This window comes from Diplotaxodon limnothrissa, linkage group LG3, assembly GCF_057381915.1.
Source record: "Diplotaxodon limnothrissa isolate DT_005_m linkage group LG3, D_limnothrissa_male_GT1.1, whole genome shotgun sequence".
NCBI lineage: Eukaryota > Metazoa > Chordata > Actinopteri > Cichliformes > Cichlidae > Diplotaxodon > Diplotaxodon limnothrissa.
The window spans coordinates 60,794,471-61,038,263 of record NC_140598.1 but is presented as its reverse complement, the minus strand read 5'-3'; the positions used below and the strand labels follow the sequence as shown (position 1 = coordinate 61,038,263).

The 243,793-nt window shown below is 38.9% G+C and overlaps 8 protein-coding genes and 2 pseudogenes across 11 annotated transcripts; 2 read left to right on the top strand and 8 right to left on the bottom strand.

Annotated features, from left to right (window-relative positions):
• Window positions 1-638: 638 nt before the first annotated feature.
• Window positions 639-15,198, top strand: LOC146636777 (dynactin subunit 1-like). Of its 3 annotated transcripts, XM_085349679.1 has the most exons (32): window positions 692-760; window positions 2,471-2,536; window positions 2,625-2,819; window positions 3,055-3,136; window positions 3,235-3,266; window positions 3,600-3,620; window positions 4,643-4,666; window positions 5,025-5,108; window positions 5,460-5,615; window positions 5,798-5,821; window positions 6,284-6,481; window positions 6,628-6,832; window positions 6,982-7,060; window positions 7,235-7,394; window positions 7,591-7,695; window positions 10,064-10,255; window positions 10,335-10,451; window positions 10,541-10,693; window positions 10,832-10,992; window positions 11,103-11,271; window positions 11,406-11,474; window positions 11,663-11,875; window positions 11,971-12,132; window positions 12,356-12,487; window positions 12,580-12,705; window positions 12,828-12,970; window positions 13,062-13,228; window positions 13,536-13,654; window positions 14,042-14,237; window positions 14,344-14,417; window positions 14,519-14,608; window positions 14,699-15,198. In XM_085349679.1, exons 2-32 carry the CDS (start codon window positions 2,495-2,497, stop codon window positions 14,834-14,836), a joined length of 3,828 nt encoding a protein of 1,275 aa, XP_085205805.1. In that variant the 5' UTR covers window positions 692-760; window positions 2,471-2,494; the 3' UTR covers window positions 14,837-15,198. The 3 variants fall into 3 exon arrangements, with proteins under 3 accessions (XP_085205803.1, XP_085205804.1, XP_085205805.1); XM_085349677.1 differs by lacking the exons at window positions 4,643-4,666; window positions 5,025-5,108 and having other exon boundaries at window positions 639-760; XM_085349678.1 differs by lacking the exons at window positions 4,643-4,666; window positions 5,025-5,108; window positions 5,798-5,821 and having other exon boundaries at window positions 639-760.
• Window positions 15,199-15,760: 562 nt separating this feature from the next.
• LOC146636776 (PC-esterase domain-containing protein 1A-like) lies at window positions 15,761-19,793 on the bottom strand. The gene is made up of 8 exons (XM_085351044.1): window positions 19,718-19,793; window positions 18,841-18,920; window positions 18,371-18,603; window positions 18,008-18,158; window positions 17,198-17,444; window positions 17,007-17,063; window positions 16,127-16,315; window positions 15,761-15,909 (listed from the first exon to the last, which is right to left on the bottom strand). Exons 1-8 carry the CDS (start codon window positions 19,788-19,790, stop codon window positions 15,761-15,763), a joined length of 1,179 nt encoding a protein of 392 aa, XP_085207170.1. The 5' UTR covers window positions 19,791-19,793.
• Window positions 19,794-22,087: 2,294 nt separating this feature from the next.
• On the bottom strand, window positions 22,088-31,206 carry rpgrip1 (RPGR interacting protein 1). Of its 2 annotated transcripts, none has more exons than XM_085351042.1 (30): window positions 31,119-31,206; window positions 30,840-30,893; window positions 30,614-30,734; window positions 30,196-30,401; window positions 30,001-30,103; window positions 29,671-29,811; window positions 28,769-28,874; window positions 28,657-28,680; window positions 28,409-28,555; window positions 28,218-28,291; window positions 27,898-28,103; window positions 27,703-27,809; window positions 27,565-27,615; window positions 27,292-27,471; window positions 27,082-27,199; window positions 26,766-26,929; window positions 26,340-26,685; window positions 26,083-26,243; window positions 25,522-25,754; window positions 25,312-25,427; window positions 24,817-25,037; window positions 24,687-24,728; window positions 24,422-24,606; window positions 23,860-23,938; window positions 23,670-23,733; window positions 23,442-23,536; window positions 23,093-23,282; window positions 22,918-23,002; window positions 22,676-22,803; window positions 22,088-22,311 (listed from the first exon to the last, which is right to left on the bottom strand). In XM_085351042.1, exons 1-30 carry the CDS (start codon window positions 31,204-31,206, stop codon window positions 22,088-22,090), a joined length of 4,059 nt encoding a protein of 1,352 aa, XP_085207168.1. The 2 variants fall into 2 exon arrangements, with proteins under 2 accessions (XP_085207168.1, XP_085207169.1); XM_085351043.1 differs by having other exon boundaries at window positions 30,614-30,731.
• Window positions 31,207-32,720: 1,514 nt separating this feature from the next.
• On the bottom strand, window positions 32,721-36,313 carry LOC146636774 (E3 ubiquitin-protein ligase TRIM39-like). The gene is made up of 8 exons (XM_085351041.1): window positions 36,132-36,313; window positions 35,003-35,582; window positions 34,805-34,900; window positions 34,079-34,312; window positions 33,724-33,871; window positions 33,549-33,575; window positions 33,262-33,407; window positions 32,721-33,152 (listed from the first exon to the last, which is right to left on the bottom strand). The coding sequence occupies exons 1-8, from the start codon at window positions 36,311-36,313 to the stop codon at window positions 32,721-32,723; spliced, it is 1,845 nt and encodes a 614-aa protein (XP_085207167.1).
• A 2,511-nt stretch (window positions 36,314-38,824) lies between these two features.
• Window positions 38,825-72,985, bottom strand: LOC146636773 (uncharacterized; annotated as a pseudogene).
• Window positions 72,986-73,343: 358 nt separating this feature from the next.
• On the bottom strand, window positions 73,344-75,376 carry LOC146636772 (ladderlectin-like). The gene is made up of 4 exons (XM_085350369.1): window positions 75,343-75,376; window positions 74,411-74,578; window positions 73,870-74,103; window positions 73,344-73,459 (listed from the first exon to the last, which is right to left on the bottom strand). Exons 1-4 carry the CDS (start codon window positions 75,374-75,376, stop codon window positions 73,344-73,346), a joined length of 552 nt encoding a protein of 183 aa, XP_085206495.1.
• Window positions 75,377-81,426: 6,050 nt separating this feature from the next.
• LOC146636771 (uncharacterized) lies at window positions 81,427-106,894 on the bottom strand (annotated as a pseudogene).
• Window positions 106,895-108,670: 1,776 nt separating this feature from the next.
• On the top strand, window positions 108,671-130,799 carry LOC146636770 (protein O-GlcNAcase). Its single transcript, XM_085351040.1, has 17 exons — window positions 108,671-108,710; window positions 114,740-114,791; window positions 120,247-120,344; window positions 120,819-120,949; window positions 121,030-121,201; window positions 121,322-121,420; window positions 122,638-122,907; window positions 123,793-123,879; window positions 124,085-124,560; window positions 124,668-124,842; window positions 127,102-127,158; window positions 127,482-127,567; window positions 127,707-127,811; window positions 128,055-128,146; window positions 128,248-128,437; window positions 130,099-130,258; window positions 130,663-130,799. The coding sequence occupies exons 1-17, from the start codon at window positions 108,671-108,673 to the stop codon at window positions 130,797-130,799; spliced, it is 2,427 nt and encodes an 808-aa protein (XP_085207166.1).
• Window positions 130,800-134,589: 3,790 nt separating this feature from the next.
• Window positions 134,590-156,297, bottom strand: LOC146636769 (urea transporter 2). The gene is made up of 8 exons (XM_085351039.1): window positions 156,171-156,297; window positions 154,663-154,852; window positions 153,979-154,107; window positions 151,180-151,369; window positions 143,801-143,948; window positions 136,877-137,008; window positions 135,151-135,200; window positions 134,590-134,772 (listed from the first exon to the last, which is right to left on the bottom strand). The coding sequence occupies exons 1-8, from the start codon at window positions 156,295-156,297 to the stop codon at window positions 134,590-134,592; spliced, it is 1,149 nt and encodes a 382-aa protein (XP_085207165.1).
• Window positions 156,298-181,948: 25,651 nt separating this feature from the next.
• Window positions 181,949-188,429, bottom strand: syt4 (synaptotagmin IV). The gene is made up of 5 exons (XM_085351038.1): window positions 188,396-188,429; window positions 185,866-186,482; window positions 185,445-185,768; window positions 182,690-182,810; window positions 181,949-182,268 (listed from the first exon to the last, which is right to left on the bottom strand). The coding sequence occupies exons 1-5, from the start codon at window positions 188,427-188,429 to the stop codon at window positions 181,949-181,951; spliced, it is 1,416 nt and encodes a 471-aa protein (XP_085207164.1).
• Window positions 188,430-243,793: the final 55,364 nt, after the last annotated feature.

Genomic DNA, 243,793 nt, shown 5'->3' with positions numbered 1-243,793 from the left:
CGGGACCTGGTCCAGTCGCTGTGGCGCTGTCACCGCCACGGCGGTTGGCTTCGTTCCCGGTGTGTGCCGGCCGGCAGGCACAGCCTCTCCTCCGCCACCTGATTGGTCGGCTGCGCATAGGCCTCTGGATAATTACACGTCAATACGCATCCAGGGACCCGATACATCCACACCAAAACGGTTGTGTGTGTGCGTGCGTAATACCGCATGAAGGGCCTTCGTGTTACTGTAACACAGATATGTGTAATAAGTGATCAACCCAAAATAAAAAAATAATAATAATAACAAGAACAGAAGAGAGTTCTCTCCCCCGGCCAATTTAATGTATCCTTTCTTTTAATTTTAACTTATTACTAATATAGCACAATTAGACTAGTGTATTAATTGTCAAACCAAACTGTAAAACAATCTGACTACTTATTTGCCTCCCCTGTAAAATGTGATGATGTGGTTTTTAACCGCCACATTTTTTAATTGAAATCTCAGTAAACCAACAGCAAATCCCATTCTTGTATTGTACCGTGTTTTTTCGTAACCGCATAAACTGGGTGTTTTCATTGCAAACAGAATTTACCAGCCATAGGGGCGCTATTTCTCCCATTTCTTCTTCTTTTAGTCTGTCAGGTTGCCGGAAGTGACCTGTCAAAAACGGAAAAGCTCGCCGGATCCGTAAGCTATTTATCCAAAAACACCAGAGGATTATTATTTGCATGAATACATCAAAAGGCTTAATTTAAAGACAGGAATCTGCATATATCAGGTGAGTTGCATTACAAAATACACCTGTGTCATGTTAGCTGTTTAACAGCGCCTTTCTCTCGGACTTTAGCCTGTTGCTAATGTTTCAAACCGTTTTGGCTAGTCAGAGTATAGGGCTTTGTAAAGCTGTTCTAAATAATTTGTTACGACGTGGTACATAGATAGCATTTAAAAGTGGTTTGGTGTAAAGAGTCAACATTAAAGTAGAATTAGCATAATTGTGTGTCGGGACATTTGTCCCCATTGAGTCATTGAGTACTTTGTCATTATTGTTTTGGCTCAAGCCTTTGACTTTCTTTGGATGCATTTACTTTTTGCAAGTGCGTATCTGACTTGTTGCTTCTTAGTTTAAATAAACCTGTAAAGTAGCTTATTTAGTATTCGACCCTCTGAGCAACAGTTCGACCGGAAGTAATCGTTAGCCTGTGTGTGTCACCTGTGACCCACCCCAATCTTTAACTTGTTTATTGTTAGTATGTACTAGTCTTGCAAATACCATGGGTTGATATTATGTGAAATGAATGGGAATAATGGCTAAAAGTAATAAAACCGACCTTTTTGTGTGTTTTCATACGTCTCACTTGAATATCATGTACATTTAGCTGCAGTAAATCAGATTAATGAAGAGTTGATCTCATAGCTGTTTGAATGGGTCCTTAAAGTAACCAACATCCAAGTCTCAGCTGGTTAAATATTACCCTCCATCTCTCAGTTCAAATCAGCTGTGACGTTTTGTGATCCCTCCCTGTAATCGCACTCTTGTGTTATCCTCCCCTCTCTGAAAAAGAGGAGAGCATGGGGAAGTAGAGAAAAAGTTGAGTCTTCTTTCGGCTGCAGTGAAACCGTATTAACCTTTAATTATGGCTTTGAACAGACGTCACTCTTACACTCCCAGGGTGAGTAACAGGAGTACTTAACAGCAAATAATGCTGAAATTAATACGACAGTGATAATTTTTGATTAACCAATTTGAAAAGTAACAGTGAATTATTGCACTATAATGCTAAGAAGTAAGGATTTGAGAGACTCACCATAATGTCGATGTGCGATCCATCCACATCTATTGGCTTCATCAGAGTTGATATGTATTTTTAGTAATTTATAAAAAAGTATAGACAGACCTGTCGATGAGAATAACATTATTGTCTTAATATTTACCACATAAGTAGATTTTTAAAAGGTCTGTCTGTCTAAAACCAATGAATCGGTAGGTGAATTATTTTCATTCGCCGTCTTGTTTTAGTGAGTATAATCCTCTGTCCCAGAAATATTAAACCTCTTCTGATTTATCCTGCCCTGTGGTTCAAACTAAGATAGCATGGATTCACATGCTTGTACATCTCTATAAAAGGATTAGACTCTTACCACAGTCCCAGTTTGTCTTCAATGTGTGCCTTTGTCTGAGCAAGGCAGAGATACTTGCTTGTTTATTGTAGTCCGCACCATATGACTGGCTGCAAGTATGCTTCTTTGCTGTGCAGCCTCAGGGCTGTTTTGTCATTGAATATTTTCGATTCCTAAGACTTGATGTTAAAGGCTAAAGCAAGGAGAATGATGGTACTTTGGAATTCTTAAATATAAACAATAAATTCTCTAGTGTTTCATAACTTTGGCTTCCTTATTTATTGTCTCTTTCCTTCCCCCCATTGTACTCCTTATTTATTATTGTTTATCCACCCTTTCACCTCTTTCTCTTTACCTGTATCTTCAGCTGACCAGCCCACTGATCAGCAGAATGAGCAGCACAGGAACAGTGGAGAGTAGTAAACCTCCAAAGGTGGGTACTTTTTCTATGCAGACATAACAAAGGAAGGAATAACATGGCTTATAACTCAAAGAATTTTTATCCACTTTTTGTCTCCCAGATTGGCTCTATAGTCGAGGTGACAGGAAAGGGTCAGCGCGGCACTGTTGCCTACATTGGCGCTACCCTCTTTGCTTCTGGTAAATGGGTGGGTGTCATACTGGATGAGCCGAAAGGCAAGAACGATGGCACCGTGCAGGGCAAACGCTACTTCACCTGTGAGGAAAATCACGGCATATTCGTCAGGCAGTCCCAGGTTAGTGGGCACAAGAGGAACTGATGATGGTGTTATGGCATCAGCACTGAACTGTAAAGATCCAAACAGGCAGATGACATAATAAATGTACAAATGTGGCAGACTGACATCTTTTATTCTCAACTTTTCTTCTGTTTTCTGTCCGTATTTGTTCATTATTCAAAATCAAGCTTTGTAATTTGTTTGTGTTTTTTCGAATGTTGTCCTGATTACACACTTTTGTTCCATTGTACAGATCCAGGTGGTAGAAGATGGCTCCAGTGCCACCTCACCAGATACCCCTGAGTCTGGAACAGCAAAGACACTTAAGCAAAAAGGTGAGCAAGGACCACAACTGATACTCACGTTTCTAAAATATAATGCAAAGTATTGATAACAAGAGTGTGCAATAAATTATTTAATTATTTTTTTCTAGACATCCCTGAAACTCCCAAAACAAGCAAACAGGTAGGCAAACACATTTTTGATCTCACTTTTTTTAAATTTGTCAATTAAGTAAAAATGCGACAAGTCGGTTACTTGGTTTTTAATATTGGTGCATGTACTTTGGATTAAACAAACATCCAAATAACCCCTAAATTTAAAATTTTAATTGTGAGAGTTGTTATTAAAATGTGATCAGTTTGACCCCACTAGTTGTGACATTCGTTGCAGACCAGCCGTTTGTTGTTGTTTTTTAGTTTTGGTTTTTTTCCTCCTTTATGATGCCATGTTGTTTGTTTCGGCTCTCAGCTGCTGGGCTGAATTCTCATGTTTTGTTTTTCTGGATACCTCTTTCAGCAACCAGCGAGCATTAAAAAGGTAGAGCTATATTTAAATTCAGCACGTTTGCTTGGTCTGCGTTATACTCGTGCTAATGCAGCAGTTCATCTTTTTGCACTTAAGCTCTTTATCTGTTGACATTTGCATGGGTCATACTTGTGATAGGTGCCATTTTCAGTGCATTCTCTTTTGGTTTCCCCACTTTACTTTCATTAAGCTTTTTTTTTTTTTTTTTTATTCTGGTGAAGGCATTTCGTGTACATGCGTAGACGACAACACGGTGACAGTTTCAGGTTCTCCTGATGCTGTTCATGTCAGTTCTCTTTGTGTCATAATTCAATGAATTCTTTTTTTTCAGTTTTACATTGTTGCATGATCTCAGTTTTTTCGTGTCCCTGTGATCTCTCAAGATTAACTTTGCTCTTGATGATTTTAAATGGTGCATGCAGCTACACTATGTGGACAAAAGTACTGGGCCACCTACACATTACACCGACAGCAGCTGCTCGACCATGGAAACTGTGGAAACCCAGTTTGATGTTGATGCCAGAGAAAGTTTGGAACCTTGCAGTTTTAGAGTCGGTAGATAGTTTGTGGCTTTTATGCACTGTGTGTCTCAGCACTTGGCTCGCCTGCTCCTTAACTTTGGTGGTGTGCCAAGCTATGACTGAGTTGCTGAAGTTAATTTCAGAACATTTCCAGTTTTTGCAGATTTTCGAGGGAAGAAATTTCACAGACTGACTTGTTGCAGTGGTGGCACCCTGTTACAGTATACGCTAAAATTCAGCAAGTGCTTTAGAACGACCCATTCCTTCATAAATGCTTGTAAAGGCAGGCTGCATGGCTGGGGACTTGAGTTAATACACCTGAATTCAAAGATTCATGGCCCAGTGCTTTTGACCATATGCTGTATTAAAGTAATGATCTGTGAATACAAAACTAACAGCAAATGCTTCTTACGTGCTTCTAATCTCTTATCTTGCCTTACCACTGGATGTGTGTATATCTGTGTGTGTGTGTGCGTGTGTGTGCGTGTGTGTGCGTGCACGCATCTCCTCCAGTCCTCTGCCCGCCGCTCGGCAAAGGTGAGCTCGCCTACAGCAGAGTGGAGAGGACAAATGGAATGCAAATACATGAGTTAATTCTGAAAAGTTTGATTATTTTAATGTTTGAACAGTAGACTCTGGGACCATAAGAAGCAGATTTCTCCTTATGAAATACTTAACATTGAAAGAATTGTATGAGTAATAGTTACTTGAGGTGTGTGATCTTTCGTTGACTCAGGAGGGGCAGACTAAAAACAGGATGTTAATATCACTAACCTGGTTGTGTATGATAACATTAAGGGGTAGTACTAAAAGCTTTCGTTATTCATCTTCAGTCTAACCTGCATTTAGTTTAAGTAACTGCTCTGACACAGTTTCTATGATCACACCGTGGCAGTGGAAAACACCACGTCTCACATCAGCTACCTCCCTCCCCTCCCTACTGGTCCGTCCCTCCAGCCGCTCCAGCCTGTCGCTCAGGGTACGCTCCGTCGTGTCATAGAGCTTCAGCTGACACCTCACAGGGAGCGGGGTGAAGCACATTACTGACATTATGGCACAGGTGTATACTTGCAGGGTGGTGTCTCATGTAAGGGACACTGGGAGGTGATTATATTTGGTAATCATTGTATCACATTCATTTCACAGATGAATCTTCCAACGTCCACTGGGTTTATTGAAGGTTCTTGTTCACTGTGGTCCAAACTCCTGTTTTGATAGTTGGATTGTTTGCCGATGCTTTACAGCACACCTCTTCTTCTGTTTTTGCCTGTTTTATTTTTAAACTTCTCCCGCTCGTCACAGTCCGTTCATAATCTGCTTTCGTCAACAGGCGTCTCGTGAGAGTCTCGCATCTTCTCTGTCTGGTGATGTCAGTGAGGCGGGCCTGTCCTCCCAGCAGGGTGCTCTGGGCGCCCCTGTGATACCTCAGCCCAGCGGGTCACCTGCAGCAGCAGCAGCTGCTTCTGTTCCAGCTACTCCGAGCAAGGTAGGCCATTAACCTAAAGAAGAGGCTCTTCTTAGAGAAAGGAAAGAACTTTACTGAGGTTCATGTTCAATCCTCTCAGTTCTGTCAGCTCATCTCATCTCCATTTTTAATTTTTTAAATTTTATTTCTTATTTATGATTAAATTGATTTTTGTTATATTTCATCCATCTTATTATAACCAGGTGGAACCTGCCATATCCAAGCAGGTAGAGTTTCTTAATGGCTACATGCATGCTGATGATGCCTGGCATGTGTTTACTAACAACATCGGGGGGAAAACTTATCCTCAGCAGACCTTCTCGATACTTATCCATGGTTTTCAAATGTCCTCACGGGGAATTTTCTGGGGATGACGCATGGTTTACTTTGAGGCACTTAAAGAAACATCCTTACATCACTGTCTCTACGGGAAATGGTTGAACTGTAGGAATCTCTCTCTTTCTCCCTCCCTTTCCCTTCAATAAAATAAAATGAAAAATTCTTTGCAAAGGAATTTGGAGTAACATCGTATATGTTATACATCATGCGTCTGGGATTTTAGTGGTGGGACTTGATTAATGTTTTGCTTTTTTCGGTCCCCTTTTCAAAAGTAGAGTCTAGGGAAGTAGATGAGGTTCAGTTAATGGATTAATTTTGTTGGTCCCGTCTTGCCTCTAATCACGTCATAGGAGGAGGAATCACTGCGAGCTCAAGTCAAGGACCTGGAGGAGAAACTGGAGACTTTGAAGATGAAGCGAACAGAAGACAAAGCCAAGCTTAAGGAACTGGAGAAACACAAGATCCAGTTGGAGCAGCTTCAGGAGTGGAAGAACAAGATGCAGGAGCAGCAGGCCGAGCTGCAGAAACAACTCAAAGAGGCCAAGAAGGTAGACTGGAATGGATGAACTTAAATAGTCATCGGTGCTACAGTGTGATGTCTTTTTTTTCTCAAGGTTTTGGGAATGAAAGAACAACCTCTCAACTCATCAGGCTTGCCAGTTTAATGCTTTATTTATACCTTCTTACTTCACAGGAAGCCAGGGAGGCACAGGAGGCCAAGGAGCGCTACATGGAGGAGATGTCTGACACGGCAGATGCCATAGAGATGGCCACGCTGGACAAAGAGATGGCAGAAGAGAGAGCAGAATCGCTCCAGGTTGAGGTGGATAGCCTGAAAGAGAAAGTGGAGGAGCTGTCAATGGACCTGGAGATCCTTAGGCATGAGATTTCAGAGAAAGGTGCGTTTGGGGAAAAAAAAGCAGCATGTTTATAATAACCACTGCTATTCAAGTCATCCACAAGGTCTTCTTATGTATTCTGTATCCATCTCATTTCTGCTCACTTCTCATCAAGTGCTGTCCTTTCTGTGCACTGTTTCCTGCTGCAGGCTCAGATGGAGCTGCCTCCAGTTACCAGGTCAAGCAGCTGGAGGAGCAGAACAGCAGACTCAAGGAGGCGCTGGTCAGGTCAGTAGCAAATACCTTTTTAAATGAAGGTATTTGCCTGCTCTTTGTTACACTGCGTACAGATAAATTAAAAAAAAAGAAATCACATTAACCTGTCTTAACTCGTAAAAAAGCAGTAAGAGAAGACAAGTCCTAAAAAAACAAATAAAATCCTTCTTTCTGGTTCCTCCTCAGGATGAGAGATCTGTCTGCTTCGGAGAAACAGGAACACGTGAAGCTTCAGAAGCAGACGGAGAAGAAGAACGTGGAGCTGGAGACTCTGAGGACTCAGAAAGAAAAACTGCAGGAAGAGGTCAAGCAGGCAGAGGCCACAATCGATGAACTGAAGGAACAGGTAAAGGATGTATACATAAATACAGAAAGGCAATGGTTTATTTAGGTTCACAGTAGCTCATAATACATGGTAAAAAATATTTATTGAGACTAGTCATTGACAGCAAAGATGCATGTCCTTAGAGAAATTGTGAGACTTATTTGTGGAAACTAAAGGTGTGTGTGTGTGTGCGTGTGCGTGCGTACGTACGTACCAGGTGGATGCTGCTCTGGGCTCAGAGGAGATGGTGGAGACCCTGACGGAGAGGAACCTCGACCTTGAGGAGAAAGTCAGAGAGCTGAGAGAAACCGTGACTGATCTGGTCAGTGCTGATGTATTTATAATAGATCTAATAGAATACAACTGACACTTACCACTTACATCTGTTTCTGTGTGGACAATGTAACAACTTGGAAACGATTCCGTGTGTTCCCTAATAATCCACCCTGGATGACACACGGAGTTCAACAACTTATTCGAACAAGGAACAACGCTTTCAAATCCGGGGACCAGGAGGCATACAGTGCTGCCAGGGCCAACCTGAGAAGAGGCATCAAGACTGCCAAGCAGCAGCACAGGAGGCGTATCGAGGCCAGGTTTGAGAACAACACAAACCCAAGGCAGGTCTGGGAGGGCATCAGGGCTATCACGGACTACAAAAGAAGAACACCATCACCCTCAGCCGACAGTTCTACTCTGGCTGAGGATCTAAATCTCTTTTATGCCCGTTTTGACAGGGAGAACACCGACCCTGTCCTGTCCCCTCTCCCCTCAACCGACCCTGCTCCGGTCCTGAGCACTCATGAGCTGAGGCGTGTGTTCCGGAGCATTAACACCAGGAAGGCGGCCGGGCCGGATGGAGTGCTGGGCCGGGTGCTAAAAGACTGTGCTGCGGACCTGGCGGACGTCTTCACCTCTATATATAACACCTCGTTGTCCTGTTCACTGGTACCATCCTGTTTCAAAGCAGCAACCATCGTTCCCATCCCAAAACAGTCAAATGTCACATGTCTGAACGATTTCAGACCTGTGGCACTCACCCCCATTCCCGCCAAATGCCTGGAGAGACTGGTCATTAAACACATCAGAGCTGCTTTTCCACCATCCCTGGACTCGCACCAGTTTGCATACAGGGAGAACCGGTCAACCGAGGATGCGATCGCCACAGTGCTGCACACATTACTGAAGCACTTGGAACACAGGAACACCTATGCACGGCTCCTCTTTGTAGACTACAGCTCGGCTTTTAATACCATCCGGCCATACAAACTCCGTCCCAAACTCCACCAACTGGGACTTAACTCCTCTCTGTGCAACTGGATTGTGGACTTCCTCACTAACCGTAGACAGAGTGTCAGAGTGGGTAAGAACACCTCTTCCACCCTTGTGGTCAACACCGGTGCCCCTCAGGGGTGTGTTCTGAGCCCTCTGCTATACACTCTCTTCACCCATGACTGTATTTCCTCCTGCGCGTCCAATCTCATTGTTAAGTTTGCAGATGACACTACAGTGCTCGGACTTATATCCAACAATGATGAGACAAACTATAGGACAGAGGTGCAACAACTAGAGTCATGGTGCCACGACAATAACTTGGTCTTAAACACCAAAAAGACCAAGGAGATCATTGTAGATTTCCGGAAGAGGGGCCATAACAACCATCTGCCTCTCTTCATTGGCAGTGAGGCGGTGGAGAGGGTGAGCAGTTTTAAATTCTTGGGGGTAACTGTGACCGAGGACCTGTCCTGGGGCAACCATATCACCTCAGTTGTACGGAAGGCCCAACAGCGCCTCTACTACCTGAGGAGACTGCGGAGCGCACACATTCCCAGATCTCTGATGTTGAACTTCTACAACTGTGCCATCAGCAGCGTTCTGACGTATGGATTTCTAGTGTGGTTCCCCAGCTGCACCAAGGCCGATCAGCAAGCACTCCAGCGGGTGGTGAAAGAAGCTGGCAGAATTATTGGAACAAGTCTGCCAGAGATCAGTAATATCTTCCCCACTCGCTGTCTGAGGAGGGTGCACAGTATCCTGCGGGACCAACATCACCCTGCGCGCCACCTTTTCCATCTGCTGCCCTCAGGGAGAAGGTACAGGTCTATACAGGCCAGAACATCCAGACTGGCCAACAGCCTGTATCCACAGGCTGTGAGGCTCCTGAACTCTCTGCCCCCCTCTCACGGACAATAACCATATCCAACTTCTTAATAGCAATGAACTGGTCTGCATTGGTGCATCATATCTTTATTCTCTTCCCCCTCCTGCCCCCCCCTCTTTCTTAAATAGATAACTATCATATCTGATATCATATCTCACAGTACAATAATATTGAATGGGTTGCATTGTTGTATTTTGTCATGTTTCTCAGGTCTTTGTCTGAATTTCTACGAACATTATTGCTAAGGATTGTCTTATTGCATTGGAGTCACACTGGGTTAAATATGTACACTTGGGTTTTAAGGGGTATTTATTATTTTCTTCTTTTTTTTTGGGTTGTATGGAAGCCCCAAACGCAATTTCATTGTTCTTGACAATGACAATAAATAAATAAATACTAAATACTAAATACACTCCTTAAATCTCCAACATGACACATCCAGGACAAAGGTGTGAGGAAAAGGTTTGAATGAGATATTTATAGCAGACCTACCACTTTTTTTTTTTCTTTTTTTTTTTTGCATTAACAGGAAGCCATCAATGAGATGAATGATGAGCTCCAGGAGAATGCCAGAGAAACAGAGATGGAGCTGAGGGAACAGCTCGATCTGAGTGGGGCAAAGGTCAGAGAGGCAGACAAAAGGGTGGAAGCTGCCCAGGAGACTGTAGCTGATTACCAGCAGACCATCAACAAATACAGAGAACTCACTGGCTCACTTCAGGTAGGTGGATGGAGGGGTAATTCTGCAGGCCTGCAGTTCTATTGTCCTGATGCTGTAAAAGGTTTGTTTTGTGCATTAGGAGGCCAACAGGGAGCTGATCAGTCAGCAGAATGCAAATGCAGAACAAGTTCAGCAGCCACCTGCTGAGCTGTTTGACTTTAAGATCAAGTTTGCAGAGACCAAGGCTTACGCCAAGGTAAGAGAGCTCCATGGTGACATACAACCTCGGTGCCAGTGCTGTTGGTTTTCTTTATTTAAACAACTAACCTCACTCTTTGTCTCCAGGCCATTGAGATGGAGCTGAGGAAAATGGAAGTAGCTCAGTCGAACAGACAGGTGTCCCTCCTCACCTCCTTCATGCCTGACTCCTTCCTTCGCCATGGTGGGGACCATGACTGCATTCTGGTTCTCCTGCTTATTCCCAGGCTCATCTGCAAGGTATGAGGCAGACACATGACAGGTTTGAATTCTTGTGCTCGATTTTAGAATTACCTGGTTGTAGTACGTTTTTCAAAGAGCTTTCCCAAATCCTTACTTGGCTGTGTCTGTATGTGGTCGATATCTCCTCGTCCGAAGGCTGAACTCATCAGTAAACAGGCACAGGAGAAGTTTGACTTGAACGGGAACCCGGTGCAGGGAACAGGGCTGAGAGGTCCTCCGGGAGAACAGCGCAGTTTCGCTTCAGGACTGGTTTACTCCCTCAGCCTGCTGCAGGCCACCCTGCATAAATATGAACAGTAAATATCGCAGCTTTACCAATAAAGATGCAGGAATAAAATAGGTGAACATACCTTCATCACTGGGTCGATGTGTTTTACTCTTTTCCTTTTTCCCTGCACTCGTTTAGGGCTCTGAACACCTGCAGCGTGGACGTTTTTAAGCGCATGGGAACCCTTTACTCTGAAATGAGTTTCCATGAACGCTCTCTGGATTATTTCATAGACCTGCTTCATAAAGATCAGCTGGATGAGACCGTTCAGGTGGAACCTCTCACTAAGGCCATCAAGTACTATCAGGTAACGCAGGGATGTGTTTTACATTAAAACGTCACAACTGGAAATTTCAGTTGTCGTATAAACTGTGTAACTGTAGATGTCAGTGAGTTTATAACATGTTCATTATATCAAGTATCTGTTATATTGTCTTCCAGCAACTGTATAGTGTCCATCTGGCAGATCACACTGAAGACTGCACAGTGCAGCTGGCTGATCACATTAAGGTACATCAAGCATGTTTAGCAAAGTTAAAAAGATTTATACGGTTTCACTTGTAATGCAGGGCTATAAACCAGAAATAACACTATTATAAAAAATGTTTTTTTAATATGTCCAAAATGTATAAATCTGTAAGGAAAAAGAAGTGTCGGGTTTTCCTTTTAAATGACACATGCCGCCTTTTCACCTCCAGTTTACTCAGAGTGCCTTGGACTGTATGGTAGTGGAGGTAGCTCGTCTGCGCGCCTTCCTGTCATCAGGACAGGAGAGCTCTGGTTTAGCAGTTCTTCTGAAGGACCTGGACACCTCGTGTTCTGATATCAGACAGTTTTGTAAGAAGATCCGCCGTCGCATGCCCGGAACAGATGTAGCTGGAGTCCCCGCTGCTCTCAGTTTTGGACCAGAGGTATGGAAACATGGCATACAAACTAACGCACCATTGCTGATTGGGATCTGTATAATTACAGCTGTACGCCTGACATGTCTCTCCTCATATGGCAGGTTTCAGAGACGCTGACCGAGTGCAGGCGTCAGTTGACTCGTGTGGTTGCGGTACTTCAAGAGGTAGCTGCAGCTGGAGCGCAGATGGTTCCTTCGCTGGGAGAACAGGAAGGTCTCAATGCTCTTAAACTGGAGGATATTGCCTGCAAGGTTGTGGAGCAGGTACTTTCACATTTAACAGCTGCTCAGTCCTCTTTAAAAGGCAAAACCTCCTCTTTTTTTGGGGGGGGGAAATGTAAGGACTTATAGTTCTAGTTAATTGGCACGCTTAGCACATCAGATGTTTGATCTTGTGTTCTGAGCATTTTGCACAACATAGGTTGTGTATTAAGCACTGTTGATTTAATCTCTTGCTATTATCACCATCTGCTTTCTGTTCTCTAAGGTATATGGCTCCCATGGTGTAAATGGCCCAGAGTTACTGCGGCAGTCTTGCAGCTCTGTCATCACCACCATGAACAAGATGGCTACAGCCATGCAGGAAGGAGAGTATGATGCTGAAAAACCACAGGGAAAGGTATTTGTGTGGTTGAACAGTTTCACAGTACTCATTTCACATGAAGTCCCCAGTTTGGAACTTTTCAGACTAATTCTCACTTCACCAATTAGACTCTTCCAGTGGAAATGAGAGCAGCCACAGTCAGGGCAGAAATGACTGACGCCGAAGGTCTGGGAGTCAAACTAGAAGACAGAGAAACGGTCATCAAGGAGCTCAAGAAGTCTCTCAAGATTAAGGTAACATGCTGAAGAAAGGTTGTGCAAAAGGACCTGCCACTTCGAAGTGAAAGGGACTGGAAAGATGAAAACTGGACCGACAGGTATAACAAGCATGGCACTGTATCTCCTTTTTATCTCAGGGTGAGGAGCTGAGTGAGGCCCATGTCCGCCTCAGCCTCTTGGAGAAGAAGCTGGACACCTCCACCAAAGATGCTGATGAACGTGTGGAGAAGATTCAGACCAAACTAGATGAGAACCTTGCCCTGTTGAAGAAGAAAGAAAAGTAGGATTAATAAACAATGAAATTTTCCTCTCCATTTTCTTTATTATGGCGGTGTTTTCCTCATTTGACCCTCCCCGTTACTCTTCTCCAGGGAGTTTGAGGAGACAATGGATGCTCTGCAGGCTGATATTGACCAGCTGGAGGCTGAGAAGGCAGAGCTGAAACAACGACTCAGTAACCAGTCAAAGATGACCATTGAAGGCCTGAGAGGTCCACCTGCCTCAGGAATTGCCTCCATCGTTCAGGGATCAGCAGGAGGTGAAGTTCCCACTTCTTATTTATGCTCATTTCTTCTCAGCAGCTGAATTGATGGTGTTTTATATTTGATGGTGGTTTATATTAATGTCACATGTAATTGTTCTATCCAGAGAAAAGCAATTGCAATTAACTGGATTTTATAAGAAGTCTTGCAAAAATTGAGTATGTTCTATTACAGTGAAACTTTTCCTACCAGACTTTAGTCAGATTTTAACTAAATGAACTAACTACTGTTCAAACATTAACTAATCTAAGGAGAACCACAAGGTGTCGTTGTTTCCACAATCATTTTATTTTTCCCCATCAGGTCTGCCTCCCTCTATGGGAGGGCCAATGCAGGTGGTGGACTCTCCTCTCCTCAGGCAGCAGATTGAGGCCCAGAGGCTGGGTATTAAACACCTTCAGAATGAAAACAACAGACTCAAGGTATGCTAGATTCAAGCGTGTGTATGTGTGTGAATTTACAGAAGCCGTCTCGATTTCATCATTTTTTTTGTATATTTGTCACGCTTAAATGTTTCAGATCATCAAGTAAATGGTAATAAAAGACAAAAATAACCAGAGTATAAACAAAATGTTTTTAAATTACATTTTTTATGTTTAAAAAAAACAAAAAAAAAAAACAACCCAATTTCTTTGTCTAATATTACCTTGTTTGATAATCTGAAACATTTTTAACAAATATGCAAAAAAAGGAATTTAAAAAAATAGGGCAGATACTGTGTGTGTGTGTGTGTGTGTGTGTGTGTGTGTGTGTGTGTGTGTGTGTGTATTTATATCAAAACTATAATAATAAACTACATAAACTTACAGGCAGAGAAAATGAGAGCCCAGCTAGCCTCCCTGCCGCCGCTCCGCCCTCCTAAACTCCCACAAGTGTCTAAAGAAAGCTCCATGCCTCCAGAGGGACTAAACACAGGGATATACAGAAGGACTGACCAGCTGCTGGCAACCTTGCTCAAGCTGAGTGCCGAGGTTAAAGTGGTGGACATCACTGGAAAGACGGCAGGTATGTGGACACAGAGGTTTTAAGTATTTTCATATTCTGAAGAAGGCTTTTGTGAGTTTGCTAAATGCATTGAGCAATTATTTTATAACTCCTCCATTTCTTACAGTTAGTGCAAGCGCTCAGCTCCTGGAGCAGACAGCTCGTCTGCAGAACCTCAGTGATGCTCTGGATAAACTCAAGGTGCCGCTTCAAAAAATAGTTTCTATTACACAATCCTTATGTTGTCTTGTTATCTGACAGCAGTGCAAAAACAAGCAGTCTGACAAAGTCTCCTGTTTCAGGGTGAGGTAGCCGAACATGTGGTCTCATATCAGCCTGGAGCAAAGGCTTCTTCTGACTTTGCCACATTCCCAGTCACCTCTTTTACTAAGGTATTACTATAGTAGTATAAAAGAATATAAATGATTCATGTTATACAGCAGTGGAAAATATATATCATGTGCATATTTTTTGTTTCCTAGGCCAAGGAAGAGAAGCAGGGAGACACTGTATTCATTGGCCGTGTTGCGATTCCATGCACCCGTGGACAGGAACAAGTCCACCGTCTCGTCCTATCAAAGCAGCAGTTGCAGCAAGTGCACAGTCTCCTCATGGTTTAGAGCAGTAGGATTACACAGCAGAGTACCTTCTTATTCCAGCTAACACTTCAGCATTCCTCCTATTTGTTGTTTTCACTTTTCTCAGGAAACTGTTTCCACTTATAGCACTAATATTATCGACCCAGAGAAGTGTCTTTATAAAAGTGATTGTTTTTCTGGATTTCAAGAGTCCCGAATGTAACTAAGGTGTCATGATTTCATTATTGAAGAAGTTTCTGTACCAATGTTCACTCTGTGCAAATGGGAAGGACTACAACACAATTTTTACTGCATTTGCAATGACTGATAGTTTGTTCCTTTGTATGTTTTGTATTTGTGCAAGTCAGACAAAAGATAGCAGCCCAATTCTGAGCAAGAAATACTCAAATGTATGTTTACGTTTATACTTGTAAGCTGATATTACAGTGTAAACTTTCACTAATATGATAAAGTGCCAGCTGACAGTTTGTCTGCTCATTTTGGTTTCAACCTCATTAACTTAAAGTATCTCAGCGCAAAAAAAAAAAAGTGTGTGAAACATTATTCAAAGGAGTTTTGCAGACACAACCACATTAACTATAGCTGTTAATATAAGTGTTCAGGGTTTAACCCCCGCACCAAATCTATACTATATCCAACCTGTGAGAAATGTGAAGAGACAAAAAGAATAATGATACACATTTTAGCAATAACACTTTAATTTTAACTTTAGAGCACAAAATACAAACTTTGAAATCTGAAATTTAAAATGTCTTGTTGGTGACAGAAAGATTGAATTTAGAAAACTAAGAAAATGTGTAATAAGGGTAAACTATTGTATATGTACAAAAAAAATGCTTCTTATTAGTAGATGTAAAACACAGGACTGAAAAATGTCCTGATGATACAGAAAAGATAACTCGACGAATAGAATTTGGATGCGTCTGCCGCTTGTAAAACACCTATTCAGTAGTAGCCGCCATTGTAGCCATAGTAAAAGGGTCTGTGTTGGGTGTATGGGGCATAGTGGTGTCTGGCGTGCCTGCTTCTCATCACATGCTGATGATTGTACTCCTGGTAGGGCTCAAAGCGGTGCAGAGGCCTGTAGTCAAAACCTGCAGGACACAGGACATGTTATATCTGGAGCCGACATGGCAGCTTCAAGTTATCACATCTTTGCACAGTGAAAAAGCTAATCAGCAACTAATCAAAATACATCGATACCTGAGTTTTAAAGCAAATATTTTGACAGCAGAGTGAATTCCAGCATGCGTGTCCCCATCTTTTCATTCCATTACAAGTATGTCCACATTCCAGTGTATGCACACTTACCATTTCTAGTCTCTCTGTACTGATTTCTGTGGTGAGGTTTTGGTGGGAGTGCAGCTCTCTGAGTTCCAGCAGATTCTAGGTGACACGTCTGTGGCCCTGGGTTTTCAAAGTTAAAGTAGTTAGTGGGGAGTGAATCGCTGAAGAACTCTGCCCGGCAGCCATTGTAAGGTATCTCTGACAAGCGCCAGTCTGTGAAACAGAGACAGCAGAAAAAGGGTCACTTTTAAAAGGAGCATTCTGTGTATTGATGCATTCAGTCTGCAGTCATTCCTTTGATTGTTTTTTTAGATATTCGTTTTGTATCAACCTACACTGATAAAATCTACTGCAACAGTTTCTCCCTGGCAGAAACACCTTAAAGACCAGGAATGAGTAGCAGTCTTTCCCATTTCTAATAACTGGTAGGACATTACTAGTACTTTGACACACTAATAAAACAGCATGAGAAGCTCCTGCAAAAATTAAAACTGTCAAGCTACATCTGCACATAACATGGGTATTTTTTGAGACAGGTTTTTCTGCATTCATCTTGAAAAATATCTACGCCCACATAAAAACACACAAGACGCCCTGAAGTGATGTCAAGAACTTGCCAAAACAATGTGCGATGATACAACCCTAACCATAGAGAAATCTGCTTAACTTGCCCACGCATAAATACAGAAGTTGTTCTTCTGGTGATGACAGTGCCTCTTAAGCCTTTTATGGCTGAGGGGTAAAAAGCCACGTCCACTAAAGTACCCACATACATGTTGTCAGGGCTTTAAGTTGCTGTTGCTTCTTACTATGCGATTCTCAGTAATAATATGGTCATTATCCAAACTTTGTAAACAATAAGTCTGTGTTCAAGGTCTCTGCAAAGTTTGCATAAACGTCTTACTTGTGTGTTTTGGAGCACTGTTATAGGTTGGCTGTTCCTCAGCAACCTCCGTGTGATCTACACCCAAAAAAAGCGAGAAAAAAGGTGAAGTTCAAACCCTGCAGAAAGCTTAGACACCAACAAACCACATTTTATCCTAGAAGTGGAAAATATTTTTCTGCATGTATGTGTGACTCCTGACTTCCTCTCACCATAGACAGTCACAGGACAGGGCAATATCACACCCCAGGCCTCTGCAGCGTGCTGTAACAGAAGAGAAGTTATCTTGCGATGAGCAACTGCGTTCCAGTGGACTCCGTCCTTCATTCGATGGTGCAGTGAGAATCTGAACTGGAAATGGAGGTCCAACACATCCATCCCATAGGCATCGGCCAGAGTTCCACTGTAGAAGTTGGCTTCAATCACATCGTAGCGCAACTGGGGTGCCTTGTGCTCAATCTGAGGCAAATAAGGGGGAAGGCAAAGCTTTAAGGCTCAAAACAGAAGATGGTAAAATAAAATAAAAAATAAAATAATGCAGAGCAATAAACCTATAAAGTATTTAAAAAAACTACAGATCGCACCATAATATATTTATTAAAATTTATAAAAGAAATGTAGGCATCCCCACTTCCTTTGACACAGTAGCATCTGCTGTAATAGTTACACCTCTGATGAAGTCTCAAAAGCTTTATTTTGATACCAAGATTGCAATTACAACTCTGAATAAACAAAGAAATACTGACATACCCAATATACTATTAATTTTGGGCATGTCATTTCAAATAGAAATGACCCTTGGGGTTTCAGATGTTAATGCTATTCGATTTCTGCTGTTACTCAGCCTCTAAAAGCACTTGGCTGAGAGGACAGTGGTATCACATTATCCACTACAGGCACAAGGCTTATGCAAATTTTTTAGATCAGCTTTCCCCAGATGACAAGAGACTTTTGATATGCAATGTGTTTAACACAATCAGATTAGTGTTAAATCAGAATATAAATGGGACTTGCTAACAGACCTCAGGCACCAGGAAACCGCCTTTGATCCTCTCTCCTAAGGGCATGGTGAGGTTCCACACAACCAGCGTTTCCTCTGGCAGAGCCTCACGCAGCTCGTCGAAGAACCTATGAAGGTTCTCCTTGTAGTCATCAACCCAGCTGCAACTGTATCTAGAACACCCAGTGCAGACATAAACAGGAAGAACAAAAATCACTACAGTGGGAGGAATTCAATTGGGAAAACAAAAAGTTGTGCTATGATTCTTCTGAACTGATAGATGCACACAAAAAAACTCCATCACTCTCACTTCTGACTCATCTCACATTATCTCTTTAATGAAATCAAATCAACAGCCTTATTAATAGTTACGCAATATACTCACCTTGAAATATCCCAAACACAGGAGTTAACAAAAACCAGATCTGGTTTCAAACCATGGCGGAAGTCCTCCAGGATGCTCTTCATGTAGCGAGAATAGATACGCGTCACGAAGTAAAAACGGACCAGATGGTGGGCGGACTGAAACTGTCGAACTTCCTTGTACTCTGTGCCATTGTGCATTTGACCCAGACAGCCCCCTTCCACCAGGCAGTCCTGTTCGAAGCTCATCTCACCCTAAAGAAGTAGGTTACAAGTGTGAGGACAACACAAACGAAGAGGTGAACAGATATAAAGCACGTCATTCAAATACACCCATTTTTTTACATTACAATTTAAATGACACCAGTGGCATGATTACAAACTTTATATTGCATAAGTTAGCTGAGGTTTTAACTGGTAGCATGCACATGATTATACACCCTGCACGCTTTTTTGTATCAGTGTATAAAACTGGTAAATGTTAACCCTTGCCTTGCTCCGCAGTTGTCTCAAGGAAAGATATTTCTCTTTTTGTACCAGCAGAACAAGATCCTTGTACACTGCCCGCTGAACTGAGGAAGAAATAAAATGATAGATTAGAAGTAGTCCCCATAGATTAGTACATTACATTATACAGATTCGATAGCTGTGCTTTCATTGGGCACACCTTTCCAAGTGCACTTAATATTTAATTCATCACTTAGCAGAAAATGGGCTGGTTTTAGCATTTTAGAAATTGCTGATAAACTGAACTTGATTACTACCATCAATTTGAGCCAGAGAATGGTTTAGAAAGGGAAAAATATATACAAGACTTCTGGATAAAAATGTCTTGATGACAACAGTTGACACTGGGGCACAGGATACATTGAATAGGGTCAGAATTTAGGGCTTAGAACATTGAGTTTTCATAGGGTTAACAACATGAAAACATGGATCCATCCTGGATTGGGTGAACAATTTAACCTGGTTGTGGTAAAGCACTCATCTGCCCCATTAAATTACACATATTTGCAAATACACTGCAACGTACCTGAGTGTAGTTACTGACCATGTTCATCCCTATGATCACAGTGAACAGATATGGTTACCACACTCTTGTATAATAAAGATGCCACACACAAATCTGCGTGTCTGATGCCATTATTTGAACTTGAACAAATGTCATGAAGAACTAGCTTATGTTATTTATGAAGGTAAACGGGTATTAATTCCAGCACTACCAAACTGAACCTAATGAAGTGGATGTGAACGGTACATACAGTTTATTCACAAAACAGTCAACGTTGGGCAAACAAGAACACCTTAAGTATAAATGCACAAGATAATGTAAATACCGATTCATTAATTTTGTCAGCCAGCTACTCACTGGAGTCTCCCAACACCACGATGAACTTGTTATGGAGCAGCTGGCTGGCCTGCAGGTGGCTCACACTCTTCATGATCTCCCGCTGTTAAATGACAAAGTCAAACACTGTTGCGTCTTTCTATGGGCTCAAATTGCGGTCATAAATACTTTCCACTAAAAATGCCTAAATGTGTAAACTCAAAGGTGAGGTAGTTTTTCCAGATGAGATATTGACCGGACAGAGTTTCTCTACCATACTTCCAAGCTTCTCGCAATAACATTAGCTTACTAATGACCAACAGTGGTTTAAAAAATAAATAAAATAGCTGGCTATTTTTCTGTTGGCTTAAAATCACTTATGTAATAAATACTTACCATTTTTGAGTTTAGATGCAAACTGTACCACTAATTCCAGCCTCTTGTAAATGCTATGTGTTGGTGTTCAGTGTTATTTTTCAACCAGCTTAGCTAGCGTTTAGCTAGCGTTAGCCAAATTTCCTCTGAAGTGGCTCTTGCGCCACTAAGTTTTTAGTTTTAAGGCCCGAAGTTGCGACAGCCTCCTCAACCACTTAGTGTTTTAAAAGTTTAAAGTTGATGTGAATTAAAAAAAAAAGAAAAAAAGAAAAATTACAAATATTTCACTCCGGAGTTTCAAGCACACCCCCAAACTGCAGGTGTCGCCAATTAAATGGTGCTTTTAACGACTGTGCGCTACCTTAATGGGTCGACACTAATTTTAAAATGAAAAATAAATTACTTAATAAAGAAAAAAAATTAATTTAATTAATATTAGAGAGATATTAGATGCTTTTAAAAATTAAAAAAAAAATTAACAATATGAATAGTTATTTTTTTTTAAATATACGTGCACATATGGAATTACAACCACGCCTCTTCTTGTGCCTGTTAAGCCATTTCCTACTTCAAAAACAATCTCTTTACTGTGATAACACTTAGTGATGGGATTTCAGGCTCTTTTTAGAGACCCGGCTCTTTCGGTTCGGCTCACTAAAAAGAGTCGGCTCTTTCGGCTCCGACCGGCTCATCGGGTTGTTTTGTTGCTTTAATTAATTTATTATTAACAATAATATAAAATTATGCACAAAAGGAATTACTAACGTAAAAAAAAAGTGGTTTTATTTATATATGTTTATATATAAATATATGCGGTGGCCCCTAGAGACAAACCACGTACAAACTCCAAAACACATTTCTAGCATGAACTGAACTTCCAAAGCAGAGCTACTAGATCACTTAAATTACACAATTGAAAGCATGTGTGTATTGTTTGTGTATTTATACACAGGCACTCGTATATAGTCAAATAATTTAAAAAAAAGTTCATTTACCTGTTACTACCACACACCAAATCCGGTCGTTGGTACTTGCTGGCTTGTGTAGCCACTAGGTAACAAAAGCTCAACACTGCGCCCAGCATCCTGGAGCACTTCTGTTGTTCTTTTGTACGTGTTTTGAGTTTTTATGTGCTTCGGAGTTTTTACGTGTTTTGGAGTTTGTACGTGTTTTGTCACTAGGGGCCACCGTAAATATACTTTTATTTATTCACTCCACATAAAATGTAATAAATAAATCATATAATACAAAAATCAACTATTCACATTTCAACTTTTAACTATTTAAATTTTCAGCTTTTTCTTTTTAAACAAATTTAAAATGAAACAACACAAAACACTACAAACCACAACACAATTAAATATAAATTAAAATATGAAAACAAAAAGAAGATGCACATTCTCTGTCATATGGGCCTGCATGAATAAACTTTCTGAGTCCTTTATCATCTGCAACTGAAAATAGTTGTGGATGATTACTATACCTTACTAATGTGACGTTGTTGTTCCTGGCTCTTTCTCTCTCTCTCCCTCCCGCTCTGTTCCTGTGCTACTCAGTGTAACTACCGCCCCTCCCCCCTCTGCCCAGCGTAAAGCACAAGGCTCCCGTGCTGAGTGAAGCAGAAAAAAAGTGCGAGAGAGAGGGTGAGAGAAAGAAAGAAAAAAAAAACCCACGTGACGGCTTGCGATAAGGAGCCGGCTCGCGTCGTTCACTTCAAGGAGTCAGCTCTAAGAGCCATTTCGTTCGCGAACGACCCATCAGTAATAACACTAGCTGGCCCAAGGTTTTCTATAAATCAGTTAGTTTTTGGTCATATAATCGAACACTGTTTGTGTAAAGAACAAATAAAATCGGCCACTTAAAATTCTGAGTTTGGCAGAGAAAAGCAAAGGGGAAAAAAAATCAAAATTACATAAACTTCAAACAGATTTTTGTCTTTCAAAAATGAATCTTTATTTCTTTCCATCGGGAATGTTGGTGAGGCTTTAAAATGGGAAGTGAAAAAGCAAGGCTCATCCTCATGCTTCACTTTTACTTTCAGTAGAAATCACTGTTATCATCATAATCTATCACTTGTAACTGATCCTTTTTCTTTTCTTTGCCTTCTTCTTCCTCCTCCTCTACTTCTTCTTCATCTGTCTCCTCATCTTTCTCAGTCTTGTCCTCCTCGTGAAATTCCTGGTATATCCCAGTCAGAACTTTAGCTGCTTCTAGAGACACTTTGAGACTTCCTATCACCTCGTCTTCATCCACGCTCACAACTGGCAGGAAGAGAAACCATTTGAAAAAATATTATGATTTCTACAAATTAGATGTAGTCAACAGTCATTTTAACTACTATGAATTAATGTGAAGGGTCTTGATGGTTTCCTTCACATAATAAATATCCATTTATCTTCATGCATGCTCAATCATCCAGGTAGGGAAATCCCAAAAAGTTGATTCTGTTAATCTCGATGTGTGTTTCAGTGGGAGAAACGTTTCGTCAACCATCCAGACTGAGTGAGTGAAGAAGTCACTTGGATGAGTGACGAAATGTTTCTCCCACTGAAAACTCTGCATCGAGATGAACAGACTTTTCGGCATATCCAATTAATAAACACTGCTCAAAAAAACCTCACGCACTGTCAAGCTGCTGTTCAATGACATCATTTCCTGTGAGCAGCAGTTCCTGTAGGTTCAGAAAAGCGTGTCCAACGTCCACACACTCCTCGTTATCGTCCATTGGCTCACTGACTACTGTGAACCTTAACCTGCCGTGACACATACAGACACACGAACTTACATTTAGAAGCAAGACTTTTCAATAGCAGAGATATTATTAAACTTCTTAAGTCAGATTTTAACGTCAGATTTGCAAACACTACCTGCCCTGGTTGGGGTCAGTGCCCTCCAACATCGTGTAAAGATACTGTCTAAGTGGAGTTGACTGTGAACCATCCACATAAATCACTGAGAAAGAAACAGAGATTTTGAGTCTATTTAGGATCTTTAAAGTTCAAAGCTTATTGGCACAAACATGGACAGCTCACTAACTCTTACCTCGTGTAAAGTTGTAGTGAATCTCCTCTCCTTTGGTAGGTTTGCGGAGGGACATGGGTGTTTCTGTTGTCTCCATCGGGATGCCCAGCAGCCGATATTCCACGTACACTCGCTGCACTGACTTATCCATTGCCACATTTGAGGAAGGTTCAAAAGTCAGGGACAGAATCTCCACTCGAAGCTTTTCTCCCTGAAATACAATGACAAAATGTTGGCCTCCACATTATTTCCAAAATAAAAGCTCATATTGTGTCCCCCTGTAGCACTATGTAGAAGAGCACAGTAAAGGCGGTATGATTATAATGTTTCCTTTGTTGTCTGTTGTTGCTCCATTCTTTCAGACAGTTACCTTCCTCATTTTTCGTTTTGGTGGTATGACAACGATGTCACTTTGTGAGGAACTTGACTCTGAAGATTCGGGGGCTTCAGTGTCCTCTGCAGCAGCTGTTTAGTCAAAATCAAAGCACTGTCAGCACTGAGCAGTCCTTTTTCTGCATGTTTAATGAATGGCAGAATAAAGCTATAAATTGCCGTAAGCAACCTAAATCAAGTGTGTTGTTTGTATATGAATAGTTACCGCTCTCACTCCTGTCCTCGTCTTCACCCTCAACAACTGACACCTGATCCACAATGGAAATATCCTGAAAAAAGAAAAGACAACACATGAGCCCATTCATCAAGTTCTCATTTGTGTCTTTTCATTCTAAATTTACATAAATTAGCTTTTCACAGCATTGTTTTGAATACAAGAAGGTGATTGAGCTGACCTGAGTTCTGGCATCGCTGACAGAGCTGACCCTCGACGCAGTGGCGGGTGATTGTCTGGAAGATGTTCTCTCTGAATACCTTAAATAAGATTTAATATATTTTTAAAAAATGAATCATGTTCTTCTTACAAAATTTCTTATAAGTGACAGATGGATGAAACTGTTTTAAATAAATGTGATGCTGAAAGATTATTTTTTGTACCAATAAATAGTTGGTTTTGCAAAACATGAAGGTCTCTGTGTGGTGTTTGAAATGTCAAAAGTGTTGTTTCCAGCGAAAGAACCGCTGCCCTTAGTGATTGATATATTTGTTTACCATATTATTTACACATTTGGTCCATATCAGGTCTTGAAGTTAACTCTATTCTGGGAGAGTCAATCTTAAGCTGTTTCTGCTCAGCTCTGCTGATGATCATAAAAGCGATGTTTGAAACTTCCAGTCAATTATTAAAACAATTAAAACTGATTATTATGGATTTAAAAATCTTATTTGGTTTTCATATGTAACTATTTTCAGTGATATCAACTTTAAGAAGCGCCCCTTGTATTAAAAAGAAATTACTTAGTAGCTGGTAAATGAGAAGGTGTGGTCAGTCTTGGCTCAGGTGTCAGATGAGGTGTTCTCTGGTAAAGCTCAGGCGACCTCTTAGTAGACCTCTTTCTGTCTGTAGACGTTGGCCTCACAGAGGTGGTTTGCTCTGCTCTTACATCTTGTGAGCTCCTCTGCTTGGTGGGTGGTGGCCGAGGCTGTAAGCCGACAAATATTGTATATCAGTGCACAAACAAACATGGCTGTCACCCACACATTCTTCAGATTAAAACCCTACCCAGGATTTTATCTCTTTCTGCAAAGGCTCAGGTTTCCAAGTCTGTGAAAAAAGCCATAGAAAAACAGATTTTAAGCTATAGGGGATAGGAAGTGTCTTTGAACACACAGATATCATGCACTTTCCTTACCTTCACTCTGGGCTTAGCTATGGGTCTCTGTGATGCATCATCCTTCTCTTGTCTCCTCTCCTCCCTTTCACTGCTCTCCCGTGCTCTGCCCTGCATGTCCGCTCTGCTTCCCTGTCGGCCTAGCAAGGCATCCACAGGTGGCTGAAATGGGTACTTCCATTTCATCATTACTCTGACCATGCCTCGAGGTCCACCGGCTGGATCTCTCAGCACATAATCCCCTGACAAAATATGAACTTGTGAGATATTCAGCCTTTCTGGTTTTTGAGCAATGCTACAAAACTGATTCAGAAACAGATGGTACTTTACAACCTGTATATGATCAGTTTCCCTAAACAAGCATGTAAATAGGTTAAATAAAAGTATTATAAACCAATTTGTGTTACTTTGTAGATACTTTGTAGCACTTTTTTCCACCTTCATCTACATTAATGTTTCCTGGAGTTATGGATGCAGAAAAATCATGCAGTTCTTTTACTTTTCTCCATCCCTCACCTCTGATCTCTCTCCCTGTAGCCAGGGTTCGCAGTGGTATTGGGGTTTTGGCCAGATAAGGTGGAGGTATCTGGTCATCACTGTCATCAAACACGTACACCCACAGACTGCTTGACCTGAGAAAAAAGTGCAATTGAGTGAAGTTAGCAGGCTGCTAAAGGTGAGATTAAATAGAAACAAAAACAGAAGAAAACTTTTGAACTAGCGTACCTGAGGTACTGCAGCACATCAGTTGTTATTGCAAGTGGGTAACTAGTAGCGTCATTGAACACTGGATCAGCTGTGCACTTAGTTGTTTGAGAGACATGTGGTGGCAGGTCGTAGAGCCTGTATGTCAGGTAGGCATCAGGAAGTAGTCCTGGCCATCGAGCGCTGAGGCCCACACAGCGTTCCAGCATTACCACCAGTTCATTGGGGATTCCTCCACCATAGTCATGTAACTCCTGCCATAAATATAAATCGAGTCATAAATAGATTCTGTACATGTTTGGAAGCAGAGCATCCAACTTTAAAAGGCTACTTCACCCAAACTGGACTCAAATTGGAAATAAATAAATATAATGAATGCATTTTGTAACAAATACATACACTTAACTGTAAAGCTAATACTGAACAAGGTGACAAGGGGCACAGATTTGCCTTAACACATGTGAACATACATGTAGCTCATACAGTAGGTGCAGTATGAGCTGGAAGGCCAAATTGTGTGTATTCCCAGTGTGGACACACTATTCACTGTGCTTTCATCAGCTTATCTTCTCTCTGATTTACCTCATGAATGCTGTCTTGCCACCCAAGCGTGATCTGCACAGGACTTCTGTGTCTCACTGTTTTCCAGTCAGCTCCACTCTCTGCCACAGTGGCCACAGGCTCTGCAGGAGGGAACAGACGTGCCCAGAAATCCACAACACCGACAACTTCACCCTCGTGTCCTGAGAGGGAGACGGTAAATAAAACGAAAACATTTCTAAGAGATCTTTTTGTTCATCTATGCAGTGGAATTAACAAAACAGCTTCTCTTTACACACCTGTAATATTCACGTGTCCACCAATACGCTCTCCTCTCCTCTCTATGGCACCCATTAGAGACATTTGTCCACTTCCGTGGGTCACAAACCGGACTCCTCCTAATGCCTGGTGGAGCTCTACTCTGACTCTTGACCCCTGACCTCCCAGCCGACCCACATCCCGGACTGTCAGGCAGTAGCGGGATGTGAAGCCATAATTGGGCTGGCTTCCCGACACCAGAGGAGTAGAGTGCATCTCAAAGTCCAGCAGGCTGTACGTGCAGAAGCTCACAATATCTTCACCTTTATCTGCCCCTGGATGGTTGCCCCCCATAATACGCAGTCCTGCTGGGGTGAAGGTTGCAGCCTGGTGGTGGGAATGAGCAGTTATCATAACCTTTGGGAAAACAGCTTGAAATGATTCAGGCTCGGGATGTGAGTCTTTACCTTCAGGTGGATCTCTAGCAGCGATTCCCCAGCCTTGAGCTGAGAGAATGACATGTCATCCTCAATGGGCTGCACCACCTCCTGATCTCCAACTGGCCAGGTGTACTGTACTGGTATGGTACGTTTGTAGTTCCTGGGGCTGTATGCCAACTCTTTCAACTGGGCTTTAGGTACAGAGGAGAAAATAAAATGTTTGGAGATTCTGTCTAATGTACATCATTTCTTGCATGTCAAATAGTAAGTCTGAGTAACTAATTAGCAATTGTTTGTCGTTACTATAATGTAGAAAGGGTTGCTGTCATTTTCATCGTCACACCTTGTAAACTGTTGATCTGCAGAGCTCTTTTTGATAGCAGTTTGTCTTTCTCTGCAATCCTCCTCCTGCTCTCCTCTCTCTCTCTCTGCACCTTCTGGCTGACTGTACTTAACTCTTGCTTTGAGAAGAAAATGGGAGAAATTGCAAAAAAAATGGCGATAACGGCTATGTTCCACATAATTCACATATGCATTTAAAAGCTGTGCAAACCTGCAGGTCTTTAGTGATTTGGTGCTCCAGCAGTAAAAGGTTTCTGGTTTTCTGTAATTCGAGCACAGACTCAGCATGAGATGCCTGGATATTCACCAGCTCGCAGGGTGAATCTTCCAACTTCCCATCAGCCAGGAGGAAGCGCAAACCCTCCTTGCTCTCCTGCTGCGTTCTAAATGCCTGCAGTGAAAACGACACGAGGCTAAAAAAAAGGCAATTTATCTACTAATTTATGTGGTTTGTTTGTCTGACAGGGTGCAACGGAGTGCAAACCTTGATCTGCAGAAGGGTTTCGCTCAGCTCCTCAACGCTCATGTCAAACTCCTGGAAGAGAGGGAACCGTGTCACAAAGTGTGCTTAAAGCACCAATAACACACAGAAAGTGTAAATTAGCTGCTGAAAACTTCGGACCTTGCTCACAGAGTCCAGCCTGTCCTGCAGAGCAGAGACCTGCTCCTTGTACCGGAGCACCTCCTGTTCCAGCTGCTCTTGTTTGTCTCTCATAGACAAGGAAAGCTCTAAATGTAACAACAGAAATGAACAAACGGGGTTGTTATTACACAACCTGTTTGCTTTGGACGAGCACATGCCGAGAAATGAAGAGACCTCTTTCTTGCTCCATCTGCTCCTCCAGTATCTCCTTCTCTCGTCTCAGTTTCTCCTTCTCTACTTCCAGCCTGCGCCTGTCTTCCTGCTCTGCGAGCAGCATTTCCTCCATCCTGCTGATATTTCCCCCGAGCTTCTCGCTTGTCTGGAGCACTTCTTTCTGTTTTTCCACCTGGTGATCATGGGTGCTTTGAGAAGATAAAGTACTGAAAAAAGGGTGGAAAAAAAGGTTTAAATAACCACTGAAACAACAGGTGATGTTTTGTGGTTTATATTGGAATTAATAACTTTCTTTGGTCTTGAAGCACATACTCTTTTACCTTTCTAGCAGCGTGTCATAATTTCTTTTAATCAGGTCCCTCTCTCCTTCCAGGTCTGATATCCTCTCCTGCAGCTGATAGAGAAATTATATATTATATGATCTCCAGATTTTTGGTAATGACCCATAGACATCCTTCTGTCATCTTTGAGGTTCTCTCTTAGATTTGTTCCTGCAGATGAGGTAGCGTACCTTGTCGAGGGTCTGCAGAGACAGGGTCGTGTTGGTAAGCTGTCCCTCTAGTTCCAGAGCTTTTTGTCTTTCCTGTTTCAGTTGTTCGGTCAGTTCCTCAGCTTTCCCCAGCAGAGCTCCTTGACTTTCCCTCATTGATCTCTGAGTCTGATATAAAAACATGGCAGTCAAAATTACGATTAGCGCTTTTTCAAATTTTACTTACCTGAAACATCAGCTGAACTTTATCAGTGTGCTGAGACCTTTACCTCTTCTAGCTGATTCTCATACGCCTAGAAGAAAAGCAAAATGTCTAGTAAGCTGAAAAAAGAAGTTCCTGTGACATAAGAAAAGAAATGTTTGACAGACAGTGTTTCTGACCTCTTGCAGGTTGGTGAATTTCTCCTGTGTAACTCTCAGGGCAGCACTCTTTTCTGAAAGCTGCTTTTGCAGACGGATTAAATCCACATTCTCCCTGATAGTTATTCTGGTAGAGACAAATCATTTTGGACATATTTCATGGATGAATTTACTTATGTTCTTTTTAAAAAAAAAAAAGCAAAAATGCAAGTGTTTGCTTATGTTTGTGTTTAAAGTTTAAGATCACAGGTTTATTTTCTGTCCTCACCGTTACATCAGTGGATGCTCAAACATGATGAACGCTTTAAACAAGGCTTCATCTCAGACAGCTCTGTTTTTGCTTTTTCAGTTTTTGTTGATGACAAAGAGAGGGAACAATCCTGGTGTTTGCTCACACCTTCTGTTTGCAATTTGCAGCCAATAAGAAGAAAGTTCAAAAAGGGAGACTGAGGAGCTACGACACACAGTGAGCTTTCAGACAGTGAGTGGGTTGAACGGACAGGCTGTGCCGAAGCCCAGTAAAACATAAACAAGACTTATTTTAAATCAGCTGATTCACTCACTGGTGAACTGCGCAAAGCTTGTCTGGTAGAGTGTGAAAGTGAGCACAAAGGGCTCAACTCAATTCGAGTGCACAGCCGTGATACAACGTGTGAGATTATTGTATGATATGCTGAGAGGATACATGCTGTATCATGCACAAAGGCACTTAGCTCTACAATGCTGCCATTTGATGTTCTTGCTACAAACGGCTCAAGCAAATTAAGTCAAACTAGGATGCTGTCATGCTGAGCATTCACAGTTATTCTCACAGTGAACATAAATATCCCCTAAAAAGCCTTTCAAAAAATGCAGTAACATCAATTATCCTGTTTTATTTAATTGTTTCATTATTGTCTCTGTGATGTCTCTGCTGTAGCTACCGGTGTCTGTCGGCCTGTTGCTTCCTCATCTCTCGAAAGGTCCCCTCAATCTCTTTCTCTTTCTCTCTCAGCGAGTCTCTGAGCGCCTGGGCAGTTAGTTCCAGCTCTGCCACCCTCACCTGTTCTGTCATAGTGGACCTGCTGGGTGGGAAAGACACAGTGAGATTCAGAGGCTTTTAGCGCAGATGTTTTCCTTGTCGCTTATTAATGTGCGTCATGTGATTTACTTCAGCTACGCAAGAGTGTGGTCAGTCATGTCACGCTAAAGGATGATCTGCTGTAGCTAATGGATCATTTGGTCATTTAGCACATCACACATGGGACACTTACAACCTCTCCATCTCTGCCCTGGTGTCTTCCAGTGTAGGGCCATATCGAGGTGGTGCAGTCTGGGCTGCCCTCCTCATTCCACCGTCTCCGTCCAGATTTTTACCTAACAACACGAAGACCAGGGAAGGAAAATAAAGAGATTTAAGAGGGAATCACTGCGGCCTCTATTCTTGTTGTTGTTGCTGTTGCACACACCTTTACTGAATTTGTAGGGTGTGCGAGCTCCCAGGTCCATAATGTGCTGCTTGGCCAGGCTGAGTTTGTTCTGCAGCACTCCTTTCTGGCTCTCCAGCATTGCCACTCGGGCTTCCAGCTCCTGTATTGTGTCCTCCATGTCCCTCTCCTTAACACCACTGGAGCCAGGACTGGTCTGACGAAGACGCATTAGCCTAGCAGACATACTGAGGCAAAGCAGAGAGGTTTAATTGGCCACAGTTTGGCTGACAGGTGTTCAGTAAGTGCCTTTAAAAAGTGCAAAAGGCACTCCTTAATCTCTCTTTGGAGTTTCAATATTACTTTCATCTTATTGCCAGTAAATAAATTTTCATTAATATGCTCCACGTTGTTCAAATGTATGGAATCAGGTACAAAAAGTGTATTTTGCGTGTGTTACCTGCGTAGTCTCTGGTCCTGGGTGCGTGTGTGTTGTTTTAGCACACTGTTCTCCTCCTGCAGTCGGAGGCACAGGTCCTCCAGGTGCTCTCTGGGAAATCGAAAAAGGCGCTGAGGGTCTGCTGGACAGGGAGATGGAGACACAGAGAAAGCACACACAGACATGAAAACTGAAGATTCTGTTGTGCGACTTCCATACAGACTATAAAAACCTGAAGTGCTTTTACCTTTTGTCCTCATGACATGATGCTTCTTCCAGGACTTGACATCCCGTAGAGTATCTGAGAAGATGGCAATGAGGCGATATTTGCAGTTATTCCTAATGATTTACAGTTTATTTATTGCCTAAACCCTGCTCATAATTAATAAACTGAGACTTAATGCAAAGCTAAATTGTAACATTCATTGGCATTATCTCTTTGATGCTTGTACTTCAAGGTTTTGGTTTATTTTCTTCAAGTTGTGTTTTTAATGACAGACAAAAACACATATCAGTACAAACCAACCTGGGACAGTTGGCATCAGTCCCCCTCTCATCAGGCCCACATCCCTCACTGGGAGGTCCCCAGCTGTCTCGTCCACCACCGGCGACATTACACCGCTCATCACAGACTCATCTTCTCAGAAACCTTCAGCCTTACAAAACCTGAATTTGGTTCAAATGAGGTTGAATTGCTGAAGACGAAAGACCTTAATACTGCAAATATGACACGTTTTAAAGTTTCACTATGGTAACTACACTAAACGGCAATAAACAATTAAAAACAGAGAATAATTGTAGGGTCTCTACAGTCTAACTGTTTTTAAAGATATTCCAAAGTGACTACTTTAAACTGTAATGTGCTCAATGCCCAGAAAAGCTAACAGTTTATGTTAAAGAATTCAGACTTCAACACTGAAAGATTTCCTAATAAGAACTATTTAACTCACCGTGTGAGAATTGTGTGGTGTTTCCTGCTTGAGCCCGGTGTCCAGCACAACCAGGCAGGATTTATGTCTGTCCGTCCTGTCCAGGTTTAATCCCTCTTAAGACTTTCTTCTTTCGTTCCTTCCCAACCTCTGTTAGCTTAGTCTTCACAGAGAGATGCTTTCTACTTTAGATCTATGTTAATATATTTCCGTGCATAGATGTAATTCAGTGAGAAACATTAGTATATAGTAGTCGTGGTCCAATCTTGAAGCAGTGTTCCACATGCGTGGATGCTAATCCTATTTCCATGATAATCTGATTAGCGAGCATCAGATTGTAGATTAAGATGTGCTCTGAAATCAGTTTGTAGTTAGGTTATAATGACTGAGGAGAGCTGTTATTAGAGTGAAGCAGGTCTCAGATCTGTTTACTGAAGCACAAGGGAAGCAGATAATAAATACGTGGGTGGAGGCTGTAAGCATATACAACAGATAACAGCAGCTGATTGAAAAACACGAGTATGGTTCTCATGTAGTGCTTTTCTACTCAAGGTCACTTTTATTACAGTATTTTCAGAGGCTAAGAATAAATTGACTGACAAGCAGTTTCATGGCCTGATGGTTTATTATACAAATGAAAAGGACATACGAAGATGATTCAGTCAATTCATTGTGTTGCATTTGTATGCTATAGATTTTCAGTGTTGTTTTAAATACAAGGATTTACAAGAACATTAGAGCTGTAACACTCAAGAACGGGAAGGCCAGAAAACAGATGAAACCAAGACGAACTTGTATCAGGATGATGGGAGGAGAAACGTGTGGAGAAGGAAAGAAACAGTTGATGATCAGAAGCATGTGGTGGGACCAGTGTTATGGCATGGACATGTACAGTCACTAGTGTTTATTGATGATGTGACAGCTGATAGAAGTAAAAGGATGAATTCTCTAGTATACAAGCCAGAATACAATATATCCTATATGTAGAAATCATTATTTTACAGTTGCTAAGCAAAGCAAGTAGAGTTTGAGATATTTATTGAGAAAGGAGTATTTTTTATGAACAGTTTCATTCAAAAATTTAATACTAACTTTAGAATTTGCATGCAGTTTTTAAATGTTTAAAAATATCTTCATGCATTACAAAACAGGGAACAGTTTAATGCAAAAAAACACAAACAATCCCAGACCGACGTACATCATATAGTGATGTCATCTAAGTCCTTGCCTTCATCAATTCCACTGACTTGGCGGATGATAAGTGGCGATTTGTTGCTGCCGTTGTCACTCATGTCAGGGTTAAAAAAGGGAAGCATGGCGTCGGTGAATTGGACGCATTTGAAAGAATAGATGTGTGACTGGGTCTCTGCGTCGTAAAATGACACCCTGCCTTCCTCATAATCCAAAAACACCCCAACGACATGTGGTCTCTGAGCGAGGCACAACAGCTCTGCCTGTCCAGCACATGCCCGGTACTCACTGCCCTTCCTCAAACAGATAGTCCAATAACCATCTTCTGGACACAGTGTGATCAAACCTTTCCTGTTGACTGATTCTTTAGCTACACCTAGATCCCACGCTGTCTTGTCTCCGACATCCACCTCCCAGTAGTGCCTTCCTGTGGTGAATCCCTGTTTAAGGAGAGAGCTACACATCACTGACTGCCCATTTTTCCGTGTATCACAGAGAGCAACAAAAAGACAAAATGTTTAAAGGGGAACCTGCTACATCTTTAATTACCTTGAGGGCGAGGACACATGGCGCCGTGTCAAAACGCTCTGGTATGTCGGCCACGTTTTGTTCAGCCTCTCCATCCCAGACCTGCCTCCCATCCTGTGATAAAACCAGCCAAGGGTTGGCTGTCCTGGGGTCCAGCTGAACATCAGCTGGTAGGAAGACACAGTTCATGCGGGACTTTATTAGCCTCTTATTTCTAATAAGAAAAGATTTTTGTGTGGTTTTCTGTTTTGTCAAAGCAGGAAATATAAATGTTCCCTTTCATGACAGTTAACAGTGAACACTCTTACCTGCATACTGCTGAATCTTCTCATGCTCTGCAAAAAGATCAGAACATACGGTCAAAAATACTCCACCCATGTGTGATCTTTGATTGCGATGTTGTTTGAAAGCAGCTGTTCAGTCATTTAATGTAATGATGTTGACAACAAACAAATACATAAAAAAAGCTGAATAGATATGAACCTTGAATGGAAAGTTTTTTCAGCTCCGATTGCAGCTGCTGCACAATGTTGACCACTGCTCTGCGTAATATCCCCAAACTGGTGTCTGCATGGACGATGATTTCAGAGCAGGATTTGGCCGATGGAGGAGAACTCAGAGCTGGAAACCTCTGACACAAAGAAGAGAAAACTTACTTTAAAAGAAATGATTTAAAATACAAAGTAGGATGACTTAAAAAAAATCCTGCTTTTTGTAACTGGATACAATAACAGCAAAACAATGACAAATGATCCATCTCCCACTGAATTGGAGCCACTTCCCATGTGTTTTTTCTGTCTACCTCCCCACCTTCTGGAAAATAAACTAAATTCCTAACCTGTATGAGATGGAGGTGGTCATCTGTGTGAAAAAGCTGCTCCATTTCACTTCTTCTCCTCTGCAGTTCAGTGATTTCCAGCTCAAGTTCTGCAACGAGCCTGTCTGCCCTCTGCTCCGCTGCCGCCTGCCTCCTCTGGATCATCTCCACCAGCTCGGCTTGATTTCTCTCCATGGTACGAATGAGAGCGGAGAAAACCTGCACGCTTCTCTCTATGTCTCTCTTTGAATTTACCTATAGAGGGCATTAAGCAAATACAAACAAAAACACATTTTTCCTCAGGGCAGCAAAAGGTTCAGCAGTAGATCCATTTGAACACATGTGGCTTCCAAGCAGAACAATACAGAACCCAGACAGTTGATTGTGTCCATCTGAACATTGTGTTTTCAGTGTTGTCACTCATTTAAGTGAGTTCATCAGTCTCAGGGAACTTACATAATGACCGAAACCAGCACCATTGCCTGACAATGTCCAGGAGATTTCACACCCTGGACAGGGAGGAATGCCAACTGGGAGACAGGGGGACGATCTGAGAACTGAACTGAGAAAGGGCCTAACTGTCTTACAATGTGCTGATTGATCAGTGGTCACGACAATTTGCATATTAATGATGATGAAACTGAGCTCACGGTCCATTGTTATGGAATGGTGCCAGTTTCTAGGTGCTTTAATCACAGCCTGAGAGGCTTAAACCTCCAGATATTCTATGCTCTTATGTTAACTCACTTTGCTGAGCTCCACACATCGTTTAATCTCCTCCACTTTCTGCAGTCTGTCCTGGATCATTTGCTGAACATCACCCTCGATTCTCTTCATCTGCACCTAAACGTTAAAACGAGGACATAACCTTTAAATAGTTACAGTCTTATGCCAGAGTTTAGCATTTAATTTAACAAGAGTTCAGTGCTGCGGAGGAGTTCACACCTTCCTCTCTTGGCTTTCTCGTTCCACTGGGACCGTTTTGTGAGAGCGGTGGTCGGTTTCGGTGCACAGCACACAAACACACCTCTGGTCACTTCTGCAGAACAGCTCCAAAAGCCTTTGGTGCTTTTTACACATCCTGTTCTGCAGCATTGCCACGGGTTCAATCAGCTTGTGAATCCTCAAGGTGGCAACTCTCAGGTGAGGCTCCAGGTGCATCTCGCAGTACGAAGTCAGACACGTGAGGCATGATTTCTGTGCCTCAGTTTTCGTTCCTGTGCACACATCGCAATAGATGACTTTTTCTGTCGCTGCAATCACGCCGTTCTGCCTTCTCGCTCGGATCTGCTCTGAAATTTCCTTCGCAAAAGAGTTTTCACAAAGCTCAGGGCGGCCTTCAAAGACTGTGTGACATTTGGGGCAGCTAATTGCACGGCTAACGTCCCAGTGTGTTGTGATGCAGGTGAAGCAGAAGCTGTGACCGCAGGGGATGGAGACGGGCTCTGAGAAAACATCTTGGCAGATGGAACACTGAAACTGCACCTCTGACAGACGAAAACTATTGGAAGCCATCGCCTCAGAGCTAAAGAAAGAACATTAGAGAGGAGAGAGCTTAGAAAACATTAATCATTTACTTTCTGAGTCACTGAGAAAGTCACTATTGGTAACACTGGGACATTTACAAGGCTAACAAATGACCTCAAACGTAGATCAAGGTCATTTTTCAAGGCATTTCCCATATTGTCAGCTCTGTAAGTACTTGGAATAGAGCCAGACGCACAAACCTCCTTATCAATGGTTTGAAACAATTCAAAGCAGTTCACTGGACAAAGTCCAGCTGCATGGTGACATAGTTCAGCCTTTCACTTCCTCTTTAAGCTTAACTTTAAAAAAGGGCCTGAGACACTGAACAGACATACTAACAGGCTCCTTCTTTTCCAACCATTGTAATTTGGATGTGGAAACTTTTCAGTATAACATATTCCATTAGGGGGTAAAAACTGACAGCTTCAGATATTAGTATAAAGTATGTTATTTGTCTGGTACAAAGGAAAGCAGATCAAGAGCAGAAATATCTAAAAAATAATGTTGAGTCATATCTAGTTCATCTCTCATCGTGTTTTGCTCTTACCTTTCCTGAATGCGAAAGCTGATCTCTGAGGCAGCGAAACATAATACTAGCACTGTGGTTGTGAAGCCAAAGTCCTCCCTATTCAGCTGTTGGCACACCCACACGACTCTCCCTCTCATTCTCTTTTTTCTCCTTTGCATTTTGTTCCTGGGCGGGAGGAGTAAGGTCTGTATCAGGTGCATTGCTGGTTTTGTATTGTGTGGCAGTTCTTTGTATGGATGTATTGCTGCTGTGTTTGTATTGCGCACACCTTAAATGTTGATTTAAAAAAAAAATATATATATATTATATTTTTGAACACGGATGATTTATCTGTTACCCATTTCTCATACTCCTGCAATAGATTCACAGCTCAACACGCTGAAAAGATCTTCAGAAAACCGCAGCACTGATCCATACTGTCTGAAGGCCTACTTTTTAAAAATGTCACATATAAGCCCAGTGAAAAAATCTTGGTGCTGCAGAAAGTCAATTGTCAGTTAAAGTGAATATTAAGAGGTGTTGACACTGAAAAAAAGAACAAAAGCAGAGGTTAGTCTCACCTCCTCAGAAGTATCCTCAGCATCCTTTAGATACATTGCATGCTTTAGATGCGATGGCAATGGCTGAGTTGATTCATATAGTACATTTGCTTACATGATTACATGACTGAATTTGCTGAACACAAAAGAGAAAAAAAAGACTGAAAAAAATCTATGTTGGCTTATTATATTTTAAAGCAATAAAAAGTACAAAACAAAATTTGAAATAAAAGACAAGTTAATACATACATACACACACACTAAAGAGATTCAGGAAAACAAACAAACAAAACAAACAAAAAAACATTGTTGTTCTTTATGTTGCAAGTTCATGGGAGAAACAGAAGAGTGTTCTTCAAGCGTAGCATGCTGGTACTCTGTGACCCGGAAACACCCTCGGACAAAAACTATTTCATCCTAATGACAAAACACATAAAAACAAACTGAACTGTGTGTGCTGTGCAATTGAGTGAGGAGTGCTCAGACCTTTACATAGGAGAGCCCACTCTGCAGATGCATAGTACAACATAGGAGGCCCAGCTCATCAGCACAGATGTACATATTCACATCATTGTTTTGAAGGTAAAAAGGCTCACATTTTGGTTAGAAGACACAAATGCTTTTTGAGATAATGGTAAATGACGCCATATGTGTCCATCTGAAACTCACCATCACTTTTTAGAACTGAAAAAGCTTTTTGGATGAAAAATGAAATGTCTTCAAGAACTTAATAAGAAGTCCAGTTGCCTTCAACTCAGACGCTGCAGTTTCATTTTATAAAGCATCTTTCTCATTGGTCAGATTTTTGTACTCTACTAACTTCTATTTAAGAGTAGTTTGACAAGAACAAAACATTGATTTCATTTATAAAAATCCAAGATGTTCATGTCCTAAGACTGAGAGAATATTTCATTCCCTACCATCTTTGCCATGTCATGAATTTCCTAGTTCGTGTTCCTTAGTTTGTAGTAGTGATGGCTAAACTAAGCTTTCTGAAGCATTGAAGCTTGTGTTAAAAAACGGTTCATTACTTGAGTCATCTCTGGTGACATCTGGTGGCCAAAAATATGAAGAACAGCTTTAATCTACAAATTAAAGTGTACTGCTTCATTATGACTGCCCACTCTACAGAGTGGAGTTCACAATTCTGTCTGGTATTGGGTCCCCTTTCTGCTGCTTTGAACATGTATTTTTTGGGGAGAAAAAATTAAACCTATTTGTTTAATAAATACATTTGATCAATAAACTTTCCTTATTTAAACATGTGCCATGGTGTGGTCCAGGGGTGCTCACACTTTTTCCGCATGTGAGCTACTTATAAAATGACCAAGTCAAAATGATCTACCCACTACAAAAATCCAAAACATATACTTATTTATAAATATATTGAGGATTCTTTATATCTACAATGTATATACATGCATAACCGCAATATCCAATATTTCACAACACAATTAACTATGTAAATTTTTTGTCATTACCTGAATTTATTCTGATGACTTGCACTGAATTGAATCAGCCAGGGATGCATAGTCCGGACAGTAGCTGCTGACGGCCAGGTTTAAGAGAAAAAACCGAGAGCTAAAAATTGGAGTTAACTCGCTGACTAGCTTGTCAGTTTTACTACACTTCGCGCCGCTGTTTGCGCATGCGCAGCGACCTAAGCGTCAGAAAAATTCTGATGTCATCTGACTGGCTTCCCTGTATCAATCAAGTGACGGGATGGATGATAGGCTGGCATCTATTTTTTTAATGCCATGCGATCTACCAATACTACCTTTGCGATCGACTGGTCGATCGCGATCGACGTATTGAGCACCCCTGCTGTGGTCTGTCTTTGCTTGTGACATCTTGATGTTAGTAAACACAATAGATGAAAAATACATATATACATATAATAATAATGAACATTATTATTATGGAGTATGCTTTTGCTGTGAGGTCCTGCCTCCATGTACTTATGCAATTACTGTTAAAGAACACAGAATGAAGAGCAAAAAAAATCTCTACTTTTATTTATGTCTTTTTTTTTAAATTAAATAATTAATTTGTTTTGGTTCCTTTTTGAGGAAAGTAAGTAATAAATGTGAAAGGCACTTAAGAAACATTCTTTTCTTCTTTGCTGCATAGATCTGTTCACTTCCATTCAATCACTTCTTTTCTCTTCTCATGTTATGGTTTAACCTTCAGGACCTTCAGGGAAAAAAACTGTGGCAATATTCCATTTTTTCTGAAGAACTAGATGGGGGAAAAAAACAACACATGCACACACAACAGGAAATCAGTGGATGAAGTGAAAGTAAAATAAGAATGTCTTGATGCTGAAAATCAAACAGAGGTTAGTCTGACCTCCTCCAGTATATCCTGAATTTCTGAGTCTGACAGCTGAGGAAATGACTTCAGTCTCATGTTCAGTCCGATGATAAAGTCTGTTGATACAAAATCACAATTTTTACATAAAATAATAAAAAGATCATTTTAAACGATAATGTACTCTTTTAAAATAACTATGTATTACTTTTCATTTCAGTACATAAAACAATACTATGATGTTCGTTATTATGATTTCATGAAATCTTTATTTATGAATTAAATTCAGCAATTATTATTTTATTTAACTATCTGAAGTAGAGTTAACCAAGAACATATGACCTCATTACAATATTGTTCTTATTTCATAATTTCTCAATTATATTTACATTCTATACATTTTTAAGTGAGTATTTTGTCTTGCTTTATCCTGACATCAGGATTATTTTCCGAGCTTCTGTTTTTAAAATTAATTAAAATGTTGGGGCCCTATTTAAAATGCAAATAAAAACAGATTGCACTATTTTCCAAATCTCATAAACCCATATTTTTTCCACAAAACAATATTAAAAATAACTTCTTCTACCTGGAAAAAAGAAAAACGTACGATTTAAAAAATATATATTAAATTGAATTTTTTTGAATGTGATGGTTAACAATGTGTAACATCACCTCTACCTTTCACAAGAGTCTGTCAATATGTCCTAGGCACTAGTGTACCAAAGCACCCATACCATCAAGGATACAGGCTTTTGAACTGAGCACTGATCACAGAACAGTTTTCACATTGCCTCAGTCCATTTTAAATAAGCTTTGGCCAATAGAAGGCAGTGGCATTTTGTGTTTACCTATGTCTTTGCATGATAGAGCTTTAACCTGCATTTGTGGATGGCAGAGTAGAATATCTTCACAACAATTTCTGAAAGTTAGACATGAAATATGGACATCTATTGCTGATATTGGAGAGATTTCTCCAAATTGCGCAAAGTTTTCAAAGACATTATGTACTGTATGACAATGATGAGATATTCAAAGTCTTAGCAGTTTTATGTTCAGGAACGTTATATTACTTATTTATTTATTATTATTATTCACTTTGTTTTTGCATTTCAGACAAAATTACCAATCTTTACTCTTGAGAAACCGGGCCTCTCTAAAGTGCTCTTCCTATAACCGATCATGTAATCTGCTTAGCTGAAAAGGTTCCTCCAGCAGCTCCTTTTGAGTACCACTTCTTTTTCCAGTCTTTTGCTATCCCCATCCTTACTTTTTTGAGACATGTTGGTGGATGTCTCAAAAAACACTAATGCAAAATAAGTTTATATGATATAGTTTCTATGTTCGATAGTTAATAAAGTATAAAATATTTTACATAGCTTTCCAACTGGATTTCCAGACCCAAACCCATCAGACAAATATAAGTAAAAAACAAAAACTAAAATCACCAAATGACACAAAGAGATAATTGCAGACACAAAGAAATAATTCAGAAGTGCAGCAAATTAAAGAAATGCAAATACTTACTAGGCCCTTAAGATATGGGAAGCAGAATCAGTGATGTTTTTACATGAAAAAAAAGATATTTCAAATTAAATTCAAATTATGCAACTGTTTTCCTGAAAATTGAATTCTGAAAAGTAAAAAAAAAAAAAAAACACTGTTGAATTATTATCAGTAGTTTTTGAAAATACTGTATTGCAGTTTAAATCAATTGATTAACTCACCAGTGACTGCAGTAATGCTGACTCCACTGCTTCTGACGTTCTCAAACACAGAGTAGAGAGTGAATGTGTATTGAGTTCCAGCAGTGAGAGATGAGACTGTTTGAATTACTGGTCCATTTCCAGCTGGTGCACTGATGCTTGTCTCTGTACCATTAAACTGGAGAACAAAGCTGACATTGTTGTTGATTTTATTCCACTGCAGAGTGATGCTGCTCTCAGTTTGTCCTGTTGATTTGAATCCTTCAGCATCTGGAGGAGCTGAGAGAGAAAATGAGGAGTGAAGTGACTTGTTTAAGAAAGTATTAAAATGTGTTTGCTTTCTCTTGTGCAAGTAGTACACATACCAGCTTTTAGTTTCAGTAGCAGGTCTTGCTAGACCAATCCTTACTGCTAGTACAACAATAAAGTACTGATGTACCATGACTGTCAGTAACTGCTCTTCATTATAAGTTATTGTTTCTAATTTGCATATGAAAATTATTCATTTATGTTTTCCATCATATGTTGCTGAGTTTAATCTTCTAATGTCCCAAATGCTCTTGATCGATTATTAAGTGGAACCAAATTTACTGCACCTTCAGACATCATTAAATATTGTCTAGAGATTGATTTAAAATGTTACATTGGTCAGTAAAAGATGCACTGCATTTAACATTTTCTATGTTTGCATTTCCTTCTGTAAACAAACATTGCTGAAGTTGGTTTGTAACATATCACTAACATTCATTAACTCACCAGTGACTGCAGTAATGCTGACTCCACTGCTTCTGACGTTCTCAAACACAGAGTAGAGAGTGAATGTGTATTGAGTTCCAGCAGTGAGAGATGAGACTGTTTGATTCACTGGTCCATTTCCAGCTGGTGCACTGATGCTTGTCTCTGTACCATTAAACTGGAGAACAAAGCTGACATTGTTGTTGACTTTATTCCACTGCAGAGTGATGCTGGTTTCATTATGTCCTGATGATATGAGGTTTTGTGCATTTGAAGGAGCTAAATGGAAAAATGAGAAAATAAAGTAAGTTTCAAAAATTCTTCAAAATGGATTTCTCACTAGTTAAAAACAGTCAAAAATTATAATGTTGAATTATTATCAGTAGTTTGTGAAAACATTGTATTGCAGTTTAAATCAATTGATTAACTCACCAGTGACTGCAGTAATGCTGACTCCACTGCTTCTGACGTTCTCAAACACAGAGTAGAGAGTGAATGTGTATTGAGTTCCAGCAGTGAGAGATGAGACTGTGTGATTCAATGGTCCATTTCCAGCTGGTGCACTGATGCTTGTCTCTGTACCATTAAACTGGAGAACAAAGCTGACATTGTTGTTGACTTTATTCCACTGCAGAGTGATGCTGGTTTCATTTTGTCCTGATGATATGAGGTTTTGTGCATTTGAAGGAGCTAAATGGAAAAATGAGAAAATAAAGTAAGTTTCAAAAATTCTTCAAAATGGATTTCTAACTAGTTAAAAACAGTAAAAAATTATACTGTTGAATTATTATCAGTAGTTTGTGAAAATATTGTATTGCAGTTTAAATCAATTGATTAACTTACCAGTGACTGCAGTAATGCTGACTCCACTGCTTCTGACGTTCTCAAACACAGAGTAGAGAGTGAATGTGTATTGAGTTCCAGCAGTGAGAGATGAGACTGTTTGATTCACTGGTCCATTTCCAGCTGGTGCACTGATGCTTGTCTCTGTACCATTAAACTGGAGAACAAAGCTGACATTGTTGTTGACTTTATTCCACTGCAGAGTGATGCTGGTTTCATTTTGTCCTGATGATATGAGGTTTTGTGCATTTGAAGGAGCTAAATGGAAAAATGAGAAAATAAAGTAAGTTTCAAAAATTCTTCAAAATTGATTTCTCACTAGTTAAAAACAGTCAAAAATTATACTGTTGAATTATTATCAGTAGTTTGTGAAAACATTGAATTGCATTTTAAATCAATTGATTAACTCACCAGTGACTGCAGTAATGCTGACTCCACTGCTTCTGACGTTCTCAAACACAGAGTAGAGAGTGAATGTGTATTGAGTTCCAGCAGTGAGAGATGAGACTGTTTGATTCACTGGTCGATTTCCAGCTGGTGCACTGATGCTTGTCTCTGTACCATTAAACTGGAGAACAAAGCTGACATTGTTGTTGACTTTATTCCACTGCAGAGTGATGCTGGTTTCATTTTGTCCTGATGATATGAGGTTTTGTGCATTTGAAGGAGCTAAATGGAAAAATGAGAAAATAAAGTAAGTTTCAAAAATTCTTCAAAATGGATTTCTCACTAGTTAAAAACAGTCAAAAATTATACTGTTGAATTATTATCAGTAGTTTGTGACAACATTGTATTGCAGTTTAAATCAATTGATTATCTTACCAGTGACTGCAGTAATGCTGACTCCACTGCTTCTGACGTTCTCAAACACAGAGTAGAGAGTGAATGTGTATTGAGTTGCAGCAGTGAGAGATGAGACTGTTTGATTCACTGGTCCATTTCCAGCTGGTGCACTGATGCTTGTCTCTGTACCATTAAACTGGAGAACAAAGCTGACATTGTTGTTGACTTTATTCCACTGCAGAGTGATGCTGGTTTCATTTTGTCCTGATGATATGAGGTTTTGTGCATTTGAAGGAGCTAAATGGAAAAATGAGAAAATAAAGTAAGTTTCAAAAATTCTTCAAAATTGATTTCTCACTAGTTAAAAACAGTCAAAAATTATACTGTTGAATTATTATCAGTAGTTTGTGAAAACATTGAATTGCATTTTAAATCAATTGATTAACTCACCAGTGACTGCAGTAATGCTGACTCCACTGCTTCTGACGTTCTCAAACACAGAGTAGAGAGTGAATGTGTATTGAGTTCCAGCAGTGAGAGATGAGACTGTTTGATTCACTGGTCCATTTCCAGCTGGTGCACTGATGCTTGTCTCTGTACCATTAAACTGGAGAACAAAGCTGACATTGTTGTTGACTTTATTCCACTGCAGAGTGATGCTGGTTTCATTTTGTCCTGATGATATGAGGTTTTGTGCATTTGAAGGAGCTAAATGGAAAAATGAGAAAATAAAGTAAGTTTCAAAAATTCTTCAAAATGGATTTCTCACTAGTTAAAAACAGTAAAAAATTATAATGTTGAATTATTATCAATATTTTTTGAAAATACTGTATTGCATTTTAAATCAATTGATTAACTCACCAGTGACTGCAGTAATGCTGACTCCACTGCTTCTGACGTTCTCAAACACAGAGTAGAGAGTGAATGTGTATTGAGTTCCAGCAGTGAGAGATGAGACTGTTTGATTCACTGGTCCATTTCCAGCTGGTGCACTGATGCTTGTCTCTGTACCATTAAACTGGAGAACAAAGCTGACATTGTTGTTGACTTTATTCCACTGCAGAGTGATGCTGGTTTCATTTTGTCCTGATGATATGAGGTTTTGTGCATTTGAAGGAGCTAAATGGAAAAATGAGAAAATAAAGTAAGTTTCAAAAATTCTTCAAAATTGATTTCTCACTACTTAAAAACAGTAAAAAATTATACTGTTGAATTATTATCAGTAGTTTGTGAAAACATTGAATTGCATTTTAAATCAATTGATTAACTCACCAGTGACTGCAGTAATGCTGACTCCACTGCTTCTGACGTTCTCAAACACAGAGTAGAGAGTGAATGTGTATTGAGTTCCAGCAGTGAGAGATGAGACTGTTTGATTCACTGGTCCATTTCCAGCTGGTGCACTGATGCTTGTCTCTGTACCATTAAACTGGAGAACAAAGCTGACATTGTTGTTGACTTTATTCCACTGCAGAGTGATGCTGGTTTCATTTTGTCCTGATGATATGAGGTTTTGTGCATTTGAAGGAGCTAAATGGAAAAATGAGAAAATAAAGTAAGTTTCAAAAATTCTTCAAAATTGATTTCTCACTAGTTAAAAACAGTCAAAAATTATACTGTTGAATTATTATCAGTAGTTTGTGAAAACATTGTATTGCAGTTTAAATCAATTGATTAACTTACCAGTGACTGCAGTAATGCTGACTCCACTGCTTCTGACGTTCTCAAACACAGAGTAGAGAGTGAATGTGTATTGAGTTCCAGCAGTGAGAGATGAGACTGTTTGATTCACTGGTCCATTTCCAGCTGGTGCACTGATGCTTGTCTCTGTACCATTAAACTGGAGAACAAAGCTGACATTGTTGTTGACTTTATTCCACTGCAGAGTGATGCTGGTTTCATTTTGTCCTGATGATATGAGGTTTTGTGCATTTGAAGGAGCTAAATGGAAAAATGAGAAAATAAAGTAAGTTTCAAAAATTCTTCAAAATTGATTTCTCACTAGTTAAAAACAGTCAAAAATTATACTGTTGAATTATTATCAGTAGTTTGTGAAAACATTGTATTGCAGTTTAAATCAATTGATTATCTTACCAGTGACTGCAGTAATGCTGACTCCACTGCTTCTGACGTTCTCAAACACAGAGTAGAGAGTGAATGTGTATTGAGTTCCAGCAGTGAGAGATGAGACTGTTTGATTCACTGGTCGATTTCCAGCTGGTGCACTGATGCTTGTCTCTGTACCATTAAACTGGAGAACAAAGCTGACATTGTTGTTGACTTTATTCCACTGCAGAGTGATGCTGGTTTCATTTTGTCCTGATGATATGAGGTTTTGTGCATTTGAAGGAGCTAAATGGAAAAATGAGAAAATAAAGTAAGTTTCAAAAATTCTTCAAAATTGATTTCTCACTAGTTAAAAACAGTCAAAAATTATACTGTTGAATTATTATCAGTAGTTTGTGAAAACATTGTATTGCAGTTTAAATCAATTGATTAACTTACCAGTGAGTGCAGTAATGCTGACTCCACTGCTTCTGACGTTCTCAAACACAGAGTAGAGAGTGAATGTGTATTGAGTTCCAGCAGTGAGAGATGAGACTGTTTGATTCACTGGTCCATTTCCAGCTGGTGCACTGATGCTTGTCTCTGTACCATTAAACTGGAGAACAAAGCTGACATTGTTGTTGACTTTATTCCACTGCAGAGTGATGCTGGTTTCATTTTGTCCTGATGATATGAGGTTTTGTGCATTTGAAGGAGCTAAATGGAAAAATGAGAAAATAAAGTAAGTTTCAAAAATTCTTCAAAATGGATTTCTCACTAGTTAAAAACAGTCAAAAATTATACTGTTGAATTATTATCAGTAGTTTGTGACAACATTGTATTGCAGTTTAAATCAATTGATTATCTTACCAGTGACTGCAGTAATGCTGACTCCACTGCTTCTGACGTTCTCAAACACAGAGTAGAGAGTGAATGTGTATTGAGTTGCAGCAGTGAGAGATGAGACTGTTTGATTCACTGGTCCATTTCCAGCTGGTGCACTGATGCTTGTCTCTGTACCATTAAACTGGAGAACAAAGCTGACATTGTTGTTGACTTTATTCCACTGCAGAGTGATGCTGGTTTCATTTTGTCCTGATGATATGAGGTTTTGTGCATTTGAAGGAGCTAAATGGAAAAATGAGAAAATAAAGTAAGTTTCAAAAATTCTTCAAAATTGATTTCTCACTAGTTAAAAACAGTCAAAAATTATACTGTTGAATTATTATCAGTAGTTTGTGAAAACATTGAATTGCATTTTAAATCAATTGATTAACTCACCAGTGACTGCAGTAATGCTGACTCCACTGCTTCTGACGTTCTCAAACACAGAGTAGAGAGTGAATGTGTATTGAGTTCCAGCAGTGAGAGATGAGACTGTTTGATTCACTGGTCCATTTCCAGCTGGTGCACTGATGCTTGTCTCTGTACCATTAAACTGGAGAACAAAGCTGACATTGTTGTTGACTTTATTCCACTGCAGAGTGATGCTGGTTTCATTTTGTCCTGATGATATGAGGTTTTGTGCATTTGAAGGAGCTAAATGGAAAAATGAGAAAATAAAGTAAGTTTCAAAAATTCTTCAAAATTGATTTCTCACTAGTTAAAAACAGTCAAAAATTATACTGTTGAATTATTATCAGTAGTTTGTGAAAACATTGTATTGCAGTTTAAATCAATTGATTATCTTACCAGTGACTGCAGTAATGCTGACTCCACTGCTTCTGACGTTCTCAAACACAGAGTAGAGAGTGAATGTGTATTGAGTTCCAGCAGTGAGAGATGAGACTGTTTGATTCACTGGTCGATTTCCAGCTGGTGCACTGATGCTTGTCTCTGTACCATTAAACTGGAGAACAAAGCTGACATTGTTGTTGACTTTATTCCACTGCAGAGTGATGCTGGTTTCATTTTGTCCTGATGATATGAGGTTTTGTGCATTTGAAGGAGCTAAATGGAAAAATGAGAAAATAAAGTAAGTTTCAAAAATTCTTCAAAATGGATTTCTCACTAGTTAAAAACAGTCAAAAATTATACTGTTGAATTATTATCAGTAGTTTGTGAAAACATTGAATTGCATTTTAAATCAATTGATTAACTCACCAGTGACTGCAGTAATGCTGACTCCACTGCTTCTGACGTTCTCAAACACAGAGTAGAGAGTGAATGTGTATTGAGTTCCAGCAGTGAGAGATGAGACTGTTTGATTCACTGGTCGATTTCCAGCTGGTGCACTGATGCTTGTCTCTGTACCATTAAACTGGAGAACAAAGCTGACATTGTTGTTGACTTTATTCCACTGCAGAGTGATGCTGGTTTCATTTTGTCCTGATGATATGAGGTTTTGTGCATTTGAAGGAGCTAAATGGAAAAATGAGAAAATAAAGTAAGTTTCAAAAATTCTTCAAAATGGATTTCTCACTAGTTAAAAACAGTAAAAAATTATAATGTTGAATTATTATCAATATTTTTTGAAAATACTGTATTGCAGTTTAAATCAATTGATTAACTCACCAGTGACTGCAGTAATGCTGACTCCACTGCTTCTGACGTTCTCAAACACAGAGTAGAGAGTGAATGTGTATTGAGTTGCAGCAGTGAGAGATGAGACTGTTTGATTCACTGGTCCATTTCCAGCTGGTGCACTGATGCTTGTCTCTGTACCATTAAACTGGAGAACAAAGCTGACATTGTTGTTGACTTTATTCCACTGCAGAGTGATGCTGGTTTCATTTTGTCCTGATGATATGAGGTTTTGTGCATTTGAAGGAGCTAAATGGAAAAATGAGAAAATAAAGTAAGTTTCAAAAATTCTTCAAAATGGATTTCTCACTAGTTAAAAACAGTAAAAAATTATAATGTTGAATTATTATCAATATTTTTTGAAAATACTGTATTGCAGTTTAAATCAATTGATTAACTCACCAGTGACTGCAGTAATGCTGACTCCACTGCTTCTGACGTTCTCAAACACAGAGTAGAGAGTGAATGTGTATTGAGTTGCAGCAGTGAGAGATGAGACTGTTTGATTCACTGGTCCATTTCCAGCTGGTGCACTGATGCTTGTCTCTGTACCATTAAACTGGAGAACAAAGCTGACATTGTTGTTGACTTTATTCCACTGCAGAGTGATGCTGGTTTCATTTTGTCCTGATGATATGAGGTTTTGTGCATTTGAAGGAGCTAAATGGAAAAATGAGAAAATAAAGTAAGTTTCAAAAATTCTTCAAAATTGATTTCTCACTAGTTAAAAACAGTCAAAAATTATACTGTTGAATTATTATCAGTAGTTTGTGAAAACATTGAATTGCATTTTAAATCAATTGATTAACTCACCAGTGACTGCAGTAATGCTGACTCCACTGCTTCTGACGTTCTCAAACACAGAGTAGAGAGTGAATGTGTATTGAGTTCCAGCAGTGAGAGATGAGACTGTTTGATTCACTGGTCCATTTCCAGCTGGTGCACTGATGCTTGTCTCTGTACCATTAAACTGGAGAACAAAGCTGACATTGTTGTTGACTTTATTCCACTGCAGAGTGATGCTGGTTTCATTTTGTCCTGATGATATGAGGTTTTGTGCATTTGAAGGAGCTAAATGGAAAAATGAGAAAATAAAGTAAGTTTCAAAAATTCTTCAAAATTGATTTCTAACTAGTTAAAAACAGTAAAAAATTATACTGTTGAATTATTATCAGTAGTTTGTGAAAATATTGTATTGCAGTTTAAATCAATTGATTAACTCACCAGTGACTGCAGTAATGCTGACTCCACTGCTTCTGACGTTCTCAAACACAGAGTAGAGAGTGAATGTGTATTGAGTTCCAGCAGTGAGAGATGAGACTGTTTGATTCACTGGTCCATTTCCAGCTGGTGCACTGATGCTTGTCTCTGTACCATTAAACTGGAGAACAAAGCTGACATTGTTGTTGACTTTATTCCACTGCAGAGTGATGCTGGTTTCATTTTGTCCTGATGATATGAGGTTTTGTGCATTTGAAGGAGCTAAATGGAAAAATGAGAAAATAAAGTAAGTTTAAAAAATTCTTCAAAATTGATTTCTCACTACTTAAAAACAGTAAAAAATTATAATGTTGAATTATTATCAGTATTTTGTGAAAACATTGTATTGCAGTTTAAATCAATTGATTATCTTACCAGTGACTGCAGTAATGCTGACTCCACTGCTTCTGACGTTCTCAAACACAGAGTAGAGAGTGAATGTGTATTGAGTTCCAGCAGTGAGAGATGAGACTGTTTGATTCACTGGTCGATTTCCAGCTGGTGCACTGATGCTTGTCTCTGTACCATTAAACTGGAGAACAAAGCTGACATTGTTGTTGACTTTATTCCACTGCAGAGTGATGCTGGTTTCATTTTGTCCTGATGATATGAGGTTTTGTGCATTTGAAGGAGCTAAATGGAAAAATGAGAAAATAAAGTAAGTTTCAAAAATTCTTCAAAATGGATTTCTCACTAGTTAAAAACAGTCAAAAATTATACTGTTGAATTATTATCAGTAGTTTGTGAAAACATTGAATTGCATTTTAAATCAATTGATTAACTCACCAGTGACTGCAGTAATGCTGACTCCACTGCTTCTGACGTTCTCAAACACAGAGTAGAGAGTGAATGTGTATTGAGTTCCAGCAGTGAGAGATGAGACTGTTTGATTCACTGGTCCATTTCCAGCTGGTGCACTGATGCTTGTCTCTGTACCATTAAACTGGAGAACAAAGCTGACATTGTTGTTGACTTTATTCCACTGCAGAGTGATGCTGGTTTCATTTTGTCCTGATGATATGAGGTTTTGTGCATTTGAAGGAGCTAAATGGAAAAATGAGAAAATAAAGTAAGTTTCAAAAATTCTTCAAAATTGATTTCTCACTAGTTAAAAACAGTCAAAAATTATACTGTTGAATTATTATCAGTAGTTTGTGAAAACATTGTATTGCAGTTTAAATCAATTGATTATCTTACCAGTGACTGCAGTAATGCTGACTCCACTGCTTCTGACGTTCTCAAACACAGAGTAGAGAGTGAATGTGTATTGAGTTCCAGCAGTGAGAGATGAGACTGTTTGATTCACTGGTCGATTTCCAGCTGGTGCACTGATGCTTGTCTCTGTACCATTAAACTGGAGAACAAAGCTGACATTGTTGTTGACTTTATTCCACTGCAGAGTGATGCTGGTTTCATTTTGTCCTGATGATATGAGGTTTTGTGCATTTGAAGGAGCTAAATGGAAAAATGAGAAAATAAAGTAAGTTTCAAAAATTCTTCAAAATGGATTTCTCACTAGTTAAAAACAGTAAAAAATTATAATGTTGAATTATTATCAATATTTTTTGAAAATACTGTATTGCAGTTTAAATCAATTGATTAACTCACCAGTGACTGCAGTAATGCTGACTCCACTGCTTCTGACGTTCTCAAACACAGAGTAGAGAGTGAATGTGTATTGAGTTCCAGCAGTGAGAGATGAGACTGTTTGATTCACTGGTCCATTTCCAGCTGGTGCACTGATGCTTGTCTCTGTACCATTAAACTGGAGAACAAAGCTGACATTGTTGTCGACTTTATTCCACTGCAGAGTGATGCTGGTTTCATTTTGTCCTGATGATATGAGGTTTTGTGCATTTGAAGGAGCTAAATGGAAAAATGAGAAAATAAAGTAAGTTTCAAAAATTCTTCAAAATTGATTTCTCACTAGTTAAAAACAGTCAAAAATTATACTGTTGAATTATTATCAGTAGTTTGTGACAACATTGTATTGCAGTTTAAATCAATTGATTATCTTACCAGTGACTGCAGTAATGCTGACTCCACTGCTTCTGACGTTCTCAAACACAGAGTAGAGAGTGAATGTGTATTGAGTTCCAGCAGTGAGAGATGAGACTGTTTGATTCACTGGTCCATTTCCAGCTGGTGCACTGATGCTTGTCTCTGTACCATTAAACTGGAGAACAAAGCTGACATTGTTGTTGACTTTATTCCACTGCAGAGTGATGCTGGTTTCATTTTGTCCTGATGATATGAGGTTTTGTGCATTTGAAGGAGCTAAATGGAAAAATGAGAAAATAAAGTAAGTTTCAAAAATTCTTCAAAATTGATTTCTAACTAGTTAAAAACAGTAAAAAATTATACTGTTGAATTATTATCAGTAGTTTGTGAAAATATTGTATTGCAGTTTAAATCAATTGATTAACTCACCAGTGACTGCAGTAATGCTGACTCCACTGCTTCTGACGTTCTCAAACACAGAGTAGAGAGTGAATGTGTATTGAGTTCCAGCAGTGAGAGATGAGACTGTTTGATTCACTGGTCCATTTCCAGCTGGTGCACTGATGCTTGTCTCTGTACCATTAAACTGGAGAACAAAGCTGACATTGTTGTTGACTTTATTCCACTGCAGAGTGATGCTGGTTTCATTTTGTCCTGATGATATGAGGTTTTGTGCATTTGAAGGAGCTAAATGGAAAAATGAGAAAATAAAGTAAGTTTAAAAAATTCTTCAAAATTGATTTCTCACTACTTAAAAACAGTAAAAAATTATAATGTTGAATTATTATCAGTATTTTGTGAAAACATTGTATTGCAGTTTAAATCAATTGATTATCTTACCAGTGACTGCAGTAATGCTGACTCCACTGCTTCTGACGTTCTCAAACACAGAGTAGAGAGTGAATGTGTATTGAGTTCCAGCAGTGAGAGATGAGACTGTTTGATTCACTGGTCCATTTCCAGCTGGTGCACTGATGCTTGTCTCTGTACCATTAAACTGGAGAACAAAGCTGACATTGTTGTTGACTTTATTCCACTGCAGAGTGATGCTGGTTTCATTTTGTCCTGATGATATGAGGTTTTGTGCATTTGAAGGAGCTAAATGGAAAAATGAGAAAATAAAGTAAGTTTCAAAAATTCTTCAAAATGGATTTCTCACTGGTTAAAAACAGTAAAAAATTATAATGTTGAATTATTATCAGTATTTTTTGAAGATACTGTATTGCAGTTTAAATCAATTGATTAACTCACCAGTGACTGCAGTAATGCTGACTCCACTGCTTCTGACGTTCTCAAACACAGAGTAGAGAGTGAATGTGTATTGAGTTCCAGCAGTGAGAGATGAGACTGTTTGATTCACTGGTCCATTTCCAGCTGGTGCACTGATGCTTGTCTCTGTACCATTAAACTGGAGAACAAAGCTGACATTGTTGTTGACTTTATTCCACTGCAGAGTGATGCTGGTTTCATTTTGTCCTGATGATATGAGGTTTTGTGCATTTGAAGGAGCTAAATGGAAAAATGAGAAAATAAAGTAAGTTTCAAAAATTCTTCAAAATTGATTTCTCACTAGTAAAAAACAGTCAAAAATTATACTGTTGAATTATTATCAGTAGTTTGTGAAAACATTGTATTGCAGTTTAAATCAATTGATTATCTTACCAGTGACTGCAGTAATGCTGACTCCACTGCTTCTGATGTTCTCAAACACAGAGTAGAGAGTGAATGTGTATTGAGTTCCAGCAGTGAGAGATGAGACTGTTTGATTCACTGGTCGATTTCCAGCTGGTGCACTGATGCTTGTCTCTGTACCATTAAACTGGAGAACAAAGCTGACATTGTTGTTGACTTTATTCCACTGCAGAGTGATGCTGGTTTCATTTTGTCCTGATGATATGAGGTTTTGTGCATTTGAAGGAGCTAAATGGAAAAATGAGAAAATAAAGTAAGTTTCAAAAATTCTTCAAAATTGATTCCCCACTAGTTAAAAACAGTCAAAAATTATACTGTTGAATTATTATCAGTAGTTTGTGAAAACATTGTATTGCAGTTTAAATCAATTGATTATCTTACCAGTGACTGCAGTAATGCTGACTCCACTGCTTCTGACGTTCTCAAACACAGAGTAGAGAGTGAATGTGTATTGAGTTCCAGCAGTGAGAGATGAGACTGTTTGATTCACTGGTCCATTTCCAGCTGGTGAACTGATACTTGTCTCTGTACCATTAAACTGGAGAACAAAGCTGACATTGTTGTTGACTTTATTCCACTGCAGAGTGATGCTGGTTTCATTTTGTCCTGATGATATGAGGTTTTGTGCATTTGAAGGAGCTAAATGGAAAAATGAGAAAATAAAGTAAGTTTCAAAAATTCTTCAAAATGGATTTCTCACTAGTTAAAAACAGTAAAAAATTATAATGTTGAATTATTATCAGTATTTTTTGAAGATACTGTATTGCAGTTTAAATCAATTGATTAACTCACCAGTGACTGCAGTAATGCTGACTCCACTGCTTCTGACGTTCTCAAACACAGAGTAGAGAGTGAATGTGTATTGAGTTCCAGCAGTGAGAGATGAGACTGTTTGATTCACTGGTCCATTTCCAGCTGGTGCACTGATGCTTGTCTCTGTACCATTAAACTGGAGAACAAAGCTGACATTGTTGTTGACTTTATTCCACTGCAGAGTGATGCTGGTTTCATTTTGTCCTGATGATATGAGGTTTTGTGCATTTGAAGGAGCTAAACGGAAAAATGAGAAAATAAAGTAAGTTTCAAAAATTCTTCAAAATGGATTTCTCACTAGTTAAAAACAGTAAAAAATTATAATGTTGAATTATTATCAGTATTTTGTGAAAATATTGTATTGCAGTTTAAATCAATTGATTAACTTACCAGTGACTGCAGTAATGCTGACTCCACTGCTTCTGACGTTCTCAAACACAGAGTAGAGAGTGAATGTGTATTGAGTTCCAGCAGTGAGAGATGAGACTGTTTGATTCACTGGTCCATTTCCAGCTGATGCACTGATGCTTGTCTCTGTACCATTAAACTGGAGAACAAAGCTGACATTGTTGTTGACTTTATTCCACTGCAGAGTGATGCTGGTTTCATTTTGTCCTGATGATATGAGGTTTTGTGCATTTGAAGGAGCTAAATGGAAAAATGAGAAAATAAAGTAAGTTTCAAAAATTCTTCAAAATGGATTTCTCACTAGTTAAAAACAGTCAAAAATTATACTGTTGAATTATTATCAGTAGTTTGTGAAAACATTGTATTGCAGTTTATATCAATTGATTAACTCACCAGTGACTGCAGTAATGCTGACTCCACTGCTTCTGACGTTCTCAAACACAGAGTAGAGAGTGAATGTGTATTGAGTTCCAGCAGTGAGAGATGAGACTGTGTGAGTTACTGATCCATTTCCAGCTGTTGCACTAATGTTTGTCTCTGTACCATTAAACTGGAGAACAAAGTTGACATTGTTGATGATTATATTCCACTGCAGAGTGATGCTGGTTTCCGTTTGTCCTGACGATAAGAGATTTACTGCATTTGTGGGAGCTAGGAGAAAAAGAAAATAACATAAAAAAAAACATTTATTTAATGCCCAAGGCCTGTTTTTCCCTGTATAAGTTGATGCAGTGTCTTTTTATTACTAATATGTTGGACCACCAGATGGCTCCACTCACAAGCATTGTGAGGGGAAGTGAAAGGGTTAGGTTTTTTTGCTCCTTGAGTGTTCAGTTGTGTGAAGCCGAAATTAAAGTTGGAGTAAATTATTGGGATCTCTCATGTCGCCCTTACATGCGTCCCCAATATTATTTGTATTTGTTAATATTTAACTAATAGTCATGTTCAATGTGAAGTCAAACCTTCTGTGTTTAGAGGATCTAGAAATTTTTTTTAATTTCAAGCAAATGTGTCAGTAACTGCTCAACAGAAAAACAACACGATGTAAAATATTCTGAAGTAGCCATATCACATGGTTTAGCCACACTCAGAATTAAGTTTTGTCCACGGTAATATCAGAACACAACTGCTTGTATTGTAAAATCAGTCATTGTTTGTGTGTGTTTAAATCAGTGCTATACAAGATTTTACCAATCTACTGTGGTCTGGGTTTTCTTTGGCAAACATGAGGTCCTCACTTCCTGTTTCTAAAGAAGACATGTTTAATCTTTCGCCACTGTCTCTATTTAACTACACTCAACAAAAATATAAACGCAACACCTTTGTTACTGCTCCCATTCCCCATGGGATGGACGTAGAGACCTAAAATTCATTCCAGATACACAATATAACCATCCCTCCCAAACAGTGGTCACAAATCAGTCCAAACGTGTGGTAGTGGGCACATCTGCCATATTGAGATAATCCATCCCACCTCACAGGTGTGCCACATCAGGATGCTGATCTGACATCATGAGTAGTGCACAGGTGTACCTCAGACTGCCCACAACAAAAGGCCACCCTGGAATGTGCAGTTTTGTCTCACAGCAAAATGCCACAGATGCCACAAGCAATGAGGGAGCGTGCAACTGGCATGCTGACAGCAGGAATGTCAACCAGATCTGTCGCCCGTGCATTGAATGTTCATTTCTCAACCATAAGCCGTCTCCACAGGCGTTTCAGAGAATATGGCAGCACATCCAACCGGCCTCACAACCGCAGACCTCGTGTAACCACACCAGCCCAGGACCTCCACATCCAGCAGGTTCACCTCCAAGATCGTCTGAGACCAGCCACCCAGACAGCTGCTGGAAGAATTGGTTTGCACAACCAAACAATTTCTGCACAAACTGTCAGAAACCGTCTCAGGGACGCTCAACTGCATGCCCGTCGTCCTCATCGGGGTCTTGACCTGACTCCAGCTCGTCGCCGTAACAGACTTGTGTGGGCAAATGCTCACATTCGATGGCGTCTGGCACGTTGGAGAGGTGTGCGCTTCACGGATGAATCATGGTTCACATTGTTCAGGGCAGATGGCAGCTGAGAATGTCCCAGTTCTTGCATGGCCAGCATACTCACCGGACATGTCACCCATTGAGCATGTTCGGGATGTGCTTGACCGGCGTATACGACAGCGTGTACCAGTTCCCACGAATATCCAACAACCTCGCACAGCCATTGAAGTGGAGTGGACCAACATTCCACAGGCCACAATTGACAATCTGATAGACTCCATGCGACGATGTGTTGCACTGCATGAGGCAAATGGTGGTCACACCAGATACTGACCGGTTCTGGGTCCCCAGACCCCCAATAGCGCAAAAAACTGCACATTCCAGGGTGGCCTTTTGTTGTGGGCAGTCTGAGGTACACCTGTGCACTACTCATGATGTCAGATCAGCATCCTGATGTGGCACACCTGTGAGGTGGGATGGATTATCTCAATATGGCAGATGTGCCCACTATCACACATTTGGACTGATTTGTGACCACTGTTTGGGAGGGATGGTTATATTGTGTATCTGGAATGAATTTTAGGTCTCTACGTCCATCCCATGGGGAATGGGAGCAGTAACAAAGGTGTTGCGTTTATATTTTTGTTGAGTGTATTTACTCATTTAATATCTTACCAGTGACTGCAGTAATGCTGACTCCACTGCTTCTGACGTTCTCAAACACAGAGTAGAGAGTGAATGTGTATTGAGTTCCAGCAGTGAGAGATGAGACAGTGTGAATTACTGGTCCATTTCCAGCTGGTGCACTGATGCTTGTCTCTGTACCATTAAACTGGAGAACAAAGCTGACATTGTTGTTGACTTTATTCCACTGCAGAGTGATGCTGGTTTCATTTTGTCCTGATGATATGAGGTTTTGTGCATTTGAAGGAGCTAAATGGAAAAATGAGAAAATAAAGTAAGTTTCAAAAATTCTTCAAAGTTGATTTCTAACTAGTTAAAAACAGTAAAACATTATATTCTTGAATTATTTGTGAAAACATTGTATTGCAGTTTAAATCAACCGATTAACTCACCAGTGACTGCAGTAATGCTGACTCCACTGCTTCTGACGTTCTCAAACACAGAGTAGAGAGTGAATGTGTATTGAGTTCCAGCAGTGAGAGATGAGACTGTTTGATTCACTGGTCCATTTCCAGCTGGTGCACTGATGCTTGTCTCTGTACCATTAAACTGGAGAACAAAGCTGACATTGTTGTTGACTTTATTCCACTGCAGAGTGATGCTGGTTTCCGTTTGTCCTGTTAGACTGAACATTACTGTCATGGCAGAAATCATAGAAAGTCACAACATTTATTTTGCCCATTAATGATTTCAAAGACAATGCAGTAAAAAGTAAGCAATTCTTTGAAGTATTGACTGACATAACCATTTAAGTTAAAATACACTTTTGAATCAGTTTTTAATTTATACTTGTACCTAAGTTCTTGCCACTTGCATACTCACAGCAGATGATATTCCTCATTAATAATAATTTAAGACATGTGGTTAGTGCCTTTATTTTTATATAATCTTATATAATAAAATCTGTATACTGTATTTTCACTATATTTAGCTGGGATCTTGGCTTCGCATAAACAAAAAGTAACAACAATAAGTACATTTTTAAATTTTTTTATGCAGAACTTAACATCTATGTAGGATGTGAGAGTAGAAATTAGATCTATTACTTGTCGTAAAACAGATTGATGAAAAGCTGTTGGAGCACAATTCATCCGACCATCGTCCTGAGTCACTGAAATCTGCAGCAACACACTGCTCATTTCCAGAGTCTGGTTGCCCAGTGGCCCAGAATTGAAACAGAGAGTCACTCCCATCAGACCACACCTTTTGCCGATACAGACCAATCCACACAAAGCTTCCATTTGCTGTGACTTTGATCTTGTCATTTTCTGTCTGATTTCGTATACTGTAAGAAGGCATGCAGAACTTTGAATACAGAGTTTAAACAATAGACATCTAAGCATCTAACATATAGTTTCACACACTTATTTTTCATCACTTATGTATCTTATTATGTTCTTTTGGAAACATAGTACCTTATGTGACAATTCAAGGATTTAGTGACACACTGAAAGTTAAACACTTTATGATAAATTAATTTTAATAATTCAACATTTACATCTTGTAGGTAAAGAGACATCATTGAATGTGTAGTGCAACCTCAATTGAAATGAATGAAAAGGCCATCGTGTCTGCATCTCATTTTCATGACTTCATAATCTTAGAAACTAATATTATTTCTTGTAGTCGTCAATAGCGATGGATGAATCCTGTACCTGGGTAGATCAACATAATTGTTCCTGCAGAAACTCTGAGCATCAGTCCAGTTCATAGGCAAATTAACCTTAACAAAAGATTCTTGACCATTTATTGTACCTGGAAATATATGGAAGAAGAGAAGAAATACAACATGTCAGAATGGATATCTGTAAAATCTCTAATAAGTGTTGTGTTCATTGAGAAAAAAAAAGTGATCTAATTATAGATGTTTTCACAATTGTGGCGAAAAAACATTTCTTGTGCAAACCATCAAAAATATTATGTATAATTCTTATAAACTTACCATTATAGCACACAAAGTTTAGGATGTTGTCACACTCACGGTCATCCCATGTACCATTGTATGGACTCCCACTTAAAAGTGCCACACAGTATTGCTGTCCATAAAGATTGTCAGGCTCATTAGCGTACCAGTTTCTAAATGTTGTCTCTCCTTGACCGTAGAAGCTGCTGTCATTTAGGGACCATCTCCAACTGTTTTCCAGGTCATCATGGAGACCTATCCATGCCTTACCTGTTCAAAAAGATGTTCATTAAATAAAAACAAGACTTTTCAATTCAGAAATAACCACAAACTGTTGTTCTTCTTTAACAAGCCAAAGTATATAATTTTTTAGTTTTATGTAATCCATTTAGATTTCTCAAGATGTTGGGAGTTTGTTTTATATGTATAGTCATATATGTTACATTTATAACACTAGTTTTAAGAGCTTACTTGTGTTTGTTGCAATGCTTCTGACAGCATTAACGTCAGCTGTGCTTTCTATGGTGGCCAGGTCAGTGTAGACATCTCTGCAGTGGCTCTGTGCCTCCGTCCAGTTCAGTGAGGTGCTCACATAGTAGTACTGATGAGTTTGACCAAATGTACCATTAACCAGCGCTCCTGAAATAAAGCATTGTCTTTTATTTTGGTAGTGTTCAATTTAACATTACTGTAAGGTTTCACAGAACTTTGTTCGCCTTTGTGACATTTTTGTTTGGCAGCAACTTTTAAGCAAAAAACAAACAAACAATCAAATAAAATAAATCAAAAATCTCTTTGCAAAGTGCTATTATTGATTCATATTGTTAATATATAGATATTATCATGAATTTATAGCTTTCATCTTTTCTTTTGTATTCATGCTTACCCTTTTGTTCAGTGACAAAATCTTAACTTAAATAAAATACACTCTACAGGAGAACAACATTCACAACTGTTTTTTTCTTCCCCCCCCATATTTAGGGTTTATACAAAAATCCCTGTGTATATAGGTTTCTGGAGCTGTAATTGTTCAGAACAAACAAAAGTACAAACAGGATTAATCAAAAAGATGCACCAACCTATCAACACAAAGATGATCACCGTATAATCCATGAGTTACAACTAAGAAAAGATGAAAAACAGTGTAATTAGTTACATTATTAGCTCATTCAGCCATATTTTGGAATGGATAAATAAAGTGGATATAGATTGTTCTTACCACTATTTTAACTCCCCGTACTTCAGATGTTTCTAAGTGTGCATGCTGCTTAGCACTAACCTGTCGAAAAACTTGTTTAAAGTCTTACCATTGCTCAGTGAGTATTTAAAGATCATGTGAACAGCATAGATAAGATTTAAGGAAGTAAAAGAGAATTCTTTGTGCTGAATCGCTCCATGCCAGTAACAGAAAGTAAAATCTAAAAACATCTAGCCTTATTCTTTACTGCACTGGTCACAGGAAATACAATTTCTTTCCAAAGCAAAGTGTACACATTTTTTGCATATCCAGTGTATCTTTAGAAATATATTTAATTTGAAAATTGGTGGCCTGTTTGATACTTATTTTACCTGCTGTATCACTGGTTGACTTTTATGAATGCTTTGAGTAGCTTTTATCATGAATGTTTAAATGGATTAACATTGCTTCACTACATTTTCACTGAAAAGCATCAAAAATTGCATAAGCAGAGTCATTTTGCAGTTATTTTGCTCATTCTTTTGCCACAAATTCCTAAAGATTTTGTTTTGTGCTTTCAGTCTAATTTTGTGGGAATTAAATTCTTTAATTTTTAGTGTATTCTACTGTAAAATGAGTTTTAAGAGGAAGAACTTGTTAACAGGAGCAATGGCACTGCCTAACTGAACACATGGGAACTTTTGTTTTTAGTATGATAAAATCTAACGTCCTGCATTTTTGCTCCACTCCACTTCACAGTAATTGTCAAATGGTGTCATTCATCATCCTTTTGTCCTTTTAAAGATTAGCCGATTCCTCCATACCTTGCCTGATTGCTCAGCTATAGTTGTGGGAAACACCAGGCATATCTATACTGTCAGAAATTGCTCTGAGTCTGGAGGACTTTGCTTGCCACTGTCACTTGCCTGCCAACTCTTGGATGTGCTTCTCTCTATTCAGCCTGGAGCTTGCCTTACCCTTCCTCTGCACCGGTTGAGTTTCTAATAAACCTCTTAAACCTGTTTGCAAAGGAATCTGGTTGTTCATGAACATCCAGATTTATTGGCAGTCTTCAACTTCGTTTCACCATAGATAGAATCTGCTTATATCTATACTGGGGGGCGACCGTGGCGCTGGGGGTTGGGAAGCGCATATGTAACCGGAAGGTTGCCGGTCGTTGTGTCCTTGGGCGCGATATGGCAGCCTCGCTTCTGTCAGTCTGCCCCAGGGCAGCTGTGGCTACAACTGTAGCTTGCCTCCACCAGTGTGTGAATGTGAGAGTGAATGAATGATGTAATTGTAAAGCGCTTTGGGTGCCTTGAAAAGCGCTATATAAATCCAATCCGTTAATATACTGTCATGGATCACTGGCACAAAAACACTACTCATGTGAATTTGACTGATAAAGTGGTACCATGTAAAATGATCGTTACATTTCACTTGTACCCTGTCTCCCAAATGTTTGCAGACCTTCTGATAGCTGTGCAGATTTTACTTTCAAGTTTGTATTTTTTAAAAATCCAACTTTTGTGTAGGAAGTCTTGCTGTTTTTGTACACTACATTTAGAAATGCAAACCAATCACTATGGGAGCTAAACACAAGACAGAGACTCTGAAGTGCAAAACATCAGTCTCTGCCATGGTTTGAACATTACTCTTTTGCAGTGTGCAACAGTCAGGAACTAGTTTGCCTTTCCCATCTCTATTAGCAACACCGTTCTGTAGTATTTTAAATGGTTAAAGTACATTTTAAAATGTATTACCTCAATATCATAAAAGCACAGTCAGAAAAAAGACAAACAAAACTATTATTGCAAACAAGAATGATCTGACTGACAGAAAGATCTTTCATGTTCTTCTACATCCAAAATCTATATTAGAATTGTGGAAAAATAAAAAATTGAAGTGGTTCCAGTGACTCATTCCAAGTCCAAACCTCAACCCAGCTGGGTCCTCAGTAAAGGTTGAAGTAAAATATGTTATATCATTACTATGTCTAAGAAAAAGAAACACTCCAAATGCCTCTGTTGGTATGCTGTCAAGGTTTATCAGTGCACAGCTACTGCTGGACTCTTTAAAGAGCATTCTTGCGTGTATAGCAATGCAAAAGTATAACAAAATGTTCTGTAACTTGGCACCGGTATCAGGACAGAAAAATCTAAAACATTTTTTCTGCCTTATCTTTTCTTGCTTCACTGCTTTCATACAATGACAGTTTGTTCAAGGTCAACCTCTATTGTCCCTGTGTGTCATGATACGTTGTGTGGCAGGCAGGAGAAGGACCCAATAGCAATATTCACAAACACGGGGATGAACTTAAGAAACACAGCTTTAATGCTGGCAGGACAAAATACAGGACATGCAAAACTAAACCGGAAAAACGTAAACTAATACTCGAAGGTAGACACAGGGAGATCCACACAACATGAGGGAGAACACGACGCCGAACAGAGGGAGACTCAGACAGAAATACACAGAGGGTAAACGAGGAAAGTGGGCACACACGGGGAACACAGGTGACACTGATAATCATAACGAGACAGGGCGGGGTGAACTGAACATGACATGTAGAGGCACAGAGGTTCCGACAGGAGGAGAGAGAGCACGGGGAAAACACAGACATAACGGGCTGGGGAAACATGAAACAACCACAAAGGGAGACGAGGGCTCATCAATACATAGAGGGCACACAGGGGGGAGAGAGCCATGAAGGGAAAACACTTAGGGAACAACACAACAGGGCAACTCAGAAGACATGGCCTAAATAAGGAACGAAATACAAAAATACAAAGAACTAAGAATACTGGGCCCACATGGCCCAGGACCATGACACTGTGTCTAGCCTTTTTTAGGTCACATGACATAGGGCTGTGTTATTTCTTTATGCAGTAACAGGTTCCTTCTGGGTAAAATATGTAGTCACAAGCAGTTCTCAGTCCTACAAGAATAAAGCAGGTTATTTAGTCTTTGTGTGACATGGCATCTTACAAGGCATCTGTTTAGGATAACTAACAGGCTTCTCCAGCTCACCTGTGGCAAAAAGATAGACTAAACTCTTGTACATGTCTATAATTCTGCCACACCAGCTGTACAACATCATAGACTATGGTCGTGGGACATTAAACACTTCTAACACTTCATGATAGGAAGTGGCACTGGCCAACCAGTACAAATACACTGGAAACTTCAGGTTATTTGCCCACCCATGGTCCTTGGAAGAACCTTTTCTTTGTTTCCCTCTTCAACATAGAAGTGGGCTTTAGGGCGGGACAGGTGATTGGTTGGTTGATCACATTGGTGTCATTATGAACATAAACCAATGTTAAGTCTATTAGCCGCAACCGACCAACCACATGACGTCACGTTTAAAACTTTACGCACTTATTTCTAAATTCAGCTTTACAGACAGAGTTACATCTATGTCAGTTTTTGAGAGCAGGGATGAGTGGTGTAAATGAGCTTTTATGTGTATAGCTTTTCATGTCCCCTTTAAACAGGAATTATTCTTACAAATATATGTATATCTGTCTTTAATCTTATATTTTTACATATAATATTTAAACTAAAAAAAGATTCCAGGAGATTAATATTTTTGTTTATAACCTTTCAAAATCCAACATGTTTCTCCATAATGTACTCTAAACTTTGAGTATTAATGAAGCAAAACATCTGACCAGTGATGAATAGACTTTATGACACAAGAAGAAGCAAAACTCAGCACATTGTAGACGGGATGAGAGACGGTCAAAATCAAACAGGAAACACACAGAGTGAGACACATGGACTTTACACTGGGACCCTGGGAGAAACAGACATGGCTACACGCTACTATATGCAATAATATAGAGATTTCGGACCTACCATTCATTAGCTTAAATATCAGACAACATGTATGCATCAACATCAACTCCTCTTAGCACGGTGGGCGTTTCTAAAAGTCTTCTTTAATCCCATGCAAACGTACACCCACCTGACATACTACAGAACAATAATAAGATTACCTTTCCAGATTGGAGTTGTAAAAGAATTAAATACTTGGAACATATATTTGATGGAACAGACTTTATTCTGTTTGACAGATTAGTTATGCAGTATGGGATTAACAAGATATGATTTTTAGAATATCAACAAATAAAATCTTTAGTAAAAAAGAAATGTAAGCCTAATCACAGTCAAATTGCAAATCCCAGCAAGTGTGGAGTAATTCTTTAATTTCCCAAATTACTGTTCAAAATATACAGGACACTCTCCAAAACAGATGAATCAATATCCCTTCCTATTGCAAAATGAGTCAGTTTTCATTCAAAAGATCAATGGTGTATGATAAATTACCCACAGTGGTTATTTGTAGTCAGTGGTTAAAAGTAACTGTGTCAACATTTCATAGCTCTGAGTTCATAAACAGAAAACTAAAAGCCCTGGGGTAGTCTGTTTGTTGTGCCTCTAAATCTTCAATAGTGGAATCTGTACCTGGCTAGATGACCATTATTCTCACTGCAGAAACTCTGAGCAGTACTCATATAAGAATTTGTATTTTTTGCAATGCTTCTGACAGCATCAAGGTCAGCTGTGTTCTATGGTCACCAGGGCCCTGTTTCAGGAAGCCGGTTTAGTGGAAAAACTGAGTAAGTATACCCTGAGTTAACGAAAACTCTGGGTTTTCGGTTTCACAAAGCGAGTTCAGCTGCAGCCTGAGTGAGTCACTATGACGACACACTCCGTGAAGCTAACCTGCCCCCTAGCAGGTTTACTACAACTAACCCTGACTGTCTCCGCCCCTTTGTCGGAAACCTGACAGTAGGAAGTGTCGGACATGGCGTGCCACTTCCTTGAAGAGCCAGTAGATCGTGAAGCCCAAATTCTCCGCAGAGCTCTCCGCCGGGAGAGAGTGATCAGAGCGCGTTTGGACATTTTATCATTTCCTGATGATTTTCTGTGCGAACGTTACCGTTTCTCAGCACAATCTATAATTTATTTGGATAACATCCTCAGGCCATATATTACGCATGTGACACATCGCGGACATGCTCTCAGTTCATTGCATATTATTTGTATTGCACTTCGGTTTCTTGCAAACGGGAGCTTTCTGTATAATATTGGTGACGCTGAGCACGTTTCCAAGGCTACCGTCTGTCGGGCAGTCAGGAATGTTACAGTTGCACTGAAACGTCTCCTGTACTCGTCTGTGGTGTTCCCCGGTCATAGACCCACAAGATTTATCAAAGAGGGATGCCACAAAATTGCAGGTATCAGGATGACCAAAACTTAATGTATGATGTGGTGATACTTGGACTACTACTTAAATTGCACATTTATTTTCAGGGTTCCCAGGCGTGATTGGCTGTATAGATGGCACTCACATTCCAATCATTGCTCCTTCAGTAAATGAAGGAGACTATGTGAACAGGAAGTCTTTCCACAGCATTAATGTACAGGTACATAGTTCCCTGTAGCATTTCAAACTAACAAATTATTTCATTATAGTAATGGATGCTAATTTGTGTTCTCTGCACTGTGAAGATCATATGTGATGCTGCCAACATTATCACAAATGTGGAAGCCAAGTGGCCAGGCTCTGTCCATGACTCACAAATATTCCGTGAATGTACACTGAGCACAAAATTTGGACATGGTGAGTTGAGAATACTTTAAAATATATAAAGACCAATTGCTTCAGGGACATTTGAACTGAAGTGTATCCTTCTGTCTTAGGAGAGTTCACTGGCTACTTGCTTGGTGATAGGGGGTATCCATGTTTACCCTATTTGCTTACCCCTTACCCTGACCCTGAACCGGGCCCACAGCAGCGATATAATCTGGCTAATTGCAGGACAAGAGCCAGAATTGAAATGACTATCGGAATGCTTAAGGCCCGGTTCCAGTGCCTGCAAAGACTCAGGGTCACCCCAGAAAGGGCATGTGACATTATTGTGGCATGTGTGATTCTTCACAACATTGCCACAATTAGAGGAGAACACTGTCCTTCTGAACCAAACATCAGCAGTGATCCAAACCATGAACATCCTGACCCTCCCACGGACATACAAGATGGAAGAGCAGTCAGAGACACCATATGTCACAATCATTTCTTTTGACCCATCACCTCAACATGTTGAAAGAAGAATAAACAGATTTTTTGTTCAACTGGCTTTATTGGTCGCCTGTGTTTCCTGTACACAAAGTATTAAAAGATGTAAACCTCATAAAGTGTCTCTGTTGCTTCCTCCTCTGTAACAGCTGTCAATGTTTCTTCATTATTTTCCTGTAGTAAAGAAATAGACAACATTGCTGTTCTACTGTAAACTCATATAATCTGTGGAGTATTACTCACAACTGCATGTTGGTCTGGCTCAACAGGAGGCTGCACCAGATGCAGTACACCATCACCATCAACTGATAGAATATGAGGTTTATACAGGTCACTTATAACTTACAAGGGACCAAATGGCAATTAACAAACATACCAAGCACCTTACACTTCATTGTCATTATGCTCTCAAAGACAACCAAGGCTGAGGGAAGGCAAAATCAGTCGGAAAATAACTTCACTACAAAATAATCCATTATGGTAAAGAGTTTATCAAATGAATGAGTAGCACTGCAAAGGTGACTGTGAAGAAAGGATGTATGCACATCATGTATTATTTTGAATTTACCCCTTATGTAGGCACTTATGTCTTGCGGGGTTATTGACTCAGAGGATGTCCCCGCAGAGATGCCTTCGGCCACAGGGCGCCCACTGTTTTGGCTGAGGGCCAACTGCTCAGCCTCTGTGAGTGGTGGTGGTGGAGGACCCCCACCTGTTTTTCGGGCCTCCGCTTTTTTCTGTTGGCTATAACGGGCCACATTTGAGCATACAGAGTAAGCAAATATGTACTTGTAATGTGCTCAGATAATTTCAATAAGTGCTTACAGAAAGAAAATTAATGTAGCCTCTAACTGCAATTGATTTACATGGGACAAACAGACCAAGCACTATGGCTCATAATACAATTACACCTTACCTGTTTGGACTATATTTTTATATTTCATTTTTACTTGCTGCCAGGCACGTTTGGGGCCTGTTGGGTTGCACCTGCGCTCACATCACATCACAAAATAAAATGTATAAAATAACAAATAAAATAACATATGATAAAATAACGTGTTAAATGGGTGGAAATCCCTCGATCAATGTTTAAATTAACACTCACGCATTGACTCTGTCGGCTATGTTTTGCCATGCATGCTTTTGCAGCTGTGGCTGTGTTACTTTTTTCCGCGGAATTTGCATGTTATCGGCATATGCTGCCATCAGAATTTCGGCCTCAAGCGCTGTGAAATACATTGACCGCGCCTTCTTTCCCTCCGTCTCCATGGTGACTCGCTTAATCTGTGCTCCGCTTATCAGGGCTTTATGTATCCTCGTCCGCGCGCTTCACTTGGGGTTAAAGCAACTCCGCGTTGATTGAACTAATTGTTATCAGCCTTTCTGAAACGGAATATTCCGAGTTGGACAGTTCGGGGTTACTCAACCGTGAGTGTCGTTTTTCACTCTGAGTTTTCCAAACCGGCTTCCTGAAACAGGGCCCAGGTCAGCGTATCTCTGTCCATCTGTCCAATTCAGTGAGGTGCTCACAAAGTGGTACTGATGAGTTTGGCTCGAGACATCACTAACCAATGCTCCTAAAATAATCAGTTCAGTTTCAGAAGTTTTGTGGTAGGATTTCACAAAACTTTTCTGCATGAACACCCCTATAACGGAAGCCCTCCTGGTGTCTACCCTGTTCCTGCTGATAAAAACAAAGCGGGAATAGCCTCGCAAGCCTGTTGTCCTACCAGCTACACCTGTTCAGGTCCTCTCTAGATTAGTGGACTTGGTAAACAGCTGGGTTAAATTTATTGGCTTGGAAGCCAGGGGTGTAACCTGTAAGAGCAATTCACACTAATGTAGATTTATACTCAATCACTTGAATTATATTTATCTAATTAACCTACCTTGAGCTGATCTTTGTGAGGAGAATGGTTGGAAAGGGAATGGGAGCAACCATGCTTGAATATGCGCTTTCTCTGTATTCTGTGTTAAGTGGAAATCAAAAACTTTGCAAAACTTTGCAGAGAAAAAGCTATAGAGAGGAAAAAATACAAGACCAATTTGTATTGTCACAATTTGGGCAGTGGCTGATCTCTCTGGTGCCTCTGCTGGAATTTCCAACAGTTAAGTTTTTAGACCCAATCTTCTGGATCTGATTACACCAACTGTATACTGCAGTTTTGTAAGGAGATATTTACTGATTATTGTGATTATTTACACTTGTCAAAGTTTTCTTACATATTTACACATGTACTTACACCAAAAAGGACAAGTCTGTCTCCTAAACAATTCTGTGTTGACTGATAATTGACTATATTATACTTTCACAGAATTGTGCAACATGAATGCGCACCCTTAAACAGGACTGAATTAAATGTCTGAAACATAAACCATTTTCCCAGATGTAGCCAGGTAGAAATGAAAGACAACTGACCTTTGAGCACGAGGATGATCAGTGCACAATCCATGAGTGAAAAGTTTAGAAAGGCACAGTGTATTAATTTATCCATTGCAAAGTTTTTTAAACTTTATCCTTTATTGTACATTTATTGTACATATTCACTTACTGTATATAATGTTCTCTTTTTGCACAGTCTAGGAGTGTTTCAGGGCACATTCACTGTGTGTTGTACTCGTATAACTATGCATGTGACAAATAAAGAATCTTGAATCTTGTAGTCCAAGGAATGACTACATTTCAGATGGCTCATCTTTCAGTCTTTTGCTGTTGTTTAACAGTGCTTACTGATAATTTTAAAAGAGGTTTCCCATAGATCAGAATAAAATTTAAGGTAAAAGTAAGTAAAACAGACCCATCTTTGGCAAATATTTTGGTGTGGATGGATTGCAGGTTCTTTCATAACTAGCCTGGATCTATTTGTATATTTCCCTTTGGCTCAGGTTAAATAAGATAGAGCTCTGCTTGTACTCTCTCAGACCATAGAGAACAGTGAAGCTTATAACCAAATTCCCAACCAATTTAATAGACAATGGCAAAGTGGTGACACATCTAAATCATGACCTCTTCTACTGTTAAGGTACAAAGGATAAAGATGTACAATGCTCTTTCCCAGTTATACCCCCCAAAAAAGAATTTATTTATTTATTTTTGATTCTGTTTAGGGAAAGTAATTAAAAATATAATTTTTCTATAACAGTACAGATCCAGTCACTTAATCTCACGTCTTCTCCTCTGGTGTCATGGCTGAACAGGCTTAACCTTGAGGAATGAAAACTGTGGCAATAATCCATATCGTCTGAAAAACTAGATTGGGACAACAACAACAAAAAACGTCACCCACGCACGTAATAGAGAAAATGTTAATGTTACCACTAGACAAAAAATTCTAAAGACTACTTAAAAGTAAATTTTAGAAAGCTGATAAAAAAGAAAATCAAACACAGGGAAATCTCACCTCCTTCATCTTATCCTGTATATCCAAGTCTGACAGCTGAACAAATGACCTTAATTTGATCTTCATTCCAACAACATAATCTGTTCACATAAATAAAAACAAGTTACTTGAAATAATAACATGAAATAGTCAGTGTGACTTCATTACAGTACACGAAAGCTATACTATACCTACATAACCCATTCCAATTTGATATTACAGATATTATTATTTATGAAAAATTTATTTAGAAGAAATTTGGAGAAAAATTTCTAGTATTCAAATGCCTCTTTGTTTACCGAGAACATTTTTATCTGACATTTTACTATGACATTTTCTACATAACAGTGTCTTCTTTCATTTTAATATTAGGATTAATATTAGGATTAAATTTAAACTAGTTCCTAGGGTTTAAAATCTGACCAAATTAATCCAAACACATGACACATAATGAAGTAAATTAAGCACTGGATAAAAATATGAAATTCATCTCATCAGACACAAATATTTTTTAATAAAAACTAAATATAATACAAAATAATAACAAAAAATATAAACACTTACTAGGTCCTTTGTAGAAAGCAGAGTTTATTGTGTGTTCACACAGAAAAATAAAGAAAAAAATAAACATTTAAAATTAAATAAATATTTCTTTGACATGGCTTCATAGTGTAAATCCAACATTGCATTGCATTAATGAATCAAATGAAAAATCAAAAGAACAATACTAAAGGATAAGGATGCTTAAAGATACGGATGAGCGGCTGAAGGAAGAAGTGATACAGAAAGGAAATTAAAACCCACAAAAATAGTAGTTTTCCTTTTATTTATCCTACATTTAATTCAGTTTGAGTGATTGCTGATTGTACCTGTTACCAAGTACATCAAGAAATACTGAATTACAAAAACTTAATCATACAAAAGCATATATTATGATCTGCAAAATCACAGCAATTGTGCTCAGAGGTAGACGAGAGCTTTTTGCTTCACTACTGTAGTGTCCCTAACACTATTTTTGAAACATATTAACTCACCAGTGACTGCAGTAAGTTCACAAATACTTTAGAATCGATTTTTTACTAGTTAACAAGCCTAATGTTTGACCTATTTTTCATTTTAATCATTAACTTGTTAAAAAATTGCAATGCAGTTTGAAAATATTGATTAACTCACCAGTGACTGCAGTAATGCTGACTCCACTGCTTCTGACGTTCTCAAACACAGAGTAGAGAGTGAATGTGTATTGAGTTCCAGCAGTGAGAGATGAGACTGTGTGATTCACTGGTCCATTTCCAGTTGGTGCACTGATGCTTGTCTCTGTACCATTAAACTGGAGAACAAAGCTGACATTGTTGTTGACTTTATTCCACTGCAGAGTGATGCTGGTTTCATTTTGTCCTGATGATATGAGGTTTTGTGCATTTGAAGGAGCTAAATGGAAAAATGAGAAAATAAAGTAAGTTTCAAAAATTCTTCAAAATTGATTTCTCACTAGTTAAAAACAGTCAAAAATTATACTGTTGAATTATTATCAGTAGTTTGTGAAAACATTGTATTGCAGTTTAAACCAATCGATTAACTCACCAGTGACTGCAGTAATGCTGACTCCACTGCTTCTGACGTTCTCAAACACAGAGTAGAGAGTGAATGTGTATTGAGTTCCAGCAGTGAGAGATGAGACTGTGTGATTCACTGGTCCATTTCCAGCTGGTGCACTGATGCTTGTCTCTGTCCCATTAAATTCGAGAACAAAGCTGACATTGTTGTTGACTTTATTCCACTGCAGAGTGATGCTGGTTTCATTTTGTCCTGATGACCTGAAGGTTTCTGCCTTTGGAGGAACTGAGACCGAAAAAAAAAACAACTAAGCATTTATTTTAAATCAATTAACTTCTCATTAGATGTTGGAATACTAGAATATTAGATTACAAAAATAAAAAGATATCCATGATGTTTATTCTAAATTATTTTTTGCCTGTTCTCTGTGTTTGCCCTTTCCCATATGTGCATAACATTAACTTTAAATGCCCTTTGAGAGATAAGCGGAAATTTGGATGAATGTTGCATCACTGTAGATGAAACGGATCAAATAGTCCTTGATATGAGCTTAGCAACAGAGTTATCTTTAGATTGTAGTATCGCTTCTTCCTATTAACGAAATATTTCAAAAAATAAAAAAATCTGGCACCACTCAATATTATTAGATGTTTATCTTTCTTTCACCATCCTTCAGCTTTACTATTTTTAAATTTAAAAGTAAAAGAGAATGCAGTTGCGAGAGAAAATTCAAGAAAAATAAAGAACTGACCAATGAGCAGAAAACAATAGCAGTTTTGTAATTTAAATATAAGTTACTGGTCTGAGTGGCTTCTGTTATGAAGACAATACTGCAAGCCTCTTTCTTAAATAAAGAGAGGCTTTAGAGCAGTTTACAAAACAGTGTAGTACAATATTTAAACAGATTTGGAGGAGCTAAATGTATCCTTAGTTGCGTTGGGTCTATTATCTATTTCAGATAAATGAATCAAAACATCTGGACACAAAAATTGCCAAAGAAGAATTAGGAGGACCAATTGCGAAACTATCTTTTAAGTAGTTGAGAAGAAATGCGTCCACAGCAGATGACTCTGCATGTTTTACAGCAGATGCCTATTGTGACAGGGACTTAACATTACTGCCATCTTGTGGCCATAGTCAGCTATTGTCCCTGGAAGCTGAATTAATTCCACTTGATAAAGGAACCACTAAAACAAGGCAGGTAGGCATTCTCATGTCTGTGTTTGTATTAGCAATAGCTTGAGCTTCTCAAGTTGCTTGTAGCTGATTTTTTGCAGATTATGACAAAATTTTATGCAATATACATTCTGAAAGACATAGATTTGGAATCCCCCCAGAAATTCCTTATCAGCTGTCTCAGACAGATCCTCCACATTCGCTGGCACACACACTCAGAAACATCATCTTATGGGAAAGAACTTGTCAACTTCCAGTAGAGGAAGAAATCAGGAAGAAAAGATGGTGCTGGGTAGGACATACTTTACATAAACCACCAACCAACATCCCAGGCAGGCTCTCAGGTGGATCCCTGAAGGCAAGGAAAAGAGAGGCTGCCCAAGAAACACCTGGCGACGAGACCTCGAGGCAGAAGTAAATAAGATGGGCTACACCCGGAGTCAACTAGAAAGAATGGTTCAGGAGAGAAATCTCTGGAGATGGACCTTACCCTGGGAGGGGTGACGGGCAGTAGTTATACAGTGAGGAAAATATTTGTTATCTTACTGGTAAATGCAGTAATGCTGACTCCACTGCTTTTGATACTCTCCAACACAGAGTAGAGAGTGAATATGTATTTAGTTCCAGCAGTGAGAGACGAGACTGTGTGATTTACTGGTCCATTTCCAGCTGGTGCACTGATGTTTGCCTCTGTACTATTAAACTGGAAAATAAAGTTGACATTGTTGTTGACTTTATTCCACTGCAGAGTGATGCTGCTCTCATTATGGGCCGTTGATCTGAAGTTTACTGTAAATGACAGAAATGACATAAAAAACCCTGAAATGTATTTTATATAGTTTTGTGATCGGTAGATTTGAATTGCATTTAGCTGGGCTGAAAACAACACGTACTCTCACTTTGATCTTAAAGGACTACTCATACACTACTAATTCCTAAACCAAAGTGCTGGTTTTAGTATTAATATTCAGTAACAAATAAATTGCCTTAATAGAAATATGTTTATTCGATGCAGGCTTTTCCATCTGTTAAGTATGTGAGAGTAGAAATTAGATCTATTACTTGTAGTAAAACAGATGGATGGAAAGTTCTTGGAACACAATTCATCCGACCATCGTCCTGAGTCACTGAAATCTGCAGCAACACACTGCTCATTTCCAGAGTCTGGTTGCCCAGTGGCCCAGTATCGAAATAGATAGTCAGTCCCATCAGACCACACCTTTTGCCGATAGAGACCGATCCACACAAAAACTCCATTTGCTAGGACCGCGATCTTTTGACTTTCTGTCTGATTTCTTACACTGCAAGAAGAAGAGTTGGATTTTGAATACAGAGGAAAAATCTCTCTCTCTTTTTTTTTCTTCAAATTTTCAAAGACAGTGTATTGAGTGGCTATTTAAAGATTTGACAATAACTTTTAATTAACAGAGGAATTGATATTTTATATAAAGCAAATACTTTTAAAATTTTCTATGACTTTAAACCAATTTTCATTTAAAACATAAAAGCAAAGGCTGTTGTAAAATCAGGGAATGTATCTTGTAATTTCAAATTTCGTTGGGAAAAAATTGCCAGAACAGAAAAAGGTAACTTGTGTTGTGCCTTAAAGTCTTCTTTAGTGGATACTATACCTGGCTAGATCAACGTAATTATTCCTGCAGAAACTCTGAGCATCAGTCCAATTTACAGTACTGTTAACCTTAACAAAGGATGCTTCACCATTTATTGTACCTGCAAATATACAGAAATAATGAACCAGTAGACTGATAGGTTGGACTAGCTGATGAAATAGTTTTTATAAAATGTGTGCGAAGTTCAGGAAATGAAAAGTGAGACCTAATAGTAGATTTATGATCTAGACCAGGGGTGGGGAACTCCAGGCCTCAAGGGTCGGTGTCCTGTAGGTTTTAGATGTGTCCTTTATCCAAAACAGCTGATTCAAATAGCTAAATGACCTCCTTAACATGTCTTGAAGTTCTCCAGAGGGCAAACTAATCATTTGATCCAGGGTAATATCTAAAACCTGCAGGACACCGGCCCTTGAGGCTGGAGCTCCCCACCCCTGATCTAGACTGAGTAGGTCGAAATGATTTAGGAGAAATATTTGACACATTGTTAATTCTTACTCCATGTAAACTCACCATTATAGCACACAAAGAAGTATTTATCACCACAATCACGGTCATCCCATCTATCACTGTATAGACTCCCACTTAAAAGTGCCACACAGTACTGTTGCTGTCCATTAAGATTGTTGGGTGAACCAGGATACCAGTTTCTAAATGCTGCCTCTCCCACACCATAGAAGCTGCTGTCATTTAGGGACCATCTCCAACTGTTCTGCAGGTCATCATGGAGACCTATCCATGCCTTACCTGTTTAAAAAGATGCAAATTGTTGTTTTCTGTATTCCTTTAAGGTTTCTCAAGAATTTGTTTTTTGTCAACTTAGAATAGAATAGAATAATCCTTTAATTGTCCCACAAGGGGAAATTTGGTTGTAACAGCAGCCAGAAAGACACATATACAAACAAACAGTACACAGGACACAGAACAGAAACATAGACAATTTTTTTTCTTACATATTTACATTAAGGACAATGGTTACTATAAACAGAGTGTAATTGTATATATTTCTACAGTTTGTTATGTATGATTTATATTTCCAATATCAAGAACTCACCTGTGTTTGATGCAGTACTTGTGACAGCATAAAGATCAGCTGTGTTTTCTATGGTTGCCAGGTCAGTGAAGACATTTCTGCAGTGACTCTGTGCATCTGTCCATGTCTTTGAGGTGCTCACAAAGTAGTACTGACGAGTCTGACAAAAGGCAACACTAACCAGTGCTCCTGAAATAAGGCACTATTTAAATTTTGCAACACTCAATAAAACACAATATATTATCGTTTATACTGTAAAGAGGGAATATGGATAAAATAGGTTTAGAAATATTACTGTAGGTTTCCCAAAGTGTCTTATATAAGAATCTACTAACTTATAGGTCAACAGCGAAATAGATTTTTTTAAGGTCCTGTTATTGTTTTATTATTTCTTCATATACTTAAAGACATTGTTTTTCTCACATTCATTCTTACACATTTCTCTACAGCAAGAAGAAAATTCCTATTCTATCTCTTTATGTCATTGACTGGATTATACTTCCATATAGCTGTGCTGAAATGTTGAAATTCAGTGTGTTGATACGCTGATGAATGCTACACTGAACCTACCCTAAACAGCACTGAATTTAAACTCTAATACCAAGAAAATTTGTCCTCTGCAGGCTTAGCTAGCTTTTGTTTTAGTTTCAGTCTTAAAAAAACAATTGAATAGGTTTACATAAATATGGTGAAGTACGCGTCAAACAGTATTCATAACAGATTAAGAATAGTTTTTTTTCAATCATTTAGTTTCTTTTGCCATATTACAAAAATCTAAAATCATGACTACAGCGACAAATTTAGTGCCCTATAGAAAACATTTATAGCTGATAGATACAACTTTTTTTAAGCTGACCTCTCTGTTGCATGTTATGTAGAAACACCTGTATGTAGGTAGGATTGAAAGAAGATTGCTTAAGCTGAAATTCTTTTTAAGAAAAAGTGTCACCAACCTGTTAAGGCAAAGATGATCAATCTATAGTCCATTAGTCAAAACTGTAAAAAGAGCCACAATGTTAAACAGCCTATTTTAAATGAATATACCTTCAGTAAAATACATGTAGATATGTGCAGAGAAACTCATCCTTATATATATATAACCTTTTAACAAAATACAGTAAATATAGATTGTTCTTACCAAGTCCAAGAATAGAAATACTTAAAACACCTCTCAGTATTCATTGAGTAAGATGTCAATGTAGAAATATTAGTTCTCACCTTCTGCTGTGACTGTTTAAAGATCGTTCTCATGGGTGTAGCTAAGACAAAAGGAAGTAAAACTTTTTCTGTAACAATGACTTATCAGATATCAGGAAGAACAGTCTAAACCTTACAGACATTTCTTGTATTCACTACTTTGATGTAATACAAATTCTTTCAAAAACCAACCTGTCTCAGTGCTTATCTCTTTTTGTCTCATATTACAGCATAACATAGTGCTGATTTATCTGTTATTTCCTTTTTCCTTCTTGGTAAAAAAAATACTTTACAACACCAGTTACAACTCCAGTGAACAAAAATATTGGATGATGTGTAAAATCATTTGTGGCGGAGGGACAGCCTTCTGCTGCATATGACTGGGAGTGAGGGGAGGAAAACAGGATAAAAGACACAGTGTGGAAGAGAGCCAGAGATTAATAATAACTGATCATTAAGCTAGGACAGCCACTGATGTTTCTTCATTAGTGACGGTTTTCTTGCGTCCACATTTTTGCATATCCAACACTGAACCAGTTTCACGAAACTTGGCAAGCAGTTTGCTAACTGTAGCGTGGGAGATGGGTGGTCTCGTAGGGTGTCTTGCATTGAAATCTGCTGCAATGACCCGGTTACTGCGTTCACCAGATATCAACACAATTTCGATCCGCTCCTCACGTGTTAACCTCTTCTACATGTCAATGGCTGTGAACAAAGAGAAACTTGTAAATAACTCATGAAAGAATAAAGTTACATTGAAACCAAGCACACCATTGTTTTTCTTGTGACATTACCAATAAGCTTGATGTGTCACATGGCCCTCTTCCTATTGAAAAAACAAAAGTTGTATCCAAGATGGCCGACTTCTAAATGGCCACCATGGTCACCACCCATCTTGAGGAGTTTGCCCCCTCACATATACTAATGTGCCACAAACAGGACTTTAATATCACCAACCATTCCCGTGTTATTACGGTGTATCCATATAAATGGCCCACCCTGTACTTTAAAATAATCTGGGAAGTGCAGCCTGAGATCGAAGTGTTCTATTGGAGTGATACGGTACTATGTCTTTAATATAAGATGTGACCTGAGTATTGAAGACCTTGCATATGAGGAGAAGAGTTTTAAATTTGATTCTGGATTTAACAGAGAGCCAATGAAAAGAAATCAGTATTGAAGAAATATGCTCCCTCGTTCGAGCCAGTACTGCCTCTGCAACATTTTGGATTAGCTGAAGGCTTTTTGGTGAGTTTTTAGGACTGAAAACAATTTACAGTAGTCCAGACTAGAAATAATAAATGCATCCACTAGTTTTTCAGTATCACACTGTAATGGGATGTTTCTAATTTTAGAGATATTGCAAATGTATGCAAAGGTTTAAGTCAGACATGTCAAACTCAAGGGCTGTGATGCAATTATATCTGGCTTGTGAGATGATTTCACATGTCACTTATTATTTGCCCATTAGTATGTGGGCTGCATTATAGCATGTGACAATAATTAAAAGCTACACCATTCATAATGTAAATCTCATAGAGGAGATTTGTGACAGTAAATAGACTGTGTAAATTATTTGTTGTAAAACAGATCATGTGAAGATGTGAAAATCCACTGCCATGATCTTTAATATTTAACATGCTAAGTGAGGCCTGTGAGTGCTTTTTTAAAAAAAAAAATTCTTGTTTGTTTGTTTTGTATATTCTCACCTCAGGGGAATTTCCTTGGAAGATTGCACCTGATTGCATCAGACCAGCAAACTGCCAGAATGTGTGTGTGTTTGTACAAATGAACAGATTCTCAGTGCATTTCCCTGTAAAAACATGAAACATAGGTGGGTATCAATATTTTAATCCTAAGTAATGCCTGTAGGTCAATATACAGTGCATGGTTTAATGTTTAACTGTGTTCATTATTAATGTTTAAGGTCTTAGTCATGGGCTTAGATAGGATTTGGGGTAGTAAATCAGACCCTCTGTGACAAATACCTTGGTGTAGGGTATCAGGAAATAAAGTAAAAAATGTATCAGCTTTTTACTTCCTCATTGCTCTGATAGACTACAAACCCCATGAAACCGAACCCAACGTATCAGTGTACGTATTTTTGTCGGGCTGCATGGCGTAACAGCAGTCTGGCGAGGAAGGAGCGGCTAGCAGGTCCAGCGGGCATATGGTGTGGAGGTTAGCCGGATAACTCGAAGCCAGTCAGTTAAATCAAACAACATACCTTTATTTGTTGTCAGCAACAAAAGACCATACAAGCCAGGTCTCCACAGCTCTACTAGGTCGTACATACATCTGCAGAGATCGGTAGTCGCCGGCGCCAGCCCGTTACAACGGTAAGGTTTCTCCTAAGAACAGAACATGAACAGCATGGAATGGCTGCCACCACCCTAGTGGTGCTATAATACAATACGGGCTGTTACAATGCGTAAATGCTTGAGTTGCTTTCATGTGATTGGATATATGTGAAAACCTGCATTTGAACATATACCTAATAAAGTGGCTTATGAGTGTATGATGGGCAGCCAGATATTCTCCTTAGGAGTATTTTTAGATCACAGTTCTGTACTTTTGGAATTATAGAACTGAATAAGTTTGATTATAAGTTTGATAATAATGACTCATTAACATGTGAGAAGGATATGTATCTCACTTAGAACCTCAACTGCTCTGTTTTCTTTTGGGTTCCATGATTTTTTTTGTCTTCTTTATTTCATTGTTGGTTTGTAGTCACAGAGTCTATGTTTGATCAGCAGAGTAAGACATGTTATGCTAATCCATAATTTCTGTTTATGGACTGAGAATATTTGATTCTACTTTGGCTTTTAGGTTCTTCTCTCCCGTGTTTTAGATTTGCACTTTATTACAGTTTGGTTCAGTCTGATTGGTCTTTAGTCTCAGCATCAGTTGACATAGGGGCCTCTTTTCTGGCTTCATCCCTTATGTTTTGGAGAGCTTAGAGATTTGGTCTTGGCTGCTGGATTTAAGTTGATTAGAAAGTTCATAACTCTCTTTTGAATGTTAATCATCAGTGGGCATCTGCCTAATTATGTTCAACAGACATTTGTTTTTCTGTGTAAATGAGAAATATAAGTTTTGAATGCATACATTCTGCTGGGTGATTAGTCTAAAGGGTTTGGCTCTGATGACTGAGTGGTTTAGTTAGACTCACCCCTGTTCGCTTCCATGTGAAATAGGACGGCTGCCGTCAGATTCCTTAAGCTGGATAATTTTGTCACATTATCAAACTTAGGTAACAGTTCATCTGCATATTTTAATACAACATCTGGAGACTTCCTGTTGCTTTTTCGCTCTGTAAAACAAACGGTGGATGCAGCAGCACCAAAGTTTGCTTTTCTTTCACTCTACAAGAGCTCACTGTCTCGGTAATCGCTCCACCTCTTTGTTCTTGGCGGTGTGGGAACAGATTCTGGCACCACGTGAAACTATGCCAGAATCATGCTTCTGTTTTGTCATTAGCGTGTGTGGGCTTAATGTTGTCAAACATTTTGTTCACACACTGCTCATAAATACGTTTGTATTGCAGGTTTGTTTTTCGGGTTAAAACATTCGCATTTGCGCTTCCATGTTGACAATGGCGTGCTACAGAGCCGTGCCTTAAACAAAGTATCAAAGCAAGGAATCTGTGTTGAGAATTTTTTAATTTAATTATTAAATGTACTCGATGACTAGTCGCAGCCCTGTTTGGTACACATGGTAAATATAGTTATTAGCAATTCTGTGTATGGTTCTCCAGCTGCACCATCGCACACAAAAAGGCCCTTCACAGGGTCATTAATATGGCCCCAAAAATCATTGGACATCCTCTTACCCCCCTGTTCAGCACTGTCTCAAGAGGGCATGCAGAATCCTACGGGACTGCACACACCAGAACACCAGGTGTTTAAGCTGCTGCCATCTGGCAGGAGATTCAGGCTGCTGAGGTCGTGGACAAACAGACTCATGGACAGCTTTTACAATAGGGCAATAGCCCTAATCATTGCTAACAGCTGACCTGATTGGCTACTTCCCTGGACTTTTTGTTAGGCAAATATAATAATAATAATAATGATAATAATAATATTGTGAAATAAACATACACTCATTCTTTCTATTTATTAAGTCATTCCTTTGCTCATACCTTAAAAAAAATTAAGCTACTATGTTGTGTTGTGCTGTACTGTCTTGTGTTGTGATGTGCGTATTGCTGACGCGGGACAGTTTCCAATTTCATTGTACTAATATAATAGTTATGACTGTGCAATGACTATAAAGAGCTATCTTATTAAACTTTCTCTCTCTCTCCTATAGTTTGCCTTTTGTCCTGTTTCTCTCTGCTCTCTTTTTATTTTTACCAGTTGTGGCAGATGACTGTTCTTCCCTAAGCTTGGTTATGGCAAAGGTTTCTTTCTATTAACAGGCAGTTTTTCCTTCCCACTATCACCAAGTGCATTCTTATAGGAGGTTGTGTGATTGTTAGGGTTTCTTTCTAATATTGTAGGGTCTTTATCTTACACTTTAAAGAACCATGAGGTGCAGGTTGGTGCTATATGAACAGAATCTTGCCCAAATATATTTGGCATGGAGACTGGAGTAGGCAGAGACTGAACCATCACCTTCCAACAGATTCCAGTAGATGACCTGCTCTATCTCTGGACCTAGAGCCTCCCCTTATGTTTGGTTCTGTATGTCCAGCTGCTCAATATGTGGCTCTTGGCTCACTGTAAGTCAGTCTAGCCTTCTGAAGAAAAATTGTAGGGAATGATAAGTATGTATCACTTGGTTGATATATACTTACACACTGATGAATGAATGACAGGCATTTTGGGGTTTAGTATCTTGTCCAAGGACACTTTGACATGTGGTCTGCGGGTCTGTGGTCTCTCTTCTGATAAATAGACTACCAGTGTGACCTCCTGAAAGTAAGCTGCCCTGGACAGTCAGGGCAGTGAATTAATGCTGTATGGCAACTCTTCCTGTTGCTACGTCACATTAGCTTACAGTTGTTGATTCTGATCCCAAAAGATTCAAAGTGGAACGCAAATAGATACTAATAAATAAATATCAATATTTTAATTTAGTTTATTGCATACCCAGCTGCTCACTCTTCTACACTCTGGACAGGTCACCAGTTTATTGCAGAGCTAACAAAGACAGACTGCCCTTCAGACAATGACAGGAGTACGGAGCACTCAGAAAAAAATGCGGCAGACACCAGGAAAAAAATGATAAGAGAACTAAACACTATGTAGAAAGAAACAGCAAAAAAAAAAAAAAAAGTCCACCTCTGCTGTGATCTTGACAATATTTATTTACAATGTGTGGCCATCAGAAATATGGCAACACTGACAAAAAAGAAGTGATAAGGAATTTGACTTTAGACATGATCTCAGCTAGATTGATTCTCCTTTTCCAGACCTACAACAAAAGCAATACCACTGTAATTCCTTTTATTTCCAGCAAGGGGTGCAAGGGAGTTACATTAACACAGTATTCTGTTTCTTCAAATAGATACCATAAAAATATAACTCATCGGTTTAGAAAGATAATGATATAGCATAAATGCCCACAGTATTTAATTTAATTGCATTATCACATTTAAAACACTGATAAACAAAACCTTGCACACCTGTTACTAACTTCTGAGCAACAAAGATTACAAAAAGGTCAAGATAACATTTAACTTGTTAATGACCTCTGCTGCTGCTCAGTACACAGAATACAAACAATTATGTATATGGAGATCTTCAAAAATGGTCAATCAAATAAATTCTTGTTCCAGTTTGAGGAAATTAATTGGAAATTTGTAAAGTATAAAGCACTTTTCTCCACTGGTGTCATGGTTTAACCTTCAGGTTCCTCAGGGATAAAACCTGTGGCTGTAATCCATGTTGTCTGAAGAACTAGAGGCGGAGGAAAACAGAAAAAAGGCTTCATGTTATCGCTGGACAAAGTGAATATAAGTATGAAAAAAGAAAATAAAACAGAGGTTAGTCTGACCTCTTCCAGTCTCTCCTGAATGTCCGACTCTGACAGCTGAACAAATGCCCGCAGTTTCGCTTTCAGTCCAATAACATAATCTGTTTACACAAAAAAACAAACAAATGTTACACTAATTAATAATGACATAATGATCATGAAATCTTTATTTATAAAAGAAATTAAAGGAGTATTTATTCTTGGATACTGTATTTAAATGTATGTTGTTATTCACAGCATCCAAGTTTTTGTTAATTAGGATTGTAGAGATATACGTGTAATGCATTATGAAGTAAATTACAGAAATGTTGTAAATGATCAAATGATACAAACACAGGTATACAAACAATATACCTGAACAAAAATGCTTTGGGAGGATACAGTAAATGAAAGAAATGCAAATACTTACTAGGCCCTTTGAATGTAGAAAGTAGAATCAGTTATGCATTTACAGGGAGAGAAAACAAAATGGAATTAACTATAAACACAATATCTACATGTAAATTGATTCTTCAACACTAATAAACAAGGAAAAGGAAAAAATCACATGCACTGATGAGCAGCAAAAGGAAGATGCAACAACAACAACAAGAAAAACTAAACCAAAGAAAAAAGTCAAAAACAAAACAAAACCTGTTATTCTTCCAGCTTGTACTCATCATTAATTTACTCACCAGTGACTGCAGTAATGCTGACTCCACTGCTTCTGACGTTCTCAAACACAGAGTAGAGAGTGAATGTGTATTGAGTTCCAGCAGTGAGAGATGAGACTGTGTGATTTACTGGTCCATTTCCAGCTGGTGCACTGATGTCTGTCTCTGTACCATTAAACTGGAGAACAAAGCTGACATCGTTGTTGACTTTATTCCACTGCAGGGTGATGCTGGTTTCATTTTGTCCTGATGATCGGAAGCTGTCTGCATTTGGAGGAGCTGAGAGAGAGCAGTTAGGTGGGGGGACAGTTGTGAAAGTGGAACATCAAGTTAAAGACACACATATGTGCTTTTAGTTTCATCAGCAGAGCTTAGCATGTCTGAGAGCCAAACGTAGCATTGCTGTAAATGCTTTTCATTGTAAAGTTATTGTTTCCAACTTGCATCTGAAAATTATTTATTTACGCTTCCCTTTCTATATTGCTGAGTTTAAGCCTCTAATGGATTTTGCTGTACAAACAAATGTTTCCTCATAGACATCAACTAATTGTTGGTCTTTTCTCTCTATTATTGTAGTGCTAAATTACAACAACAAGTGCCTTGACACTGCCTCGACTGGTGAATTAATATCTTCAAATGCTCATGGCTGATTTTTAAATACCAAAATTTCACCTTCATAAATCAGTATTATGTAATGTACACTGATTCATTTCGACGACTAGGAACTAACTGTAAACAACCAATTTACTGTTTATAATCACAACTTGATGCATTCTTTCTGTGAAATAGCACAGTATGAAATGTAATATCTGACCAGTGACTGCAGTAATGCTGACTCCAGAGCTTCTGACGTTCTCAAACACAGAGTAGAGAGTGAATGTGTATTGAGTTCCAGCAGTGAGAGATGAGACTGTGTGATTCAATGGTCCATTTCCAGCTGGTGCACTGATGTCTGTCTCTGTACCATAAAACTGGAGAACAAAGCTGACATTGTTGTTGACTTTATTCCACTGCAGAGTGATGCTGGTTTCATTTTGCCCTGATGATTTGAGGTTTTGTGCATTTGAAGGAGCTAAATGGAAAAATGAGAACATAAAGTAAGTTTCAAAAATTTGTAGAAATTGATCTCTCGCTACTTAGCAACACTGAAATTTGTTTTTTTTTTATCTTAATCAATGATATGTGAACCATTGTAATGGAGTTTTAATAAATTGACTAAATTACCAGTGACTGCAGTAATGTTGACTCCAGAGCTTCTGACGTTCTCAAACACAGAGTAGAGAGTGAATGTGTATTGAGTTCCAGCAGTGAGAGATGAGACTGTTTGATTCACTGGTCCATTTCCAGCTGGTGCACTGATGCTTGTGTCTGTACCATTAAACTGGAGAACAAAGCTGACATTGTTGTTGACTTTATTCCACTGCAGAGTGATGCTGGTTTCATTTTGTCCTGATGATATGAGGTTTTGTGCATTTGAAGGAGCTAAATGGAAAAATGAGAAAATAAAGTAAGTTTCAAAAATTCTTCAACATTGATTTCTCACTAGTTAAAAACAGTGAAAAAAACTAAACTGTTGAATTATTATCAGTAGTTTGTGAAAACATTGTATTGCAGTTTAAATTAATTGATTAACTCACCAGTGACTGCAGTAATGCTGACTCCAGAGCTTCTGACGTTCTCAAACACAGAGTAGAGAGTGAATGTGTATTGAGTTCCAGCAGTGAGAGATGAGACTGTGTGATTCAATGGTCCATTTCGAGCTGGTGCACTGATTCCTGTCTCTGTACCATTAAACTGGAGAACAAAGCTGACATTGTTGTTGACTTTATTCCACTGCAGAGTGATGCTGGTTTCGTTTTGTCCTGATGATATGAGGTTTTGTGCATTTGAAGGAGCTAAACAAAAGAATGAGAAAAACAAGGTAAGTTCTAAATGTTTTTACAATTGATTTCTCGCTACTTAATAACACTTAATAATTTCATTGTTGATTTTAATTAAAAATATGTGATACCATTGTATTGCAGTTTAAATAATTTCATCAACTTACCGGTGACGGCAGTAATGCTGACTCCACTGCTTCTGACGTTCTCAAACACAGAGTAGAGAGTGAATGTGTATTGAGTTCCAGCAGTGAGAGATGAGACTGTGTGATTCACTGGTCCATTTCCAGCTGGTGCACTGATGTTTGTCTCTGTACCATTAAACTGGAGAACAAAGTTGACATTGTTGTTGACTTTATTCCACTGCAGAGTGATGCTGGTTTCATTTTGTCCTGATGATATGAGGTTTTGTGCATTTGAAGGAGCTAAATGGAAAAATGAGAAAATAAAGTAAGTTTCAAAAAATCTTCAAAATTGATTTCTCACTAGTTAAAAACAGTAAAAAATTATACTCTTGAATTATTATCAGTAGTTTGTGAAAAAATTGTATTGCAGTTTAAATCAATTGATTAACTCACAAGTGACTGCAGTAATGCTGACTCCACTGCTTCTGACGTTCTCAAACACAGAGTAGAGAGTGAATGTGTATTGAGTTCCAGCAGTGAGAGATGAGACTGTTTGATTCAATGGTCCATTTCCAGCTGGTGCACTGATGCTTGTCTCTGTACCATTAAACTGGAGAACAAAGCTGACATTGTTGTTGACTTTATTCCACTGCAGAGTGATGCTGGTTTCATTTTGTCCTGATGATATGAGGTTTTGTGCATTTGAAGGAGCTAAACAAAAGAATGAGAAAAATAAAGTAAGTTCAAAATGTGTTTACAATTGATTTCTCGCTACTTAATAACACTTAATAATTTCATTGTTGATTTTAATTAAAAATGTGTGATAACTTTGTATTGCAGTTTAAATAATTTCATTAACTTACCAGTGACTGCAGTAATGCTGACTCCAGAGCTTCTGACGTTCTCAAACACAGAGTAGAGAGTGAATGTGTATTGAGTTCCAGCAGTGAGAGACGAGACTGTTTGATTCACTGGTCCATTTCCAGCTGGTGCACTGATGCTTGTGTCTGTACCATTAAACTGGAGAACAAAGCTGACATTGTTGTTGACTTTATTCCACTGCAGAGTGATGCTGGTTTCATTTTGTCCTGATGATATGAGGTTTTGTGCATTTGAAGGAGCTAAATGGAAAAATGAGAAAATAAAGTAAGTTTCAAAAATTCTTCAACATTGATTTCTCACTAGTTAAAAACAGTGAAAAAAACTAAACTGTTGAATTATTATCAGTAGTTTGTGAAAACATTGTATTGCAGTTTAAATCAATTGATTAACTCACCAGTGACTGCAGTAATGCTGACTCCACTGCTTCTGACGTTCTCAAACACAGAGTAGAGAGTGAATGTGTATTGAGTTCCAGCAGTGAGAGATGAGACTGTGTGATTCAATGGTCCATTTCGAGCTGGTGCACTGATTCCTGTCTCTGTACCATTAAACTGGAGAACAAAGCTGACATTGTTGTTGACTTTATCCCACTGCAGAGTGATGCTGGTTTCGTATTGTCCTGATGATATGAGGTTTTGTGCATTTGAAGGAGCTAAACAAAAGAATGAGAAAAACAAGGTAAGTTCTAAATGTGTTAACAATTGATTTCTCGCTACTTAATAACACTTAATAATTTCATTGTTGATTTTAATTAAAAATATGTGATACCATTGTATTGCAGTTTAAATAATTTCATCAACTTACCGGTGACGGCAGTAATGCTGACTCCACTGCTTCTGACGTTCTCAAACACAGAGTAGAGAGTGAATGTGTATTGAGTTCCAGCAGTGAGAGATGAGACTGTGTGATTCACTGGTCCATTTCCAGCTGGTGCACTGATGTTTGTCTCTGTACCATTAAACTGGAGAACAAAGTTGACATTGTTGTTGACTTTATTCCACTGCAGAGTGATGCTGGTTTCATTTTGTCCTGATGATATGAGGTTTTGTGCATTTGAAGGAGCTAAATGGAAAAATGAGAAAATAAAGTAAGTTTCAAAAAATCTTCAAAATTGATTTCTCACTAGTTAAAAACAATAGAAAATTATACTCTTGAATTATTATCAGTAGTTTGTGAAAAAATTGTATTGCAGTTTAAATCAATTGATTAACTCACAAGTGACTGCAGTAATGCTGACTCCACTGCTTCTGACGTTCTCAAACACAGAGTAGAGCGTGAATGTGTATTGAGTTCCAGCAGTGAGAGATGAGACTGTGTGATTCAATGGTCCATTTCCAGCTGGTGCACTGATGCTTGTCTCTGTACCATTAAACTGGAGAACAAAGCTGACATTGTTGTTGACTTTATTCCACTGCAGAGTGATGCTGGTTTCATTTTGTCCTGATGATATGAGGTTTTGTGCATTTGAAGGAGCTAAATGGAAAAATGAGAAAATAAAGTAAGTTTCAAAAATTCTTCAAAATATATTTCTCACTAGTTAAAAACAATAGAAAATTATACTCTTGAATTATTATCAGTAGTTTGTGAAAAAATTGTATTGCAGTTTAAATCAATTGATTAACTCACAAGTGACTGCAGTAATGCTGACTCCACTGCTTCTGATGTTCTCAAACACAGAGTAGAGCGTGAATGTGTATTGAGTTCCAGCAGTGAGAGATGAGACTGTGTGATTCAATGGTCCATTTCCAGCTGGTGCACTGATGCTTGTCTCTGTACCATTAAACTGGAGAACAAAGCTGACATTGTTGTTGACTTTATTCCACTGCAGAGTGATGCTGGTTTCATTTTGTCCTGATGATATGAGGTTTTGTGCATTTGAAGGAGCTAAATGGAAAAATGAGAAAATAAAGTAAGTTTCAAAAAATCTTCAAAATTGATTTCTCACTAGTTAAAAACAATAGCAAATTATACTCTTGAATTATTATCAGTAGTTTGTGAAAAAATTGTATTGCAGTTTAAATCAATTGATTAACTCACAAGTGACTGCAGTAATGCTGACTCCACTGCTTCTGACGTTCTCAAACACAGAGTAGAGCGTGAATGTGTATTGAGTTCCAGCAGTGAGAGATGAGACTGTTTGATTCAATGGTCCATTTCCAGCTGGTGCACTGATGCTTGTCTCTGTACCATTAAACTGGAGAACAAAGCTGACATTGTTGTTGACTTTATTCCACTGCAGAGTGATGCTGGTTTCATTTTGTCCTGATGATATGAGGTTTTGTGCATTTGAAGGAGCTAAATGGAAAAATGAGAAAATAAAGTAAGTTTCAAAAATTCTTCAACATTGATTTCTCACTAGTTAAAAACAGTGAAAAAAACTAAACTGTTGAATTATTATCAGTAGTTTGTGAAAACATTGTATTGCAGTTTAAATCAATTGATTAACTCACCAGTGACTGCAGTAATGCTGACTCCACTGCTTCTGACGTTCTCAAACACAGAGTAGAGAGTGAATGTGTATTGAGTTGCAGCAGTGAGAGATGAGACTGTGTGATTCAATGGTCCATTTCGAGCTGGTGCACTGATTCCTGTCTCTGTACCATTAAACTGGAGAACAAAGCTGACATTGTTGTTGACTTTATCCCACTGCAGAGTGATGCTGGTTTCGTTTTGTCCTGATGATATGAGGTTTTGTGCATTTGAAGGAGCTAAACAAAAGAATGAGAAAAACAAGGTAAGTTCTAAATGTGTTAACAATTGATTTCTCGCTACTTAATAACACTTAATAATTTCATTGTTGATTTTAATTAAAAATATGTGATACCATTGTATTGCAGTTTAAATAATTTCATCAACTTACCGGTGACGGCAGTAATGCTGACTCCACTGCTTCTGACGTTCTCAAACACAGAGTAGAGAGTGAATGTGTATTGAGTTCCAGCAGTGAGAGATGAGACTGTGTGATTCACTGGTCCATTTCCAGCTGGTGCACTGATTCCTGTCTCTGTACCATTAAACTGGAGAACAAAGTTGACATTGTTGTTGACTTTATTCCACTGCAGAGTGATGCTGGTTTCATTTTGTCCTGATGATATGAGGTTTTGTGCATTTGAAGGAGCTAAATGGAAAAATGAGAAAATAAAGTAAGTTTCAAAAAATCTTCAAAATTGATTTCTCACTAGTTAAAAACAATAGAAAATTATACTCTTGAATTATTATCAGTAGTTTGTGAAAAAATTGTATTGCAGTTTAAATCAATTGATTAACTCACAAGTGACTGCAGTAATGCTGACTCCACTGCTTCTGACGTTCTCAAACACAGAGTAGAGCGTGAATGTGTATTGAGTTCCAGCAGTGAGAGATGAGACTGTGTGATTCAATGGTCCATTTCCAGCTGGTGCACTGATGCTTGTCTCTGTACCATTAAACTGGAGAACAAAGCTGACATTGTTGTTGACTTTATTCCACTGCAGAGTGATGCTGGTTTCATTTTGTCCTGATGATATGAGGTTTTGTGCATTTGAAGGAGCTAAATGGAAAAATGAGAAAATAAAGTAAGTTTCAAAAATTCTTCAAAATTGATTTCTCACTAGTTAAAAACAATAGAAAATTATACTCTTGAATTATTATCAGTAGTTTGTGAAAACATTGTATTGCAGTTTAAATCAATTGATTAACTTACCAGTGACTGCAGTAATGCTGACTCCACTGCTTCTGACGTTCTCAAACACAGAGTAGAGAGTGAATGTGTATTGAGTTCCAGCAGTGAGAGATGAGACTGTGTGATTTTCTGGTCCATTTCCAGCTGGTGCACTGATGCTTGTCTGTGTACCATTAAACTGGAGAACAAAGCTGACATTGTTGTTGACTTTATTCCACTGCAGAGTGATGCTGGTTTCATTTTGTCCTGATGATATGAGGTTTTGTGCATTTGAAGGAGCTAAATGGAAAAATGAGAAAATAAAGTAAGTTTCAAAAATTTGTAGAAATTGATCTCTCGCTACTTAGCAACACTGAAATTTGTTTTTTTTAATCTTAATCAATGATATGTGAACCATTGTAATGGAGTTTTAATAAATTGACTAAATTACCAGTGACTGCAGTAATGTTGACTCCAGAGCTTCTGACGTTCTCAAACACAGAGTAGAGAGTGAATGTGTATTGAGTTCCAGCAGTGAGAGATGAGACTGTTTGATTCACTGGTCCATTTCCAGCTGGTGCACTGATGCTTGTGTCTGTACCATTAAACTGGAGAACAAAGCTGACATTGTTGTTGACTTTATTCCACTGCAGAGTGATGCTGGTTTCATTTTGTCCTGATGATATGAGGTTTTGTGCATTTGAAGGAGCTAAATGGAAAAATGAGAAAATAAAGTAAGTTTCAAAAATTCTTCAACATTGATTTCTCACTAGTTAAAAACAGTGAAAAAAACTAAACTGTTGAATTATTATCAGTAGTTTGTGAAAACATTGTATTGCAGTTTAAATTAATTGATTAACTCACCAGTGACTGCAGTAATGCTGACTCCACTGCTTCTGACGTTCTCAAACACAGAGTAGAGAGTGAATGTGTATTGAGTTCCAGCAGTGAGAGATGAGACTGTGTGATTCAATGGTCCATTTCCAGCTGGTGCACTGATGCTTGTCTCTGTACCATTAAACTGGAGAACAAAGCTGACATTGTTGTTGACTTTATTCCACTGCAGAGTGATGCTGGTTTCATTTTGTCCTGATGATATGAGGTTTTGTGCATTTGAAGGAGCTAAACAAAAGAATGAGAAAAATAAAGTAAGTTCAAAATGTGTTTACAATTGATTTCTCGCTACTTAATAACACTTAATAATTTCATTGTTGATTTTAATTAAAAATGTGTGATAACTTTGTATTGCAGTTTAAATAATTTCATTAACTTACCAGTGACTGCAGTAATGCTGACTCCAGAGCTTCTGACGTTCTCAAACACAGAGTAGAGAGTGAATGTGTATTGAGTTCCAGCAGTGAGAGATGAGACTGTGTGATTCAATGGTCCATTTCGAGCTGGTGCACTGATTCCTGTCTCTGTACCATTAAACTGGAGAACAAAGCTGACATTGTTGTTGACTTTATTCCACTGCAGAGTGATGCTGGTTTCGTTTTGTCCTGATGATATGAGGTTTTGTGCATTTGAAGGAGCTAAACAAAAGAATGAGAAAAACAAGGTAAGTTCTAAATGTGTTTACAATTGATTTCTCGCTACTTAATAACACTTAATAATTTCATTGTTGATTTTAATTAAAAATATGTGATACTATTGTATTGCAGTTTAAATAATTTCATCAACTTACCGGTGACGGCAGTAATGCTGACTCCACTGCTTCTGACGTTCTCAAACACAGAGTAGAGAGTGAATGTGTATTGAGTTCCAGCAGTGAGAGATGAGACTGTGTGATTCACTGGTCCATTTCCAGCTGGTGCACTGATGTTTGTCTCTGTACCATTAAACTGGAGAACAAAGTTGACATTGTTGTTGACTTTATTCCACTGCAGAGTGATGCTGGTTTCATTTTGTCCTGATGATATGAGGTTTTGTGCATTTGAAGGAGCTAAATGGAAAAATGAGAAAATAAAGTAAGTTTCAAAAATTTGTAGAAATTGATCTCTCGCTACTTAGCAACACTGAAATTTGTTTTTTTTAATCTTAATCAATGATATGTGAACCATTGTAATGGAGTTTTAATAAATTGACTAAATTACCAGTGACTGCAGTAATGTTGACTCCAGAGCTTCTGACGTTCTCAAACACAGAGTAGAGAGTGAATGTGTATTGAGTTCCAGCAGTGAGAGATGAGACTGTTTGATTCACTGGTCCATTTCCAGCTGGTGCACTGATGCTTGTGTCTGTACCATTAAACTGGAGAACAAAGCTGACATTGTTGTTGACTTTATTCCACTGCAGAGTGATGCTGGTTTCATTTTGTCCTGATGATATGAGGTTTTGTGCATTTGAAGGAGCTAAATGGAAAAATGAGAAAATAAAGTAAGTTTCAAAAATTCTTCAACATTGATTTCTCACTAGTTAAAAACAGTGAAAAAAACTAAACTGTTGAATTATTATCAGTAGTTTGTGAAAACATTGTATTGCAGTTTAAATTAATTGATTAACTCACCAGTGACTGCAGTAATGCTGACTCCAGAGCTTCTGACGTTCTCAAACACAGAGTAGAGAGTGAATGTGTATTGAGTTCCAGCAGTGAGAGATGAGACTGTGTGATTCAATGGTCCATTTCCAGCTGGTGCACTGATGCTTGTCTCTGTACCATTAAACTGGAGAACAAAGCTGACATTGTTGTTGACTTTATTCCACTGCAGAGTGATGCTGGTTTCATTTTGTCCTGATGATATGAGGTTTTGTGCATTTGAAGGAGCTAAACAAAAGAATGAGAAAAATAAAGTAAGTTCAAAATGTGTTTACAATTGATTTCTCGCTACTTAATAACACTTAATAATTTCATTGTTGATTTTAATTAAAAATGTGTGATAACTTTGTATTGCAGTTTAAATAATTTCATTAACTTACCAGTGACTGCAGTAATGCTGACTCCAGAGCTTCTGACGTTCTCAAACACAGAGTAGAGAGTGAATGTGTATTGAGTTCCAGCAGTGAGAGATGAGACTGTGTGATTCAATGGTCCATTTCGAGCTGGTGCACTGATTCCTGTCTCTGTACCATTAAACTGGAGAACAAAGCTGACATTGTTGTTGACTTTATTCCACTGCAGAGTGATGCTGGTTTCATTTTGTCCTGATGATATGAGGTTTTGTGCATTTGAAGGAGCTAAATGGAAAAATGAGAAAATAAAGTAAGTTTCAAAAATTCTTCAACATTGATTTCTCACTAGTTAAAAACAGTGAAAAAAACTAAACTGTTGAATTATTATCAGTAGTTTGTGAAAACATTGTATTGCAGTTTAAATTAATTGATTAACTCACCAGTGACTGCAGTAATGCTGACTCCACTGCTTCTGGCGTTCTCAAACACAGAGTAGAGAGTGAATGTGTATTGAGTTCCAGCAGTGAGAGATGAGACTGTGTGATTCAATGGTCCATTTCGAGCTGGTGCACTGATTCCTGTCTCTGTACCATTAAACTGGAGAACAAAGCTGACATTGTTGTTGACTTTATTCCACTGCAGAGTGATGCTGGTTTCGTTTTGTCCTGATGATATGAGGTTTTGTGCATTTGAAGGAGCTAAACAAAAGAATGAGAAAAACAAGGTAAGTTCTAAATGTTTTTACAATTGATTTCTCGCTACTTAATAACACTTAATAATTTCATTGTTGATTTTAATTAAAAATATGTGATACCATTGTATTGCAGTTTAAATAATTTCATCAACTTACCGGTGACGGCAGTAATGCTGACTCCACTGCTTCTGACGTTCTCAAACACAGAGTAGAGAGTGAATGTGTATTGAGTTCCAGCAGTGAGAGATGAGACTGTGTGATTCACTGGTCCATTTCCAGCTGGTGCACTGATGTTTGTCTCTGTACCATTAAACTGGAGAACAAAGTTGACATTGTTGTTGACTTTATTCCACTGCAGAGTGATGCTGGTTTCATTTTGTCCTGATGATATGAGGTTTTGTGCATTTGAAGGAGCTAAATGGAAAAATGAGAAAATAAAGTAAGTTTCAAAAAATCTTCAAAATTGATTTCTCACTAGTTAAAAACAATAGCAAATTATACTCTTGAATTATTATCAGTAGTTTGTGAAAAAATTGTATTGCAGTTTAAATCAATTGATTAACTCACAAGTGACTGCAGTAATGCTGACTCCACTGCTTCTGACGTTCTCAAACACAGAGTAGAGCGTGAATGTGTATTGAGTTCCAGCAGTGAGAGATGAGACTGTTTGATTCAATGGTCCATTTCCAGCTGGTGCACTGATGCTTGTCTCTGTACCATTAAACTGGAGAACAAAGCTGACATTGTTGTTGACTTTATTCCACTGCAGAGTGATGCTGGTTTCATTTTGTCCTGATGATATGAGGTTTTGTGCATTTGAAGGAGCTAAACAAAAGAATGAGAAAAATAAAGTAAGTTCAAAATGTGTTTACAATTGATTTCTCGCTACTCAATAACACTTAATAATTTCATTGTTGATTTTAATTAAAAATGTGTGATAACTTTGTATTGCAGTTTAAATAATTTCATTAACTTACCAGTGACTGCAGTAATGCTGACTCCACTGCTTCTGACGTTCTCAAACACAGAGTAGAGAGTGAATGTGTATTGAGTTCCAGCAGTGAGAGATGAGACTGTGTGATTCACTGGTCCATTTCCAGCTGGTGCACTGATGCTTGTGTCTGTACCATTAAACTGGAGAACAAAGCTGACATTGTTGTTGACTTTATTCCACTGCAGAGTGATGCTGGTTTCATTTTGTCCTGATGATATGAGGTTTTGTGCATTTGAAGGAGCTAAATGGAAAAATGAGAAAATAAAGTAAGTTTCAAAAATTCTTCAACATTGATTTCTCACTAGTTAAAAACAGTGAAAAAAACTAAACTGTTGAATTATTATCAGTAGTTTGTGAAAACATTGTATTGCAGTTTAAATTAATTGATTAACTCACCAGTGACTGCAGTGATGCTGACTCCACTGCTTCTGACGTTCTCAAACACAGAGTAGAGAGTGAATGTGTATTGAGTTCCAGCAGTGAGAGATGAGACTGTTTGATTCAATGGTCCATTTCCAGCTGGTGCACTGATGCTTGTGTCTGTACCATTAAACTGGAGAACAAAGCTGACATTGTTGTTGACTTTATTCCACTGCAGAGTGATGCTGGTTTCGTTTTGTCCTGATGATATGAGGTTTTGTGCATTTGAAGGGGCTAAATGAAAAAATGAGAAAAACAAGGTAAATTCAAAAATTTGTAGAAATTGATCTCTCGCTACTTAACAACACTGAAATTTGTTTTTTTTTAATCTTAATCAATGATATGTGAACCATTGTAATGGAGTTTTAATAAATTGACTAAATTACCAGTGACTGCAGTAATGTTGACTCCAGAGCTTCTGACGTTCTCAAACACAGAGTAGAGAGTGAATGTGTATTGAGTTCCAGCAGTGAGAGATGAGACTGTTTGATTCACTGGTCCATTTCCAGCTGGTGCACTGATGCTTGTGTCTGTACCATTAAACTGGAGAACAAAGCTGACATTGTTGTTGACTTTATTCCACTGCAGAGTGATGCTGGTTTCATTTTGTCCTGATGATATGAGGTTTTGTGCATTTGAAGGAGCTAAATGGAAAAATGAGAAAATAAAGTAAGTTTCAAAAATTCTTCAACATTGATTTCTCACTAGTTAAAAACAGTGAAAAAAACTAAACTGTTGAATTATTATCAGTAGTTTGTGAAAACATTGTATTGCAGTTTAAATTAATTGATTAACTCACCAGTGACTGCAGTAATGCTGACTCCAGAGCTTCTGACGTTCTCAAACACAGAGTAGAGAGTGAATGTGTATTGAGTTCCAGCAGTGAGAGATGAGACTGTGTGATTCAATGGTCCATTTCCAGCTGGTGCACTGATGCTTGTCTCTGTACCATTAAACTGGAGAACAAAGCTGACATTGTTGTTGACTTTATTCCACTGCAGAGTGATGCTGGTTTCATTTTGTCCTGATGATATGAGGTTTTGTGCATTTGAAGGAGCTAAACGAAAAAATGAGAAAAATAAAGCAATCATGTCAAATAAGGTAGAATGTGCTGTTTTTGAAGTCTTACTATTTTTATCAAGAGTCAATCAGGTGAATACCTGGAGACATTGTGGTTGAAGGAACTTCAGGGTCTGTTCCATTCGCCTCTATTTAAAGTCAAAAATAAATACAATTACTGCATTCATGGTGGAGCCATTCTTTTGAACATGTGAATTTAAGGAAACCTCAATAAATATGAATTTGATATATTTTAGTAATACTTAAAGTATAACAATACCTGCACAGTATGCAAGATAGCACGTGACTGGCTTTTCAAGTTTGTAGACATAGTAGTTTCCATAGCAGAGTTTGACTTTGATCGTGTGTGAGTTAAAATAGCAGCAACTGCCACGCCAAGTATTGCACACAGTGCGATTCACAATTTCACCAGCCTGTGTGGGATGAGGTTGTGTTATCCACAAAGGTGCATGGGTCCCACACCTGTTTGAGTCTATGCACCTCTCTGGAATACGAGCACTGGATTGCCCGAGAAACAGGCGATACCAGCCTTGCCAGTCAATATTACGATCACAGTGTAGGTCCTGAATGTTTGTATTATTTGTTGACCGCCAATCATTATTCAGAGCAGTATAGTTCTGACAGGGGTCAAAGCACTGGGAATTTATGCAGTCAACACCTGCAGGACAAACAAGCACTTTGTATTACAAGCCAAATCATCTTTATTGATACAGCACTGTATTCTATGCTTGAGTTACTTTGCTAACTATCACATAAACAATCACACCCTGGTGGATGCATTGGACACATGCTGAAGTGTTCTTGCCCAAGAACCCTTTAGCTTGCGTCCCTTTAGCAGGACTTGAACAATGAACCTTCGGATTGGTTTGGGTGGACGACCAATTTTCATACATGTGGATGAAACGTATCACTTGGGTTGCTTCATTTAAATACTGCAGTTGGGACTAAAGAGGAATTTTGCCACATGCATGAACAAAAACTATGAAGTATTTTAATTAGTAAAGATCAATTTGAAGAACTAAACTTGATTTATTGAGATAGAGAAATCAATGTATTTGCCTATTATGCTCTGATGACCAATCATGGTAGAACAGAATCCCGGTGATGACAGGATTTAGGACAAGATCCCCCTCCAGGCACTGGTGGTGGTGAAGATGAAGACTGAGATTTGAATAGAGCTCTGGCTGAGGTGTCTGAGGTGAAGATGGGGAGGAGGTGGGTTGCATGAAAGAGAGTCTAAAGGGGTGCATGGTGGTGAGCACAGATTTAAACCACACAAAGCAGACGCTGATTGGATCAGAGAAGGTGGGCTAGAAGATGATTGGACTTGATGTCAGTATTGAGACTGACAGCACGGGAAAGTGGTTATCATGTAATGAACAGAAAACCAACCACACACCCAGGAAAGCAGGAAGATGAGTGATTACAAATTGTCTTGATAAATTTCCACATGAGCTTCATAAGTTTTCATCATGACTGAGGTGAGTGTAATTTTCAAGATTTTTTAAGCTTTCCAAGCCCCTCAGCAATTTCCTGATCATGGAAAATGTCCTCACTATCCTGACTCACTGTGAAATGAAGCCTCACAGTTTTCACACGACAGAATCATTATGGTCTAAAGTTTATTCAGACCACTTTTCACGTGGATTTGCTCAGCCTGTGAGGAAGAGTATGTCAAAGTACAAAACATGACATTTCCTGTTCCCACTATTTGGTGCTCTAAGTATCCCTTACTATTGGCTTAAAGATGTGGTCATGTTGGGACTGTTTTCAGACAGTTTGTAGCCTATAATACCCATACTTTACAGGAATTTCCTTCTTTATGGGGGCACTCAAAACTTCACCATGTTGACAGAGTCATGCCTTTTCATAAAAACTCACAATACAGTTACACCATCTTCTTAAGGCTTTCCTGATCAAATTTTAGATGGCTCTGGTCAACCTGATTGGATCTGTGTAGGGAAGCGTTAAATGTTTAATTTTGTGTTCCCACTAGATGGCACTATGATCAGTGTTACGTTCAGCACCAGCACCCTCTCAGTAATGCAATGTTTAATTCAGATAACAAACTACATTTAAAGAAAAAAAGGCATATTCAGTTCAGGTTCCTGGCATCTTAAATTGAAACACTGCTTAAATTTAAGTTTAAAAAGAAAAACCCAAAACAAAATTATTTGCCATTATAGATAAAATTATTAGTTATTGCTGCTAAAGGTGCTTCTAAAAGCCTTTTTTGTATTTTATCTTAGTTTTTTGTGAAATAAATAATTAAATTGTGTGAATATAATAACTCACCAGTGACTGCAGTAATGCTGACTCCACTGCTTCTGACGTTCTCAAACACAGAGTAAAGGGTGAATGTGTATTGAGTTCCAGCAGTGAGAGATGAGACTGTGTGATTCACTGGCCCATTTCCAGCTGGTGCATTGATGTTTGTCTCTGTACCATTAAACTGGAGAACAAAGCTGACATTGCTGTTGACTTTATTCCACTGCAGAGTGATGCTGCTCTCAGTTTGTGCAATTGACATGAAGCTGTCTGTGTTTAGAGGAGCTGAGAAAGAAAATTATTCATAGCAAGTTCAGTCAGTGAAAAATAAGTATATTTAAGACCAAAATTGTTGCTGACCCCATGACTAAGAAAAATGTCCTATTATCAGTCTTTTAAATTAAATCAACTATTTAAAGATAAAGTTGTTACATTACTTTATCGTTTTCAAAAATTTCCAAGCTGCAGCTTAACTCAGCAGATGGTACATTTTAAGATTTGGCTTCTTAAAGGTTTTAAAAGATTCAAAAATCCACACTCTTATCATCATGTCCTTTGAAAAAATGAGAACTGAAAACAAACTATTTATTTAAATATCCCCACCTCAGAAGACAACTAAGATAACACAATTCACTACTTCAATTCAATAATTTAAGCTCCCACAAACACCTATAGAATTTTTTTATCATCTTTATATAGCCTTATAAAATAAATACATGTAACAATGAGTTGGGAAAATAAAATTACAGATGAGGATTAGAAAGCAGTCTGAGCTGCACGTCTTACTCTGAAGAAACACTTCATATTAACACTCTATAACTGGTTGATCTGAACATATATAACTCCTGGCAAGTTATAAAGCTATACCACACACAATTTCATTGGGTATGGCAATGTACAAAGACAGAACACCTCTAGAAAAACATAGTATATTGTTGGATTTGTTCTTGTCAGGAAAAAATAAAAAAATTCAGAAGTTGTTTGGATATGGACATAAACATAATAATGTAAAATAACTTTTTTCATCTTAATTTCTATTTTCTTTCTGTTGTTTTTATTGTTTTATTGATAAGACGTTTGGTAGATGCATTTCATCTGCACTGTCTATTAAACCAGAGCCACTAGTATTATAACACAAACCCTTTTGCCATTAAGTGTGATCATCACTGCTGGTAAAAAAGAGTACACTTCTTGACATTGATCGATGTAATCTCAGGTAAATATTTGCACATACTGTCTACTGTTTCATATATATATATATATATATATATATATATATATATATATATATATATATATATATATATATATATATATATATATATATATATAAACACACACATATATAAGCAGATATTATAATGGGGGGATACAGTGAGCAAGAAATGTAGTATCATACCAGTGACTGCAGTAATGCTGACTCCACTGCTTCTGATGTTCTCAAACACAGAGTAGAGAGTGAATGTGTATTGAGTTCCAGCAGTGAGAGATGAGACTGTTTGAATTACTGGTCCATTTCCAGCTGGTGCACTGATGTTTGTCTCTGTACCATTAAACTGGAGAATAAAGCCGACATTGTTGCTGATCTTATTCCACTGCAGAGCGATGCTGCTCTCAGTTTGTCCTGTTAGTCTGAACATCACTGTAAATGACAGAAACAACAAAAACTGTTTTGCCAGTGTTTGTGAAATCCTTAGCTATTTGTTTGGTGCCATTTTAACAAAGCCCAATAATCACTTTACAGATACTGTTTTTAAATTTACATCAGTAGATTTGCACTGTATTTAGCTGGCATGCAAACTGTGAAGAACTGTATATTCTAATATAGTATATAATATTAAAATGATTGTGTCTGCCTTTGTTTCATGCACAAAATATAAATATAAACATCTTTTTCACTGGCACTTTTATCTTACAGGACTACTTGTTCCCAAACCAAAAGTACTGGTTTGACTATGAGAATTCAGTAGCAAAGAGGTGCATGATAAACTATGAGGTGCCGTAAGGGACATTATTACTGAAACGCTCTCACACACACTACTGAAACGCTCTCAAACACACTACTGAAACGCTCTCACACACTACTGAAATGCTCTCACACACACTACTGAAACGCTCTCACACACTACTGAAACGCTCTCACACACTACTGAAACGCTCTCACACACACTACTGAAACGCTCTCACATACTACTGAAACGCTCTCACACACACTACTGAAACGCTCTCACACACTACTGAAACGCTCTCACACACACTACTGAAACGCTCTCACACACACTACTGAAACGCTCTCACACACACTACTGAAACGCTCTCACACACACTACTGAAACGCTCTCACACACACTACTGAAACGCTCTCACACACTACTGAAACGCTCTCTCACACACTACTGAAACGCTCTCTCACACACTACTGAAACGCTCTCACATACTACTGAAACGCTCTCTCACACACTACTGAAACGCTCTCACACACACTACTGAAACGCTCTCACACACACTACTGAAACGCTCTCACACACTACTGAAACGCTCTCTCACACACTACTGAAACGCTCTCACACACTACTGAAACGCTCTCACACACACTACTGAAACGCTCTCACACACTACTGAAACGCTCTCTCACACACTACTGAAACGCTCTCACACACTACTGAAACGCTCTCTCACACACTACTGAAACGCTCTCTCACACACTACTGAAACGCTCTCACACACTACTGAAACGCTCTCACACACACTACTGAAACGCTCTCACACACACTACTGAAATTTTAGCTCTCACACACACTACTGAAAAACCAACGCATTTCAGTGTAACAGGAAGGCGTTTCAGTTAAACAGGAAGGTGTTTCAGTTGAACAGGAATTTGTTTCCTGACAAGGAAACTGAAGGAAAAAGTGGTAGATTTCAAACAAACCACCACGCAGATGTCTACTCAGCAACCTGCTAGTAGCCTAAGTGAAGCAGCTGCATTACTTAACAATATATTAGCCTCAGCACAAGTCAAAATTTAGAATAGCAGAAGACGGGCATTATCCTGGTTAATTTTTTTGGGCATATGTGCTTTTTGTCTTTTTTAACAAAGAAAAAAATATCTTAAAATTATTAATAAAACCAGGGAGAGAAGGCTTAGTGTTCCTCCATTTAGCACAATGGACATGATATTTACTCAAGAGTATAAAGATGTTAATAATGTCTGAGACACCCAATGCTAGATGATCCATATAAAAAAAATTGTGATGTAATTCAAATAGTTGCACATCATTAATATTTAGGGAAATCCAATTTTTTAAGTCACACCAAATGCACTGTGTGATAGGGCATAGAAAAAAAAAAGATGTTCTAGGGTTTCATTTTCATCAGTACAAAAAGAACACTGATCCACCTTAAAGCCAAATCTCTTTTTTAGAAATTCTGCCACAGGATTAATTTTGTTTATTACTTTAAAGTGTTTTTTTTTTTTTTTTTTTTTTTTTTTTTTAACTTTAGGTAGAATAGGCTATTTCATAAATTTTTAGTATGCTTTATCCAGTGTATATGAAATAACTAAATTAGAACTATGCAATGTAACCATTCTGTTGTAACTATGAAATATTTTGTCTTTGAAGAAACTACTAATAAATGTATTATTGCATTTTTATCAAACAGCTGACATTGCCCTAGCAATAAATTTGGGAGCACTGATGAGAAATTATTGTATATCATAAAAATTTTAATCAAATGAAGCAGAGGCAGTGGGACCAGTTCACAAAATTTGTTATATTCTCTTTGAGAACAGTTTAGACAATATTTTTCTGAAAGGTCTGTGTAACTTAGAATGACACAGTTATAATCCAACAAATCTGTTATGAATATAATCTTTTTGTTTAAACCAGTCGCTCTTGAAAATTGATTTTTGATTAAGTGTTATTACCCTATTATTCCATAAGGTTGAATTATGGGGAGAAGTTGTGGGTAAATCTCATTTTGCAAAATGCAAAGTCTGTTTTGGAAAGTCTGATCGGGATTTTATTTACCTCAAAATCACATTTCAAAATAAACTCTAATCCTCCTATTTTGTTAAACAAGGATCATGGGATGTGGAACTACGTAGAGTCTGGCTGTGGCAGACAAGATTTTAACCATTTAATTCTAAGGGTACCAACCATAAATTCAAATTCTGGAGTTTTGATACCACCTTTATTGTATTCCTTCACAAGCTGAGATCTTTCAATGTAATGGGTTTTATTCCTCCACAAAAATTTGAAAATAACTGTGTCAGCCTTATTAATGCTTTTAGAGGAGATATATAGAGAGTGACAAGGATAAATCAATTTGGAGATGCCTTCAGCTTTAGATAGGATGCCAAAAATAGCGAGGTCTCTGGTTAACCAGTGGCTAAGTGATTTCTTCGTCTCCATGATACAGTTAGAAATATTAGTGTCTTCTCTGCTAATTAGGTTTTTTAGATATTATCAGCCCTATATATTTAACTTTAGATTCAACTCTAACCAAAGCTATTGAGGAGTCAGAGCTTGTATGAATCGGGAGTGGTTCACAGTTTTTGATACTGAGAGATAAACCAGAAGCTTTAGAGAAAATTTAGTTTTCTCTACCACGTATTTATCTATCAAAAAAATAGATGTATCATCTGCGAATTGACTTATTTTGAAGTCTTTATTAAAAATTTATATTCCTTCTATGTCGTTAGAATTTTTGATTAATAGTGTTAACAACTGAGTTGCCGATATAAAAAGCTTAGGGGAAACAGGACATACTTGCCAAATTCCGTGTTGCACCTTGAATCCATTCCTGGATTCAAGCCGCATTACTTAACAATATTTTAGCTCCCTTGAATCCAGGAATGGATGCTTCACTTAGGCTACAAGCACAGCCGTCCCCAACCCCCAGGTCCTGGACCAGTACCTGTCTGTGAGTTGTTTGGTACCGGGTCGCAAGAGTTGAGGCTTGAGTTTGGAATTTATGGTTTTCAGGGTATTTATCGTTTTTGTATTTTTATATAGTTTATATTGTTAACTTGGTTTCCCTGGGCCTTTTCCTGTGTGTTATGAATAAATCTTCTTTTTTTGGGTAGCGTTACTGGTTTTATTTTATTGTATTTATCCAAGACACCTTAAAGTAGGGTGTGTGAGAGATAAAATTTCAGTAGTGTGTGTGAGAGCGTTTCAGTAGTGTGTGTGTGAGAGCGTTTCAGTAATAATGTCCCTTACAGCACCTCATAGTAAACTGCCTTAACTCAAAAATGAATATCTATTCAGTATGTGAGAGTAGAAATTGGATCTATTACTTGTAGTAAAACAGATGGATGGAAAGTTGTTAGAGCACAATTCATCCGACCATCGTCCTGAGTCACTGAAATCTGCAGCAACACACCGCTCATTTCCAGAGTCTGGTTGCCCACTGGCCCAGTATTGAAATAGATAGTCAGTCCCATCAGACCACACTTTTTGCCGATACAGACCGATCCACACAAAAACTCCATTTGCTAGGACCGCGATCTTTTGACTTTCTGTCTGATTTCGTATACTGCAAGAAGAAGAGTTGGATTTTTAAAGCAGAAGTAAAACAACCGATACTTCAACATGCAATGCATTTTCCAATATATTATTAGAACTTATTTAAATTATTTTAAAATAAAGTGCGTTTAATGGCTCCTTCGAGATTTGGTGTCAACCAGCAACAAACAGGGGAACAGCAGTCTTACATATAACAAACACCTTTTTGTGTAGTATATTTTCATTATTTTCTATTACCTTAAAAAAAAAGAAAAAAAAGACTAAAACAAAAGTAGGCAACCAACTAATCAGCTAATGGCCCTGACATAATAAACAGAAAAGTCTTCTTTAGTGGATACTATACCTGGCTAGATCAACGTAATTATTCCTGCAGAAACTCTGAGCATCAGTCCAATTTACAGCACTGTTAACCTTAACAAAGGATGCTTCACCATTTATTGTACCTGCAAATATACAGAAATAATGAACCAGTAGACTGATAGGTTGGACTTGCCTATTATATATTTTCAATAAAATGTGTGTGGAGTTCAGGAAATGAAAAGGGAGACCTAATAGTAGATTTATGATCTAGACTGAATAGGTCAAAATGTTTGAGGAGAAATATTTGACACATTGTTAATTCTTACTCCATGTAAACTCACCATTATAGCACACAAAGAAGTATTTATCGCCACAATCACGGTCATCCCATCTATCACTGTATGAACTCCCACTTAAAAGTGCCACACAGTACTGTTGCTGTCCATTAAGATTGTTGGGCGAATTAGGGTACCAGTTTCTAAATGCTGCCTCTCCCACGCCATAGAAGCTGCTGTCATTTAGGGACCATCTCCAACTGTTCTGCAGGTCATCATGGAGACCTATCCATGCCTTACCTGTTTAAAAAGATGCAGTTTTCTGTATTCCTTTAAGGTTTCTCAAAAGTTTTATTATTGTGAATGTATATATTTTTACAGTTTGTTATGTATTATTTTTACTTCAAATATTAAACACTCACCTGTGTTTGGTGCAATGCTTGTGACAGCATAAAGATCAGCTGTGTTTTCTATGGTTGCCAGGTCAGTGAAGACATTTCTGCAGTGACTCTGTGCATCTGTCCATGTCTTTGAGGTGCTCACAAAGTAGTACTGACGAGTCTGACAAAAGGCAACACTAACCAGTGCTCCTGAAATAAGGCATTATTAAATTATGTAGCATTATGAATTATGTAGAATTTATATGTTATTTAACAAAATGATATAAAAGGGAATATGAATCAGATATATTATTAGAAATATTGCTTCATGGTTTCACAAAGTGTCTTAATCAATGATATGATTTTTGTGTTTCACCATAAATCTATATCATGAAAATACCTCCTTCAATACCGTGTCATTGACTTTACTTTTACATACCTGTGTTATATAACATTAATGAATGCTGCACCTAACCTAGACTAAACAGCACTGAATTTAAAATCTAAAACTGAGACAATTTGTCCTCTGCAGGCTTAGCTAGAGCTAGCTTCAGTTTCATGCTCATAAAAACCATTGAACAGGTTTACATAACTGTGGGGAAGTATGCGTCAGACAGTATTCGGAACTGATTGAAATCTGTATTGTATTTGAATTAATTTAGTTAGTTTAGTTAGTTAGTTTTTGTCATAGTTTTAAGAAAAATCTAAAATTATGACTACAGCAACAAATCCAGATGTCCTCTAGAGCAGCGGTGCCCAACCTTTTTTACAACATGGACCGATTTATGTCTGACAGTGCTTTCATGGACCGACCTTTAAGGTGTCGTGTCTATAAAACATTAATAAATAAAACCAGTACCGGTACAAAAAAAAAGAACATAACATATGGGAAAGACCCAGGGAAACCAATTTTACGATAGAAACGATAAAAAAAAAAAAAGATTAAAAACCCTGAAAACCATAAATTTCACACCTGAGCCTCAACGCACAACCCAAGCCACAGCCTGGTACCAAACGACTCACGGACCAGTATCAGTCCATGGCCCAGTGGTTGGGGACTGCTGCTCAAGAATACATTTACGACTGATGGATACAGCTTTTTTTTTTCAAGCTGACCACTCTGTTGCAGTTACATGTTATCTAGAAACACATGTATGTAGGTAGGATTAAAGGAAGACTTTTGACCTGTAATGATTTTTTAAATAGAAAAAGAGGCACCAACCTGTGAACACCAGGATGATCAGTCTATAATCCATAAATCCAAACTATGAAAAAAGTCATAATGTTAAACTGTTTAATGTAAAATAAATATATCTTTGCTACTATAAATATAACATATGTGTGGATGTGCAGATGTGGAAACAGATCCTTAGAAAACATTCCAGTTAAATATGTTAGATATATAAATTGTTCTTACCGATTCTTAGAAAAAAAATACTCCAAGTGCCCCTTAGGATTCATTGAGCATGACAATGTCAGAGTTTATTAGTGCTTAACTTCTGCTGTGACTGTTTAAAGATCATCCTTGTGGGTGTAAGCTAAGACTAAAGGAAGTAAAACAGATTATTCTGTGACAAATCATTTGACAAAACTATCAGGAAGTAAAATCTAAACTTAACTTGGATCTGATAGCAGCAACATGTCTCAACAAAGTTTGCGTGTGAGCAACTAAAAGCTGAAAAATTAGGTGATACCAAAAAAAAGCAGGAAGAACATTTTGCAACGAAGCAGGATAATTGGCAACAGGTCAGAAACATGACTGGGTATAAAAAAGAGCATATTAGAAATGTAGCGAAGGAAAGATGGACAGTCACTAATAGTTCACCATGCCATCCACAAATGCAGGTTAAAGCTTTAACATTCTGAAAAAAAAAGACAAAATTGAGGCAAAGTGGAAAACTGCTCTGTGGTCAGACAAATAAAAATTTAAAAACATAGACTCCACATTCTCTGGACTAAAGAGGAGAGAGTCCATTCAGCTGTTTCAGCTTTTTATCTGTGCTCAGTTCAAAAGCCTGCACGTCTGATTATATGGCAGATTCAGGGCAGATTAGCTGCTTGTTGACATTCTCAGTAAACCTTGTTAACTGAGCTACTGTGGCTGTATGTCAAAGACTATAATATAAGACGGCTCTATAAGAAAAAATATTCAGGACAAGTACAACAACCTGGTTGTACAGCAGAAACTACAGAATATAGAAGAGATTAGGAAAAGTCTGATGCCACAGCAGGCTATATTCACAAAAGCAACATAAAAAAGCTGGAGTGAAAGAAAGTTTTTTTTGCTTGGCCCTAAAAAACTTAGGAACATGGTGTTTAACCAGATGCTTACTCTAAATTGCATTACCTTGGCCTCCAGTAACACTGTGAGGAATGCTGGGGTCATTTTTGACCAAGATACGTAGGACTGCTTCTTTGTATTTGCACAATATCTCAAAAATTAGAAACGTGTTGTATCATTCTGGTACTGAAAAATGAATTCATTAGTTATTTATTAGTTCTAGACTGGACTAACCCATTATTATCCAGTTGTTCTCAAAACTCCCTGAAATATCTTTGGGTGACCGCAAAATGCTGCAGTGAGTACTGTCAAGTCATGTCTCTGTGATTTTTCATGGGCATTCTGGCAATATTTTTCTTCAGGATAAATATTTTTTTTAATATACAACGTGCAGAATGGTGACGTGCAGTAACTTCAGTGGAAGGAACTGCAAGGAACTGCTTAAAAAAGGATCACAGCTTATGTGGGAAAAAAGCTTATTCTCTTAGTATTGCATTGACCATTTTTTAAACCGAGGGCAGTTTTATAGTCAATCCTGATTACCTAAACTCAAGATCTTGGCTCAAAAATAATCTGTAATCTATAATTGATTGGTAATAATTAAATGTCAACCTGCCAACATTTCACCTCGTCACCTGCTCCTTTTAATGTTTTGAGTGCTGTTCTTTAAGGTAATAAAGCATTTGCTGGGGTTTTCCCCAGTTGCATAACTCCTCACTCCTCATAACATTTCTTTTACTTTGCCAGCTAGACATATTTACTAATTAAAACAACACAATTTGCTCAGTCACAATATTCATATCGGTTTGACGTACGTATTTTTGTATTTATAGTTTATAAACTGATGCGACGCGATAAACGTGTCTAACGTTGTGTGTTACTAGGAACAAACCCTCATGTTATATATTTTCTCTTTTGGACACCATATTGATCAAAGCAACTGCATAAATAAAAGAAATTATGTATTTTATATGGAAAATTACAAACACATAATATATACTGAAATATCTTAAATAAACCGACTTACCGACTGGCATGTTTGTACTTGTTTTGTTAACACAGCTGCAGCTTAAGTGAACATACCTGGCAACTATCTGGGCAAACAACATTCTTTAGCATAAAAAGTAGCTGTCCTGACAAATTATGGTTATCTTAGTGTATTCATACCTTGACAGTTTTTTTTTTTAATCAGATGTTAACATTATGCTTACTGGTACAGTGCAGGGTTTGAAGATGAGCCAGGAGGCATTCAGGCCAAACAGGGAATTCATTTCCTTATGATGCATGCAAAATTAACCTGGTAAAGGGGCATATGCTTCATCTATTTAGCAGCAAAGAATGCAATGAAGATGTTCAAACTGCCAAGTAGTAAGTACACGTGCACCTGCCATAAAAATAAGGAATAATAATAATAACACTGAGAAAAAGTCATTAACTTTGCATATACAGTAACTCCATAGTACTTCTCTATTCTTACTCCTACTATGGGAGCAGCACTGGTGTAATTAAATGTATTTCCAGCAAGAGGTGCTCTAAGTCAAATGTATATATTAGCCCATTTATTCACAGTATAAGCATCATACAAAACAATTTAGAAACATACTGCAGTACCAATATCACGATAGTTTTCACAGCAATTTCCACACTTTTCAAGTATCTGTAGAGCAGTTAAACATCGAATATGCCACCACACCCACAAGCTTAGTAAGTCAGTAATCCAGGAAGTATTGTGCATGAGAAAAATACCACATGCGACGATGACTGTGGATGACTATTAGGTTGGTCATTAAGTTATCCACAAACACACACACACACACACACACACACACCTCATTCCCCTTTCTTATCAAGGGGCCATTGCGCCTGTGCGCCCGGAGACTGGAAGAGACGGCTGGGAGATGCTGCCTTCAGTGTTTCGGGAAATTTGTACACCTATTTATCCAGAGGGAGCAGAAGTACAGAAATTCTGAACTTAAGTAGAAGTACAGGTACTTGTGTTAAAAAAATACTCAGGTTCCGAAATGAACTCAAAGTAAGAAAGTAAAGGTAGCTCCTTTAAGAAAATTCCTGCCATCTTTTTTATGCAAAGTTAACTGAACCTTCTGATACATTAATGTAATAATAAAATAATAGATTGAAAATACTAACTTTATCTTAGTCTGAATTTTAATTCCAATGAATGCACTCAGCTTGAACTGGGTAGTAGAACAGAAAAGGAAGAATGATTAAAAATATATCTCTATTTTACGTTGCCTACATTGTAAATGGTGACCTTTGCCTCTAAACATAATCACGTCTCACAATTATTTCTATTGAGTGCTCCAGTAGATTTTCTTAGTGTACAGGCTGTGAGCAGATGACCTGTGATACTACTGCTGCTGAGGTTCACAGTTCTTTGTGGATTTACACACCTACATTTAACAGATATTTAATGACTTGTCCTGGCTGATTTCCATCATCTTCATTCTCTTGTATTGTCAGTAAAATATCGTGGTTTTTTTTGTTTTTTGTTTTTTAACCTATACCCACCTCTTTAACGGGATCATTTAAATTGTTAGTGGGTTGTATGTTGTGTTAACATTTTTCTGAAATTACTCGGCACTTTGCTGGTAAAAAAAAGTACGAGGTTCGCTTGAGCACCTGAACGCAGCACGGGAGCATCAGCGCTGTGTAGAAAAGGAAAAGAGGAGGAGGTGGAAGCAGATCGAGAAGAGGCATGAAGACTATCCCCGGGATCTAAGCTGACAGGATAGGCAGAGCATCTTGTCTGCCCTCGCTCCTTAGGGGCCGACTGGAAGCGGAGGGAGGCCAGAATGGAGGAGAAGAAGCAGTTCCTTTGTGGGGTGGTGGAAGGTAAGAGCGCTCGACTTCCAGATCGACCTGTCAGATCATGTGATTTTTTTTTCCTCGGGGGGCTGCTTTTAAACAGACCACCATTTGACCTATATCCACAACCGAACATTTTTCTTTACCTACTCGAGACGTGTGTGAGGGGCGTGTGTTTAAGAAAACGGGCCTTGGTGGGATGAAAAGGGTTTTTAAAAAGATCTAGTGGTGATCAGTCAGGCTTGAAGTGGGGATGAAAAAGCAAGCAATGAAAAACGTTCAATACAGTCTTCATTGTGTTTCCTTAGGCTCCAACCTAAGGAAACACAATGAAAAAGAAGAAGAAGAAGAAGAAGAAGAAGAAGAAGAAGAAGATGATGATATATACACTCAACAAAAATATAAACGCAACACCTTTGTTACTGCTCCCATTCCCCATGGGATGGACGTAGAGACCTAAAATTCATTCCAGATACACAATATAACCATCCCTCCCAAACAATGGTCACAAATCAGTCCAAATGTGTGGTAGTGGGCACATCTGCCATATTGAGATAATCCATCCCACCTCACAGGTGTGCAGTGTTGGGACTAACGCGTTATTAAGTAACGCGTTACAGTAACTACGTTATTATTGTGGTAACGAGCACGGTAACTAGTTATTATGCCAAAATCAGGAACGCGTTACTCGTTACTGGGATTTAGATAGGGTCGTTACTCGTTACTTCGTGTGGTGGCATCGCGGAGTTTCCACAGATTCAGTAACATTAGCAAGTGGTGGAGGCAGCAGGTGGATGAAGGAAAAGGGACGCAGAAGGAAAAGAGACCCGAGGTGGCCGCCGGTCCAAGTGTGAACTGAACTTCAGGTAAGAAGTTATGACCTGCAGTCTCTCTGGGTCAGATATAAACCAAGTTTAGGTGGAGTTTATTTTCGTTATTCTGACTTTTTCCGTACTGCGTGCTAGCTAGCATGACGGAGTTTCTACACAGCTGGGTGGGTGCTATGAAGTTAATGATGTTGAACCTTATTTTGTTCATAAGTTATTAGAGTTGCCAACCGTCCCGTCTGGTATTCAGAGAAAATATTACGCGTTTCTTATTGAGGTGAAAAGGAACAGTTTGTCCCGTAATTCAGCTACAATGAAAAAGGCACAAAGCTGGAGTTATTCTGTGTGTTTACGCTGCACAGCTGCCTCTTCTTCTTTCATTCTCCCCCCTCCCTCTCCCGTTTCTACTTCAATCATGAAACTGATCAGTGATCAGCTGATCGGCTTTTCTCTCTTGTTTGTTTATCGCCCACTTTGCGCCGAAAGAGGAAACCAGCGGATGTCGCGCTAAACAACAGCAGCACGTTTAAGCTTGATCAGCTGTTGTTAGAATTTATTTAATATTAATTTCTAGTATCAGCTGATGTTTGCTGGAGCCACAGCTGTAAAAAAAGCTGCTGGTCATGATATGGTTTGGTTATCTGGTGAGAGGGAAACATGAAGATGAAACCAGGAGATGTCCTTACTGGATCATCAGAGCTGAACAGGTGATGGAGAAACAGGTTTACCTTTTAGGTGACATGAATGAGTTGAAGTTATGAACTGTTTCTGAGAGACAAATAACCCCAGGATCCTTTTTTAGGTAGCTGACAGCTGGTAACTGTGCAGGTGCGGATCTAGCAAAGTGTGGCCAAGGGGGCATGTAGGGCATTAACAGGGAATGGGGGGCACAAAGAAATACTTTTCTTTCTTATTCTCATTTAAAATGTCTAGCTTTTAAAAAATAATTATCTGAATCTTACAACAAACGATTGATAGATTGATGCATATATACCATCAAAACAGTGTACATCACTGTCACAACAGTGTTTGTTTTCATTCAAAGGCTTTATGATTTTTCCTATAATGGCGGCCGGTCTCTAGTCAAAATGCCCGGGCCAATTTTCTTTCCCAGTCCAGCCCTGTATGCAGCTCATCTGCAGTCTGGTGTTACCTACATCTTCCTATTCAGAAGGCAGAATTTCTGAGTTCTGAGTACAATCGAAAGCACCACGACTGCAGTTTTTGTGTTGGATGTAAAAGGCGCACATGACTCTGTGACGTAGGCTAGAATCATGGCAGCAGTCAATGACGGTCCAGGCGTGGGATTTCTCTCGTGGAAATATGCACGTTATCATATCCTTTCTATTGGTAGGTGGCACAGTGCACTTGTGGCAAGTAAGCAAGCTAGAAGACTGGCAAAGTTATGGAAGAAACACATTAACAAGAGAATTCTGAGTAAAACCAAAGTTACTTTCCCTAGTAACTAGTTACTTTGAAAGTAACGAGTAACTTGAAGTAACTGAGTTACTTTTGAGAGAAGTAACTAGTAATGTAACTAAGTTACTATTTTAAAGTAACTTACCCAACACTGCAGGTGTGCCACATCAGGATGCTGATCTGACATCATGAGTAGTGCACAGGTGTACCTCAGACTGCCCACAACAAAAGGCCACCCTGGAATGTGCAGTTTTGTCTCACAGCAAAATGCCACAGATGCCACAAGCAATGAGGGAGCGTGCAACTGGCATGCTGACAGCAGGAATGTCAACCAGATCTGTCGCCCGTGCATTGAATGTTCATTTCTCAACCATAAGCCGTCTCCACAGGCGTTTCAGAGAATATGGCAGCACATCCAACCGGCCTCACAACCGCAGACCTCGTGTAACCACACCAGCCCAGGACCTCCACATCCAGCAGGTTCACCTCCAAGATCGTCTGAGACCAGCCACCCAGACAGCTGCTGGAACAATTGGTTTGCACAACCAAACAATTTCTGCACAAACTGTCAGAAACCGTCTCAGGGACGCTCAACTGCATGCCCGTCGTCCTCATCGGGGTCTTGACCTGACTCCAGCTCGTCGCCGTAACAGACTTGTGTGGGCAAATGCTCACATTCGATGGCGTCTGGCACGTTGGAGAGGTGTGCGCTTCACGGATGAATCATGGTTCACATTGTTCAGGGCAGATGGCAGCTGAGAATGTCCCAGTTCTTGCATGGCCAGCATACTCACCGGACATGTCACCCATTGAGCATGTTCGGGATGTGCTTGACCGGCGTATACGACAGCGTGTACCAGTTCCCACGAATATCCAACAACCTCGCACAGCCATTGAAGTGGAGTGGACCAACATTCCACAGGCCACAATTGACAATCTGATAGACTCCATGCGACGATGTGTTGCACTGCATGAGGCAAATGGTGGTCACACCAGATACTGACCGGTTCTGGGTCCCCAGACCCCCAATAGCGCAAAAAACTGCACATTCCAGGGTGGCCTTTTGTTGTGGGCAGTCTGAGGTACACCTGTGCACTACTCATGATGTCAGATCAGCATCCTGATGTGGCACACCTGTGAGGTGGGATGGATTATCTCAATATAGCAGATGTGCCCACTACCACGCATTTGGACTGATTTGTGACCACTGTTTGGGAGGGATGGTTATATTGTGTATCTGGAATGAATTTTAGGTCTCTACGTCCATCCCGTGGGGAATGGGAGCAGTAACAAAGGTGTTGCGTTTATATTTTTGTTCAGTGTGTATATATATATATATATATATATATATAATGATGGTAGTGTTGACAGGACAATGAAAGAAATCACCAAAGAAGAGAAGAACTGGAATGACACAAGCTACGAGGATACTGCAAAAGGACATATTGGGAATGGTGACACACCTGTCCCATCATTATATTCCATAACCACCACACTCACACAGAGCCAGCAAATTATGACATGGTATGAAATGAGTAGAACCAGAGCCAGAAAGAAGAACAGCTGTGAAAGGTGAAGTCCACAGTGGTTCCAGTCACATTAAGAATAAGAGTGCAGTCCTCACAAACGGCAAAGTGACTGCCCAGAAGAAACTCCCAGTCTGTTGGAAGACAAGCAGACGTTCAACATTATAGGGTCATTGGTACATGACATCAAATATTTCAAAAACCTAGTTAGCAGCTTGCTTTGAAGATACTACTTGACTACATGCATTATCTGCACGGTAATGCTCCTCTAGTACATGTGCAGACAACGCAGATACCATTTCTAAATGATACCAAGTATCATTTCTACAGCATTGTGTGAAGAGGAAACGTTCGTGTTCAACATAGAAGCCAATGACAAACAATGTGTACTGACAGACATTTATGTGATTATTTTTAATCATCAGGGTGTAATTACTGAAAAGAAATGGACAACCTATAATAAAAAGTTGTCTCAAGTGTTTCTTTTTAATTATTCCCTGCAAAACGGCATTAATTTATTTTGTTTTTTCTGTGTCACTTTTCATGCAGTAGCTTTGATATCACGCTTCAACAGTTTATTTTGTCTTTTATAGTATCACCACTCACCAGTCACTTTATTAGCTACGTCTTGCTAGTACTGGGTTGAACTGAATTAATTGTTCATGGCATGGATTCAACAAAGTGCTGGAAACAATCCCCAGAGATTTTGGTCCATATTGACATGACAGAATCGTACGGTGGCTGTGGATTTGTTGGCAGATTGAGATCTGATGGCTGTGGAGGCTGTTTGAGTACAATGAACTCATTGTTGTTTCCAAGAAGCCAGTTAGAGATGATTTGAGATTTTTGACATGGCGTGTTATCCTGCTGGAAGCAGTCATCAGCAGATGGGTACACTGTGGTCATAAAGGGATGGACATGGTCATCAACAACTCTCAGACAATCTGTGATATTTAAATGATGCTCAATTGGTAAGAGGTGGCCCAAAATGTGCCAGAAAAATATCCTCCACTCCATTACACCCCACAAGTAGCTTGAACTGTGGATCCATGTGCTCATGTTTTCTATACCAAATTGTGACTCTACCAGATGAATATAACAGACTCATCAGACCAGGAAACATTTTTCCAATTTTCTTTGGAATTTGGTGACCCTGTGGAAACTGTAGACTCAGTTTCCTGTTTCAGTTGTCAGGTGTAGCACCTGGTGTGGTCTTCTGCTGCTGTAGCATATCTGCTTGAATGTTTGCTGTGTGTTCAGAGATGCGCTTCTGCACACCTTGGCTGTAATGAGTGATTTGAGTTAACTCCAAAAATATACAGTTCACAGGAATATAAAACAGGGAGCTGAACTGCTTTCATGTTTTTGCTTAGGGAATTTTTTTAAATGGTCACTGATTAAAATTTAAAATTGTTGCAGATTCATTTTATGTGAGTTGATTCATTGTTTGTGTACTTTTTGGTCTGTCCACCGTCTCAGCTTTATAACTCTATGAATTTCTACCAAAGTGGTGCTGCACACACATTACTTATTCCTGTACATGCTCATCCCTGTGGTGGCATCCAGCAGAGGTAGTAATTGGGTTTGGCTTGGTGGGCAGCTTTACACAGGACACATATGCAGACATGCCATACCCATGCACACCAATATAAAACCAATTCCCCAAAGGTATTTAGCAGGAGAAAGCAGTCAAAATTGTAAGTGTATCTGATTTAATTTTTACTCTGACCCATTTACTGTACACAGACACTCGCACATACACACACATTGCAGACTTATTCAAAACACAAAGGAGGAAGAGGGACACTGGAGATGCTCTAAGAATAGAAGCTGTGATGGAGAGTGTAGTTGGAAATGAATTATGGCTGTGCCAAACGCAGCAGGCATGTGACCACATAAGCATGGGAAGAAACATTTTGTGTAGCTGTACTTTACAGAAATGCAGCTGCTAACAGTGTCCAGTAATTCTCTGATTTGTGAATAAACGCTGCATTAATTAGGAGTTAAATGCCATACATATATGTGTATCAAACAATATTGTTAACCAACAAGCACATTGTTTTAAATTGCAATTGCATGCGCTGAAAGGTTATAGTCAAAGACCTTTTCCTTTTGTGTATAAATGTGAGACTGCAGTGTAAATTTCATGTTTACTGTTGAATCATGTGATAGCAAGTGAGGAAGTCATTGACGATCTCATTTGAGTGTGCATTAACACAATCATCTTTTCATCCAAGTGATTCAGTTATCTGCGTGCACTCAGTTCTGTATTTTTCCTCATCAGGTTTTTATGGGAGGCCTTGGTCTATGGATCAGAGGAAAGTACTCTTCCAGTGGTAAGTCTCCCAACACTTCATCAAGATATTCGTGCTTTTTCTGCATCCCTGCTTTCCCTCTTTTGTATGCACAGTCTGTGAGCACAGGTGAGCATGCATATGTCTTCTAACCCTGGTCAGACGGGATGTTTCTGTGTCGCTGATCTTCTTTTCCCCAAAACAGTGTGGGCTCAGGAGCTGCTGACTTGATGCCTTTAGGCTGAAACCAGATCCAAACCTCTATTTCAGTGCCAAGCACAGCTTCAGAGAGAAATTACTGAGGCAGAATGATTCCATAGCAAAGGACAGCTTCATCCTCAGTGCTCAGCTATGGGTGACAGGAGGGGAAAGGAGAGGCAGACACTACATCTTGTTATAGTGAAAGGATTAAGAAAGAGGTTCAAAACATCTTCTTTTACCATCTTTGATGTTAAAACTTATTTTGCGAAGTTTTTACTCTGGTGCAATGCATTTCCAACGCTGCAGTGGGAAATTTATCAAAGGTCAAGTTATTAAAATGATAATATCATATAATTAAAGTGCCCCATTATTCAAGGGATACCTTTTATGCTCCTCTTTATTTCCTGTCATACACATCAGTGTATGTCTAGTAATCCACAGAAGCACAGAAGCCCCACCTACCTTTTATTCAAACCTTTTCTTTGAAAGAGGCAGCCAATCAGAAGAAGGTTTGCTGAGAGAGGGGACGGATATTATTACAAGATGAGCTAAATGGAAAATGGATGAGCTGATGGGTTGCACCAAGGCCCAGCATAAGTTAAATAAAGGTTAAATTTAGTCTAAGAATTAGAAATTCAAGCTTGAAATGAGCAGGTTAGCTCCCCTTTAAGTGTCTGCACATAAACTATTATCTGCTGAGCATGAAGCTCTGCAATGAAGAAGCTTTCAAGGACCATCACACTCTTCAGGTGGTTGGAGTGATACAGTGCAGTCCCAGCATGACAACAACTTAAAAACGGAAGACAAATGCTGTTTAAGCCAGATAAAATCAACGTTCTGGGTAATCAAATGTTCTTAAGAGTAAGGCTGCTATCAGAGGCAGGAATCTAATTTAAAGGCAACACTGTTGGGGTTCAAATCTTGACTAAACGAAGGCAAAAATAGCTCCTTATTGAGTGGGCCACAGCACTTTTCATTAACAGTTTGCTCAGCTCACAAAGAGAGACAAGCTCTTTCAGCATGAATCACCTCCCAGTGATTTTCATGACAGCAGAGGCAGAATACTAATAGACTATTTTTCAGCACACATTCAAAGCGGCATTTTCTTGTCCATTCAGGAAGTAGCCATCAGGAACACAACAATAAAGCAACAACAGCGAGTTAAATACAAACGACTGCACTAATTAACAATGAGGCAATCCCTTTTTATGTATGTTCACATTTGCCCACCTCATAAGACTGATTAAATCTTGATGTTAAGTACAAGCGGAGCAGCATAAATCCCTGTTGGGAGCTGTGACACAGTTGTGTTGCTCAGCAGCCAATAGTCACAGCCGTCTGCATCCCCAGAGAGGGTAGGTCCCCCTGCTTCTCTTCTTTCCACTGCCATTGAATGATATATGCGCATGATATATTTCCAGTTTTTTTAAGGCTCGTTGTTTGTGCTTGTTATTGTGATTTAGAAGGTTTTGGATTGTGAAAAAGAAAGAAAAGACATGATCAGCAGTTTTGTAAGTTGCTCAAATCTATCTATAAACTTGCACTGCATTGGGAGGATGCAGAAAACTGGGTAACGAGGCAGTGGATAAAGAGAATTAATTTATTTTCCAAAACTTCTGCGTAGCTGCAGCTGAGTGTGTGGGCTCCAGGTTTATTTATAGACAAGCTTTTTTAGACTCCAGTGTGGGGTGCAGGCAAAAATCATACGCTGAATGTTGCGTAAGATTGGCCGTGGATGCGTGTACAGTATGTAATTGTGTGTGTGTGACTGTGTGTTTGAGGGAGGTAGGATGCAGCTTTGTGGAGGCGACTTACCATCTGTGCAGGAAGTGAAGCAGAGAGAGAGAGAGATCGAGAGCACAGCAAACCTACAAAATGACAAGAAAGACAAGAGCCGGTCCATGTACAGAGACAAAGCAGTGTTCATGTTTGTATATTTGTGCGTGTATGAATGATGTTGGTATTGTTTCCCTCTTAGTACTATGCTCTATTTATAATTCAGGAGGTCATTTCCTGTAACTGAGACAGCCTTGGAGACTCTCGATCGATATTGTGGATCTATTTTCTTGCAGCCAGATCCACTTTTTTTGTTTGTTTTTTTCCCCTCCTGTCTTCGCTCTTAGCGCCAATTCTGTCTCTATCACTCTGTCTCGCTCCATGGGTTGGATGTTGAATGATATGTACGCTTACACAGAGCAAGTCCAGCACGATATGTTGAAGTGAAGAAATAATGCAGAAATACACCAAAGCAGCTGATTTTGCAGAGTGTGATTTCCTAATGACGTCATCCATTCTTTTCTGCTGGCAGACACACCTGCCTACGGTAATCTGCACAATTTGTGAAGATAGCTACAAATTCCACATTGGTCTGTTCTTGCCTCATTGTTTTGTCATTGTCCCCCTGCTTCCTTTTCTTTTTTCTACACGATACCGTCACTTCTTTCTTTGTCCTCTAGCATGTCTTTGCTGGGGCCTTGATTCAGATTATTTCACTATTATTAGTTTGGGCCATTGATATATTCTGAACCATTTATCCGGTAACTTGTCATAAACTTTACTAGGATGTTTTTGTTTGAGGTTGTCTTTTCTGTGCCCAGTGCAAACATTCAAGTCACAAATTACTAGATTGCTGCTACTTTTCTTGAATTGTTTAAATTGTATGCAATACCTAAAATCATGCACAGAAACCCAAGTCCTGCCTCACCCCTGAAACTTCTGCCTGAGCTCAACCTCTAGCTTCAAAATATATAAGATGAGTCAAGTGACTAACAGTTAAATATACAAAATATTTATGGTGGTTTAATCCATATTCAGCCATTTAGAAGTATGGATTCATGAACTGCACCAGAAAGCAGTGACTCTAATTCATACCTAAGTGTGAGCTACTCCCAAATACAAATGTGGTATATGGGAGAGTAACTGTAACTTAACTCTAAGGAGTATTATTATTAAAAAAACAACCAAAAAAAACAACCAAAAATTCAACTACTGCAGCCCACCAGGCTGCATGATGCTGCACTGGTTAGAATTGGCAACTCACAGCAAGAAGGTTCCTGATATGAGTCCCAATTCTGGCCTTTTTGGAATTTACTCTACTTGTCACTCGAGCCATCTTTTAATTTGTTAAGCTTTTTTTCACTCCATGGCTTCCTGAAACTAAAAGCTATTCAACCAATTGAATAACTATGCAGGTTTCCTTTGAGTATTCCAGTTTCCTCCTGTAGTCCAGACACATGCATGTTAGATTAACTGATTATTCTACACTGACCATAAAGTGCTTTGAGTCTATATAAGTGTGTGGTTAAAAATGTGACTTGAGTGGGAAAACACTACATAAATGCAAGTACATTACATTACCATCCTGTGGTGAGTCACAGCAGCTGTGATTTGATGTTGGTATTGTTTCCCTCTTAGTACTATGCTCTATTTATAATTCAGGAGGTCATTTCCTGTAACTGAGACAGCCTTGGAGACTCTCGATCGATATTGTGGATCTATTTTCTTGCAGCCAGATCCACTTTTTTTGTTTGTTTTTTTCCCCTCCTGTCTTCGCTCTTAGCGCCAATTCTGTCTCTATCACTCTGTCTCACTCCATGGGTTGGATGTTGAATGATATGTACGCTTACACAGAGCAAGTCCAGCACGATATGTTGAAGTGAAGAAATAATGCAGAAATACACCAAAGCAGCTGATTTTGCAGAGTGTGATTTCCTAATGACGTCATCCATTCTTTTCTGCTGGCAGACACACCTGCCTACGGTAATCTGCACAATTTGTGAAGATAGCTACAAATTCCACATTGGTCTGTTCTTGCCTCATTGTTTTGTCATTGTCCCCCTGCTTCCTTTTCTTTTTTCTACACGATACCGTCACTTCTTTCTTTGTCCTCTAGCATGTCTTTGCTGGGGCCTTGATTCAGATTATTTCACTATTATTAGTTTGGGCCATTGATATATTCTGAACCATTTATCCGGTAACTTGTCATAAACTTTACTAGGATGTTTTTGTTTGAGGTTGTCTTTTCTGTGCCCAGTGCAAACATTCAAGTCACAAATTACTAGATTGCTGCTACTTTTCTTGAATTGTTTAAATTGTATGCAATACCTAAAATCATGCACAGAAACCCAAGTCCTGCCTCACCCCTGAAACTTCTGCCTGAGCTCAACCTCTAGCTTCAAAATATATAAGATGAGTCAAGTGACTAACAGTTAAATATACAAAATATTTATGGTGGTTTAATCCATATTCAGCCATTTAGAAGTATGGATTCATGAACTGCACCAGAAAGCAGTGACTCTAATTCATACCTAAGTGTGAGCTACTCCCAAATACAAATGTGGTATATGGGAGAGTAACTGTAACTTAACTCTAAGGAGTATTATTATTAAAAAAACAACCAAAAAAAACAACCAAAAATTCAACTACTGCAGCCCACCAGGCTGCATGATGCTGCACTGGTTAGAATTGGCAACTCACAGCAAGAAGGTTCCTGATATGAGTCCCAATTCTGGCCTTTTTGGAATTTACTCTACTTGTCACTCGAGCCATCTTTTAATTTGTTAAGCTTTTTTTCATTCCATGGCTTCCTGAAACTAAAAGCTATTCAACCAATTGAATAACTATGCAGGTTTCCTTTGAGTATTCCAGTTTCCTCCTGTAGTCCAGACACATGCATGTTAGATTAACTGATTATTCTACACTGACCATAAAGTGCTTTGAGTCTATATAAGTGTGTGGTTAAAAATGTGACTTGAGTGGGAAAACACTACATAAATGCAAGTACATTACATTACCATCCTGTGGTGAGTCACAGCAGCTGTGATTTTTCAGCAGCTTTTTTGTTTCCTGGCTCTGAACTTGGTAAAAGAGCTTTTGTCCATTTAGCACCCTTGGCCTGGAACAAACTGCAGAAGGAATGGAAAATGACTGAATTCATTTCATTAAGTGCTTTTAAATCTAAACTACGAATCCTTGAGGCCAAGTCCATAACATGTAACTGTTTCAATTAGATTGATTGTCATTTTAACTGACTTTTTTATTTTTATTTGAATTTTATTTTTTATTTTATTTGTATTCTTTCACTTATTGTTGCATGTGTGTTGTTGCTGCCTGTGTTTGAGTAATTTCTGTAACTGTGAGACATCTGCTGCTGCCTATCTTGGCCAGGTCTCCCTTGAAAAAGAGGTTTTTAATCTCAATGGGATCTTCCTGGTTAAATAAAGGGTAATAAATAAAAACTCTGAGTGTGAGCATTGTGACAACATGTGACCCATCTGGTCATGTCTTTCTCCATCAGGATGCAGCACTGGGGGTTGAACACCTACCTGTACGGTCCGAAAGATGACCTGAAACATAGACTGTTGTGGAGAGAAGTCTATTCTCCTGAAGAGGAGGGTAAGGACCTCTAACCATAGCAAATTTTCACTCATGTGGGCATCCATGGTTTCCTGAAAGCTGTAAAACCAATTTAATCTATTTAAAGGGGAACCACAAGCGCACAATCAGACTATTGATTCATTGTACACTAGTATAGCAGAACGTCTCTGACACATTCTGAAATTTCCCTTTTGGCATTAAATGTATGTTTCATTGTGATCATAAAGCGTCTACAGTTTTTATGATGTCCATTATATTTTTTATTGCACCTTTTACTGCGAGAGTCAAGCTGATTTCCACAAAGATACATAAAAAGAGGGGAAGGGAAATGTCAGTACACATTATAACGCAGCTCAGGATTTAGTATGTAATCTTGTCATATAAAAAAAGTGAAAACAAAATATTCAGACATCTTTAATCAGTGTTTAAAAACATTTTTGGCCTGTTTTAAAATTCATGTTTAGTATTTTTCCACTTTTCTCATCCTCTCAGGTCAGCTGCGTACTCTCATTGTAGAGGCCCAGTCAAGAGGCCTCAGGTTTGTTTATGCGCTGTCTCCTGGTCAGGACATAGTCTTCTCTTCTTCCTGTGACTTGACTCTACTTAAACGCAAGCTAAGACAGGTAGGCTACACAAGGTCATCTACTACAGAAGTTTCATTGATTTCTGTATTCTTTAAACTCAACCTCATCACTCTGTCCAGGTATCAGACCTGGGTTGCCAGGCATTTGCCATTCTGTTCGATGACATTGATCACTCCATGTGTCAAGCCGACAGCGAGGCCTTCACTTCATTTGCCCACGCTCAGGTCACAGTAACTAATGAGATTTATCGGTTCCTGGGGGAACCGCCTGTCTTCCTGTTCTGCCCTACAGGTAGGCTTGTAGATTGAGGACTTGTTACAGGACTGAAAATTATACAAAAAAATGTAACATGAGCACTTTTTATATTTGCCTCTTCATTAAATATCACTGCTTTTCTCCCTCTCTGTGTAGAGTACTGTGGTTCTCTCTGTTCTCCCAGTGTATCCAAGTCTCCCTACCTGCAAACTGTGGGAGAGGACCTGCTGCCTAACATAACAGTAATATGGACAGGTAAGATGTATATTTGTTATATATTTTTTTATTGTGACCCTGTGAACTACAATTTTAGTGCTGATTTCATATTATTTTATATTTATAGTACTTGAAGCACTGTCTGTGTTCAGCCATGACAAGTTTTACTCAATCTGTGCCACTTGCATATTGCAGATATAATCTTCATTGCTCAGAACAGTGACTTTTGTTTCACTAGTGAGACCTGCAGCAGGTCTATAGGCCTTAGGTCATGTTGGCAATGGCACTTGTCCAATTTAAAAGAATAGAATTCGCTGGTTAGCTAACTTATATGGTGCTCTGACATTGTTTTATATGGACAGTATATGCATGTGGTGTACCTGTTTTTTTTCTGTGCGTTTCCTTAATTGCTTATCTGTTATTGGACTTGATTCTGCTGAAAACTGTCACAATTTACTACTACAAAATCCTTCTAAACAGGCGGTGCTGGAAATATGGGGCAGGAAGTCCGTACTGTAGTTCAAAAATGAAAATCAAAAGACCAAATAGGGCACAAAGAAACCAAACTCAGATGAAAGGCTCAAAACACAAGTGATTAGAAACACAAGGGAGTTGCAGCAAGAGCCTGATAGATTGACACTAGAGAGGGAAGGCCTGTAACCTGCAGGTGAAGTCATGCATTTAGGAAGGTGGGAGAAGAAAAACGGGAAAGAAAAAAATGCAAAAGCTCACATGAGAAACTAACCTTCAAAGTGAAGGAGGGAGTAAATCGAAAGAGAGACAGAATGAACTCAGACCTCACCAAAAAAGAGGGGCTGAAGCAGAAGGAACAGAAGGAACACAGAGAAAAACCTTCAAAAACACAAAAGCACCGAAAAGTTTAAGATTCATAATAGAATCTGTAGCTCATTACAAAGCCCATAACGTTAACTGGAACAGACACAAGTTTGTATTCCAATGATTTAATGTGATTTGGAGCAGAGCCAGCAGCCCTTCTAGTTTGAATGAGAAACAACCAGTCCCTCCAGGAGGACCAGAACAGGGACATTGCTCTGCATGCCAAATATGCATCAAAGCTTGTAGAAATATTTTAGGTGCGTGTCATTAAAACGTACTGTAAGCACCTTGTAACTCCAGTATTTCACAGTAACATTGTTATCTGACTGTAGGTTTATTTATTTAGCTGTCCTAATGTAAACCTCTTAAATGGAAAATGGTTAACAGATTTTTGAGCACTGGGCTTTCTCTTTCCACAGGCAGTAAGGTCATTTCCAGGAAACTCTCACTGGAATCCCTGGCTGAAGTGGAGTCAGTCCTCCAACGCCCCCCACTTATCTGGGACAATCTGCACGCAAATGACTATGACTCCAGGCGCCTGTTTTTGGGGCCCTTTAAGGGTCGAGAGCCTCAGCTTAAGAACCATCTCAGGGGCCTGCTGCTTAACCCCAACTGTGAGTTTGAAGCCAACTACATCCCGCTCCACACGCTGGGAAGCTGGCACAGAGCTGGGAAAGAGGATACGAAAGGTGAGGGATCCAACTGAGGGAAGGCAGATGGAGTGAGGGAGTATGATGAGACAGGAGATGTCCTGAGTTAATAAACTAATATTGTCTCTGCCAGACCACATCCATGTACAGTTAGTCCCATCGCTTCAGGAGAAATGTTTAATAAGCCCGTGTTGCTTGGCAACTAGCATCATTTTGACCACCAGACAGCCATTGTGTCTGATATTACCTACCAAATAAGCAAAGTTAAAGCTCCATCTGTTGTTCTAAAGTCACTTGTTAAGCTTTCAGCCTACACAGTTTCACCAGCCTCAATCTGCCTTTATTGTAAAAGCTGTTAAAACATTGTGACTTTAAGTCATTTCATTAGTCTTTCTCACACGGTGTTATACATAAGTTATGTTCGAAGTGTAATGTAAGAATTCCTGTCACGCATCTGCAAAAGTGGGGCTCAGCATCACATGAATTTGATATGTTGTTCATATTCATTGCATCTCATTTACCATGACAGTAAAATGCATTAGAGCACAGGCACACAGTTTTTTTTTGTTTGTCGCGGGGGGAGGGGCAGGGAATTGGATGGATAATTGTCGAAACAGAGAAGCAGTGTAGCGTGTGATGTTCTGAAGACTGGGTGGGGGAGAGGTGATGATTGAGGAATAATTGCACGGTGTGATGGAGGAGGAAATGAGGAGAGAGCCCAGTCCCTCTGCGGAGGAAGAACTGAGCGGTAGGCTGGAGGACAAAAGAGGCTTTCAGAAGAGGAGATGAGAAAAATTTTAATTGTTACGGCAGGTTTTGTTGTGCAGACCTGTAATAATTTCCTTATAGCTAATAACCATTACAGAACGAGTATGCAAGGTGTGGCTGTTTTTGGTTGTCAATGCATTGCTGTGTGTCCCCCAGATGAGGAGTGTGAGTACTGTCCTGATAGAGCTCTGTCTGCTGCACTGAAAGACTGGATGGAAGAACTCAACCAACCTTTACAAGCTGGTAAAATCTATCTTATCTATCTATCTATCTATCTATCTATCTATCTATCTATCTATCTATCTATCTATCTATCTATCTATCTATCTATCTATCTATCTATCTATCTATCTATCTATCTATCTAAACACTGATGAATTATTGCAGTGTAGTGTTGTTACTCAAACACACAACCTGTGCGTGTTTTTTATTTCCATGATAATTGTAGGCCGGCAGAACACAAGGACAGACCAGCGTACCTCTGTCCCAACATCTCACTGTAAAACTCCTGACAGATCTGACTGTCCTTCCACCTTCAGAGGAACCTCTACTGTGGCCAAACTCCCAGTCTTCCCCCTGAATTCCAGCTCCCCTCCGTCCTCACCCACTAAAGTCAGTGGGGAGAGGGAAGGACGAGAGTGGGAAAAAAGGAAGTCATACCAGTCTTGCCAACCGATCCAGCAACCTCCAGGAACTAAGCCTGGAGCACCTGCGGCTGGAGGTCGGGGACAGAAAGCCCAGGTTCGTGGGCTCTGCGGTGGGAAAGGTCTGCTAAGTGAGTCACAGGTGCGGCTGCTGGTTGGTCTTCATTATCTCCCTCACGAGCACGGCCCATCAGCCCAGAAGCTACTGCAGGATCTGACCTGGCTGAAAACAAACTGCCAGCTGGTCAGTACTAACAGCAAGAAGGCAGCACCTCAAAAGGTCGGTGAGGATTATGAGGGGAGTTTTTGTTGAGGTACTTGGATTGGTTGTGTACGTTACACGTGAGAAAAAACAACATAATGTTTTTTTTTTTATTATGTCCTCAGGTTGATGAATGGCGTGGGCGGGCCTCCAGGTTTCTTTCTCTGTGTGAAGACATAGCGCAGCTCCACTGCAGTGTCGTGGGTGGGAACAACAGGGCTGTGCTCTATGACCTTTACCCTTATGTGTGGGACTTGAGGAACACAGCTCTGGTGGCAAAGGCATTTATATGCTGGCTTGGTAAGGACAGAAGCAATATACTGCTATACTATCAGTGTGACGCACTGGACTCTGCACTGGTTTGATCTTCCCTGCTGTACGAGAATGTGCCATGAGAATGAGGCCATTTAACTACATTGAACTCATATTATCACATTCAAGAAACACCAAAATGGTGCGTTGTCCTGCTGGAAGCAGCTGTCAGAAGACGTATCACTGTGGCCATAAATGGATGGACATGGTTAATAACAATACTCAGGCAGGCTGTGCCATTTAAATAGGAAAAACTTCCCCACACTCTTACACTAAGGCTACCAGATAATGCAGGATCCTTCCTTTCATTTTGTTTACACCAAATTCTGACTGTAACATTGGAATATTGTAGGAGAAATCAACTCATCAGACCAGGCAATAGCTTAACAATCTTTTATTTGTCCAAGTTTGAACTGTAGCTGTACTTTCCTGTTCTAAGCAGACAGGAGTGCTTCAAGGTATGGCACGTAAATCACTTAAAATCACTTAAACTTAAATTTGTGAGCTGATCAGATATTTGTGTTAATGAACTGAGACAAGCTTAGCTGAAGGAAGTGGACAGGGAGTTATCTATATATAGACAGATAAATAGATCGCTATCCGGTCTTTAAGTGATGACGTGACGAATCCTACTTCCGGGCCTAAAGTAGTCTGCGTTTAATATGGCTTTTGTGTTGTTAACACGTTTAATGTTTTGTATTTTCTTCTATTTAATCTCAAAAAGCTCCTAAAACAGTCAGTGATCACTGTTGACCTCCCTCAGCTTTTATTACCGCTAATCATTTATTTAAGCTCAGTTTTTAAAACCTTAGGATGTAACTACAGCCCAGCCCATGCAGCAGTATATGAATGACTAACCTCGTATTGTGGATGGATTATCTCAGTTGTTCTCCTGGCTGAAGTTTGGTCCTTTTACAGCATCCTGCCATCCGATTACATTTGTTCCTGACCACCGAGAACACTCACGTTAACTTTTATCGAGTGGAAAAAAAAGTTAGCTTGTTTATATTATGCTAACATAGCTGTGTCGCTAGCGGTCACGTAGCACATCATTATATACCAGCTAGCCAAACTTCAGTAGCCCTACAAACGTCACTGCAGTTTAGTTTTCTGTCTTCATTTATGTTGGAAGTGATAACAGAGCTGTACGTTTTAATTTGTTTCCAAAACCCTGCAGTCAGGACATGCTATATTGTATTTAGATAGAAGCTAGCGAGCTAACTTCCTGCTAACTTCTAACTCCGTTAAATGTCATAAATTCCGTTTTCATGGATGCCTGGATGTTAAACTCAATTGTTACACCTGGTAGAGCTTAACGCTTATCATTTTATTAAAGATGAAAGACTTTAGACAGTTTTTCAACTCTCAGTAATGCCATAGTGATCGTTTGATATATGGACCTGCAGCGGAGTTTAGGCCCAGACATGGCTAGTGACGTCAGACTTAACGACCGGATAGATAGCTATAGATAGATATAGATGTAGAACGGCAGAATGTTCACTCCTGTTTCTTGCTTTAAGGTATTAAAGGAGGAAGTTATTTGTCGCTCACATTCAAACAAGTTTCCACTGAAATTCTGTGCTGTTACAGCTATCCCACAGCAATTGTGCCACATGTGAGGTACAGTTGTTACACAATGTATTTCACTTGAACTTGAGAAAGTACAGATGTGCCCACTTAACTGCTTGCAAAGCGCTTTGTCTGGATGTGATAATTAGGTTAAGTTAATTAAAGAATACTAGATAAATAAATATTACAGTGCTACCCTACAGTAGCAGAACAGAGCATAACAGCATAGTAGAAGTATACCACTTGGTCCTAGTATACTAGAAGCACGCTGCAGTATATAGTTTACCATGCTATTGAACTGATGTTATATTGAGAAACTGTGTAGTATTATAGTGCTATAGTGTAAGAGCTCAACATAATATTCTGCTGTAGAATACAATAATAGTATACTATAGTATTGTATAATATTGCATGTAACAGATTACTATTGTTTTGTGTATCCAATAATAATTTATCTACTGTCCGGTTGTATGATTACTATTTTAGTAGTATGCCCTATAGTCTCTGCTCTATTATTTATAGCATTATATAATGTAGCACATACTATATACTGTACTCTATTCAGTACTTATGTTAAGAGAGGACACTGGTGGAATCAGCGGTTTTGTAGATTATTGCCAGTCATTGTCTGTGGCTCATTTTTCTCTTATGCTCTAACGTGCCCATTTACTCACTCAGATGGACGAGTGTTGAGTGACAGCTCTGCCCTCGGCTCCTGGAGGAACTGCTTCCAATGTGAGTAAGCCTGATCTCTGATGGTCTTTAAACTTTTTGTATCTGCGCCTGAAATAAATTACTACAAAACTCAGTCATTACTTCTCAGCTCGAGCTCAGTGGAGCCCAGCTGATAGGGAGGACTGAATTTTTTATGACAAGTTTATTTCAGCGAGCGTCTCTTGTGGTGCTGTAATGCTGTAAAGCTCTACAGTTTTTTGCTCGACATAAAATTTTCAAGCTGCGCGATCATTCTCCATGTGCACTGGTAACTTTTCTGGTATTTCACTGGCCCTGAACATGTGATGTAGCCTGTCACATATGATTGTTTTTTTCTGTGTTAGGGTGTGGGAAGACCACGGGAGCGGACCAATTGGGAGTAGAGTCTGAGCCATGGGCGTTCAAAGGGGGCGTGTCAGGGGAGGTGCAGGTAGTGTGTTATATTTCAGATGCCATTCGTGATGTATCTCTTCTTAAATTCTTGACAATATTTTACTCTGCTCTATCAAGTCAAGCCCCCTAAAACTGCCTAATGTGTGTGCATGTTTTTTTCCCCATGTTGTGTGCAGATGCTTCTCCCAGTAGGGAGCAGCAGTGAACTTTTTACTCATCCTCCTCCTCTCTTCCCTACCACTCGCCTCTACAACATCAGGCCCTACCACAGCAAAGACAAGGTAGTCTCACCCACACACAGAAACTCTTGACATAGCACAACTGGCAAAGAGGTTAAACAAAAGGGGAATTGGAAAGTCATGTGTTAGCTTTTACAGTTGCATTAAACAATCAGGGAGCAAACCAGTAGATCATGTAGGTGGAACTTTCAGGTGGAAATTTAAATTGTTAAAAGTCGTAGATTTTTAGTTCAACATTTAAACATTGGTGTGGGAAGACACATGGTTTAATGGTTGTGTACTTAGGTGGAGCTGTATCGAATGGTCCGCCAACTTCACCTGAGGACACAGGGTGGGCCAGAGTCTAGTGCTGCTCATCCAGATGTCATAGGAGACAGGTGTGTCTGCGTGTGAGAGAGAAAAGAAACTCAATCAGGAAATGTGCAACGATTTGTCAAATACTGTATCAAATCAATAACACTTGATTTCACTCTCTTAGATGTCTTGGACCATGCCTAGCTTTGTGCCCCGAGTACAGCTTCATCTTGGAGGATGAGCTGGGCGTTTGCGGCTGTGTGTTAGGCATCTTGGATGTTCGCTCCTTTGCCAAGCGGTGCCAGGCCAGCTGGATACCCGCCATGAGGGACAAATACCCACCAAAAATGAACGGCACACATCCAAACACCCAGGTGAATACGTGGGTTTTACCCTCTCACAAGAAGTCAGTTAAACCTCTCTTTTTGGTTGACACCCTATGCTGAAACATAAATGCTCACAGAGTACACAAAGCTATAAACATACCCGACAGACCAGTTTTACATTACGCACATTAACTTAAGACTTATGAGTACCTGCTGTCACACCGTCTGGATTCCTCTGTGCAGGGCAATAAGTCGCTGGGAGTTAGGTGGAACACATAGGTAGACAAAGACAATAACACACACACACACACACACACACACACACACACACACACACACACACACACACACACACACACACACACACACACAGACCGGATTTAATGATTTAATTTAGTATGTGTCTAAGGGCCACCTGCAGTATTCCTTCTGTCTTTAGTGGGCCTGTTTTCTGTATCAGCGGGTTAGTGTGTAAACTTGCGAACGGTGCATTCAGATTTACCAGCTGCTGTCATGTGAATGTGACTAATTGTTAATAAAAAGAGAAATGCAGAAATATGGCAAATATGGGGAAGGTAAGGATTTAAGTGCTTTAAAATACAGAATGGTTATTGAGAACTGAAGTGCAGTAGCGCACACGGCTGATGTTGTTTTTGCCCATCATCACTATTCAGTGATCTCTGGCAAAGAGCCAAGCATAAATGGTGGTGAACAGCAGACAGAGTCAAACTCTGACATGTGTGGAGGATTCATTTAGCCGCTCTGTGCATCACAGAGCAAACTGACAGCTATGCTGTGGATCATTCACACGTCAGCAGGCAGCCACAGGTGCAGACAAATTTAAAGTTTACCAGCTGAAAGCTTTCGTCACATGCAAACTGGCTAGGGAACAAGAATGTTCGATCTAGGAATCCATCGGTTAGTCCGCTCAGTTGGGAGGGCTGGCACCTTAAGAGGCTTCCAGTGTAGCCAGTAGATATCCACGCCAGCGCCTCCAGTTCCATCTACTGGTCAGTGTTTACAAATGCAGCAAAATGAAAACAAAGAAAAAACGATTGTCAAAATCTTGGATTGAGCTTGCATTTTTCTCTCCACAGGGACTGTTTACTAAGATTCAGCCATAGTATGCTCAAATTTGATTGGTCAGGAATACAAGTGGGTTACAAATGGGTTAAAGAATCTACCAAAAATGGCCTCCCTCATCGACCGATGCTACATATTCATAAGCATTTATCTGTTTATAGAGAACATTTAATTATTTTCCCCCTGTTTTGTGTCACATAGTTACATATTACTGGTATGTTATACAAATAGCTGCTTATTACATTACCTCACTTGAAATCTAGTTGCTGTTAGCTAACTCAGTTCCAAGAAAAATGCTCATCAGCTTCTGAGACAGGAAGTACATTAGACTCATCCCAGAAGTCTTTGCATATAAATATAAAAGCTGCTGATTAAGGAGTGTCTGCTGGGGCCACCAGGCAGTACTTGTACACTTAAAATGTAGCGTCAGCAAATCCTAATTTGTAATGATAATTAGTGTTTTACTGTGTGTTTGTATTCATTTTAAGGTTTTAAGGTTGCTGGGTAACTGGAAACGAGTCTGGTACCAAACGTGCCTAATTGGTAACATCTAGTGGCAGCTGGAGGAAGAACAATCTTCTGCAACATGTGAAAGTGCATCTGTGCCTCTGCTCTCCTTTGTGCAGGACCTGATTCAGCTGATGGAGGAGGATCAGGGCGAGTACCCAGACTCGCTGCTCTACCACTTTCCCTCGCAGTTGCGACTGGACGCCCTGCCCGAGCTGGTGGACATCAGCATCAGCCGCACCCTGCTCACCGCCCTCCTCACTGCGCTAAAGGCCAATGGTAAGCTCCACGTGTGTGTTTGCGAGTGTGTCTTTTGTTAAATAAAATTCTGCTGCATATATTAGCATGAATCCGTATGCGCTTATACCCTCAAGGATAAGTAAAAGGATTAGAGGATGAGAAAAGAGCAGAAAAGACATGTGGAGGGTGGAAGAATACTCCAATAATGCAAGAAGGGTTTAAGGGAAAAGCTACCTGTAGTTGTTTTCACACCATTAAATATGAGTTATTAGTTGTAATTGCTGATTATGTTGCTTCTTTAGACTGTGTAAAGGGATTTTGTTATGTAAGTCTGTTATTTATATGTTGCTTGTATATTTGTATGATTTATTCTTGGAGAAAAACTGATCTGTCAATGACTGCCTCTTTGCTTTGCCATTTTTGCACGGTGTGTGTGTGTCTAGGTTCTCAGGGTGTGTTCTGTGAGGTGCAGCCAACAGACCGTCAGAGGCTGGAGTTCTTGACTAAACTGGGCTTCCTGGAGATCCTCAGGGGAGAAGCCAGAAGCAGGGAGGGGGTGGTGCTGGGACGGCTGCTGTGAACATAGAACACACAAAACACTCACATAAGCATTCACATAATCTCACACACACAGGCACACAAACACACACACACCACGACAAACAACAAAGACATTTGCACTGATGTGGTAGATACACAAAGGCACTTATGCACAGAGAGGTGTTAGAAATGCAGTGTGCACGGCACAGACATAAACAACTGCCAAGAAGTGAGGTCCATATTTTTCTCCATCAAGAGAAGAAACCTTATTTTGAGTGACAATTCTGGATTCCTTTGAGTCTGTGTGGCAGTAATGGGGATCAACCCAGAGCTTTTGGAGGGATTTACAAAATATAAAATAAGCTTAGAGTTTAAACCTTCAGCAGGGCTGTGCTAATCTCTCTCAGATTCCGTCCACGACTGAGGATTAGAAGATTTCTCAAAGAAAGTGAGCAACAGAAGAGTTTGAGATTGTAGCGGAGTGCTCGATCCAAGCAGCTCTGTGGGCCGTAGGTCTTTTCATCATACATGTATGCACATTTTTTTTTAAAGCTGGAATAATCAGTGTTATTGAGTTTTTTAGTACTTTTTCTTATTTGCTTATTTTTGCGGAGTTTTAAGCTGACAACACTACTAGTTTGATTTATTTGCACCGCTTTCATCAGGTTAATTTTCTGAAATTGCAGCCATGCATTGTTGACAAAAAAAGAAACCTCTTTGTACTCTACCTGCTCTCTGTCCAAAGACTAACGCGTCCAATTATTTCTTAAATATAGCCATAGTAATGTTTTGGGAGTCTTGGGCTTAGGAGTGCTGATTTCATTGCCAGACTCTTCTACACATGTAATTAGCTACAGAGGATCCTATTTAAGCTTCTATAGCTTGCCCAGAGTTGCTGTGCATACAAAACACTTTGCACACTACCTCCACCCTAGCTCCTCCTTTCAGCTTGTGTCTGGCATAATTAGTACCATATCTGTGGTCTTGGTGATGCTTTTCCTGCCTTAAATTTTCCATGTGTACACCCGAAAAAGGCAAGAAAGTCCCAGAAACAAGCCATGCTGCCCAACAGAAGTTACTGCAGATGGAAATAACTGTGTTCTTTTGTACAAAGTGGTCCCGACTGAGGTGATATTTAATGTAATGACCGAGCTTGGTGCTGGTAGGCAGATGTTGTCAGCTTTGGACTGAGGTAGACATGCCTGTCTCCCTGCTTCCAGCGTGCTAAACTAGCCGTAGCTTCATATTAACCACTCACGGAGCGTGTTGTCAATCTTCAAACTACTTCTAAGTCAAGATGAAATAATCCTTTACAAAACCTGCCCAGGGAAAAGCTTCTGTGGCTAACCTAGCGTCCTCCTCTCTTCGCTTTGTTTATAAATGGTCGTTTTCTTTTTCCTGTTTAAATTTAGGATGTTTTCCAGTGCCTGTCCTGCTGGTTTAAAAAGTATGCTAACATCAAATCAGAACTAGGCTGGCATCACTGTTTACACTCGCTTAGATTAGATGAATGTTTACGTGCATGAAGAACAAAAAACTGTGTGGCTGTTCAGAGAATAGGGACACAAACAAATACCATTGTACTGGCATGCTTGAACATACATGATTTTTTGTGGACAGCCATTGTAGCTGTTATGACGTAGGAACAAAACAAGAAAATGCAAACGCATGCGTGCTAAAATTCATGAGAAACACAGTAACACACACTCAGACACATACACAATCTAAAGTTTACACATATTTGAGTTAGATATAACTGATACCGCTCCCTCATTTGACAAAATTTATACAGCTGTCAGATCTTACAGACATTGTCAGTGTGTAAAAACCGCTACACACTGGCCTAGGTGGTGGTACGCGTGTGTATTTTGTATGAGATGTATGCATGTGTGAGTGAGTGCCAAAAAAAAAAATACAAACCAAGAGAGCTTTGTGGTTCTGCCTCTATTCTAAACAGCAGTGAACACAGGTCTGTCTCATCATTACATAGATGTTGTTTCTACAACTTTCCATGACTATTAGTAAATAAAATACAATTATTGCTTTTCCAGGACTGTTACTGCAACTGGCCAATCATGTTGTTGTGATGTCATAGCTTAAAGATTTATGAAAAGGCAGTTAGGAAGTCAGACAAAAGCGCAGAGAGCCAGAAAAAGGAGAAAGATAAAGGGCACGTTATGGTGCTTCACTGTGTTAACCACAGGACTTTCACCCAGGACTCTGGGGTTTATGTTGCACATGAAACCAAAAGCCATTGATAAATCATCATTGTTTGACTTAGCGGCCCTCTTCATTTTTTAAAGTTAAGTTAGAATTATGCAATTAAACAGTTTGAGAAAATGTTGGAGTTTTCAAAACATTAACCAGATGTTGGAAAGCCTTTCAAGAAGCCCTGAAGGTGTCACTTCATGACACCACAAGATTGTGATTGGTCAGCAGTGGTGGGCCTGAAGCATCGTCATGTATAATGTTCCAAGTACAGTTGGTGATTTCCAGCTTTGCGATTAACACACACACACACACACACGTGCCCGTGTGCACATACAAACACAAACACACACACTCATTCTAAAAAAGCACAATGACACTCACAATCAAATCTTCAACTTAAAGTATGTAGAACTATGAATGTTCTTTTTTTGTAATGCAGCTTAAGAAGACGCAACTACTGTTTGTGCAGGTATTTATATTTCTACTTTTTTTAACTATTATGCTCGATCAATCACAGACTGAAAGGCACTTTTGTAAGTTTCTTCTTCTTACCAGCTTCATCAGCATTGTCTGTTAAGTACTTCATGTAGTCCCAGATCTGATAATTGTGTAGAAGAGTAAAAAAAAGGCAGCAAAATATGCATGATGTAGAGGAAATCTTTAGAGAAGATGTCACATTGTTTGTTGCAGAACGCTGTTGTTTCACCTTTATGGAAATTCAGTGTTATTATTATTTTTTTCTAATTTAAAAGTGCGTGTGTGAATGTAGGCGTGCGTGTTTAGGGTGATGATGGGAAATATATGTACGTGAACAATCTACACAGGCAACATGGAGCACTGTGAAAAAAGAAAGCGTAGTGAACTACAATGTTTTTGATTTGGGAGAATTTTTAACAAGTGTCATAAGAATAATAGTAATAATAATAATGATAAAAGTAATAATAATAAAAGCAGTTGCCTTTAAATTCCAGGCCTACGCAGCTGACCACAGTTAAATTCAGCGTCTCATTATCCAGTTTCCTGCCTGCATTGAGCAACATGTATGGTCTGTGTTTACAGTGAGTTCCAGTGGAGTGCTGTTGTATGTCTATGCAGGGTAATGAACGAGTTGGAAAAAAAAAACCTACCAAAAAAAACAAAAAACTAACTAGAATTCAGTCTGTGTTTTTATTGACAATAACAGTAAAACTGTCATTTAAAAAAAACCCCCAAAAAAACATGATTTTATTGACTTGTTGATTTTCATGCTTATTAAAAGAGGTTTTCTTTCCCTTTAAAGTGCCTGTTTCTGTCGGCTTTGTGTGTCATTTGAGGAAAATAATACAGGGGGCTAATCAGAGTGGAATATTTGACATATTTAATAGAAATGGTCAGGTTTGAATACATACATTTATGTAAAGACAACTGATCAATTCACTACTGTGCCTTAATTGCCACACTGTGGGCAAAATATAGAATGAACTCCTCCTTAAAGTGTTCAGTAAAGTGTTCACCATCTTTAACAAGCCTATGCTGACATGAGAATGTTTACCTAAAACTTTTATGGTCTACTCCATCCAGCTAACAACATGACAGTCCAGATACAGTGCTGCGTACACAGGTGCATGTCTATCCTCACGCTACACATCTGCGCTCTCCCTTTCTTCGGTGTTTCCAGCTTCCCATTGGCTTCGCAACTGCAGGTTGCGTTCAGGAGCTCTCACTTGACCAGTCGGGATGCGGTACGCTGCTAAACTGCCGGTCAACAGCAACATCAGTGTGGCCACCAGAGTAGCTGCCCAGCTGCATGCTGGCAGACCAACCTTGGCAGAAAAAAAGAGAGAGGATCTTTAATAATGAATAAGACTGAAGTGAGACAAAATTTCATGTCCACTGCTTTTGGAAATTCTCCTTCTATATATATGCAAGCTTTTAGGACACTGAATCCATAATGTTTTTAGATTGTAACTACTTATTTGAAAGTTATAGTTATTTTAGTTACATTTGGTGGCTCCTGTAAACACATTTAAGGCTAAAGAAAGTGATTTAAATTTCACAATCGAGTTCCAATCAATTTGAAAGTTATAGCCTACTTTGGAAGAATTGGAAGTTCTACAGAGTATAACACATAAGAAGCCAAGCTTGCAAGCGTGGGATCAAAAATGTGAAAAGGGTTGTGAAAGGCCTCTGTGTGTACTCACAGTTCCCATCAAATTGCTCAAAGCAATGTCAGCATATGCAGAGAAGAAGGCTGCGGACGGGAGAAAAATAAAAGATTAGGTCAAATATATCCTCCACATGTTCACTCCCTATCACTCTCCAGGTTTCTGTCTCACATACTGCTCTGTGGTATTTAGTCGCACTTTCTCCTGACAGTAGTAGTAATGTGAGCAGATTAGGTCCCTTTTCAGAGGGGTCAGTACCGCTTTTTGCCTGAGCTGCAATTTTATTCTGTATTTATGTGTTAAAGGTTTGAAAAGGAAACACATTCTGAATAGAAAGATAATCTGTCTATTCAGAATGCCTTTCCAGCTTATAACTGACACAATTAGAAATAATTCTTCAGTGTAATTACAGCTATTCAGCATGAAAGAGAGGAAAAAAGGAGAGGAGCAGTAATAAGTAGAGGGATAATGTAGAAAAGGGGGAAATAAACTGAATTAATGACAGGAAAGTGGAAGTAGTGTATGTACATAAATGGAGTGACTGCGGGTTAAATAAGCTGTTTATTTCATACGTATGTGGTCATTAATGGAGACATGCCATATTCTTCTTAAGGAGGGATGATTCAACATCAGAATGATCAACAAAAGAATTCATTTAGTGATGATTCACTGAGAAGAGCTGTGATGGAGTAAGTGACATTTTGATGAGTCAAAGGATATCAGCACATTGAGCAAATTACATAAATGCACAAAAAAGAGGCCTTTCATTCAAACGGGTGACTATCTCAGAGACCCATGTAAATGGGTCTTGTTTGTTTGACCTCAATTTCCTCTCAAAGTAAGTTGGTTGCTGTGAGTATTTCTTTATTACTATCAGGTTTTCGACACATGAAAACTTTTTACCCACATTATCAAGATTAATTTAAAAAAAATAAATACATTTGACTGCTTTAACCCAGGGGTGGGCAACTCCATGCCTCAAGGGCCGGTGTCCTGCAGGTTTTAGATATCACCCTGGGTGAACACACCTGAATCAAATGATTATTTCATTACCAGGCCTCTGGAGAACATCAAGACATGTTGAGGAGGTCATTTAGCCATTTAAATCAGCTGTGTTGGGTCAAGGATACATCTAAAACCTACAGGACACCGGCCCTTGAGGCCTGGAGTTGTCCACATCTGGTTTAAAGGGTTAAAGCTAAGTGACAGCCTGCTTTAATGCTTCAGCACCATGGACAGAGGCAATGGGAATCTTACATTTGGACCAGTAATAAAACCTTTGATGCCCTCCAGTGGCATATTTAAGTACTGAGACTCACAATTACACAAGCAAAAATATTGTTTTGCTGTTTTATTAATTCTGTAAGACAAATACAAGGAAGGCCACTTCATTTCAAGAACATATTATTTTAAAAATGGGAAACAATATTGTTGTATTGCTGTTGAAAGCCATTTTAAGCTGTTCTCTTATTTAAAAGGCGTCACCACAGCAGGTAACTCCACATATTCCATTTGTCAGATTTCCCACCACATTCCTGATACCCAAGGTACTTGTTTGGTAGGGCGCTTTTTCTAAGGCGAAAGCTATTGTGCATATTAGAGTATACACAATGGCAAGAGAAGAGCATCCCCCAGAATAAATTTGTACTTAAATGCCATCTTACATCATTTGTTATGTAACTACAGCGTCATTTAACTGCCATTAGATACTTGAGACAACAGATAATAACTGTGCCTGTGTGTGTCTGTGTGTCTGTGTTACCACTGGCGATAGCAAAGAGGTGCGTCCACAAGCTGAAGATGAAGAATCCTCCAACAGCCATGCAGCCCAGAGCTCCATTAAACCCTGACAGACCTGAGTACAGAGATTCATGACGCACTGCCATGGACAAACCTGCCACACACAAGAGCCAATGAATGAGTCACACTTGTTCACAAATATGGTAATAACACAAGTGGAAATACACAAATAACAATTAATTACTGTATCCATCACTGACAAGCTGAAGTACTAAATAACTGTCCATGTGGTGGTGCTACATGCACACTATTGTGTGGCTGCTCTCAGTGCAACGTGTAATTTGCGTGTAACCTAATAAGGACATTTTAATGTTTCCTGGCTGCTACTTCAAATCAACACACAGGAAGAGACAAAAACTGGTCCAGAGTAGAATAGAATAGAATCGGCCTTTATTGTCATTGTACATGTATAATGAAATTGTGGGTGCTCCACAGCAATAAAATATAAATAGTGGACAGCAAGAATAAATAGCAAACAGGAGAATATATATACAATCAAGATACAAAAATAAGAGAAAAGCACAGATTAGAGAACAAATGTCACTAAATATCAACATTTCACTGAAGCTCCTAGAAGAGCAGTTAGTATTTTAAAGTCTTGTGTAACTGGGTTTACAGAATATGATGCATCACTAAGGTAACCGCTGCCAGTTTGCCTGCTTTGTCTATTGTATTCCAGAATATTGCAGGTTGAATTGAGCCACTGTATGTCGAATGGGGCCACACCAAAGGGAATCTGCCTATTACATTTTCTTAACACTTAACATATCAGTGACATGCAGTTTTAGATTTGAAACAGAGAATAACATTCAAATCTTCATCACAAGAGATTAATTCATTCTGAGTTTGATGTCAAGAAGGCAGGTGGATTAAGACAAGGTCAATGCCTTGCCTCTGACTCACGTGCACACGAGATATCCACAACAGTGTGACGCTGAAACTAAAAGCAAACTGCACAGGGGGCATGCTGACCCAGATAAATCTCTGCAGGGCCAAAAGCACTGACATTTTTTCTCCCTGGCCTCCGGCACCAGCTGCACAATGTCTCCTAACCTTCTTGAGGGAGAATAACAATTTCAATACAATGAAGTAAGAACACGTAGAGCCACTGAGTTCGTCTGCAAAGGCCAACAAGTTTTTTTTTCCAGAATCAGTGAGCATGACAGTTAACATTTCTCTGAAATATTTAACCTTTGTTGAAATGTAAAAAAAAAGAAAAAAGTATTGCAACACAGTGTTGTGGCGCACAATCCACTGACTGGTTGAGGCTTTTCTATGTGGAGTTTGATTGTTTCCTCTCTGTCTATGTGGGTTCTCTTCGTGTACCCCGGAATATGAGTGTGAACAGTTGTCTGTTTGTGTTAGTTCTGCAATAGCTTGGTCACCTGTACACGGTGTACCCCACCTCTCGACCCAGAATAACCTCAGCCCACCTGTAACCCTGAATCAGATAAGAGGAAGGCAACAGATGGAGCTGGATGGATGCATCTTCAACCTTACATTTGGAGCAGATCTGACCTTTTGGAAAAGTTTTTGTGTTAGATTGTTTCCTGATTGATTATTTAAACTTTGCTCCATTGTCATATACCTAATTTGCAATGGCTGCATGTTCACTTCCCTCATGTAGGTAAACACCTTTTAATGTAATGCATCCCAATCCATCAGCAGAATGCCAGCAATTGCTAATTAGTATGTCAGGAGATAATCTAATTACAGTATTGGACATATTCAAATGTTGACCTGTTGTAGATTGCAGATTAATAGTTAGGACACAATCGAAATAATTAATATTCATTTCAAGGACATACCAATATCAGCTTTCATGGCAATCTATCGTGTACTCGTTAACAACAAGCTTAACCTGTAAGTCATTAGGACACATTATGCCCAAATTCTGTTCATCAATGTGAAAAATAGCGTGATAATCCACCAGCTTCTGAAATATTTCCATTCCAAGAGCCACACCAATATTGTGTCTAATCCCCAGTGCCTTCCCTCAGATCTAATGCAAGTGACTATATAAACTGGATAAAAAGAGTGCATATTGCACGAGCCCTGTAGTAGGAGTGATGGATTTTTAACTGTCTGGATATGTCGAATATTATAAAATAAATAACTGAACACGGTCTGGTTGTGAGGAGTGACCCTTTAATCCTCCATTTGCTCTTCTTATAAATCATTTACACACATGTGCACTAAGTTGGATGAGCTCCACTTTGCTAAGTACATTTTTATTTTTTATCTTTCAGCCATTTTCATTTTAATGCCTGAAAATGAAAGATAATACACAGTGTAAATGCATGGCGACTGTGCGTGGTCGCTTTGATGCTGGTTTTACAGACTGTATTTTATAAGGAACTATCAATTTCGGTGGCTCGTCTGTAGATTAATGACCCTCAGGCAGTGCTGTGATTGATTTCCTTATTACAAGGCATTGGCAGCAGCAGTTTGGCAGTCTGGACCTGAAGCAGACTGACCACACCCCTGTGGTGCTTCCTTACTCTGTGTCTGCTAGACTATTGGCTTCCACTCCCGTTTGCTTTTTCTGTTTTTACGGCCACCTCCTTCAGCAGCTGCTCGTTAAACGCTTCACTCCCCTCTTGTCTCTGCTTCCTTTCACACTCTCCATCTTTTATTCCAACCATTTTCTTTTGTTTCTCACACGCAGTACTTTTCTTGTTCCCTTCATTGTTTGATCACTCCTCCTTTTCCCACTTGGTCTCTTTCTACACCATTAAAGACTAATAGCTTTGATGGAGAAAGTCCCTGGAGGATACTAAATTTTTTTTTTTACTGTTTTTACGTCTTTATTCTTGTGTGTTTCTGGATGTGAAACTCTCTTTCTGATGTCATCTGTGCTATCAGAATGAGTCAGAATGAGTATTCATATCATATTAAATCCAGTATGTCCCCTCTCCTTTTTTCTCCTCTCCTCCCATTTCTTTTTCACATTCCTCCATTAACAGTGACTTGCAAAAAGACTAAATGGTGGAGAAATTTATCGCAATGAACTCATACGAACTTTGCATAATGTCTAACTTGGTATTTTGGTATTTGCCTCCTAAATTTCCTTTCCCACCCAGTGGGCCCTCCTGACAAGACCGTCCTATGTTGGTAATAATTCTGCGCTATCCTAGGTACCGTAGGGTGAGAGGCAGGAACAGCATAATAAAGCTGGAAATTCTGTTTCAGGTGTGCCACCCCAATATTTTTAGTGGCTATACCCATGAAAGTAATTCTGGAGGCGCTGATCCTCTGGGCTTCATGCAACTAGTGACACATCCTTTGATGTTTTTAAGGGGGAAAATTGTGGACTCAAATGTTAATACTCTCTAGGGTTCAACAGTCTAAGCATCAGATGGAATTATTTATCTTAGCTTTAGTAGTACTTTATATTACAGCTTGGTAATAACATGGTAATAATGGAATAAAAATGTGAAAACAATATTACTATGAAATATAGTAGAAATGGGCAGTTTTTCTTTTTGCTGGCCTGATTCATGATTATTGCTACAGTTATTTGCTGGAAATCATCATACCTTTGGAAATTTCCATTATTCTATTATTACTATGAAATTTAATAGAAACATGCTTTGACTTTATAAACAGAAATTTCCGACTGTTCAGCTCAGCCATTCACAGAAAATACTTCATGTATGTCGTTAAGCTTCTTATGTAATACCCGAAGGTCTGACTCAAGACCACTGGTGTACAGTTTGACCATAATTCTGCCAAGAGCCTAAATAAAATCACAAAAGCAGGTGTTGCCGTTTACTTTACACTCTAATTTGATATATTTTAAACATCCCTATGCATTACAACATTATACTTCATGTCACAAATAAACATCCTTCTTCCTCCTTTCTTTTGTTCTCCTGATGCTACGCTATGCAAAATCACAAATGCAGATGTGAGATTTGATGAAAAATCTTTTGATGAAAGAACCCAGAGTTAAGAGTGAACCGTAGTTGACTTCTCTGATGCCTCACTTTTTCTTTCCTCCTGTACCTGATACACAATATGAATGCAGCAGAAGGTAGACAGGCTATGGCCTACATACAGCCCCTGATCTCCTCCTCCTGAAATCCCTCATGGGACTAGTTTACAGCACAATCCTTTGAATGACAGCTCTAAAAATGTCCTCACACTCTCTCCTCTCCAAGTCTGACCCATGCTTCTGTATCTTTCTGCCTCCTTCTGAAGACATTAAAAGGCGATGAAGCTGTTAAGCTGAGACAGCCTCAATGATTTCATCGGCCTGTCAATAAATTACACATTTCTGAACATCTGCCACCTGCCTGCCATTTGATCTTTACACATTTAGCACTACAGTCATTTTTTTTGTTTTTATTTATGTTTTTGTCACTGATTTCATACTTTGTAAGTACAAAACAAAACCTAAACAAACAAACAAAGAAATAAAATGGTGACATTTAGTCCATAGATGAATTATACAGGTTTTTTTGTATATCACAAAAGATTATCGGTTTACTTATCTTGTCCAAATAATGATACAAGGTCTTTTGTTGTTTCTCTCCCTGTCACTTTTTTATTTCATTTACTCAGGTCACGCCTTATCCTTACTTTCCCTTCAAAACTTATTATACCCTTTCTCAATTCTCCATCTCCATGTTTTGTCTCCTGACACTGATCCTTCTATTCTTGTTCTAATTCTCTGCTGAACAGGATTCAGTTGTAAGTTTAACCTTGTAGCACTTATTCACACTCTCAACTGTCTCAATTGTTGCCGCTGTGGCTTCTTTTCTTTCGGTGTGTGGGTGTCCATTTTACATTTATTCAGAGCTTCTGGTTCACCAAACAATACCAAGAGGTTAAATGATGCTTATAATTACACAGTAAATGTTATGAACTTTTCTCATGACTGTATATACAGTATAGTTTAGTAGTTAAGAACAACTGTGGAGATCTGTGATGCAGAGGAATCTGATACATCAGACTTTTGTAGACAAAAAGTACAAAAATAATAAATTAAGTTTAGTTTTATTCTTTTTTGAGAGATTTGTCACCTGGCAGATGTATAGTAAGCCAATTGCAGTAACAACAGCATTTAAAATTAGGAACAGGATTGTTTGCTGGATAAGAGCATATTTTAGGCTAGCGGCTAAATTTTGGGTTTTGCAGCAGCTAAAATCTTTCTGATGGAGCCCGAAATTACAGGTGTCTAAATGACAGAGACAAAAGTGAGTGACTTTCATGTTAATAAAATACTTCAAATAGCTTAATATGGCTAAAATATGACTAAAATTCTAAAATCACTAAGAGCAAAAGCCGCATTACAAAGAAATGAAGGAAAGAAGAATGGATCACAGAAAAAAGAGAGAATGCACAAACAGCAGTGAGAGAGACTTTGGCATTTTGTCTGTCTGCATTTAGCTGCTACGCTACATCAGGCTGCTTCCTCTTGGCTCTGTCTCCTACACAATCTCATTATAGTCACATCCCTTTGATTACTTTCCCATCACACCGTTGTTTTTATTGCAGCAGTCTGTGTGGTTGTTTGTGTTTGTGTGTTTCTGCACTCCTGTGTGTATGTCCCTGCCACTGTTAGCATGTGTCCACAGGTTTGTGTGAGTGTGTAGCTGTACCAGCTCACTCCCACTCTTCTTTTTTTTATTCTGTATGACTCATAGCTACAAACACACATGATGTAGACACACACACACACACACACACACACACACACACACACACACACACACACACACACACACACACACACACACACACACACACACACACACACACAGTATTTTAGGACACTTTACTAAAGTTACATAGATGTGGCTGGAATCAGTGCTGAACGTCCAGCGTTTCTCATTCTTTTGTGTAAACAGAGTCAGAGTGAAGCAGATATCAGAAGAACACTGTGCCACAGCCCCGTGGCTTTGTATATAAGCCAGCAGTATTAGTGCTCTGCATGGCTAATTGCTTTGTGTTTTATTTAGTGTTGTGTGTTTCACAAACCAGTAAAGCACGATAAAGCATAGCTTTTAGGCCAAATCTGTTAATATTGTTAATATAAACAGAGTTTTCCAGTATATTATGTGTAAATGTTAATGACTCAGTTGGGATTATCATCATGCTTCCACCTGGGTATCAATCTCAAGGCATGTAAATTACTGTAGGATAATTGTGTGAATAAGAATATGAATAATCTGTGTCTTCCAGCCTTGTAATTGATTTGCAACCTGTCCAATGTGTGCATTTTTCCTAAAGTAAACTAAAGCAGGTTCATATGGATAAACAATGGATTCACAATTTGTAAAATCACAGACGTCAGAGCATGAAACAGACCTAGAGCAGCTCTGTAGGGAACCATGAGCTACTCCAATTTTCAGTCTGACTGAGGCTGTATTTCTCTTTGTGTTTTGTGTCTTATATTTACAATGTTTTCAAGAAAGGCCTAATAGGCTCAAAAAAGGCAGACTTTAAGTCATTTGTGAAGGTAAATTGGATCCTTCTACCCCCCCATAACACAAACAAAACTACCTTGTGATGTTTACTTCTCCCCTCAGTAAGCATAAATAGTTTGTACTGCTGGCTTTCTATCATAAATATTGTCTCATGCTTGGAAATGGTACCCCAGAGCCACTGAGGACATTGTTACACAACTATTTTCACACAGTAATACTCACCTCCTCACATTTTACTGTGAAGTTTAGGAGTTCCCTGTAAGTGGTGAGCTCTAAGGTGATGTATCATACAATGAAATGCTGACAAGTTGATCCCAGTATCACTGAAGACTGTGTTAAATTGGGATTTATTGTGAGTGGTGCATTTGTATGATGCACAAACAAATGCAATAACACTTTTCTCTCTCCCACTCCTCCCACGCAGCCACATGAGCACACAGATTGAAACCAACCGGTCAGCGTTCCTACTGCGGATCCCAGCAGAGCATGGACAGCGAGCAAGGGGGAGTAGAGGAAAACTGCTCCCAAGATGAGAAGGGACGGTCCCAGGTCCCCACAGGCAAAGATCTGACCCACTCCAAGAGGGATGCCACGTATTACCTGGACAAAGAGAGGACTTAGGGGATTATTTGCTTTGCTTTTATTACCTAGCATACTGAAGAGCATTACACAGAATTTATATAAGTTGCAAGAGCAGAAACACTCTCACAAAAACATAATAACACAATGGTTGAAATAACCTCAGTGACTTTCTTGCAGCTTAAATCAGCATTTTTTTTTTTTACCAACATTCACACACACCCGTGCTGCATCCAAACCAGTTAAATGAAGAGTTTCCATGGTGATGTGCTGGTGCACCTGCCTGTCGCGGATATTTAGAAGTCATAAACGGTCTTTCATTATATTGCTGTAACTCTTGCATGCGTGCCTGTGTATGCGTGTGTGTTTGTGCAAGATTAAATACACTGTCAGTGAAGTGCAGCCAGAGCACCATCCTCAGCAGACTGACTGAAGCCGAAGACATCAAATATAAATAGGATCGACGTCATCACCATCTCTGGAGAGAACCAGAGGAAACATGAGTGAAAGAAAGAATGGAGGAGGAAGACTGATGGAAGAAAAGTAAAACAGAGAGCAACAGAAAATAAATACTGGATAAAAATGGGGAAATTAGGAAGAGGAAAGAAGAAGTAGCAAGGAATATGAGGATGGGACAGGATCACAGTGACCTTGTTCGTTGTAAACTAAAGGGAAGGAGAGAGATAAAGAAGGAAGAAAGGAGGAAGGAGATTTGCACAGCAGAGCAGGGAAACAGACTGGAAGGAAGATAGGCACAGAGATGAAAAGAACGGTTTAGAGGGTGTAAATCTCATAAGTAACAAACAAAAAGGGAATCTATTAAGTTAAAGGAACAGCTTTTTATGCGATGAAAGACAGACAGATGGAGTGAATCAGAAAGGAAACAATGAAATATGTCTGAAGGAGGGAAAGATGGAGAAACTTTGATATGTGGGGAAAAAAACTGAAAAAAAGAATCTGAGGTGATGGAGCTGAAAGTTGTGGAAAGTAATTATTTAGTGTGAGGGACAAACTGTGCCACGGGGTGTGATGCTTGTTCATGGAATCGTGTGTAAATCTTGACTCCATATTCAGGACACCTTACAGGGCTGACGGCTGGCAGCATGGCTAATCTAGTTTATACAACTTTGCAGTTACTTTGCATATCGTCGTGTACAGAAATGCACTTTAGGCAATGTGCTACAAAAAAGAAGAAACAACTTCAGTCTGTAGTCTCTGTCAGATAGCTTCATACCAGGAAGCCTGCTTACAGGTCTTCTAAGGTCATGTCCCTGCCATCAGTGTTTTGTTATTTTCTTAAAGAAATAATGAAGCAAAGTCATGCACAAAAACTGAAAGAATGTCTCTCGGCTCCAGTGGATGAAAGCTGAAGTCAAAGCACAGGAGCCAAAGACTGAAGTTCCCTAAATGGACACTTGAGGCTGATTCCACAGGCTATTCAATTCCAGCTGACTCCCATGTTAAAATGCTCAAATTTGCATATGCGTTAAGCTGGTGTAATAAATCCACGGCAGACCCGACCACACGTTCATGCTTTCCAGCATACTTTATTCACGGTTGCTGTTTTAACAATACTCGGGTGCAGTTTTCCAGATCACCGCCAAATACTTCACCAACCACAACACACACTCAGGACCCAGTGCTATTTACGCAGGACGGCGTGGTGAGCCGATGCAGCTCCGGTGCGTTGGCTTCTCCTGCAGCTGTGCCTCACCTGACTACTGCCTAATGCATTTGGTATCTATATGTCATTTTCTCTTTTGTGGCAACAACACATGGGATAAAATCAATCCCTTTTCTTCTGATTATCTGGGTCATGAGTGGCCTATCCCATTTGCCATAAGGCGAGAGACAGACAACTATTTGCATTCACATATTCACCTATGGATAATTTACAGTCACCAATTAAATGGTAAATGGTAAATGGCCTGTATTTGTATAGCGCTTTTCTAGTCCCTAAGGACCCCAAAGCGCTTTACACAACCTGTCATCCACCCATTCACACACACATTCACACACTGGTGATGGCAAGCTACAATGTAGCCACAGCCACCCTGGGGCGCACTGACAGAGGCGAGGCTGCCGAACACTGGCGCCACCGGGCCCTCTGACCTAATTAACCTAACTACATGTCTCAGGCCTGTGAGGGGAAGCCAGAGTACCCAAAGAGAACCCATGCAGACACGGGGAGAAGATGCAAACTCCACACAGAAAGACCCTCGGCCTGATGGTGGATTCATTTCCCGAAATTTCTTGCTGCGAGGCAAGAGTGCCATCACGCCAGCATGTTGCCCAACATGGGATAAAATATTTACATAAACCGAATTAAGGCTTGAGGTCATGCATGGGTTATTGGGCTTGTTAATGCATAACTCCTTTTTGTCCTCTTTGTTTGACAAGTGGGTTCAAACTATGCTCTCGGTTATCTTCTAGACATAACCTCGGCTAATTGGAGTCACTAACCTGCACCTTTTGACCGTGTTTGTGGTGCTGGTTATCTGACAAACAGCATGAATTGCTGTGAGGTTAATTGTACTAACAGCCCAGGAGAGAATCTGGAGCTCCAGTTTCGTTGAGAAAGCAGTCTGTGCTGACTACGAGTGTGCTTTGGTAACATGAGAAATAAAAATTAAAAATAATGCAAGTTAGCTGATAATTTGGCCCTCAACCTTGATGACTGTAAATTACTTCCTTTGATATAAAACCCCCCTTCCACCAGTCAAGGACACTCTTGAGAAAGCAGTCACATCACTGTCAGAATCCACAATCATGAGATGTCCTCATGAATGGCTGCAAGTGGAAATGATGTGTTTGCTGATGATGACAGAAATAACTGGATGAGTTCTCGGGGCGATCGTGGCTCAAGAGTTGGGAGTTCGCCTCGTAATCGGAAGGTTGCCGGTTCGAGCCCCGGCTTGGACAGTCTCGGTCGTTGTGTCCTTGGGCAAGACACTTCACCCGTTGCCTACTGGTGGTGGTCAGAGGGCCCGGTGGCGCCAGTGTCCGGCAGCCTCGCCTCTGTCAGTGCGCCCCAGGGTGGCTGTGGCTACAATGTAGCTTGCCATCACCAGTGTGTGAATGTGTGTGTGAATGGGTGGATGACTGGATATGTAAAGCGCTTTGGGGTCCTTAGGGACTAGTAAAGCGCTATATAAATACAGGCCATTTACCATTTACCATTCTCAAGTGTGCAGGGCTTTACTTTCTGCTCAGTTTCAGCCAAATGCTGCAAAATTAATCTGACAGAGTTTCACAGTACAATGGTAATGACACAAAGCATACTGCAATGACAACACAGGAGTTTCTCAACACAAAGAAACTGGATATTCTTCCATGATCAAGTCAGTGACCTGATGTCATGCCAGCGTATTTGGTGTTTCTCTGTGTGAGTCTATACAAAATATTTTTGTATAGACTGTATATTTTTAAACTGCCAAATTGTCATTAGAGCATAAACCTAGCTGTTAAGACATTATAATATCCACATGACCACAAAGCTTTTCTGATTTGGGTCACCTAATTGGGTCTGCCAAAGATCGAATTTAAATTCAGTCGCTGTGTAAGTGCTGAGATGCCAGCTGGCTCACTGAGATCAAAAGCCGAACACAGCAGCTGGTGAGAGTCTGGATTCCTGTCTTGTGAGAAGCAGCTCAAGGTAAGTGCCTTTCATTTGAATTCAAGAGATGAAAGGAAATAAATTCCTTACAAAGGTACACTGTTCAGCAACTTGTAGACAGTCTACTATACTTTCAGCTTCAAATTCAGGAGTAAGTTCTCACTTTGTTTTGTCTTTTTGTCCCTGACTGCTGAGCCCCAAGTTCCCAAATCCCCATGAACCCCCACCTCAGCCCACCCACCTACTCCCAAACTTACTGGGAACCTGATATTTAAACCATTCATCACAAGTCCAAGCCCTTTCTCTCCATAGAAACGGAAAAGAATACAATTAAAACCGTAACCTTTATAAAGAGCTTAACCTGTGCAATCACATTCTCCCAGCAAAAATCATCCGTTGAAACAGTTTTGACTCATTATAATTTCCAAACAGGAGCGCCACCACTGACTGTTGCTAAGTAACTGGTGAGTCATAGCTGGCTGCTCTTATGCATATAGTGCTCCCAGTTACTTGTTCACTCTGGAGACCAGGCTGCAACATGATGCGCACTCTTAGGATAACCCTGGCCTTAGTTAAGCTTGGTTTCTGTCTCTTTTTTTTCTTCATTATATATCCTACCAACTTCTAATATTTCCGTTTGTGACTGCAAATGAGCAGCATCTCTAGTGGAAGTCCTCATGATGTCAGCTCATCAGTAACAGAAATCCATTTAACCATCACGTAGTTTGATACTTCTCAGGCAGAATTTCATAAAACCAATCAAGTGGCTAATGTGCTGGTGGGACTTAAAGTGGAGTGATTAGGCACTCCCTGTCTCCTTTGTTAGGTACACCTGTTCTGCTGCTTAGTAAAATAAATATCTAATTAGCCAATCTCATTAAAAGCTCTCAGTATATTTAGACATGAGAGAGAAGAAAGAAGAAATATCAGAGAGAGGAAAGCTGATTTAAGTGACTTTTAATGTTCCATCATTGTTTGCACCAGATGCACTGGTCTTAGGATCTCAGAAAATGCTGATCTGCTGGGATTTTCCTGGAAAACCACCTTTAGGGTTTACAGAGAATGGTCCAAGAAAGCGACTTTACCTATTAGATCACTGAAGGGAAAATGTTTTGTTAACGCCAGATGTCAGCGGAGAATGGCCACAAAGCTGCAAACCGATAGGAAGGAAACAGTAACAGCGTCCACTCTTTACAGCCAAGGTAACTCTGAAAACCTTGAACAATGTAGAGAGGCAAGAGAAAAGTGGAAAAACATTGCCTGTTTTGATGAGCCTTGATTAATGCTGCAACATTTGGATGGTAAGATCAACATTTGGTGGGAAAAAAAAAATGAAGGCATGGCTCCATCCTGCATTCATGTTGTTTCCAAGTGTGGGTTAAAATTGTACAAACTGTACAACCTTGTCCAGTAATTGCACTTATAATTTTTTCATATATATGCATTTGTCTATCTAGAAGAAAATGGGATCATACTAAAATTAATTAAAACTTTTCCCATGGTGCACTTCGAATGCATTCACTGCTGGACTCCAAATCTTTAAAAATCGTCTTTGCCAGCATATTTTCACTATTTAATATTTACCCCTCTGGCACATCCTGGATAAGAATATTAGTTTCCTCTCTACTAGTCTCACAGCACCATTAACTCTCAGCAGAGAGACACATTTTAAGAAAGTGTGACTTGCTTTTATATGTGTGGGATACTAATAAACTCCTAATGGCATCAATGAGATATAGTGCTGTAATAAAGTTCTCCTAATGCATTGAGCACAGCCCACCTGTGTTCTGGATCATTAAATGATCCTCGTCTCAAAGTAATGTTACTGTAAATCTGACTCTCCTGTGTGATAATTATCACTGAAGTTAACAGTATCACTAGTGCCAGTGAAATTAGGCTCGCACGAAAGACAGTTATTTGGTTATGCAAGATGTTAGAGATTTAGATTTTTTTTTTATGTACTGTTTATAGCTTATATGACACTTAACACATTTATTTCATAATCCGTTTTAATAGTTTCAATAGTTCTAATTATATCAGTGAGGACAGCCAGAAAACAGAAATGTCTCTTTTTGTAATGAAATAGCAATAAACAGTACTTCATACTCTAGGAAATGGCACCTGAGTGAATAGACAGGATATAATGGGTGATTGTGCCAGTAGGACTGAGCCAACACAGTCAGACTGAAAACCAAGATGTCAACTCTAACATAAACTTGAATATGCAGAAATCAGTCTCAATAATTTTCACAGTTTCACAGAAAACATTTGGACAACTTCAGGGAGCTAAGGCCTGAGGCAAATAATGCACCTGGACATGGCTAGATGATATGAGACAAATGAACAATTCATTTTCATTGTGTTAGACTTTCTGTCCCAGTATGAAAGTAAATCAAAAATCAAAAGAGTGACAGGTATAAAAATCTGTCACAATTAGGGATGGGTATCGAAAACCGGTTCTTGTTGAGAACCGGTTCCCACTGTTTCAATTCCTTGGAATTGTTTGCCATTTTTGCAATCGATTCCCTTATCGATTCCAGTCGCCCCGAATGACGTCACCACGTTGCGGAGCGTCATTTACCTGGCAGGAAACATGGCGGCTCAAACGCTCAAAAGTTTGGTTATACTTTACGAGAACGGATGACAACAGGGCAACTTGCAATACTTGCAAAGTAGATATTTCATTTAAGGGAGGAAACACTACGAATATGCAAAAGCATTTGCTCACAAAACACACGATGACCTTAAATGAAGTTTTTAATTCCGCTCCGGACTCGTGAATCTCAACCCAGCAGCAGCGGTAACGTTTGCACGTCCTTCTCCTGTTAATGCGGCAGGTAAATAATCAACTAACAGTGCATATTATGTTAGCGCGATCTGCCTTATTACAAAACCTGCCATTACTGTGCATTTAGGCGACCATGATGAGAGAGACAGACAGAGTCTGGCTCAGATGCTGGCAGTTCTCGCTGCAGTCTACCGGTAGCATCTCCTTTCAGGCCAGGATAGTCACTGCTCGGTGACATTCGTCTAAGTTTGTGGTCAAAGGCTTGCACCCATTTGCCACAGGAGATACCCCCGATTTTCGGTAAGTGAACGTGTTTAATTGTAGGCAGGGACATTACTGGATATTCTTGTGTAATTGCTACTGAATACTTTATGTTATACTTTGTTATTGCTACAGAAGAATATTTATTTTATAATTTTTCATTTACTATTTTTTTTCCCGGGGACCCTGTGACACCCCATTGAAAAGCCGTCGGCTGTGGATCTCTTAAGATCTCACTGCTGGGTTTGTAAGGCCATGTTACTCCTAAATTTCTATCTTGTTCAAAGAGAAGATATAAAACAAAGTTGTAAGCTAATCGACCTTAGTGTTCTCTTTATTTAAAAAAAAAATCGATAAAGAATCGATTCGTTAAACAGAATCGAAAATGGAATCGGAATTGTGAAAATCTTATCAATACCCATCCCTAGTTACAATGTAGCCTTCAGTATTTTGGTCATTCTTATTCCATATCTCAAGGTTTTAGTTGTCGATTCCAGATTATAGTTGCCTCTCTGTACCTTCACGTAATTACTTCTACAGTATTTATCAGACAGAATCCCAGTTCAGAGGTTTTACATATTCTTTACCTGTAATGCTATGAGCTCTGTAGCATTGGGCTCCAGGGCCCCTGGTGGTTTTATTGAGTGGTGTGGAAAATAGGGGTGTTCTGGGCCAGTACACAGGAGGTAGAGGATGATAATAATGTTGAAGGGAAACACGGCAGCAGGCAAGTCCCAGCGGTCTAAAAACGATGAGAGTCCACTAAACAGAAAGACACTGAAAAAATGAAAAGAGTAAGGAAGAAGTAATTAGAAATATTACTATTTTGTCTATTTCATTTAGAAATGAAATAGACAAAAGGAAAACCCAGAAAGTGTATACAGTGGGGCAAAAAAGTATTTAGTCAGCCACCGATTGTGCAAGTTCCCCCACTTAAAATGATGACAGAGGTCAGTAATTTGCACCAGAGGTACACTTCAACTGTGAGAGACAGAATGTGAAAAAAAAATCCATGAATCCACATGGTAGGATTTGTAAAGAATTTATTTGTAAATCAGGGTGGAAAATAAGTATTTGGTCACCTCAAACAAGGAAAATCTCTGGCTCTCACAGACCTGTAACGTCTTCTGTAAGAAGCTTTTCTGTCCCCCACTCGTTACCTGTATGAATGGCACCTGTTTGAACTCATCATCTGTATAAAAGACACCTGTCCACAGCCTCAAACAGTCAGACTCCAAACTCCGCCATGGCCAAGACCAAAGAGCTTTCGAAGGACACCAGGAAAAGTATTGTAGACCTGCACCAGACTGGGAAGAGTGAATCTACAATAGGCAAGCAGCTTGGTGTGAAAAAATCAACTGTGGGAGCAATCATCAGAAAATGGAAGACATACAAGACCACTGATAATCTCCCTCGATCTGGGGCTCCACGCAAGATCTCATCCCGTGGGGTCAAAATGATCATGAGAACGGTGAGCAAAGATCCCAGAACCACACGGGGGGACCTGGTGAATGACCTGCAGAGAGCTGGGACCAAAGTAACAAAGGTCACCATCAGTAACACACTACAACGGCAGGGAATCAAATCCCGCAGTGCCAGACGTGTTCCGCTGCTGAAGCCAGTGCATGTCCAGGCCCGTCTGAAGTTTGCCAGAGAGCACATGGATGATACAGCAGAGGATTGGGAGAATGTCATGTGGTCAGATAAAACCAAAGTAGAACTTTTTGGTATAAACTCAACTCGTCGTGTTTGGAGGAAGAAGAATACTGAGTTGCATCCCAAGAACACCATACCTACTGTGAAGCATGGGGGTGGAAACATCATGCTATGGGGCTGTTTTTCTGCCAAGGGGACAGGACGACTGATCCGTGTTAAGGACAGAATGAATGGGGCCATGTATCGTGAGATTTTGAGCCAAAACCTCCTTCCATCAGTGAGAACTTTGAAGATGAAACGAGGCTGGGTCTTCCAACATGACAATGATCCAAAACACACTGCCCGGGCAACAAAGGAGTGGCTCCGTAAGAAGCATTTGAAAGTCCTGGAGTGGCCTAGCCAGTCTCCAGACCTCAACCCCATAGAAAATCTGTGGCGGGAGTTGAAAGTCCGTGTTGCTCGGCGACAGCCCCAAAACATCACCGCTCTCGAGAAGATCTGCATGGAGGAATGGGCCAAAATACCAGCTACTGTGTGTGCAAACCTGGTAAAGACCTATAGTAAACGTTTGACCTCTGTTATTGCCAACAAAGGTTATGTTACAAAGTATTGAGTTGTATTTTTGTTATTGACCAAATACTTATTTTCCACCCTGATTTACGAATAAATTCTTTACAAATCCTACCATGTGGATTCATGGATTTTTTTTTTTCACATTTTGTCTCTCACAGTTGAAGTGTACCTCTGGTGCAAATTACTGACCTCTGTCATCATTTTAAGTGGGGGAACTTGCACAATCGGTGGCTGACTAAATACTTTTTTGCCCCACTGTAATGTTTATCTGGACTTTTCAGTGGGAGGCACGTTTTGTCACTGAGGCAGTCACTTCTTTTTCTTGAATATCCTGTTGACTGACTACTGTAGATCTCAGCAGAGACAACTCATGATGGGGAAGCTTTATTCCAATGTGCTTTGTTTAAAATATACATTACTGCACTGAGAAATTTAACAAATTCATCTTTGTTCATTTTTGATAAGAAAATAATGATAATGATAATGATGAACTACTTTTTTTTTCTGAATGACACCAACCTTAACATTTGTTAAAGTCTGGAAAACGCCTGAGGTGGTGGGTACTTGAAAATTACTCCCTAAAAAGAATCAAGTAGCTAATGTATCAATAAATAACAAGATGTATTTTAAAGAATATATAATCTCTGTAGATCAGCTGATCTAAGTGCCAGCCTGCATCACTGCTGGCTCAGCTGATACACTTTCTATGCATTCAACCGGCACCTCACATTTACAGCATGCTATTTAGGCAACATGCCATAGCTTGCCTCTGGTTGCTTTGCATGTCCAAGCTGCTTTGCCACCCATCTCCACGTCAGCTCCTCCTTTCATGCTATATTTGGATTAATCAGTGTCATATTTGTTGACCGCGATTTTCACATGTACAGTACATATAGAAAGATGGGGAAGTTTGCAAACAGAGTCAGATATTAAAGATATGAACGACTGCAGACAGAAGGAAAAATCTTCTTTTGAATTTGGAGAATCTGACTGAAAGGACAACATGAATGACAGCCATTCCCTTACCTGAACCATTAACCTTGAGAAACCTTGAGAGTTGAGAAAGCACTCTGAGGAAATACTACTACTATACTATAATAAAATGGACACACAAAAAGGGAATATAAAACACATGCGTCCATGTATGTGTTTCTTACCATGTTGCCGACCCCAGGAAGACAGGCAGCAGGAGCCACCAGTACCAGTCTCCAGCTGAGCTATACACTCCCATAAGCAGAGACACCAACATGCCATTAAAACCATGATGACCTCCCGCCACCTCAACACTATACACGCAGACACAGAACAGGAATATTTACATATGACGATTACATTTTGCAAATAAATACATAAATAAAAAAAAAACCCTGAAAGGTAATAAATCTGTACTGTTTTTTCTGTAATGCAACACAAAGCTTTAAATAGATTTTAATGGGTTCTCAAGAAAAATAAAATGTTCAGTTGAGTTAATGAGCTGAGGCCCATGGGTGACATTAAATTTTCTCTGCAAGTCAAAGTTAAAAATTTGAGGATCTCCTGTTCAGCTGGAATTGTTTTATAAACCTTAAAAACACATTTCACTTTGTATGGTATAAATACAGGGAGAAGGCTTCAAAAATAAATGCAGGGTGGTGTGTATGCAGGGCTTATAGTTGTGAATTTTAAGTAGAAGCCCCGATCAATAGCGAACCTGAGTAGATTACAAGGTCAAAGGTTAAAGAGGATATGTTTTATTTATGTGCTTTTAGAATGACCAAAGCATTAAATATGGACACATAAATGTTCACTGCTTTCAGCCTCTGTAGTGTTGCCTGTGTTTGTGCATTTCTATATCATCCCACCTGTCTTGTCCTGTGATGACAGCTGTTAGCGTGGAGGCCAACACTCCCAGAGTTCCCAGCAGGCCCTGCCAGGGGGAAGCCCAGTACAGGGCAGCCAGGATGAGACCACCACTCAGCGGGTTGTTGGCCAGAATTACCCTGGTCACCCCTCTCAGGCCACAGACTGCCAGCTGTAGCACAAATGACTTGTCTGAGGACACATGAGGAAAAAAAAAGGGTCCCTATAAATAAACAGCACTTCACAGCAAGATGCTTGCAGATGTAAAAGTGGACTGAAAGAGGCGAGTGCAACTTTTACAAAATTTCAGCCGCAGTTGGATTTCTTGTTGCTAAGTCAGGGTTTTATAGCAGAATCAAAATTGGATTTTAATGATAATTTCGTTCCAAGTTGGAGAGAAAGTGCGACAGTATTCTCTGTGGGAGTCGCATCTGAGTGTTTTAATGGTGATGTAAGCTTTTTTGAATCATTTATTTATAATTATGGTAATTTAGCACTTCCTCTAGCGGCAAAGTTTTGCGATTAATTACATTAACCCTTTAAGACCTACCATAGAACCAAGTCTGCCAGAGCTTACTTTATGTTTTTACATGCTGTAGTGTCATTTTTGGGAGCATTTTAAGGTGCTATATATCAATACAACTGTTATAGCCCATATTTTAATAATATGTATGCATTAAGTCCATAGTAACTACATTAATTGCAAAAAAGTGCAATAAACTACAAAAAAATTTAAAATCTTTTTTTTTTTTTTTTTTTTTTTTTACATATATTTCTACTTGGAGAAATTTAAGAGGCTTATCCCTCAAAACTTTAAATACAAAAAAGTTGCAAAAAATTGTTTACAACAACAGGAAATTTCTTTTGAGTGTCTTTATAGTTTTATTTTTGAGATACAGCAATTTTTATATACACTGCAGGAAAAACGAAAAACAATCCTATGATGCAAATTTGCAAAGAAAGCAGCAGGTGCATCAAAATAAACTATTTAAAGCAGTGCAATTCGAGTTCTAAGCATCTGAGAAACTATTCAGAAAAGCATAAAGTCAAACATGACTTTTAAAAACACCAATATAGGCTTTTAAGGCCTACAAGTAAAAACTACATTTTCCGCGGAAATGACGTCACTTCCGGTTTCAGGCAGGAAATGGCGGACATGCGATCGTTCGTGCTGACATCTGTTTCAATGTGGGAAGTGTTACGAACAGCTGATTGGATCGGCAAATATTGTGCTTTTGTTCCTGCAAGCGCTTTTTATGCAATTTTTGCAAAGCTATATGTGGAAGGAAACCGTGACCGAGGACAAGCTGATGGCATAAGATGTAAGTACAACTCCTCCGGTTTCATATGCAAAAAACTTATTGCGCTAGCTTACGAGGTTCTGGTTCTACAGGGATTTAAAAATAATTACGCAAAACGGAGCGTGCCCGCTCTGACCGGCTTTAAAGGGTTAAGATTAGTATTGTAAGAAAAGGCTTCTGGATGACATGTATTGTGAGTTTTTTCCTACCCTTCATGTACTTATCCAAGTGCTCCATGTCTCCACTGCACAATAGCAGGCCATTCAACACACGCCGACTGAAGCTGGCACGCGTCCTGCTGGCCTCCTCCATCTCTGTTTTGGTTTCTATCCACATCCCTGCAGCTGCTGGGCCACACCAATACAAAACGTGGCAAATGGATAATAATTATGCTGCAACTCTTCAAGGTTCTTCTTATTTGCGACTCTTTTTGTTCTGTTCTCGTCTGTGTTTGTTCCTCTGTTGGTTCTTTCCTTCCGCTCCCTCTGGTTCATCTCCACTCTCCTTCGCCTCCCTTTCGCTCCCCCTTCCCTTTCCAGTGCGGTTTAAGGGGGTAACTTATAAACCAGGGGGGTAACGTATTCACACAGCTTTCGAGCACAGTGCCAGAGACGAACAAAGTCCAACAAAATCAGAGGAAGAAGACCTTGTCCTCTCTTTCTCCTCTCTTCAGCCAGCCCCACTCTGACATCTCATTACCTATTGTTTGTTCATTTAAGCTACTCATCCACTTTTTATTGCAGCATGTGTGTGAATGTTTGCCTTCCCATATGGAAAAGAAATAGTAAAAACCTATATGTGATTACTCATGAAAGTGGCCACTTTCATGAGTAAATCATATAAGGCTTACATGATTTTCTCATGAAAGTGGCCACTTTCTCATTACTTTCATACATTGTTTTAGTAAGTATCCAAAACATACAAGTTTCATTATATAATTTTTCAAGGGATCTTATATCTGTTTTCACTCTTATATGCTTTTCATACAAGTTTCACACAAGACAGATACAAACTTTATAAGATTTATATATATCTTTTCCATATGGGTTTCCTTATTTGTAAAGCCATTTGTGGACCTCATGTTATCTGATGCTTTTCCAAAAGGTGTAACATATAATCCAGATCTCTGTGCTGCTGTGTCCTCTCTGAGAAAGATATAGGAGAGGAAATGTTATTGACACCAAGTTCTGGAAGTTCTGAGCAGCACTTGCTTTGCTTTTGACTTCCTGTTGACATCATTTTAAAGTAGATCCATACCAGAGCCATAACAAGACACTACTGCTGCCTTGAAAAGTCTTTCCCCCCCAATCTGAGTTAAGAGAAAGGTTTGTATTGCTGTTTTAAGTGTGTGTATACCTGTAAAACTTCCAGGTTTGTAGTGGCTTACAACTCACAGAATGACCTAAATATTGGAAAAATGCTTTGATTTGACATCTAAGCTTGAGAAACAAAAGAACACGACTCTGTGGTGACTGCATTACAAGTTGTGCGCTTGTGTGTGTGCATGCACGGCAGTTGTTGCACATCCATTAGCAGGCCCAAAGTGGAGCAGGTGAAAGCAATAGCAGAATGGCACATATCATCTCCAAAAGTGAATCTTTTCACTTCAACTGAAGCAGAAAAGCAAGGTGGCAATTGCTGTGCCATTCAAGCACCCCTGACAGCTCATCTCTCTCTCTCTCTCTTTCTTGCTTCCTCTATCTCCCACGCTCTATCCATCTTTTATTTGCTTCAATAAATACATCTACTTCCCTCTGCTTGTCGCTGCTCCTCCTTGGCTCATTTCATCAATCACAGACGATGGAAGAGAGCTACAGATGGACACACAACCGGGTGGACTGTAATAGGAGGAAGGAAAATGCTGGACCTGCAAATGTGGTGGTTTTATAAAGACACACGCAGCCACAGGTCTACAGCACATGAGGACAAGCCACTCGTGCACTGATATGCATATTCTTATTCTTCTTGTTAGGTTTTTCTGTTTACTTTACTACAGACTCAATTTAACAGAGGGTGAAGGTCACAGAGAGCATAAACACATCACACTCAGAGGGTGGAGCCTTACAGTGAAGTATAAAGTATGGACTTATCTGCATTAATGTGTTACTTGTAACAGAAAACTGATCAAATGTGGGAGGAATCAACCAAAAGACCTTTGCTCTGAAGAAAAATACAGTTCCACCAGATGGGTTTTGTTAAGTAACTTGTACAGTGACACAGAGAAGTGTGTGAAGTCTGTAGAAAAACACTGTACAACATGTGTGACAGACAGAAAATCTGCGCATAACATCATTGTGTCGGTTTTGTTGTACTCTTTTGTGTTTCTGTGGTTTTATTTTCCCTGCCACCGTACATGTTTTCTTGTGTTAGTTAGTTTTATAGTTTGGTTACTTCAGGTTTGACTTTGACGTTGTTGCCTTACTGTTATATTTACTTCCTGCAGCTGTTTTTATTCCCTGTTTTCTTTAATTGTTTCCACCTAGGTCTTTAACTAACTTTTTTACCAGTTAGCTATTCTCATGTCCTTCTGTCTTCTTTAAGATCATCTGTTCACCCACCTGTTACCTGTTTTATTCTCCTCCTGTGTTCCTGAGGTTCTTTGTGCCCTGTTTACTTCTTTGTATTATTTTTCGACTTGGGTTTGTATTGCCAGTTTTGTGTAGCTATTCTGGCTGTCAGTAAGTACGTATCCTGCCGGACTCTATTTGAGTATACTGAAATGTAACAGTTTAAAAGACAAAATTCTAAAAATGTTCTCATCATAATCCCTAATATTTATCCCAGAGTCTGTGTCCTACATTCTACATGAACACAGCTGGATTTGTACTACCATTTTTTTATGATTCAAAAAGGAGGGAAAAAAGTGTTAAAAACTGTAGTTCCTTGACTGCAGGAGTATTCAGCCCCCATACACTTCTCTGTTAAAATGCATACTTTTACAGTAGAAATAAAGAATTTTACAGCTTTGGACAAAACAAACAAACAAACAAACAAACAAACAAACAAACAAACAAACAAACAAACAAACAAACAAAAAAACAGTTTTGGTCCAGGGCTAATTTATCCTTTCATGGCAACTACCATGACTGACTTTAATAACTTCCTTATTGTTCTAATGTAGCATGGTGTGGAGATAATTGTACTAACAGTAATTGTTACACTAGTTATGATCATTTCTACATAAGAACAAACAAAAAACATCAAAAAGCTAAAACTGAGGCTACCAACCTGTGCCCATCTTTTATATACAGTTAATGAGAGCTATCTCCAGCAGTGTCCTCACTCAGTTAGATTCATAACATATGGGCTAGCCCAATACATCTCAGCAGTTTAATGTCTCCTCAGACTAAAAGTGATCAACTGGATGGTCTCAGGACATTACTAAGAAACATTAATGTCACATCAACATCCACCAAGAACAGAGCAAAACAGAAGTACCAGCAGCTGCTATACATATCGAATGGACACATTATGTTTTGCAAGTATTAGGGTATTAATCTGTGGTTTCAGATAAAGAAAGAACAAGCTACCAATCAGAACTAATGCAAGTGTTCGAATCAGTTTCCAGAAATGCCCTACAGCCGCTTAAGTATCTAATTACTGAAGTGGCTCAAAGAATCCAATCTTCAAAGCAAATGGAGCATGAGGCCCTGATAACATCACAAATGAGGTGCAGAAATAACAGCCCATCTGGACTTCAAGATGCAGTGTTCATACTGTTCATCATGGTGCTTAGCCTCGAAGTTTTCCCAGACGCGTTCACTGAAGGGCTAATTGTCTTAGAATATTCCAACATTTCCCAGGTTTGTAAACAATAAATTACTAAATGTCCACATAAGACAGTTGGGGTGTGAGGGCAGGACACACAAAAAACACACTGTTAAGTAATTGCGATTGTGTTATCTGGAAGATTAGAGAGGAGAGCAGAGGAAAATGGGCATTTTTTCTCCTTGTTACTATGGTGATTGTCTTTTTCCCTCATCGTTCTTTATCATCTTCTCTTTCGATGTTCTTGGATGCGTGTGAAACACACTGACATACACAGACTTTGTTTTGTCACTTTAGCTTAAACTGATGCTAGATAATTTAATCGGCTTCCCAGAATGCATCAGAGTCAAGGTGAGCTGCTGAAAAACATCCTGACTTGACTGTAAAACACTGAAATGGCAAAGACTGGATTTTAAAACCACCATCTGAGCCACTGTGGGGATCTACAAACAATTTCACAATTCATTTTAAAAGAAAGGCAGAACATTTAAATTATGGTTGCATAAGAGGAACGTGAACATGCTGACTATTCACTCACCCAGCCTCATTCTCTAAAGACTAAAAAAAGGCAAAGATTCAAGTACAAAGTGAAGATGGCTCTAATACAAGCCCTGCAGAAAGAAGCATGCCATGAATCACGAAGTGAACATTTATGGCTTACATGTGTCCCCTCACTCAATATCAGAGAAACACTCTTCCTGTTTATGAATTCAGCGCTCAAAGACTTACACTACTAAAAATATTATTGCAATATTGCACACTGGAAACTATACTGTACCAAAATTATATTGTAATATAATGTTTCAAACTTTAAATCCAATGTATTCGAAGGTTTTAAATGTGGTTTTTAAAGATTTGATGCATCTTTAAAACCAAAACAAAGGAAACATTTTAGCTTGTTGGTGCAAATTAAAATTTATCTGATCAGATTTTATTGATCTGGGATCCTGTTGTCACCTTATACTTATTTTGAAATCAAATACATATTTTATATTTTAACAGAGTGAAAACCAGGTCAGCTCTTCAAGTGCTTGCACTGTCACACACTATAATCCTGACTTTACACAAAAAAAAGCAGACCTGAGAATGTACTGATGTTTTTTTTCTTTGCTTATCACCCTAAAGTAGCTAATCAATCGGGTGAAGATTTTTCCTATATAGCTTTATCAGAGTACACATGCACATCAGCATTTTAATTACACTGACTTCTCGGGCTTGAGTATCATTGCAATAGACTCGTCTTCCTTGCATTCTATTAAGAAAAGCACTGAAAAGTAAAACATTAGAGAAGGTTGGTGAATGAATGATAGACCGATCCAGTGGAGAGCCCTCTGGATGATGAGTGGAGCTCCTTTTTACTTTCCCTTTTCTTTCTAAGTGGATCTTAATATTACTTGTGATGAAGCTGATTGGCTAAAGCGTATGCTCTCCACTATGTACTCGCATTTTAATCTCGGTGCTGAGCAGCTGCTGCATAGTTGGATTCAGAGATTGGATTCACACAATAATTGTCTGTAATGTCATAACTCTGCTGCCTTTTTTCTCACTTGTATTTTTATCATAGCTGGTTTAACAGAAGTTATTTGTGCAATGTATGAGAACAAAATGTGCTGCATTTTGGAAAGAAGAAATCATTTGCAGCCTGTTTGGACAAACATAATAACATCAGGAAAATGTTCATATGTAATACCTAAGAGCTGGAAGCCAGTAAACTAAGACCTGTGGTTACTGTCTTTGTTTATATGCTTAAAATGCACATACATTTCATTCTCAAAATAAATGCTAACCCTAATTAATGCATAACCCTTTGGCTGGGTGCAGTTGATGTGTGTAAGCGCAGAAACAGGCTGGTAAATGGTCACTGATTGTGCAGCTGCTCTAAATATACTCCAGTTTGGAAGCTATGAGTAGGATTTTAAATATAGCCTTCTCTTTGTGTTCCTATCGTCATGCCTGCTACTTTGCTCGGCTCCCACAGGAATGAGGACAGCTAAAATAAATCCAATCAAATAAATACACAAGCAAAAGAGATCATGCAGGCGAAGAGTGACTGCTGAGTTTTTCTGACTCACTGCCTTAAAACTACGAGCTCCTCAGCAGAATGAAGTACACCAGCTGTGTGTTATCCAAATGACTGCAGGGACTGGCTGGGTGATTTATGTCCACATGAACATATATTTTTTTAAATTTCTCCTTTCCAGTAGTTTTAGCAAGCAGAATCATGATGATGTGACTGCCCTGTGGTGCCAAAACATTTTCTTTCAAGGTTGCTAGTCAATGTATTTACTTTTATTTATTTTCTTTTATTGTTCACAATGCCAGAGGTAAATGGACTGATTCTTATGTAGCACTTTTCTATTCTCCCAGAGCACTCAAAGCACTTTATACAACATGTCTCATTCGCCTATTTACACTTTATTAATGATTGATTAATATTTATTATTGATTCATTTATTAATGATTGATTAATAAATGGCTTGCTCTACCTCCTGAGCTACAAGAGAATGACAAAAACCAAATGAACTATGCAGAGTACACTCCAAGAGACTTGAGCTATCCTCCAAGAGTCCACTGTGAAGGTGCAATAAAACTTGGAGCCCATTTATGATAACATTCTACATCTATGCATACAGCTGGTGACAAGAGTGATCTTGCTATACTAAAGTGAGAAAGTGATATTACTATTACTAATGTGATAGGATTAAAATATGTGATTAATACATCAGAAAAGAAATGTGCCACCACAGTACACATGAAATACAAACCAACAGCAATAAGGCCTGAAATTGGAGTCTTTATTGAACCTTCTGATAACTGAAAAACCAAACAAAATCTATTTTAATTTGCATATTTTGTGCAATATATTTTGGTTTTTCACACTGATTATGCAGAAGTCTCAAAAACTCCCCAAACCATATGCATCAAATATGATACACTTGATGTTTACAAGGTTAACACTGCAAGGTTTAAGTGCTTTAGTTTCATGAGAGAATCGTGCCAAACACAAAACTACTGTTGTCCTTAAAAGAAATCAAACCTTTTTGGGTTTCACCCAGCAGTAAAATTCAGCGTATACAGAAAAATTATGATCCAGTACACATCATCAGATTAAAATAAAGCAACTAAAACAAACCAGACTCGCCTCAAAAGCTCCAACAATAATTTCAATGAGATAGCCTAAAGTTTGCACTCCAAACTGGCTAACAGTGACATACTGGCATTTAAAGGACAGTAAGTAGTATTTCCTGGTGGTTCTTACTGTGGTCTTTTATTTTGGAATCCCAATGGTGGATTCAGTTTCCATCTCACATAACATGCCCTTGAACACAAAACCAATGAAAGGAACTCTGACCTCCCCTGTGAAAGTCATGAATGTTCAATTCTCTGTAGAACTGACTAGATCATTTCATTTGTTGGTACAGCAGTAAGAGACCATCTGTCTTAGATTACTTGTTCAATTCTGCTTCTGCAGGCAGGTCAACTTGGGGATAATTCGATAGTCATACTGCAGATATTTTCTTTCACTTTTATGTCTCATAAAAGTACTAGTTTATGAGATGAATGCAATTTTAATTTAAGTGTTTATTTAAAATGTGTTCTGTGAGCTGTTAGATTTTTGCTCAGTGTAAAGTGGCCATGCTCTGTTAAAATATTAAGCAATTTTAGTTACCCTGTTAAAACTCAAAGCCTTCATATAAAGTCCTTGATCTTAAAATAGTTTGTATTGAGTTTGCGTCAGCTGTTTGATCTCTGGCTGTGAAAACAGCAGCTTTCAGTGAAAGCTTGACAGGGGCTTTTGGGATGCCTTTTCCCAAAGGCCACGTGTTAGAGCAGCATTTTATCTTCTTTTCTCAGAGCTACTGCTGCAAATAAATATGAATGGAAATGCAGAAATACTTTGAAGCCTGGATGGAGAGTAAACTATCAACTCTAATTCTGATTTTGACTTCACATATTCCTCATCTTAAACCTCTTTGTTCATCTTGCAAGCATATCAAATCCTGAGGGGTGAACTGAGTTGAATGCTCCTGACTTGAGAACTGCTTTTTTTATTTCTTGCAAAATCCATCTGGGAAATAAACAAAAGCTGGAGATATTTTCATGACTGAAATGTTCTGCCAGTGGAAGACGGGATGTCAGACCACAATCACTTTTCAACCCAGAGCCAAAGCTGAAAAGCACAAAAACTCTTGCAGCATTAAGATCTAACCCACAACAACTTGTTTCACACAAAACCAAAGTCTGTTCTATGGCAAAACTGTGAAATACTGTCTGAAAACACTACTGAACAACTCCAATCTCACTATTTGTGTTGCATCTACAAATATGTAGAATCAAACTGAGTTCATTATAGCTCCCTGATGTCAAAGAGCAGGAAAAACCCAACTGGTGCTTGATGATTGGTGAAAACCACAACTCTACCAGGTTGTGATCCCATTTAGCACTTCTCTGAGCATTTAATTGACACATTGGGTTGTTTAATAAGTTGCATCATACAAAAATAGCCATGTCTGTTTCTTAATCTTAAAGGCTAGGCACAATTTAGTCAAAATATTTAATTTATGAGCATCAATAGAATACGCAGAATGGGGGATTTAAATCAGGGATTTAATCATTGATATTAAGAATAATATAGATTTCTAGATTGTACAAGGGTTTACAAGAGGTTAAGAAGTTGAACACTATCTACATTAAACAAAAATGGGAAAGGAAAACAAATATAGCAATTTCAAATGATATCTGGTATCAGCAATGTGCCTTTCAGTGGAAAATTTCTAGTTCTAATATATGGAGATGTTTTGGTTGGAAGAGTCTCTGTAGGTTTTTTATTACACCTGCACAAAGTAAACACTATTCTAATCACTCTGCTGAAGAAACTGTGGGGCCCAAGGAATAAAACACTTCCACTTGTTTTGATCTTGCCCATTGATCAACACTTTTTGGGTATCGATTCATTCTGAGTTACAGATCATTTTTAGTATGCAACTGCCCTTTAATTGGGATGAACTTTTATCTGGATATTTATATTCAGCGAATGTAGATAAAATGTCCAAGCTGTTATATGGTATTCTGAGTCTGGCTGCCCGAAAGACTATTACTAAGAAATGGCTAAGTGTGAAAATTCCATCACTAAATGACTGGCATGAGACTGTTTATGGGTTGTTTAAAATGGAAAGAATTACCTTCTTTAACAGATTTCAATATGACATATTCATTGAGATTTGGGATAAATGGAAACATTACATTTCGTCAAGGAGACCCGATTTTGTTTGAATCTCTGTAATTCTGTATGCTATATTTTCGAACTGCTATGTGTATATATGTGTATGTCTGTATGTATGTAAGTATGTATAGGCGTATATGTATGCATGTAGGTATGTATATGTATGTATATGTATATGTATATGCATGTGTATATGTGTGTATATATGTATATATGACTAGATGGTACACCCGTTTGTTTATTTTTGATTACTTGTTTATTTCGGTTTATTTGTGTTCTCATAGGTTGTTTTTATCTTACGTTCCTTATTAAATAATAATAATAATAAAAAAGATATTAAGAATAATATAACTGAGTCATACAATAATTAGAAACTGTTTCTCTGCTGCATCAGCTTGCCCCAAATATTAAACCTATTTTCTGTTTATTTGCAAGGGATTTTGTTGATGGCACACATTCTGAAATATTTCACATTTTTTTAGCCGGCTAAAGAAAAATATTTCTGATCTCACCCCACTCTGTCCATTCAAAACTTTAATGTTTTAAAGAAGTTTTTTCATATTGTAGGTCTTTACCCTACAATATGAAGTGGCTACTGTTGTTGTGACTTGGTGCTATATAAGTAAAATTATATGAATGCATTTGAATTTGAATTTAAAAACAGGAAATTTGCAGCCTGTAGCTGCTGAAATTGGGGAAGAGGTGTGTGTGTTTCACCAGGACAGGTCACCAGTTCATCACAAGACCAACACAGAGAGAAGGATGTTCATGCTTGCATCCATATTTACGGTCAATTTAAAAATCACCATTTAGATGTATGGATGTATGGACTGTGGGTGGGAACCAGAACACCCACAGGAAACCCATCTAGACATAGAGAGAACTTCAAACTATGCACAGAAGTCTTTTTTCTGTCAGGCAACATCAGCAAAAAATATTTCTTTTGAGGCAAAAGTGATACAATGAATATTACATTAAAAAACTAACCAAAAATCAATTTGTCCAAACTTGGATTTTGCAAATATCAATAGAAGCAACATGATGTTAAAATCAACTTGATATTTGATTTCATAGCCTTCTGTTCTTAGTGCTCTTTGATCTTATCAGATGTGTAAATACATGAACACGTGTCAAAAAAGTGTTACTGTAGACATGATAATTTCTTCAGGAGGCCTTGATGAGATGTTTTAATCTCAATGTTTCCACCTTTCGTTTCCTTACATATTTGTAAGACTGAGATGAGTTCCATTATTGTGTCCAACGGTCGATAGCCTCCATGCTCTCCAGGGGAGAGCAATTAAGAAGCAGCTGTAGGTGAAGAAACTAGATAATTAGAGCACATTACAGCTCTTCTCTCTGTGTGTGTATGCATGAATGGGTGTGTGCATGTGTGTGTGTCTGAGTCAATAAACACAGATACAGGAAAACAAAATCTTTAGACTTGGCCATTCCTTGGGTCTTATACTTTTCACTCTGCACTCTACAGATACAATAAATCTGATCCAAGGTCCATCCAAAAATGAAATTAAACTAAAGCATTTAAAGTGCTTAACTTTAAATTTCCATACTAGATGGCTGAATGTGCCTTGTAGTAAAAAGCACTGAGTTCCCAGTTAGAGATGAACCTGCTACATTCAATATACAGGTTATACAGTGTCCTTTATAGAGGTCTTTTTAGGTTTGGTTAAGACTAGCCCACTAAACATTGGACATCGGATAGATGTGCTGATCGCGTCTATATCTAGTCCATCAGTTCTTGATCAATTCTGGACATCTATACGACATCCAAACCAGGTCCACAATTTGGACGTCCAACATGACCAAACCTGGACGTCAACATGACATTCAACATTGAACTTTGGACTCGTTTTTCTTTTTGGTTATGTTTACCTATTGATTTATTCAGTACAAGTGTGTGTGTGTGTGTGTGTGTGGGGGGGGGATTGTTGTTTTTAATTTTAAACTTTTTCTTTAACTGGTTTATTTATTTAAATTAATCAACTTATCTTTTTGTAACCAGGTTAAAACTTTCATTTAACTATTAAAAACACTGAAATCCTGCTACTTTTACATGTTACAATGTAAAATAATAATGGTTAAAGTATTTAGAAACATTTTGGAATTAATTTTAAAAGGAGCACAATGTTTTTAACAAGTTTAAAAGAGCATTTGCATTATATATGATTCCTTTTTATTTTAGTGAAGCTGGTATCCTGTCTTATTGTGAAGAGCTTTGTAAGAGGAAGTGAGTGTGTTTGTGATCGGTAGCAGGACTAAGATAAGTTGTGATGGAAAATACGAGAAGTTTTTTCAAGTGTGTATGTAGGAACTGGACCATCTGCTCATCAGTCCTTGTCTTTACCTGTAAGAAGCTGGGAACATTTCTGCTCAAAATCCACCAGCTGCTTGCTTTTGTTTTAGTTCAAGACCCCAGCGTCATTTTGGAGATGTCCGCTGATCACTATGCATTCCTTCATGCAAAACTGTTTCTGTACAGAAAACATTCCCTCCATCCTCTGGAAACATGTGACTAAAGAGCCTATACATGTAAAAGCATTATAAAAACAACATCCAAAATGAGTCTAAGTTTGACATTGAAAAGACGTCAACAACTACCACTAAATAGCCCGCACACGGAGGTCGAAAAAGTACAAAAAAGTAACCTGACGTTACAAAACAACCCCTTCAGTGGGCCAAAATTGTATGTTTAAAAATGATTTATGAAATACGTCAGTCTGACATCACTTTGCACAGTGTAATGATGTAGAGTTCAACACTTTTGCATGGCAAGTGAAAGGTTGTTTGTTCAATCCCAGATGGAGATACAAGTCCCCTTTGGCATTGCAGAAAAACTCAGCTGCTCTCTTACCATGAGAGGTGACAAGGGAGCAGCTGAATGTAGCTAGGCAACAACAGGACTTTCTTAGGACTATGAAAATATGGCTTGGGTCAAAAACAAAGTTAGCCTTTTGCATATTTCTTAACAAATCTGCTAGATGACCACTACATCTGTGTTGTGTTCTACTACTGATTACAATGGATGATGACAGCATACTGAGAATGCTAGAAGGCAGAGGACAGCACCTGGGACTAATAACTCAGTTCTCTATCAGACCCTTCAAAATAGACGATAGTGCTTTATCATTTCTGATGCAGCATCAGCACATTCACACATCCTCGGTCTGCTGAACTGTCAGTGTTTTTGTATGACCAGCCGGTCACATTGTCTTTGCTGTCAATGTCATCTGTGTTTCAGACAAACCAGCACTGACCCTCTGCTATGCCCACAGCAGCTGCCTGTCTCTGCTGTCGCTGCAGTTCTTAGCCCACACTTACCCTCTCAAATCCAGGTCGACACTTCTAAATAGAGAGAACAAGAAGCAGAGGAGGATGGATTAGTAGTGTCAGAGTGAGAGTTAATAGAATCTCAAAAGAAGTAAATTGGCTTCAGTTTGCAGGCTTGACGTCTACCCATAGAGGATTTTGTTTTGGAGTAATAGTTAACTGTAAATAGGCTGAACCATCCAGCCACACAAACAATTTGTTAGAAGTGTAATATTTGTTTTACTCTGGCCTCAGCTGTTAGAGATAAAAGTCTAAAAGTGAACAGTTGTGTTCACTTTGAATCTTTGATATGCAAATAAAGCTGTGGCCCCAGCAGCTATGTGCATGCAAACAGCCTCTTCAGTACCAACTGCAATGACTGCATGCTTCAGCTGCTAATCCACTGAGCCTGGCAGCCATGAACTCCAAAGAGCCTTTCATCTCAACACAGGAAAGAAAACTCAACTCTATGACACTGAGGCAAATAATTTCATTAAGTTAAGTTATAGTAATGTGTAAAAATTGAACTTTTAAATCAAGGTAAATTGTTTTTTTATGGAATGTCACTTTAATTCAGATTTACCACTTGGAATGTTCTAGCAGACCAACAAACCCCGAGTTAGCTGTTCAAGATGGTGGAACTCAGCTTAAAGTCTTTTTCTGTATGATTGCTAGTGATAACTGAATGGCTCTACCTGAGAACAAAATAAATCCTGTTTTTCCTGGATTTTTCTGGAACATGCTAACATGTGAGTTCCAAGATATATCGAGCAAAAGTGAGGTTCAAAGACCATCCAAAAAGATATTACGCCTATTATCAGTGGTGTAGCACTGATACAAAATTTTTCTCCATTTAGTCAATTAATGTAATTGCATTTAATAATATGTATATATCTTCAAATGTATTCTATGGATATGGATGCTAAAAACCCTGATCATATTGTAATTTAACAATGGGGTCTATTATGGTGTGGGTTTGTGTCAAGGACTTACTGCATCATTGACTTTTGTATTCTGTTTTATTTTTAAAACAAAAGCGTTCCTCATATCTGTTGTTTACATCCACAGATACGGAAGCAGTTAATCTGAAAAGCGTGACATACGTAAATACGTGGTTTAAAAGGTTTTGTGATTAACTCTCTGATGTAAGAGGGCAGAAGCTTACATCCATTTGATTTGATTAAAAATAGGAACACCAAAACATGCAGCCAAGAAGTAATGTGGTTGAATCGTTTGCATAGTATGTCTTTGTAGTTTCTCAGGCAGCCAAGTCACGGTCCCTTTCTCCTTTAAATGCAGTGATACAGGCTAAACAACACAGCAGAGTACAGTGAGGGATGCCCTGAGCTCTACATAGGATGAACTAAGCTGCAGCTCTACAAATGCATAGCACAACATTAGAGGAGAAGAGAAACTTCAAAAATATAAAAAAGTTGCCTTCTTTTCAAGCTCCCAAGACCATTTACATGGTGCAACCTTTATTCTGATTGGCTTGTGAAAAGCTTTATTCCACCCCTCTGAAACCCTACATTTTTTGTCCTCTGTGTTCTCACAGAGGTGTTTTTGTGGACTATTTATATTCCACTTGGTGTTTGCAAACCAAATAGATTGTGTATATTAGGATTCATGTAAATGTCTCCAGTGTGTGTCTCCTAATCCATTCGGGTTTTTTTTGGTTGTTTTTTTGGGGGGGTGGGGGTGGGGGGTTGTACTTGTGTTTGTCTCATCTCAGCCTTAATTCCTTTCACCTGCATGTTCTTATGCAATCAGCCCCATGTTCTATTTCAGTGTCTGTTTTCTTTGTCTTGCTTTCTCCGGCTCGTTTCTTTATATATGTGCATGAATGTGATGTACAGTCTAATCTCCTTTCCTTTTCATTTTTGTTTGTGTCTTGTTTAGTTTTTTATATCTTCCTGCTGTGCTTTGTGTCTGTTCCCTGTGCAGTTCTTTCCCTGCTGTGTGATTTGTATCGGTTATTAAAGCTAGTTTTCTGCTCTTGAAACAAATCCTTTATGTAATGCACTTGGGTTCTCTTTTGAACTATCATAGGGCTCACATTTAGGCAAAGCAATAAAACATCGAAACGTCTAACTTCCACCCAAAATGTCTGTATGATCAACAAAACACTAACACTTGCTGAACTAGAAAGAATATTTAATCGTTTCATCCAGTCAGTTTAATTTGTTCTCTAAAGGCAGTTCATTACAGACAACGTGAAAATCACAAGGAAATACGCTCCATCTAGTTAACTGAAAGAAGGCAGATTATCCGTCTTATTTGCAGCACTGTAATTGTACAGTCAGTGAGGAGTTGAAGGTTATTATGCCTTTCATCAAACTACTCAAATTAAACACGGCAAAAGTTTCAAACTATGAGGTTAATGTATGTGCAAGTAATCCAAGCTCAGATTACTCTCTTTGTTTCAAACAGGGTTTTTTTTTCTAATCTTGAACCTGTTTGATGTCAGTGAGGGTGGATGTCCCGAATATGATCATCATAACTCCGGCTGTGCTCTCAAAAAGCTCCACTGGCTGTTTGGACCGGAGCATCCCATTTGAAGAACGCTGGCTCATGAAAAAGGGCTAAGGGAGGTCAAAATAAATTCCCCTTTATGCACTGCATTCATGTTGTGGCATCTAAGAGTGTAATCGGCTAGTGCATATTAAAAATTTTAATTATTAATTTAGAAAAAAAGATATGTTGTACTTGTTTCTTCATCTATCTTGAGATGATGTGTGCAGATGTGAGTGTGTGTGGATCAGATCAAGTCAGACGGAAAAATATGATGAAAAAAATGACAAAGGGTGGAAGTTGGAGTGAGTGAGGATATTTGAGCTCTGCAGTTTAACAACATGGCAGAAGACTACGTTCATGAGAAATAGGGAGCAGGGATCAAGGGTGTGTGTGTGTCTGTGTGTAGATGGGACTGAGTGAGTGATAACTCTTCATGGCAAGCCACTGCTGGCCACAGGGAATGTACAAAAAGAGCATAACAAGAGTAGCATCTGAAAGAAAAAGCAACGAGCAAGTGGAGAGATTTTATCTGTTTTTAAAAAGGAATTTCACAGAAAGTGGCTGAATGAGAGAAATACAAAGAAGAAGAGGAAGGAGGTGTAGGAAGTGGGATGGGAAAATCAAAAGGATGTTTTCCTCTGGGATCAATTAGGTTCTTACAAAAACTGAGTAACAAAGAAACACATTTTCTTTCTCCACAAGCACGATTCCACACAATTAAAAAGGCATTTAGATTAATGGAGGCCAGCTGTCACTAAACTTTTACTCAGCAGGCTTCTGTTTGAGTCAGTGGATTTGTATTCTACTTTTTGTATTTTGTATTGTTTGACTTTTTTTTAGGCACCAAATCTACTTGGTTTGATTTAGCAAATGATCATTTTACCACATTTGAAAATTCTCCTCCTTTATGAACATGCTTCTTCAAATGCATGAGTCACTGTCTCAAAGTAAATGATAGTAAGAACACCCGAAAATAAATTCCACAAATGCCGATTGCAATTTACATATATTTGCGATATGACACATGCATAATGCATCTGCATCAATATGTATCTGAGAATACAGTTCAGCTGTTGATCCCTGTTAGGAGACATATTGGTGAAGTCCAGGTTAGCAACACATGAAATTCCCATCACTCCAGTACTCTCACTGTCTGGTTGCTCTTGTAATCTTCCTCTGCCCGCTTCTCTGCAGACCATCAGCCGCACCTTTCCTCTGTCTCTGTCAGCGACTGTGGAAATACAAGGTGATAAAAATGATGGAGTGGCAGACTGGAGATTTAATCCACAAAACAAATTTGGCTTTTCATTTTTGCTCAGAGATGAATGTCTACAATAGCTTATTCTGAATAATTCAACAGCTACTACTGAGTGCATTCACACATTTCTTCACACATCATCAGGCATTGTATGGATTTTCTACAATCCATTCTAACTGAGCAGTGCTATGATCCTACATAGCAGGATTTACTGTTGTAATGTTGAATGTATCATATGCAGTAGAGTAGACAAATGATTAGCCCGAAATTATATTTCATCTTTATTACTTGTCTCAAACTCCTTGATAGTACAGTAAAATCAGACCAGACTCGGGGAGTGCTGTGAGATCTAAGCATGAAGATAACTTTCCTAACTCCCAAAATGAAACAAGAATGTAGCCTGAGGCAAGAGGTCTAGAAAAAAAACATCAGCTGTGCAGTGCAGTGTAGAAAGTACACTATTTGTTTTAAAGAAGCATTCATACTTGATGCACAGAATTGATCATTATTTCTGAAACAAATCTAGAGTTTGCTCATCCTCAAGCTAAAATTCTGTGTTTTGCACCTTTTTAGACTACTTGTAGAATACTGTGGAGCTGCATAACTATATAAAGTCATACATGTTAAACTGCCATGTGTTGCAGCTATTGCATCTTGCACTTATAGCATTCGGTCCATCAGAATTCCCTCGCCATAAAGACCTTCCTGCTACCCGAGCTTTTGTTTTGTGAACAGTAGAAGACGCGGTTGTGACTACTCACCTTTCTTTCTCTTTGTCTCCGTCTCCTGGGTCTCTGCAGTCATAGATCAGCAGGGTCATAAATTGAACCCAGGGGAATGCTGGAATGTTGTTGTTTAATCCTTTCATTTGTGTTTCTCATTCTATTTTCCTTCAATAAACCTCCCACATACTCTGCCTGCAGTTCCACTGGACATACATATTTGACTTTCTTTCACACCTCAACATATATTCTCCGTTCTTCTGTGAAAACAAGGAATAGACTTTATGAACTGTGAACCTTCACTTATCAGTGCAGTCATGCCAGCCTTTTCTTTTCATGCCCATTATCTCACTCTGGCTCTTTTCCATTCCCTCTCCTTTCTTGCCAGCATGACTGAGCAAAGCTGTAATGTCTCAGCCTTTCCTTCCCACCTCTGTTTAACCCTTAGTGCTGTTCATATACCACACCTTCACAGTGTGAGCTGCATCAATTTTGGCCGATACTTCCGTCTTAGGTATCTGTTCCTTATTTTGAACTATTTTGGTGCCTAAACAGGTTCTCTGACATTAATAAATGGATGAGAGCAGGAGCAGTGTTTTATTTTGTAGGTTTTACAGTCATTTTCAGAGACAAATGTCTACTATCAAACAATATCATGTCCTGTTTTCCCTAAGACATAAAAACATAACAGCCATAATGATTTTAATTGCATTTTATTGAAACTTAAAATGGAAAGAACATTTTAGGATTTTGAACTTTATATATCCAACAACCATCAAACATTATCTTTTATATCTTAAAAAGTCATCATAGCAAAGAAATTATCGCAATAATCTTATTGTACATTTACTAATTATATAACACCTGAAACATAAAACATGAAAATGCAAATGAAGCTTTTACTAATTCAGCGACTAGCTAGTGCAAAGGTGGTCATGGCACTGTCAATCTCCCTCTCGAACTCTATCACGACTGTCCTACAAAAATAAACACATGACATGTACCGTTTCAAAGTTTCAAGATTATTTAAATCCCTCATTTTCCTTGACTTGACCCACACTAATTGATTTAAAATCAGTATTAAGAGATAAGCTTTAAAAGTGATCAGGATCAGTCTCACTGTACAAAAATCCATTACACCTCAACAACAATTACTTATAATATTTTAATAGTTGTGTATTTTGGGTCATTTGAAAAGAAAGTCTTCCAACTTCAGCAAAAAGGATGACATTTAGGGCTTTTTTTGTTTGTTTGTTTTTTCCACTGTTGTAAAATGTCAAAATGGGTCAAATTTGAACTGCAAGTAACCGTCAACAGTTTCACTAATCTCCTGCCTCCTGCTAAAAATTCCTCCTCCGTCTCTTCCAAAATATCATCCCCCATTTGTTATCCTCTCCATGGTCTCCGCCTTGGAAGCACTACAGCGCTCTGTTGCCATGACAGCAAAGGTAATGTCAAGGCAAGAGATCAGCGAACCTGTTTTTAACCTCTTGTTTGTGTCTGTGAATCACACAGAGACACAGTGACACGTTCTCCAGCCCCCAGGTGGTCTTAGCTTTACAGGCTGGGTCTCTCAGACCTAACAGGAGCTGGTTGTTTTTCTCACAGAGAGAACGCGTGGCCTTCATTCTGTTGCCATGGTAACGCGCATGGATCCTTTATTTGATAATTCTTTGGTTGTAATGCCCCTGGCGTAGTTTTGATTGGTTCGAATGGTGGAGGCTACAGTTAATAAACTCTAACCTTCACCACTCTGTGTTTTGTCTGGATTGTTTTTTTATTGAGGGAGTGCTATAGGTCAAGCACATTACTGCACTGTATTCCCTGCCAGTTCTGTTTAAAAATAAAGCTATAAAAACACACCACACTTTGGTAAAGCTTGAGTTTGACCTTTTGGTCTTTTGAAAATACACGTGGTCATTATTGGAAGAAAGGACAGAAATGATGAGCTAATGCTAACATGAATTTATCATATACTGAGACACTAAGTAAATGTTGATTTAGGAAATTTAAAACAATAAAACATAAAGATCATTCCTTCCATCTTAAATTATGACTTTTCCTATAGTGACCTACGATACTTAAAAAATTAAATACTTAAAAGTTTTACACAGCGCTACAAATGTATGTGAATTGAGGCTGTTGACTATTTTGTACTGTAATCTATTTTAGGCCAACATCGTGGGCCTGATTTTAGGGAGTCTTGAAATTGTACGTGCCATGTTTGTCTGTATTTTTATGGGAAAGTGATGACAGAGTTCATGGTAGGCTTTGGCACTGTTCATGTTCCCACAGAGAAAGGTACCTGCTGGCTTGCCTTTGCATCATTTATATGAAGTCTTACCAGGCTATTTCCCTCAGATTGTTCAACATTTTGTATCGATTTATATGGACTTGCATAATTAGTGCATGCTAACAAATAAATGTCTAAAAGACTGACAGCAGCCATACGTTTGATCCATTGGTCACAGTAGTTATGGCTCAGGTGACGCTTGTTTACTAATTCCTGGGTTGTCAGTTTGTTCCCCAGCACCTTCTCATGTAAAAATGTCCTTGGGTAAGACAATGGACCTGAAGTTACCAGCATGCATTCTAACCAAACACAAAATCAGCTGATTAATTCCTCCTTCCATAGTTGTTAATCAGTGAGACTGCCTGCTGCTTGAAATTAAAGCCTGCAGCCTTTCAGCCTTCCAAAGAATAGTGCTGCCCATCACAAATTAATTGGTACATTCAAACGAAGCACTTTCATTCACGGGTCATCAAACTAACTAATTAAATGTTACTAGCAACAACAAAAATGTCTAAAGAGTCTAAAACTGACCTTTAATTAGGAAGGCACTGAGTTTGCCACATGTTCTACTCCCAGAAAGTTATTGTTTATTCCCATTAACCAATGCCAAGCCTTTCCTCTCTAATGGCATCATTCCTTTTAGCTCTCACAGCCTGACTTATAGCCAATCTCTATTCCCCATTTTAATGAGGTAATTAGTGTCTGTTTGTTTATATGTGTTGTGACACAAATATCAGGTCTGATGTGGATGATCAGCTTTCTTTTTTATCAGTCTATAGTTGATGATTCGGTTGTCTGGAATATGCACTAAAATTGTCTGGAATAAATTCTGGTATGCAAGCAGCACCTGCAGGACAAACCTAAGAGTCTCAGTGAAACATGTTTAATTGTTGATGTCTGCATGACTGAAAGTCGTTTGCACAATGACTCATCCCCTCCATCCCACGGTGCACCAGGGACAGATTTCTCCACACAGACAGGTAATTTGAAAGAGGAACATGCTGAAAGATTAGAAAGGCTCTGGAGTATAGTATAAACACGGTCATGACTCAGACTGCATGAACCTTAACACAAGCTGAGCACAGAGATAAACAGTAAAAGTTAATCCTTATTACTAAAGTTAACACGGCTGAACTTTTATCCTATAGTACCACAACTAAATAGTATGTAGTTTGTATAGACTGGGATCAATCAGAAGCTAATTGGATTAGCAAAGAATAAAGCTATGCCTAAGCCCAAACCAAACCATGCATTAAGCAAAGGCCCATAAGGAGAAAGACCTAAACATAAATCTGTAGGTAACTGTGGTGAAGGGGATGTGGTGCAACTGACCTTTGTTAGCCTTTATGCTACAGTCACACTAGAGAAAAACAGCGTTTGGAGAAGGCAACCAAAACTCATGCAATGGTGGGAAGTGAGCTTGCATTTGCTTTTCTATCAGTTGCTATCTTCGAAATACTTTGGTGTATCAAGATTATAATAGAAATAAGATGCAGTCTGTTTGCGTTCAGACTGCCACCAGTTTGCAGTTGAAAGACAATTGACAATTAGATGCAATCTATTTGTAAATATACAGCAACCGACTATGATAAATCAGTGAAAATTGTGAATCTGCTGCCTTGGATATAAACAGAAATTCACATTCACTATGATATTGAGACATAGTTGCTGCAAGATGGCGATTCAACTGCAAAATGACATAGGCACTTGGCAACCTTGCTTTTGTATAGGAATGTAACTAGAACACGAATAACCTGGTAATCATTTGACTCCAGTCTACAACTACAAAGAGGTGCATGACAGACACGTTGTGTTCAGGCTTCGATTAAATGGAACTGCCTGCATTTGAATTAGATCACAGTTATTTGCAGATATTTACCAATCTGTCTTAAAGGATTGCAGTCAGTTTGATTTGGACCGTGATTGCTTGGAGACAGGATTACCTCCCCCAAGAGTAACTGGGAAAGGATGTCTGGAATATCCTATTTAGCCTACTGCCAGCAAGAACCTGGCTTTGGATAAACAGAAGATCATGGATGAGTGGATGGAGATTGCCTCTCTCCAGGCAACCTGTCCAGTCACCTTTTGAAAAAGGTCATTGATCAGACACAATGATATCACAATTAGGAACACAACAACAAGTGTGATATTTATAAAGATACTCCTTCTAATGGGTCTAATACCGAATATCATTACCACTGTCTAGTCTAGCATCAATGTTAGCATCACAAAAGATAATGTGCTATTATTATACACATGAAAAGATGACAACAAAGTTACTTTTGCGCTGAACTGTTCCTTTAGAGAATCCCTGCTCTTAATCTAATGGATGGGTTTCATCTTAGCTCTGCGGGGAACACATGAAGCAATGCATTTTGAGGATTAGACAGGTTATTGACTGTAGTTAGGTCAATTTTAATGCACCTTTTAAACTTTTCTGCATCAGTTTATGCTGAAAATCTCAAACATCAGTTGATATCACAATATGTAATACAGTACGCGTTGCGCTTATGCTGACTCCCTACGCATCAAGACGTGATTTATTATTCTGTCCTCTTATGAAGCTTGAGACACAGTGTAGGGAGATGATAAGTCATCCATCTATTGGATATCATCTACATCTTAACTATATTATGTAGTTGTGACTGACGAAATGGAAGGATGAACAAAGTTTCCTTTTGATCACTTAACAAAAAAGCAACAAACTTTCTGAAGCTGAAAAATAAAAGACTCGGGATGAAGTAATAATTCATAATCATATTTTTGAGGGAAAAAGCCGTGACTGATGAAAAAAGATTCACCTCTGTCAGAGGTACCTGAGTGTTGGGTTTTTGTTCCTCTACTTGTTTTTATTATGGGGTGGTAGAGATGACACAGTGGCTCTGGGGTTATTTATTTCTGCCACACAGAAATATTGTATCTCATAACAGAATGATGGATAGAGACTGTTAGGTTTGTAGCATAAACCTATTCGCTGGAACGTTAAGACAATATAATTACACTGCTAAGCAAGACACAAATAGGCAAAGTTCTTCATGTTACTCGTGCACGGGAGAGAACCGGACAACCGCTTGACTCCAGTTGGTCTCGTCTCCTCCCGTAACACTGTCTTTTTATTGAGGTTACATGAATATGCATAGGTTCATTAACATACGACATCTACATACAAACAAAGAGTACCTTGCCTGTGTGTGTGTGTGTGTGTGTGTGTGTGTGTGTGTGTGTGTGTGTGTGTGTGTGTGTGTGTGTGTGTGTGTGTGTTGCTGATCAAAGGGTTAAACATCCTTGGTCAGGAAGAGGGTAGCCTCCCCCTCACCCTAGATGGTTCATCCTAGATAACACGGTGAGGAAGTCCTGCAGTTCATCTAAACAAAGAGCACTTAGACTAGAACAGACGTAGCTACGTTAATCCTACCATAAAACAATAAGACACGGTATGACCTCTCATGCTCCCAAAGTGCTGTCTAATACACACAAAGTTTGCAGACTATCAAGGATCAAAACCTCTACCAATCTACAACTAATTACAAAACTCTAAGCATATATAAGTAAATATTTCTAAGCATAAATGACAATCAACAATACAAATCTAACAGAGACCAATAAGAACAATGAGGTGTAAACCACAGTGGTCTCTACAGCAACCTAGCTGGAATATTTAAAAAGTATCAAATCCTACCTTTTTAAGTGCAGTAGTGATAATTCTGCTATCTTGTATCTACATTTTTTCTCTTGCAGTAACAACAGCTCCTTCCTCTCTGGGTGTGAGAATGAATGTCTCAACAGCAATTATTAGCGTTACGTTAGTTCAAGAAATACTTTGACTAGGATGTTATGTAAGACTGTAGTCTCTGCTTTGAAGTAGAGCAACCTTGAAGTGAAATGTTGCATGAGATTAAATGTCTGATCTGATGCAGACTAGCTGGATAGTTTGGGACATAAATAAACAAATCATAACAGTTAAAATGTCTTATATGAGCTGCTTTGTTGACATAATGAAAGAGTATTTTGATACTTTTTTATTGGAGGAGCAAAACAAGGGTGGGAAAGGTATATTTGTTACAATGCTTAATATGGATTACTGCATGTAGAATAATAAAGTGTTGGTAATGTTTTTGCAACTTATAATGTAATTGCTTGTCTGTAATTATGATAAAAGAAAAAAGAAAGAAAGATTGACTTCAGAAATACAATGGAAATGAAACAAAAATGAAGAACATGAAATGAGACGTGTGTTATTGGTGTTTTTGTTTAAGCTGAAAATTCAGTTATTTACAAGATTAATTTTTTTCTTATCACTTCACAGTATTTTATAAAAATGCTACAATTTAAACTTTATAATTTATAGACAACTAATCTGGTTGGAATTTCTTCCTTTCTTCAGTGGATTATAAAAGTTTTTTCTCTGAGAACTGCTTTTTCTGTCCTTCACAAGTTCAAGTCATTGTTCAAGTTCTCTTGTCTATTCTCCTGCAGAAATCATATCTCAGTCATTCAATGTTTCCGCCTCTTCACTGCACTACTTTGTCTTCTTGACACTCAAATATACACACCCAGGCAGCTGTCTGCAAACCCACACACGTCAGCTATTCATAAACTCATCTCACACACTCCTAAACTAACTTTAGCCGTATACTCATCTCTTCCCCCGATCACTTCTTTTAGTCATATGTCAGAATGGCCTTATGTGATCACTTTCCACACATCACTCTGCAGCAGTCAGGTGGCCTGACTCCTGTCTCAACCTCCTGTGGCCATCTATCTGCTTCTTCCTTTGGTTGAAGTCAAAGTTATGAAGCCACGGTTGCTACTGGATTACGCATTTTGAATCTTCAGTGTCCATGTGTTGCTACCACCATGTTTGTTTGTTTTTGGACCCAAAAGTTACCTTAGTTATATGAAATTACTGAAGTTAGCAACTAATGTGGACAATCTTGGCTAACTACCTGCATTGACAAACTATGCAATGCATAGATAAACATACTAGCTGAGATACTAAAATACTGGCTAGTAGCTGATTAGTCCTAATTAAAACTAAAACACTGGAAAGTGAGGCAAGACTTCTTGGATGAGTTGTACCATGTAGCAAGGTATAATATTAATCATATTATTAATACACACACACACACACACACACACACACACACACACACACACACACACACACACACACACACACACACACACACACACACACACACATATATATATAGCATCAGCCAATCACCTTCTTAATTGTAACTGTATAGCTAGAAAAGCTGAGAATACGAGGATAGCATGGATTCGGTATCTTGCACAAAATAACCTTGAGTTCTTAAATAATGACAGACAGGTGTTTACAATAGAAACCAGCTACAGTGTTAGAAGCACTGAAGAAGAAGTGCAAGGGGACAGACCAACAGACACTGATGCAACTCAGTGCAAGACTACAGACTACAGGGTGGGAGGAGAAATAGAGGAATAACAGTTTTAAAGACTTAGATTTGCAGTTGAATTTATAATTTTATGAAAGGAAGGGAAAAAGAGGGGAGTAGCATGCTGAGGCAGCTGTCCTCTTGTTGAACCACTTAGCTGATATTAAATTCAGACATGATGACTTCATCCCCAAGCACTTAGCCACTCAGCAGTTATTACATCATCAGATTTGGAATTGAGCCAAATGATGTCATCCCTAGAGGTGGGGCAGGTGATGCGCACATCTGTGCACAGACTGTGTAATGTAGTAGTATAATTTTAAAGAAGCTTTTAGCTTAGACAGATTTTCTGTGGAGATGGTGGCTGTTGCCAGGAAAATAATAAGAATATTTAACTTTGTTACCTTAGTTTCTTGCATCAGACTCAACCCTTGAAATCCTTTATAGAAGTGGTGTTAATGTATTTTTAATAACACACTGACAGTTAAATAAAAAAGAAAAAAAAATCAAACTCGTTTTCTTTCTCAGAACTTGCCATATTTTATAAGTACATACATTTACATTTCAGCCGTCTTTGTGCTCACAGTAAAGGGGACAAAACACAACGTAAATATTATGCGGCTCCCATCTCTTTAACACACAAACACACACACAAACTCACACAGTGGTGTCAGGACACTTTATTCGAAAGACGCGCACCCTCTCGCACGTGTGTAAATGCATCCACATTACTGTCCCCGATGCAGACAGTCAGTTCCAATCTATTCTCCAACCACCTAATTTAGGCTTTCTTGCACTTAAGAAAATGATATATGAAATACCACTTATACTTACAAAACATGTTCAACAAACCAAGAGTACAAATAAAAAAAAGATAAATAAAAACAGTCTACATCTTTATGATGAAAACATTGTCATTATAAAATAAACTTTAATAATAATCCACTTTTTTACAGCTGTGTCAGATGTGGTTCATTCTGGTTTTCATATGATGGAATATAGGTTACTATTTATAGGAGGAAGAGCTGAAGAAAGAGAAGAAGAAGAAGAAGAGGAAAAGAAGAAGAGTAATAGCAACATTAAAGACATTCTGCACTGCACACGGCTACAGTGACAATTGGTTGCTTGCATGTAGATGATGCTGCATGTTTCCAGGTGATTTTCAGTGACAGTCTTTGGAATCGTTTAAAGCTTTGGGGTTCCTTTTGTCATGCCCCTGCCCTCCCACTGAACCCCAAATACTTCAAAGATAGGTGATTGAATGAATGAACGATTGAATGATGACATCACTTGAAATGAACCCCTCCTACACACATCAAAGTCCACTCCCCCCTTATTCAACCCGCCCTCATTTTAAGTCCATTGGTTACTGGCAAGCAGGATGTTGGATCCCACCCATCCTCCTTCCGTCCCTCTCGTGGTTGAACCAGATCAGATATGGATGACAGGAGCCACCAACACCCCAATTTTCTAATCCTCTGACATGACATGCCACTTGGCGATCTGGCGACGCGGGTGGTCGCAGATCTCCCTCCAGTGCTCCCCGGGAGTACCTGCCGCCGATGTGCCCAGTACAAGGCGCCCAATGACGGTGTTGGGGCAGCGTGAGTTGCCCATGTCTGAGTCCATCAGCAGTAGCTCCACGCTGGTGTCCCTCAGGCCCTCTTCGGAGGGTAGATCGAAGACAAAGAGCTCATTAAACACCGGGTTAGGCGAGCTTTTCTTCACATGGGTTTTCTTCTTGCACACGCGTTTCTTTCCATGATACATGTTCACCTTGACATATGGATCTGGAGGAGAAGAACGATAAGAGTTGAGCAAGAAAAGCCACAGCGACTATCCATGCCTGCGGCAGCTGCAGAGTGGCACATTATTTCTAAACCAGATCAATACAGCAATCAATAGAGCGGAAATGATGGATGTTAGTGATGAGGACAAAAGAGGCTGGCTGTGTAAACACTGTGTGTGTATGTGTGTGTGTGTGCTTGTCACTAAAGTGCTCTATCACATCCTGATCAGATTACTTTGGTGCGGTGGCGGTGCCATTAGTGCAACTATCACAGCATCTAAAGCAGTCTGGGATGCACAGCAGGAAGAGCAAAATGATTTTGGTTTCATCCCTTTACCGTTATGAAGAAGAAATACATTCAAGCCTGCAGTTATATGGACATGGTTTGCATATTAAACTGGTTCAGTTAAAAGCCCGTGTACCTGTAGGTCCATTGTTTTCAGTCTTGGGGAGGTGGCGAGCTTTGAGAACAACTACAGTCAGAGTGTTGGTGGTGGACTGGTAACACAGGGACAGCAATAACTCACCACGACCTGAAGATTTCTGTGGAGAAGAGAAGAATGGATAAAGTTTAAAAAAAAAAAGCAAAAATCGGCAGAGCAAACAGAGCAAACATTTGTAAGTGAAACTTACACTAAAGAAACCCTAAATCCAGCCTGTCCTTTCATGTTTTCCAATTCTACTTAATAAGCAGACATTTGTAAAGTTGTTATTCGGTTCTCAAGTTAATACATTTAAGTAGGTTAAATTAATCAGAAGAATGGATCCACTTAGTATGTATTAAAAGAATTAACACAATAGGGCGTGGTAGTTATTAAATAATGAATAACCTACAAAATTACGAGCTACAAAACAGTTTGTGGTGCTGCTGCTGCTTCCCGTGCAGCAAATGGTGCCAGTCCTGACAGCTTGAGACACTGCCGGCTAAATAATCATCACCTGCTTATGTGGTAGATTTTCATATTTAACACACACAAAATGTGTCACTGAGAAGCTCCCGATCTTCTCTACAATTTGTTGCTGCTGTCACAGTTTGCTCATGCACATACACATCCATGCCCGCGCCCCGTGAGAGTCGGCACCTCAGATGGTTGCGATCGCACCTTAGAGGCTCGCAGTCTCATGGTTGCCACAGCAACGAGAAGTAGCACACAGACAACTTCTAGCAATGACCTGATGTTCAGGTCTAAATCCAAAAGGATTGCCTGTTATTTTTAGTCTAATTAGTTTGTTTATTTGTGTATTAATGTATTTATTGTTTCTGTACTTCCAGAGCGAAAGCATGTTGGTGATGCCTGTGTCTCTTATTTTCTGGTGTATTGATTCTTTAAACTACTGGGTGGTCACACATACACAAAACTACACAAAGGAGTGAGACAAAATCTATGTCACACAGACAAAGAGAGCCACCACCCTGTAAGGCATGGGCTGCAACTTTTAAGAAACAACTGCATGCGTCTCTCATGCTGATGTGGAGAAAATGGTTCTGTTTAATTATTGTCCCTTTGTGCACTGTAAATCCATGTTACAAGGCCAACAAGCTGCGTTCTCCGCCCTTTTATTTGCATATGAAATGTTTCTCATTCTGACAAGTTCAGCTGCGGCATAGCAAATAAATGAAAGAGATTAAGGATTTTCTTCAGCAAAAGAAGCCAGAAATAACCTGCAAAGCAATTTCCTGAATTCAAAAACTAATTTTTAGCTGATTTCACAGGTTCTTATTCCCCCTTACTATAAAGCTTTGCGAGATTTCTCTCCTCTGGGACCCAGATGAGAAATGGAATTGATGAAATACAGTTTGTCTCAGCATGGGGTGAAGAGAAGAGAGATAAGAAATCTTATCCTCTTGAAGAGAGACGAGTGGAGATGGGATAAAACCTTTATACTTCACAGACTTCCATTTCCTAGCACTTCCCTAGAGTACGATATGGTACCAGAGACCATTAAAGACATTACACGTAGCTCATATTCCTTTTGAGAAACTACAAATATGCATGAACATATCCACAACTACCACACAGGGAAAGAGCTTCCATTTTAGAAGAGCACAATATCACCTCACACGTCTATAATTACACAATGAGAGATGCTCATGCATGGCCATACCATTTAATACCAGTCTATAGAGTGGTGCTCTATACTATACCACAGACCAATGATAAGCACAAGGATATCCTTTTACTTTTATTTAATTTAGCCAAACCAGGAATCATTTAGGCTAATGCATTTAGAGGAAATGAAGACATAATGTACTCATGGGTGTCAAAGTACTCAATACATTAAATGACACTTATAAACATTACTTCTGCATGTTTGTGGTCCTCACAGATGCCAGGAACAGCAAGCCTGGACCGCCTGCCCACAGATCTATAATGATGTAGTGTTGTTATCGTCTGACCTTCGTGGAATGGGAAATGTCGCCATGATAGCCTGGTTCACAGGTTGCCATTACCGTTTTAACTGTGTGATGCACTAAAGGAAAGGTATGTAGGGAGGATGTCATGTAAAGCAGTTCCAGCTGTTAAATGCAATGAGCAGATGAAATGACGTAAGAAAATAACGAACCCTAAAAAAGCTGATGAAAAACGTAAACAATAAATACCAAAAGCATCCTTGTATCCAAAGCAGCTCAGTGTCAACTTGCAAATCCATATTCCTGTAACAGATCTCATCTCTCTCTCCACAGATATATACCCTCTCTGCTTTCTCCTCTGGTTTCACATGATATTAAAATCATTTCTAAACCAACTAGAGGCTGTTATGATAGTTATTCCTCTGGTATATACCAATGAAATGTTAATTTAAAACTTCCATCGAAGATAGAGATCACACACACGGAATGAGATTAATCATTTTTATTAAGAGAATTTGGAATCGATAAAATGGTGGGCTTGCATTTGAATGATTTACATATTATTATATTTTAGTATTTAAATGACTTTTAAGATTATTCATTGATTAATATGGTAACAGTGGAAGTAATCAGCTTACTTTGCTGAATTTGACTAAGCTGTTCTGCTGTAATGCTTTTAGGGAGTGGTGGTGTAGACAGAGATGGTGTGATGAAAAAAAGCTGAGTCACTATCAGAGCAGTTGTAGAATTAAAATTGAGCTCACTGAATGACTTTATACATGAAATACAACACTAAGGCTTCAAACATTTGTTCCAAATCTTACCTTGACATTTTTCTTGATTATCTCTCGGCTCATGAGGACACGCCCCTCGGACAAGTCGATCCCAGACAAGGGAACAAGGGTCTCGCCGATGACTTCATCACGAGAGAACCGGTCAAAGCTCAGCACCATGAAGTGAAGGGCCAACTCTGACACACGAGCAAGTGAGATGCCGTAGAAGCTGAAGGTCTCATCAAAAGTGGGGTCTAGAGTTTTTCGCAAGACTCTGGTCTTCACCCTGTGCTTTTTTTCCGGCAGTAGGGTCAGCTTGATGTAAGGGTCAGAGGTCAGCGACTGCTCGTCAGTTGGAGTCAGACCATGGGCTTCCTAGAAAAGTGAAAACAATCAAGTATTTAAGACTGTATGTATTAAAAATAAGTATTACTTTAAATGTTTTAAAAATAATCTTAAACATATACAGTACCTTGATATGAACAATGAATGCCTTCCTCTCTTCCTGGTATTCAAGGGAAAAGTGGAGGGTCCCTAGTCCAGCCTCCTTGTCTTCCCCCTGGGGCCTGTCCACAGCCGGGGTGGGTGCTTGGCTGGAGAGAGTACTGGATGGTGAAGGCAGGTCACGGCGGTCCATCACACCAGGCTGGGTGAACCCTGCATGGGGAGAAGGCAGCTCCAGATCTGGGGAGCTCCGCAGCTTCTGGTGGTGATGAAATGGTTTAGTGGTAAAGTTGCCATTCAGATCCCGTTTCTCCAGGTCCAGATGGAGAGTTGGCCTGGAGCCATTTGGGCTTGATGCCAGTTTGTCTGTGCCAGCTGCATTCACTGGTGGCGCGGTGTGGCAGTTTCCATTGACATCTGTTTTACTGGTGTCGTTAGCTGCTGTGGTGGGAGGCGCAGCAAACTTTTTCTTGCCACTGAGGCTCTCTGGGTAAATGTCGACTCCTTTGAGCATGTGCACAAACTTGTACGGAGGTGTCTTCTGGGACTTGGTGTTTTTACGCTGGCAACAGATCCACGCAAAGGCTGACACAGTGAATACGAGGCCGAAGACACTCACCACAGCAACACCTACTGGCACTGCCACTGTGGGGGAGGAAAGAATGAAGGGAAGGACAGCGGGGGTGTGGGTGGACAGATGGAGAAAAATAATTCAGCAAAGTAAAATTAAAAATAAAAACTTAACAAACTAAGCAGCAACTGTAAAACAATTTCTATCTCACAGATTTTATTGTTACACCGAGGCAAGTGAGTCCATTTTGTGATTCTGACTAATGCAGCTGCAGCCTTGACTCAGAGGGAGAACAACGCAATCTGTTCAACTCTGATCAAATCTCGGCATCGCTGTTTTCAGAATCCAAACATGGTTACTCTTTATGAACAGGAAACAGGTGGAAAAATAATGAACTTATGGGAAAACTACACAACGTCTTTTGTGACAAGGCGATCTCTCCATAGCAGCTTTATAAAAACAGCTAAACTCAGATCCAATCATTGTCACAAAAGCATTATAAAGATCAGTGTACACTATTACAAGGAAACAGGCAGAAATGTTGAAGATTCAAATATTTGCAGTGAGAATTTAATACATGTGGTTTGGGCAAATCCTTATTTCAACCAGCTGGGTCGTCCTGATTTAGAAACAGTACTTAATAACGCAGATATCTTTAGTCATACTCATCAAGGATGATGGTCACTACTATTGGGATTACTAAGGCATATTTAGGGACCTATTTCCTGTCAGTTTTCCTTTTATGGTATTGCCGGAGACAGAGATATTTACAAGTGAATGCTTCAGTTCTTTGTTTTGCAGTGCTGAGCTGTGACTCACCATCAATCAAGCTGCCTTGTCATGCTACCAGATTTAAAAGGGTTGCCTCGCAGAAGAAAATGCATACCATTTCCTGCAATTAAGCAGGCGACATAGTGGAAAAGCACTCAGATCAGCCCATAAAAAGAAGGAAGAGGTGGAAGTGGCAAGGTGGTGGTTGTGGTAATCAATCACTCTGATACTTATCTTTAAAATCTGCCTTTTCATATTGTCAACACAATCATGGCTCTGCTTTTGATAATTTGAGAATCAGTACAGTATCACTAATTCACACTTTCCTAAGACAGCCTTTGTGCTGGGGTTATTGTATAGCAAATGTGTTCTGTTAACACACAGCAAGCAATAAGAATATATAGTTCCCTTCTCACTTAACCCTAAATAATTAATATGTAATCTTCTTCTATGGGATTGGGGTGATCTAATAATATTGCAGAGATTTCCATTCATATAGTTTCTTAATATTGTAGGCTGATTTTGCTCTGGCAACTGTGTAATAATCTGAAAATACAACGAAATTCACTTTATCCACGAGTAAGCAGTTCACTTCACTTTTAGATCACAGCACTTATACATATTGTTTTCTCTGCTTTTTTCATGAATATTTCAGCCCAGTAGCATCCCTGGGTGGGATGGCTTTCAAGGCAGCAACAACAGACAGATGGATGAGGCAACGGGAGGGCAGTGAGGTAGCAGCTGAACCGAGAGGAAAATAAAGAAAAGAAACAGGTGCTTTCCTGGCTTTACCTGCGTTGTAGTAACACCTAGAATGCAAAAATAGTGACTTCATTATTGCACCCATTAATATCGCACTGAATAATGAGCTCCACCCTTTCCTGATAATTAGCTGTCGCCCTTTGGCCAGCTGCAAAATGGAGGAATGAAGTCCACCCAAACACGTTGTTTTACGACACACTGCGCGAGCCATTCACTTTACACTAGTTACACGCCCTACAAAAATAGCAAACAACGAAGAAGAAAAAGAAAAAAAAGAAGAAGCCGACATTTAGAAAGTCAGCTAAATTTGAAATCCATAAATTAGCTTCTGGCCACTTCCAGCCAGTGCTAGCTAACAATTTTAGGATGAGTCACGCGGCAGATTAGACATCCACGGTGGGTTTTTCTCGATGAAAACGATATCCGTGAAGTTTTGAGCAGGATTTGGACTCACCGAGCTGAGCTCCATCCTCCACCATTGGAGCCATGGTCGCTATCCAAGGTGCTGAACAATGTCCGTCTGCTTCAACGCTTCAGCTTCGGCGCTGCTTTCTGTAGTAGCCGCTCCTCTGATGCTATGCTCGTGCGGTTTTTCTCAGATTTTATTAATAATACAAAAGTCTTTGTAATGCTTCAATAATTAAAAAACAAACAGGATTTCCCAGAGAGAAGTATGGGGGATGCTCTGTTCTCAGCCTGCTGCTGTTACTCCGTGATGCGTGAGTGTGTCTCTGAGGCGGCAACACCCCGTTTCTTCTCTCTCTCTCACTCTCTCTCTCACTCTCACTCTTCCCTTCTCTTCACTGTTCCCCAGCCCCCCCTCCCCCCTCCCCTACGGTAAGGCTGAGCTCATCAGTGCTGACGCAGTAGTGACGGAGGCTGGCTGTGAAATCAGGACCCCCGGTGAAGCAGCACAACAGGGTTGCCAATTTTCCTAATTGATTGCTAGGAATTGAACATTCTCCTTGTGCGTCTTCTTCATCCGTGTTTATGTGATGTGGTTGTGTATTTGTAAGTGTGTGTGTGTGTGCATCCTTAGTCCATAAGAATACTGTTTTGTTATTGTGGTCATATCATTCATTAACATAACTGAGATGTATTTATGCAGTTATGCTTTACTCTGATGAAATCATAATTTTTAAGTAAAAGGTGATTATATTACAGTCCTGTAGGGGCTATAGCAACCGCTATAGGAAACAACAGGAAACAGAAAACACAATAATAGAAACTATGAAAAACAATTGTTTTATAAAGTCTTGACCACAACAAAACTTATCCACTAGGATAATGTACGTGAAAAATACCAGACAGGTTATAGGAGCATGATGTAGGCCCTGCACTGAGGGTCACCTATGGTTGCTGAACCAATTCAGTTGCATGAGAGAAGACAGCTGACAGGAATTGACTTCTTACATATATGAGCAATTACTGAGCAATGGAAGGAACACTTTCATAACCTCTTAAACTAAGAAATGGTAAATGGCCTGTATTTATATAGCGCTTTACTAGTCCCTAAGGACCCCAAAGCGCTTTACATATCCAGTCATCCACCCATTCACACACACATTCATACACTTCATACACAGAAGAACAAAAGTACACAACTGCAGTACATGCACACAGCAAGTCTGCAAACTAGAGGTGGTGCTTGAGCAAGCAGGCGTATTTAGTACAGAGGCCTGTATCACAGCAGTTCATCTCAGGTGGGCTGGAATAGAATTTGCAGAGAGGCTGCCTATAGCCATCTATTATGGAGAATTGTCTTCTGTTGAAGGACCAAAGGGAAGACCAAAAGATATGATAAGATACATAGAAATATATTTTAACATTCTGAAACACACAGGGACCCTGAAACCTGGGAGGCACAAGAAATACAGAGATCAAATTGGTGCAATAGTTGATTGTCAAATCAACTATTAATGCTGTTGAGGACAGATGTCGACAACGCTATGTTGCTGCAAACATCATTTGGAACATAACTTCCAACTACTTGGCCAAACAATGCAACTGATGTGGAAAACTTGACTGAGTACAAGTGAGCAACTTACACTTCAGTCACGGTCTACATAAAAAAATGATGGGCTCTCACTGATGATAATGATGATGATGATAATGATGATGATGATGATAATGCTGAATAGTGTTACTTTTACTACTTGCCATCTTCCAAACTATGTAAATTCTACAGTTACACTCAATAAAGGGTTTATAGTAATTCTACAATATATCCACATATATGTCAAAGTAGGCTTACTGGCTTAATTAGACCCCCGGAGAGCAGTCATTTTGGTTTTCTACCTTAGACCCCCGCGGAGTCATCATTTTGCGTTTCTACCTTTAAAAGCCGGAGAGCAGTCAGTCAAATGCTGGAGTCATTCATATGTATATTAGGTCGTTACCTAGGAATTCTGGAGGGAGGGGAGTGGGGGTGAGTGATTGAGGGGGTTTGGGAGTGGAGTGTTTCAGTTTGCCATCTTAGGGAGAAATCAACACGTCCTTTGTATGTCCTTTGTTGCTGACATTTATTGATGAAAACAGTACAAAAAACCAACCATTTGTACACATATTTACAAATAATGATAAAAAGTGAGTGAGTACATTTCAACATTTTCAGCAATCACTCACAATCCTGGCACTGCCACGGTATCTGTCGTCTGCATTTACCACATGTGTACCTGTAGCAGTGAACACATCGCACAGTGGCCTGATTTTTCTTGCATTTGTGTTTGACCTGACACGTGGCTCTTTTTCCAGGGCTCGGTGTGGAGGGTTCTGCCCGAAGCAACTGATCTTTTCTTGCCTTCTTCGCAGCTACATGAGAGTGAGCCAACTCTGTTGCAAGCGCCACCAGGAAGTCCACCCGTCTTTCCTTCGTCCCGGTGCATGCTTGATACAGCACATGTGCATTCAGTGCTGCCATGTCAATCATGTTATAAAACACGGCGACTGGCCAGCGCCGTGTTCCTTTGCGGACAGTGTACTCCCGAACCATCTGGTCCATCACATCCACGCCACACTTTGTTTTGTTGTAAAGGGTGACAGTGTTTGGCTTCCTTTTGGTGGTGTTATCAGTCTGAACCACGCTGTGCATGCTGCTAAGAATATAGACTGTCTTCTTCCGTTTGGCCGCATACGCCGTCAGCGTGGCAGCAGAGGTTGAAAACACCTAAGAAATAAGATAAATTGTTATTTTCATAGCCCTTTTACACACAATGAAACACATAAACATAGAACCACAAAAGACCTGCAACATACCTGAGTGGTGAATACATTGCGATCTGTCTGTCTAGTGGATTGAGGAATTTCCCTGCGAATCCTGTTGACTGTGCCGAGGATGGTGGTTTTCCGTCTAAGAAGTTTTTGTGCCAGTGAAAGCGATGTGAAAAAATTGTCCGTGGTAACATTTCTGCCCTTGTCTAGGAATGGTTCCATCAGCCTCATTACTACATTTTCAGAAAGTCTCTCCCCAGTGGGACGACTGGGGTCCTTGCCAAGATATGGGAAGACATTGCAAATGTACTTGGATTTTAGGTCGCAAGCCACCCAAAACTTGATCCCAAACTTGTCCGGTTTACTTGCAATATACTGCAGGAAACAGCACCGAGTCTTTGATGGGAAAAGCTGTTCATCAACGGTGATATGTAGACCAGGGTTGTAGCACGTGATGCAGTTGGTGACAAATGATCCCCACACACTGGAAATTGCAGCGAACTTATCAGTCTTTGCTCGATCACTGCGGGTGGACTTGTCATCAAAGCGTAGGTGTTGCATGATGTTTTGGAAGCGGTTTCGTGCCATAGTTCCAATTATCTGTGGGTTTCCCAGGTTTGCTGACCAGCAGTCATTTAGAGATGGAACCCTGTTAACCCCCCGCAAGATGACAATTGCAATAAATGCCATTAGTTCAGGGAGGTCCATGAACCAATGAACATGCTCCATGCACCACTCAGCAGGCCATTTGTAAATATGTGTACAAATGGTTGGTTTTTTGTACTGTTTTTATCAATAAATCTCAGCAACAAAGGACATACACCCATGTGTGTTGATTTCTCCCTAAGATGGCAAACTGAAACACTCCAAGTTGGTGACTTTTGGAGATTTATTTCCCTGGATGATTGAGAATGCATCAAGATGAAACACAAAAGGAAGTTCACAGCTTTTAGCAGCTCCCCCACCCCCTCAATCACTCACCCCCACTCCCCTCCCTCCAGAATTCCTAGGTAACGACCTAATATACATATGAATGACTAGCCAATTTAGCTTCCACTTCCACCATTTGACTGCTCTCGGGTTTTATAGGTAGAAAGGTAGAAGCCTGGGGATGCTAGTGTTAATGTTTATACCTGTATCCACAAAAAGGACTGGCTGTGCATACACAAGATCATTTCTTCGGAAAAAGAAATATATATGAACACATTTAACATTTTATACAGTCAAATTCTGACCTCTGGTGTTGATTGTAAAGAATGCATTTCTCTTGAAAATGAAAGAAAAATCACTGGCAGTGTGACTTCAACTAACAGACTGTGCACTTAAAAGGGACACATGCTTAACAAAACAAGATTAATCAACCTTCTGAAAAATTACAAAAACATTTTAAAGCAATAAAAATATTGCATATATGCATTTTAAATTGTATTATATCAGTTTATTGCATAAAAATGTATTGTGCAAATTTTGCCATTGCCAGTAAATTGTTATGCCATGTTGGTGGGCTTCCCTGCTGTCCTGACCTCAGATAATCAGACGAAACTGCCTTGATGATTTATTGTTTGCCTTTATTTAGATTTTAACTTTTATTGAAATGGTTGTCATACATTTTCAGTCAATGTGCATCATTCATAATGCACGGCACAATGCGCCACCACACCATTCAGTTGCATTGTTTTAGTTTTTAAGAAAAAATTAGGTTACCATATTATATTTAACATTGAATTTTCCTTCTTCACCGTCTGTTTGGAGTATAACCTGCATAGTTCATAATGCATGATGTGAGGTGCCGCACAGTTAAGTGGAATAATTTATTATTGAAGAATGTGATGCCTTTTGTCAGAGAGTTTTTGACATTGTCCATTAAATCTCCAATTTAACTTGATACATGAGTGTTTTTTTTTTTTTACTTTTAGACTAGTTGATTGGCTAGTGCTTCTTCAGGTCAGAGAGTGAGGGCGTTTTCGCCCTTGTTCACAGAGATTTCTATACAATGAGGTCTCTCTGAAAGCACACAAGACGCCCACTGCTGGCCATTACAAGAATCCTGGTTCAAGGATCTTTAAATTGGTAAAACATTATTAGAGTGTTAAATGCCGTGCAGACGCACCTGCACGGCATCTGCAGATCACGCGCGTGGTGTTAAATCACGGGGAAGCAGGGTTGAGAGCAGGGATGGACTGGGACTAAAAACAGTCGTGGACTTTGACTGGGCCCGGCCCAAAGTAATTGGCGTGCGGAAACTGGCATGAGTGTTACAAGACTTTAATTGTGGCTTATGCTATCAAACCATCAAAATTATAGCAACAGTACTGATGTTGACTAGATGTTGTATTAAGAGTATATTATGGTAGATTAATTTGAATACTCATATAGAAATGGAGGTCTCAACATACTGCAGTCCCTCTGGGTGAACCAATACAAAACAGTTATCTGAAACACACAACACATAGTACTGTATGAGTTATGATAAATCACAAAGTAAAGAGGTTTTAGTATGCAGGTTAACTTGAATACTCACCTTACTCAATGTTGGGGGATAAGTATTTTCTTCAACAGGTCGCTTTTTTCTGCAACTCTGTCTATGACCAAGTCATTGTCAAGGGACACGAGGATGTCTTTCTCTGTAGTCATAAGCATGAATGCTTCCAGGTGTTCTTGTGACTGTGTGCTTTGTCCTGATTCTTTTATATTGAGGAGGAGAACAAATAAAAACTGGTCCAGATGAGTTCAGTCAAACAATGATTTTATTGAACATGTGCGTGGGGAGATGTACACAGTGACATCATCAGCATAGATCTCCACTAAAAAACACACTTCAAATTGGTTTTGTATGTCAGGGTTCTGCCCCTTCTTGCGTCAGCAAATAATATAACATGCATTAGTTACAGTTAATGTCAGTTAAACAAGTTCCCGTTATCAGCAACATTTTTGCCATACATGGCATTTTTAACCATCTTTTACCCTCCAGATGTTTCCTGTTGATTTACACTTCTTATGCTTATCTTTAGCCTATCCTGTCCTAACTGTTGCTATGCAGGCACAAAATGCAGTTACAAGCAAAAATATATCTCACCTCTGGCCTAAAACTCATCTACTGTTATTTGTGTCTGTAAGCGTGCTTGCATTGACCTTTGTGCGCTCTGAGCCACCTTTACACAATATATCGTCTGGACATTCACGCCAGACGAAGCTTATGACCTTAAAAGGATTGAGCGCCAACTCTTCATGAGCACATTTGCAATGTGTGTATAAAAATAACTAAAACTACACATTTAATAAAAGTTTTAATAAAATTTATTCTACTTTTTATGTGTTTTAGAACAGAGAAACTTGCTACCTGTGTCACAGGCAGAGTAAGGAGGTACCTTTATCCCCAGCCAAGAATATGATAAGCATCTGTGAAGAGGTTGTATCGTTTCAGAATCAGATAACAACAGACTGGGCATTCCTTACAAGATTTGCACTGTTTGTTTAGTACATCTGTGATCTCTTCTTCATCACCATCACAGCCAACCCCTACCATCCTGACCTTGTACTCTTCACAGCTGCGTTTTGCATCGTTTCTTTCCACCGTCTTTGCCTCCTACTCCACTTCTTCTTCTCCTTGCCTGGTGGCCACAGCCAATGCAGCTGGCATCCAACTCAGAGGTGCAGTGGTCCCCCCTAGAGTACTGGAGTGTGAAAGAGATTAGTGGGGGAAAAAAACAGGTGTTGAAAGCATGCGTGGAGAGTGGTGGTCCGGCCCGCCGGCCTTCCTGGAGCACCGGCTGTTCTGTGATTCTCCAGAATCCACAGATGCCCAGTCCGCCCCTGGTTGAGAGTGTTGTTGTGGTGGTGTGACAAATGTAAAAATAAAGATGGCTCAAAACACGGATCTGTGGTCCCGCTGTGCCTTATTCACACCACAGCTTTATTTTCCAATTATTCTTGAACTGGTTCCTGTTATCAAACTCAACCCTGTCGACTGATCTTAATACCGGAGTCATGTGAAATAAAAATCAGTTTAAGTTATTGAGCTTTTCTTAATGACTGCTAGATGGTCATTTCCAGCAGTGATGTTTTAAAACAATGCATCTGTTTGTGTATTGTCTCCTGCTGTTGTTTCTCTTTCAAATTTGTTTCTTTAGAGCACTTCATCTAACATTGTGTGCAAGCCTCGATTTTTCCACTCCATGTCTTGGACCTAGCACTGCATCAGATGGTGTGTTGCCTCTTGCTGTTCTCTTTCAGTACTTCTGCATTGCTTCATCGAACATGACCCGTATGCCTTCACTATTTTTCTCTGGGACTTTGCCCTGCATTGTATTTCTTGGCCTATAACTTCCATTTTATAAAGTTTGCACTGTAGCAGTTGGTGAGTTGCCTCCTGCTGTTCTTTTTCTTTTAAGCATTTGTGTATTTCTTTGGAGCATTTTATTGAACATTGTGTGCAAGCCGTGATTTTTCCTCTCCATGTCTTGGCTCATGATCTGCATTTCTTGGTGTACACCTTCCAGCTGAGCTTCCATATATTGAAGTTTGTACTGCGTCACTGTATTACCTCCTGCTCATTTTTCTCTTTTAGCTTCTCTGTATTCCTTCCCAGCACTTCATCAAACATTATTTTCCTTTGCATTTATTTTTGTTCTCCATGTCGTGGAGCTTGCACTGCAGTGTACTTCTCCTCTGCATGAGTTTTCTCCAGGTGTAGTTTTTCCTCACTACATTAATCAAACTCGATGGGGTGAGCCTTTTTTCTTGGCTGTTTTTTTCAGAGACATTTTAGTAGCTCAATAAAATTTTTCAAATTTTTCTTAGTCGATGTTGATTGATAGCTGTAAACATGAAAGCTTAAAATGGTTAACCTTAAAGTTTCTCTTGCCTACTTATGAGTTATGACAAAAGGGATTCTAATGATTCTAATGATGTCACTAAGCTGCTGTTAAGGTGAACAATACACATGCAAATTAGGTAGTCACAAGACAATTTTGAATAGGGGATTTTTGTGTTTATACAATCAAGACAATCACAAGGGGAAGGCAAAACTCCCTAAGACACAATAGGCAGCCAGCTAAAGGAAAACAGGAAATATCCTATATTATAACTACTGAAAAGAACAAAACAAAACAAAACAACCAACCAAAGAAACTGAAAGGCATACAAAGGGAAAACAATTGAATCTTAACACAGATAATAAAATCCATAAACACTCAACAAAACAAACAAAAAAGACTTAAACATCACAAGAGCTAAAGCGTCAAAATACCGGAAAAGAAACAAAAGTAAAAACCACAGCTTAACAGTAATCAGAGTAAGGGCTGTAATTAAAGAATTTAATTAAATGGAAAGAACTACAGTACACTGTACTGTACTGAAATAGGTCAAAAACCTGACATAATTTTGCATTCCACTTTTTAAAATGAAAAAGCCTTTAATAATGAAGTTTAATAATAACAATAATTTCCCACTTTCACCATTTACAAAGAAAGTTTATCACTTTATGTAAAAAAATTATTTTTAATTTACAAAGTCAACTACACATTTGTAATTCCTCAACTTTTAAAAAATATTTTTCCTGATTTATTGTCCATTAGCTTATGCCTGTCCTTATTTTCAAATAACCCCTGAACAAAGTTTGCAGGAAGATTCTTTTGAAGATTATATTTGTCAGACAGCTGGTACATTAAAACCCTGTGCAATTACAATTCTTATAAAACAATATATTCTGTAGGACATACGCTGGATTGGTGTTTGTTCTGCATAAAATGGTAAAATATATCGAAATTAAAAATTAAATAAAATGTGGTTTCTGACAGTTTCTTATTTGTTTTCGTATATTGTGGTTTATGTGTTTATTGTGTGTTTATGGCTCACGGTAAATTAAGGTGGTAATTTCCTGTAAAATATAACAGCAGGCTTCTGGGAATTAAAATAGCTAGACACACCCACAGACCTAGATATCCGCCTACAGGTGAGTCGTGCCAGGGAGGAGGTGACACTAGAACGAAATAAAGGATTCGTTCCATCGTATCATTCAGTTCAGTTTGCAAATCTTCCTTATATCTCTTTTTATACTGGTTTCCTGTTAGAGTAGTGATGGCAGCAGCAGGTTTGGCCGGAAGCAACGCAGGGAATGGTGTTGCAACTACCAAAGGCTTATTTGTCATTTTCAGTCTGCTGTGTCTGGCTTGCCTGTCAAGTTCACTGATTGATGAGGAACAACTGGTAGAATAACTTTTTTGTTTTAATTAAGTCATTTTAATAAATTAATCATAACTAAGCCATCACACTCAGATTTATGATCACGTTTTCTAAATATGTATATTTTCTTTTTGTGAGGTCATAATCAAATGCTTTATTTTGATGTTTGTTGGCGTTCTGTCTGGATTTGCAGGAAGAATTAAAAGAAAACCTCCAGAAACTACAACACGAAGCAGTGAGAAGGAAGGTGAGTCTATCAGCGTTCATGCTATGGATGAGTAATTTGGAGAGTCTCCTAATGCTAATATAAACATTCCTATTAAATAAGCAAAGCAAAACAAAATTGCCAATCAAGTATTTTATTATTTATATATTCTAAAAAAATACCTGTAATATATATATATATATATATATATATATATATATATATATATATATATATATATATATATATATATATATATATATATACTTTTTTTTGTTTTACTTTTTCTCTTTCAGGCTAGTCATAAATTAGATAGAATCTACATTCCCGAAATCTTCATTGATGTTATACGCATGATGGACACTTTGTCTGAAATAGTGAAGGAACCAGTGAAAGATTTTCCACCACTGCTGGATTTAATGGATGACCTAAAGACATTCATGGAAGCAGGCAAGGACTACATAGATAAAATCATTGACAATTCAGCTGCTGAAATCAGCGACTATGAAAAGAAACTAAGTGGTGTGATGGAGCAGATAGCACACCTAGAAGTGCAAAATGAACTGTAAGTTATCAGTCATTGACTTTCTCTCATATTGTACTCACTGTATCTCTAAAACCTGTCTCAGCCTGACTTTGAAGTTCTTTTAAAGTAGTCTTGGATGTTTTTGATTCAGTGAGCAAATCTGTTTGTGAATTTGAATTTGTATTGCATTACATTACAAAGACCTTTATCATAAATAGGAATTTTTTTTTATCACATCCCATGCTTGAATTGCTCATTCTATACTCCTACATATATTTTTTATTTCACTGGTAAGATATTTTATTGATTAATAGAGAAAGATCACCACACTGAATAAAAATGACAAACTGACACTAAAATTATTAGCACCCTGGACTGCTCTGTTTTTAAAAAAATAAAAATGTCTCTAATATTGATTACTCTCAGGAGCGTGGTCATAAACTCTGGAAATGTGCATCAATACAAAAAGGCCGAAAAATTAAGCTTGTTTAATGTTCAGCTGCTTTTTAAACAAAGAGACACCTTGACTACTTTCCAGATAACCAGTAAATTTTTTGTTGTAAGACTCTATGAGTTCATGAATTAGTGATGTTAGGTGGAAAATGCATGAGTAACACAAGAATAAACTTTAGTATACACAATATATTGTATTAGAATTACGTGTTGTTCTTTAGTCGTATCATAAAAACTACACACATAGACACACACTTCTTCACTATGGCAACAGCGAGTCCCTTGCATCACAGAGCCCAGTAATACAATGTACACTCATAGTAACCCACTAAATTATCCACTCATCTAAAGACCATTCTATAATCATTTGTTCACTAATTACTGGATTTTCATCTTCTCTTAACTTGATTATAAACATTTACGGAAAAAGTTTTATCTGCTGAACAAGTCATTTAATACTCTATGTACTTGGTGAAACTAGCTCACTAAACAAACACCATTCATTTGTAAGTTTTGCTATTGTACTTGCTATGTGCTTTTGTACTTTTGTGTATGTGCATATTTCTATTAAACACTATCTTATAGACATTTGTGGTGCAATCATTTATTAAAGTGACTGTCAATTTACCCAGTTTTATGTTCAGTGCTGCGAATAAAGGAAAAGGCGAGTTTAGTACGTTGCTATTCCCCAATCACATTACAGAACATAAAAACACAAAAGCCTTCCTTGTGCAGCTCAAAATATGCATTCACTGCAGAATTCTATTTGCAAGAGCTCCAATGTGTAGTGACCAGGACAAGAGCATCCATTATCTGCAACCCCAGGAACTTGGTGCTGCTGAACCCCTCCACTGTGGCATTGTTGAGGAGGAGTAGTGTATGACTGTGCAGCTTCTCCTGAAGTTAGTTTACACTTCATTAACCACTGTGCAAGAAGGCCTCCATGCCTCTTTTCTTTGTGATCCAAAGGATACACTTGAAAAAGGAACTTTTTTATTTGAGAATTATTTGAGAAACTGTAAGAATCTCTTACTGATGTTCGGCCAGAATGTACATTGTCATGTTTGTTGAAATCCAAACACAGCATATGAGAACAAAAGCCTCGTGCCGACTGTGTAGCACAGTAGCAGAGAGGTGATACATTTTGTTTTTGACTTTGCAGTCATTGAGTCGACCGTGAACTGCTTATACCAAGTCATACCAGAGTCAAATGTGAGAACATATGTCTGACAGCTACAGCTCGGCTGAAGTTGGCTCATGCAACAATACAGTTATCCTAAGCACAACAGCAAATCTACATCAGAATGGTGGATAAAGAAAACCAGTCAAAGTCCACAGATCAGTCCGCTGTGCATAAACTAACACCCCCAAGCCTCAATGACGCACCACTGTGAAGAACGTGGGGCCAAAATTACTCGATAGTGATGTGAAAGACTGATAAAGTCATACAGAAGACATTGAAGCAAAAGAATGCTCTAATTTAACTACTTTCTCAAGCTTTTTCTGTCATCCACTGCTATCATCTATCATTAAAAGTGGATTGCTGTTGGGGCGTCTCCATAGCAACTTTTTTAAATGTCATGTTAATAACTAATCTGCCTCTATTCCAGTTTAGTGGATCAAACATTACTTCAGTGAAAATGAAAGTAAAAGGGCAGCTCACGCACCTGAGATATAACACGAGTATATAACGCATTTACAGCATGTCACCTCATTATGTTTTCAGCCCTCTCTTGTGCAGTACAGCAGTTCTTCCTCCATTAATCAGGTAGGCAAGATCAGTAACACGCTACAGTAAGATGGTTAATATTTAGTAGATTTTATATATTATATCAATAATTTAACAACAGGAAAAATCCATTTGATTCTTCCTTCATCAATAATCCTCTGTCATTTTTTTCTCAAGTTGATACATCTCTTTTTCCAGCAATGGCACCATCAACTTTGTCCAGAAACAGAGGAGTGACTGGCGTCAGAAACACCAACAGATTGATTTTATTCATCTTCTCTCTGCTGTCCCTGGCTTATGTTGCAAACTCACTGAGCAACAAGGAACTTTTGGTAAATGAATTCTTGCTAAAGCTGCTTTTACACTACAGCAGTTACACCTTTATGTGTCACTGCAAGTCACCATGAGCTCATTGAGGTAGGCATTTTTTTATGTAGGGCTGAAGCAACTGAAACACTTACAACCGCTTTCTGGAAATTTCAGGAATTCAAAGAAAAACTTCGGAAAGCAGAAGAAAATGCAGCCAAAATGAAGGTAAGTCAGTGAGTTTCATGTTGATCACATGTCAGTGGAATTTGAAACAAGAAATGCATATTAGTCATATCTTTGTTGATGTTGACGTACAGTGAGAGAGCACACAATACATATACCAGTAAATCTGATCTGTGTCCGAAATGTTTTTTCATCAGGCATACAGAAAAGCAACATCCTCACAAGAACTGGATGAAAAAATGAAGCAGCTTCATTCTTTTATGGAACTAATGAAGACATCGTCATGGTCAGAGGATTTTCCACCACTGGTGGAGTTGGCAAACAGTTTGAGTCGCTTCATTGACAAAACCAAGGTTTGGTTAAAAAAGCAAGACGACAGCTTCGCTGCGGCAGTAATTGAAAATGAAAAGGAACTGGAAAATCTGAAGAACGTCCTACGATTCCTAGAGGAGCAAAATGATGAACTGTAACAGTTTCCGTGTAACTTCTTTGAATTAAATATAATATAAAATATTGTGTTTACACATTGGTTTAGAATCCTGAGTAATTATTATTATTATTATTATTGTTGTTATTATTATATTTCTGGTTAATAAGGTGGTCAGAACTTCTATTTTAAACATTTTTTAACTTTATTTTGCTTTTACTGTTCCTGACTGTTTGTTTTCTGTTAAGTAATAAAACCTTTACTTATTTATACACTTAAATTTCACAAGTATGAAATTTATGTATTTCACAAAAGTAGATCAAACTTAAATTAATATGTCCATTACATGAAATAACTATGTATGCAGCCTCAACACGTGACGGGTGTATTCTCTGCAAAACTGATACCAGAGCTCATTGAGCTGATACAGCTTGATTTTTACATCTAGTCGTTGATATTATAGTTATTCATTAATGGCACTGTCTTGTTTTAAACTAATTGCTCTGTTGGTGATTCATTGTGGTACTTTAACGTTAATTCTACTTAACTTGTCAATGAAACCCTGTAAAATTACTTTAATCATCTCCAAGTTACTACCCAATGGTAATAAAACCCAGTTAAATTAGCAACACTAGCTTTCACATGTTTTATCTGAATTGTAGAGATTTATGCACGCATCAGCCTCTTTTAAGCTGCTTTTAACCCCTCAGGGTTATTACTGGACATCCATCCATCCACTTCCGCTTATCCTTTTCAGGGTCATGGGGGGCGCTGGAGCCTATCCCAGCTGTCATAGGGCGAGAGGCGGGGTGCACCCTGGACAGGTCGCCAGTCTGTTGCAGGGCCAACACACACTCACATTCACACCTAGTGGCAGTTTGGATTATCCAATTAACCTATCCCCACAAGTTGCATTTCTTTGGACGGTGGGAGGAAGCCGGAGTATCCGGAGGGAACCCACGTAAACACGGGGAGAACATGCAAACTCCACACAGAAAGACCCCGGCCTGATGGTGGAATTGAACTCAGGACCTTCTTGCTGTGCGGCAACAGTGCTAACCACCGTGCTGCCCTGTCCAGTATTACTGGACAGCTTGATATATTTTATGACAGTAATATCACTATAGTTTTTTCTGGAAAGCTGCCATTTTGCAATACTCCTATATTACAGTGGTACTTTAAGTCATACCAAACTCAAGCATAGAAAACTTACTTGTAGTTACTATACTTCATCCACCTAGAATTTTTGCACTGCAGCCTGAAAGATGAATGATTAACATAAACTGATGATTACAAAACATTTAGCATGGGTCCATGCTTGATTTAACTGATTTTCCTTCTCTATCTGAAAATACTCAATATATATAGTATGTGGTTCCATAGTGTAGTGGTTTACACATTTGTTTTACATATGAAAGGTTGCTTGTTTATTTCCAACTGGAGACACAAAATCCCCTTTATTTATTTTATTTTTACTGCATTGTCAAAGTCTGCTGAACGTCACTTTATCTGAATCTTAATCTCTTAATTACTTGTGCTTCCACACTGTGGTCTTACTCTTCCATCTTGTCTTTGTATCTTCTATTCATTGCATCATTTTCAGTAGTGAAAAACAGTGCAAATGATTTTCGAATTCAACTACAACTACTGTCTGCCAATCATTGACAAATATAGTCTGCCCTATTGTACTCAGAATATAATCATCAACGCGCTTTCAGCTTTGATACAAGACACATTATCATTTATGATTCATTCAAAATTTTAAGACTGTTCATTCTTTTGGACAAGTGGACCCTGCTGAATGGAAAGCTCCAGCGTGCTGTGTACACCATATAGATAGTAAATGTAAAAGGAGGGCAGAAAGTGCATGAAGCAGGAAGTTAAAGGAGTGTTTTTATAGTGTTTTATGTTAACTGACAACCACATATTCCAGTAAAGTGTTCAGACAAATACTACTCCTTTGAAAACAAAGGTGAAAGGACAGTTCACACACACCCTGTAATATGATTGAGGTGATATCAAGAGTATATAAAAGCATTTACAGCATGTCCTCTCATTATGTTTTCATTCTTCACCCGCACGGCAGCTCTTGCTCAGTTGATCTAACAGGTAATTTCATTAATATTGTTCAGTAAGACTGAATTAACCTTATGTACCCACAGTTTTCTGTTTCCTTTTTGTCTCAAGCTCTTGTCATTTTCAGAGCGATGGCAGCAGCAGACTTATCAAGAACCAGAGAACCAGCCAGAACTACCAAAGGCTTGTTTCTCATCTTCTCTCTGCTGTGTCTTGCTTATGTCACAAGTTCGCTGAAGACCGAGGATCAACTGGTGAATAATTCTTGAATACTTTCCTTTTTTTTTTAATATAAATCGAATTATAGACTTATTTTTACAGATTTACCCCACGTAATGATGGGCTCATTAATTTTTCTTTATCTGCAAAAGGTTATATAGATCCTTCAGCTGCTGTTATTTTCTCAAATTTCAGGAAAAAATGAAAACTGCATTAGAAGAGGCTGAAAGACAGAAGGTGGGTCAATCAGTCTCCGAGTTGCTCACAAGTTGGCTTTGAAAGTCTTCCATATGTGTAGGAAGAAAGGTTATGTTTAAAAATATAAATTAACAATTGCATTTTGCATCACACTGCCTTAGTGACATTTAATATATGTTTTTATAGGCAGAAGAGAAGTACAGAAATGCAACCATCACAAAACTATTTGATCTTGCAAGTTCACTAACTAACAAGGACCAGATGGTAATTTCATATTTTCTTAACCTTTTATTTTGATGTGAAACAATTACAAATGTATTTCTATCATAAACTCCAGTATTTTTATATCACGACAACCTCATTGACTACTAGACCTTCCTACATTTGCAGTTGTTTTCACTGAGCTCATAATCCTTATGGTTTGTTCCCTGCTGGGAAATTTCAGGAAATGTTCAAGGAAACACTTCGCAAAGCTCTAAAACAAGAAGAGAGACTGAAGGTGGGTCAGTCAGTCTCCAGGTTATTCACATGTTGACTAAGACAGTTTGTCATTTGCAAAGCCTTTAGTGATGTTACACACAGCATACTGACAAAACTGCAACTGAAGGATGTGTAGGTAATAGGAGTGTACACAACACAATGTAACAATAACAGTTGTATTTTTCTCCATCAGGCAGAATACGAGCACAAAATTCGAACTGCCTCAAAACAATTTGATGAAATATGGAGGCAAGTTCTTCCTCAGCTGGAATTAGTGAAGACGTATGATTCTCCACCACTACGGGAAATGCTAAACATTGTGATGCGTTCACTGAAGAATAGCAGAACCTATTTAGACAAGAAGATGGCTTTGCTGCAAGAACAGTAAGAAGCCAGAAAAAACTCCATAAAATAATAGGAGGAAAAATCTAATTGAACTGCAACAATTTATATTTCCATCCATATCTCTGTTGATCTGTGTTGTAGATATATATGTATCTGTGAAATAAACATTACACTGAAATGTTAAAAAGTTAAATGTTCTCCAATGTTTTTGTTTGCTTTAAAGTCCAGATATACAACAAGGGAGTGAATTAAGGGAACCAAGGACACACACACACACACACACACACACACACACACACACACACACACACACACACACACACACACGTGCGCTGAGGAGAACTACATACGAGCGGGAGAGTGAAACACAGGTGTATACAATCAAGAAAATCATGAGGAGGAGCCAAAACTCAAAGCAGGACACAATAGACAACTAAAACAAAAAACTACTAAACAGAAAGACAAAAAAAAATTACACTGAACAGGATAAAAAAAAGGAAAACTGAGGAAACCAAATACAAAACATAAACACTCAACAAAAAGTTGAATCTAAATAACTAAGATAAACACAAAAACTAAAAAATTCAAGTTACTAGAGTGTAACTAAAACATTACTCAAAAACTAAGAGCAAAATGAAACTTCAGGGTTAACGCTGGGTGTTTGCTGCTATCAAGGTTGTTCATTTCTTACAGGGTGTATTTTAACTTTTGCTGTGAACCTGGGACGCTCTGAAGCAGGTTGGATTCCAGATTAGAGATCAAAAGCTTTCAAATCGCAGTCTAATGATCAATCAGGATTGCGAAGTTTCTTCTACAGTTTAATCACATTGTACACTAAAAACAATGAACTGTCAGTCATGATGAATGATACTATTCATGATGTGTTTATTTGTCATCAGCTAAACTAAATAAAGGACTTCTGGTCTATATATACACGCACATACATGCCTGCATATGTGACTGAATTGCTGTACTAAGAAGCGCAAACAGCTTCTTCTGAAAAGCAACACATTTAACACAGTCGAATACTGCCCCCTGGTGCTGATCGTAAAGAAATAATGGGTCATTGGGTCATTGTCCATTTGCACTGTTAAGCACTCTCTGCTCAGTTATGCAGTATTTGGCTGAACTTCTACACTTCAGAATTCATTTTAACACTTCTACGAATACTCCATGTCACTGCTAGGCCATCTTAAATCAGTCATGTGAATTGGTGAATCCCTGGACTCTAAAAGGTTAAATCAAGCATACAAGTCTGTCACGTGTATTTTTTTTTAAAAGATCCACCGTTGTGGTGTACAGAGGCAAAATTACAAAAAAATATATCATTGTCCAAAAACTTGGACGTAACTGTGTAAGAGGCATGTTTTATTAAAAGAAAGAAAGAAAGAAAGAAAGAAAGAAAGAAAGAAAATCCATTGCATGTGTTATTTCCTTAATTTCCAGTTATGTTCAATAACATTTAGGTCAGATGTGCATGATAAAGCCTACCACATTATGTAGATCACTGAATGATGCACTAATAAATGTACTCAATCAACAATGTGAATACTGTGTTTCCAGTCTTGCAGATTGCAGAGACAAAAATCCCTAAAAACAAAAGAGGCATCTATTGTTTTTAGGAACATGTAGAAACTCCAGACCCTGAGAGCTGTAACCAAAAGAGATCTGAAAGCAATATCAAAGTGGCACCAACTTTGACATTGCCACACAGTTCCTCCTAACTGCTTTCAGAAACATGATACCAAACACATGGTAACACTACTGACTTAATCCAAAAGTCAGGGTTGCCTTTTGCAGCCAAGCTTGGACTGGACAACAAGGACTATGTTTCTCCATAAAGGTGTAAATTTCAATCAAAAACAATCTCTAAATGTTAAACAGTATGCTGTTATAGCTTGTTATAGTTTCTGTTTACTCTAAAGAAATTATAACAAGCTCTGTTTTGTTCCAGAAACCTCTTCCTTCAACTGCAACAGTTTGGAAATGACCAGCAATTGTTACTGAATCTGAGCTCTAGATGTGCATTCTCTTGTGTAACTGCTTTAAAATAAATCCATGCACAATATTCTCCTGACTGAATGACTGGGAAACAGCCTTACTGATCAAATATATCTTTACTATTAAATGGAAAATAATATTTACTCATATTTAACAAATACTAATACGTTATTATTAGTATATTTTTATCAGTTTACAATACATTATTACTACAGAGAATTCATTTCAAAATAGGTTTGTGCAAAAGCTATTTCTCATGGGTGGATATAACAAATTTTACTAAAAGTTAGTAAACATTGCTAATTACCTGCCCTACCCTAAAATCTTATAAAATGGTTCCTAGTCACCTTTTATACAATGAAAGAAGAGCTTAGAGTGGAAAGCTTTTGGAGGGTTTTTATAGTATAAAAACTGGCAGCTGTCTATTCCCAAAAAGTGTAAAGCACTGAAAATGAAACTGAAAGGGTAGCTCACACATGTGAGATGATGATAAGTGAAGTGACAAAAGAGAACATAAAGCATTTGCAGCGAGTCATTCCTTACCCCTACGGTAGATTACTTCTTCTTCAAGTCACAAATGGGTAAGACCGATAGCATTGTACAGCATGTCAGTGTATGTGTGTGTGTGTGTGTGTCTGATTGAGTGAGTAAAAGATTGCATTCTGGTTGTGTGTTTATGTTCAGCACAGCACGTACCACTTACTGTACCTCATGTTTACTTGATTTCATGTTCATGAAAGGTGAAGCCGGTCTCGACATCCTACATTTAGCTCTGTCTGATCAAAATATTTAAAAATATCAGCATATGTATTCAACTACAATTCTCCATTTTCCATTATTTTTGATATTCTGTTTTAACTTCAGGGCCGATGGCAGCAGCCTTATCCGCAACCAGAGGACAAGCTTGTGTCAGAGAACACAAGTGCCTGTTTTTCATCTTTTCTCTACTGTGTCTCGTTCGCGTCATAAATTCACTGAAAACCAAGGACTATGTGGTGAATTCATCCTTGCATAACATCCTTGCAATTTATTTGTTAACTTGTTAACATACACTGCAAGTTATCAGCATTTTTCTTTAAATGAAATGGGCTTTATACTTCGCTGAGCAGTTTCCATTGTCTCAAATTTCAGGAACAAATGAAGATAGCAATAGCAGAAACAAACAGAATGAAGGTTGGTCAGTCTCCAAGTTTTATATGTCATGCATCTCTAATAACTGTAACTAATAAACTAACATGTAACTGTGATTTTTTTTCTCAGGCAGAACACAAGCATAGAAATGCAACAATCACAAAATTATTCGAGCTTTCAAATTCACTGGCTAACAGTGAAAAACTGGTAAATGAATAATTTTGCTTTTGTTAATTTTGAGAAAATTAAGAATTTACTTGTTTTCATGTGTGTTTTCATTATATTAGCCCACACACTGTGCTCTGCTTCTTTCTGGGAAATTGTAGGAACTATTCAAGGAAACACTCCGCAAAGCTGTAAAAGAAGAAGAGAGACTGAAGGTGGTCCAGTCAGTCTGCAGATTACATTTGTTTAGAAATATACAACATGAATTCATAAAATTAGGAAGTAAAAAAAAATCGATATGACATCAGTATAAGTCTAATACATGGATGTGTAGGAAACAGGAGTCTATGTGGCACAAAGTAACACTGAACAATGAATTTAAATGCTAAAAGTTGTATTTTCCCCATCAGGCACAATACAAGTACAGCATGCTGACTGCCTCAAAGGAATTTGAAGAAAAAAAGAAGCAATTTCTTCCTCAGTTGGAACTAGTGAAGACATTGCCATATTCTTCAGACCTGATGGAAATGGCTAACATTGCAAGGAAAGCCTTAAAGATTGCTAGAATTTATTTAGACGAGAGACTGGCTTTGCTGCAAGAACAAGAGAAACAAGATACTGAGTTGTAACAGTTACGTTCTGTCTACGTCTCAGTGGAAAAATATTGTTTTTATATAATTTTCCAAACATATTCTTATGAAATTATCTGCAACTTTTTTAAATAAGTAAATGTTTGATGCAATAAAAGTTATCTTTATTCCCAGAGAACTTCTTTTAGTTTTGCCGCTCTTGTCCAATGATTTGACATCATAATACAATTTTAATAAATATATTATGTAAAAAAAATAAATAAATCATGTTACGCGTCCTTTTTTGAATCTCTGAAATAATTGTCATAATGGGAAATCTTTTGTTTCTGAAGTCTGATTTTCAAGTCTTGATATGAGGCTTGAAGGGTGGGTCTGATGGAAAACCAGAAATTCATTGTCTAATATGTTGTCACAAAGTCATTAGGTTATAAGCCAAAAGAAGATCATCCAGGGTTTCATATCATAATTCATTCCTCCCTTTTGAAACATAGTATTAACAAGACTTACTTTTTCTTCAGTGTGACCAAAAATGAATGACAAACTAGTAGAGAATTATTTATTCTGATTATTTGTCTATAAATACTAATGGACCTCACGCTGATTTTGGAGACTGTCCCATCCTCTGTAACACACATATAATGAAGATTTACAGCAACAGTCTTTTCCTAATTTCCAAGTTCCTCTAACTGTGAACTTTAAACCCTTCAGGCTCAACATATGATATAAATCCATTTTTATACAGTCAGTGCCAAAGGTGAAAGTCTGTCATTACAACAACAACAACAACAACAACAACAACAACAACAACAACAACAACAACAACAATAATAATAATAATAATAATAATGAACAGAAAGCACAAACTTAAAAAGCAAACTGTTATTATTTTTAATTCTTCATTGCATTTGCATTAGTTAGCAGCATGGCCTTTTATGTTGAGTTTGAATGCGTCTCCCTGGTCAGGTGAGTTTTCTTCAGTTAACATTAAACGGGAATCATTAAACATGCCTGTTAAAAGCTGCCTGTCCAAGACTCTGGTTCAAAAGAGGTTTCTAACCTCAAAAGTTATACTTCCTTATTAGATAAAGCGTTGTTAAAATCCATACTTTGACAGAACCACAGTGCACCTAAACACCCGCCCACCTACCCGCCCACAGGCTAGCCTTTTCAAGGAGTCTATAAAGCATTTTGTGTTGTGTTGTCATTCAACATTCATGCTATTATTCATGACTCCTTTTAGTAGCAGGTAAGAAGAGCAACACTGTACTGTGAGAAGATAGTGTATGCAGATTTTTAATACATCATGTCCAGTGAAATTTAAAGACTTTACTTTGTTGTGTTGTTTTAGAACTGTGATGGCAGCAGTAGATTTGTCCAGAAGCAAAGGACTGAGTGGTGTCATAACAACCAAAGGCTTATACATCATTTTAACTCTTCTGTGTCTGATCCGCCTTTCAAGTTCACTAATAGAGCAGGACCAACTGGTAAAGCGATTGTTGACTTTCCAAACGAACAGCTAAATTGAGCACTTCTACAACTAAGTCATTACATTCAAATGTACAGTGTTTTGGGGGTTTTCTGGCATAATCACATGCTTCACGTGCATGTTTGTTGATGTTTCCTCTTTATTTGCAGGAGGAACTGAAAGAAAATGTTCAGAAACTGCAACGAGAAGCATTGAGATGGAAGGTAAGTCAGTCAGTATCCATGTTGTGGAAATGGAGGAGCAATCTGGAGGGTCTATAACTATAAACCACCAAAGCAAATCAACATTTTCCATCATGCAAAGCTTTTTTGTAACATAATAGACTTAATTATTTTCTTTCTTGTTTTTTTTTGTTCCTCTGGCTTTATTTTTTCCTTCAGGCTGAAAACAAGATTGACAGAACCTACATACCAGAATTGTTAGATGATATGCCACACATAATGAAGTCTTTGTCTGAAGTGCTAAGGAAAAATTTTGCACCAGTGTTGAATTTTCCACCACTGCTGGAGATAATTGATGACCTAAAGACATTCCTCGAGGCATTCAGTGAGTACATAGGTAAATACCTTGAAACTACATCTGCAGAAATCAAGGGCTATGAAGAGAAACTAAGTGTTGTGATGGAGCGGATAACACACCTAGAGAAGCACAAAGGCGAACTGTAACATATTAATCATTACAGACACAACACATTGGTCTGTTTCTGCTATTGTATGTACTGCCTGTGTAAAACTTCTTCTATACTAAGCAGCTTTAGTTTGAAATTTTTTGAAAAGTGGCTTTGAAATGTTTTCACTGAGGAAGACTTTGTGTACAAGTGTGCTACAAAGTGTGATGACTTGATCAGCTTGTAGACATTTTCATTTTAGAGAGCTAATATAAACAAAAACCACTGAACACATAGATTGTGTGTTGAACTGCATCAGTAAATCTGGCAGTAGTCAATGACTTACAATGTTTTGCTACATGTCATAAAGAAATGTGTTTATATGGATGGTTAAATGATTTATTACATTCCCATGCTTATATTGCTCATTTGAAAACTGTTAAGATATCGTTAAGATATCCATCTAAATAATAGAGAATGTTTCCAAAGCTATATAATAAATGTCAAACTGAAAATTGAAAATACTGGAAACCTGGACTATTCCCTTGTTTCACAAAAACGTCTCTAATGTTCATTTGGACCCATTATCATTTATGCGCATTATATTTTGTATTGCTTTAAATATATGCAGGGATTTTTTTCCTTCCTCCCCTTTCAATCTGTAGTGGTTCGGTCCAGAACCTATTTCGGCTTTTGCTTAACCAATTAACCAATTAGCCAACGCCACCTTGTTAAATGTTAATTTGGTCAGCTGGTTTATTTGTGAAGGTGTGATTGGTCCACTTGGATTTTTTTCTGTTTCCTGTTTTTATTTAAACACAAAATGTTTAAACAAAAAAGGTTTGGTCACTTAATAAAGTTGTTCCCTAATACTATAAGTGTGGCTGGAGTCTTCCACGTCATCAGATCTTTGTCTTCTCCATGCACCTTGGAAGTAGGTGAAGAAAAATTCGTTGCTTTAAATGCACAGCAACATTGTAAGTGAGTGCTAGCCTTAATGGATTTTTCAAATTTAAATAAATGAAACCTCTGTCCCTGTTTACTTTTGTGTGTTTGTGCAATTTTATTCCATAGTATTAACTGGATTATACTGATATTGTAATTATTTATTTAAAGTAGCTTATAATCTACTAGATATTGTATTCAGTTATATAAATAAAGTATCAGCGAGGTTTATGTTATACTCCCGTCGCATGAAAGATACAAGCAACAATACACAGCATAATATTTGATGCTTCAGTAAAGCTTTGTGTAAAATATTTTTTTATTTCAAATGATTTGAAATGATCAGTGACAATCAGATTGATGTGCATGTTAAAATAACTGTGGATCCTGGTATTTGTAGAAGCTCTAAGAAAAAACTGTATTCTGATAACCACCTATTTACATTTATTATATGTTATTACTAACTTCCTGTGTTGATTGTAGCGACTAACAAAAGTGGCACAAAATTAGTGACGCATGAATAGTACAACAGTAGAACACAGTATACAAACCTAACATCACCTTACATCATATTTGGTTCACTGATATTATTGGAAAAACTGAGACTCTGCTATTCTCTTGTTTAACAAAAATGACAGTTCTACCATTGTATCATGACTGGTTTCCTTTTTGTCTTTGTGGTTAAAATGTGTTAACCACATTCTCGTGCCTTTGCTGTCGGTGGCTTCTGTCAGTTTTTTCTTTAAATGTCACAAGAGTAACTGATGACCCTTAATTCCTGTAAAGTGGGTCTGACCGACACTATTTCTGTGGAAAGAAAAGCAAAAGGGCAGCTCACACACATGAGATGTGACATTAGTGAACTAACACCAGAGAATATAAGCCATTTGCAGCGTGTCGTCTCACTGTGTTTTCAGCCCTGACTTGTACAGTAAAGCAACTCCTACTCCATTCACCAGGCAGGTAAGATCAGTAACACTCTACAGTGAGATGGTTTACATTTAATATATTCTATACAATATATCAATAAACAGGACACATCCATTGAATTCTTTTTTCAATAATATTTAGTTATTTTCTTTCAAACTGATACCAGTTTTTTTCAAACAGGGATGGCAGGATCAGCCTTATCCAGAAACAGAGGACTGATTTTTTTCATCTTCTCTCTGCTGTCATTGGTTTATGTTGCAAATTCACTGAGCAATAAGGAACTTTTGGTAAATCTTTTAGCTTCTTTTGTCATATGACCAATACATGTTTATCTGTCACTGCAAGTCACCACAAGCTCATTAATGGTTGGATTTTTTTTTTTATTCAGTTCGAGATGTTTGTATGTGGTGCGGCGAAGCAACTGACACACTTACAACCTCTTTCTGCAAATTTCAGAAACTCAAAGAACAACTTCGGAAACTAGAAGAAAGAGCAGCCAGAATGAAGGTTAGTCTGTCAGTTTCATGTTGATCACATGTTGTCAGCCAAATGTGGACATGAAACTACATTCCACAACAGAATATAAACTAAACATCGTTATTTTCTTCATTAGGCAGACTACGAGTACAGTAAAGCAACCAATTCAAGAGAATATGATGAAAAAATAGAGCAGTTTTATTCTATTTATGAACTAATAAAGACATCATCAATGGCAGAGGATTTTCCACCATTGCTGGAACTGATGAACAAATTTAGTCGCTTCATTGACAAATCCAGGGTTTGGTTTAATGGGGCGGAAGATCACAATAAAGCAAGAATGAAGGACAATGAAAAGAAACTGGAAGAACTAAAGAACATCATCAAATTTCTAGAGGAGAAACGAAATGAACTCTAACGGTTTCTATTTAATATCTTCAAAATAAATACATGTTGTTTAGATATACTATGTTTTCATGAAAGAGGTGGACATCATTTATTGCCTGAACTGTGATTCATTTTCATTCAGTTATACACTTTAAATAAAATCTGAAATATGATGGATGTATTACCTGTGGAAAACTTGATTCTAGGCCAACTCCTTTTTACTTCATTTTAACAATTTATATTGATAGCACTGTGTTTTTTGTTAACTAATTCTTATTTACAATTATATATAAGTGACACAATATATAATAATACTTCATTCCTGATTCTCTTCAACTTAACATGTAAAACCTGCAGCATTACTTTGATTTGGTCCAAGCTGTGCTTAATGACCAAAACTGGCACTGAATTCAGGTCAGACTTATTAAAGTTTACATTATTCTCCTGTCACTGTTATCGCCATTCAACTGTCACATTTCCGCTTTTCTCAAATCTAGTCAGAAGGTTTCTGATTATAAATAACTTGGCATTTGGATAAATGACAAATTTCATATACTGACATATCAAGGCAACAAAACAAAACATAAAATTACAAGAGAAAGTTCAAAAGAATGTGAACCAACTTATTATGAATTCAATTCTACGGTAGTTAAATTATTACACTACATATACTAAATTTGAAAAAAAAAAGCAGTGAAGATTTTGTTAAAATATGAAGTGGCTTTAAAGCAGTTATCATAACAGTTTATTAGACAAAAGTATAATTCATTGATTGTTGTATTGTGTAAAATCTCACCACTAGATGTCATCAGCTTGCAGACTGTACTCTCCAATCATTCAGCTGAATTCTCTTTTCTTAACCCCTGCATAATCCTAGCTATAATAACCACATAAGACAAACTTTTAGTTTTTGTTTTTTTGTTTTTTCAAAATCCATGTGTCAGTATGACAACCAGCTCATTTCCTATTGCTACAAGTAATTAGATTAGCCTAGAATTACATTGAGTGTCCCCATAGCTCACAAATGCTTATGAGTTCTTTTCTCCTTTGCCTTCTGGCTGGCCCTAAGATTTCAATGGCCCTAACTGAGATTTTATATGAAGCCCCAAAACACTTCCAGCACAGCCACCACACTGCTAGGTGAAGAAAGAAAGCAACTTGTATAAAAGGTATATCAGTAAAGAAAATGAAAAATAACATAACATTGAAAAGAACAAATAAATAGCAATGAAAAATCAATATGAATAAAAAATGAGTAGCAAGTATATCTTGTTCTAATGAAAAGGACATTAGCAAAAATTAATGATAAATTTATTACTTTCTAGTTGCTGTTTGTCAGGTGAAAAGATTTGCCGTATATACAAGAAAACACTACGAGGTTATTTGGTCATTATTTTTGTCTACAATTTGTAACAGTTGCTGTTGTAATGCAGTGTATCGCTGCATAATGGCGCCTCCTGTCTCATGACTGGTGTGTCACCCCCTTATTTAAGATAAGATAAGATAAGATAAGACTTTATTGATCCCACGACGGGGAAATTTTTGCGTTACCTCAGCGCAGGTACAGATATCACAAGGAAATACAAAAATACAAATAAGTACAATCAATGAAAAAAAAGTAAGACAATACACTATATACAATGGTAGCATACACAGTATGTGATTAAGGATATGGTTGGAAATATGCAAGACATAAACTATATAGCTTGACATAACTATTGTACCACTACTATTCCTATGTATAGACATGTACACACACACATGAACACACTAAATATACATATGCATACATATATACCTGCACATGTCCATACACATGGAAGGTCCATTATGCATGAAGTGGTGACCGTGGATGTTCACAGTGTCCAGTGACTTATGACATCGTGATTGAGGAGTTATAGAGTCTAACTGCTGTTGGGATGAATGATCTGCGAAAGCGCTCCTTCCTGCAGCGAAGGTGTTTCAGTCTCTGACTAAAGGAGCTGCTCAGCCCACTCACAGACTCATGCAGTAGGTGATGTGGGTTGTTCATGATGGATGTCAGCTTTACTAACATCCTCTTCTCGCCAATCACCTCCACAGACTCCAGGGGACATCCCAACACGGAGCTAGACCTCCGCACCAGTTTGTCCATCCTGCTCCTGTCCCTGTCCGTGCATCCACTCCCCCAGCAGGCTTCTGCATAGAAAAGGGCAGATGCTACCACAGTGTCATAGAATGTCCTTATTAATGTCCTGCAGACTCCGTAGGACCTCAGTGTCCTCAGCAGGTGGAGTCGACTCTGGCCCTTCTTATACAGGATGTCTGTATTTGTAGTCCAGTCCAGTTTATTGTTGAGGTGAACATCCAGGTACTTATAAGAGTCCACAATCTCAATGTCTTTCCCTTGGATGTTCACCGGTGTTGTAGGGGGTGACTTCCTCCTGAAGTCTATGATCATCTCCTTTGTCTTGCTGGCGTTGATTTGGAGTACGTTGGTCTCACACCAGCCTACAAAGTCGCTGATGACCCCCCTGTATTCCTGATCATTGCCGTCTGATACGCATCCAATGATGGCTGTATCATCTGAGAACTTCTGTAGATGGCAATCGTCCGAATTATAACAGAAGTCTGAAGTGTAAAGGCTGAACAGGAAAGGTGAGAGAACCGTGCCCTGTGGTGCCCCCGTGCTGCAGATTACCACCTAGGACACACAGTCATCGAGCCTCACATACTGTGGTCTGTTGGTAAGGTAGTCGATGGTCCATGCAGTCAGCTGTTTGCCTACTCCGGCTCCCTCCAGCTCCCTTCTCAGTACTGCAGGTTGGATGGTGTTGAAAGCACTGGAGAATTCAAAAAACATGATCCTCACAGTGCTCCCCGCCTGCTCTAGGTGAGAGAGGGATCGGTGTAACAGGTAGATGACAGCGTCATCCACCCCGACTACAGAACGGTAGGCGAACTGCAAGGGGTCCATCATTGAGCCCACCAGTGGCTGAAGGTAGTGCAGGATGAGCCTTTCCATGGTCTTCATCAGATGAGAAGTCAAGGCAACAGGCTTGAAGTGGTTGGGCTCCCTGTGGTGTGCGATTTTTGGCACCGGAACCACACAGGAAGTCTTCCACAGTTCAGGAACCCTCTCCAGGCTCAGGCTCAGGTTGAAGATGTACAGGGCCACCTGACAGAGCTGGTCTGCACAGTCCCTGAGCAGTCTGGAGCAGATTCCATCCGGACCTGCTGTCTTCCTTGCCTTCGTCCTCTTGAGCTGATTTTTTGCTCTTCTTCGTACCATCTCTCTGTAATGGATTCTTCCGTGTGTACACGGACTAGTGTGCTCAAAAGTAATGTGTAGTAGAGGTAGCACTTTTATTTTTGATATTTTAAATAAATGAGTACTTTTGCAAAGTTAGAAGCTTTTGCTCATTTGCCATCCACCTGCACACCTCCGCAGTTGGCTTCATCTCCACCGCACGTTACAAATCCACTTGGGTTGGCGAACGAACTGTCATAAAATAAGTATGTTCTCAGAAGAAATGCTTCAGAGTCATCATCTCATCTATTATGTTGAGCCAGCAGGTCAGGTACTGTGGCTATTTACTGTTACATATATTCAAACACGACTTTGATATAAGAAGTTGACCATTTGAAATAAGAATCGTCAAATTCACTCCGGTAGAGTCAATAAATAATACTTACCTTTATCCTATATTTATTTTATTTTTTCCATCTCCGATTTTCTTTTTATTTCTTTTTCTTTTGAGCACCTAGATATTCTTTTAGGAGCCATTTATTCAGTGTTAGGATAATCAAAAGTCCATATTGAGATGTAGCGTTATGATGCAGTTGTTCCAATTTTGCCCAGCCACTACTGGGGCTAACTTCTGGTTAGCGATGCTAGGGCTAACCTAAACAACCACAAAGGCACTTTATGCCAGGGGCCAGCCCTGTGTAGTCGTTCTGTAGCCACATGCATAAAAAGCCAGTATATTTAAGATGCCAGGGCACATTAGCGGCTTCCACAACCCGATGTCTGCTCTTCTGTACTTTTAATTGATTAATTTTAAGTTTATAAGGATCCACCAGTTTGTTTGTTTTTTGAAAACTTAATTAGACACTTTGTTTTCATAACTTACAAAAAAACTGACTGTACCTTTAAAATTTCAAAATCTATGGAGGTTTCTGTGTAGGCGTCTGTGGCCCTTACGCAGCTACACTTTGTCTGTTTGATCATTTAAACTCTGTTCAAACGGAAAAAAAACATCATGTGGCTAACTATGACAGTGTCAATATTTGTTGTTACAATGTGACAGTTCAAGTATGTGAACATAAAGGATACCCACCTGCTTTTTCTCTTTTACTTTTAGAACTTATTGTAGTATTTTGTTTGTGTTTCACTGGCTCACTGTACTCATATTGAATTAATAAAATTACAAGAACAAATAATTATGCACAAAAAAAGTAAATACAAATATAGCTGGATACACCCACAGACCTTCCCACCCATAAGTGAGCCGTGTCATAGAGGAGGTAACACCAGGTCTTATATAACGTATGTGTGGTGTATCATCCAATTATTTTGTCATTCATCGCTTCTCCTTCCAATACCAGGTATGATCTGTGACGCTGTATTAAGAAAAGATTTTGTTGTCAAATTGTATTCTAATATCGTGACTCATAGTAAGAAAAAGTTTACTTTGTAAGTTTGCTCTCTGTTGTTGTTTCAGAACAGTGATGGCAGCAGCAGGTTTGCCTAGAAGCAAAGAAGTGAGTGGGATCACAGTCACCAAAGGCTTATTCATCATTTTCACTCTGCTGTATCCAGCTAACCTTTCAAATTCACTGATAGATGAGGATCAACTGGTAAAATTATTGATTAGTTTTGTTTTTTTAAAATTGCATTGTTTTTGTATTGGGTCACGGACCACCCAAGCAAAATGACTGTTTTTGTTTCCATTTTGGCATAATCACATGCTTCACATGTTTGTTGACATTCCCTCTGAATATACAGGAGGAACTGAGAGAAAATGTTGAGAAACTACAGGAAGAAGTACTGAGAAAGAAGGTCAGTGTCAATGTTCATGTTATGGATGAGAGTCTGTCACTGCTAATATAAATCTTTCTAATGTTATGGAATTAGCAAAGCCAAAAAAAAACAAATAACTATAAATAAAATCCATCAATGTATCTTTTTATATCTTTGATATATAAATGATATAAAAAGGATATATGTATTGATTTTGCTTTGGGTTTTTTTTGTCAGGCTGAAAACAAGCTAGATAGAATTTATACTCCACTAATCTATGATGATGCTACGCGCTTAATAGACCACCTATTTAAAATGAGAAATACAGTGGAAGAGTTTAAACTGCTCACGCCATTGCGGCATTTCATGGATGACCTAAAGAAGCTCATGGATGCTACCAAGAAGTACAAAGGCAAATACCTTGAGTTAAAAGCTGCAGAACTCAAGGACAATGAAGAGAAACTAAGTGGAATTATGAAGTGGTTAGTATTACTAGAGGGGCATAAAGATGAACTGTAGCATATTGTCTGTCTCTTTCGCTGATTCCACTGTATTCATAAAGCTTCTCTTCCATAATGTGCAGATTCAGTGTGAAGTTTTTCACTCTCATTATTATAACATTGTTATAATTTGTTGTCTTAAGTAGTATCAGTAAAGCTGACAGTTAATAATAATGTATAGGAAGAATAAACCCTGTCTGCAAATAAAGCTCATGTTTAATAATCAACGATTTGTCCAATGCTTACTCACTGATAAAATATATCATATATCATAAGTGTAGCACACCAGTCAATTAGTCACATGATGAAGGCTAACCAATTTATACACTCATATCATTAATTTAATATATACTCATTCCTCACCACTCTGAAACATAAGGCTCAGGCTTTTGAAATATGTCTGTTTATGCCTCACTGCCAGGTGATAAGGCTACTGGATTATCACATAAAGGTATCGTCTGCTGCTGGATTAAAGCAATATTCTCTCACATTCACAATATTTGTGCCTCAGTCTGAATCACAAAATTGGTCATGTGTAAATCTTATTCTACATGATGATAAGAAAAAAAAACATTCTGCTCTTCAGGCACTGATAGGAATAAAACTACTATATATTTCTATCCTAGGTCTACTAAAACCAGCATGAACAGTAACGTTCTCTAAATTGTCAAATTACAAAAAATACATTATTAGGTCTGAAAAAGTCTGACTTTCTCTTTTTATATATACTCTTAACTTCATCTCTTTTTTAAAGGCACCTATATACATAGATAGTTAATAGGTTTATTATTACTGTTAGAGAAAGTTTGAAATAACCATATTACAAATTACTGACTGAAAACTGTACTTATTGGAAACCCAGACTGTGTATTGGTGGTATTGTAACACAATGATGCAATTAGTTTAATACGTCATGAAGATTTCTGTGAAAGTGAAACAACAGAAAGTGCTCAATGTAAACACATATCAGAGGTGCGCCATCAGGGAGGTGGCTGCAAGTCTGCATAAAAGCACTGTGTAAAGTCCCATCTCTTCATTTCATTTATCAGCTTGTATTTGCATCACAGGTAAGCTGAAAACTAATATTTACAACATCATAGTTTATTCTAGAACTTTTCACTAATCAGACGGTTGCAGATTCGACTGAGTATTTCTATTACCATTTTTTGTGTATTGCTAACATTGTACATTTTTCAATTAGAATATATATTCCCTGGAATTTTCAAATGTTGTTTCTTTTTTGTAACTATTCTATTTGTTTTCTTACAGTGTAAAAAATTCATGTCCACCCTGCTGTGTCTGATTTGCCTTTCAGCATCACTGACAAACAAGAACCAACTGGTAAACTGATGTTTGCTTTAAGTCCAATCTTTTATTTTTATCTAATGCATGTGATTGTGAGTCACCACAATCACGTCTGTTGCTGAAACTAAGTTTCTGTCAGCCATTATAAACTGTAACCACATGTCACTGCTCCCTGTTAAGATCCAGGAAGTGCTCAAGGAAAGTTACAAGGAAGCACAACAGGAAATGGATAAACTGATGGTCAGTAAAAGTTTCTCACTGCATATAAAATATACTGAGTTTGTCCCTTGTGTGCATTAAGAATAACATCATGCATGACTTTGAAGCATGACTTTGTTGTGTATTTATTGATCTTGTGCCATGAAGATTTTCTTTTTCCTATTAGGAGTGCAAGTCAGACATGCTGAAAGCTTCAGAGCTGGTAGATGAATATCTGGCTCTCATGGACCCAATGATAGCAGTGATCAAGAAATTTGACGCACTGCTTGGTAAAACAGATCCTGACACAGATATGGAGGGCCTTAAGGTTTCCTTGGAAGAAACCAAAGCTGAACTAGACAGCACAAATGAAGAGCTTGATGAGGAAATTGCATCCATGGAAAAGAAACTGAGAACAATAAAGACATTGATTGAAAACTTTGGGGAGCAGCACACTGAACTGTAAATACATAAGTATTTATTTACAAGTGCTGCATCCCTTTAATTTGCACTAAAATAGTCTCTGAAAATATTTGTTTTACCTGTTTGAAAACAATGTCAATGCAAAAATAATACAGAATAAAAACATTTACATTCTCTTCATGCTCTGGTAGTTGTGTCAACAACAGACAGAACTAATGACACACATTTTGACTTGGCATAATTTCAGGTGTCCTGGTAAGTAATGAAAGTGAGCATCTGCTAAATAGCACCGGGAACCCTGAAGGATCTCACAAGGCTCAGAGTGCTCATTTTCAGCTTTTTATATTATTTTATTCACAATGTCTGTGTTGTCATTTTCACAGTTCTTGCTGACACTTTGCAGTGCTCGCTGCTCTCTGCTGCAACCTGATCTGATTATTCAAAACCTTGTATGTGAGGAGCATATGATCACACAGTTTTACACCTTGGTGCAGACATGGATACTCTATTATTCTTTCTTTATGATTTCTTATGTTCAAGTTGTTTTTTGCCGATTTGTAGTTTGTTTTATACCTGTTTGAGAGCAGGCACAGTCTCTAAGGGGATGGGGGTTTGGGGGATAACAGGAGAAGAGAAGCTGCAGAGAGTAAAACTGTATATTAGGCTTTTTAATTTGGGGTTTATTACAGCCACCAGCCTGTTAAAAGAGATGCATTTAAAATTGTAGAAGTGATTAATGTCAAGTCATCTTTGAACATATTTGTAGGAAGGTTAAGGTGAAGATAAGCTTTTTCTCCCCAAGGGTAACTTGGCAATTACAGCCAAGCGCAAACAAGCACACAATGCCTAACATCAAACAGACACAAGAAAAACAACAACAACAACAACAACAACACATCTATACCGTCTCTCATTTACATCATTCAGTAGCGAAGGAATTCTTAAAGCCTTTAGTCCCACATTATTCCAATTTGTATCTCCAGCCAGGTGGAAGCAGCTCAAACTGAGAGGATAAGCTGACTGAGCCGTCTGAGACTTGTTTAAAACCTTCAGATTATGAAGTCCTGAATGTTCATTTAAAGTGGTGCCTGTCACATTGCTCCACACCTGCATAATAATCTGAAATTTGTTTTTTCTTTTTGATTTTAAGAAAACTATATCAGCTGACAAAAAGTTACTGAATATAAAAAACCATGGCATTTGGATAAATGACAATATGGCTTCATGCCAAGGAAGAGCACAGCAGATACAATGTTTGCTTTTGGAGTGTTGATGGAGAAGTATAGAGAATGCCAGAAAGACTTGAACTCTGTCTTTGGTGATTATGGAGAAAGCTTATGATAGGGAGGAACTGTAATATTGCACAAGGAAGTCAGAAATGGCAGAGAAGAATGTGAGAGTGATGCCGGGCATGTATGAGGACACTGACAGTGATCAGGTGGGCAGTTTGCCTGTTTGCATTCATTCAAAAAACTATTTATAACACTCACGTCATTAAAAGACAGGACACTTTTTATATATAGTTACATTTATATCATCTATTTTTATAGTCATTGATAATTATACTTTCATTTTATTTTGGTTTAAACTTTTTTTTTCATTCTTTTTCATCACAACTACTGAAATTTACGGCCTTGTCAGACATACATATTTTATTAGTATTAGTCCTGACACTCACTTTTGATAAGCATGCCTTTTCCCACAGTTCAAACAACTTCTGAAAGCAGCTTAAAAGTAGATTATTTAGTGCTTTGTACATTTTCATTGCAGTGCTGAGATCATCTAAATGGTAACATTTTAAGGCAGATAGTTTAATGAATAGTGCAACCCTATCCATTTAAAATTCTTACCCCTTTTTTGTAGCACATAAATTGGATTAGTGTTTGTTTCGTATGTGCCCCCATACTTTACCTCCACACGGTCTTCATAATACAGTATGGTCACTAACTATTGTCAAAGAACATACAAACACACAGTTGTATTTGTTGGCAGCAGTGGTTAACCCACAGCAAGAGGGTCTTGGGTTCTAACCTGGGTAGGAGTCTTCTGTGTGGAGTCTCCACATGGCCTTGGGGATTTGCTTCAGTGTCTCTCTAAAAACATGTTAGATTAATACTTCCTGATCATGTCATGCATTCCACTATCTGATTCAAAAAAGCCTAATTACCACACATTTTCTTTTAAATTTGATTTTGGTTTTAGACGGAGGTGGTAATGTACATATTGTATCACTTTATACAGACAGTATCTGAACTAATCTATCCAGTATTAGTATCACTATGAGAGCTGCATAAAGCCTTGGCTTGTGATCAAAACTTGACAGAACGGCTATTCACCGAGGCAATACTGTGACTGTTCAAATATGTCCGCCCAAAAGAGTAAAGCATTGCATGTTGTTCTAAACGCGTCTGTCAATTTCAGTTTCATTTTTGGAATGTACTGTAGTATTTGTACTTACAGCAAATGAAGAGTTGTTTGTTTCCTATAAAAACAAGTGTAGAAGAAAAAGACAATTTAATACAGTTAATCGCTGTTGTGTAATTATCCACTTGTAATTTCCTTTTATGTTGGAGTCTTTTTCTGCTCGGTGTGCTACTAATGTAGGCATGAAATTCTTTTGTTAGTACATAGTGATAAACAGCAGCCTTGGGGAAAAATCCTAAGGTTAAGGAATAAACTCAAAAACAAGTATTCCTTAAATGATATATTTCTGTCCTCATTGCCAGACACTAACCATCACTCTTTGGTTGTGTGGTTCAGTGGCAGATGTTCAATAAATAAGATAGAAAGACACCATTAGAGTCTCTCAGTCCTTATTTGTTGTAGATTTCCAGAACATTTGGCTTTGTTGGCAGGATCACTCATGTGACTGCTTCTGGGTTAGGTGTCAGACAGTGATCTGATATGAAGTCCGGTGCTGGCGATCAGTTTGAAGTCACTGCATATCCAGTGTTGCGGCCTCAACTGACAGGACCCAAGCCGATAGTTTCCATGTCCCCTGAGAGTGCTGTGCTGACAGAGCCTGAACTTGGGGATTCTCTTGCCTTGTGAGTAGAACGAAACAAATGAAATGAAATGAAATGAAACAAGCTTTATTGGTCACATACACAATCATACAGAGTACAACATAATGTGAAATGTGTCTTGCCCGAGCTGCGCAAAGGCTGCAGATGTAGCCGCGCCATTCCAGGGCTTGGTGTTTTTTTGGCATGGGGGGCCTAGCCAGGACCCTTACTGGATACTGGGAGGAAATCGAACTTGCGACTTCCATTCCAAAGGTGTGTGGTCTTACCACTACACTATCCAGCAGAGTAGATTCTGAGGGTTCAACACTGTTTGTGAAATCCAAGCCAAGACTACTGTCACCTATGGATTTCCACCCCCCTCTGTCATTGTTTATCACCTGCCAAATCATCTCGGGTCTACTTTGTCACCAGTCTCCAATCTGTCTCTGTGGGTACTCCCTGAGGGACTTCACCTTCACTGCTCCTGGTGTCCTGAAGGGCTCTGTATTCTCAATATTCCCAGCGACTGTCAGCCAAGCCCCCTGAGGTGTTCTGTTACCTTTGCCTACATCATCCTGCTGCCCAGCCTCTGCAGGGTCTCGACCATTTGCTTCAGCAGGTTTTTGCTGTCGCGGGCAACTCTCTGCTCTCAAAGTTGAATCCTTCTGAATCAACTGACTTTTGACTTTTGGAGTGTTTCTCACTTTGATGGACAGTTCAGGATACTGTGTTAAACCTAGCTGAACTGTGGCAACAACATATGTGTCATTTACACTGTATTTGTTTACATTTTGGAAAATTAAATATGAGGAATTACCTATCAACATTTACTGTTTATTGCATAGTAGCAGAACTACTGAGTTTAAATCTAAACGCATTTTTAAAACCAAAGGAGTCTAAGGTAAGTTTTGAAAACAAAAGTGAAAGGGCAGCTCATAACCAGAGTACATAAAGCATTTGCAACGTGTCATCTCATTGTTTTCATTCGTCACCTGTACAGTGCAGCAGGTCTTCTTCCATTCACCTGGCAGGTAAGCTCAGCATTGTACCTTTGGATGTTTTTTTACTGAATACAATCAAGGATTACATTACAATTATTCACTTGCTTCAAAAATGGGGTGCAGTCAGTTGTAATCTTCCTTTGGTGACTGTGATGAAACAGGGATGAGGGGGAGTTGGTCTGCTATGAGTTTTCAACTAAACAACGTTAATTTAGCACATAACGCAGATTTAATTGCGATATTTGTCAAATCTGTTACTCAGTGAGACACGCCGTGGTGTACATGAACCAGAGGTAGACTCACTCGGTGGAACAGACTGGGCCAGATCTAACCAGCGCAAATTTAGAATTTGTCTGCCACAGTCCTTAGTGATATTGTGTTAATTCTCACAGTGATGGCAGAAGCAGCTACCAGAACAAGAGGGCGAGTCTGTGTCATCACGTGCTTGTTTCTCTACGTGTTACTGGCGATCTACTCGATACTGTGCTTCATTTGCATCGCAAGCTGGGCCAAGAACAAACTGGTAAATTTAATGATTATTTGCACATAAACACTGCAAATAATTGTTAACTGCTGAAGTGTTTCTGGACTTAAAAGGGGTTTTCATAGAAGCTTAAGCAGCTGTTATTTTATGTATTCCAATATAAATGCTGAGTGCAAAAGAAGAAACAGACACAAAGTGGGTCCAAGTTGCTCACAAGCTAACTTTGAAAGTTTGTCATGTGTAGGCAGTTAGAAAAAATATATATATATAAACTATCAATAACTATATTTCAGATTAAAATATCTATCTGTGATACATTGACAGTCATGCAAATATTATGACTACGGTCTTTTCAACACAATATACTGTAATAAATTTAAATGTTTCAAAAAATGTTATTTTATTGTTTTTCATTAGGCAGAAGAAAACTATAAAAATGCAGCCATCACAAAGCTATTTGAATTCACAAATTCACTTCCTAACAAGAACCAGCTGGTAAATTAATATTTTCTTTCATTATTATTTGTTGCTTCCTTTAATTCCATTGTGTTGTTGAGCAGCTGGCATTCTCACTATGCTCTGCTTCTTTCTGCTAAACCTCAGAAAATATTCAGGAAAATCCTCCAGACAGCAGTAGAAGAAGAAGAGAGACTGAAGGTAAGTCAGTCAGTCTCCGTGTTACTCACATGTTTGCTGAGAAAATATGCAGTTTGAGTAGATTCTAAATTATAAATTAAAAACAGCACTGCATTTGACATCAGCATACCTTTAATGTGTTACACCACACACTGAACTGTAACTCATGTAACTATTGAAAACAGCAGCACCTAAAGGAGAATGTAACATGTTTTAATTCGTGCTAAATGTTTTGTTTTGTTTTTTTCAGGCAGAAGACTACTCCTACATGGTAACTCTCTCAGGAGTTTTTGATGAAAAAGTTGATCTCCTTACTCCTAAACTGGAACTACTGGAAACATTATCAGCTGATTTTCCAGAACTGCGGGAAATAATTGCAATTGGGACGCGATTATTAAAGAATCTCAGAGCTCACTTAGACATGAAACTGATTCTTCTGGAAGATTAGAGGGTGCAGAGAAATGAATGATGAGCTTCATAAAACTGTCAAACAACAATCTGATTTTTTTTTTGTTCCCATCTGTATCCCTGTACATCTGTGTTGTGCATATTCAGTTTTTGTGAAATTACATTTCATGAAATTCAATTTTCTTAATTTTTTTGTTTTTCTTTTTGTCCATCCATCCATCTTCATCCGCTTTATCCGGGGCCGGGTCGCGGGGGCAGCCGCCTAAGCAAAGAGGCCCAGACCTCCCTCTCCCCAGCCACCTCCTCCAGCTTATCCGGGGGAATACCAAGGCGTTCCCAGGCCAGCCGAGAGATATAATCTCTCCAGCGTGTCCTGGGTCTGCCCCGGGGCCTCCTCCCGGTGGGACATGCCTGGAACACCCCACCCAGGAGGCGCCCAGGGGGCATCCTTGTCAGATGCCCGAACCACCTCAGCTGGCTCCTTTCGATGTGGAGCAGCAGCGGCTCTACTCTGAGCCCCTCCCGGATGGCCGAACTTCTCACCCTATCTCTAAGGGAGAGGCCAGCCACCCTTCGGAGGAAGCTCATTTCTGCCGCTTGTATCCGCGATGTCGTTCTTTCGGTCACTACCCACAGCTCGTGGCCATAGGTGAGGGTAGGGACGTAGATCGACCGGTAAATTGAGAGCTTCGCTTTTACACTCAGCTCCCTCTTCACCACGACGGACCAGTGCAGCGTCTGCATTACTGCAGCTGCAGCCCCAATCCGTCTGTCGATCTCCGGCTCCCTTCTCCCATCACTCGCGAACAAGACCCCGAGATACTTGAACTCCTCCACTTGGGGCAGGAACTCATCCCCGACCCGGAGTGGGCACTCCACCCTTTTCCGGCTGAGAACCATGGCCTCAGATTTGGAGGTGCTGATCCTCATTCCCGCTGCTTCACACTCGGCTGCGAACCGTTCCAGTGCGAGCTGGAGGCCCTCACCCGATGAAGCCAACAGAACCACATCATCTGCAAAAATCAGAGATGAGATTCTGAGGCCACCAAAGCGAAAGCCCTCCGCCACTTGGCTGCGCCTAGAAATCCTGTCCATAAAAATTATGAACAGAACCGGAGACAAAGGGCAGCCCTGGCGGAGCCCATCACCCACCGGGAACGAGTCCGACTTATTGCCGGCAATGCGAACCAAGCTCTTGCAACGGTTGTATAGGGATCGAATGGCTCGTAGCAATGGGCCAGACACCCCATACTCCCGCAACACCTCCCACAGGACACCCCGAGGGACACGGTCGAATGCCTTCTCCAAGTCCACAAAACACATGTAGACTGGTTGGGCAAACTCCCATGCACCCTCAAGTATCCTGGAGAGGATAAAGAGCTGGTCCAGTGTTCCACGACCAGGACGAAAACCGCATTGTTCCTCCTGTATCCGAGGTTCGACTAGCGGACGAACTCTCCTTTCCAGCACCCTGGCATAGACTTTCCCAGGGAGGCTGAGGAGTGTGATCCCCCTGTAGTTGGAACACACCCTCCGGTCCCCCTTCTTAAAGATGGGGACCACCACCCCGGTCTGCCAGTCCACAGGTACTGCCCCTGATCTCCACGCAACATTGCAGAGGCGTGTCAACCAGGACAGCCCTACAACGTCCAGAGCCTTCAGGAACTCAGGGCGGACCTCATCAACACCAGGGGCTCTGCCATCAAGGAGTTGTTTAACTGCCTCTGTGACCTCGCCCCCGGAAATTGGCGGGTCATTCCCCTCATCCCCAGACTCTGCTTCCTCCTCGGAAGACGTGTCAGTGGGATTAAGGAGGTCCTCGAAGTATTCCTTCCACCGCCTGACAATTTTCTCAGTCGACGTCAGCAGCGCTCCGCCAGCACTATACACAGTGCAGGTAGAGCACCGCTTTCCCCTCCTGAGACGCCTGACGGTTTGCCAGAATCTCTTCGAGGCAGTCCGAAAATCTTTTTCCATGGCCTCTCCGAACTCCTCCCACACCCGAGTTTTTGCTTCAGCCACAGCCCGAGCCGCATTCCGCTTGGCCTGTCGATACCTGTCGGCTGCCTCCGGAGTCCCACAGGCTAACCAAGCCCGATAGGACTCCTTCTTCAGCCTGGTGGCTCCCTTCACCTCTGGTGTCCACCATTTGGTTCGGGGATTACCACCACGGCAGGCACCAACCACCTTGCGGCCGCAGCTCAATGCAGCAGCTTCGGCAATGGAGACGCTGAACATGGTCCATTCGGACTCAATGTCCCCAGTCTCCCTCGGAATGCTGTTGAAGCTCTGCCGGAGGTGTGCGTTGAAGATCTCGCGGACTGGGGCCTCTGCTAGACGTTTCCAGCACACCCTCACTACGCGTTTAGGTGCACCAGGTCTGTCCAGCGTCCTCCCCCGCCACCTGATCCAACTCACCACCAGGTGGTGATCAGTTGACAGCTCAGCCCCTCTCTTTACCCGAGTGTCCAGAACATATGGTCGCAGGTCTGCTGATACGATTACAAAATCGATCATCGACCTACGGCCTAGAGCGTCCTGGTGCCACGTGCACTTATGGACACTCTTATGTTCGAACAGGGTGTTCGTTATGGCCAAACTGTGATTAGCACAGAAGTCCAATAACAGAGCACCGCTCGGGTTCAGATCAGGGAGGCCGTTCCTCCCAATCACGCCCCTCCAGGTCTCGCTGTCGTTACCCACGTGAGCATTGAAGTCTCCCAGCAGGACAACAGAGTCTCCAGGTGGAGCACCCTCCAGCACCCCCCCCCACCCCCCACCCCCCCACCCCCCACCCCCCCCCAGGGACTCTAAGAAGGCTGGGTACTCTGAACTGCCACTCGACGCATAAGCGCAGATGACAGTCAGGACCCATTCCCCGACCCTAAGGCGCAGGGAACAAACCCTCTCGTCCACCGGGAAAAACCCCAACGTACCGGCAGCAAGCCAAGGGGATATTAGGATACCCACCCCAGCCCGCCGCCTCTCACCAGGGGCAACTCCAGACTGAGACAGAGTCCAGCCCCTCTCCAGGAGACTGGTTCCAGAGCCCAAGCCATGTGTAGAGGTGAGCCCGACTATATCTAGCCGGTACCTCTCAACCTCACGCACTAACTCAGGCTCCTTCCCCACCAGAGAGGTGACATTCCATGTCCCTATTGCCAGTCTTGGCAGCCGGGGGTCAGTCCGCCAGGGCCTCCGCTCCTGGCCGCCACCCGGCACACAATGCACCCGACCCCTATGGCGCCTCCTGCGGGTGGTGGGCCTTTCTTTTTGTTTCCAAGTAAAATCAAACATATTCCTTCAAATAATACATATTTAAATTCTTTTAGTTAATGTTTGGCACATTTTTTACATTATGACATCCTTGACCAATGATTCTTCAACTGTAAATCAAGTGTGTGCTTAAAATATTACACATCATTTTACATCCTAAATACTATTTCAAGTCTTGAGTAGTGCTTAATAATCCAGGTTAGGAAATCTCTGCTTTGGAATCTGGATTATATTATGTGCAGATTTAATTTCCCCAAGCACAAAAGCTTAAAAACAAGCAAACAACAACAAGAAAAAAAGCAAAAATCAAAACAAAAGGCAAACAAACTGAGGATTCACCCGATGTGTGGACTGTGAATTGGAAATGCCTCTGATATAACAAATATAATGAATGCATGCAGCTACTTTTTATACAGTGAGGTCTTTACGTTTTGTATTGTGCTTGTCTGCATTTTGTTGTTTTGCCTCCATGTATTTACGATTTGAAACCAAACAGTCAAGATGTGACTAAAGTTTAGACTTTCAGCTAAAATATTATAATTTTCCTTAATTTTCCCTGTCATAAATATTAAAGAGGTTAGCATTACTTCTCAGTTGCAGTGAATTGATATGAGAAAAAAAACTGTAGAAAATTAAACAGAAGAAAGTAGTAGAGAAATAACAATTGAACATAAAACAGTGAGACACCCACTGCCTGATCAACCCTGGCAGGGCCTCCTTGAATGAGGGTATCTAGTGATAATGGCCGAAACACCCGATGAATCCAAGGTCCACTACTGACGATGTGTCCCAAATTATAATATGATAATCTAGATCAGATCTCTAATCCCTTAACCTAACCAAGGAAGGTAAAAAAAAATGGCAGATTAGCTTGGTTAAAAGACCGAAACACCCTGAGAAGTTGAGGCACACAATGATGTGTCCCGCTGGTAAAGTTTCTGGGCTGCCTTTCCTCATAACAGTCGTCCCTCAAGACTTTCTCCATTTAAAGCAATGCATTATCAGGGATTGTAACATCTAGTCCTTTTACTGAATCACCCTGCACAGCGCCACTCTCTTAGAAATTATACATGCGTACAACAAAATGGTTTTTTTAACTTTTGTTTTACATTCAAATTCAGACCCAGGATGTAAAGCATGAATAGTCAGAGTTTTATTTTAAATAAAATGCCACACTGATAAACTTTCCAATGCTTGAAAGTTTGGATGGACATATTTGCATACCTGAGAGCTGAGTCTGTTTCCAGAGTCAAGTTTGTGATTAAATCTAAGTGATAATTACTGCAGATGTAACACTTAATCTAGTTCCAATCATGAAAAAAATATTCAGTATTAAAAAATGGATGTGAATATTAGTCAGTTAAAATTAAATATCTGTGTTATGTTAAAGGCGACCACAATACCAGGAAGTTGATGTTTGCTGTTACTGTCAACATCATATTTAAATATATATATATATATATATTGAGACAATTGAGAGGGTGCCTGATAAAGTACGACACCTGCTGGTCACTTTTTGTAGTTACTCTTGTGCTTGTTTTTTCCTTTGATTTCTTTCTAAGCGCAGACTTTACCGTCTGAAGTAAATCAAAGGGAAAACTTACCAGTCCAATCATTTTGAAAATAGATTGTGCTCTCTCAGCGTCACAACCAACTTTTTGTTTCAGAAAAACAGTAATTCAACGAGATAATCAGTACATGTACAGACTTGCTCAGTTAACATCTATATAGATGCTTTCCATGTGTAACTGTCACACCATGGCAGTGAGGGCAGATTTTGGTCTGATGAAACATTTTTGATCGTCAGAACATAGAGGACATACAGTGCATTCACGGCGCTTCACTTTCACTTCCACATTTTGTCATGTTAAAGTCATATTCTAAAATGGATTCTATATGTTATACCTAATAATGACAAAGTGAGAAAAAGTTTGCTTAAAATTCTTGCAAAGCTTTTTTTTAAAAAACTACAATATGCTGTAAAATGTACACAAGTATTCTTAACCGTTTCCATTACACTCAATACTGAGCTCATGTGCATGCTGTTTCCACTAGTCCTCTGTCAGACATTTCTACAACTTGATTGAATGAATAGAACAACTCTATCTGTTTTCCTATTCATTCTATTTCCGGACCCATTTGTTACTGGTCCCCACACTCACACCCCTGGACCTCTTCGTGGGGACATAACAATGTGAGGGCTCGTCCGGGATATAAATTGAAGGAACAGTGATTAAGTTTTGGTGTGTTTGCCGGTCGCTTGTTTAGTTGTATTGTATCTGCTATGCTCTCTCTCCAGTTAGCACAGGGGCGTGCCAGATCAAGCTGTAGCCCCATCAGTGTCTACACCTGTTGCTCAGGGGCTGTCTGAGACAATCTCAGGTCAAAAGCAGCGACTAAGGAATATCTTGAAACGAAAAGGGAGATAAAACGATTCCAGAAAAGCTGAGATGCTGTGTAAAATGTAAATAAAACATTGTTGTTGTTCTTTTTCAGTCTTTAAAACATAGTTATAACTTTTTTAATAAGCAAAAAAGGAGTGTCAGAAAGTGTTTTGCATCTCTTAAATATAATCAACAACTTTGTTTTTCAATACCAGTTGTCAGCCACTGAAGTGGATTAGCTAGAATATACATAACCAATTTAAATATTGGTATAAACATTTTTTTGTTTGTTTGTTAAACATTACTGTTGTAATGTAGTGCCTTCTGCACTCTTTCACAGTTTTTTTTTTAATTCTGTTTTTGTCATTTAGGTATTTTTGTGTACTCTGCTGTACTCATAAACGTGTGGCTGGAAGGCCTGATTCTCTCTCAAAAGATCTCAAAATTAGTTTATTGACTTTTATTCTATTGGAGTCAAAAAGGGTACTCAAATAAACAAGAGGAAAAAAAAAGAAAAGACCTAATTCTGTTGGACAAGAGAGTTTATAGAAGAGCAAGGTCAAACTTGGAGCCAAAGGAACAATGCCTCACACTTTGTTAAGTCATAGCACACAGACTCAACAAAAGACAAAAGACAAACTCTCACATTCAGACTGTCTGGACTCATTCTAACTCTTACTTAAACAACAGGAGCCATTTCCCTCCTTTACTCTGGAACAGTCTAACATTATTTAATCCTTGCATCCATGACTTTGCCCATGCCTGTGTTTGATCTTGGCAACTTGTTCACCCCTAGGTGGCACTATGTCCTTCACTGCCACCATCCTTGTTCCCTGTGCTTGCATCTATGTTCCTTCTATCATAACTCTGGGATTTTGTTATTCTATTAAAACTTTTCTGAGGGCTTTGTTGTCCTCTCGCTTGACTTTGAATTCAAGGATTCAGACAGACATTTCACTGCTTCTTACAAAGTATTTACAAACATGCTGCTTTAATTACGCATGCTCATAACAAACCTAAACGTGGGATGAATTATATGAGGTATACCAACATGTGTGTAACTTATTGCAAGTGTTATAATATTTTTCAATGGGAGTTTGATTATAAGATATACTTCAAAACACTCATGTAACTTAACTCCAGTGATTGCCTTTTCTGTGAGTGAGGCACTCTATATAATTACTTCCCAATGATTTAGTAGATATGTGGATTAAACAATGATGAACAGTAATTATTTCCCAAACATTACACACACATACTAGGAAACTGACTGTGAGACACACACACCTACACACACACCTAGTTATTGGCATTTAAAGTTATTTGTTAATCAAATGTGAAACCCTGAGCTTCAAATGCAAATATGGAAGAAGTCTTATACATAGATACGAGAAAACATAGTGCAACACACCTAGAAACAAATTACCCAAGCACACACACAGGAGAGCCAGTATTGGAGTGCCAGTGTAATCTATTAAAGCATATTGTGATGCCACCTCTTCATTTTTTAAAAATGTATTACATTCCTTCTTGAGTGATTTTGCACTAATATTCGAGTCAACAAATACTGTGATTTACAACAAAAACCAAAAAAAGCTGCTGATTGTTTTTTTTTTATTTATTTGTATGTATGTGTAGTTCTATTTCTATGTATTATATTAAAACTTATGTGATGTGTATGTTTAAAAAATGTTACTATAACTCATTACCGACAGGCAGAGGTAGGAAGTAACAAAGTACAAATATTTTGTCTGTAATTGAGTAGTTATTTTTTTAGCAACTTTTTACTTTTACTCCCTGCATTTTAAAATAAATCTCTGTATGTTCTACTCCTTACATTTACAAAACAAAAAACTTTTTGAAAGCAATTTCACCACCATCATGTGTCAAATAAATTTCTCAGCTTCAACAATAAGTTGATTCTTCAGATGATGTGGCAGCAGTAAATGGGCTAGGGTGTTTTTTAAGCATTCGCGTTTTGCATTTTCACATAGAATTCCTGTGAAGTAAAACAGGCAAATATCTGTGAAACAAAAGTGAAAGCCTGACGTAAAAACACAAGCGAAATAATACGAACAGCACTGGAACACACCTTAACACACCCACACACATGGAGGAAATGGGAGGTGGAAACAGCAGTGTATATTTAAAAGGACAAAGGAGCTCTGGTTATTTATTCATTCACCAGATTCTTTTCACGTTACAGGTAAGTCTGAAAATTAAAACTGATCATCTCATAGTTTATTTTAAGACTTTTAGAAAATGATTTGAAAATTTTACAAAATGTGTTGCAGTTCAGTAGTTTCAGCATTTCTTTGTAATTTGTGTGTTCTTCAAACATCTTGATGTTTTAAATCTTTTGATTTAAAATAATAATGAAGCTAGAATTTAAAACTCTCCAGTCTGGAAACGTATTATTCACCTCTTTTTCCTAACACTTGTACATTTTCTTTTTAAAAACAGATTTAAACAGAACAGCGATGGCAGCAGCAGCTTTAGCCTCAAGCAGTGGAGTGACTGTTTCCCGCACCACCAAAGGCCTGTTTCTCATCTTCACCCTGTTGTCTCTGATTTGTCTTTCAAGTGCCTTGATAGACAAGGACCAACTGGTAAACTGTCTTTTACGATCTCTTCACTGTAATTTCCAAGTTGATAGACTCTGTGCGTGACCGCAAATAAAGTTTGTGATGATTTTTTTTTTAATAACTAAAATTTTTTTTGTGCATTTGTTGCATTATGCATTATATTAACTTCAGCCATACGAATCTCCCAAACTGTAACCATGTCAATGTTTACTTTGGTTTTTCAGGAAAAATTCAAAGACAGCTATCAGAAATCACACCAGCAGCTAGAAAAACTGAAGGTCAGTACATGTTTCTCACATACTTAACAAACATTGTCTAATTATACTGGTGCATTAGGAGCTGTAATAAGTGACTCAAGTACATATATGACAAAATATAATGTGGCAAGAGTAAACTGAGTTTGTGGAATGTTATGAAATTAATTAAATGTTCTCCTATCAGATTGTGTTGAAACAACATGTGACTGACTCCAAACAAAAAGTGACTGTGTTCAAACAACAAACGGACTTCATTACAGAGATGCTGAAGGAAACCGAGGCTTACATTGATAGAGAGGAAGAGCAGTTGGGAAGAAAAATAGAAGAAATTGAAAAAGATCTACAAGAACAGAAGAAATTTATTGAATTCCTTGAGGAACAGCAAACTGAACTGTAACTTCCGTCTCAGTGATTTCCTTTTTCTCTAATGTTGCATCTGTTTAGTTCCCTTATCATATAGTACTTGTTTAAGTTTGGTTTAACTTTTTTGAAGTGTCCCCCTTCTTTACAATTTTACATAAACTAGGATTTTACTGTTAGCTATCATTGCCCAGAGGATTTTATGTGTTAAAGATAATGTTCAAGGAATACATTTACAGAATTTCGATTTTTTTTTCAACCATTACTTAATTTCTGCGGTGGAAAAAATGTTTGTATGACCTGACACATAATAAAAACATTAACCTGCTACTGCTACTGTTTGTTGTCAGAATATCTATCTCAAAATATACAACTTTTTTTGCCATATCCCCAGCAGTCAGCCACAAAAGTGGATTAACTAAAATATACCTGAACCATTTACAAATGATGTAAAGATAAACAAAATTGTTCAGTTTTAAAATATATTTAAAGATTGCATTTAGAATTTAGTGCACTCTGCAGTGCTTCACTTTTTTTCTCCTCATGTTGTCATTAAGGCATTTGCATCTGTCTCACAGCGACACTGTGCATGTTCCTGTAAAGACAAACAGGCAAATGAAGTTATTTGTAAAACAAATATGAAAGCCTGAGCTTCAAAGTTAAGCTAAGATGAAAGTTTTACTGCATCTACACACATACAAACACAGTGCAACACACCTGCAAACAACCCACCCAAAAACACACACAAAAGATCTGAGCACTATTTTACCACAGACACTGGAAGACACTGTTCCCAGTTTAAGGAAATGCACTGCACTGGTTTGAATCATATCTATCTGACAAATTTCAGTTTGTAAATGTAAGTTGGGAGTCTGCTTCATATACAAAAGTTAGTCATTGAGTTTCAAAGAATTCTGTGCTGGGAACAATTCTGTTCACATTAAACTTGTTTCCCTTAGGCAGTACTGTAAGAAAACACTGCATACATTTTCATCGCTACACAGAAGATAACCAGCTATATATATATCAAGGTAAGCATATGACACAAATCATTTAGTTTCAATATTGGCAGGATCAGGGAAATATCTGTGAAACAAAAGTGAAAGCTGAGTTACAACAATAAGCTCAGGTAAGTGTGACTGTTTCTGCACACCAGGAAACCAGGAAACAAACACACAGCAGCGTTAAGCTGAGCAAAAGGGGAGGTGGAAAAATAAGTATGTGTGTAAAAGGACATTGTGATGTGACATTTTAGATTCAGTTCTATTTTAATTATTTCCTTTGTGATGCAATGTAACGCATTGATTTTATACTCTTTTTTCTTTTTTCTTTTTTTTTTTTAAATAACTCCGCTGGAATTTAAAGATGTTCAGCTGGAGTTTGTACATTTCCCATTCAACTCTTCATGCTTTACAATGTACATTTTCTTCTTAGAGACAGAACAGCGATGGCAGCAGTGACTGTTTCCAGCACCACCAAAGGCCTGTTCCTCATGTTCACCCTGCTGTGTCTGGTTTGTCTTTCAAGTGCCCTGGTAGACAAGGACCAACTGGTACATTCAACATAGATGAGAACCAACTGGTAAAGTGATTTTTTTTTCTTAACCTTCAGAAATTTTGAGAGTCACTACAAATGCAGTTGCTGTTTTAATCTTTTCCTTATGTCTCTCATTAATATCAACACTCTGACTTCTTAGACTGTAAGCTTTAGTTTATGCACAACCAAAGTTGTAGAAGCCATCACTCCAAATGTCTTATGATAACAAGAAAAAAAAAACATTTCACTACACGGCCTCATATATTTCTTCTGCGACTTCTTCTGAATTCTTTTTCTGCTGGTTTGAAACCGATAAACCATAAAAAGGAGGATTTAGTCATTTTATTTGCATCATGCAGCTTCAATCCTGTGTCAGTAAGATTGTACAGTACAGCATAATATCTGAGAAATGCTGGTCTAATTATGACCCAATTATGGTCAAATGAATTAGAGACTAACAATGTCTTCTATGTGAGAATGTCTCATGCTGACAGACCTGCAAACTGTTTTTCAGACTACTTGTAGCTGTCCTCGTATGTCAGATAATACATTTATATTTATGTCACACCTCTGTCTGCTTTCTCATTTGTTTAATCCTTACTTACATTCTGATTAGATAATTTCAGTTTGTAAATTATCAGATTACATAATTGGAATACCATTCATCCATCCTCTTCCTCTTATCCAATTCAGGGTTGCACCAGGGTTTGAGCCCTAACAACAGCTAGAATAAAAGGCTTCTTTCCAACCTGAGCTGTTTCAGATGCTTTTTAAAATTCTGAGCTCTGACCTCAGTGTAAGGTGGCTGTGTCCTCACTGTGGCTGCTTCTTGAAAGCACTTCTGCTTCTTGTGCCCCCCCCCCCCCCCCCCTCCCCCCAGTGTTGACCTCTTCCCCTTAATATCATTCACTGTACCTTAGGAACAACAGAGGACAAACACTTGTCTTCCTTTAACCCTTTCACATATGAATTATGACAACCTCAATCAAATTTTTTTTTCTTAAGTATTTTTATTCATCTTTAGGCATGAAAACAAGATTTTTGAACTTTTTTTTAACATGTACTTTTCAAAGAGTTTTTTACATGTCCACTTAGGTGGACAACACTGGCTGACCAGTGGGTGGCAGGGTATGGAGTGACACATCAGTGTCCAATGTAGTGGTTTATGTGCAAGTATACTGTCAATAGAAAATTGTACTTAGTAGTCAGTATAATCTTTTAATAATATAAGTTTACTTGTGGTAGGATACTGCATGTAATCATTTGTGTTTAGAAGTATATAGTTGGTGGTATATTGAAAGAATGTCTCATCCTAGGAGGTCTGTAACATTCCAGGGTGTTCTGGCATTCACCCCCACATCCTAGGAGCATGGGAAAGGTCGTACCTTCTTTTATTGTTTTACGGTAGGATAAACGTAGCTGTGTCAGTTTTAGTCTAAGTGCCTTTTATACATTTAGATGAACTGTTGGATTTTCCAGACCAGCAGGTTTAGGGAAGTCGTTTATGGGGTCACACTTTGGCACACACACACACACACACACACACACACACACACACACACACACACACACACACACACACACACACACACACACACACAAATACATATACACATCCACATTCCAATGTAAGGAACAAACACCCACTGATGTATAAATAAAGACCAGGGCAGTCACAGAGTCAGTCACAGAGCTGCGAGTCTCAGAGCCCTCACTCTCAGTGCGAGTGCTCTGTGCTGCCCTTGTATACAAGTAAAACTGTGTTTCTCCTCTCTGATTCTCAACTGAAAAAGTGTTTAAGAATACATCTCTTGACATATACCATCAACACTGACACAAATACAAGAAAACAGCCTTTGAATAGCTGTCTACTGTAGTGACTGCTATGTGTGAAAGGGTTAAGAAGTACATTCATAAAGAGGTAATCTATGGAAACACACTGGTTCACCCTCTGGTAGAGAAATCAGTCTCTCTGAAACATTTCCATAAACGAACGTATGGGGAATGAATGAAATGAGCTTTTTAGGTGAAACCAGTCCCACAGTGATGAATGAAACTTCTCTGGATTCTTCTGTGGAAGAAACTGCCAGATACCATCCTGGAAAATGTTTAACAAATACAAGACCACTATGTAAATGACAGTTATGTTAAAAGCACATATTAAGTATTGTTGCTCACCTTTGTTTCTAATAATGTCACTTTTTTTAAAAATCGTATCCTGTCAGCTCTCATGGGTGAAATTTGTCTTCGAGGGTCTGGGAGCAGAAAAAACTTTTAAGGACCTTTGATTTCTAATTCAGTTCTTCTTTAAACTATTAAGGATGAAGCAACAATGCTCCTCTGAAATCTGTGTTAAACAACAACAAACTTAAATTACATATTTATTATAGATGCATTGAAGCTAATCAGGATATTTACTGTGAATCTGCGAATAATCATTTTACTCGTAACTTAATTAACTAGCAAATGAATTAGTCATGAAGAAGCTAATATTTGCAGTTAATAAAAGGACAGGTAATGTTTTGTTGCAGGGAGAGAGTGCGAACAGTTGTCTGTGTACATGTGTTAGCCCTGCAACAGACTGGTGACCAGACTCTTGTCGATTGTAATGGAGTCAACTGGATCTGCTCTCCCTGCCCAGTGCATGAACCCACCGCAGGGAAAGCAAATTCTGCTGGGGAAACCAGTGAGAGTAGATTCTGGAGTCTTTCCATGCTCTTCTTAGTGATCCTCAATCTGAATGAGTCATAACAACCTTCAGAACAAACTAGCAGTAGTAAAAGGCCACTACAGGCCGATATCTATTGGCTGATTTCCACTAATAACACCCATTACCCACTGTTGGGCTGGACAGAGGTAAAATAGCAGGAAAGTGAGTAAATATATAGATAAAAATAAAATGAAGAAATATTTGATTATCTAAATACTTTGGACATATAAACAAATATCTAAAAATGGATTAATGATTCCATCATTTATGCTTGACCTGAAGGACTTATGATCAAAACATAGGAAGCAAAAAACCCTGTCATCATCTTTGTTATAAGTAAATAGGGGATTATGATACAGTTTCTACATATATCATCTCTGATTTTTTTTTCGTTTTTACTTTAGGGTTTGACAAAGGAAGCACAAGAAAAATTCTTTACATAGCACATTTATTTAGAATGCATAGAAACGTATAATGTCTAAATAAAAGAATCACTGGCCAAGATCAGTAAAACAAAATAACTCCCCAGTTTACTACAACTTTGTGCCAAATTAATATAAAGAAGTCACATATGTATAACTTGAATGTAATGTATGTTTTTATGATTTAGAAACAACAAAAAATGGTTTTCATAAAAACTAAATATGCGCAAACTAGAACAGACATAGAGACAGAAATGTAAGCAGTTCAATTTGTTGTTTCTTCTACAGTTTTATGAAGCTCCCCATCACACCCAGTTTTTTTCCTGTTCTCTATTCTTGTAGCAAAGTCATCTTCTTGTCCATGTAAGTTTGGAAGTTCTTCATAAAGTGCAAACCAACCTTAATTACTTCCTTCACTGGTGGATAATGAGCTAACATATTCAGTTCTGACTGATGAATGTATTTCTCGAAAAATTCATCCAATACTGTTGCTGCCATTTTGAACTCGTCCCCTCCCTGAATGAGAAAAATAAACATTTTAGCACAAATGATATAACATTTCATTCCATTTGTTGTCCATTTGCAGTGTATCAGATGCCTGAAGGTATGCTGATGTTACTGTAGGCTTCGAGTTATTAGTTTTATGAATTAAAGACTTTCTCAGTTAACATGTGAGTAACTTTGAGACTGACAGACCCACCTTCAGCGTTTCCTCTTGTTTTACAGCGCTGCTTAGGGTTTCCTGGAATAGTTCCTGAATATTATCCAGAAAAAAACAGAGCATGGTGAGTGTGACGGCTGCTGAAGAACACAATGAAAACGACAGCAAAAGAAGAGCATTCTTACAGGAAGAGATTATTTATGTCAAACTAATGAACAAAGGTTATTAAATATTAATTTACCATTTGATCCTTGTGGGTCAGTGAACTTGAAAGATCAAATAGTTTTGTGATTGTTTCCTTTCTATATTTGTCTTCTGCCTAACAGAAAAAAATAAGAACATTTAAATTTACCATATTATTCTACATTGTATGTAATGCAATCAATCACTGTAGATGGTGTAAAGTAAAATGGATTTGTTAAGGTATTTTTTAAACTCTTCATTTCTGCCTACACACAGCAGATTTTAAAACTTAGAGACTGACTGACCCACCTTCCATCTCTCTGCTTCTTTTATTGCTTTCTTCACCTGCTCAAGCATCATCTGTGTGACCCATTGCAAATAAAGAAAAAAATTCAGCAGCTAATGAGCTTGTGATGACTTAGACCAGGGGTCGGCAACCTGCGGCTCTTTTGTCCTTATACTGCGGCTCCGGGTGGTTTGGGAAAATAAATTAGAAGTATTTAGCTGAAGTGTATGTTAATTGTATTTAGTTCTTTTTTTTAACTTGTAGTTCTAAATTGGAAGATTATTGTGATATTAAAATATAAAAATAAAATTAGATTTTATTATTTTTCATCGCTCAAAATAAGCGTCACACTCGCGGAAGCCGGTGTACCCGCCGAAACGTCGTGCATTTATCGAGACTTTCAACCCCAGGAAGGCCAATTATGGATCTTCGGATCCACATTATGTCAGCAACTATTCTTCACCGTGAACTATGTTAAAAACAAACACCGCCCACACCTCACAGATGACAGCTTACAGTCCTCCGTAAAGATGAAAGTGACCTCGTACAGCCCTGATTTGCAGACGCTGTGTGCGGAGGTTGAGGAGCAGAAATTCCATTGTAAACATATCACGACAAACCTGCTGCTTTTCAGCATCTCTTTATTGACCACTTTTCACACACGATTGCTGTACGCATACAGCCAGCTGTAGCTTTTCAGCTCACAGCCCGACAACACAAGAGCAAAGAGAGCACAGACTTTTAAGGTGGCAAGGCGTGATTGCGGGTGCCGCTCAGGTGCGTCCGCCTCCCCTGCAGCGGCGCTGCAGACCACGCCCCGCCACACACATTAACCAGGTAAAATACATATTTAGGCATAATTTTGCAAATATCTATTTTCCATTTTTTAGCAGCATAGTGTTTTTTTTTTCCAATTATTTTTTAAAAGTCAGGTCAAGGCTCCAAAAGCCCAAAGGCGATATAAGGGTGGCGGCTCACAACAGTTTTTGTTTGCTACATGGATCATTTTAGTCCAGCTGGGTGTCTTTCCTTTTGTTATATTTCTTTAAGAGTTCAAAATGTGTTAATTACGTAAATAAAATGTCATTTTCTCTGTAGCACTTCATGGATTTCATAAGCAACACGCCTTAGTTGTTCACACAAAGCATAAAGGTAAAAAACAATATATACAGTGTTATCTTCATTTTAGATGTCAAAAAGTATTTGCGGCTCCCACTGTTTTCTTTTGCGTGGAAATGGATCTTTGGGTGTTAAAGGTTGCTGACCCCTGACTTAGACTGTATATATACAAATAAGTGTGTAATTGTTGAATCATAAATGGGAATTCAGCAAAAATTAATTCATCACCTGGTCTTGGGTATAGAGGGAACTTGCGACTGAAACAAGACACAGCAGAGAGAAGATGAGTAATAAGCCTTTGTTGGCTAAAGCTGGTCCCCTGGTATTGGAAAAGGCTGCTGCTGCCATCGCTCTTAGAACTGGAACAAACTCCCTGCTTAAAAAAGTTGAGATGTCATAGACATTTGGAGTTAATAAGTAACTGAATATATATATATATATATATATATATATATATATATAGAGAGAGAGAGAGAGAGAGAGAGAGAGAGAGTCAACATGCTTTTCCACGTTGATTTAAACTTATTCTGTAAATATTAATCAAAATAAATCATATTTTTGTGTATGATGACTCCTCTTACCTGCTGTGCGAACGTAAGAAGAGCTGCTGTACCATACAGGTGGAGAATGAAACTATAATGAGATAACATGCCACAGATGCTTTATATACAGTGCCTCTTAACTCATTTGCATCTTATGAATGTGAGCAGCCCTTTCACTTTTGTTTTCATGAAAGTAGTGTTTGTCTAGTCCTGTTTATAGGAATAGAAGCCCATCAGTTATTGTTATGAAATAACATATTGTAAAGACACGTTTTTCTACTTGATACTCTACCAGTGAGCTTTTAGGTTGACATCGCGACATGGGCGGTTGCCCAGGGCGGCATCGTGGTGGGGGCGGCATCATGGCATCGTCAAAAAAAAGTTGCTGCCACCCATGCTGCCCTGACATCATAAGAACAACCCCAGGTTTCTCTTCAGCACTGTAGCCAGGCTGACAAAAAGTCAGAGCTCTTTTGAGCCAACCATCCCTTTAACGTTAACTAGTAATGACTTCATGAACTTCTTCACAAATAAAATTTTTATCATTAGAGAAAAAATTACCAATAATCATCCCACAGATGTAATATTATCTACAGCTACTCTTAGTACCATTGATGTTAAGTTAGACTCTTTTTCTCCAATTGATCTTTCTGAGTTAACTTCAATAATTACTTCCTCCAAACCATCAACGTGTCTTTTAGACCCCATTCCTACAAAACTGCTCAAAGAAATCCTGCCATTAATTAATTCTTCGATCTTAAATATGATCAACCTATCTCTAATAATTGGCTATGTACCACAGGCCTTCAAGCTAGCTGTAGTTAAACCTTTACTCAAAAAGCATCTCTAGACCCAGCAGTCTTAGCTAAATATAGGCCAATCTCCAACCTTCCTTTCATATCAAAACTCCTTGAAAGAGTAGTTGTCAAACAGCTAACAGACCATCTGCAGAGGAATGGCTTATTTGAAGAGTTTCAGTCAGGTTTCAGAGCTCATCACAGCACAGAAACAGCTTTAGTGAAGGTTACAAATGATCTTCTTATGGCCTCTGACAGTGGACTCATCTCTGTGCTTGTCCTGCTAGACCTTAGCGCAGCATTCGATACTGTCGACCATAATATCCTATTAGAGCGATTAGAACATGCTGTAGGTATTACAGGTACTGCACTGCAGTGGTTTGTATCATATCTATCTAATAGACTCCAATTTGTACATGTAAATGGAGAGTCCTCTTCACACACTGAGGTTAATTATGGAGTTCCACAGGGTTCAGTGCTAGGACCAATTCTGTTTACATTATACATGCT

Bases quoted from the DNA above. Each gene is read 5' to 3' on its own strand.
- LOC146636772 (XM_085350369.1), bottom strand. From the start codon at position 75,376: ATGGACTATAGATTGATCATCTTTGCCTTAACAG. The intron at 74,579-75,342 runs GTTGGTGACACT...GCCTTATTTCAG, and splicing joins GATCATCTTTGCCTTAACAG to GAGCACTGGTTAGTGTTGCC. The intron at 73,460-73,869 runs GTGAGTTTACAT...GTATATTTGCAG, and splicing joins CTTCTTTGTGTGCTATAATG to GTACAATAAATGGTGAAGCA.
- LOC146636777 (XM_085349679.1), top strand. From the start codon at position 2,495: ATGAGCAGCACAGGAACAGTGGAGAGTAGTAAACCTCCAAAG. The intron at 5,109-5,459 runs GTACGCTCCGTC...TTTCGTCAACAG, and splicing joins GCTCCAGCCTGTCGCTCAGG to GCGTCTCGTGAGAGTCTCGC. The intron at 12,706-12,827 runs GTAACATGCTGA...TTTTTATCTCAG, and splicing joins AGAAGTCTCTCAAGATTAAG to GGTGAGGAGCTGAGTGAGGC.
- rpgrip1 (XM_085351042.1), bottom strand. From the start codon at position 31,206: ATGTCGCCGGTGGTGGACGAGACAGCTGGGGACCTCCCAGTGAGGGAT. The intron at 28,681-28,768 runs GTCAGAAACACT...CTTTTCTTCTAG, and splicing joins AATTCACCAACCTGCAAGAG to GCGTATGAGAATCAGCTAGA. The intron at 26,686-26,765 runs GTAAAGACTCAC...TCCCACCACCAG, and splicing joins TGCTAGAGATCCACCTGAAG to GCTGCAACCTTCACCCCAGC.
- LOC146636774 (XM_085351041.1), bottom strand. From the start codon at position 36,313: ATGCACCTGATACAGACCTTACTCCTCCCGCCCAGGAACAAAATGCAA. The intron at 34,901-35,002 runs GTGTGAACTCCT...TTTAACGTTTAG, and splicing joins GAGAAAGCCAAGAGAGGAAG to GTGCAGATGAAGAGAATCGA. The intron at 33,872-34,078 runs GTTAGGAATTTA...TCTTTGTGTCAG, and splicing joins ACCACCTCCATCTCATACAG to AGGTTTCCAGCTCTGAGTTC.
- LOC146636776 (XM_085351044.1), bottom strand. From the start codon at position 19,790: ATGAAGAGTGTGAGCCACCTGCAGGCCAGCCAGCTGCTCCATAACAAG. The intron at 18,159-18,370 runs GTGAGTATATTG...TGGGTGTTCTAG, and splicing joins TGTGTTTGGGATATTTCAAG to ATACAGTTGCAGCTGGGTTG. The intron at 16,316-17,006 runs GTAAGACGTTTA...TCTGTTTCACAG, and splicing joins CAGTGCTCCAAAACACACAA to ACTGGCGCTTGTCAGAGATA.
- LOC146636770 (XM_085351040.1), top strand. From the start codon at position 108,671: ATGGAGGAGAAGAAGCAGTTCCTTTGTGGGGTGGTGGAAG. The intron at 108,711-114,739 runs GTAAGAGCGCTC...TTTCCTCATCAG, and splicing joins CCTTTGTGGGGTGGTGGAAG to GTTTTTATGGGAGGCCTTGG. The intron at 121,202-121,321 runs GTAGGCTTGTAG...CTCTCTGTGTAG, and splicing joins CTTCCTGTTCTGCCCTACAG to AGTACTGTGGTTCTCTCTGT.
- syt4 (XM_085351038.1), bottom strand. From the start codon at position 188,429: ATGGCTCCAATGGTGGAGGATGGAGCTCAGCTCG. The intron at 185,769-185,865 runs GTACTGTATATG...TCACTTTTCTAG, and splicing joins CATTCATTGTTCATATCAAG to GAAGCCCATGGTCTGACTCC. The intron at 182,269-182,689 runs GTACACGGGCTT...CTTCTCCTCCAG, and splicing joins TGAAAACAATGGACCTACAG to ATCCATATGTCAAGGTGAAC.
- LOC146636769 (XM_085351039.1), bottom strand. From the start codon at position 156,297: ATGTGGATAGAAACCAAAACAGAGATGGAGGAGGCCAGCAGGACGCGT. The intron at 154,108-154,662 runs GTGGGATGATAT...CTGCGTGTATAG, and splicing joins GTCATCACAGGACAAGACAG to TGTTGAGGTGGCGGGAGGTC. The intron at 143,949-151,179 runs GTAAAGAATATG...CTCTTTGTCCAG, and splicing joins CAGAGCTCATAGCATTACAG to GTAATACGTGGCATCCCTCT.